The sequence below is a fragment of the Oncorhynchus nerka genome, linkage group LG16, assembly GCF_034236695.1.
Source record: "Oncorhynchus nerka isolate Pitt River linkage group LG16, Oner_Uvic_2.0, whole genome shotgun sequence".
In the NCBI taxonomy this organism is placed as follows: domain Eukaryota; kingdom Metazoa; phylum Chordata; class Actinopteri; order Salmoniformes; family Salmonidae; genus Oncorhynchus; species Oncorhynchus nerka.
In genome coordinates this window covers 33,423,345-33,711,702 of record NC_088411.1, presented here as the reverse complement: position 1 = coordinate 33,711,702, position 288,358 = coordinate 33,423,345, and the positions used below count along the sequence as shown (strand labels likewise).

At 42.4% G+C, this 288,358-nt stretch overlaps 3 protein-coding genes, 1 long non-coding RNA gene and 1 pseudogene across 7 annotated transcripts; 3 read left to right on the top strand and 2 right to left on the bottom strand.

Moving 5' to 3' along the window:
• The first annotated feature begins 25,228 nt into the window (after window positions 1–25,228).
• znf451 (zinc finger protein 451) lies at window positions 25,229–36,871 on the top strand. 4 transcript variants are annotated; one of them, XM_029648276.2, is made up of 14 exons: window positions 25,229–25,316; window positions 25,873–25,932; window positions 30,551–30,634; window positions 31,120–31,233; window positions 31,362–31,470; window positions 31,664–31,814; window positions 31,928–32,054; window positions 32,637–32,796; window positions 33,284–33,431; window positions 33,672–35,182; window positions 35,296–35,373; window positions 35,770–35,844; window positions 36,383–36,410; window positions 36,615–36,871. In XM_029648276.2, the coding sequence occupies exons 2-13, from the start codon at window positions 25,882–25,884 to the stop codon at window positions 36,394–36,396; spliced, it is 2,622 nt and encodes an 873-aa protein (XP_029504136.2). In that variant the 5' UTR covers window positions 25,229–25,316; window positions 25,873–25,881; the 3' UTR covers window positions 36,397–36,410; window positions 36,615–36,871. The 4 variants fall into 4 exon arrangements, with proteins under 4 accessions (XP_029504136.2, XP_029504134.2, XP_029504137.2 ...); XM_029648274.2 differs by lacking the exon at window positions 36,383–36,410; XM_029648275.2 differs by lacking the exons at window positions 25,229–25,316; window positions 36,383–36,410 and adding an exon at window positions 25,387–25,683.
• LOC135561236 (uncharacterized) lies at window positions 30,482–31,189 on the bottom strand. Its single transcript, XR_010459344.1, has 2 exons — window positions 31,100–31,189; window positions 30,482–31,011 (listed from the first exon to the last, which is right to left on the bottom strand). It is a non-coding gene; the product is annotated as an uncharacterized LOC135561236 (long non-coding RNA).
• A 213-nt stretch (window positions 36,872–37,084) lies between the features above and the next one.
• On the top strand, window positions 37,085–41,758 carry bag2 (BCL2 associated athanogene 2). Its single transcript, XM_029648278.2, has 3 exons — window positions 37,085–37,383; window positions 37,914–38,023; window positions 38,875–41,758. Exons 1-3 carry the CDS (start codon window positions 37,139–37,141, stop codon window positions 39,267–39,269), a joined length of 750 nt encoding a protein of 249 aa, XP_029504138.1. The 5' UTR covers window positions 37,085–37,138; the 3' UTR covers window positions 39,270–41,758.
• Window positions 41,759–44,493: 2,735 nt separating this feature from the next.
• rab23 (RAB23, member RAS oncogene family) lies at window positions 44,494–59,216 on the bottom strand. Its single transcript, XM_065002624.1, has 8 exons — window positions 59,010–59,216; window positions 58,552–58,586; window positions 55,853–56,094; window positions 53,227–53,312; window positions 52,296–52,452; window positions 52,054–52,136; window positions 51,860–51,952; window positions 44,494–49,960 (listed from the first exon to the last, which is right to left on the bottom strand). The coding sequence occupies exons 3-8, from the start codon at window positions 56,005–56,007 to the stop codon at window positions 49,827–49,829; spliced, it is 708 nt and encodes a 235-aa protein (XP_064858696.1). The 5' UTR covers window positions 56,008–56,094; window positions 58,552–58,586; window positions 59,010–59,216; the 3' UTR covers window positions 44,494–49,826.
• A 15,227-nt stretch (window positions 59,217–74,443) lies between these two features.
• LOC115119469 (DNA primase large subunit-like) lies at window positions 74,444–280,746 on the top strand (annotated as a pseudogene).
• The last annotated feature ends 7,612 nt before the right edge of the window (window positions 280,747–288,358 follow it).

The window sequence follows — 288,358 nt, the reverse complement described above, 5'->3', positions numbered from 1 at the left end:
CAATTGACTCAAATTATGTAAATTAGCCTATCAGAAGCTTCTAAGCCATGACATCATATTTTGGAATTTTCCAAGCTGTTTAAAGGCACAGTCAACTTACTGTATGTAAACTTCTGACCCACTGGAATTGTGATAAAGTGAATTATAAGTGAAATAATCTGTCTGTAAACAATTTTTCATGCAGTAGTCCTAACCGACTTGCCAAAACTATAGTTTGTAAGGACTATAGCTTTTTTGCATGGCACATATTGCACTTCTACTTTCTTTTCCAACACTGTGTTTTTGCATTATTAAAACTAAATTGAGCATGTTTCATTATTTATTTGAGACTAAATATATTTTATTTATGTATTATATTTAGTTAAAATAAGTGTTCATTGTTGATTCAGTATTGTTGTAATTGTCATTAGTACAAATATACAGTATATATATATATATATATTGGCCGATTAACCGATTAAGCTGTTTTTGGTTCTCCAATAATCGGTAGCGGCGTTGAAAAATTATAATCGGTCAACCTCTAATAAACAACACTCAAAAAATGTTAGTTTGATATTCACAAGAAGCATTGCCTGATGGGAACCATGCCTCAAACAAAAGAGATCTCAGAAGACCTAATTGTTGACTTGCATAAAGCTGGAAAGGGTTACAAAAGAATGGATGCTCATCAGTCCATGGTAAAACAAATTGTCTATAAATGGAGAACGTTCAGCACTGTTGCGACTCTCCCTAGGAGTGGCCGTCCTGCAAAGATGACTGCAAGAGTAAAGTGCAGAATGTTCAATGAGGTTAAGAAGAATCTTTGTGTCAGCTAAAGACTTACTTAAATCTCTGGAACATGGTAACATCTCTGTTGACGAGTCTGCAATACGTAAAACACTAAACAAGAATGGTGTTCATGGGAGGACACCACGGAAGAACACACACTATGTGTTTAGGGAAAAAAAGCGCAGTACAGCACACCAACATCAAAACCTCATCCCAACTGTAAAGTATGGTGGAGGGAGCATGATGATTTGGTGCTGCTTTGCTGCCTCAGGACAGCTTGCCATCATCAACGGAAAAATGAATTCCCAAGTTTATCAAGACATTTTGCAGGAGAATGTCAGGCTATCTGTCTGCCAATTGAAGCTCAACAGAAGTTGGGTGATGCAACAGGGCAACAACCCAAAACACAGAAGTAATCAACAACAGAATGGCTTCAACAGAAAATATGCCTTCTGGAGTAGCCCAGTCAGAGTCCTGACCTCAACCTGATTTAAAATGCTGTGGCATGACCTCGAGAGTGTTTCACACTAGACATCCTAAGAATATTGCTGAACTGAAACAGTTTTGTAAAGATGAATGGTCCGAAATTCCTCCTTACCGTTGTGCAGGTCTGATCCGCAACTACAGAAAACGTTTGGTTGAGGTTATTGTTGCCAAAGGAGGGTCAACCGGTTATTAAATCCAAGGGTTCATATAATTTTCTCACCCTAATGTTTACACGGTGTGTTCAATAAAGACATGAAAAATTATAATTGCTTGTGTGTTATTATTTTAAGCAGGCTGCGCTTGTCTGTTGTTGTGACTTAGATGAAGATCAGATAAAAATGTATGACCAATGTATGCAGAAATCCAGGTAATTCTAAAGGGTTCACATACTTTTTCTTGCCACTGTACATCGAATCCTGAAGCTTTAATTTACATTCATTGCCAAATAGATTCCAACCATCCAGGATCAATCTGACATCGCTGCTACACCGCAAACCATGTAAACAGGTTCTTTGATATAACCAAAGTCAAAGCCGTAACACAACATCTGAAGATGAACAGATGAACAGATTATATAATGCAGAGTTGAGGCCCACATTCTGGGAATATTTGAAGACCTACTGGAAGCTCTGTGTCCTGGCATGACCTTGTGAGGCTTTACTTGACGGTAGGAAAAGCTTGGGTTAGGATGAGGTGCCATCTTGACAGATTTCTTGTTAAGAATAGAACTCACTTTTTTTATGAAACCTTGTTACACAGTATAGTAACTGTGCTAATAAATTGGTATGACTACACCATGATTCTCTTTCAGAAACCTGTCTCCAATACGGTATCCCATAATAGAGAGAGCATGAGGTTATTGCTGAGTCACTGAGAAGGCTTTACGTCAGTCGCTGCGCAGCTACTGTACATGGTGTCAGAGAGAGAACCTGGGAGGGGAGACCACAAGACAAGGTTATCCTTCTCCTGTGGTTGAGATGATACATATTTGTGTTGCTAACGTTCTACAGTATAGGATAGATAGGCAGGTTTTCAGGTATAGCCTCCTCAATCAGCCTGTAAGCCATGTGCAAAGTCATTGGATGTAGGCCTACTCCACTAGATATGTGTGCTGGTAGCATTTGATTCAATTTGCCTTAGCAGTTCATTACTGTAATGGATACACTGACTGCAGCCACAAAACAACACTACACTAATGCAATTACTCAATATTGATCCCTGTCTAAATAAAGGTTAAATAAATACAATTAAAATATAACATAACTGGACATTTATTTCAGGCTAATGAGATTTACCATGTGACTTCATTGGGCATTCTAAAACATAAGACCAGTAAATTACTAGTAAAAGACTGGCCATGTGCATGATGCAGCTAAACTGAACAAATGCATTCCTGTTCACACACACACACACATTCAATCACTACAACCCCCCGTCCAAACTCTAGAACAGCCATTCAATGGACAATATGCTTGATGTTCTGACACAACATCTTTGAATTGAATGAAAGAACCCAGCCAGTCGATCCCAACAGAGAGAAATGGGGCACACGCCCACTCCCAATAAATCTTCAGGTTTCTTAACAACGGTAGGAGATCAACTGTTTGAAAAGACCACAATGGCTCCCATCGTTACCCAGGAGGACTAGAGAGACCCATCTAGAGAGGCTTTACTAGAACATTGTGATCCCATACACTCACTCACTGTCCTATGCAACAGCCATTGTATATGTTCAAGAAACCATGACTTGAAATCTAGACGAAGTTCGAATTTACAGACCTTTTGTCTATGAGGCTGTATTTTCTTCCAGTTGTAAAGTATGGGATTTCTACATTTTGAAAGAAACCGGTCTAATCCTTCCATCTCTGGTAAAACAGCAGTGGATTAGTGGAGTACCGACCCAAAGAAACCCCTTGTTAGTGTGTTATTAACTCTAATGCCCAATTATAGAGGTATGGGGACGGACAGTCTTCCAGGACTTGAATAGTAAATATGACTGGTGCCTTTTAGACTGCATATCTGAGGAGTATAACCAATGTGCAAACACCCAAATTATTTAGTTTCAAGTGTATTTTAGAAATAATTGTTTCAGGTTAGTCATTTCCTCTTGAGTTTCCCATTAAGGGTTGATATGAACAGCTGACTTCCAATGGTACGTCGCGGCGCCACTGCGTAACACCGCCATCATTCAAACCAAAGCATGTATCCCTCCACACAGAGGCGGTCGCCTCAGCATACTCAGCATGTGAAATAGAATGTATCTGATGTTGCGAGCAATGTAGCAACATCCAGACATCAGAGGTGTCACACCACACTTGCAATCCTTAAGTGAGATGCATATACTGTAACAGGTGATATGTGACAGGTGCAGTGTGAAAACCTTACTGTGTATTGCTGTAGCCAAGGGCTGGGCGATATAGCCAAAATATCATATCACAATATGTTTGACGGTAATGGCGGTATTCTATGGTATTTTATGCTTCTGAATAATAAAAGTTCTAAGTATGTTTAATGAGTAGTGTATTTTTTAAATTTATTTCACCTTTATTTAACCAGGTAGGCTAGTTGAGAACAAGTTCTCATTTACAATTGCAACCTGGACAAGAGAAAGCAAAGCAGGTCGACACATACAACAACACAGAGTTACAAATGGAGTAAAACAAACGTACAGTCAATAATACAGTAGAAAAATAAGTCTATAACCAATGTGAGCAAATGAGGTGAGATAAGGGTGATAAAGGCAAAAAAAGGCCATGGTGGCAAAGTAAATACAATATAGCAAGTAAAACACTGGAATGGTTGATTTGCAGTGGAATAATGTGCAAAGTAGAGATAGAAATAATGGGGTGAAAAGGAGCAAAATAAATAAATACAGTAGGGGAAGAGGTAGTTGTTTGGGCTAAATTATAGATGGGTTATGTACAGGTGCAGTAATGTGTGAGCTGCTCTGACAGCTGGTACTTAAAGCTACTGAGGGAGATAAGTGTTTCCAGTTTCAGAGATTTTTGTAGTTCGTTCCAGTCATTGGCATCAGAGAATTGGAAGGAGAGGCGGCCAAATGAGGAATTGGTTTTGGGGGTGACTAGAGAGATATACCTGCTGGAGCGTGTGCTACAGGTGGGTGCTGCTATGGTGACCAGCGAGCTGAGATAAGGGGGGACTTTACTTAGCAGGGTCTTGTAGATGACCTGGAGTCAGTGGGTTTGGCGATGAGTATGAAGCAAAGGGCCAGCCAACGAGAGCGTACAGGTCGCAGTGGTGGGTAGTATATGGGGCTTTGGTAACAAAACAGATGGCACTGTGATAGACTGCATCCAATTTATTGAGTAGGGTATTGGAGGCTATTTTGTAAATGACATCGCCGAAGTCGAGGATCGATAGGATGGTCAGTTTTACGAGGGTATGTTTGGCAGCATGAGTGAAGGATGCTTTGTTGCAAAATAGGAAGCCATTCTAGATTTAACTTTGGATTGGAGATGTTTGATGTGAGTCTGGAAGGAGAATTTACAGTCTAACCAGACACCTAGGTATTTGTACTTGTCCACATATTCTAAGTCAGACCCGTCAGAGTAGTGATGCTGGACAGGCGGGCAGATGCAGGCAGCGATCGGTTGAAAAGCATGCATTTAGTTTTACTTGTATTTAAGAGCAGTTGGAGGCCACGGAAGGAGAGTTGTATGGCATTTAAGCTTGTCTGGAGGGTTGTTAACACAGTGTCCAAAGAAGGGCCAGAAGTATACAGAATGGTGTTGTCTGCGTAGAGGTGGATCAGAGACTCACCAGTAGCAAGAGCGACATCATTGATGTATACAGAGAAGAGAGTCGGCCCAAGAATTGAACCCTGTGGCACCCCAATAGAGACTGCCAGAGGCCCGGACAACAGGCCCTCCGATTTGACACACTGAACTCTATCAGAGAAGTAGTTGGTGAACCAGGCGAGGCAATCATTTGAGAAACCAAGGCTATCGAGTCTGCCAATGAGGATGTGGTGATTGACAGAGTCGAAAGCCTTGGCCAGGTCAATGAATACGGCTGCACAGTATTGTTTCTTATCGATGGCGGTTAAGATATCGTTTAGGACCTTGAGCGTGGCTGAGGTGCACCCATGACCAGCTCTGAAACCAGATTGCATAGCGGAGAAGGTGGGATTCGAAATGTTTGTTGACTTGGCTTTCAAAGACCTTCGAAATGCAGGGTAGGATAGATATAAGTCTGCAGTTTGGGTCAAGAGTGTCCCCCCCTTTGAAGAGGGGGATGACCGCAGCTGCTTTCCAATCTTTGGGAATCTCAGACAATACAAAAAAGAGGTTGAACAGGCTAGTAATAGGGGTTGCAACAATTCCGGCAGATAGTTTTAGAAAGAAAGGGTCCAGATTGTCTAGCCCGGCTGATTTGTAGGGGTCCAGATTTTGCAGCTCTTTCAGAACATCAGCTGACTGGATTTGGAAGAAGGAGAAATGGGGAAGGCTTGGGCGAGTTGCTGTGGGGGATGCAGTGCTGTTGACCGGGGTAGGCGTAGCCAGGTGGAAAGCATGGCCAGCCATAGAAAAATGCTTATTGAAATTCTCAATTATAGTGGATTTATCGGTGGTGACAGAGTTTCCTATCCTCCGTGCAGTGGGCAGCTGGGAGGAGGTGTTCTTATTCTCCATGGATTTTACAGTGTCCCAGAACTTTTTTGAGTTTGTGTTGCAGGAAGCAAATTTCTGCTTGAAAAAGCTAGCCTTGGCTTTTCTAACTGCCTGTGTATATTGGTTTCTAACTTCCCTGAAAAGTTGCATTTCACAGGGGCTGTTCGATGCTAAAGCAGAACGCCATAGGATGTTTTTGTGTTGGTTAAGGGCAGTCAGGTCTGGAGAGAACTCAGGGCTATATCTGTTCCTGGTTAATCAGTCTAATCGTGTAATACTAATTACAGAGAATCTTTGATAAAAACTACAAGTCTTCAGTTAATGATAGTAAAGACACGACACTGGTATTCACGATATATCGGCCTACTGTAGCCTAACTGTCCCCATAATAAACAAGAAGTAACAGCATTTGCAATGAGCTATGGTTCTTTTTCTCCATGGTCTCAGTGGGGAACAGTAAAACCCATTTAGAGGGATGAAACTTGAGGACCACAGTAAAAGCTTGTTTGTTTGGAGAACAGATGTGTGACTGTTTCTGTTTCTGTACTTTCCAACAGTGCTGCCAATCAATTTCAGGAATGTTTCAACCATATGATATTAAATCATTTGCTGACTTTGCCCATGGCACAGCTACGGTACATGCAGCAGGCTAGTAGGGCATGAATTTCAGCAAACACCATAGAAAAATATTTTGAAGTTCTATGACTGATTGTTTGGTCAAAGCTAAACAATGACACAGTAACCTGAGTAGATCTACATATTTAGCATGTTACGCAGCTTTGACCGAGGCCTGGTGTTTCAACATAGATGTCTATTCGTACTAATGACAGCGACAGATGATGGTGTCACGTGCAAGATGAACTGGAGGAAATCCACCCTCCCAACTGGGCTGTTGATTGTTCCATTGTATAATTTTACTGTTATTCTGAACAAGGATGCATATAAGCCGCACCATTGTTTAAACCAGGGATGGGCAACTGTCGGCCCGTGGGCCACATGCGGCCGTACCCCCCCTTTGTAGGACCGCGGACCAGTGCATCAGCAGTTTTTCTCTTGTTATGCCAGTCACTGACAGTCACTCAATTAGCCTATGTCAGCTAAAATGTTTTAGATTAGTAAATTAGTCTAGCCAGCTATCTAAACTTGTAGTAATCATGGTTGAATTACAGACCGGGGGCCCCTATTTATGTTGTTAGTTACACTCACTCAGATATCATATAAAAAAGGGAAGGAAATTTGCTGTAAAACTGCACATTTTTCTCTCTGCCCCATGGCGAAATTAGTGGAATTGCATGAAATGAGTTATAATAATAGCTAAATCTTCTCTCTGCCCCCGGGAAAATATATAGAATTGCAGCAAACTTGCTGTAAAACAGTGCCACCCCTTGGCCTAATGTGTAGAATCGCAGGAAATGAACTCTAAAACCTTTTTCTCTCCACTGTCAAGAGGGTGGGCCGCTAAAAAAAATTGCTAGCAAGGTGGGGGTGGCCCCCGACAAAATGTCCCTTAGGGCCCCCAAAAGGCCAGCTCTGACAACATGTGTGGGTATGGATGTGGTTACGCAGACCCATGAGCCACTGTGGCCCCTCATGATGAGTTCAGATTTTTTTGTGGCCCCTACCCCCATCAAAGTTGCCCATCCCTGGTTTAAAACATCCTAATTATGGATACAACTTCTCTTCTGGGGTAAAAATGCTAATGCTGGAACAAAGTTTATTTTCCTCATGTTCCTATGACCAAGGATATTGTCACGGTTGTTAAAATGGATGGACCAAGGCGCAGCGTGATTTGAGTTCCACATCTTTATTAAAAGTGAAACTTCTCAACAAAACAATAAAAACCCAACGACCGTGAAGTAACACTAACACAAAACAATATCCCACAAATGCAGGTGGGAACAGGGATACCTTAAGTATGATCCCCAATTAGAGACAACGATAATCAGCTGCCTCTAATTGGGAACCACTCAATCCCAAACATAGAAATAAATCGACTAGAACACCCCCTAGTCACGCCCTGACCTACAACACCATAGAGAACCAAGGGCTCTCTATGGTCAGGGCGTGACAGATATGTTGCTGGTTTGTTTTGCTTACTCACCGTTTGTTATGTTTGGTAACTATTATTGAATAGGATGTAGCTAAATAAGTGTTTCATTGATGCACACAAGGTCACACGGAGATAAGCTTTAGGGAGACTTGAGGCTCTCTGTGCTTTATAGATGAACAACAGACAAAGGCTGTATGAAGACAGTTATAGAGAATGTTCTCAACATCACTGAACTACCCTACAGCCTAGAGTCATTCCTTAAAATAAAATAATGTGACGAGACTATGACATTTGTTCAAGTTACAACAACATGTTTTGGGGTGTTGTACTTTTTCAGATGGAACACCCCAGGGTTTGTTAAGTATTATTAGCAAGCTGTCTGGTAGATAAATACTCTGACGAACAGTTAATGTTAGGGATGCACGATATATCGGTGAACATATCGGAATCGGACGATATTAACTAAAAATGCCAACATCGGTAATGGCCCGATATCTAGTTTAACACCGATGTGCAAAACCGATGTCAAAGCTGATATACCTATATAATGTAGGTACATGACGTAATGAAGCCATGTAAAATGTTGCGCTACACGTGCAACACAGCATTCCTAACCTATCCCAGAATGTCTGCTGTGTGGATCGAGCAGTCAACAAGTCAAGCAGTCAATTGAAAGAGTAAGAACATTTCAGCGAGACAACTCAAAAGGCGAAATCCATTAACGCCAAGATAATGGAATTCATTGCCCTTGACAATCAACCGTTCTCTGTCGTGGGTGATGGCTTTCGCAACTAGTCGAGCACCGATACACACGACCAAGTGCGCTATTTTTCAGATGTTGCACCACCGAAGTTGCACAGTAATAGCGTCACTGCTATTAGTTTCACGACATACTATGGAATGCCGTTTGGGTCTTTGCGTGTCAAAAAAGATACACGCCAAATAACAATATTTGACAATAACGCTATTTGACGCCTTAAATAAGCTTTAAATTTGAGATGTCAAATAACACAGTTCTATTATAGAATATTGTGTGTTCTGAATTTGCACATGCAAGCCAAGCGCCACCACTACTATCAGTAGCACTGTCAAAGCTGAACAAAAAAGTCTGCAAACAAGCAAACACCGGCCACGAACAATGGGTTTACAATACCGCGTTGGTAATTAAGCATTATTTGTTCGACCGCAACTTCTGAGGTAGCTAGCTAGCTTTAGCTTGGTACCTATTGTAGCTAGCACCAATACAATCAGCCTGAAAACAATGACCAGTAGAAACTACAGTCATTCTCAATTTTCTTAGTAGAGGACGACCGATTATGATTTTTCAACGCCGATACCGATTATTGGAGGACCAAAAAAAGCCGATACCGATTCATCGGACAATTTTTTAAAATATTTTTTATTTGTAATAATGACAATTACAACAATACTGAATTAACATTTATTTTAACTTAGTATAAAACATCAATAAAATCAATTTAGCCTCAAATAAATAATGAAACATGTTCAATTTGGTTTAAATAATGCAAAAACAAAGTTTTGGAGAAGAAAGTAATATGTGCCATGTAAAAATGTGTGCCGTGTAAAAAAGCTAATGTTTAAGTTCCTTGCTCAGAACATGAGAACATATGAAAATTGGATGTTCCATTTAACATGAGACTTCAATATTCCAAGGTAAGAGGTTTTAGGTTGTAGTTAATATAGTATTTATAGGACTATTTCTCTCTATACCATTTGTATTTCATATACCTTTGACTATTGGATGTTCTTATAGGCACTATATTATTGCCAGTGTAACAGTATAGCTTCGGTCCCCCTCCTCGCCCCTACCTGGGCTCGAACCAGGAACACATCGACAACAGCCACACTTGAAGCATCGTTACCCATCGCTCCACAAAAGCCGCGGCCCTTGCAGCGCAAGGGGAATAACTGCTCCAAATCTAAAAGCGAGTGACGTTTGAAACAGTAATAGCGCATACCCAGCTAACTAGCTAGCCATTTCACATTGGTTACACCAGCCATTAGACTGATAGGCTTGAAGTCATAAACAGCGCTGTGCTTGCGAAGAGCTGCTGGCAAAATGCACAAAAGTGCTGTTTGACTGAATGATTACGGGCCTGCTGCTGCTCAGTCAGACTGCTCTATCATTTCAGACTTAATTATAACATAATAACACACAGAAATACCAGCCTTTGGTCACAGTTCCTAGGCAGTCATTGAAAATAAGAATGTGTTCTTAACTGACTTGCCTAGTTAAATAAATGGTATAAAAAAAATTTAAAAATAAATGTAAAAATAATCGGAAATCGGCGCCCAAAATTACCGATTTCCGATTGTTATGAAAACTTGAAATCGGCCCTAATTAATCGGCCATTACGATTAATCGGTCAACCTCTAATTCTTAGCAATGATTTAGGAATCCTTGTGAGTAAGTATTAGCTAGGTAGCCACTTGTTGTTCACCTATTGAAATTGAACTTCAGTTCATGAAAATAAATAGCTAGCCAGCTACTTAACCCTGTTGCCCAAAGCTAACGTTATAAGCAGCCAGCTAGCTTCATCTGGCTAGTGAGGCTCGACCAGACCGGGTTATGTGTTGTGAAGCTAGCCACAATAAGGATTAGGCACAATAGTGGAATATGTGGTTTGCCTTCAAAATAAAAGTACCTCTTTGAAAGTGATGCAGAAGGTTACAATTGGTGGAATCATGCCATATTTAGACTAGATCATGTTGAACAAGGTTGGAATGTGAAGCAATAAAATGGGGTATCAGTCTACTCTGTGACACCCACAGAACACAACTGTGAAGATTTTACACAAATATTAGCGTTGTATCGCGGGACTGTGTGAAATCCCCCCCCCACCCCCCAGTATTGTATTGATATTCATATTGAACTGTACAGCTTTACCTAAGGATTTGGGATCAATGAAATGCCCAAGCTATTTGTTACCAACATCCTCCTCAGACTCCTAAACATCGAATCAGCATTGTTTTTTCTTGGGAATAATGTTCAGTACACAAACTTTGACAATAAATGTGGCTCAATTCACAGTTGTTTCAGAGTACTGCAATAAGAGCTATGACGCTAATGTTCTCTGGGTGTCACTGAGTAGACTGATACCACATGTCATTGATCCACAATCCATTGGTAAGGCTGTACAGTGAAATGCATATGCCCCAAAGCAATTCTAAAGTTTTTATTTATTTATTTCACCTTTATTTAACCAGGTAGGCTAGTTGAGAACAAGTTCTCATTTACAACTGAGATACTAAGATAAAGCAAAGCAAAGCAGTTCGACACATACAACAACACAGAGTTACACATGGAATAAACAAACATACAGTCAATAATACAGTAGAAAAAGTCTATATGCAGTGTGTACAAATGAGGTAAGATAAGGGAGGTAAGGCAATAAATAGGCCATGGGGGTGAAGTAATAACAAAATACCAATTAAACACTGGAGTGATAGATGTGCAGAAGATGAATGTGCAAGTAGAGATACTGGGGTGCAAAGAAGAAAGATAAATACAGTATGGGGATGAGGTAGTTGGATGGGCTATTTACAGGTGGGCTATGTACAGGTGCAGTGATCTGTGAGCTGCTCTGACAGCTGGTGCTTAAAACTAGTGAGGGAGAAATGAAACTCCAGCTTCAGTGATTTTTGCAGTTCGTTCCAGTCGTTGGCAGCAGAGAACTGGAAGGAAAGGCGGCAAAAGGAGGAATTGGCTTTGGGGGTGACCAGAGAGATATGCTGGAGTGTGTGCTAGGGGTGGGTGCTGCTATGGTGACCAGTGAGCTAAGGTGGGGCTTTACCTAGCAAAGACTTGTAGATGACCTAGAGCCAGTGGGTTTGGCGATGAGTATGAAGCGAGGGCCAGCCAAGGATAGCGTACAGGTCGCAGTGGTGGGTAGTATATGGGGCTTTGGTGACAAAACGGATGGCACTGTGATAGACTGCATCCAATTTGTAGAGTAGAGTAGAGTAGAGTAGAGTAGAGTAGAGTAGAGTAGAGTAGAGTATAATACATACAGTGTGATTTCAACAGATGTTTGTCAAATTAACAAATTATTGTCTTTTGTTGATTTTATATAATAACATTTTAACCTTGTTTAGCATGCTCTATTCAATTATGGCATAATTCTACTATTTGTATTCATTTGCATCACTGTCAATGACATACTTTTATTTTGAAGTCCCTATTATGGCTAATCCTTATTGTGGCTAGCTTCACATAGATGGGTCCGACCATCATTAATCCAAGAAGAACTGTCTTTTAAATTAAGGTTATTTTAAATGATGACACCTAGCTATAGTCAGCTAGCTAACTATAGCTACAGAAACAGATCATTTCGTTTGCTATGTTTTTGGGGAAGAACATTGTTTGCATCCATGAGCTAGATTGCTTTTTTTTATGACCAGCACTGTAGGTGCGCGAGACAACTTTACCAGCATCATAGCATACGTATTGATGAATCGTTGTGACATATGAAATACGAGTGATAGTCTAATCAATGTGTAGTAACTATGTAAAAAATGTATGAACGCCTTAGATTATTATAAGACATGCAGTCATATTCAGGTCCTGATTGGTCAACAAGCTTATTTAACACATCAAATAGTGTTTTTTTGATAGGCAAAGACCCAAACGGCGTTCCATAGAAATCCTGTTTGAGAATGAAATGACTGAACAAATTAACAATAAAACAGCACAGCAAGTAAGTGAAAGAAATAGGTTTGATGATGTTTTACTGGTATAATGGGGACATAAGTAAATGCTATCAAAAACGTTTTGGTCAGTGTGGTGTGTGTATGTGTGTAACCTTTATTTAACTAGGCAAGTCCGTTAAGAACAAATTCTTATTTACAATGACGGCCTACCCCGGCCAAACCCAGACGATGCTGGGACAATTGTGCGCCGCCCTATAGGACTCCCAATCATGGCCGGATGTGATACAGCCTGGATTCGAACCAGGGACTGTAGTGACGCCTCTTGCACTGAGATGCAGTGCCTTAGACCGCTGCGTCCATGTGTGTGTGTTAACTATTTAACTGTACTAGAATGATTAAAAGGCCGCAATATTTTTTAATATCGGTTATCGGTATCATTTTTTGGGGGGCAAGGAAAATATCGGGTATCGTTATCGGCCAGAAATGTAATATCGGTGCATCACTAGGTAATATATTTTACCAAAACATTAATTATGATTCAGTATTGAACTTCCTCCTTGTTCCCATTATAACTTTGTACTGAGTCCTCAGAAAAGGTGATTTCCAGCTATCTGTCACATAAAAAATAACTTAGATCATTAACGTTTTACTGCAGTGGGCTAAATCAGGGTCCCACAGAGTCTTTCTTGGTAGTCTTAAACAAATCTACTTTGAAACAAAAGTATCCACCTCACACACATGGTTATGAGCTTAAAAAAAGAAGACACCTGTACCATGTCAGATATAGAGTTGAAATGTATTACATTTTGAGTTTGCCTCCCAATATTACACTTTATATACATCACAGAAAACTGAAATATAACAGAACTGTTTGACATAGAAACACCAGATTTTTTGCGGGGTTTTAAAAATAATGTTTATTAATTATAAAATTATGAAAAATATTAATAACATTCCACCCATGAGGCCACTAGGTCATTTGACTGAAGGAAAGGGGTGCACGGATATGCCTTGTGATCATTTCAAACAGGGATATTCCTAAAGTGGTTGGCAATGCATTGCAAGGCTATTGGCCTGTCTTTTAAAGCTGCAGCACAGCTCCCTGGCTGCAGGTGACAATGACATTGATCACTAGTATTCAAATGTTCGGCTCAAATCCCTGTCGGGCTTAAAACACTTTACAATACCTTTATTTCATAAACTACTGATAAGTAGTGCACATACTAAATGATTATTGGGGTATTATTAAACATTACCAACATTTGTAATGATGTATACGCTCAAGAGAAGAATTTATAAGAATCAAAGTAAAGAAATAATATTAATAGGATATCGGTTTAGAGTGGTTGCAATTCTTAACATTATGGTAACAATAATAAGTGTGGACCAAAGTCATTTTTAGAAACCAAAATGTTTTTTGTAACATTTGAAGTAGAAGTATGTAGGTGGTTGTAGGGAGCACCAATTATAAAACAAATTGTTGTCTGACCTAGCGCCTGGAGACAAAAGTCAGACACACATTCCAAATGATGCTACATCATATGATTCCATTAGGCTCTAGTCAAGGACCATTAAGCCAGGTCACAGCTGACTGTTTGTTGCTGTCATAGCAACAGCTGAGAGAGAGAGAGAGAGAGAGAGAGAGAGAGAGAGACCACATTAATCTGCATTGTTAGTGACCACTGGTTAACAAGGATTCACAGTAACATACACAACTAACGCATTCACACGGATGACCTTTACTCACTGATCGTTCAAACGGTGCAGATAATGTGGGGGAGATGGAAAATATAAAGTGGAAAAACAATCACTGTAGGAGACGTAGTCTATTCGAGTTTCACACTATAGGCCTGGTCAGAGATTATGGGAACTGGGATGATGTCATCCAGCTAGTGGAGAATGCTTTGCTGTAGACAGGATATTGAAAATGTAATTCCAGTACTTGACTTGGCCTCAAGTCCTCTCAGCCTGAATGTAAATGCTTGATGGACTGATGTAAGTTAATAGACCTGCTGCATCTTTAGCTGATGGACCACGGTCCTCTCGTTGTTTAGGCCTACATCAATTACAATTTGCTCAATAGATCAAACTAGAGTTATAACAAAATAGGTGTCATCCACGCAACAATATTCAATCCTTCATAGATACCGTATGTTCAAGGCAAGTAAATAACATCTCCTGCATTATATTTTATTCAAATAAATAAGCATCTCCATAATGAATAAGCCTACCAAAATATAGCCTACAGTAATTTCGAGTCTGCCTTTTTTACGTGACAAAAGTGACAGCAAAACGTGGCTATTTACAAGTGGTAAACATAACTTTCATAATTCTAATATCAACTGTCAAGGCTGTAGACTACAAGTAAATAGCTTAGACTTTCATGTTTCCATTCACTCCGACCCGCTGAAATCAAAGCTCATTGCTTGCAAAGCTCACAAACTTGTTTAGGGCTGTCATTCGGCTGTAGGCTACCACGGAGCAATTTTCCCATACATGGCTATTTGATTCATTTCAAATCATTGTAGGCCTACCAATTAACGCATATATTCAATCAGTATAGGCTAAAGTAATTAGCATACCTTTGTATTTTTCGAGGACATCCTCATAAGCTTGAAGGTATTCCTTTTCGTCCGCGAGCACATAACCCGCCTGTGTCGCGTTGTAGTGAGCCATTACCGGGGATCCACCATAGAGCTCTACAGGCTGGACATTCACCAGACGCTGTGACGAGAATATGTAGCCTAGTTGCGGGACAGGATCCGGACTGAGGAGTGATCCGCGCTGTTGTTCCAAGCAAGGACGCCCCCCCCCCCCCAACAACCAATAGGCGACTCGCCTCTCCGGTGTCATGAGAATCCCGGTAGTGTTCTGTGACAGTCTGGGAGGGAGGGAGAAAGGGCTGCTGGACAAGAGAATACTAATGCACGCGCCTCCCCTCCTTTTACCAACATCCCAGCAATACCAGGAGGCTAATGCGACTGTTCATTACAAAATCAGTCATCATGAACTGCTGTGTTTAATATGCATTAATAAGCACTGATACCATTCCAGTCATTTCAAGACAGTCCACAATGTTTTCATTCCATGACAAGTATAGCTACATAGTTTAAGCATAAACTCTATTCAATTGTTTTACTTGTTTGGCATTGCCTTATTACAGATATAGGATCATAATTTGACCATTTTCTCAGGGGAGTCAAATAATTATGAGGCAACAAGAATTGTGGATTATTGTGTAGATTATAATTACATTTTGAAGGGGTTGATACATGTTTAGTTAGGGCAAATCAAGTCTGGTATTTTAGTGGAAATTAGAAAATTTAGAAGTCTTTTTTAACTTTGAATAGATGACAAGTTAGCATTTCCTGCTGCACGGGAAATGTCCTCCAACAACAGGGTGATCAAATTAAGATCATACACCTGTAGGCCTATTTTTAATCCAACATACTTAATCCAATTATTATAAAAGGATGACAACTGTCGTAATTCATAAATTAAGGCCTATATTATATTTGTTTTAACATAGAGATGCTTCAAAATTACGTTTCACTGATCAAAAAATTATTTGTGTTATAAATATGATACACTAATCTGGAATATTGTATATATATTTTTCCATCTCTGTTGCATGAGTCTGCATGTAGCTCACATGCAACAGCAGGCAGAGGAGATGTCCTCACAGGTCCTAATATTAAAAGGGTTTCATTCTAGAGGAAATGCAGTCCAGAATGAACAGAGGATGCTGATGATTATGCATTTCAACACAGTCCAGGCTCTATTCAACCAGATTATTTACATAAAATACAGAGAATCAATAGGCCAATGCTTTCTAGGGAGAAGTGATCAAGATGGTATGGACAACAGTTACAGACATGAATAAGATTGAATAAAAGGGGAGAAATCAGAGGGCAAGTATTTCCCAGTATCAGACATCATTGGGAAAGGGTCAGATGCATCTAAATGTATGTCAATTGTAAAGTATTTTGTCAGTAATGTCTTCTTTGTTATCTATCGAACCCCAGTATAATGAGCTGTCGCCATTGGCGTCGGCTAATGGGGATCCTATCAAATCAAATCCACCTGAACAATGACTACACCCTGCCACAAGGAAGATTCAAGACTGGTGAATTGAAGGGATAGATCAACCAAACTATATTAACCGAATTATTTTTTAACTAGTAAGTAATCCATGGATCCTGAGATTCAGGTAATAAAAATGATGGGTTTTAGGACTACTCACATCGTGAACAAAACAATAAGGGCCCCTTTTAGAAACATCAAATAGCATTTCATACCAAGCAACACACTGAAGGTTGTACGTGTGATAGGCAATAGCATATGTAGCCTTATAATAACATAATGTTGGTCGTTTGATCATATCAGGCTGGATTATGATATGTTATACAATGGATGGGTCTAATCCTGAATGCCGATTGGTTAAAACCGCATTCCTGCCAGTGTCTATAATCACATCAGGCTTAATTATGATATGATAGACTCCTGTTGCTCCATTTTTATCAAAGCCAAATATTCTGTTGAGGAATGTCATCAAGCAGGAAAAGGAGATAAGTGGGCGAGACGGCACACCCTGCAGATATACCCATATTGCCATTACCATTGCCAACCAAATACTTGACTTTGTAGTTATGGTTCTGATCATATGACTAACGATTCATTCCTGAATTGAAAAGTGCATAGGCCTATCACAGCCCTGTCAAGGCCACTGAACTGAAATTATGGTCTGAGAACAGTCTTTTTGCAAAAAAGAAACAAAGAAAAAAACAAATCCTTTAGCAAGGTCGCCCCTGGAATGTATCATTACTAGGCCTACTCTCATTTGTTTCACAGACTGCATTTGCAGCATGCCACATGGTTCAATACTGTGAAATTCCCAGTTTGTGGCATAGATGTTGATCAAATGATTCCTATCACATTTAAAAATATATATTAAAAAAATTAAAACATGTTAATCAAAATAAATATCATCAGACCAACATAAAAGTTGCACTCATAAAGCCCCTGCAGCTTATAAGCCCATGTATTAAAGGATTACAATGAATATTCAAATTTCGATTCTAATAGCATAATGCACAGCCTTATGCACAGGCAATGATAACTGCTCCTTGCACTTTCACCTAAAGAACTCAACCTCAACAGCCATTGGACGGTCAATAGAATAGAGGATTAATGTGAGCATTCCAACACAGCAAATAACGTACCTCGCCTACAGGTTTTGACATGCATTTATTAATTTGTGTTATAGGCTATTCTTATGAGACAGAAGCTTAATTATTGTCTACAGAAACCTACACACATGTATGGCTTTGTCTGAATTGGACATGTATCAGAAGTGACAGTGGCTGACTGCTTATATGTGTGACTGTCCAGCAGCTGCTTCAGTCTATACTGTAATTGCCCATAGTCCATTTATATGGAGAATAAATAGAACCTGTAGCCTGTAGCCTACACATCAGAGTTGCTATGCGCCATATCTGATAGATGTGAAAAATCAATAGGCTTTCATGTTATATTATCAGCAGCACATAAACGATCACTTAGGGCCCCAGCGGTAGCTTAGGGCCCCCCCACCCCCCTACAAATCAGAGTCTCAATTTACTGTTGAGAGTTAGAATAGTAGACTAACAAGGTGCAGGTTCTAAATTTGGTTGTGGATCAGCAATTTTTCACTTGTTATGTCAGTCACTGACAGTCACCCAATTAGTCATGTCAGCTAACAATTTTTGATTGCAAAATTGAATTTTATTTATCTCTGCCTCCATAGCAAAATGAATAGAATTGCATGAAATCTGACATAAAATTGCACAAATGTCTCTCCGCCCCATGGCAAAATGTGTAGAATTGGAGGAAATTCGCTTCAAAAGTATCTTATTATCCACTTTTTTTAAAGGAGGACCACTAAAATGTTTTGCCCGCGAGGAAGGGGGAGCAACCAAGTCTCGCTTAGAGACTCCAAAAGGCTAGATCCGGCCCTGACAATCAATTAAATATGGGCACTCACCTGCAATCCTGAGCACAGCTCTCTCTGCTGGATCCAAAACGGATCCTCCCTGAATTTGTCGCTTATGTCGCTCGTGTCTTGGTAGGTTCCAGGGTAACGTGTCCCCCGGTGCCGGTGAGACCGAACCAGATTTAAGACTATAATCATCTTCGTCCGAGAAATCCGCGGATGAAGACATGGAACAGTGAAGGGAAGCGTTGCCAGAACCGGAGCTCTGTTGAAACAATAGAAATAAATTATCAATGTGTTGCTCGCTCCATCGTAACACAAATATGACAACACACATATGAGCACAGTCAGAAAGACACAATGTAACATGTCTCACCATCGCTACTCCCACGGTTGCCTAAACTGACGTGCGTAATGTAAATGTACATTGCTCTAGGGAAGCCACCGTAGTGTGAGCCACCAGCTCGCCTAGCAATGATCTCTGATTCAACAATAAAAAGCTAAAGCAGAAGCAGGCAGCTAGAATGAAAATCAATTGTATCTGGCTCCCCCGCCAGGCCAGAAATAAGACTTACCGCTGTATACATGGTATCAGTTGATTATATCGAAATCCTTTATCCACTTGCTGTAAACTCAGACAGCGTCGGGGCAGGCTATGTTATTTTTAATCAGAACCACACCCTTCTAGCGATGCACTCTGCTCATTACATTATGCTTGTCTCCCCTTTGGGTTGAGAGCCCGAAATGATGTCAAGTCCCCAAAGAGTGTGAAAAGATTGGGCCAGGGAGAGTATCATGCGATGCGAGAGCTCTAGCATGTCAACGCGTCACCATCCTAGGATACAGAAGAGGGCGGATGGAGTCTGGAGGAGCCAAGCGCTGTATTTCTGATTATTCAATCCGCAAGCTGTGGCCAATGACGCGGTCTTACAGCGCCATCCTGGGTGGATGCGTGTCTAGTGGTGACTGCGTAGTCTCCATGTTTACCGTCCAAAACCAATCAGAAATCCAGAGACTGGTCCATGAGCATCCTTTGTGATGCACAGTCGGTTTGTTGTTTTGCTGCCTGATGCGCATGTGCTCTGTGTGCCATTCATTAGAAATGTTGCCAGTTGACAATGAATGTGCAATTTTAGAGCACTGTCCTTATAATCTTTATGAAGTCCAAATAAAAATGTATGCATTCTGTTGGGTTATTAATGATGTTCTTGTCTGTCTGTCTAGGCCGTCTCTCTGTGTCTAGGCTCTGTGATAGGGTAACTGAGCAAGTACATAACTAATACTTATCCACACCATGTGATGACACATCGAGGCAGGGTGTGGCTGCTCAAATAGCAATAGGTTATACAGTCACATGTTGAGTTCGCACAATTATAGAACAACTTTGCTGTTTAAATCTAAACTAGAGTAGGACATTGAAAGCCCAGTGCAGTCAACATTCTGTTTTTCCTGTGTTTTGTATCATATTGCACAACAGCCTATGAAACACACACTGTAAAAATGAGAAAACATTTGATCAGTGTTATTTCACTATAGTTGCTGGTTGAAAATACAGGACCTTCTAATCAGCAGGTTGGCATTGGTGTTGCAGCTTTCCATGGTGACATCACCATGCAGTAAATTGGTTAATAGACCAATAACAAAGACTGTTCCGAACCTCTCTGCCAATAACAGCTCGTTTTCAGCTTCCCCCTCCCCACTCATACCACTCCCAGACAGTCCTATCAAAATTCTTGCATGATACAAAGCCATTTTTGCAATTTTAATGAAAATGTGTGACAGTAAAGTACTTAATTGTCACCCAGAAATGATTTGATATCGACATAAAAACGGCTACATTGGGCCTTTAACAATTAACTCAGGGTATATCACAGTCAATCGCCAACATTTGATTGACCATGGGTGTATCAACAAAGCATGCTCTTGCTCAATGGTGAAAGCAATCATGCTTGAAATGGTGCAAACAATGCATGATATGACCTAAATATAATGATCCATGAACTTTGTAGCCCTGACCGGGACTCGCACTGTGGTCCAGGGACTGTGAAGGCAACGCCTTAACCGTTAAAGGGATAGTTCACCCATATCACAAAATAACACATTGGTTTTCTTAGTATGTAAACAGTGTATGGAGAAGGCATGACAGCAAACCATGCTTTGGTTTTATATCCCTGGCAATGTTTAAAAATGCTAATGTTTTAGCATTTGAGGCACAAACCCCATTCAAGTCATAGGACCGATGTTAGCATTTTTCACGCATCTTGTCCAGACCATCTGAACGTATCTAAAATTAATTGTGAATCTTATCAAAGTCACTTATAGAAAAATGCTAATATCAGTCCCATCACTTGAATGCGATTTGTGCCACACTTGCTAAATGCTATATGAGATTTGTGTCACAAATGCATTCAGAAACACTACCAGCTAAACTAAAACAAAGCATGGACTGCTGTCATACATTGTCCATAGACTGCTTGCATGGTAAAGAAAGCAATAGGGGTAGCCCCGACCAGGACTTGAACCTTGGTGCCACACCTTGGGCATGGCATAGGAAAATAACATTTAAAAAATCTACTTCATATTCATAATCTCCAGCACCACACTGACTGTGTTTTGTTATAAAAAAGATAGAGGAAGATAAGTGTTTCCAATGACATCATCACTGTGCATCGTTTGATTTTAACCAATTATGTGTAGGCATTGTCTACATATTGCCTACTAATTGGTTTATCATGTCATTTATCTTCCTCTATCTTTTTTTATAACAAAACATAGAAACGTGCAATTTTCACATATGTTGATGTTGGGGTGGTGCTGGATATGATGAATATGAAGCAGAACATGTTTCAAATTTCCCCTTAACGGTTTAGGTGTTGGCTTAACAGTCGATGGACCAGGGTTCACGTCGGGGCTACCCCTGAATTCGTTGCATGGTGTCAGAAATGGGATGGTGCCCTTGAGGCCTGGCGTGTACACGTGAGGGACTTGGTATAGTGAAGCGTCCAGACATACTTTCCCTGAAGGAAGGGGGTAATGTATCGACCCTAACCCGACACCTATCAACCTCGTCAAGGTCGAACGTCTTAAAGGGATAGTTCACTCAAATTACAAAAGTACATACTCTGCCTGATGACAAGAGGTCCGACTCTGAAGGCCTACATTATCTTTATTGTGATCATAGTGAGTGACAAAGGTGACAAAATAAACAAACCGATACCACCTCAAACAAAGAATAAGCGAAACACTTGTTTTAATTGCCAGGGTGATAGAAGCGGAATGATTCAGTTTGAGTCGTAAGGCAAAGTATGGGGTGGGTGACCCTGGCAATTAAAACATATATCTATATATCTATCTATCTATCTATCTATCTATCTATCTATCTATCTATCTATCTATCTATCTACATTGCAGAGAAGAATCTAACGTCCGTGGGCGTGGTGTAGCGTTTGGCCGGAGCAAGGAGTTTGGGTAGAAAGTCACCAGCAAACAGAATCTTACTCAATTTACTTTTTTATCCGTTAGGCTACAAGTCAACAGCAATGAATATTTGTAATACTTCCTGCTACAAGGCCACAGCATCCAGCATTATGTCAGAAATAAGACAATAAAGACTGCATTCTCCATAGATGTTATGTTAGTTAGCCTAATATTTGCTTCATATTTTCTTGCCTGTGAATGTAAAAAGTCCCAAAGCAATTTAGAATTATACTTTTTTAAACCATACATGGTAGGCTATTGCTACCATTATAGTAAATTAAGAATCAAGGTATTTCTTGAGAACTTGAGGGTACAAGAGAAAAGGATCCATCAGTAAATGTTCATGTTTACAGAAACCAAACATTATACATTTGGGACAAGTAACATTCAAATTGACATTGTTAATCTATTATAGGCCTATACTATTTTAAATTCTAGAGGTAATTGTAATGAATATTGGCCATTTGAAACAATGTAATCATAACACAAAGAGGTTAAGACGTCTTAACGTCATGCATTTCAGTTGTAACTTGAGTCATGCATCTCAGTTGTAACTTGAAAGTCCATACTGAGCAAGATTCATCCAGAATAAACAAAGAAAATGTAGACACACCCAAAAGCACACATGTACCAACATTTTGTCTACATCCTGCTTTTCGCCCCAGTAGAGTTTGGCGTATGGTGAGGTTTAAGGATTGTAGCCTACAATGGAGATGATTGTTAATCTAAAATATCGACAATAATTTGGTTGCATTATTAATATGGCATTGTACTAGGTTTGCTTGGTGCGTGTATCAACATGCAAAATGACAACATGAGCAATATCAAGAAATTGCTGAACTTTCAAGGCTTCAACTTCAAATACCATCGACAGGATGTGGTACGGAAGGTCAAACTATTGAAGGCTAATAACTATTGCGTAAAAACATCCAATAATTGCATCATGTTAATAGGGATTACGCGCGCATGTTGGTTACTTTAACAATTTAAGGACCCATATCATCGCTGTAGCAAGTATTTGTTAATTGAAAAATAGAAAATAAATCGGCGCACTGATAATTGACCAAGGCAGATTTCATTTATAATGGATACCCTAAATGACAATGACTGGCATTAGGCTATAATTACGCAAGAATATACCTACGGGTTTGCGTGTTGGGGTGACTTGTACTGAGTGATAGAAGTCTGGAAGGACTCTTTTCTTCACTTTTCGTTTCCTCACAGTTGTGGACGAGTCACTCTGATGATCACTCTGGGGAATTTCGACAAGAGGCTTTTCCTCTGCCACTCGAGCGCGTGCCCTCCTGGCATGGCGCGGACTGTGCCTGAAACCCTGTAAAAACATGGCACATCATGTCCAAAAAGGAGAGAGAAAAAGATTCCGAAATTGTTTAATATGGTTGAGACATTTAACTAGTTGGATGATCAATGTATTATTATGGATCATAATGACAAATATTGTCATTAATGGATGGAACTTTGGTTTTGGATTGCCATAAACCTAATAAGTTAATTGTGTAATTAAGTGGTTTTTAATGTTCAATTTGTAATCGCTTATGTTGGCATATTTTGTAAGTTTTCATTAAAATGTGGATTTTTTTCTCCAGAATAGTCAAGCTGCATAAAGTGCAGAATCATTCACATTATTTATTGATCACACATGCGCAATGCGCATAACACAGTCCTAACAATAGCGCACCAACACAACTCTCAAAAGTATACAGTAAAGTATAATAAAAGTAACACAGAGCAGCATATGATTGTACTTCCTTCACAATCTTGTATTTGAAAGAAGACATTGGCTACTTACTGACCTTGGCCGAAGTAAAAACGAATGATTACCTCTGATCGAAAATGATGCGTCCGGAGACCAGCTTCTAGGACAAATGAAAATATGTTTAACTCACTCGGATACTTTCAACCACATCACATAAGCACATGGCTACATTTAGGCTATCGTAATGACATCATAGACTACCATTAGACAAATTAAGACTGTGAATAAAGTGGAAAATATATATTTGGACACTGATAGTAATATATGATTTCTCCCTCAAGGCCATGCACATAGCAGTGAGTCTACACTAAACTGTAGCCAATGCTATGTTTATCTGCTGAAAATAATGGCGATTCAAGTGTGTCAAGTAGCTTAAAATAGCACAGGATACACTTTAGGCTATATCCTATTTAACAGGTAATCGTGTGAAAATGCTTGAACATATTGCAGACATGCCACGCATTTGGTTTGGTGGATTAGCCGCACTGCTTGAAGATGCTGACGACGCCTCTACTCACCGCGACTCCTTGAGCGCCCTGAAAGCACAGATTTTATAGGATGTTTCCCGTTACGAAGCCTCCGATGCCAGCAACAGAAAAAAAGAATTGTTGCAATAGTTCCAAGCAATAGCAGCAATAATAGCAAAACAACTTGAATACTATACGGTCTCAATAAGACCAAAAACGCTGCAGCAATCATTATAAAACGCGATGTAGGGCAGCGCCTCCTGCGCACAGACAACCGGTTCTGGGCTTGCTGCCCTATATACTGAAAGCGAAGGTAATATTATTGACAGGATATAGTGAACGTCTCATTGCAGCCCGAAACATAGGCTAGACTACAGACTATCCTTCAGTTCTATTGATTTCAATAATGTAAGGCAACAACCCATGACTCAGCAGAATAGCTTTTTTTTTTTTTTACTCATGCAAGGGGAGTGAGCATCGGCATCCGAGCTCCGCACAGCAAAGATGCTGCATATTGCCTGAGTATCACGATCAGTCTCTATCATCAACCTGGTCTCTGATATATGATCAATTAAAACAGTGTAGTATTAAATATGCTAGACTATTTATAGGCTAAGGCTAAACTATAATAACACAGGCCTAATTGTCATGACATGACACTGCTTAATAGATAATTGTTAGTAGGCCCATGCCAAGCTAGGCTCAAGCACAGATGAAAGGGTTTTGACATAACAATTATGTCAAATTAAGCTTTATCGGTTTCCTGGATTAAAGGCAAATGCGTCTGATAGACCACCTGACTCCAAAGTAAAATGTGATTTTTTTTCCCCCCAGAAAAATAATTGCCTTTATAATTCATGAATGAATTAATGTCGACACGACAGTTTTATGTTTTCCCCCCAATGCGACAGCAGCACTGCGAAACTAAATGTTTCTGCCGTGCGCTTTTCCTTAGAACTCCAAGTCCCAGCAACACCCGCAGAAAATCAACATCCCTTTTGCACGAAAACGTTTCTTGGTGAGTGTCCGCTGGTGCTTAAATTTACTTTAACGATAATTATGTAGTTATCAAACTACTTGGGTGGCTAAATGGTTTTACCTAATAAATACGTGTATAATGTCTGCAAAGTATAGACGGCTTGTTGTGCACGGTGACCTGCTAACTATCGTTAGCTAGCTAGCTAGCTAGACCAAGGAAGCTGCCTCGTTCTTGTGTTTTCTTCGACAATGTTTCAACTAGTTTAGCTAGCTAACTAGTCAGCAAAAGTGTTGAATTGGAGCAGTTATTCACACTAGTGCTAGCAGGGGTTATAGCTAGCTAATGTTGAACACACGTGATGGCAAATTGGAGAACGCTTGCATGAAAACAAACAATTTGTGACATTGTAATTAACTATCATTGTTTTAGATTTTAGCTATTATCATTGTAACAATGTACTTATTGGTCATCATAGCCATGCCAGACATACTGACAGCTGGATGAGGATAATGATGTTGACAAAGTTTAGTTTATTATCAGTGGGAATCGATTTGAATGAGTTGTCTGTTTTATTATGTAGTTTTTTTTACTCCAGATAAAATCAATGTCCTCCCCGACTGGAGCAGAAGATGAAGATGAGGTGGAGTTTGTGTCAGTAAGTGATTTGTCATTTGCAGAACCAAAGGTTCAAAGGTTTCTCTACTATGTTGTCATTGCGTCGTTCCATGTAATTTCAGCAAACCATGACACCCACCATCATCATATATTGTTCTGAAATCGTTTCTGTAGTTAGAAACAGATAAGGTTAGCTAGCATTCCTGCAAAACATTTTGTTGAAATATAATCTCTAAGAAATTAAGTTTATTGATTGCACCCAAATTGGCCATTTTTAATTTATAGGATTCATATCATATTTAATACAAATAGTACCTAAAATCTGATTTGAACCAAATGTTTTTTTCTAACAATGAGTAAGACCCCCACGCCAGTCTCAACCCAGTGGTTTCAGAAAGTATTCACACCCCATGACTTTTTACACATTTTGTTGTTATAGCTGAAATTTAAAGACCTTTTAGATGTAAAGTCCCCTGTTTAGGTGACTTGCATGGTTCTGGTACTGGTTCTGACCAACATTTTTGCATAGAAATCAATCTGTGGACACCATAGATCGAAATGGCTTGCATTTAGATGTAGGCCTGATTCTCATGGATACAGGGTGAATGTATCTTCTGCCTGTGTGAAATCTGACACCACATTAAGCTGGAATGTCCCTCCTTCCATTTCATTCACTCTTCCAACTGTCCATCAAGCCCTGGCTGAACCCAAGTCACAACCACTAACAACGCATATGCCTGGAATCCTTACATCGTAGCAGCAGGATAGTGGTTTTGTCGCCATAGCACATTCCGAGATAGATTCAAACACTTTCTGTTTATCATTGACGGAGAGACGTTCACAGCGGTTGGGGCAAACATTTTGATCAAGAGATCTTCAGAAAATATGAACCTTTTCTCTAACTCTAAATATACAAATATGTATTTTACAGTCAGAAGTAAGGTGAAATCTTATAGTTAGTCATTTTATAAATGTATTCTACTATATTTAGACATAATGTAATTTCAACCTTATTCATACAGTTTTGGGGGAAAAGGAAATGCATAATCTAAAATATTTCATATTTTTGTACTGTGTACTTGAGCTTGTGTTCTCAAAAGTCACTACACCTCAGCAATTTATAACTATTTTTACAAGAAAGGTGTTTTTTGGCCCTCCCATGATTAAGTTACTTTTGGGAATTACATAGATTACATTTTCGATTAAATTTACTTACATTTAAGATTTTAATATCGATTCAATTTAGAATTTTTGTCATGGCCTACACACTACCCCATAATGTCCCCAAAAAATATTCCACTTTGACATTTTTACAAATTAATAAAAAATGAAAAGCTGGAATGTCTTGAGTCAATAATTATTCAACCCCCTTGTTATGGCATGTCTACAGTACATAAGTTCAGGAGTAAACATTTGCTAAACAAGTTGCATGTACTCACTCTGTGCAATAATAGTATTTCACATGTTTTTAAAATAAATACCTAATCTCTGCACCCCACACATACAATTATAGTGCCTTCGGGAAGTATTCAGACCCTTTGCCTTTTTCCACATTTTGTTACGTTACAGCCTTATTCTAAAATTGATTAAATAAATGTTTTCCTCAGCAATCTACACACACTACCCCATAATGACAAAGCGAAAACAGAAATACCTTATTTACATAAGTATTCAGACCCTTTGCTATGAGACTCGACATTGAGCTCCGGTGCATCCAGTTTCCATGGATCCATTTCTACAACTTGATTTGAGTCAACCTGTGGTAAATTCAATGGACATGGTTTGGAAAGGACAAGAATCCGATGGTCACCTCGACAGAGCTCTAGAATTCCTCTGTGGAGATGTGAGAAACTTCCAGAAGGACAACCATCTCTGCAGCACTCCGCCAATCAGGCCTTTATGATCGAGTGACCAGGCGGAAGCCACTCCTTAGTAGAAGGCATATGACAGCCCGCTTGGAGTTTGCCAAAAGGCACCTAAAGACTCTGGTCTGATGAAACCAAGATTGAACTCTGGCCTGAATGCCAAGCGTCACATCTGGAGGAAAACTGGCACCATCCCTATGTTTTTTTGCAGTGGCGGGGACTGAAAACTAGTCAGGATCGAGGGAAAGATGAACGGAGCAAAGTACAAAGAGATCTTTGATGAAATCCTGCTCCAGAGCACTCAGGACCTCAGACTGGGGTGAAGGTTCACCTTCCAACAGGACAATGACCCTAAGCACACAGCCAAGATAATGCAAGAGTAGCTTTGGGACAGTCTCTGAATGTCCTTGAGTGGCCCAGCCAGAGCCTGGACTTGGAACGTGATCGGACATCTCTGGAGAGACCTGAAAATAGCTGTACAGCAACGCTCCCTATCCAACCTGACAGAGCTTGAGAGGATCTGCAGAGAAGAATGAGAGAAACTCGCCAAAAACAGGTGTGCCAAGCTTGTAGCGACATACTTTAAACTCAAGGCTGCAATCGCTGCCACAGGTTCTTCAACAAAGTACTGAGTAAAGGGTCTGAACTTATGTAAATGTGATATTTCAGTTTTTATTTTTAATAAATTAGCAAAATGTTCTAAACCTGTTTTTGCTTTGTCATTATGGGGTATTGGTTATAGGTTGATTTATATTGAGGGGAAAAACAACGTTAGAATAAGGCTGTAACGTAACAAAATATGTACAAAGTCAAGGGGTCTGAATACTTTCCGAAGGCACTGTATGTGTAAGGTCCTTCAGCTGAGCAGTGAATTTGAAACACATATTCAACCACAAAAAACAGGGAGGTTTCCAATGCCTTGCAAAGAAGGGCACCTATTGGTAGATGGGTAGAAATATATCCCTTTGAGCATGGTGAAGTTATTAGTTGCACTTTGGATGGTGTATCGATACACCCAGTCACTACAAAGATACAGGCGTCCTTCCTAACTCTTGCCGGAGAGGAAGGAAACCGCTCAGGGATTTCACTACTAGGCCAATGGTGACTTTAAAACAGTTACAGAGTTTAAGGGCTGTTATAGGAGAACTGAAGATTGCTCAACAACTTTAATTACTCTGCAATACTAACTTAATTGACAGAGTGAAACGAAGGAAGCTTGTACAAAATGAAAATATTCTCCATATTTTCAAACATAGTGGTTGCTGCATCATGTTATGGGTATGCTTGTAATCGTTATAGATTGGGGAGTTTTTCAGGATACATTTTTTTACGGAATGGGCTTAAGCACAGGCAAAATCCTACAGGAAAATATGGTTGTCTGCTTTCCATCAGACACTGGGAGATGAATTTGCCTTTCAGCAGGACAATAACCTAAAACAGAAGACCAAATCTACGCTGGAGTTGCTTACCAAGAAGATAATGATTGAAGAAATAATGGGCAAAGGTTGCACAATACAAATGCACAAAGCTCTTAGAGACTTACACAGCTGTAATCACTGCCAAAGGAGATTCTAACATTTATTGATACTTATCTAATCAATATATATTAGTTTTATTTTTCATAAATGTTTAACAAATGTTGGAATTTTTGTTCCACTTTGACATTAGAGTATTGTGTTTTAGATTGTAAGACAAATCCATTTTAGTCTCACTTCGTAACAACAAAATGTGGAAAAGTCAAGGGGTGTAAATACTATTTGAAGTCACTGTACAGTATCAGTTCTTTATCTGACAAGTAGTATATTGTTTCTTCATCCTATGTAATGTATTCTCAGTAAAAAAAAAAAAAACCTGTGTAGAGAAATTAGTAGTTGAAGTCGTTCAGTTTAGGTTCCAATCTACATCCTGATATAGATGATGCTGTTCCTGCTATTAGTTTCTTTAAAAAATATATATAATTTAACCCCCCTCCCACCCTCAATGTTAAAGGGATAGTTCACCCAAATTACAAAATGACATTGGTTGACAGGACACGACAGTTCACCTGACACAAGACTGAATCCAAAAATGACACGGTTGATTTTTATGTGCATTTGACATGTACTGTACTATTTGCCGACAGCCGTGTTCCATGGCAAATTTTCTTTCCAATAGACAAACAGGCTCATTCTGTTCAGAACAACCCAGGGTATGACGCCATGTCATCTAGTAAATGCACATCAAACATAGTGATCATAAACGTTGACACTGTATATGACACAAGTTTTGTATGGATAATGTAAAGTGCACTTTTGGAGTCATGGGTGTTTGGCTTGCTTGTATGACATCAAAGTGGTATTTATTATAATCCTCAGTCTCATCTTTCAAAATACATTGAGTCCTTTTAATTTACAGCATTTTCCTCACTTGGACAAGAAAAAATGGAGGAGGGATGGGGGCAACTTCTTGTCGCATATGAAGTGCAGAGCCTGAGCTCTGACGTAATTTATAGCATGTTACTTTACAGCAACTGTGTTCCAATTTAGGTGCTTATCAGTTTCCAAATCTGCCATTTTCAACCTTTATAAGGGTACAAGTGTATAAGGCTACACATTTTCATCCTATGCATTAGTTGAATTGAAATTGACCCAAACGTGGATGTTTGAGTCAGATTAGGTCATCTACTACAGTTCCCATATTGTTCAAAAACTATTCCATATTCTTCTACAAAAATCAGACGGTGTCTAAGTGAGTCAACAGTTTATTAAAGACAGTGTCAGACAGTGTCTCATCCATTTAACTATTTTGTTTCAGGAGGCTCCACTCAGACCTGTACTGGAGTGTATTGATTTACTGAGTGAGGGTGAAGACGATGACAGTTTACCCATGGCAGAGACAGTGAGTGTGTCAAGTGAAAGATAATAAATTAAATCCAAACTGTAATGACATATGGAAAGGTTGGTGGAAGACCAGTTTAAAAAAGTAACAGCCCGGGTTCGACCCCAGGCTGTGTCACAGGTCCCAGGCTGGCCTTTAGGGAAGGGTTTGGCCGGCCGGGATTTCCTTGTCCCTTCGCACTCTAGCGACTCCTTGTGGCGGGCCGGGCGCCTGCTGCACGGTGTTTCCCCTGACACATTGGTGCAGCTGGCTTCCGGGTTAAGCGAGCAGTGTGTCAAAAAGCAGTGTGGCTTGGCAGGGTCGTGTTTCGGAGGATGCATGGCTCTCGACCTTCGCCTCTCCTGAGTCCGTAATGGAGTTACAGCGATGAGCCAAGACTGTAACAACCAATTAGATATCATGAAAATGGGGTAAAAGTACCACAAAAAAAATGTAAATGTTATGTAAGTGGTATATAATGTTCACCTTTATTTTTTATTGTGAAGATTGAAGATGAGATTGAGCGACAGAAGGCTCAGGTCACCTCCACTTTGGACAGACTGGCTCAGCAAGTCACTGTAGAGAAAAAGGAAAGAGCAGAGAAGTGTAAAGCCTTCAAGGTAAGGACACTTCAAGTTGGTATGATAATCTTATTAATCATTTGAAGCTTGTTCTGCACTTGTCTTTTGTGGGTGCTATAATGTCTGCACAGTTCTTCATTTTCTGCTCTCTGCTCGCATTATTTCAGGAGAAGCAAATCTCACAAAAGGCTCATGGGCGGCAGGAACTGGCATTTAGTCCCAATGGACATGCATATGATGCCAAGCGCTGTGTGGATATGTGGTTAAAGATGCCAGGTAATGTCTCTTTTGTACTAGAGTTCTGGACCCGTATTCATAAAATGTCTCAGCGTAGGAATGCTGATCTAGGATCTAAAGTGATCAGCATAGTTACTCCGACACATTTAATGAACGGTCCCAACTAGCACACAAAGTTTAACTTCATTTGTTAGAAGAGCAGCATCTCAGTCTTACCATTGTCTGTTCTCAGGTGTGAAACCTGGTATCATCAATACTGGAGCTAGCTGGAGACGCAGACAGGTCCCCTTTCCTACCAGTAGCTCGTCTACACATACCTGTCCAGTGATCAACTGTGGTCGGGTTTATGACAACGTGCCTCTCCTGGAAGGTCACTTGAAAAGGTTAGATAATATATGAGATTTATATTTCTGTGACAATTATACATAATAAACAGCCAACTTTTATTTTAGCCGTGAGTTGGCTTGAGAAATACTTTTTTTCTTTGTGTTTGCAGGTTTGACCACTCTCCTTGCGATCCGACCATCTACCTGAAAGGAAGCCCAACTGAGCTGTTTGCTTGCGTTGCCTGTGGTCTGCATTTTGAAACCAAAGAGGCTTGGAGGATGCATCAGCAGTCAATGGTTGGTTGTGCCTGTACAATCAACCACTGTTAGAAGATGACAGCACTTTCAATTGTGTTCAGTCACATAACATTCAAATGTGCTCTATGCAAGAATTCTACCTGTCTTTATTCCTAACCTAAAGGAATCAAGTACCATGAGGAGAAAAAGGACATTTCTGAATGCCGTTTCAAACTATAAAGTAGCTTTTTACCTGCAAGTAGTCCGTCCGACCGACCACCTTTACACAGTAGTCTTCCTGTTTTAAAATTGGAGGTTAAAAACGTAAACAATGTAACAATACTTCACATTCCTGCAACAGCTTTTGTTATTGGATGGAGGGAACTGGATGTCCATCTCTACCAAAGCAGTAGAGAGCAGCATTTAGCTGTGATATACACTTGGTGGCACTATATACCAATGAGGAAGATCAATTATTTGGGGGTAGTTGCCATACTATTATGTCTCAAGATTAAAATGAAATGAAAATGAGTACTTTAATATTCTTGTTTAAATCTTCAACCACAGATAATGCATACACATTTCAATCCAGCTGAAAAAGTATTCACTTTCATTGTGTGGGGAAATTGTTATTTTGTTTAGCTGTCCTCCTCGCCTAATGAAGACCATGACCACAGTCAGACCTGCCAGTCCATCGTCTGCTTCGCCTGCCCTGTCTGCTACTTCCTGTTCTACACCAGGGACGAGTGCCTCCATCACATGGCGGCCAAAAACCACTTCTCTCAGTCCATCATCATGAGTGGTAAGCATTGCCTCTCCCACTCTTAAGTATAATCAATCATGTAACAAGGATATGAATCTGCATCAACACTAAATATTCCACTCATGAAAATTGGATTTAGGCGGAAAGAGCAAAGATAAACGGCATATGGACTCTCTTTATGCTGTTATTGGCATTACTAGTTAATTTATCTTTATTTAACTAGGCAAGTCAGTTAAGAACAGATTCTTATTTTCAATGACGGCCTAGGAACCATGGGTTAACTGCCTGTTCAGGGGCAGAACGACAGATTTGTACCTTGTCAGCGCGGGGATTTGAACTGGCAACCTTCCGGTTACTAGTTCAACGCTCTAACCACTAGGCTACCCTGCCGCCCCATCTGCATGTAGAGCAAATAGGTTGTGCGAATGAATAGTGCTTGGACAGGATAACATAACCAAATACACTGCTATTAGTTTGCTCTATTGAAACATGTAACCAGCTATTTTGTTCTCTTTCTGAACAAAAGAAACTACAGGGACAGCATTGCCAGTTCCCATCCCTCGATATGCGAAGAATCGTCTTACTGCTTTATGTAAGGAGGTTCTATTCAGCGTGAGATGTACAACATGCCGAAAGGGGCTTAACTCACACATGGAAGCACAGGCCCACTTCAAGTAAGTTTATATCTGTTTGTGTTTGTGTACTTTTGAACTCTATGGCGTTAGTGTACATGCAATTACATGGTTGTTACATAGGCAGGTATAATTGCAGTGTAGGTACAAATGATTCATATACAGTTTGTCTGTGTATTAGAAAATAAATCAATAACAGACATACATATTCAACATCTCACTTCCTTCATATGGATAAATCATCTTATTTGTCATTTTGTTAATGTTATTCTTCTCCCTCAGTGTGCAGTGCAGAGAGGGCAGTGCCAGGGCTGAGGCAGTGAAAACAGTGGTGCAGGTTATGAAACAACTGCAGGTGCTGGGCCAGTGCTCTGTGTGTTGCAAACTGTTCCTCACCCAAGGTCAAGTTGACAGGCACAAAGAATTGAGTCGGCACATTACTGAGGTCAACAGCACAATGGAAAGGGCGATTCTGCACTACAGCAATTTCTATGAAATCCAACACGCCAAGAGGGCTGCGGTTGCCCCATCACAGAAGAGGGACAAGGAGAGAGGTGATTCTGTTGGATACCCAGCCAAGCGCCAGAGACGCGGAGGAACTTTGAATGGCAGTGCTGGGCCCTCAACGAGTGTCTCGATAGTGGCATGGTTCTGTGAATGTGGCCAGCGCTTTTCAGAGGAGGCCATGGCAAGCAAGCACCTTTTAACTGCCAATCAGATATTCCATCAATGTGGTGTGTGTGGAAAGCGTATGGATGAGTCGTCCATCACTCGCCTGCACATGAGCCGCTTTCATGGCGGCGCCCATCTCTCAAACTTCCTATTCCACTGCCGGCTGTGCAAGGTGGACATGCCACGTCACGAGGACATCCTGTTGCATGTGTCAGAGACCCACAGTGGACACACTTACTTCAGGGAAAGAGAGGTATCAGACGAGGAGCCTGCTCCCATCTCCTATTCCAAACCCTCCACCAGTGGCAGACCCAGCGCTCCCACTGAGCCCAGGGCTAGAACTACAACTCCCACATGTCTCCCCAAACAGGATGAGAGATGGCTGTGCAGAATGTGTGAGGACATCTTTGACTCGGAGCGAGCCGTGCACAAGCACTGCAGAGATGTGAGAAACCACAGTTTCCAGAGGTTTGCCTGTGGCCACTGCCCACAGAAGTTCTTCAAGGAGGACACATTACGCAGGCACTGTGTGAACGAGCACAGCAACCAAATAGTGACACGCTACTTCTGCGGGCTCTGTGACAGCATGCAGTATGACACCGAGGGGGAGTTCCAGGAGCACTATAGAAGCCTGCACAGTAAGGACTACTACCTCATGGATGTGCCTGGGGTTGATAGACCCACTGAGGCCGAAAACTACAACTCCAGTCAACTGGCAACAACTAGTGAATGTCTGTGTCCATGCATGTCGTCAGAAAAGGCCGAAGACGAAAGGAAGGCTACTTTCACACGATGCATGAAGCTGCTGTCCAGTGAAGACAAATGCAGCTTTGTATGCGCACCATGCGACATCAAGGTAGCCTCCTTTGCTCAGATTAAGACTCATGTCCACTCTCAACACGAAGCCTTGGGGCTAGAGAAGACCTTTGACGTGGTGTGTGGATCCTGTCAGAAGAGTCATAACGACGTGCCCAGTTTCCATAACCACTACCACTCCCAGCACTGCTTTCTGGAGCCTTGCTCCAGCTCTAGAGATGGAGGTGAGAGTCGTACGCAGAAGGCAGCAGCTTCCTCCGCTGTTAAGACACTGGCTGCTGTGGAGATTAAACCGGAAGTGAATGGCAAGTCTGCTTTCAAGTCTGCTTTGAGTTTGGACTGTGTTCCGTGATTCATTTCCACTGCACTGACCTTCCTGGTCTTAAACTGATTTGATTCATACTTTTTTATTTAATAGTGGAGGAGTTTGAAGATATGAAACATGCCATCGCTGTGAACTTGGATGAGGTCAGAGATGACACTGAACCCCATGGAGGTGATTATTTTTTGTTTGCTGATCTGTTCAGTGATTTGGTGAATGACATCGACCATAGAAATTATATAGCTGCAGCTAGCCTAGCGGTTAAGAGCGTTGGGCCAGTAACCGAAAGTTTGTTGGTTTGAATACCTGAGCTGACTAGCTGAAAAATCTGTCAATGTGCCCTTGAGCAAGGCACTTAACCCTAATTGCGCCTTTATGTCGCTCTGGATAAGAGCATCTGCTAAATAACTAAAATGTAAAATAGCTATAGAAGGTTTCTTGAATTTTGGTCTGTTCAGTGATTTGGTGAATGACATCTACCATAGATATTAAATAGCTATAGAAGGTTTCTTAGAAATATTTCCTAAAGTGCTGTTTTTTTCCCAACTGAGATTCTCCATTGTGTTTCAGATGAATCTGAGGAGATGAAGCGTGCCTTGGCTTTAAGTGCAGAAGAAGCAAGAGAGCCAACTGACTTTGATATTGGTGTGTAACACCTTTACTTATCTTTGTTTATTTGAGGACCTTTTCAGTAGTTACATTTTAGTTTACACGTTAGAGTTGGGAGATTTTTAGGTTAGACCACTTCTACGATATGCTAATCCAAATATCACGATATGCGATAATTGTTTTGCGCCGGGAATGACTAAGTAATGTGCAATTTTTGTGCTTTAAAAAAGAAATAGTATTAGTCACATTCTCATTAAATAATCTTTGTGTGGCAAAAAAATAAGGCTTAGTTCATTCATATGGACTTCATTTTCAACATATTGATAGAGCCTAACTGATAAAACTGCACAGTTTTGATTTGTAAAGTGCAAGACTATACTGTATTTGAACATCACAATATATCGTCTTGCACTTCACGATATTCGATTGAATCATATATCAGCCAATCCCTGTTGCATATTGCCTTATTTGAATGGCCAGAAAGGTTCTGAAGAGTTTTCAAGCGGTTGCCCAATCTGGTCATGTAGATGTAGCATAATAAAAACAAGATGATACCTCTCTTTTTTTTTACCAGCGTTACATGCTTGAAGAATAACCTTAGTGTGAGTATGTCTAATCAAATCATAGTGACGTTTAATGCACACTGGGATATTCAGATAGTTGGTGTAGAGAACAGCATGAACACTTTTTGATTGGTTTTGAGATGGTAGTCTCGTGTGTTTTTGCGACAGTTATATTTCTTATTTAGGTTGACATTATATTGATTATTTTTTCCTGTTGTGCCCCCCCCCAATTTATCTTCACAGAGATGGAGGAAGCTCTCAAAAGAAGCCTTCTTGAATACTGATCAGCAAATGTTACTTTCTGCTAGCCTGTCATTTATTTAGATGTGTAACATATCAGCTACTTTCAAAATCGTTACACTTTACGACACCCTTATATCTATGTGATTACACAGTAATAACTGTAGTAACATGAACGGTAAAGATTGTTGAGGCATACCGTGTATGCATCTTTATCACATGTTCAGAGCTTTTTAAAAAAAATAAAGATGTTAAGTATTTTCCTTGTCTCTTTCTTTGAACTTTTAACATTAATCATTGGATGTCTGGATATTGTCAACAAGTAAATTAGATTAGGTCGTCGTTATTTATGTATTATATTATATATTTTTTTTTTTAAACCGTTATTTAACTAGACAACATTAGGTCGTTCTACTGGCTGCAGTGGAGAAAGAATCCCACCCTCTTGAACGTTCCAGAAGTGCAATCCTCAGTCCCGTCCGATGGGTCGGTAAAACAGCAAGGGAAGTTCCAGCCCATGTTTGGAAATGTTTACTCGGTGGCGCTGTCTGTCAAGCAGAAACCTCTACGTTGTGCTCTTGGGACTAGCTGGTGCACCGTTAGGTGTCCATTGGAATTTAATCTCGAGGGAGATCATTATACTAACTATGGCACAAGCGAAAATCCACCAGGCTAAAATGATTGAAGCCGCTAATGGCAAATTCAGCAGATCAATGTCTATGGCAGATCGCTCCGGACGACTTCTTGAAAGTTTGGACCAGCTGGAAATAAGGTAGGCTCTTTTACATACAGCTGGCCTGAATACTGTATAAGAGAAGATCATTCATCCTTGTTGTAAATACAGAGCGCACACTTGTCATTGTAGGCTACTGTAATGCTATCATATGCATTTGTTTGTCTTAGTTTCTTTGAAGAATACACACGGTATTCGGCTACACAATCTCTGGGTCCATGCAACAGCTGGTTTAAACTGATTCTAAACATAGAAAGCAGTAGACGGTGCCAGTGGAAGAAGGAAGAAAGTTCTCTGAATACGTGTGCACACTACAGTGTACGCCATGACCGTATCATTTACAACAGTGGTTTATTTGAATATTTTACGGTGCCAGACTGTGTCCTTTTAAAATAACATCATAACCTTATTTAAACAGCTGTAAAAAAATGTTTGAAATCAACACCGAGAAACAGTTGTAGAATATGCAATGGAATGAATAATATGATCACAACTTTCTCTGAGTCACGTACTAACACTTACCATACATAACCTATCGAAATATCTCATGACAATGACATCTGTTTTAGGGTGGAGGCTTTACGCGAGACCGCAACTTCAATGGAACAGGAGAGAGAGTGCTTACTTGATATGATCCAGTCCATAAAGAATAGTGAAGAAATGCGCAGTATTTGTGACGGTATGTGTTTGATAGCCATCAGAAATCTCAGGTTGGATAATTTATGCCTAAAACGCATACATTTGGTTGAAACAAAGGGACACTTCACTGGTAGAAATTCTTATTTAAAGTGATAGTTCACTCACTGATGTTTTAAGATCTCAAAGATGGTCTTAGGTTGAGTCCAAGGCCTGTCATGACTTTTGCAAATCCAGCTATACAGCCTCCCTCAATCCAAAATGCACGGGAAAGGTAAGTACCATGCAATTCCCCATGTGGGGTGGCATGGCTATAGGCCTAATCTACTTTTATGGCATAGACAGGAATTCTTCTTGACAGAACTTCTGTAAGATTTTGGTACATCTGACAAACTTTTACTTTAGTGAACTGTTTTGTTAAAGGTCCAATGCAGCCGTTTTTATCTCAATATCAAATCATTTCTGGGTAACAATTAAGCACCTTACTGTGATTGTTTTCAATTGAAATGTAATATATAAATATATATACATAAACAGCTATTTTTCAATTTTCCCCTCCCCACTTGAAACCACTCCCAGACAGTACTAGCAACATTCTTGGTTGAGAAATTGCTCTTCTTTTCTTTTTATATATATATTTAGCAAAAAGAGCAATTTCTCAACCAAGAATGTTGTCTGGGAGTGGTTTAAGTGGGGAGGGGAAAACTGAAAATGAGCTGTTATTGGCAGAGGTTTGGAACTCTCAAATTGGTCTATTACCTAATTTAGCTCATGATTTCACAATTTTACAATATTATTCCAATATATATATATAAAACATAGGAAAATGCATTTTTTGACTACACCTGGCCTTTAACACCAACATCTGATAACACTGTGCTATCTCTTTTTCAGGAGAGAGAGAGGAACTATCTTTAACTGCTAACCGTCTTCTGGGTAGGACGCTGACAGTTGAAATATCAGTGGAAATCATTAGAAACTCCACACAGGAGGATGCGCTACGCAAGGCTACCTCTTTGATTGATGAGCTTGCTGCAAAGTTGCTTGACGACATGGATGGGGCCAGAAAGGGCCTGATGGCACTGCACGCTGCCTGTGTGACCGAGGCACCACCGGTTCCTATCGATACAAAATTCCAGACGATCGTCATCACCTGCGCCCTGGAAGATCAGAAAAAAATCAAGAGGAGGCTGGAAACTCTGATAAGGAACGTGGATAATGCTGAGAAGAATATCAAGATAATGGATCATCAGAAAGTGGATGACTTAAACAGTGCCAATGGCAAATGAAGTCACTCATACTGATTCAACCCCCCTAATAGCCCTAATTAATAGAAAGTCATAATACATTGGGAAACCAAACTCCTCATTACCATGCTATTATTTCCCATAATTAGTGAAAGATAGCATCCACCCGTCTTCCTGTCATGGCATAAGGCGTCCATACTAAAGTACAGGTCTACCTAGACTGGATAAATGACAGGTCTACCTACACTGGATAAATATAGTCTGTTCTATATAACTTGAACCTTTAAAGTGCTTTGCTTTGAACATTTGTAAAGTCCTTATGACTACCACTGTATTCTACTACCACTAATGTCACATTCAAACCCTGTCACCATAAATATTGCATATAAAAACGTTTTACACATCTTAACATTACTAACATTGTCACATTATTGTTTTGAATGTCAGTTCAGTTACCTACACGCTGCCTTATGTAGTTTCAATAAGCACTCAGGCTGCCACTCATTAAGGCATTTAAAAAATGCATCGACATTGTTTTTGTTTAACCATCTTAATGTGATCATTTACAGTCTTAATCCTTGACATGTGTTGCTACTCTCCGGTCATTACTGTAAGCCAGGGTCACAACCTACCTGAAAACACAAGGCAAGGTACTGAGACAGTTCATCAGAAACATTAAGTTCATATCTTTATGTAGAGATATGTTACGTACATACAGTTGAAGTCAGAAGTTTACATACACTAAGGTTGGAGTCAATAAAACTAGTTTTTCAACCACTCCACAAATGTATTGTTAACAAACTATAGTTTTGGCAAGTCAGTTAGGACATCTACTTTGTGCTTGAAAAGTCATTTTTCCAAAAATTGTTTACAGACAGATTATTTCACTTGTAATTCACTGTATTACAATTCCAGTGGGTCAGAAGTTTACATACATTAAGTTGACTGTGCCTTTAAACAGCTTGGAAAATTCCAGAAAATGATGTCATGGCTTTAGAAGCTTCCGATAGGCTAATTGACATCATTTGAGTCAATTGGAGGTGTACCTGTGGATGTATTTCAAGGCCTACCTTCAAACTCAGTGCCTCTTTTCTTGACATCATGGGAAAATTTTTAAAAATCAGCCAAGACCTCAGAAAAAAATTGTACACCTGCACAAGTCTGGTTCATCCTTGGGAGCAATTTCCAAACACCTGAAGGTACCACATTCATCTGTACAAACAATTGTACGTGAGTATAAACACCATGGGACCACACAGCCATCATACCGCTCAGGAAGGAGACGCGTTCTGCCTCCTAGAGGAAACCACCATAATCAAAGCCATACTATGGTTTGCAACCCCACATGGTGACAAAGATTGTACTTTTTGGAGAAATGTCCTCTGGTCTGATGAAACAAAAATAGAACTGTTTGGCCATAATGACCATCGTTATATTTGGAGGAAAAATGGGGAGGCTTGCAAACCGAAGAACACCATCCCAACCGTAAAGCACGGGGATGGCAGCATCATGTTGTGGGGGTGCTTTGCTGCAGGAGGGACTGGTGTACTTCACAAAGTAGATGGCATCATGAGGAAGAATTATGTGGATATATTGAAGAATTATCTCAAGACATCAGTAAGGACGTTAAAGCTTGGTCGCAAATGTATCTTCCAAATGGACAATGACCCCAAGCATACTTCCAAAATTGTGGCAAAATGGTTTCAGGACAACAAAGTCAAGGAATTGGAGTGGCCATTACAAAGCCCTGACCTCAATCTAATAGAACGTGTGGGCAGAACTGAAAAAGCGTGTGCGAGCAAGGAGGCCTACAAACCTGACTCAGTTACACCAGCTCTGTCTGGAGGAATGGGCCAAAATTCACCCAACTTATTGTGGGAAGCTTGTGGAAGGCTACCTGAAACGTTTGACCCAAGTTAAACAATTTAAAGGCAATACTACCAAATACTAATTGAGTGTATGTGAACATCTGACCCACTGGGAATGTAATGAAAGAAATGATTCTCTTTACTATTATTCTGACATTTCACATTCTTAAAATAAAGTGGTGATCCTAACTGACCTAAAACAGGGAATTTTTCCTAGGATTAAATGTCAGGAATTGTGAAAAACAGAGTTTAAATGTATTTGGCTAAAGTGTATGTAAACTTCCGACTTCAACTGTATGTCCTTGTGAACGACCAGTCCAGAAATAGCCAAAGTAACAGTACTATCTGTGAGACCTCATTAGAGACAATGTACCATGTCAATACATCATGAATAGGCATTTCACATGCAAGTGCAGAGTACTAAGCAAAACAAGCACATGCACATACAGAATAGGATACTAGGCAGTCATTTTATATGTCCATTAACACATATTTAGATATTTTTTTAAGCAAGTCACTGATGTTGAAACATGGCATTCTTATTCAGATTTGTTTTCTTTTGTTTTTTTTTGGGGGGGGGTCTCATTGCAATGTTTATATCTGTTATTCTAACAAACCCCACACAATTTAAAATGTGGGTAAAATAAACACATTCTTAGCATAGCCAGTACATTCCTACAATGTTTTTTTCATTGGGTGGTATTGTGTACGAACCAATGTGGTCATGCTTTAAATGACGTGTCAAACATGACTTAACCCATTATGTCAAATATGACATAAATCTGTGCTTTATAAAGGGTGGCATAAGCACCTCTTAATAAAGGCCATATAAGTCATTCAATTGAGTCTGCACAAATAGGATTTATAACCCATCTTGGTAGAGCGTTGCAACACCAGGATATTGGGTTCGATTCCCTAATCTATGGATTTCACATGACTGGGCAGGGGTGCAGTCATAGGCTGGTAGCCAGGCCCTGCCAATCAGACAGAAATACTCCTGTTTCATCATCTTTCCGGGTGGCTGGTCTCAGATGATCCCGCAGGTGAAGAAGCCGGATGTGAAGAGGCTGGCGTGGTTACACATGGTCTGTGGTTGTGAGGCCGGTTGGACGTACTGCCAAATTCTTTAAAGTAGATTCTTCTACTTTGAAGAATCTAAAATCGAAATATATTTTGATTTGTTTAACACTTTCTTGGTTACTACATAATTCCATATGTATTATTTCATCGTTTTGATGTCTTCACTACTATTCTACAATGTAGAAAATAGTAAAAAAAACTTTTAAAAAACTGGAATGAGTAGGTGTGTCCAAACTATATTATATTTCACTAAAACGTTTCAAGGATGGCCCTACCTCTTTCCCTCTTAGGTGCATAGTGAATATTGGACCTGACCTCAACTTCCCCCAAAATGCTGTGCTGCAGGATGACACACACACTAATGTAAAGTCATTCACAGCAAACAATGTTGGTAGAGCCTTTTTAAATCTTATTTTTTGCCTACTTCAGTTTTTAATTGATTTTTTATTACGTTTTCTTGGTTTTGTTTTTCCAGGTTTCAGATTTCCCCATTTTTTCTGTGTTCATAACTATGCTTAAACCACATCAGGGGATGACTTTTGAGGTCTTGGAAAAATCTAAGAAACTGTGTAATTGCCCTTTAATTCAGTGAGCATGCCCTGCACTGTTGTTTTGTTAGCAGGTTTTCTGTAGTGCAGTAAGCCACATGTGATGTGATTCGGCTGCCAATAGAATGGGGGAGTAATCAAAAGCCCACTTGTGCTGCCACTGTACAGCGAAAAATGAGTAAGTTAACCTTTATTTATTTTAATTAGTTTGTAGTAGTTAAGTATTGCATTAAATTACTGTAGCTACCTCAATCGTTATTTCAAATAATGTTGGTGACTTCACAGAAATTGCTAGCTATCTGACATTTAGCTAGTGAGCATGCTCAGCTAAATACAAATCCCCCTAGATTTGGAACTGAAAGTGTAATATAATAATATTAATTGACTGGAGTTTCCCATCTTCCCATTTAGTTTCTGGCGCAGACAGAAATGCCCTTATCCAGATGGTGTGACAAAGGCATTTCCAAACAGACCTGCAAACTTTCTTTGTTGTTCCTTTTAAGGTTGGAACCAACATGCAGTACCTCCAGTAGGAAGAGAGGCAAGAACCATTCGTCTGCCAGCTCAGGGACAAGCTACACTATTCACAGCAATTAATTACATTGTAATGTTCAATGTAATTGCATTGCTGGACTTTTTGAAAATTCATGTATTTGTATTGCTTAAAAAATGTATAAATTAAAGGAACTGTATGGTTTAAACAGGTGTTGTTAGTGATAATTCCCAGTGTTAATACATTTGTGTTTACATCATTAAGCCTTTATGTATCTGTTATGATCAAAGGGGTCTGACTTTATAGTAAGCAGAGCCTCATAGGATACATGGCATTTATGTATGTGTTATAAATTACCAAAGGGGTCTGACTTTATAGTAAGCAGAGCCTCATAGGATACATGGCATTTATGTATGTTATAAATTACCAAAGGGGTCTGACTTTTAATTAAGTACAGCGATATAGTCTTTATGGATGTGTTATGAATGTCCAATGGTGTCTCACTTCAAACTAAGTATTACAGGACAACAGTGTCAATAAATATGTTAACGTTCTGCTGATTTCTCTCATGATTTACATATTAATGTAGGGGTGAGAGGTATTTACATGGGTTGATGGATCTGCAAAGCTTGCGTTTGTGTGTGTGTGAGAGAACCAAGATGATTTGGAGTAGTCCAACCTGAGACTGCAGCACCAGGTATTACTCTTCTGTTCCCATGGAGACCAGGGCTTGATTACATCCTGTTACAATGGCAACAACATTTTGTAGCTGATCATTCAGCGGGGGAGTCGGTGAATGTGTCAAAGACCTGACCTGGCCCAGCACTGTGCGGTGTGACACATTTTTGCTGGGTGCGTGTTTGTTTACTGAGGAACATGTAACTTGGTTCCAGAAGAAAGACAGTATCAATTTATTTAGATTGGGAGTTTTCATCAAGGTAAGTGTTTCTTGGTGTAACATCATCCCCAAGCTATTGCACACACAGCGATAAGCCTGGGATATCAACCAAAGTTGGCCTTAGTGGGAGTGACCATAGAACTCTACAGGAGTGACCTTAAGTAGTGACGATGACAAATACTTTACTCTGTAACACAGTCAAAAAGTCATAACGATGACTAAATCCTGCCCATTACCATGAACCCTTTATAAAGCATGACATACGGTTATAGATGCTTTGTAACACTTACCTTAATCAGCTGAATGTCATTGAAAGCGAGAAAGATTCACATAAAAATGTACTATCAGCTTTGAATAAAGTGGAAATTACAATGAAGAAAACAATGAAAATAGATATTTTATTTATGCTATAGATCACCATCATCAAAACAGATTGTCAACAAAGGAGCAGGTGCAAGAATGTGTGGCACACCTTGAGACACTTTATAACTGTTAAATCAAAGTAATGCAAATGAACAAACTAGGTGAGATATACACCTACTATTAAGTGTTACATTTTGTCAAAATTTTGTGACACAAAGTCTGTAGCCTGGACCCAGGTATGTATGTGCCCTTGTCTACTCCATACTGACAAACAATGTTTAGCATGACAATTCCAGGAGTTGTAGGTTGACGTTTAGGGTTATGCCGCGCTTCAATGCCATACAAACACTTCTTCCATGGCCTCCAACTGCTCGTAAACGCTAGTAAAACCAAATGCATGCTTTTCAACCGTTCGCTGCCCGTACCCGCCCGCCCGACTAGCATCACCACCCTGGACGTTCCAACCTAGAATATGCAGACCACTATAAATACCTAGGTGTCTAGCTAGACTGTAAACTCTCCTTCCAGACTTATATTAAACATCTCCAATCCAAAAATCAAATCTAGAATTGGCTTTCTATTTTGCAACAAAGCCTCCTTCACTCACACCGCCAAACTTACCCTAGTAAAACTGACTATCCTACCGATCCTCGACTTCTACAAAATAGCTTCCAACACTCTACTCAGCAAACTGGATGCAGTCTATCACAGTGCCATCCATTTTGTTACCAAATCACCTTATGCCACCCACCTCTGCGACCTGTGTGCTCTAGTCGGCTGGCCCTCGCTACATATTCGTCACCAGACCCACTGGCTCCAGGGCATCTATAAGTCCATGCTAGGCAAATCTCCGCCTGATCTCAGTTCACTGGTCACGATAACACCCACCCGTAGCGTTCCAGCAGGTATATCTCACTGATCATCCACAAAACCAACACCTCATTTGGCCGCCTTTCCTTCCAGTTCTCTGCTGCCAGTGACTGGAACGAATTGCAAAAAAAACAAACACTGAAGTTGGAGACTTTTATTTCCCTCACCAACTATCTGAGCAGTTAACCGATCGCTGCAGCTATACATAGTCCATCTGTAAATAGCGCACCCAATCTACCTACCTCATCCCCCATACTGGTTTTGTTTTATTTACTTTTCTGCTCTTTTGCACACCAGTATCTCTACTTGCACATCATCTGCTCATTTATCACTCCAGTGTTAATCTGCAGAATTGTAATTATTCGCTCCTATAGCCTATTTATTGCCTACCTCCTCATGCCTTTTGCACACACTGTATATAGACTTTCTTTTTTCTACTGTGTCATTGACTTGTTTATTGTTTACTCCATGTGTAACTCTGTGTTGTTGTCTGTGTCACACTGCTTTGCTTTATCTTGGCCAGGTTGCAGTTGCAAATGGTTAAATAAAGGTGAAATATATATTTTTTTAAATGAATCTTGCCCTGGTTGTAATTTAAGATTAGGGTTAGCAGTGTGGTTGTTTAACAGATTTTATGACTGTGCTAGCTAGTGACCACAGCATAGCTGCCTCCAGGTCAAGATTCATGACAATAAATGCCAACTCGCTAAGGAGTTTACAAGAAAGCAGAAACAGACTGGCACATCTGGGTACAAACATTAAGAGTTGGTGGAAGCAGTATGCCATATTTCCAAAAGTAATCTGCTGAATGTAATAACATTGTAACAATAGAATGGATTACAGTGATTCTCACAACATCTGAGTGAAAGAGCACTTGGCCATAGATTTTCTAAGAATGGTAACTGACTGGATTATAAATATGTTCATTGGTCATTATAAAACATTGTATTTTCAGAAGACAAACAAACCATAACACATGTTTACAAACAGCAACTGTTAAAGGGACGGAGTGTGATTTACAATATTCACCGAGCAGGCATCTTTAAAACAAAATAGTTATATGTTTAAGAATGAGGATGTAAACATACATGGACAAAGCATTGTGGCATTGGACCGTGGTTCCACATTCCTTCACATGAAAAAAAAAAAAAAAAAACTAACATAAGGCAAGCATGCATCATTTACTGAAGACGGGGGAAACACGGGGGCCATTTTGATTTGTGAAGTGTTAATGGGTAACTAAAAAAGTTATGAAGAGGACATTAGAGACAATGAGAATTTGTTTGTCTTACAGTGAAATGGGAGCAAAAATATGTCTTGCCTCAGAAAAAGTCAACATCGGTTAGAGAGTGGTAACAGAACATTATCCAAGCATGACGACTAGGTGAGAAAATTAAGCCATTACAAAGCACTCCTCAGAGCATGATAGTAGTTCTGTTCATAACGTAAGAACACTCAATCAAGACACCATTCATTGAGATCGGTTTTCACTTAAAAATAAAAATCGGATATTTTAGTAAACAAGTATTTATTTCTCCCGAAATTAACGTAACAAATATAAAATGTAACAAATATAAATTGACTCAAATATGAGCACATTAAAGATGTTACCATTGATTGTACCACAGTAGAAACGCAAAGCACATATTTAAATGCAGCAATGTAACATGTAAACAATTTCAATTGCTAGTACCCTATGAAAGTTAGACCAAATAGTTGGCCAGTTACAATGACCAGTACAAACACCTGTGCATGAATTGTGTGCGCTAACCAGATAGAGGGATATTATTGATTTGTATGTTCTGTGTAGCAAAATCCTCTTCACCGGCTCATCCATCCTATAAGTCTACAACCTTGTATAAGTTTGTGTCTCAAGTAGAGGGCCTATTGTGCAAATCTCAAATAGTATTTGGTCGTATAACAGCAAACTCTTCTAGTCGACTGTAATTCAATATTCTCAAAACTGAAAAATCCCTCCAATTTTTCTTTAAAATATGCAAATTTCTTACAATGAAATAAGCATTTGAAACTACTTGGCACTATGTTAACGAAGGTGTTAAGCAGCTCATTGTTAAGATTCATACAAAAATACATTTCAGAAAAGAATGAACATATGTCTGAATCTCGTAGCTTTCGATTGTTGGCTGGTGTTAAGGTGCAAGCATCAAACGCACATTAGTTGCGTCATGTAAAAACGGTTGCATTTTCTGCGCATTTATCCTAACGCCAGGTTCGGCATGTTAACTGCCTAACATCAGTTGCTTGTGCTGAGGTGGGATGGGTGGCAAGATTTGAGACGTGTCCTTAAAAACAATTTCATGCAGTGCTATAGGGAAGTTTGAAGACCAACAAAAAAGCAGGTGGAGCGGCAGGTAGCCTAGTGGTTAAGAGTGTTGGGCCAGTAACTGAAATGTTGCTGGGTTGAATCCCCGAGACGACTAGGTAAAATAAACTGCCGATGTGCCCTTGAGCAAGGCACTTAACCATAATTGCTCCTGTAAGTCGCTCTGAATAAGAGCATCTGCTAAATGACTAAAATTTAAAATAGCTTACCGCTCATGCAATGGCCATTAGCCAAAATTAGTATGAATGAAGCCATTTTAAATAGTCAGAGTGCTTTGAAATTAGTTTTTTGCCTTAATGCTTTTTAATTATTCACATACCGGCATTTAGCTTGTTCAAGTAGGCTATCCATCCCCATTTTCAAAGAACACCCCTCGTCTGATTACCAAAGCCACATTCCTCCAAACTATTCAGTCCTTCTATAATGACATAACGGTAGATTGTTGCAGGCTGATTCTCAAAACATAGGCAACGATACAATTGTCAGGAGCCTAGTATTTTGTATAGTCATCAGAATGTTGTGTGTAAAGACATTTAGACCACGTGTACACAATGCCATGGAACGAGAAGCCATGTAAGATAAAGCTTCTGACCCGATCCTATTTAGAAACATTGTTTTTGGTTTAACACATAAAATAGCGTAAACACACAACTTGAAGCCACCACATATTTAGTCATGGAGCACGTTCTGATTGGCCGGTGAGGGGCCAAACCTCAACATGTTTGTTGATCAAAACCCAGCTCTTTCGCACCACAGCCAGCTACTGCGCCAATTATTCCGGTAGTGAAAATAACAAGAACATGACATCCCGAACCCATAACGCCACTGCCAGCATTAAAACTTACCATTGTGTTAGCCTTGTTAAAATAGAGCCCTTAGTCTTTATTCATGATATACACCGAGTGTACAAAACATTTTCATGACAGACTGACCAGGTGAAAGCTATGATCCTTTATTGATGCCACTTGTTAAATCCACTTCAAATCAGTGTAGATGAAGGGGAGGAGACAGGTTAAAGGAGGATTTTTAAAGCCTTGAGACATGGATTGTGTATGTGTGCCATCCAGAAGGTGAATGGGCAAGACACAAAAATATTTAAGTGCCTTTGATAGGGCACCGGTTTGAGTGTGTCAAGAACTGCAATGCTGCTGGGTTTTTCATGCTCAACAGTTTCCTGTGTTTAATCAAGAATGGTCCAACATCCAAAGGACATTCAAGGAACTTGACACAACTGTGGGAAACACTGGAGTCAACATGGGCCAGAATCCCTGTGGAATGCTTTGGACACCTTGTAGAGTCCATGCCCCGACAAATTAACCACTTTCTGAGGGCAAAAGGGGGAGAAACTTAATATTAGGAAGGTGTTCCTAATGTTTTGTACACTCAGCATATTGAACCATATTCCATTAATATTTTAGAACAAATATGGTAGAAAGTAATCTGTATATTTCTTACAATACAAACAGATTCAAGTGCACAAATGGCAATCTATAAAAATCACAATATGAACATACAAATACACCTTGTTAGTGAACTAGAATGTAACCCTTCCCTGCACCATGTTGAAGGGTGTAAATGGGAGAACCCTGTCATGCCCAACTACTATTTCTCAAAAGATCTGCTTCAAGCATTACATTCATGCTACAACATAGTCTGTGTTGGATTGTAGTACCCATTACAGCCACCAGGACGACTATTGTTACTGTCGCTTTATATTTCATACATCTATCCATGAGAAACAAAGGCTGCACTTGATCTGTAAAGATGCTCAAATGCATGGTATTCACAATACTCAGGTGCATATTAGATTTACAGATGTCGGATCTTCATTTGACCAATATTGTCAGAGCAAAAATAATCCTGCAGCAACAGGATTTGAACTTTTAGTGTTGCTTGTTCTGTGGTTAGACTATTTGCTGGCCAAAATTAGGCTACATGAAGTGCAATACTGTTAACACGTTATACGTGCAATTTTTTTGTGAATTTATGTCCATCATGAAGGTCATTTGCAGGGAAATTCTCAGCAACAAAAGAGGGGTCAAATTAAGACCTACACCTAGGTTATGCTCAAATGTAAATGTATAGACTCTTACACGGCAGTCAAATCGTACATTATTGTAGGGAATGCATTGATTCTAAAGAAGGCTGCAGCTACCAAAGGGGTTTTTGCTTTTCTTTGTCCTCTGTTTGTTGGGTCGCAAGCTGATAACTTCTCGGCCGTTGCTGGAGTTCTGACTAGATAAGTTACTACTTGTGGTGTTGAAAACTCCTGTTAGGGTAGAGATGTAAAGACGTGTTACAACGTTCATGACTCAATGCTGATACAAACTCCTGTTAGGGTAGAGATGTAAAGACGTGTTACAACGTTCATGACTCAATGCTGATACAAACTCCTGTTAGGGTAGAGATGTAAAGACGTGTTACAACGTTCATGACTCAATGCTGATACAAAAGAAAGTTATCAGAGCACTCTTATGAAATCCCTTGGACTTCTATGCACGTATCCTGAAATCTAAGAAAATAAGAATTATAATGAACACCGCTTTGATGTCATTCAAGCAAACCACACACCCGTGAGTCCAAATATGCACTTCACATTTCTATATAAAACACATCGTCTTTACTGATGCAGAGACATTTAGGCCTTCATGTTGAAGCCAACTACAACAATATGGACTGCAAACACGCCAAACATATTTAGCAAAACTGTATGCATTCTAATTTTGCTATTATTCGTTACTGTATGCTATTTAATGCATGGTATCAATCCACAACAGACTAGGATGGGAATATTCTGTGCCTTCCAGCCGAATTGGAGTTGATAACGCAAAGACAGTCAATAGCCTACACAACTTTGTGCACTATTGAGCCATGTAGAACGCCGATTGGCCAGTGAGTGGTCAAGCCCGCTTCACACCATGTAGAACGCCGATTGGCCAGTGAGTGGTCAAGCCCGCGTCACACCATGTAGAACGCCGATTGGCCAGTGAGTGGTCAAGCCCGCGTCACACCATGTAGAACGCCGATTGGCCAGTGAGTGGTCAAGCCCGCTTCACACCATGTAGAACGCCGATTGGCCAGTGAGTGGTCAAGCCCGCGTCACACCATGTAGAACGCCGATTGGCCAGTGAGTGGTCAAGCCCGCGTCACACCATGTAGAACGCCGATTGGCCAGTGAGTGGTCAAGCCCGCGTCACACCATGTAGAACGCCTATTGGCCAGTGAGTGGTCAAGCCCGCGTCACACCATGTAGAACGCCGATTGGCCAGTGAGTGGTCAAGCCCGCTTCACACCATGTAGACGCCGATTGGCCAGTGAGTGGTCAAGCCCGCGTCACACCATGTAGAACGCCGATTGGCCAGTGAGTGGTCAAGCCCGCGTCACACCATGTAGAACGCCGATTGGCCAGTGAGTGGTCAAGCCCGCTTCACACCATGTAGAACGCCGATTGGCCAGTGAGTGGTCAAGCCCGCGTCACACCATGTAGAACGCCGATTGGCCAGTGAGTGGTCAAGCCCGCGTCACACCATGTAGAACGCCGATTGGCCAGTGAGTGGTCAAGCCCGCGTCACACCATGTAGAACGCCGATTGGCCAGTGAGTGGTCAAGCCCGCTTCACACCATGTAGAACGCCGATTGGCCAGTGAGTGGTCAAGCCCGCGTCACACCATGTAGAACGCCGATTGGCCAGTGAGTGGTCAAGCCCGCGTCACACCATGTAGAACGCCGATTGGCCAGTGAGTGGTCAAGCCCGCGTCACACCTAGAACTTATTTATTCATCAAAACATGGCCCTTTCGCACCACCGTCAGCTATAGCGCTCATGATTCCCGCTGGTGAAAATAGAATAAATATTTCTGACACACCCACAACTCGAAAGTGCTGCGAGAAGACTTATCATTTGCGTAAGGTTTGTTAAACTAGAGCCGAGAGACAGATTTCTTACCTTGTTGTATGAACCTCAAATGTTGCATGAATGTTGTTGTCATGTTACCGAATGTAATTGACAAATGAGAAATGTATAGTGAAGATAAAATGGGGAGGCTAAATGCAAACTATCTTTGCAGAGCTTGCAGTACAAGATAAATATCTCTGTGGCACTGTACAATCCAGTCCCAAAGGTCTGTACTAACTGGAGACGTGACTGACATGGTTATCAGGATGCTTACCAATTTTATTGCTAGTTGTATGGACTACCTCAGGCTCTTCTGCCGTTTGTCGCTTCAGTCGCTGCAGATACTTATCTGCTAGGTATTTAAAAACTGAAAAGAAGAAATTTCATTTTTTGAAATCATTCCCATTACATTCTTCCTAACATAACAGTTCTTTAACTGGTCATTTGTACACATTTTCATTGACTCACCTTCATTGACATTGAGATCCTCCTTTACGGAAGTTCGGTAAAACCTTAACTTGAGCTTCTTGGCCAGACCTTCTGCCTCCTCACTACAGTACCAGGAGAAAAAGAGCCAGGGTTACTGATCAATTCTGCCATGATTGATCATGTCCAATGTTTATCCTAGCCATGCAGCTAGAAATGATTATTCATCAATATATCATAACAGACCAAGTTCAAGAAGGAAAATGAGTCTATAAAAGTGTTACTTTTTGATCACCGTGTGATCCAGAAGGTCAATCTTGTTCTGCACCAGGACAGTGGGGATGTCTCCCACCTCTATCTCCACCTTCTCCCACCAGCTGCCGACCGCCTCGAACGACTCCCTGTCGGTGGTGGAGAAGACCAGTACACACGCCTGGGCACCTGGAACACATAAAGCGTGGCTCAGTAATGTATAGAGCCATGTCATTGTGGAATGCTCTGCCACCAGAGGTTACTCAGACAAAAAATGTGAGTTTAGCCTCTTTTTAAAAAAATACTGATTACAAAAAACATCTTGTATCACAGCGCCTCTTCTCTTCTAAAGCTCTAAATTAACTGTACCGTATATAATTATAGGAAGTGTGTAAATATTTGTGATGTCTTGACAAGAACATAAGATAATATTAAATACAAATAAAATAAGAATGATCTATTGTCAACAACCGTTCTGTACTCTGTCATTTAGGCCATTTTATGTTTTGTGTGGACCCCAGAAAGAGTAGCTGCTGCATGTGGAACAGCTAATGGGTATCAAATAAACCTAAACATACACAGGCCAGCTGTCACCACAATGCTAAGAAATGCTGGATCCTCACAGCCCTCACAGTTATTTTGGTATACATAAGCTTTCAAATCAAATAACTGATTTTGTAATGTGTTTTTTAAAAACATTTGTATTGTTCAAATTCCATAACACCCCAGTTTGTATTTCATGTGTTAGGAGAGGGTGTAGCTGCCTGGGCCATACAATAACAGAAATACAATATGGACATAATGTTAGTTGAATTGTTCCCTGTGAGGTCATCTTGGTGTAGATCCACAGCTGAATCCAGACTGAAAAAATAATAATAATAAAGTTGAAAAGTGAGAGGCTGTCTTCTCTGGCAGACCCAGTGGAGGAGGATCATGTCCTTCCCAGGGAGGGAGGAGTCTTACCGCGGTAGTAGGCCTTGGTGATGGCATCAAACTCTTCCTGCCCTGCAGTGTCCCACAACATCAATCTCACATCTTCATCATTCACTCTGGGGAAAAAAAAGACAAATTCAATACTTGGTATTGTGAGTTTCTCAATGTATAGACAGAGCAGTATCAAATGTATACAATTCTACTTGGCTATCATATCAAACTATTCACTCGACAGTTCTGCGCTATACGTTACAGGAGCGATAGTCTTTTGAGAGTCAAATATCCTCCACACCTTTACTGTTTTATAAAAATAATGCTTCAAGCCTTCAGTGAGCGCACCTTCATCTGACAATACTGCCTGTTTTATTCAATGCAGTTAGAGTTACAATGTTTTCAGTGTTTCTCTGGTATTTCCTGAGAGTACCCATGCTTCCTCGTACATTTTGGCACTCGAGGTAGCCTAGTGGTTAAAGCATTGGGCCAGTAACCGAAATGTTGCAGGACAGAACCGGAGCTGACAAGGTAAAAATCTGTCGTTCTGCCCCTGAACAAGGCAGTTAACCCACTGTTCCCCAGTAGGCTATCATTGTAAATAAGAATTTGTTCTTAACTGACTTGCCCAGTTAAATAAAAGGTTAAATTTTAAAAAACAATGTTTTTTATGTGACCGAAGCCATTGTCACACCATATTAATAAACAACTATCTGAATGAAATACCTAACACTTTACCTTGGAGTTATGGGTTGGATTCACATCTGTTAAGCATAAAAATAAGGAAAAGAGTGGAGAAAGGAAAGTTTGTGGTTTTGGGAAGCAGTTTTTTTAACCTTAGGTCAAAACCTTAAGGACTTTCTTGGGCCAGAATGCAGTTAACTAACAGTTTGAGTTGACAGATGCCAGGGATCTCTTATAAAATAACATGTTAAGAGAATAAATAGATGGTCTGTGCAGCCAAAAAGCATTTATTTTGATTTCAGTGGTCACTTAGGACACAGTACGGTCCCTGAGATCTCTGGGTATGGCTGCTATTGAAGGTACCTCGTCAGATTGTACTGCATATCTGTAAGAGTATTGTGTATTTTTAGGCATCTTAATATACATACTGTATGTATATTCCGGATGTGCACGGTTATTTGAATATCTTAACGGATGTTAGCATTTTAACACTTGTGTGATTATTAATTTTAGCGAGAAACAAAAAGTATAGGTCTACTTTAACACTGAAAAGGCTTTTTCTAAATTCAATTAAAATATCCATGTGACTTTGTTACATACAAGGCCATTTTAAATGATTCATTTAATAAAACAAACTTGTCAATGTGGTTCTAATGCCGTGCGCCCCATAAGAGAAACAGTAGCCGACCGGTAGCCTTCACGTGTGTAGCTTGTTGTTTTTGTTGAGAACCGAGTGGCACAGCGGTGTAAGGCACAGCCTCACAGTGCTAGAGGCGTCACTACAGACCCGTATTCAATCCAGGGCTGTGTCACAACCAGCCGTAATCGGGAATCCCATAGGGCGGTGCACAATTGGCCCAGCGCCGTCAGGGTTAGGGGAGGGTTTGGCTGTCATTGTAAATAAGAATTTGTTCTTAACTGACTTGCCTAGTTAAAAAGGTTAAATGAAAAATAAAATGTTGGCCAATCAAAACAGCAGAGGCTCAATGTGTAGCAGGTGTAGTGATTCTTCACTAATGCAGCACAAGATGGAATAAAGTTACGGAATTAAAAGTTAGCTAAATTAGAAGGAGTAGGCTACAATGAGCAACCAAAAGGTAGGCTGTTTTATCTGAATAGGGTTGGGAAGAATGTGCAGAATGTAGCCTTCATTAGCCTAGCTAGCTTCTCTAGGCCAGGGGTTCTCAAACATAGTAAAACTCCTGCTATGCTATGACTTGGGCAGTGCATGGGGTCCGTGGCAATACTGCAGGCCACTGTACAAGTAAAAAAACTTGCATGCAATTTTATATCTCACTTGAGTTGTGTACTGATTAATTTGCTATCACAAAAAGGAGTCCCTAGCCCTAAAACGTTTGAGAACCACTGCTCTATGCTACTCCAGTCAAGACAGGAACTATTATATGGGATGATAAATGACATTCTGTCCACTACAAGTTAGCTCATCTTGGCTGTAGATGAGTTGCCTTGGCTAGTGGCTACTGAATCTCTCTATCCCTTGGGGCGTCAGGTAGCCTGGTGGGTAGGAGCATTGGGTCAGTAACCGAAAGCTTGCTGGATCGAATCCCTGACAAGGTAAAAATGGGTCTTTCTGCCCGACAAGGCAGTTAACCCACTGTTACCTGGGCGCTGATGATGTGGATGTTGATTAAGGCAGCCACCCGCACGCACCTCTCTGATTGAGGGGTTAAATGCGATAGATACATTTCAGATGAATGTCTTCAGTTGACTAGGTATCCCCTTTTCCCCTCCATCTGCTCGCTCCCATCTCACACACGGTTCCCTCCGCAGCTGCAGCAATAGAGAGCCAGCCTCTCCCGTGCGCAGCAGTGCTCAGGTTCAAATGTAAGTTTCAAAACCCACATTAATTTTTGTCGGATATTTGAAATACATGATACTATTCAAATAGTAGACATATTTCAAACAACCATCCCTAATGTAAAATATGCATAGACACACTAACAATGGAAAATGTCCTTACAGTAGCTGTCTCTCCAGGAAGTCCACACCGATGGTCTTCTTGTAGTCCTTGGTGAAGATGCCCTTGCAGTAGCGCTGGATCATGCTGGACTTCCCCACCGCACCGTTGCCCACCACCACCACCTTGATGGCCACTTCCATGTCCTCCTCCAACATGGCTACGTGTTGCTGGGCTTTCCTCACACTTCCTGGCAGTCTGGTTTTGCTTTAGGAGGGCTGTCACTGGATCACTTAAAACACCTCCTGATAGAGACAACACAAACTGATGTTTTACACATTGATGAACACGACTTAAGGTCTGAATATTGTTATTTTCCTCTGCACAAAACCCTTGTCGTTCTGCTGTTCAAACAGCCAAGTCACCAACTGACGAGCCCAGCCCACATAAAAACATCCCTCTGTTTGTTCAGCAATATAATGTCTTATGTTTCGATGCGGAGAACACTTTCTACCTCACTGCTCCTCAGTCTACCCATAAAACCCTCACTAGCTGGCCCTCTGTTTTACAGCAGAGTGTAAACATTAGCCAGTGCATCCTGGCTGCAGCCATCTGAGGTAATGTCAGCTGATGGTTTCCTCGTTCTTACATGCTAGTCAGCTACACTTAGCTCAGTTACTGCCTCCGTAGGTCTGCTCCCACACACTTTTCCATTAGGTAGCAGTCTGGGCCTGCCTGCCTGGGTCTGGCCAGAAGAGGGTGTAGCTGACGTGGCAGGCATTTAAGAGAGGAGAGGAAGCTGTCTGGGCCTGGCTGGGAGAGGGTGCAGATGCCTGGCCCTGGCTGGGAGAGGGTGCAGATGCCTGGCCCTGGCTGGGAGAGGGTGCAGATGCCTGGCCCTGGCTGGGAGAGGGTGCAGATGCCTGGCCCTGGCTGGGAGAGGGTGCAGATGCCTGGCCCTGGCTGGGAGAGGGTGCAGATGCCTGGCCCTGGCTGGGAGAGGGTGCAGATGCCTGGCCCTGGCTGGGAGAGGGTGCAGATGCCTGGCCCTGGCTGGGAGAGGGTGCAGATGCCTGGCCCTGGCTGGGAGAGGGTGCAGATGCCTGGCCCTGGCTGGGAGAGGGTGCAGATGCCTGGCCCTGGCTGGGAGAGGGTGCAGATGCCTGGCCCTGGCTGGGAGAGGGAGCAGATGCCTGGCCCTGGCTGGGAGAGGGTGTAGATGCCTGGCCCTGGCTGGGAGAGGGTGTAGATTCCCGGCTCTCGCTAGTAGAGGCAGTAACTGGTTAGGAGAGGGTGTAGCTGACGTGGCAGGGATTCAGTCATGTTCCAGATGACTATGTTTTATGGGAACTGACATCAAATATCCCAAATACTTTGGATAAGAGCAGGGAAACATCTGCACTATGACACCCATGACAGATTCAGCCTAAACCTGTTGCCTGGTAATGTGACTGATAATATCACGTTGGCCTAAAAGTATCAGCTTGGTAGCAAAAGAACTCTAAAGACTAGCGCTATGGGCCTATCGCTAACGTAGCTACGAAAACAGAACAGAATTGACAATGTTAAAAGCTCTGGTTTGACTTAACAGACTATGCAAGGAAAGTGTTGTGGATCCGTCTAGGGTTCCACTGACTGCAAACAAAGAGAAGGTAGGCCTTTTCCTGAGTTTAAACTCTCATAGAGATGTTTGTTATCCAACATCATCTGGTCCTATTCGTAAAGTGGATGATCCAAGCCTCACTGTAAACAGGCTGGCTTCGCAACCACAACGAAAGTTACCTTGATGCCTGCTAACCAAACCATGTCCCATTATCCAGACTGTCAGCAAATTGCCAAGTTGTCAACACAACCCAACAACACAGACTAACCGAACATCATGGAAGATTCTAGGTAGACGAGGCTACTAGGCGACTGGAAAGACCACAGATTGAGTTACAAAGTAGAGCCTCTCCCACAACGTCTCACCAAAGGTAACTGAATACAGAGCCGGCTGTATGCAAGGACACACCAGCTTCATGTACCATTCACTCGGATTTGACACAGGCTGTTGAAATGGCATGCACTTACAGGAATGTATCCCAAACTGTATCCCAAAGCTTGGCAGAACTGGATGTTCCACTGTATACAAACATGTTTCCTTGGCTACATTGACTCTTCAAATACAATCTGCATCAACAAATTTAGCTTAAAATAAGACATTTGTCTTAGAGGAAGGTGATGTTATGTCTAGGCTACATAGTTAGATTATCAGGCTAGTCACTTTGAAGGAAGAAACGGGTAAACAGGCATACACATCCACAGTGCTTGTGTAAACACTCCACTAGATCACAACATGACTTCAAACATCAATATACCTATTATTAACGTCTTCATTAAAAACGGCTAGGTACTACGGCTTACTTTAAATCAGTAAATTGGAAGACAGTTAATTGACAAATTGCCAGAATATGAACAGCATCTGCTGATTTACAATTTTAAAAATGGCATTACTTGACATCACCAGCGAATGTTTCATGCAGTGAGCTGAGGTCACATAGAAAATGTGCCTTTCCAAATAGTGCTTGAAAAAGTGTTTTTAAATCCACGAAATAAGATAGATTCATAATGATTATAAACTAGCTAGCTAATCATGTTATTTGTTCAGAAGCTGCCCAACGCTTGATACAAAGTCTCACTCACGAGCATCACTGAAACAAATAATATAATTTACAACAATTGTATAATTTCGAGTGATACACTCGTAACATTGTTTCTCTTACCGGCATCCAGTTACATGACCGTCTTTCTCTTGCAGCTGCAACAGGCAACAAACAGCACGAGACGAAAACAAAATACAATTGCTGCGCAATGAAAGAGAATAGGTCCTGTGGTTTTTTTTACGGACCAAATGAAATATAATAAACTGTAACGTAGTAACAACAATCAACTCGTTTCACCAATTTGTAAAGCTAACTTAGCGAGCTAGCCATGTAAGTTAACGTTAGCTAGCAAACGAACGGTGGATTGTCCGGTCTCCACGTTCAGCTAATGTTAGCTAGTACGTCTCCTAGCTGGGCTTGTTAGCATTTAACTCGTTTATATCATAAATCACAACAAGAGGAGACGCATATCCACGCTTTTCATCAATGTAACAAGTCGTCTAATCATATTTCACAAAGCGACGACTTGAATTCAATAATTGTTGTTGCCTTGCTAGCTCTATTTGCTTGGCTCTCACCCACAACTGCAGTCCGGTTGCTTTAAACGCTTTTGGTTTCTGATAGCAGATGCGCAGTTCACTGCAACTCGCTGGGTCAGTTTATGAACTACAGCTCCTGTAAAATAAATTAATCTAAACTGATCTAGAGTCTGTGTGTGGCCAGGTTGTATGGTGACCATCAGGGCCAGTGCTCGACTTTCTGCCGCCTTAGGCGAGACAAAAATCTGCCACCCCAAAAAAATTCTAAGCTAAAAGTCGGAGGAAGAGAACATAATAAACTCAGCAACAAAATAAACGTCCCTTTTTCAGGACCCTGTCTTTCAAAGATCATTTGTAAAAATCCAAATAATTTCACAGATCTTCATTGTAAAGGGTTTAAACACTATTTCCCATGCTTGTTCAATGAACCATAAACAATTAATGAACATGCACCTGTGGAAAGGTAACAGTTTACAGATGGTAGGCAATTAAGGTCACAGTTATGAAAACTTAGGACACTAAAGAGGCCTTTCCATTGATTCTGAAAAACACCAAAAGAAAGATGCCCAGGGTCCCTGCTCATCTGCCTGAACATGCCTTGGGCATGCTGCAAGAAGGCATGAGGACTGCAGATGTGGCCAGGGCAATACATTGCAATGTCCGTACTGTGAGACGCCTAAGACAGGCTACAGGGAGACAGGACAGACAGCTGATCGTCCTCGCAGTGGCAGACCAAGTGTAACAACACCTGCACAGGATCGGTACATCCGAACATAACATCTGAGGAACAGGTACAGGATGGCAACAACAACTGCCCGAGTTACACCAGGAATGCACAATCCATCCATCAGTGCTCAGACTGTCTGCAATAGGCTGAGAGAGGCTGGACTGAGGGCTTGTAGGCCTGTTGTAAGGCAGGTCCTCACCAGACATCACCGGCAACAACGTTGCCTATGGGCACAAACCCACCATCGCTGGACCAGACAGGACTGGCAAAAAGTGCTCTGGTTTTGTCTAACCAGGGGTGATGGTCGAATTCGCCTTTATCGTCGAAGGAATGAGCTTTACACTGAGGCCTGTACTCTGGAGCGGGATCAATTTGGAGGTGGAGGGTCCGTCGTGGTCTGGGGCGGCGTGTCACAGCATCATCGGACTGAGCTTGTTGTCATTGCAGGCAATCTCAATGCTGTGCGTTACAGTGAAGACATCCTCCTCCCTCATGAAGACATCCTCCTCCCCTTCCTGCAGGCTCATCCTGACATGACCCTCCAGCATGACAATGCCACCAGCCATACTGCTCGTTCTGTGTGTGACTTCATGCAATACATGAATGTCAGTGTTCTGCCATGGCCAGCGAAGATCGCGGATCTCACTCCCATTGAGCATGTCTGGGACCTGTTGGATCAAAGGGTGAGGGCTAGGGCCATACCCACAGAAATATCTAGGAACTTGCAGGTGCCTTGGTGGAAGAGTGGTGTAACATCGCACAGCAAAGAACTGGCAAATCTGGTGCAGTCCATGAGGAGATGCACTGTAGTGCTTAATGTAGATGGTGGCCACACCAGATACTGACTGTTACTTTTGATTTTGAGCCCCCCAACTTTGTTCAGGGACACATTATTCAATTTCTGTTAGTCACATGTCTGTAGAACTTGTTCAGTTTACGTCTCAGTTGTCGAATCTTGTTATGTTCAGACAAATATTTATACATTTTAAGTTTGCTGAATATAAACGCAGTTGACAGTGAGAGAATGCTTATTTTTTGATGAGCCCAATTAATAGGCCTATGCAACAAATTAAACACAATTTTTAACACATCTAGTTAGTAGGCTAAATAATCAGTTCAATGTCAATAACATAGCCTAATATTTCCAAACTAATTACATTGATAAAATCACCAATGCCCTTGAAGTTCTGCCGCTCTAGGGGAGACAAAAATAATTACATTTTTTTACATCTCAGACATCCTTACCTTCCACCTAGACAGAGGCTCTACTGATGCAGAAAGCTTCAACTGCTGGCTACTCGTCCATTGTATAACCCACAAACAGAGGTGCTTCACTAAAAGCTGCCTGGGTTTAAACAAACATCTTCTCTTTTCAGAAAGAGAAAAGCTGAATTAGCAAAGCAAAAACATTTTTTTATCTCCTCGAATATTATAGGCTGCAGTTTAGCTTTAGATTGTCATAGAGAGGAATCAATATATCCCCATATGCATCGGATTCACGTCTTTCGTGGGCCTTTTAGACCTTGTTTCTACCATAAGGCATCGCAGTGTTAAGCATTGTTATAGAACTCTTGATATAATCTGGACACGTTTTATGTATTTATTTAAAAATATAAAGCAAACAATGGGTACCTGATACCCTCACTCAATTTGAGCCCTGGTTTAAGTCAAACACACCAAGCCCTTCCCAGACACGGAGGTATTTCATCAGTGCATGTGACGGTATCGGAGTATTTGGCTATATCGACATCTATGGATAGGATAATTGTGTTGTGTCAAACAGGTGGGTTTAACACTTATTTTTTTGAAGTTTAAGAAATAAGCTCCAATTACATTTAACACCTGCATCGGAGAATTACCATGTTGCTATCACTATGCAACCTACTACCTATAGCAGGAAAACCAGTTTCTTATTAATAATATCCCACCTGTTCTCACACATGGCACGAGCCCATAATTGTTACAATTACAATACAAATAACACTTTTGTATAACATATTTAACATATATTTTAATATTTCTGTAGAACTGTAAAACAGAGTAAGTTAAATTGAGCTTTGGTAACAACTGCTTTCATAAATGCATGGCGGGCCTCGTTTCGCTGGAGCAGTGTAAAATAAGCTTTATGTCAATGACCCAGCCTTAACGAATTTCGTTTATTTACATATCGAATTTGGTTGTCCATGGTCCATCATCAGTTTCAACAATGTATTTACTTCGTCTCCACCTAGAGTTGCCTCTTTCCTCTACTGTGCTGCTGCATTGCAGTCAGCAATGTTTTCTCTCGGGAGCTATCCATGGCCCTGACATCAAATCATCTGTTTGCTTGGACACCAGCCTGATCTCCAGCTCCTTCCACCTCTGGAAACCATCTAGGTGGTCATGCGACTTATCATGCGAGCTGAGGAGATGGCACAGATTCTTCCAGTCCCTGGTTACATCCCTGACCAGCACAGATCTACACTCGTGTGAAAAACGTTTGCAGCAAAAACAGAAGGCTACATCGTTTTGCATGGAATAGACAAGCCTTGGTCTCTCCACTCTCTCTCCGTTTGCCATCCTCCTATTGTAGTGGGCCACAGAAAACTTGAGTTGCCCCTAAACTCTTGGGAAAGTCCCCTCCTTATCCTGATGTTGCCCAGCCTGCACTAACATATCCCATAAAGATCCATTCCTATATTTTGGCCACTCACCGGGATATTTTATGTTTTTTGATTGGGAGTTGGATTTAGTAAGGCAGCTCCAAAATGCAGGTGTTTCAGCCTAGCTCAGTGCTTTCTGTGGTGGTGGGGCAATCCAGCAGAAAATACAGAGCGTTGAGCCATGATTGGCTCAGTGTTCTGTCACTCTTTGGGACACTACGTCACTGCCAACTCTAAGGGTAGAGCTCGAAAATTCAAGCCCTTTGGGTGCTGCCAGAGTTACATTAGAGGTGCCCATCCAAGAAGGCTCAAAGTCATTGGCCACAGATAAAATGACATCAAATCACATTATATCTACAGTAGCTCTGATTGTACTGATTATGTCAACATCATACTTTCAAAATCTTAGCTAGCAGTCATCATCATGAATCAAGTCAACAATCTACTGGAAAATCCTTTTAAATCCTTATCATATGAAGATAAATAATTAAGAGAAATATAGATCAAACGTATTGGTGCTCATCGGCCATTGGACATAAACATTACACAACAAGTTGGAAATTGCAAATTCAACAATGAGTGTTTTGGAAAGAATCAGTGGCTAATTGCAAGCATTGCAAAGCAATCATTAGTGTCACGACTCCTACCGAAGGTGGCTCCCCTTCCTGTTCGGGTGGCGCTCGGCGGTCGTCATCACCGGTCTACTAGCTGCCACTGAAGGTGGCTCCCCTTCCTGTTCGCGTGGCGCTCGGCGGTCGTCATCACCGGTCTACTAGCTGCCACTGAAGGTGGCTCCCCTTCCTGTTCGGGTGGCGCTCGGCGGTCGTCGTCACCGGCCTACTAGCTGCCACTGAAGGTGGCTCCCCTTCCTGTTCGGGTGGCGCTCGGGGGTCATCGTCACCGGCCTACTAGCTGCCACTGAATGTGGCTCCCCTTCCTGTTCGCGTGGCGGTCGTCATCACCGGTCTACTAGCTGCCACTGAAGGTGGCTCCCCTTCCTGTTCGGGTGGCGGTTGTCGTCACCGGCCTACTAGCTGCCACTGAAGGTGGCTCCCCTTCTTGTTCGGGTGGCGCTCGGCGGTCGTCGTCACCGGCCTACTAGCTGCCACTGAAGGTGGCTCCCCTTCCTGTTCGGGTGGCGCTCGGCGGTCGTCGTCACCGGTCTACTAGCTGCCACTGAAGGTGGCTCCCCTTCCTGTTCGGGTGGCGCTCGGCGGTCGTCGTCACCGGCCTACTAGCTGCCACTGAAGGTGGCTCCCCTTCCTGTTCGCGTGGCGCTCGGCGGTCGTCGTCACCGGCCTACTAGCTGCCACTGATCCCTTTTCCCCCTTTTCTGTTTATTAGTTGCACCTGTGTTTAGTTTAGGCTAATTGGTTGGGCTTTATTTACCAGCCAGCCCGCCCGCCTGCTGGTTGTGCGGGATTATTTTAAGTGTACACGGCTGTAGGTCATGGTTGTCCGTGTGTTTGTATTTTGCTGGACTGTTTAAGTTCCCCGTGTTTGGGGCATTTGTTTGGGTTGGCGTCATTTCACCGTTGTGGTGCATTAAAAGTAGCGCTAACCTGAACTCTCTGCTTCCTGCGCCTGACTTCTTCCTCCACGACACCCCGGGCGTTACAATTAGCTTACTATTCAGTGGAGTGGCTGTGTGATCCCAAGTCTAAGTTTAAGGGTCTCTTTTCCTAGTTTAAAACTATAAACATTCAACGTTGGCCATGCTGTCAATGAAGCATGATTTGTGCGGCACTCAAAACAACTGTTAACTTTCATCCAACTCCGAATTGTATATCGGGAACTCAGGCTTCTTTTTGGAGCTATGTCCTAAAAATCACTGACGTCATCATGATTCAACTTTTTTTATTTTGAGTACCCAGTTGTCTTGAAAGCACTATAAATACAGAGAATGCCAAACTTTGATGACTAAGTTTGATGACAAAATTTGCCCATGAAGGACCGCCGTGCCACCTTCCAGTAGCTACAGTGCCTTGCGAAAGTATTCGGCCCCCTTGAACTTTGCGACCTTTTGCCACATTTCAGGCTTCAAACATAAAGATATAAAACTGTATTTTTTTGTGAAGAATCAACAACAAGTGGGACACAATCATGAAGTGGAACGACATTTATTGGATATTTCAAACTTTTTTAACAAATCAAAAACTGAAAAATTGGGCGTGCAAAATTATTCAGCCCCTTTACTTTCAGTGCAGCAAACTCTCTCCAGAAGTTCAGTGAGGATCTCTGAATGATCCAATGTTGACCTAAATGACTAATGATGATAAATACAATCCACCTGTGTGTAATCAAGTCTCCGTATAAATGCACCTGCACTGTGATAGTCTCAGAGGTCCGTTAAAAGCGCAGAGAGCATCATGAAGAACAAGGAACACACCAGGCAGGTCCGAGATACTGTTGTGAAGAAGTTTAAAGCCGGATTTGGATACAAAAAGATTTCCCAAGCTTTAAACATCCCAAGGAGCACTGTGCAAGCGATAATATTGAAATGGAAGGAGTATCAGACCACTGCAAATCCACCAAGACCTGGCCGTCCCTCTAAACTTTCAGCTCATACAAGGAGAAGACTGATCAGAGATGCAGCCAAGAGGCCCATGATCACTCTGGATGAACTGCAGAGATCTACAGCTGAGGTGGGAGACTCTGTCCATAGGACAACAATCAGTCGTATATTGCACAAATCTGGCCTTTATGGAAGAGTGGCAAGAAGAAAGCCATTTCTTAAAGATATCCATAAAAAGTGTCGTTTAAAGTTTGATACAAGCCACCTGGGAGACACACCAAACATGTGGAAGAAGGTGCTCTGGTCAGATGAAACCAAAATTGAACTTTTTGGCAACAATGCAAAACGTTATGTTTGGCGTAAAAGCAACACAGCTCATCACCCTGAACACACCATCCCCACTGTCAAACATGGTGGTGGCAGCATCATGGTTTGGGCCTGCTTTTCTTCAGCAGGGACAGGGAAGATGGTTCAAATTGATGGGAAGATGGATGGAGCTAAATACAGGACCATTCTGGAAGAAAACCTGATGGAGTCTGCAAAAGACCTGAGACTGGGACGGAGATTTGTCTTCCAACAAGACAATGATCTACAATGGAATGGTTAAAACATAAACATATCCAGGTGTTAGAATGGCCAAGTCAAAGTCCAGACCTGAATCCAATCGAGAATCTGTGGAAAGAACTGAAAACTGCTGTTCACAAATGCTCTCCATCCAACCTCACTGAGCTCGAGCTGTTTTGCAAGGAGGAATGGGAAAAAATTTCAGTCTCTCGATGTGCAAAACTGATAGAGACATACCCCAAGCGACTTACAGCTGTAATCGCAGCAAAAGGTGGCGCTACAAAGTATTAACTTAAGGGGGCTGAATAATTTTGCACGCCCAATTTTTCAGTTTTTGATTTGTTAAAAAAGTTTGAAATATCCAATAAATGTCGTTCCACTTCATGATTTTGTCGCACTTGTTGTTGATTCTTCACAAAAAAATACAGTTTTATATCTTTATGTTTGAAGCCTGAAATGTGGCAAAAGGTCGCAAAGTTCAAGGGGGCCGAATACTTTCGCAAGGCACTGTATATTGACTACGTCTGTCCTAGCTCGCTCATTAATGTCTTAATTGAAATGACAGATTGCCTCTTATCTGCTTGTGGTCCCCCTTATGCCATAGTTTGTACATCTCAATTGTCAGTAGAAACCACATTAGTTTAAGCAAGTCAGCCATTTTATCTTTGTTTGTTTTTAAAGGTAGTAAATGAGGCTGAATGAACTGTTTCGCTGCCAGACAAGTCTCCGCTGATAGCCAGGTGTAACAGTGGTAAGGTTTTGGGACAACTTTATGTAGCTCCTAACAGTTTGTGGGCACAGTTTGTCACAGTTTTAGTGCAATAATGTATTGTTTAGTGTTGTGTAGGGGCTTTGCTGGCATATGCATCCCCTTTTTTTTTTATCCCACCAAGATTTACATGCTAAAATCACCACTGGTAAAGTGATATACCAGTAAGTTGTTGGAATTGTTTAACTTGTGAAATCTGAAATATAAACCTAAAACCTGTTCATATTGCACGTGTAGTTACCAGTAGCTTGCTAACGCTAGCCAGTCAATGTTATGAAGGCAGTGTTTGTTTTTATATTGATCAACTGTCATAGAGGCTCTCTTACTTAGTAGCCAAGAAGATCATTTTGTTAGCTAGATCATATTAATGCAATTTGAGATGCATTGCCTCATCGTCAGGAACCATGCAGTTCGGCAGCAGAAGAAATGAACTGATTATCAACTCTCAGACCGAGCAGCTGTATGGACATTGTCTTCAGTTCTATGGTCAGCCTCCCATCAAAAACATTCCTATCTCCGAGTTTCAGACCTTCGCTGTGGAAAGGCTGAAACATAAGTTGTTTAGCTAGTTTCAGTTACTTACTGCTGGTTTAAACGTGTATTGTTACTGACTGTATACATAACATTTGTCTGATAGTCACCTTTGTATACATAAAATTACAACCAAGGTAAAGACAGTTTCATGTTGGATATTCAATGGATATTCGCACTTTCAAACCTCAATATCTTCCAAACCACTTGAGCTACAGACTCCAAAATAAGTGTCACGATGTTGGAAAAATTGAGCACAACATAGCACAGGTCTTATTTTCACAATTTGCTTTGCTTTGCAAAGCTAATAAACATGTGGAAATGTGAGCAGCATTTTGTTTTGTTGAATTAGTTAGAGAGTGTTAACACAGAACAAACTTTTTTTACATTCAAATTTCAATAGCTCCTTGGTCATGTGACCTACTGACCTCAAACAAAGTTCAGAATGTACACCCAGTGGGCATACACATTGCACATGGTCCATTTTCATCAGGCTCTGAGCACCTGGTAATTCGAAACAGGCTCTGTGCACCTCGTAATTCGAAACAGGCTCTGTGCACCTGTTAACCCGAAACAGGCTCTGTGCACCTGGTAATTCGAAACAGGCTCTGTGCACCTGGTGACCCGAAACAGGCTCTGTGCTCCTGGTGACCCGCCCACTTTTTTCTGCTCACAGACTTAAGTCCACACTCCAACCTCCATGGCCTGAGTGCTGCCCCAGCCCCCAAGTCCGGCCGCCCCTGCTTGGACTCAGAGTGCCCCCCGCTTTGATGGAGACCTCCTTGTGCACCTGGTAACCTGAAATAAGCTCTGTGCACCTGGTGACCCGCCCGCTTTTATCCACTCAGTGACTAAATCCCCAACCCAATCTGCCCCCAGCCCCTGAGTCCGGCCGCCCCTGTTCGGACTCTGAGCCCCCCCCACTTTGGGGGAAGTCTCTTCGCGCACCTGTTGACCTTTTGACTTCCACAGCGAGTCCCAACCTGACTCACAGTCCCACCAGAGGATGGGCCTGGGCAGATGGGCGACCACCACCTAGCCCCCTACCTATCCATAGCCCAATGTCTTATGTCTTCTACCCACCTGCCTGGGCTCTCTCACACACTGTGTCTGGCCTCTGGCCCCTGGCCATTCTCCGTGCACCTGATAACCCGTAAGTAAAGAAGGAGGATGGTGGAGGAAGACGCCTTCTGTCCTCGACAAAAGCTTGGATCGAGGGCGGACTTTCAATAGATCGCAGCGAGTGAGCTACTCTGTTACGTACGAAACCCTGACCCAGAATCAGGTTGTCTACGAGTGATTTAGCACCAGCTTCCCCACAAACATGCGGTTCGCATCAGGAGAGAGGGAACAATTCATCCGGCCGCACCCCGACCCTGTCACAAACGGCTCTACTCACCTGCCAAAAGAGGCAGGCTATCCCGGGCCAACCGAAGATCCACGGCGCTACGGTATCATTACGTTTAGGGGGATTCTGACTTGATGAGGCGTTCAGTCATAATCCCACAGATGGTAGCTTCACACCATTGGCTCCTCAGCCAAGCAAATACACAAAATGTCTGAACCTGCGGTTCCTCTCGTACTGAGCAGGATTACTATTGCAACAACACATCATCAGTAGGGTAAAACTAACCTGTCCCATGACGGTCTAAACCCAGCTCACGTTCCCTATTAGTGGGTGAACAATCCAACGCTTGGTGATTTCTGCTTCACAATGCTAGGAAGAGCCGACATCAAAGGATCAAAAAGCGACGTCGCTATGAACGCTTGGCCACCACAGCCAGTTATCATTGTGGTAACTTTTCGGACACCTCCTGCTTAAAACCCAAAAAGTCAGAAGGATCGCGAGGCCCCGCTTTCACGGTCTGTATTCATACTGAAAATCAAGATCAAGCGAGCATTTGCCCTTCTGCTCCACGGGAGGTTTCTGTCCTCCCTGAGCTCGCCTTAGGACACCTGCGTTACCGTTTGACAGGTGTACCGCCACAGTCAAAATCCGCACCTGCCACTGTCCCCGGAGCGGGGGACACAAAAAAACGAGAAGAGTAGTGGTATTTCACCGGTGGCCGAGGCCTCCCACTTATTCTACACCTCTCATGTCTCTTCACAGTGTCAGACTAGAGTCAAGCTTTAATAAATCATATTCAAAAACGTGTTAGATGACAATGGACAAACTGAAGGGTGTGAAATATAGAAGGGTAGTCAGTGTACTACACACTGAACCTTCTTTGAGTCCAGTAGGTCACATGACCAAAAAGCTCTTGAAATTAGAATGTTACAAAATGTATGTCAAATCATGTGAGATGAAAATGGACAAACTAAAGGGTGTGCAATGTGTAGGCCCACTGAGTGTACATTCTGAACCTTGTTTGAAGTCAGTAGGTCACATGACCAAGGAGCTATTGAAATTGTAAAGTTTACAAAATTAATGTAAAATCGTCAATATGAAAACGGACTAACTAATGGGTTTGCAACATAGAAGGGTAGTCAGTGAACATTCTGAACAGTGTTTGAAGTCAGTAGGTCACATGGCCAAGAAGCTATTGAAATATGTAAAAATATGTGAGATGAAAATGGACAAACTAAATGGTGTGCAATGTGTAGGCCCACTGATTATACATTCTGAACCTTGTTTGAGTCCAGTAGGTCACATGACCAAGGAGCTATTGAATTTAGAAAGTTTTAATAAATAATGTAAAAAACATGTTAGATGACAATGGACAATCTAAAGGGTGTGAAATATAGAAAGATAGTCAGTGGACATTCTGAACCTTCTTTGAGTCCAGTAGGTCACATGACCAAAAGAGCTATTGAAATTAGAATGTTTACAAAGTTAATGTAAAATTGTGTGAGATGAAAATGGACAAACTAAAGTTTGTGCAATGTGTAGGCCCACTGAGTGTACACGATGAACATTGTTTGAGGTCAGTAGGTCACATGACCAAGGAGCTATAGAATTATAAAGTTTACCAAATTTAATGTAAAATCGTGTGAGATGTGTAAAATATAGAAGGGTAGTCAGTGGACCTTGTTTGAGGTCAGTAGGTCACATAAGGAGATATTGAAATTAGAAACATTGAAAACTCATAAAATTGTGTGAGGCGAAAATTGACAAACTAAAGGGTGTGCAATGTGTAGGCCCACAGTGTTCATTCTGAACCTTGTTTGAAGTCAGTAGGTCACATGTCCAAGGAGCTATTGACATTTACATTTAAAACAAAAATGGTGCAAAATGTAATTCGACAAAAACAAAGTGTGTGGAATGTGTGTCTATGCGATTGGGTTAGCTAAAACCCATTTTAAAAGTTTTAGGAGTTATGGTTAATTAAAGAGCTATTGAAATGAGAAAAATGAGATTTTTCACAATGTTAGCGGTCCCTAAGGAAAGGAAAACTACAGGCGAATATCCGTTTAATATCCAACCTGAATCTGTATTTACCTTGGTAACATACATACCATGGGTCGAAAACCATTGATTGAGCTATGTGAAAACATCTGAACAATATACCAAGAAACTGGATGCAGAGTTCTCAAATTTGAACTTTCCTTACAAAATAGAGGCTGTGAGTACAAAATGGCGATCAATATAATTCAAATCGAAACATTAAGAATTCCATAATAAGTACCCAAAGAAGATATTCATATTGTGTATTGACTTAAATCGTTCATCAAAGGAAAATTGAAAACACTGGTGAATTGCTGGTGGTAAGTAAGAGCTTCATATTGTAATGGTTTCTTTTGAGATGTTGAGATTCTTTATTTTAAAGCCCGCTAAACATGACATGAAGCTTCAAATTGGGCCCAGTGAATATGAGAAGCGATGAAAGGACCACATCTCCCACTTCGTTCTCCGGCTTGCATACCGCCAAATGTAACGGACAGCCTTTTCAATAAACATGTCCCTTTCTCCAAATAGGTTTGTACCAAATTATTAGTGACAGAATAACAATTGTCTTAGGGGCCGATTCTGACCTCGAAATTAAGCATGAGAATGGCATGATATTCACCCACTATTTGTTTGGGGTGGAGATGTAATAAATGAAGGTGTAGCAGAGATGTATTCTGACCTTGACTTAATTCCCTGATAATTCCACCACCTTTACGTGTGAGCAAACCAGGAATAAGGTCTACGAGCAAACCAGGAATAAGGTCTACGAGCAAACCAGGAATAAGGTCTACGAGCAAACCAGGAATAAGGTCTACGAGCAAACCAGTGATAAGGTCTACGAGCAAACCAGGAATAAGGTCTACGAGCAAACCAGGAATAAGGTCTACGAGCAAACCAGGAATAAGGTCTACGAGCAAACCAGGAATAAGGTCTACGAGCAAACCAGGAATAAGGTCTACGAGCAAACCAGGAATAAGGTCTACGAGCAAACCAGGAATAAGGTCTACGAGCAAACCAGGAATAAGGTCTACGAGCAATCCAGGAATAAGGTCTACGAGCAATCCAGGAATAAGGTCTACGAGCAAACCAGGAATAAGGTCTACGAGCAAACCAGGAAAAAGGTCTAGCAAACCTACCGGTTCCAAGTAGAAAAAGCATCTACTTATTTTTGTTCCACTAGAAATAACACAACTCTCTTTACACTGTAATTTACAACTTGATAAGAGCTAGGTAAATGAGTCATCTGTTTGGATAAGGGAATTGTTAATATAAATGACACTTGTTTTACATCTATTTTACCTTATCGGCTGAGACAAATGTGTAACCAGTCATATGGCAGTAAACTGAAGCATATCTTTCACACTTGAATGTTTATGAAATGCTGTGCCATTTTGTAGAATTGAAATTGTACAGGCTTTTAACTTGCAGTGATGGGAACTCTTTAACATCTTAATTATAGGCTACCCCGACTTTCTGTATGCTATTTCTATCTTGTTATTAGCCACTATCAGTATCGACCGTCAGTAGGCAGAGTAACTACATATATTTAGCTGCCAATTTACTGTTGGGTCCCTTCAGTTGGTATAGCCTACAATACTATTCAATATTACTACTTAATTTGCTTCATCTAGAAATTCAGTCATGGCAGTGTGGTTGTTGCTGAGGATTATTACTAACACTTGATAATATATATTAAAAAAATACATGTAGGCTAATTAAATCCTTATGGAGGGGAGCGTAGGCCAAGCTGTAACAATTTGAACACAACTCTTAGCGCAATACTTGACCGTGTCATCACACAGCTCCCTGGTTAGTGCAGGCAAAAGACGGAGGGTATAGCCAACCTACTATATTGTACACTGTTCTCCCTATTTTAATTATATGTACACTAATCTTCCAACATTACCATGGGTTGAAGAACTGAATGTATCAATTTTCAGCATGAATCAAACCACCATTTTCTTTCTACGTGCGGATCTTCGTCAGGTCTTTCATTGATCCCTAAAACTCGGAACCCTTCTCTTACTATATTCTATTGTCGTCAAAATTCTAACTTAAAGGTACACCGTATTTAAAGGGATGACTTAAGTTAAATGTTCTGAAAACACTATTGTATGAAAACTCCACGAGAAAATATGTTGTCCAGCAAGTAGGAGGGTTTTCAGCGGGTTGAATTAAATTTATTAAGAGCGTGCATTTAGCCACACCTGCAGAGTGCGTTACGCGACTGAATAAGGTAAGTCTGAATACCAAATACTGAGAAGTGCATACATTACATTACATTTAAGTCATTTAGCAGACGCTCTTATCCAGAGCGACTTACAAATTGGTGCTTTCACCTTATTCCTATGTCTTAATCGGGCCCTTATTTTGTCAATTGAACAAACAATGTTATTTTTAAAAATGGAGAATCTTCAGTATGAAAAGGGTGAGTCTTTATATTGTTGTTGGGAGGGAAATACACATTTTACTCGCAAATGTGAGCAAAACACCTCTGACACCAATATAATTACGGGAATTGGCATAACCAAGCAATTGGTTCATCCATTGGTGGGATATCGGTGTCCTCCATTGGTGAATGCAACAAGTGTTTGCGCTTGTGCAAAATTGACTTGATTTGTATTCAAAAACGTTTAAAAAGTAACAGGTGTAAACTTTGCTAAGTGTACATTCTCAGTAAATCGGGGGTATATATTAATTAGTCCAATATAAACTCTGGATTTCGTTTGGAGTAAACAGTTTCTGAAGCAAAACGTTTTGCAACAGAATCCGAATAATGAATACACCCCTGGTCATGACGCTGTTTGGACATTCTATATTTATGGTATTGTTTCAGACCTGCCAGCAGATGGTGTTGTCAGCTCGCAATAGTATACCTGTCTGAAATTGTCTGCTGTGAGGGGGTTGTTTTTGCAATGGGTCTGTTTGAAGTGTAATCTCATTATTTTACTTCAAAGGTGCATTTCATAAGATTTGTTGCAGCTAACCTCAGGAGGCTGAAGAAATTCGGCTTGTCACCAAAAGCACTCACAAACTTCTACAGATGCACAATCGAGAGCATCCTGGCGGGCTGTATCACCGCCTGGTACGGCAACTGCTCCGCCCTCAACCGTAAGGCTCTCCAGAGGGTAGTGAGGTCTGCACAACGCATCACCGGGGGCAAACTACCTGCCCTCCAGGACACCTACACCACCCGATGTTACAGGAAGGCCATAAAGATCATCAAGGACATCAACCACCCAAACCACTGCCTGTTCACCCCGCTATCATCCAGAAGGCGAGGTCAGTACAGGTGCATCAAAGCTGGGACCGAGAGACTGAAAAACAGCTTCTATCTCAAGGCCATCAGACTGTTAAACAGCAATCACTAACATTGAGTGGCTGCTGCCAACACACTGTCATTGACACTGACCCAACTCCAGCCACTTTAATAATGGGAATTGATGGGAAATTATGTAAATATATCACTAGCCACTTTAAACAATGCTACCTTATATAATGTTACTTACCCTACACTATTCATCTCATATGCATATGTATATACTGTACTCTAGATCATCGACTGCATTCTTATGTCACTAGCCACTTTAACTATGCCACTTTGTTTACTTTGTCTACATACTCATCTCATATGTATATACTGTACTCGATACCATCTACTGTATGCTGCTCTGTACCATCACTCATTCATATATCCTTATGTACATATTCCTTATCCCCTTACACTGTGTATAAGACAGTAGTTTTGGAATTGTTAGTTAGATTACTTGTTGGTTATCACTGCATTGTCGGAACTAGAAGCACAAGCATTTCGCTACACTCGCATTAACATCTGCTAACCATGTGTATGTGACAAATATTTTTTTTTGATTTGATTTAGCTAATTGCGATAAATTAATACTTGTAAAAGATAAATCAATTGAACTTGAATGGGATAAATTTACAGTAGTGTATAGAACATTTTCCTTTTCGTTTTATTTGACAGGACTATTGAGTGAACACTGTTTTTAGTAATGCAATAAGGCAACGAGGGAGGTGACCTCCACCCACCTCAATTACTCTTGGCGGTTAGTTGTCAACTAAAATAGATTTTTGCACTGTGAAAGGCCAGGAGAAGGTGTTGATCACCTGCATGCCCAGAAGGAGATCGGTAAAACATTTTCCCAAACAGTCCCTGGATACAATTATTTGAGTGGCAGGTGGTGAAGCGTTTGTTATGGCCGCAGGTTCTACATAGCTGGCAGCCGTTCTTTGTTAACGGTTATGACTTGGAGCTGGGCGGCAGGGTTCTAACTGTCTACCCTTAAGGTTAACTGTGTTTACCTCTGATTAGTGTTAACACCTGATGTTCTGTGATTTATAAAGGCTCTGATGCATTCCGGGTCTTCAGTGTAAGATATCCCACAATGGTCAAAACTGACTGAACCCGGGAGGGACTAATGAGTATGACCCAGCTCTTCACAATCACTCACCTTACCATGTGTTTACACCTTACTTTATTGATTTAGGCACATACCAGTCAGATAGGTCATCGACAGACCGGGGACACCTACCCGTCAGACAGTGTGTCCCCAGTCTGTCGATGATCTACAATGTCTTTCATTTGTTTAGGCCTAAGAGGACACGATTGATGGGCAAGTGTACTGTACAGTCTTCATCTCACTTCTGCGAATGCAACAACATTACATTGTTAGCGATACAGTCAAGTGTCAATATGTGTCTTTCTGTCACTGAATGCCTACCACCTTTTTTCTAATGTCTAGATGAGTGTTGAGGAGAAGAAGAACCTGATGGATAAACTCATTAACTCAAGCTTTGCTATCAGCACGATCACGCTTGAAGACCAAGACTTCTACAAAGTGAGTTATACATTTTTTTAAAAATTATTTTCTACAAACATGACAAGATTATATTAGAGGACATTCAAGTGCATCCCAGTGTAAAAAGAACAAAGATTTTTTGGGGAGGCAAAATATCGGAATGAGCAGGTTGAATGTATAACCTCACCCCCTTCCCTGTTTTTTTTTTCAAGGTCGCCTTTCCAAGATGCATTGGATCTGGTGAGAACCAGGAAGGTGTACCTGAAGGGTGGTTATGTCTACATCCCTCACAAGGACATTGTCACCATCGGTCTCAACGACTTCCGAATAAGACTGTCCTAAGCATTCGCGGTAGGGAGATTTTTATAGAACTCAGTTTTCTTTTTTTAATGCCAAATAATGGGAAACCGTATGAAAGAACTACTACATGGCATGTAACCTGTATGTAATGTGAGGACTATGGCATGTAACCTGTATGTAATGTGAGGACTATGGCATGTAACCTGTATGTAATGTGAGGACTATGGCATGTAACCTGTATGTAATGTGAGGACTATGGCATGTAACCTGTATGTAATGTGAGGACTATGGCATGTAACCTGTATGTAATGTGAGGACTATGGCATGTAACCTGTATGTAATGTGAGGGCTATGACATGTAACCTGTATGTAATGTGATGACTATGACATGTAACCTGTATGTAATGTGAGGACTATGGCATGTAACCTGTATGTAATGTGAGGACTATGACATGTAACCTGTATGTAATGTGAGGACTATGGCATGTAACCTGTACGTAATGTGAGGACTATGGCATGTAACCTGTACGTAATGTGAGGACTATGGCATGTAACCTGTATGTAATGTGAGGACTATGGCATGTAACCTGTATGTAATGTGAGGACTATGGCATGTAACCTGTATGTAATGTGAGGACTATGGCATGTAACCTGTATGTAATGTGAGGACTATGACATGTAACCTGTATGTAATGTGAGGACTATGGCATGTAACCTGTATGTAATGTGAGGACGATGGCATGTAACCTGTATGTAATGTGAGGACTATGGCATGTAACCTGTATGTAATGTGAGGACGATGGCATGTAACCTGTATGTAATGTGAGGACTATGGCATGTAACCTGTATGTAATGTGAGGACTATGACATGTAACCTGTATGTAATGTGAGGACTATGGCATGTAACCTGTATGTAATGTGAGGACTATGGCATGTAACCTGTATGTAATGTGAGGACTATGACATGTAATGTGAGGACTATGGCATGTAACCTGTACGTAATGTGAGGACTATGACATGTAACCTGTACGTAATGTGAGGACTATGACATGTAACCTGTACGTAATGTGAGGACTATGGCATGTAACCTGTACGTAATGTGAGGACTATGGCATGTAACCTGTACGTAATGTGAGGACTATGGCATGTAACCTGTACGTAATGTGAGGACTATGGCATGTAACCTGTACGTAATGTGAGGACTATGACATGTAACCTGTATGTAATGTGAGGACTATGACATGTAACCTGTATGTAATGTGAGGACTATGACATGTAACCTGTATGTAATGTGATGACTATGGCATGTAACCTGTATGTAATGTGAGGACGATGGCATGTAACCTGTATGTAATGTGAGGACTATGGCATGTAACCTGTATGTAATGTGAGGACTATGGCATGTAACCTGTATGTAATGTGAGGACTATGGCATGTAACCTGTATGTAATGTGAGGACTATGGCATGTAACCTGTATGTAATGTGAGGACTATGGCATGTAACCTGTATGTAATGTGAGGACTATGGCATGTAACCTGTATGTAATGTGAGGACTATGGCATGGGTTTAAACGTGTTCACATTACATCATTCCCAGCCTGACACAAATTGTTCCTATAGGACTTTATGGAGGTAACTTCATATTATCCTTCATACTAGTAAGGCCATATTTACTGGTGGCTATTCCTTCTCTGCAGGTGGAGGGCTCTAACAATGATACCAAAATCAATAGGAATAACGCAGTAAATTAAACTGTGCATGTGTAGGTCTCACAATGCCGTTATCACACTAGCTCACAGGGAAAAAGGGATCTCAAATGTGTGTATATCTACCAAAGCCCTGTGTTATGGAGCACATTGAAATGCCAATGCCTTCTCTGAATAGTAGAACATGAGTCTGAACAAAAGCTTTGGTTCAGTAAATATAAGCAGTTTATGAATTAAATGCATATTTAACATAGTATATTAGAAGATAATGGTCGGCGTGCTTTGGTTAAATGACCATTCATGCGTTGAACTGTTATGTTGTAAGACAGGCCATATCAAACTAGCACGTCTTTGGAAAGCACCAGCATTAAAGCCCCCAGCCCTGACGAGAAAACTATGAATTCCATTGTCAAGGTCCATTGGTCAGACAGTCCGATCAGTCATACATACTTAAACAAGGCAATCTAAGATGTCTGCAGCTCATTGTCATTTGCCTGCAATGGAGTAATTACCTGCATGGATGTCAGTGAGCAATGAGTGGGATGTCTGATGAGATGATGGTGTGTATGTTGGGATGAGGTGGTTGTGTGAGAGATTGGAAGGCAGGGGGACTGGATTGCTTTTTCAGGCCGTTGACGGGAGTAGGTGGGAAAGATGATGGTTTCTTGAGGCCCGGCTGAGAACGGATGACAACGTACACTTGTGTAGGAGTTATAGATCATTCCTGCAAGCCTCCATCCTCCCCCTCCACGGACCAGGCTAAGATTAAAACCAGGCTGGGATTAGAGAGATGTTCCAAGGTTGGCACTTTGAGAAAGCAGAAGCACTGTGTTATAGGCTAGATGGCAAGGCTTTTCTCCCAAAGATTGGCCTAGGCCTCTTTGTTGGAGCCCCATTCTCCTTGGCCTATAACATTACAGAATTGTTTATTGTGCTCCTTGTGTAGGCTACAGGTATAGTAGGACCTATTTGGCCATTTGGAAGTTTCCCTTGGAAAAAATATTTGCTGTTGCGGTAATATGAATATGCCCCAGAGACTTCTGTGAGAGATGATTTATTAAATGGGAAAGTGACATGATTACTTACACCAACGTGTTGATCTGAGCTCTGGCGATATACAACACTTTATATACGGCTATCTGGAGCTGAGAAATATTAACACCTGTCAAATGTGTTACCAGTAAGCTTCTTTGCTTTACGATACATCATGTAGGTTGGGCTGTAATTAAAGACAGTCAGTGCTTAGAGCCGGTCTTTAGATACTGTCAAATATATACACTACCGTTCAAAAGTTTGGGGTCACTTAGACATTTCCTTGTTTTTGAAAGAAATACACTTTTTTTGTCCATTAAAATAACATAAAATTGATCAGAAATACAGTGTGGACATTGTTAATGTTGTAAATGACTATTGTAGTTGGAAACGGATTCATTTCTAATGGAATATCTACATAGGGGTAAAGAGGCCCATTATCAGCAACCGTCACTCCTGTGTTCTAATGTCACGTTGTGTTAGCTAATCCAAGTTTATCATTTTAAAAGGCTAATTGATCATTAGAAAACCCTTTTGCAATTATATTAGCACAGCTGAAAACTGTTGTACTGATTAAAGAATCAATAAAACTGGCCTTCTTTAGACTAGTTGAGTTTCTGGAGAATCAGCGTTTGTGGGTTCGATTACAGGCTCAACATGGCCAGAAACAAAGAACTTGATTATGAAATGAAGGCTATTCTATGTGAGAAATTGCCAAGAAACTGAATATCTCATACAACGCTGTGTACTACTCCCTTCACAGAACAGCGCAAACTGGCTCTAACCAGAATAGAAAGAGGAGTGGGAGGCCCCAGTGCACAACTGGGCAAGAGGACAAGTACATTAGATGGACTAGTTTGAGAAACAGGCGTCTCAAGTCTTCAACTGGCAGCTTCATTAAATAGTACCCACAAAACACGTCTCAACGGCAACAGTGAAGAGGCGACTCCGGGATGCTGGCCTTCTAGGCAGAGTTCCTCTGTCCAGTGTCTGTTTTCTTTTGCCCATCTTAATCTTTTCTTTTTATTGGCCAGTCTGAGATATGGCTTTTTCTTTGCAACTCTGCCTAGAAGGCCAGCATCCCGTAGTCACCTTTACACTGTTGACGTTGAGACTGGTGTGATGGTTGATGATAATGGGCCTCTGTACACCTATGTAGATATTCCGTTTCCAGCTACAATACAGTAGCTTGTGAAAGTATTCATCCCCCTTGGCATTTTTACTATTTTGTTGCCTTACAACCTGGAATTAAAATGTTTTTTTTTCGGGGTTTGTATCATTTGATTTACACAACATGCCTACCACTTTGAAGATGCAAAATATTATTTTGTGAAATAAACAGGAAGTAAGACAAAAAAAAACAGAACTTGAGTGTGTTTAACTATTCACCCCCGCAAAGTCAATACTTTTTACAGCCACCTTTTGCAGCAATTACAGCTGTAAGTCTCTTGGGGTATGTCTCTATAAGCTTGGCACATCTAGCCACTGGGATTTTGGCCCATGCCCATGAGTTTTGCCCATGCTCCAGCTCCTTCAAGTTGGATGGGTTCCACTGGTGTACTGCAATCTTTAAGTCATACAACATATTCTCAATTGGATTGAGGTCTGGGCTTTGACTGGGCCATTCCAAGACATTTAAATGTTTTCCCTTAAACCACTTGAATGTTGCTTTAGCAGTATGCTTAGGGTTATTGCCTTGCTGAAGATGAACCTCCGTCCCAGTCTCAAATCTCTGGAAGACTGAAATAGTTTTCCCTTAAGAATTTCCCTGTATTTGGCGCCATACATTTCCTTAAATTCTGACCAGTTTCCCAGTCCCTGCCGATGGGAAAAACATCCCCACAGCATGATTTTGTCACCACCATGCTTCACTGTGAGGATGGGGGTCGCAGGGTGATGAGGTGTTGGGTTTGCACCAGACATAGCGTTTTCCTTGATGACCAAAAAGCTACATTTTAAGTCTCATCTCACCAGAGTACCTTCTTCCATATGTTTGGGGAGTCTCCCACATGCCTTTTGGTGAACACCAAATGTGTTTGCTTATTTTTTTCTTTAAGCGATGGCTTTTTTTCTGGCCACACTTCTGTGAAGCCCAGCTCTGTGGAGTACGGCTTGAAGTGGTCCTATGGACAGATACTCCCATCCCCGCTGTGGAGCTTTGCAGCTCCTTCAGGGTTATCTTTGGTCTCTTTGTTGCCTCTCTGATTAATGCCCTCCTTGCCTGGTCCATGCTTTTTGGTGGGCGGCCCTCTCTTGGCAGGTTTGTTGTGGTGCCATATTCTTTCCATTTTTTTAGTAATGGATTTAATGGTGCTCCGTGGGATGTTAAAAGTTGGTTTGGGATGAGTTGGACTGCAGAGTGAAGGAAAATAATCCAACAAGTGCTCAGCATATGTGGGAACTCATTCAAGACTGTTGGAAAAGCATTCCAGGTGAAGCTTGTTGAGAGTGCCAATAGTGTGCAAAGCTGTCATCAAGGCAAAGGGTGGCTACGTATATATTGATTTGTTTAACACTTTTTTTGGTTACTACATGTTCCATATGTGTTATTTCATTGTTTTTATGTCTTTTATTCTACAATGTAAAAATAAAGAAGAAACCCTGGAATGAGTAGGTGTGTCCAAACTTTTGACTAGTACTGTATATAGAATAATATTATAGGAAGGTGTTCTTAATGTTTTTTATACTCCGTATGTATGACAAGTGCATTCGGAAAGTATTCAGACCCGTTTACTTTTTCTACATTTTATTATCTTAGTCTTACTCTGAAATTGTTTTTTTTTAAAGAATCCACATCAATCTACACAAAAAAATACCCAATCATGACAAAGCATTTTTGCAAACGTATTAAAAACAAACTGAAATTTCACATTTACGTAAGTGGTCAGACCATTTAATCAGAACTTTGCTGAAGCATCTTTGGCAGGGACTCAAGGACATTCAGAGACTTGTCCCGAAGCCATGCCTGCGCTGCCTTGGCTGTGTGCTTAGGGTCGTTGTCTTGTTGGAAGGTGAACCTTTGCCCCTGTGTGAGAACCTGTTCCAGAGTTCCCAGGACTTCACCAAGGATCTCTCTGTATTTTGCTCCGTTCATATTTTCCTCGATCCTGTCTAGTTTACCAGTCCCTGCCACTGAATAACATCCCCAGAGAATCTTGTTTCTCATAGTCTGGGAGTCCTTTAGGTACCTTTTGGCAAACTCATAGCGGGCTGTTATGTGCCTTTTTTCTGAGGAGTGGCTTCCGTCTGGCCACTCTACCATAAAGGCTCGATTGGTGGAGTGCTGCAGAGCTGGTGTTCCTTCTGGAAGGTTCTCCTATCTCCAAAGACAAACTCTGGAGCTCTGTTAGAGTGACTATCAGGTTCTTGTTCACCTCCCTGACCAAGGCCCTTCTCCCCTTATTGCTCAGTTTGGCCAGGCAGACAGCTCTAGGAAGAGTCTTGGTGGTTTCAAACTTCTTCAATTTAAGAATGATGGAGGCCATTTTGTTCTTGGGGACCTTCAATGTTGCAGACATGTTTTGGTACCCTTCTCCAGATCTATGCCTCAAAACAATCCTGTCTCGGAGCTCTACAGACAATTCCTTTGACCTCATGGCTTGGTTTTTGCTCTGACATGTACTGTCAACTGTGGGACCTTATATAAACAGGTGTGTGTCTTTCCAAATAATGTCCAATCAATTGAATTTACCCCCATTGCCCTCCAATCCAGTTGTAGAAACATCTCAAGGATGATCAATGGAAACAGGAGTATCATAGCAAAGGGTCTGAATACTTATGTAAATAAGGAATTTCTGATATTTTATTTTAAATACATTTGGAAACATTTCTAAAAACCTGTTTTTGCGTTGTCATTCTGGGGTATTGTGTGTAGAAAGATGAGGAAAACTATTTGTTTAATCCATTTTAGAATAAGGCTGTAACAGGTAACAAAATGTGGAAAAAGTCAAGGGGTCTGAATACTTTCAGTATGTGTGTGTGTGTGTGTGTGTAAAAACAAATACTGAGCTATATTGTATGCTTAAATAAAGATTGTTATAATACAATTGTTCAGAGAAAGAGCTTTTGTTTAACAAATAATAAAATATAATGTGTTTTGTTTGAGACTATGCTTTTATTTTGGAATCCACAGCCCCTTATGAAACCTCCCCTGGTTTATTGGCATGGGACCAACATCATGAAGGGACTTCATGCCAGAGCACCAAGCAGCTATCATGTTACGCCGTAGAGACATTTTCCAATAGTTATCCCAATAACTTGTTCTCCTACAGTTCTGGTTCTGTCTGAGATTTGGTCATTCTGTTGAAAGGTTGTGAATATTCTCTTCAGCCCCATGATAACAATGAGCGTCAGTATTGACAATAAATAAATTAAAGATGAGTGGTTCTACAATCCTTACCTCATGACCTTTGGTAATTGGGTTTAGTGAATCAGTCCTCCTCTTACTTTGTGTAGTATAGTTTGTGCTGTATGGTTGCATGGAGTATGTGGGTGTACCCAAGTGAAGTGGTCTGTGAAGTGTGCAGGCAGTCCTGTATGGTCTGATGGCGGGCCTGCTGTAAGGTCTGTCAAGAGGCGGTTCTACTTTAGAGAATGTAGTGGGAAAGTACACTGGGGTTGCAAACATGTTACGTGTCTCTGTGTGAAACGTGACTCACATGTTACGTGTCTCTGTGTGAAACATGACTCACATGTTACGTGTCTCTGTGTGAAACATGACTCACATGTTACGTGTCTCTGTGTGAAACATGACTCACATGTTACGTGTCTCTGTGTGAAACATGACTCACATGTTACGTGTCTCTGTGTGAAACATGACTCACATGTTACGTGTCTCTGTGTGAAACATGGCTCACATGTTACGTGTCTCTGTGTGAAACATGACTCACATGTTACGTGTCTCTGTGTGAAACATGGCTCACGTTACGTGTCTCTGTGTGAAACATGACACACATGTTACGTGTCTCTGTGTGAAACATGACTCACATGTTACGTGTCTCTGTGTGAAACATGACTCACATGTTACGTGTCTCTGTGTGAAACATGACTCACATGTTACGTGTCTCTGTGTGAAACATGACACACATGTTACGTGTCTCTGTGTGAAACATGGCTCACATGTTACGTGTCTCTGTGTGAAACATGGCTCACATGTTACGTGTCTCTGTGTGAAACATGACACACATGTTACGTGTCTCTGTGTGAAACATGACTCACATGTTTATCTGGACTAATTTATTTCTATTCAACATACAAGTAGTTTGCATCTTGGTTTTAAAGGTTGGTTAGATTAAGGCTACATGACCAATTTTCCTTTCCAAGTTAGACAAGTTTGTCTCGCTATTATTACTTTCCTATTCTTGGCTTGCATTATTTATGTTTTCTATTTCTGTACTCTGTACCATACCTCTCTCTATGTAATAGGTCCCTGACAAAAAAATGATCTTGGTCGACCAAGTCGTCTGTGATTACGGCCAAACAGTTGGTCAAAATTTTACAACTTGTATTTTTCCATGTATAGACACATCCTATGTGTTAATCAACTACATATATACACTGAGCTTGTCTGATTTTTTAAATGTATTTTTTAAGCAAACTGATGAAATAATTAAGACAAACGACTAGAGGGATTTCAAACCGCTACTGATTTAATTGTGCCGGGCCTGGCTTAGACATCACTTATCAGTCAGAAATGGCTGAGAGAGACAGCAAGGGACTGTGTGACTAGCACCTGTTGTCTTTTTATATTTAAACTCTGCAAATAAAGAAACGTCCTCTCAATGTCAACTGCGTTTATTTTCAGCAAACTTAACATGTGTAAATATTTGTATGAACATAACAAGATTCAACAACTGAGACATAAACTGAACAAGTTCCACAGACATGTGACTAACAGAAATGGAATAATGTGTCCCTGAAAAAAAGGGGGGGTCAAAAAAAGTAACAGTCAGTATCTGGTGTAGCCAGCAGCTGCATTAACTACTGCAGTGCATCTCCTCCTCATGAACTGCATCAGATCTGCCAGTTATTGCTGTGAGATGTTACCCCACTCTTCCACCAAGGCACCTGCAAGTTCCCAGACACTTGCAAGTTCCCAGGCTCAATGGGATTGAGATCCTGGCTTTTTGCTGGCTATGGCAGAACACTGACATTCCTGTATTGCAGGAAATCTTGCACAGAATGAGCAGTATGGCTGGTGGCATTGTCATGCTGGAGGGTCATGTCAGGATGAGCCTGCAGGAAGGGTACCACATGAGGGAGGAGGATGTCTTCCCTGTAACGCACAGCATTGAGATTGCCTGCAATGACAACAAGCTCAGTCTGATGATGCTGTGACACACCGCCCCAGATCATGACGGACCCTCCACCTCCAAATCGATCCCGCTCCAGAGTACAGGCCTCGGTGTAACGCTCATTCCTTCGATGATAAATGCGAATCCGACCATCACCCCCGGTGAGACAAAACCGCGACACGTCAGTGAAGAACACTTTTTGCCAGTCCTGTCTGGTCCCGCGACGGTGGGTTTGTGCCCATAGGCAACGTTATTGTCGGTGATGTCTGGTGAGGACCTGCCTTACAACAGGCCTACAACCTCTGTCCAGCCCCTCTCAGCCTATTGCAGACAGTTTGAGCACTGATGGAGTGATTATACATTCCTGGTGTAATTCGGGCAGTTGTTGTTGCCATCCTGTACCTGTCCTGCAGGTGTGATGTTCGAATGTACCGATCCTGTGCAGGTGTTGTTACACGTGGTCTGCCACTGCGAGGATGATCAGCTGTCCGTCCTGTCTCCCTGTAGCGCTGTCTTGGGTGTCTCACAGCATGGACATTGCAATTTATTGCCCTGGCCACATCTGCAGTCCTCATGCGTCCTTGCAGCATGCCTAAAGCATGTTCAGGCAGATGAGCAGGGACCCTGGGCATCTTTCTTTTTGTTTTTTTCATTGTCAGTAGAAAGACCTCTTTTAGTGTCCTAAGTTTTCATAACTGTGACCTTAATAGCCTACCATCTGTAAGCTGTTAGTGTCTTAACGACCGGTCCACAGGTGCATGTTTATTAATTGTTTATGGTTCATTGAACAAGCATGGGAAATATTGTTTAAACCCTTTACAATGAAGATCTGTGAAGTTATTTGGATTTTTACTAATTATCTTTGAAAGACAGGGTCCTGAAAAATGGACGTTGCTTTTTTTCTGAGCACCTGTTGTCTCTCTCAGACATTACTGACTGAAAAGTTATTTTACCGAAATCCCTCATTTGTTTAATAAAAACATTCCCTATTCCCTCAACCCTCGTTCTTTTTACGTGACACATGTATGCATCGCATGCACATGACCAATAGGGCCTGACCTATAGAATATCACAATCACATCAATAAAACACCGTAACACAAGTGACAGCAAAATGGATGCAGAGGACATGACAAACTGGAAACGGGGGAATGTTTACTGGTTACACAGAAGGTAAAGGGAAAGTCAGATGTGTGGAATAAATGTGACTAGTTGTGGAAAATACTGGAGATCAAGAAAAAGAAGGTGTGGCGCAAGCACTGCATGCATATAATGTGTGCCAAACAGGTGCTGTTCTATTACAATAGAATTATTCTGATCGTTTGGAACAATGTAAACAACACTAAATACTTTTTTTGTTCTTTTTTTTGTTGTAAAGCCTTTATTACAGCAAAGACTAAAAACAGTTGCATTCATTCGTGAATGAACAGTTTAGGCCTGTTTATCGTTAACGCTAATTATTCAATGGTTGCTTTTTTATTTTAAATCTAAAATGCTTGATTGCATTTCACATCATGAATGTCTTGTATGCTGTGTGACAGCATGAATGAATGAATGAAATCAATGTAGAAATATATCTCAATATCTCAATATAGGCCTAAATTAGGGTATTAAGACTAAACAGGATGTGCTCTTAGTCCTACAGCTCGATGGTGGTTACACAAGGTTTCTATACTAAGCCTACTAATGACATTACTTATTCTTATAGTGATGATCATCATAATAATAACAACAATAAAGAAATCAAGGAAAAGGGAGGGTTATTATTATAAATAATAGCGGCAGCGTAGCCTAGTGCGAGTTCAAACCCCCGAGCTGACAAGGTACAAATCTGAACAGGCAGGTAACCCACTGTTCCTAGGCTGTCATTGAAAATCTGACTTGCCTGGTTAAATAAAGGTACAAAAAATTTTTTAATATAATTTTTCTGACAGTTTGGAACAGTGTAAACGACACTATATAAATAAACAAATAATGCCAGAGAGACTGGTATAACACAAAGAAGTCTACAGCCTACAGCATAGCAAAGATTTGAAGATTAGATTTCGTGAAATTGTTGTGTGAGGCTTGGTGCTCACGGAATCAGTAGGCTGTTAAACTAACACTCAAACAGGCAACAAAAGGAGGATCTGTCTTATTTCTGTAGTGTGTGTGTGTGTGTGTGTATGTATGCGTGTGTATGTATGTGTGTGTATGTGTATATATATATATATATATATATATATATATGGATGATTTATAAAGCCAGGCACAATTAAGTTAGGCTATTGATTATTGACCCAATTAAGTTGGTTTCTTCTCTCACTTTTCTTAGACAATTAAGGCAAGTGCTATTGTCTCGTCTCCTAACTCTGCTGCAGGCTCCACCACATTGTTCTCAACACCAATATGCTGGTTAACGTCGGTATTATGCGCATAGCTAGGAAAAGGCACCAATTCAATAGCACACTGTGTTTCAGAACCACGGTCACCGACCGCTGTCCAAAGTGGGAGAAAGCACGTTTGTTATAATATCATTTGTATTTGTGTTGCAGCATTGTTCTTACATAATGTAACCATATACAATTTCAGTAGCACAAGTCTTAGAGTGATGGACTGTGCCATCCCAACGGCATCCACAATGGATCAGTCCACTCAGACAGGCGGGAGTCTTGTACACCATTAATATTTTTGTATTTATTATTATTTAGCTTGCTACGGTTCGACTAAATGCATTTCAGTTGACCAACAGCCAACCAAACAATCGACCAGTCAACTAAATGTGCTCAGCCCTACTATCTAACTAGATTGGGCTATTGACACTGCAGTATTAGGCCTAAATCACGAACCACTACATAGAAGGTCTTGGCAAGATTGTTGGAATCTGTATAATTATTATTATATATTTCATTTAACCTTTATTAAAAAATTGACCAAGTCGGTTAAGAACACATTCTTAATTACAATGACGGCCTAGGAACAGTGGGTTAACTGCCTTGTTCTGCCCCTGAACAACATACTTTTACCTTGTCAGCTTGGGGATTTGATCTAGCAACCTTTCGGTTACTGGCACAACGCTCTGACCACTAGGCTACCTGCCGCCCCAGGCAGGCAAGTCACTTAAGAACAAATTCTTATTTACAATGACGGCCAAACCCAGACAATGCTGGGCCAATTGTGCGCTGCCTTATGGGACTCCCAATCACGGCCGGATTCTAACCAGGGACTGTAGTGACGCCTCTTGCACTGAGATGCAGTGACTTATACCGATGCACCACTCAGAAGCACTTGAACTTATTGCCAGCAGCATACCACCTTGCATCCCACTGCTGGCTTGCTTATGAAGCTAAGCAGGGTTGGTCCCGGTCAGTCCCTGGATGGGAAACCAAATGCTGCTTGAAGTGGTGTTGGAGGGCCAGTAAGAGGCACCCTTTCCTTTGGTCTAAACAAATATCCCAATGCCCCAGGGCAGTGATTGGGGACATTGCTCTGTGTAGGGTGCTGTCTTTCGGATGGGACGGGTGTCCTGACTCTGTGGTCACTAAAGATCCCATGACACTTATCGTAAGAGTAGGGGTGCTAACCCCGGTGGCCAGGCTTAATTCTCAATCTGGTCTTCATACTGTATTATCATGGCCACCTAATCATCCCCATCTTACAATTGACTCATTCCTCTCCCCTGTAACTATTCCCCAGGTTGTTGCTGTAAATGAGTGTGTTTTCAGTCAATGTACCTGATAAAATGAGAGATAAATAAAAAGTGCTTGTATGCCATCTGGCTCATATATGTACATGCTTCAGTATACCCTTCACATTTCTCTTCAGATGTGCCATCATTGCACATAATATTTTTTCTTAACTGACTTGCCTAGTTAAATAAAGGTTAAATAAAAATGTGCAGCATGACATCTTTTCCCTGTGGCACATCCTCAATGAGATCTCACACCGTCTCCGGTGTTATTAGAGCCCAATGTCTCTGGTCTTATTAGAGCCCCATGTCTCTGGTCTTATTAGAGCCCAAGGGGCCGTTTCCACTGGGAGTGACCATAAAAAGCCTATTGTAAGGAGTGTCCTGGTGTCATTTGATCTAGGGGATTATTCATGCAGAGACACGACACGGCCATTACTGTCTCCTTCCTCTCTAGTGGAGGAGAACAGAGGAGCTTGAGGCTGCTGCCATTGTGTGAAGTAACAAAAGCTGCCAAATCTGTCAAACAGAGGACCTGAGGTTTCATCTGGGAGAGGAACCTTTAGATTGTGTGGAAATTACGTTACATGTTCCCAACTGCATTTTTTAGATAGAGCTTCTACAGTACTCAACACATGGTCCTTTACACACTATCAGATCAAATCATCTAATTTAAAGTGTAGGCTATGGAGTATGGCATCTGCTGTTGAATACAAGCAACAAATGTTCTAAAAATGTCAATTTACAAATTAAGAAGGAAACGGTAAATTAACTATTTAAATGATTACTGTAAATTGTGTTAAGTTTTACATTTAACTGTACATTGCAGCAAGTGTTCGCTTAGTTGGACATGTAGCTACCTCCTCATTATTATGCAAACGTTTAGATACGATGTGTGACTAAGTGTATGACATGGTGGGTTCTGTGGTGGTAATCTGTGGTAATTCAAGGTACAGTTTTATGACCTCTAAAATTCTAAATAGAAACTCTGTCATAGTAGACAATGTGGCAGAGGATTTAACTGCTGCTATAACCAGGGATATTAAAATGCGCGCATGATATGCAAAATAATAATAAATCTCATGGCTTTGGGAACAGAAAGTACTTTGTCCTGTAATTGCCCACCCAAAGCCTGATTAATTAAAAAGCTCAAAGTCTGGAAACAGTACTTAAAGTTTTCATCCAAAGTCAATCATCAGACAAAGTAGTGGCTGAGGTTTCGCTCAATTAGGATTTGCTGAGAGATTCAAAGGAAGTCGCTCTGTGTTCATTACTCAAAGGTTTTAGCTAGATGCAGTGCTGTTCAATGTCGGTCCTGGAGGGAAAGAAATGCTTCTAGTTTTCATCCTCCCCCTCCAATAAAGCCAAAATTGCACAGAGACGCAGTCAACATTTGCATGCGAGAGTGTCAATTCACATTACACTACGTAGTGTATACCAACTTAATTGTCATGAGAATACATAATAAACAGTTGTATTTGTTATGTTTGCTTTGTATCCCTTGGGAATTATTGTTGTGTTCCTTTTGACTCACTTTATGTCCTATGGGAGCCACCATACCGGCCTGCGCTAAACAGTTATGTTAGTTTACGAATGTGAGGAGGGTTGTAGCTAGTGCACCCAAGCTGTATATAAAGAATTTAGCTAGTCTCGTTCGTCTACATAACAGGTATCTTGATATCAGAGTTCTTCGATCCCAGCCGTAGCCTACTTACATGATGACCAGACCGCACACGCATGTTGATTTTGTCCCCCCACACCAGACGTGATCAGGACACGCAGGTTGAAATATCAAAACAAACTCTGAGCCAACTATATTCATTTGGGAACAGGTCGAAAAGCATTAAACATTAATGGCAATTTATCTAGCTAGCTTACTGTTGCTATCTAATTTTGTCCCGGGATATAAATATTGAGTTGTTATTTTACCTGAAATGCACAAGGTCCTCTACTCCAACAATTAGTCCGCAGATAAAAGGGTAAAAGTTTGTTTCTAGTAATCTCTCCTCCTCCAGGCTTCTCCTTCTTCTTTGGACTTTATATGGCAGTTGGCAACCAACTTTAAGTTGCATTACCACTACCGACTGGACTGGAGTGTGGACCTCAGTTAATCTTTCAATCACCCACGTGGATATATGCTCCTAAAAACTAATGGGGAGATGGTAGAGGTGGGACTTGCGGCACGTCAAGTGTCACAATTAGTACCAAGTTCTATTTTAGCGTCTGGCTATGCAGAAGTGCGCAAGTAGTGTGAGTGCAATGATTGAATAACATGTGTAGCATGTTAGGCTGCGTAGCATGTTAGGCTATATGCCTATGATCGAAATCAACACCTGGACTACTGTTCAGTCGTGTAGTCAGGTGCCACAAAGAATGACTTAGCAAATAAAACATTTCCTCCGAACTTGGCAGAACGGCTGGCCCTTAAATGTATACGAAGAGCTAACAATGATATGCATGTCAATCTCTCATGGCTCAAAGTGGAGGAGAGATTGACTTCATCACTACTTGTTTTAGTAAGAAGTGTTGACAAGCTGAATGCACCGGAAGTGTTTGTTTTCACAGCTCGGACACCCATGCATACCCCACAAGACATGCCACTAGAGGTCTCTTCACAGTCCCCAAGTCCAGAACAGACTATGGGAGGCACACTGTACTACATAGAGCCATGACTACATGTAACTCTATTCCATATCAAGTAACTGATGCAAACAGTAGAATCAGATTGAAAACAAATGAAGATAAAAATAGACCTTATGGAACCGCATGGACTGTGAAGAGACACACAACCAGGTACAAACACACACATGCGGGCGCTAACATATAAACATACATGGTTGTATGGTATTGTTGTGGATATGTAGTGTTGTATGATGTATTGTTTTATCTTTTGAGTGTAATGTAAGTATATTGGTGTGTTTGGACACCAGGAAGAGTAGCTGCTGCCTAAAGGTAGGCTGCGATTGTTTTCAAATATGTAGCCTATTTGACTGATAAACCTTAGCTTATAGCCCAATACATTTTAAACTACATCTTTACTCTACTTAGCATTGGAAAGATCGTAAAAATTCTTCTAATTCCTTTTCTACAAATGACCCACGCAATCTGCTTATTTTACCAGCATTGCTCCGCATAGACTTGCTTTCTAATTTGACGCGCTATGACACTGTTGACGCTTGCGGCCCATCTGTTTTCGCAAGTTCACTCCTATGCATTCTAATTCCAGCATGTACACAAAACACTTAGGTGACTCATTTAGACCTGGGGCACCAGCTGAGTGCAATTAACTACCAGAAACAAACAAAAACCAGAAATGTTTTGGTCCTCCAGGACCTGAATTGAACAGCCCTGATAGGACTAGGTCTCTCTCTTCCCAAACTGTAGTGCCCTCAAACTCAACTTTGGACCTCCAAAGCTAGTTCCACTTGTTTTTTTTCTCGTTCTTTTCAATTGTTTTAGGGACTGATTTAGACCTGGGACACCAGGTGGGTGCAATTCATTATCAGGTAGAACAGAATACCAGCAGGCTCCGGACCTCATAGGGTCAGAGTTGAACACCCCTGCTGTAGTGTAAACCTCTTTCTAAAATAAGACTTTATGAATCTGCCTAGTCTGTTAATTAAGGAGGCCTATGTCATATTTAAAGGTGCCTTTTGGTAGATGGCAAACCAGTATTTGCCTCTACCAGCCTCCATGTTACACAAGCCTCGTTTGCATTCCTGCCAGACCTATTGTGACAGCTAAGGAATGAATTTCATTTCTGGACAGTATTCCTGCTCTTCTGTCAATCAAAGAAGTCATCTAAATGATTATTTTGGTAAACTAGTGTCTGCGGCGGACGGATACAGACATTGCCACTCAGGAATTGCCAGTCATGCAGTGCATCAAGAAGCTGTGTGCTGGCTGTATGAGGGATCACTGTAATCCATCTCTCCAAATGAAAACATATGCTGCCTGTACGTTGTCTACGACGGCATTCAGAATATTGGCCACTGGAAGAAAAATGAAACGTGTCAATCTCCATATGGCAGAGACCCGGCCATAAATCAAACCCAGAATGAGACTTTTTATGAGACTCAATGGTTTCCATAGAGTAATGTTGAAATCAATTGGCAGGTTAAATCGCACTAGACACTTGGGGTGAGTTTTTCCTCCCGTTATCGTCTCACTGTTTGATGGATGAAAATCATATTGGAAGAAGTGTCAGACAGTGAACTTGTACTGTGTAGATATCTGGAACAGCTCGTGCTCAATGCAAGTGTGAAAAATAACACCTTGAAACCGTTCTCAGAAAAAGAGGTTCCTTCATTTTAAAAAATATAGATATAGAACAAAAATCTAAATGCAACATGTAAAGTGTTGGTCCCATGTTTCATGACCTGAAATAAAAGATCACAGAAATGTTCCAAATGCACAAAAAGCTTTTTTCTCTCAAATGTTGTGCAAAAATGTGTTTACCTCCCTGTTAGTGAGCATTTCTCAAGATAATCCATCCACCTGACAGGTGTGGAATCAAGAAGCAGATTAAACAGCATGATCATTACACAGGCACACCTTGTACTGGGGAAAATAAAAGGCCACTCTAAAATGTCCAGTTTTGTCAAACAACACAATGCCACAGATGTCTCAAGTTTTGAAGGAGCGTGCAATTGGCATACTGACTGCAGGAATGTCCATCAGAGCTGTTGCCAGAGAACTGAATGTTCATTTCTCTACCATAAACTACTTCCAATGTAGTTTTAGAGAATTTAGCAGTATGTCCAACCGGCCTCACAATCGCAGACCACGTGTCACCACGCCAGCCCAGGACCTCAACATCTGGCTTCTTCACCTGCGGGATCGTCTGAGACCAGCCATCCAGACAGCTGATGAAACGGAGGAGCATTTCTATCTGTAATAAAGACCTTTTGTGGGGGAAAATGTATTCTGATCTGGGCCTACTGTAGCTCCCCAGTGGGTGGGTCTGGCTCCCCAGTGGGTGGGTCTGCCTCCCCAGTGGGTGGGTCTGGCTCCCCAGTGGGTGGATCTGCCTCCCCAGTGGGTGGGTCTGGCTGTACTCCTGCCCAGTCATATAAAATCCATAGATTAGGGCCTAGTTCATTTACTTCAATTGGCTGATTTCCTTATATAAATTATAGCTCAGTAAAATTGTTGCATGTTGCATTTATATTTTTGTTCAGGGTGTGTGTGTGTATATATATTTCCCAAAAATATAGCACATTTTTGGTATTGTCAGTCTTTCTTCACCATACTCTTCTTGGAGTATTTGGGGATTTTGAGGTGGTAGGAAGCCTAGTGGTGAGAGGCAAGGCAGCCACTGAAGGGTTGCCCATTCCAATCCTCAGTCTGATGGGAAAAAGCTGTCAAGAAGTGAGCTGGCAGCTGGAGGGTTGCTGGTATCAAATCCTACATGCTGTTTCGCCCTTGAGCAAGGCACTTAACCCCCCACAATAACTGTTCCACGAGCACCCAGTGTGACAGCCCCCTGCTCTAACCTTTCCAACCTGTGTATGTATCTAATAGCCCCCTGCTCTAACCTCTCCAACCTGTATATGTATCTAACAGCCCCCTGCTCTAACCTTTCCAACCTGTGTATGTATCTAACCGCCCCCTGCTCTAACCTTTCTAACCTGTGTATGTATCTAACCGCCGCCTGCTCTAACCTTTCTAACCTGTATATGTATCTAATAGTCCCCTGCTCTAACCTCTCTAACCTCTCCAACCTGTATATGTATCTAACCGCCCCCTGCTCTAACCTCTCCAACTTGTATATGTATCTAATAGCCCCCTGCTCTAACCTTTCCAACCTGTGTATGTATCTAACAGCCCCCTGCTCTAACCTCTCCAACCTGTATATGTATCTAACAGCCCCCTGCTCTAACCTTTCCAACCTGTATATGTATCTAATAGCCCCCTGCTCTAACCTTTCTAACCTGTATATGTATCTAACAGCCCCCTGCTCTAACCTTTCTAACCTGTATATGTATCTAATAGCCCCCTGCTCTAACCTTTCTAACCTGTATATGTATCTAACAGCCCCCTGCTCTAACCTGTATATATATCTAATAGGCCCCTTCTCTAACCTTTCCAACCTGTATATGTATCTAATAGCCCCCTGCTCTAACTTTTCCAACCTGTATATGTATCTAACAGCCCCCTGCTCTAACTTTTCCAACCTGTATATGTATCTAACAGCCCCCTGCTCTAACTTTTCCAACCTGTATATGTATCTAACAGCCCCCTGCTCTAACCTTTCCAACCTCTCCAACCTGTATATGCGTCTAACAGCCCCCTGCTCTAACCTCTCCAACCTGTATATGTCATTGCTCATCCATATATTTACATATACTCAGATGTGTGTGTATTAGCTAGTTGTTGTGGAATTGTTAGATATTACTGCACTGGTGGAACTAGAAGCACAACATTTCGCTACACTCGCATTAACATCTGCTAACCATGTGTATGTGACCAATAACATTTGATTTTATGTATGAGTGTCTTTCGGAGGGGTTGGGACAAAGTGGAAGTAACATTTCGGTTGGACCTTGTGTACAGTTGACTAATAAAGTGGTCTTGATCTGAAAAGGAATTTTAACTAATATAACTGCAAACATTTCCTGCACTGTCAATGTTTTTATTTGTGCACATCATGACCCTGCACTGTTCCCAGTTCTTCAGCTTCACTTTGAATGTTTTTACTCTCTTGACTCAATGAAGCCATAAACGATTTATCTTTGGATGTCTGTCAGAAGGTTCTGCACGGCACTGAACTGGACCTTTTTTTCCCCAAACTCATTGTTTTGTGCAGCCGTTTGGTTAGGGCACAAGCTGAAGTGTTTTCTTATGTAACCTGTGACCCTGTGCTCTGTGGTGCAATGTGAGGAATTTCAATGAAGCCGGCTTGTTCAACACGAAGAGAAAAGAATGGAAGCAATACAACTTTGGAACCAAAACTTTACCCAATCAAACTTAAGTCCTGTTTCCTTTTCAGGGATGGATGGAGGAACACTGTGGCTTGTCTTGCTTGTTTTTCCTGCTCCCTGGCAAGTCAGACTTTGGGTTCAATTGATTCACATACTTGCCCACTGTAGGGTGCCAATTACTATGTGAAAGCACTGTTTCATCATTGGATTCCGGGTCATTCTATTGTGCACATTTATCAGAGGGTGGAATTTTGGATTTTGGATTTTGTCCTGTTGAACTTGTGCCCTTGATGAACAAATAGCCTATGAAAACGGACGTCCGTTTTATTTTAAGAGATGGTGCTATTCCCATTAAGTTGTGTAATTCTCTGCTCTATTAGGCCCAGCTGATTAGACTATTCACTAAGGAGACATTTACCATTTTTCTGAAAATGACCATTGATTTGGTTTAGAGGAAATGAAACATTTCACAAGGCCTGTGCCAGGAGTGAGTATGGCTGTGTGTGTGATTGGTTGATACTGGATTGAGATCCATCAATACAAGTTGGTATTCATAGTCCCAGCATTAATTTTGATGAACCCCAGCTCACGTTGGCTCATAACAATGGTGGTGATCTGGATAATCATACTTTTTATCTGCCGCAATGCAAAGCGCATCAAGAGACAAATGGTGATGTGCACAAATCACCCTGACCTTATTAGTGTGCACCCTTTTCTTGTACAGTATAGATTTGTTGTGCTACTAGGAAATAATTATTTAATGTGTCAGGTTGAGCTAATGGCTGTATATATGAATGGACAAAACCATTGATCACGTGACACCATTCATTCCTATGTGAAGACTCAATAGTGCATTGAAGCCAAATGAAGTCGTATAAGATGGCGTCTCATGGCGACATAACGTACAGTTTGAGCTACTCCAGGACGTGACGTTCAAGGCTACCCCAGTGCTGTCCCAAGTCGAGGGCTGACCAGGGTACTGCAGTCTACTTACAGCAACTAAATTATCCTTAAAGGAAAACTCAACCCAAAAACTTTTGGTATTTGTTGCATCAGTCCATTGTTGACATAGTCCCAAAATTGTCAGCAATCAATTATTCAAGATATGCAACTTTCAAAATATAGAAATCATCCCCGTATGATTGGATGCAAAACGCAGCATAATTTCTGCATTTTGAAAGTTACATATCTTGAATACTTGATTGCTGACAAGCAAAATCGTTTCAAGGACATGCATCTGATGTATTAGAACCAATTATTGGTACCATGATTGTCTTCTACATTTTAAAAATTTACATGAAGATTGACCACAAAGATTGCCATTTTTTCATTCACTATAATGGGGGATCCTGTTTTCTGCTAACAATGCCTGCAGTATCGCGGTCGGCCTTGAACTTATGTGGCTTCAATGATGGGGGCAGTCTTTCAACGCCTTGATTTGTGCCAGGTACACCTCAGACTGAAATCCTCTTCCACAGGAGGTAGATGGAGAGAACATTACTAAATCATGTCGCTCTCCACTCGCATGGTGACGTGTTAATTCCTCACAAATGATGTGCAGTCACCGTCACGAGAGGCCAAAATATGCTACTTCAGCCAACACCTCTCAAGGGCTTAATGTAATGTTGTCATCTCTTAAAGCTATTGATTGGGGCTTACTACTGATGTCAAGCACCAACATGCCAAGCACCATTTAATAGTTCCACTGGATTATCAAATGCAACTCATTTGTTCTCAGATTGTCTAGCTTTGTGCCATCTCGTCTTTGTACTGTTAGTGCTCTTGAATATTCCAACAAATATGTTTTGTGTTGCTTAGACTTTATGATACAAGTATTATAAATTCTAAATATATGTACACTTACCTGGAATAGTTGTAGGATATCCGTTACCCTCGCTAGTGAATGGCATGATCTTGAGGACAAGTTCCCCACACGGCCCCAGTTGTTTTATTGTGTGGAAAAGTAGAAGCCTCATCGAAGAGCTTGGAAATGGGTCATGTGAAATTGGAACATGCATGACATGTTCAAGGCAGATTGAAGAGTTTGATTCAAGTACTTGTGTTTTATTCTTTGGGAAAACCCATTCACACAAAAACCTACAGATATCTTTGCTGAATTTGACTTCTGTCTTCAGTGTTTTGTCCGTAGAACAATCATTTTAATACATTCTTCACAAACGTGATGCAAGTTAAAGGAAAATGTTCACCCATTTTGAATGTTATTGTTTTTGTGCATCTCTGAGTGATGTTCTATGGATTCCCTGGGTCATTTAATGTTTTTAGTGTATCTAAGTTATTGCCGTTCAAGCAGGCAGAAATTTGGCCGGTATGATGCAGCAATGTGATAAAGTCGCTCTCACTACACTGGAAGTTAATAGAAATACGACTTTTAGGTTGTGAAAACGTCAATCATACATGTCAGATTCTAAAACTGGACGATGTCATAACTCAGAAAGATGTCTTCTCTCGAATGAGCCATTGATCATATTTTTGCGATATTCCTTGCGTAATTTAACGGTGGGTCTAGCACATATTTGCTATTTGTCTGCCTATTTAGTCTTGGGTACATTGCATGGTGCTGTTGCCATATATATTATAGAAAAGAGATAGGATTCCCATGAATGAAGGAACATAACGGCCCAACCAGCAGACTGTCGACCAATTGCGTTCACGTTGTCATGCTGCGTCACGCGATTGCGAAACTAATCGTCACACAGTCCCATCTCAAAGTGTGTATATGTCGAGAAACGGGCCTATTTTCCTCAAGTACATAATGTCACGATTCAAAAGCTATGCGATATTACAGATAGCAAGATAGATTTGTAATGTTGTACTTCTTGTTGACGAAATTCGTGCTAATGTTGAATTTTTGAGCTAGTGCCCAATAGACTCCCATTCACTCCTTGAAGGAGAGCACTATTTGTCCTAGAGTCGCCCAGAATGCAACGCGTGGGTCAAAGACAAAGCATGAGCAATGTTTCCCATCTCCTCTAAAGTATATCTGCTGTTGCAAATCTCAAATATTGATCTGCAGGTTGAATATAGTGAGATTTTAGACCCATGAAATTGACAGTGCAGTTTTTTTGTGCCGATTTTACAGCTAACTAGCTACTTTACATGCTGATATTGTCTTTGGTATTATTGTGTGTAGCTACGTTTGCTTGCTAGCCAGCCAGCCCATAGAGAGAGCATTGCATTGTGGATAACGCCAAAATGAAACGTTTGCTCACCAAAAATATTGTTCTGACACATTAGTGTTATTTAACACTGTAAATGAAAGGAATGTGTGGTTTTGGGTGTATTTTCTTTTAAATCTTGTGAATAATTAAAAGTGGCTAAAAACAATTGAGGATTCCCTTCCCTCCATTCTTTGTGGTGTTCTGTTTATCACAGTTGTAGCCTAGAGCTCACACAGAAACTGTAAATAAAAAAAACAGTACAGATGTAGGATCTTAATTTAAAAAAGGTTTAAAAGGCTTCCAAAGTTTGTAATTAACAATAAAAAATGTCAGACTTGAGTTGCCCTAAAATATGTATCAACTCCTTCAAAAATGTATATTTAATAATAATCCACACAATAACTCACATTTCTTGTTGCTGCAGGATTATCTTCCTGCTGTGGAGAAACTGGTCAAATTAAATACAACTATTTTCCCTAGATAAATGTTTAGACTACTAAATATAGGCAATGTGGTGATGGGGAAATTAGAAAAACGTGATGTCTTGAATGAGACTTGTTAATTGTCTAGTAACACAACCTAGTTAAGCCATGTTAGTTTGTTATTCTGATTCACTACTACACCATACTCGCGTTCTCCTTTCTCAGAGCACTGTCATTTACACACTTTCTTTGTTCTTTCTCCACCACCCATCCACCTCCTGCAAGCATCCTCTTTGAACTGGCCTATTTAAAATGATGAAATTTTCTGATTTATCTTGCCTGGCTCCCGGCGAAGGTGACCTTGAGCTGCTCCACAGTGGGGAGTTAGTTTAACGGGCATCCTGTGGAGACATGGATATAAAGTATCACTGAGTCTATTATCGCTGCCCACCGTCCGGGCAGCCCTAACCACTTATTCCAGTGCATTTGAATATTTAGTCAAGCTTTGGTTTTGGGAGCTGCTGAAAGTCAAATTTATTTGTGTGAAGAAGTTGGCCTGGTACTGGGTTTATGGCCAGAAATATGCAATGAAGATATTAGACTAGAGGGAGGCTTGAGTTGACACCCTAGTTGTATTTGAATCAGTCTCAAATCCTATGTAAAGCTTCTATACCTAGGCCTATTCACTGTTCTTTCATCGATAAGTGGCATGCCACAATATGAGACTTACTCTTATGTTCTCAGTGAAGCTAATCAAATTCCTCTCATTTTACAAACCATATATACAAAAACAGTTATGTTTTTGTTTTGTACATTTAAAGTATTCCATTAAAGCACACCTAGGAGTCAACAACAATTTAATTGAATGTCACCATTGGGAGGGGGGAAATGTTTCCAGTTTTTTTCGTTTAAAGTTCCAACAATCCAATTTGACCTGTCAGTCCAGATTCCAATTTAAGATGCACTGACTCCTGTGTTGACGCCTCTGCTTGGGGCACGGAGCTGGAGGGTGCTAGGATGGATGTTTCATGATGGAGACTGAAGATAGATTCTCCATCAGGGTTGCCCCTCTTCGACAGGGAGAGAAAAGCCATCCTGAGAAGTTGAAGGTTTATTTTACTCGCTGTTTGTGTGATTAATGGGTTTGCATCTGTGACGTGGCTGTGTGCCTAGGCGTCAAGAGGGTACCCATTGGTGACAGGCCAGTAAGAAGGCAAATGTCATTTTAGCCAATGACAGCTCTCGCATTGCAGCGGTCACAAAGCCTGGGACAAACTCAACTGACAGGTTAACATGGCAGTCATTATTATAAAGGGGCAGTCAACGGTGTCCTGTCTGCAAACTCAACCGACAGATTAATATGACAGTCATTATTAGGGGCCAGTCAATATTGGGAGTCACTCAGTTAGTAAGCCTCTGATTTCATTGTGCTGTCAGGCACTGTATTTTGTTGTGGGGATGACTGTTTTATTGCACCATATGATAAAGCCTGGTGACGATGACAACCCTTCTTGTTTTTAGGCCTAAGTTGTGACTAGGAGTGCTGAATAGGAGTTTAAATTTGAAGGTCTGATAAGATAGAATTTCCACGTTGTCTGTCCACTTGCCCATGAAGTAGCTAGCCTATAGTAACGCATTATGTAGTGACAATTCAACATTACAAATGTTAGTCATGTAGCAGACGCTCTTTCACAGAGCGACTTTATGCATTCATCTAAAGATAGCTAGATGATGTAACCAGAAACTTCCATGCAGGTTACTTAGGGCTTATTCTCACTGAATATAGTTATCGGGCCCACATGTACATACAGTACCAGTCAAACGTTCAGACACACCTACTCATTCCAGGGTTTTTCTTTCCTTTTTATTATTTTCTACATTGTAGAATAATAGTGAAGACATCAAAACTATGAGATAACACATATGGAGTCACATAGTAACCCCCAGGAAACAAAATGTTGACTTTCATATCCTACATTTTTTACTTACATACGGTTTAAGTCAGAAGTTTACATACACCTTACCCAAATACATTTAAACTCAGTTTTTCACAATTCCTGACATTTAATCCTAGTACAAATTCCCTGTCTTAGGTCAGTTAGGATCACCACTTTATTTTAAGAATACGAAATGTCAGAATAATAGTAGAGAGAATGATTTATTTCAGCTTTTATTTCTTCCATCGCATTCCCAGTGGGTCAGAAGTTTACATACACTCAATTAATATTTGGTTGCTTTGCCTTTAAATGGTTTAACTTGGGATAAACATTTCAGGTAGCCTTCCACAAGCTTCCCACAATAAGTTGGGTGAATTTTGGCCCATTCCTCCTGACAGAGCTGGTGTAACTGAGTCAGGTTTGTTGGCCTCCTTGCTCAAACATGCTTTTTCACTTCTGCCCACACATTTTTATATGGGATTGAGGTCAGGACTTTGTGATGGCCACTCCAATACCTTAACGTTGTTGTCCTGTAGCCATTTTGCCGCATCTTTGGAAGTATGCTTGGGGTCATTGTCCATTTGGAAACCCATTTGCAGCTAAGCTTTAACTTCCTGACTGATGTCTTGAGATGTTGCTTCAATATATCCACATAATTTACCTACCTCATGATGCCATCTATTTTGTGAAGTGCACCAGACCCTCCTGCAGCAAAGCACCCCCACAACATGATGCGGCCACCCCCGTGCTTCACGGTTGGGATGGTGTTCTTTGGCTTGCAAGCCTCACCCATTTTCCTCCCAACATAACAATGGTCATTATGGCCAAACAGTTCTATTTTTGGTTCATCAGACCGGAGGACATTTCTCCAAAAAGTACGATCTTTGTCCCCATGTGCAGTTGCAAACTATAGTCTGGCTTTTTTATGGCGGTTTTGAGCAGTGGCTTCTTCCTTGCTGAGTGGCCTTTCAGGTTATGTCGATATAGGACTCGTTTTACTGTGGATATCGATACTTTTGTACCTGTTTCCTCCAACATCTTCACAAGGTCCTTTGCTGTTGTTCTGGGAATGATTTGCCCTTTTCGCACCAAATAACGTTCATCTCTAGGAGACAGAATGCTTCTCCTTCCTGAGAGGTTTGACGGCTGCGTGGTCCCATGGTGTTTATACTTGCGTACTATTGTTTGTACAGATGAACGTGGTACCTTCAGGCATTTGGAAAATTCTCCCCTGGATGAACCAGACTTGTGGAGGTCAACAATTTTTTTTCCTGAGGTCTTGGCTGATTTTCTTTTGATTGTCCCATGATGTCAAGCAAAGAGGCACTGAATTTGAAGGTAGGCCTTGAAATACATCCACAGGTACACCTCCAATTGAGTCAATTGGAGGTGGGGGATAGAGCTGGAGGTAGAGCTCAAGACGTAATCATTTTGCAAGTTTACGCAACAGTGTTCTCTTCAATATATACCTCTCGAGAACCTCTCAAATGTCCCTTTCCTATCGTCAATGTGAAAACAGCCCTAGAAGCTCAATATGAGTGAACATTATCACAGCCAAAGCTAAACTACTCACTTTGAGAATAATTGGGATTGTATGACTCTAACATACATGGCCATCACTAGGATGTGTAACATGAAATAATTACTGTTAGAGATGATGGCAGGTTTGTAGTTATTTCAGGTGTATTTAAGGTAGTCACCAATTGATTTGCAACATCAGGGCTGTCACATTCAGCCTGCTTCTGTTTCCTGATGTATGTTGAGTGAAGTAGCCTAGAGGACCTCCTTGAGGACCACTAGCAACAACAGGCGCTGATTCCTTTGGCTCTACTCGCCAGGCATGCCACGCCAGGGATATAACACTCTGGCCCCGTCTAAACATTTATCAAGCCTCCTCTGCCATCTCTGCCTCCTATCCTTCCTCAGTGTCTGCTCACTCATTGAAATGCAGAACAACGATCGCTTTGTTCAAAAATCATTTGCCCATGCTCTTGTAAGAGGCATGCCTTGGGGGACATGGGGGTGAGAATGGTCTTTTCCGGTGTCTAAATGAATCGTCTTGATGTCTGCACTGGACAGGTAGTCATCAGTTTGGGTAATATACCCCTACAGATTGTGAGATGGTGTTGATTAGGAGGAGACCGATGGTTTACGTGATATTTGTTGTGTTGTGGAAGTCCAGGCAGGGGCTAGGAATGCTGCACTGCTGCCTCATCGCAATTAACTGCAAGGTTATCGTAGACCTCAAATGTGAGTTGCTTTTTGACATTTGATATATAATGATGTACTTTGTTTGTGTTTTAATGATGGGACTGTTTCTAGGTGGTGTAAAAGGAACACTAAGTAACCCCCTACTGGGTTCTTATTCCAAAGTGAGGTCACCAAAAAGACTGCACTAGCCAGTCTGTGATATCCTATTCCACCTGCAAAAAATGCCCCCTGGGCTGCGGCTGAAGACGAAGTTACTTGAATTTCATTTAGTACATTTTTTTGTGAGCCCAAAGTGCCATCTCTCTAGAGAGAAATCAAATCATTCCTGAAAGAAATCCAGTGAAGAACTATGTGGGACGCTGGGCTGAAGGGCGATGTAGTTTTTATTAAGCAAATATTCAACATAGTTTAGTAGAGAAATGTGGTAATTAACTACAATGACCATAATCCATTGCACCATTTCCCCCCAGTTTAGACGGATCAGAGAGGAAGAGACGATGCGAGAGGTTTCACTCTCGCCAAAATCTGTCCAAACTAAGCCCAATAACATTTCTATGGGCTTATTTTGGACCTAAGTTTGTTGCCTGCCTTCCCGCATTTGGGGCAATGACTTCCATCATTAGGGGGAGGCGTGAGCATCTCATCAATATATAGTATACAGATCTCTGGACGGATACACTTGTACGCCTGCTACGTTAGGTTAGAGACATATAGACAACATGAGAGAGGAATGTGCACAACGACGGGAGTGACAAAGACAGTTCGTGAAAGTATGCCTTATGTACTTTGAAGAAGTAGTAAAATGATTTTGTAAGACAACTCTGCAGCATACTGAGTAAGGCTAGCTAAATAGGATGACTAAAGACAGTACAGTATGGAGAGTACATCATGTTAGATGGCCTAGCTGGCTGACTGCTACTGCCTGATCAGAGATGACATACAGTATATGTTTTATTATTTCATAGTCATTTCCTATTTGTCTATTAATGCCTACCCAATGTGGACCTGATCAGAGACCTAATGGAATATTTTCAATGTTTTGGCAATTGTATCTTCACTATTTTTGACTTTGGAATTCCCATTAAAAAGCTCCAAAATCATTGAAACGTCATTATTTCATATTGCATTACATGCTTAAAAAACATTATCCATCGAACCGACCTCAGAAAGCACTAATCACTCAGCGCTATTACACCTTGATAAGGGCTTTTGTGGACAGAAGCTACCCTGATATTTCCAAATTCAAATGATTTGTGGTGAAGAGGGGATGTTTAAATATGAAATGCTTGGTCTCCCCTCCCAGAGCAGTGAGGGTGAAAATCTTCACAAAGAGAGGCTGTGTCACATGAACAAGCAGGTTCCGTTACGCCTTGGAGTCACTGTTATGGCATCCCATTACTCTTCTTCTCTCTTTAAGACAAATTGCTTATTGAACTTTTCAACAGTGTCCCATTTTTTTTACTGTACATTAACCTCAATGTACTTGTGTGAAGCGCTATGTTGCCAATGCGTAGCTTGTGTGCTTGTGCACAATGTACTTGGGGAAACATATTGGTTTGCAATTTTCAGATGTTGTGCTTCTCAATGTATTTTTTTTGCAATTGACAAACTAGGCCCTGGAAGTAAGCATTTTTTTTCTGAAATGGAATTGTTGTAGCGGTTTATTCAGTGTATAGGTACATACGGCTTGAATTAGGCTAAAGGGGATTTTTTGCGAGTAACATGTACCAAATTATCAGGAATCAAGTTAAGACCCAAGTGCAGACTGTGTGAAGTAACAATGTTTATTGTAACCACAGGGGCAGGCAGGAGTCGATAATCCAGAGTAGAGGCCAAGGTACAGGACGGCAGGCTCAGGTCAGCCAGAGGTCGGTAATTCAGGGGTGGAGCAAAGGTACAGGACGGCAGGCAGGCTCAGAGGCAGGCAGTGGTCAGGCGGGCGGGTACAGGGTCAGGACAGGCAAAGGTACAGGACGGCAGGCAGGCTCAGAGGCAGGCAGTGGTCAGGCGGGCGGGTACAGGGTCAGGACAGGCAAAGGTACAGGACGGCAGGCAGGCTCAGAGGCAGGCAGTGGTCAGGCGGGCGGGTACAGGGTCAGGACAGGCAAAGGTACAGGACGGCAGGCAGGTTCAGAGGCAGGCAGTGGTCAGGCGGGCGGGTACAGGGTCAGGACAGGCAAAGGTACAGGACGGCAGGCAGGCTCAGAGGCAGGCAAAGGTCAAAAATCAGGAGTACAAGAAAAAGAGTGACTAGGGAAAACCAGGAGCTGAGATAAACTGCTGGTAGGCTTGAACAAACAAAACGACCTGGCAGCAGACAGAAAACACAGGTATAAATACACAGGGGATAATGGGGAAGATGGATGACACCTGGAGGGACGTGGAGACGAGCACAAAGACAGGTGAAACAGATCAGGGCGTGACACCATATGTGTTGGAGGGTTTAACACCCAAACAGAAACATTCAATTAATTGTATGTTATTGGTGTAGTTTAACCAAATATTAGGCCTAATTAATTTCTGGAAAGAAAATGTACGGCTGTCATTAAACCTGCAATATGTATTTTTTGTGGTGACCCGACCACATTAAAGTGTGTATTTATAGATCTTTCATTCTCATTGAAAGCAAGCAGTAGTTCTATGTGCGCTATTTCTATGCTTCCCGTTCTTACGTTAAATTTGTGCATCTTTTACTTTAGGTTTTGTACACCTGCTTCAAACAGCTGAAAATACAATATTTGTATTTATTTTATTTTACCTTTATTTAACTAGGCAAGTCAGTTAACCTTTTGTGACTAGGGGGCAGTATTTTCATTTTTGGAAAAATAACGTTCCCGTAGTAAACGGGATATTTTGTCAGGACAAGATGCTAGAATATGCATATAATTGACAGCTTAGGATAGAAAACACTCTAAAGTTTCCAAAACTGTAAAAATATTGTCTGTGAGTATAACAGAACTGATGTTGCAGGCGAAAACCTGAGAAAAATCCAATCCGGAAGTGCCTCATGTTTTGAAAGCGCTGCGTTCCAATGCGTCCCTATTGAGCAGTGAATGGGCTATCAACCAGATTACTTTTTCTCCGTAATCCCCAAGGTGTCTACAGCATTGTGACGTAGTTTTACGCATTTATGTTGAAGAATACCCGTAAGCGGCTACATTGCGCAAGTGGTCATCTGATGCTCCCAGAGTGATTCTCACGTAAAATACAAAGGTAGCCATTATTCTAATCGGTCCTACTGGAAAACGAATTGTCCCGGTGGATATATTATCGAATAGATATTTGAAAAACACCTTGAGGATTGATTATAAACAACGTTTACCATGTTTCTGTCGATATTATGGAGCTAATTTGGAATATTTTTTCGGCTTTTCGTGACTGCAATTTCCGGGCGATTTCTCAGCCAAACGTGAAGAACAGACGGAGCTATTTCGCCTACAAAAATAATATTTTTGGAAAAAAGGAACATTGGCTATCTAACTGGGAGTTTCGTGAGTGAAAACATCCAAAGCTAATCAAAGGTAAACGATTTAATTTGATTGCTTTTCTGATTTCCGTGACCAAGTTACCTGCTGCTAGCTGGACAAAATGCTATGCTAGGCTATCGATAAACTTACACAAATGCTTGTCTAGCTTTGGCTGTAAAGCATATTTTGAAAATCTGAGACGACAAGGTGATTAACAAAAGGCGTATGTGTCTCAATATATTTCACTTGTGATTTTCATGAATAGGAATATTTTCTAGGAATATTTATGTCGTTGCGTTATGCTAATTAGTGTCAGTCGATGATTACACTCCCTCATGCGGGATGGGGAGTCACTAATTAAGAACAAATTCTTAATTTATACGACAGGTTAGAAACAGTGGGTTAACTGCCTTGTCAGGGGCAGAACTCCAGATGATTTTTACCTTGTCAGCTCAGGGGTTTGATCTTGCAACCTTTCAGTTATTTGTTCAATGCTCTAACCACTAGGCTACCTGCCGGCACAATTTATGGAAAAGATGTTTCAGTGGTTTAGATGGTACAATAATGCTCTACACTGTACTTGCTTGCTTTGTCACAAACTGAAATTAGGCGAACTATTTAGCAACCAAGAAAAAGCGAGCGATTTCTGCGTAGTGCATCTTTAAATGTGGTTGATTTGAATAGGCACTTATTGCATAGTTTTTTATTGAAGTTTCTGTTGAAGATATAGCGTCATTACAGTCATTGTAATTTCCCCAAAATATTACAATTAATTTGATGACCGGCCCATTTGTGTGCATTAGTAACTGTCTAAACAACTGAAACTGAGTTTAGGCCATACTTTACACTGATATGACAACAAATGATGGGTGTCCTTTGAAGCTTGTGGATGCAGAACTTCCAAAGCAATTCAGGCACTTTCAGTGACTGAATATCTTCCTGCTCTCAACCTCTTTCCCTAGAGCTCTCCAGCCCGTTAGCCTGCCCCCAGACCTACCAACATGTGGAAACAGCAGATCTCCATTATGAAGTGTTGAGAGGTCCCTATGCCCTCAGGGACATAACCTTCATTTGGCGTCAAATCACTATTCTCTGTGCCTTGGCCTTCTCTTCGCTTTTATTGTTGTACTGCACATTGTCTCCCAGGCCACACCTTGCCTGTGTGTCTGACATGAAGTGCAAATGACATATAAAATTTGCATATATATATATATATAATAATGTAATAGTGCACATTTTAGGCTGTCTATTCGTGGAGTGAAAATATGGAAACACATGACTTTTCTTTGCCATTTGTCCTTCAAGATATGAAATGTTTTTTTGTTTTTTTAAAATGTATTTTTCAGCACTTTTAGTACAGCACTTTGTAGATGGGAGTACTGTCGCAACCTGACATGTCATTTTGTCAGTGTGTTAAGGCCTCTTGCTGGTCCCTAGAAGCAGGAGAGGTGTGTTTGGAGGCAGACCGGTTTTTCCCTTCTGAGATAGGTGACCTTCAACTCACTGTTGATCGAGGGAAGAAAGTGCTTCTGTGATATTTCTGGCTGAAAAAATAAAGGATTGTTTTATAATTATCCCCTACTACTTCTTTCTCGGCTGAGTTCTAACAGTCTGTTAAATGCACTATACAGACTTTTTGTAGAGTGACTGTAATTCAATAATGTAATTTGGGTTTATATAGACTTGAAATGGTATTGAAGGGCTTGTTTTTTGCTGATACGCATTTTTACTGTGAGAAATGAGTGAAATTAAAATAAGTATTGAATTATTGAATCCTTATTGTTCTCAATGGTAAATGCATGTAGATGGGAGGTGACACTTTGGAATGACTTCAAATGCTAACCTTTTGTACAGTTCGTACATAATGGTGTTTGTAAACAAAATCATTAGCTGCCCTTTTCTATTTCCAGGAGTGAAAGACAATCTAAGACATGCATACAGTACCAGTCAAAAGTTTGGGCACATCTACTCACTTAAAGGGTTTTTCTTTATTTTGACTGTTTTCTACATTGTAGGATAATAGTGAAGACATCAAAACTATGTAATAACACACGTGCAAAGCTGTCATCAAAGCAAAGGGTGACTACTTTGAAGAATCTCAAACATAAAATATATTTTGATTTGTTTAACACTTTTTTTGGTTACTGTATGATTCCATATATGTTATTTCATAGTTTGGATGTCTTCACTATTATTCTACATAGTAGAAAATAGTACAAATAAAGAACAACCCTGGAATGAGTAGGTGGCCACATTTTTGACTGGTACTGTGGATGTTCTGATTCCATGTCCACTTTCATACCTTTTGGGTAGATGGTTGCATGAAAATCTCAGTAGATCTATTTGTTTAAGTGTTCAGACTTCGAAAAGGTCATGCAGCTCTCATCAATTCGTATGTCAGCTGTCTACATGGTCTGACAAGCTTTAATGCCAACTCTGCACTTTCACTGCTGACTCCCTGAATTGGCATACAATTACATTTTTCTGTAACTCTAACAAGACACCTGGTGTTCATTCAATCAGCTCCTGAAGTCTCCTTTGTTCTGAGTGCCATCATGGGGCTTTGTGGCTGAAATAAAATAAAGAATTTCTTATGCAGCAGGCTTGTGACTGCTCACCAAGGCCACCATGTGATTCATAATGACAGTTATTTTCAATAGTCTGTGAAAGTAGGGAGCTGAAGACCCTTATTACTCCCGCTGTAGGTGGATTTAACTCCTTAATATCACCTGCTGGCAACACTACATATCTAACAACATTAATTGAGTTATTCACAATACTGTTGGCAGTATTGTTGAGACTCCCGAAACGAATTAGTTTGCATTGTGTTAGGCATCATGACCGAGTCTTTGTAGTAGAATAATTCCTCATCTGTATTAATTTTCCTCCAAGGTGGTAGTGTTGATGCTCAAGGCTTGAAGTGAGCGTTTCTTAGCAACCACTCCTCAGCGCACCTGTCATTGCAAGCTTTAAACTAGTGCCCTCAGAGACCTATACCCCCAGATCTATTCTAAATGAATTGAATTTAGAATAGAGATCAGTGTCATTGTTAAATTAACAATGTCAGTTATTTGTACACAAACAATACATGTGTGACGCCGTCAATGTTGGGGTGTGTTTTTAAAGAGCTTGGTGTAATCATGCTAGCGCAGGGCTTGATTAACCACTAACCCACATTGAGGTAGTCTCTATTCACTGATCATGAAAAACATTTCCCCATTCTATAAAACCAATTCTAAATTAACTTGATTGTCCAAAATATTTATTTGCTAGCTCTCCGATAAGCATCAAAGCTGGTGAAATGAACGTGCACAGAAATAGCCAATATTGTTAATCTCTTGCAGTGGAGCAATTTCACAACACATCTACTCAATCTCTTTTGCCACAGGATCCATATCTTTGTTGGACAGATACACTTTGACGGTTCCAGATGGTTAATCTTGTTAAATTGACTCAATTTACATATTACTGTTTGCTTATCGAGATTCTGATGTCTCTGTCAACAAGGGGAAGAAGACTTTCCAAATTATATCCAGACCATTCTAATCCAATATCCAATAGAGAGTGACCTTTTGGGATTTGCAACAGCATTGGCAATCGTCCTGCTTACAGCATTTCTAGCCCCTAAAATTCAATAAGGTTAACGTCAAGTCTAGATTGATGTCACAAAACGATATGAAGTGTAAATACCTAAGATGATTCGATGGGGAGATATCAAACCGTGGGAATGTCTGTCCTGCTTGAGAATTAAATTATTCATAGATATCCCCAAGGTCTAAAATTCACTCTGGAGTTAGTGGCACATTTAGTTTTTTCTTGCATGTTATCAATGTCAGTTTTTCTTTTTCTTTTTTTTCTTTAATGGACTGACCTTTAAGTTTGCCACACCATTTGCAAATTTTGCAACATGTAATTGCTAGAGCAGATAATTGGCTCATGTTGAATTAATTTGCATAATAATTAACACTTGTCTTTTGACCCTAATACTGTATTTTGGGGACCACTACCCATCACTGTCCCATGTTCTTTGCCTGTCATTTTGCCAAACGAATAAAGGTCCTTACTGAAGGTTTCTTGACTGAAAAATATATCTTTACTCCTCTCTTCCCAGATCTTCTAAGCCCAGATCTTCTCCAAAGGGATCTCGTGTTTCTTGTCTTGACACAGGTAACCATTTCTCTGCCATCGTAATATTTGAGAAATCTTTCAAACTTGCAGAACTGCTGACTCGGGAACCATTTTAGTTGCATGCAAATGAGCCGTATGTGAATTTAATGTGATTGCAACCTTGGCCAACGTAGGCTGCTGGGATGTCACAAAGTCCCCTCTTTATTGACCAACGTTAACTAGAACACTGACTGTCCCAACTCTCTCTGCCTCCTCCCCTTTTCCTTCTCCACTCCTCCGCCTCCTCACCCATCTCCTCCGCCTCCTCACCCATCTCCTCCTCCTCTTCCCTCTCCTCCGCCTCCTCCCTCTCTCCTCCACTTCCTCCCCATCTCCTTTTCCTCTCCTCTTCACCCCACTCCTTCATCTCCCGCTCTCCTTCTACTCTCCTCTGCCTCTTACCCCTCACCCCTCTCCTCTGCCTACTCCCCCTCTCCTCCTCCTCCTCACCCTTCTCTCCTCTGCCTCCTCCCCCTCTCCTCCTCCTCACCCCTCTCCTCTGCCTACTCCCCCTCTCCTCCTCCTCCTCCTCCTCCTCACCCCTCTCCTCTGCCTACTCCCCCTCTCCTCCTCCTCCTCACCCTTCTCTCCTCTGCCTCCTCCCCCCTCTCCTCCCCCTCACCCCTCTCCTCTGCCTCCTCCCCCTCTCCTCCTCCTCCTCCTCACCCTTCTCCTCTGCCTACTCCCCCTCTCCTCCTCCTCCTCCTCACCCTTCTCTCCTCTGCCTCCTTCCCCTCTCGCTAAATGCTCAGGCTTGGCAAGGCATTTCCATGGCGCTCCAGTCCAAGGTATAATGACCCAGGCTGATGAAGACATGGAGCCAGGACTAGTGGTGGCTTCCTCATCTATGCAGCATGAAGTTTTTCACTGTGCCACTGAAGTGTCAACTTTGACATCACTGTGGTACTTCTTTATTTTCCTATCGTGCTCTTGGCTGGTTTAGGAATCTCAGCAGTCAGCACCATAGGTCTGAGGATAGTTTAACTTCCCTCAGTGTTGCATTACGCTTTAATCACCATCTGGCCGTCTGTGCGTGAGCTCATTAAGATCTCCAACTGATTTTATTTGCTTTCAGATACATGACCCCCGTAAGTCTGAGAAGGACAACTGTTGGATTCTAGTTTGTATCAGGATGTCCATCAAATGAAATGTTATTGGTCACATACAGATGTTTAGCAGATGTTATTGCGGGTGTAGCGAAATTGTGTTCCTAGCTCCAACAGTGCAGTAAAATCTAACAATGCACACAATACACACAAACCTAAAAGAAAATAATGGAATTAAGGAAAATATAAATATCAGGATGAGCAATGTAGGAGTGACATAGACTAAAATAAAGTAGAATATAATACAGTACTGTATATACACATGAGATGAGTAAAGCAAAAATATGTAAACATTATTAAAGTGACTAGTGGTCCATTATTAAAGTGGCCAGTGATTTCAAGTCTATGTACAGTGGGGAGAACAAGTATTTGATACACTGCCGATTTTGCAGGTTTTCCTACTTACAAAGCATCTGTAATCTGTAATTTTTATCATAGGGACACTTCAACTGTGAGAGGCGGAATCTAAAACAAAAATCCAGAAAATCACAATGTATGATTTTTAAATAATTAATTTGCATTTTGGGAAGCAGCCTCTAAGGTGCAGGGTTACGTAACCGGGTCGAAGCTGCCTAGTGATGGCTATTTAACAGTCTAATGGCATTGAGAGAGACTGAAAAACAGCTTCTTTCGGTCCCAGCTTTGATGCACCTGTGCTGATGTCACCTTCTGGATGATAGCAGGGTGAACAGGCAGTGGCTTGGGTCGTTGTTGTCCTTGATGATCTTTTTGGCCTTCCTGTGACATTGGGTGCTGTAGGTGTCCTGGAGGGCAGGTAGTTTGCCCCCGGTGTGTTGTGCAAACCGCACCACCATCTGGAGAGCCCTGTGGGTGGTGCAGTTGTCTTACCAGGCGGTGATACAGCCCGACAGAATGCTCTCAAATTTGCATCTTTAAAGGTTTGTGAGGGTTTTTGGTGCCAAAATAAATTTCTTCAGCCTCCTGTGTGGGTGGACCATTTCAGATCGTCAGTGTTGTGTATGCCGAGGAACTTGAAGCTTTCCACCTGCTCCACTGCGGTCTCATCGATGTGGATAGGGGCGTATTCCCTCTGCTGTTTCCTGAAGTCCACGATCAGCTCCTTTGTTTTGTCGACATTGAGTGAGAGGTTATTTTCCTGGCACCACACTCCCAGGGCCTTCACCTCCTCCCTGTAGGCTGTCATCATGGTTGGTAATCAGGCCTACTACTGTTGTGTCGTCTGTAAACTTGATGATTGAGTTGGTGTGCTTGGCCACGCAGTCATAGGTGAACAGGGAGTACAGGAGGGGACTGAGCACGCACCCTTGTGGGGCTCCTGTGTTGAGGATCAGTGAAGTGGTGTTGTTTCCTACCTTCACCACCTGGGGGTGACCCATCAGGAAGTCCAATGGCACACTGGGGAACAGTTACTATGCTCAAGCATTGTGGTCTCTAATACTAATAGTCTACGACCCCCATATTGAACTGGTGGATCCGGAACCAGAATGGAGTCAATATGGGCCCGACTAGAAAAAAACTTTGTCGGGCTTCAACTCCTATCTATCATATGAACACACAGAAGACATGGATAAATGTGTACAGTTGAAGGAAATTAGCTTTGGCTTGTTGTTGGAGCTATTTATTTATTCAGTTTGGCTTGTTGGTGAAGCTGTTTTATTTGTACAGTTTAGCCTGTTGGTGGAGCTGTTTTATTTATACAGTTTGGCCTGTTGGTGGCGCTGTTTTTACTTTTACAGTTTGGCTTGTTGGTGGAGCTGTTTTTATTCTACAGTTTGGCCTGTTGGTGGAGCTCTATTTATTCATACAGTTTGGCCTGTTGGTGGCACTGTTTTATTTATACAGTTTGGCCTGTTGGTGGAGCTGTTTTTATTTGTACAATTTGGCCTGTTGGTGGAGCTGTCTTTTCATTCTACAGTTTGGCCTGTTGGTGGAGCTGTCTTTTTATTCTACAGTTTGGCCTGTTGGTGGAGCTGTCTTTTCATTCTACAGTTTGGCTTGTTGGTGGAGCTGTCTTTATTCTACAGTTTGGCCTGTTGGTGGAGCTGTTTTTATTCTACAGTTTGGCATGTTGGTGGAGCTGTTTTATTTATACAGTTTGGCCTGTTGGTGACACTGTCTTTATTCTACAGTTTGGCCTGTTGGTGGAGCTGTCTTTTTATTCTACAGTTTGGCCTGTTGGTGGAGCTGTCTTTTCATTCTACAGTTTAGCCTGTTGGTGGAGCTGTCTTTTTATTCTCCAGTTTGGCCTGTTGGTGGAGCTGTCTTTTTATTCTACAGTTTGGTCTGTTGGTGGAGCTGTCTTTTTATTCTACAGTTTGGCTTGTTGGTGGAGCTGTCTTTTTATTCTACAGTTTGGCTTGTTGGTGGAGCTGTCTTTTTATTCTACAGTTTGGCTTGTTGGTGGAGCTGTCTTTATTCTACAGTTTGGCCTGTTGGTGGAGCTGTCTTTTGATTCTACAGTTTGGCTTGTTGGTGGAGCTGTCTTTATTCTACAGTTTGGCCTGTTGGTGGAGCTGTTTTTATTTGTACAGTTTGGCCTGTTGGTGGAGCTGTCTTTTCATTCTACCGTTTGGCTTGTTGGTGGAGCTGTCTTTATTCTACAGTTTGGCCTGTTGGTGGAGCTGTTTTATTTGTACAGTTTGGCCTGTTGGTGGAGCTGTCTTTTCATTCTACAGTTTGGCCTGTTGGTGGAGCTGTCTTTTCATTCTACAGTTTGGCCTGTTGGTGGAGCTGTTTTATTTGTACAGTTTGGCCTGTTGGTGGAGTTGTTTTATTTGTACAGTTCGGCCTGTTGGTGGAGCTGTTTTTATTTGTACAGTTTTGCCTGTTGGTGGAGCTGTTTTTATTCTACAGTTTGGCCTGTTGGTGGAGCTGTTTTATACATACAGTTTGGCCTGTTGGTGGTGCTGTCTTTATTCTACAGTTTGGCCTGTTGGTGGAGCTGTTTTTATTTATACAGTTTGGCCTGTTGGTGGAGCTGTTTTTATTTATACAGTTTGGACTGTTGGTGGAGCTGTTTTATTTATACAGTTTGGCCTGTTGGTGGAGCTGTTTTTATTTATACAGTTTGGCCTGTTGGTAGAGCTGTTTTTATTTATACAGTTTGGCCTGTTGGTGGAGCTGTTTTATTTATACAGTTTGGCCTGTTGGTGGAGCTGTTTTTATTCTACAGTTTGTCCTGTTGGTAGAGCTGTTTTTCATTCTACAGTTTGGCCTGTTGGTAGAGCTGTTTTTATTCATACAGTTTGGCCTGTTGGTGGTGCTGTCTTTATTCTACAGTTTGGCCTGTTGGTGGTGCTGTCTTTATTCTACAGTTTGGCCTGTTGGTGGAGCTGTTTTTATTTATACAGTTTGGCCTGTTGGTGGAGCTGTTTTTATTTATACAGTTTGGACTGTTGGTGGAGCTGTTTTATTTATACAGTTTGGCCTGTTGGTGGAGCTGTTTTTATTCATACAGTTTGGCCTGTTGGTAGAGCTGTTTTTATTTATACAGTTTGGCCTGTTGGTGGAGCTGTTTTTATTCTACAGTTTGGCCTGTTGGTAGAGCTGTTTTTCATTCTACAGTTTGGCCTGTTGGTAGAGCTGTTTTTAGTCATACAGTTTGGCCTGTTGGTGGTGCTGTCTTTATTCTACAGTTTGGCCTGTTGGTAGAGCTGTTTTTATTTATACAGTTTGGCCTGTTGGTGGAGCTGTCTTTTCATTCTACAGTTTGGCCTGTTGGTGGAGCTGTTTTATTTGTACAGTTTGGCCTGTTGGTGGAGCTGTTTTATTTGTACAGTTCAGCCTGTTGGTGGAGCTGTTTTATTTGTACAGTTTTGCCTGTTGGTGGAGCTGTTTTATTCATACAGTTTGGCCTGTTGGTGGTGCTGTCTTTATTCTACAGTTTGGCCTGTTGGTGGAGCTGTTTTTATTTATACAGTTTGGCCTATTGGTGGAGATGTTTTATTTATACAGTTTGGCCTGTTGGTGGAGCTGTTTTTATTTGTACAGTTTGGCCTGTTGGTAGAGCTGTTTTTATTTATACAGTTTGGCCTGTTGGTGGAGCTGTTTTATTTATACTACAGTTTGGCCTGTTGGTGGAGCTGTTTTTATTCTACAGTTTGGCCTGTTGGTAGAGCTGTTTTTATTTATACAGTTTGGCCTGTTGGTGGAGCTGTTTTTTCATTCTACAGTTTGGCTTGTTGGTGGAGCTGTCTTTTTATTCTACAGTTTGGCCTGTTGGTGGAGCTGTCTTTTTATTCTACAGTTTGGCCTGTTGGTGGAGCTGTCTTTTCATTCTACAGTTTAGCCTGTTGGTGGAGCTGTCTTTTTATTCTCCAGTTTGACCTGTTGGTGGAGCTGTCTTTTTATTCTACAGTTTGGTCTGTTGGTGGAGCTGTCTTTTTATTCTACAGTTTGGCTTGTTGGTGGAGCTGTCTTTTTATTCTACAGTTTGGCTTGTTGGTGGAGCTGTCTTTTTATTCTACAGTTTGGCTTGTTGGTGGAGCTGTCTTTATTCTACAGTTTGGCCTGTTGGTGGAGCTGTCTTTTGATTCTACAGTTTGGCTTGTTGGTGGAGCTGTCTTTATTCTACAGTTTGGCCTGTTGGTGGAGCTGTTTTATTTGTACAGTTTGGCCTGTTGGTGGAGCTGTCTTTTCATTCTACAGTTTGGCCTGTTGGTGGAGCTGTCTTTTCATTCTACAGTTTGGCCTGTTGGTGGAGCTGTTTTATTTGTACAGTTTGGCCTGTTGGTGGAGTTGTTTTATTTGTACAGTTCGGCCTGTTGGTGGAGCTGTTTTTATTTGTACAGTTTTGCCTGTTGGTGGAGCTGTTTTTATTCTACAGTTTGGCCTGTTGGTGGAGCTGTTTTATTCATACAGTTTGGCCTGTTGGTGGTGCTGTCTTTATTCTACAGTTTGGCCTGTTGGTGGAGCTGTTTTTATTTATACAGTTTGGCCTGTTGGTGGAGCTGTTTTTATTTATACAGTTTGGACTGTTGGTGGAGCTGTTTTATTTATACAGTTTGGCCTGTTGGTGGAGCTGTTTTTATTTATACAGTTTGGCCTGTTGGTAGAGCTGTTTTTATTTATACAGTTTGGCCTGTTGGTGGAGCTGTTTTATTTATACAGTTTGGCCTGTTGGTGGAGCTGTTTTTATTCTACAGTTTGTCCTGTTGGTAGAGCTGTTTTTCATTCTACAGTTTGGCCTGTTGGTAGAGCTGTTTTTATTCATACAGTTTGGCCTGTTGGTGGTGCTGTCTTTATTCTACAGTTTGGCCTGTTGGTGGTGCTGTCTTTATTCTACAGTTTGGCCTGTTGGTGGAGCTGTTTTTATTTATACAGTTTGGCCTGTTGGTGGAGCTGTTTTTATTTATACAGTTTGGACTGTTGGTGGAGCTGTTTTATTTATACAGTTTGGCCTGTTGGTGGAGCTGTTTTTATTCATACAGTTTGGCCTGTTGGTAGAGCTGTTTTTATTTATACAGTTTGGCCTGTTGGTGGAGCTGTTTTTATTCTACAGTTTGGCCTGTTGGTAGAGCTGTTTTTCATTCTACAGTTTGGCCTGTTGGTAGAGCTGTTTTTAGTCATACAGTTTGGCCTGTTGGTGGTGCTGTCTTTATTCTACAGTTTGGCCTGTTGGTAGAGCTGTTTTTATTTATACAGTTTGGCCTGTTGGTGGAGCTGTTTTATTTATACTACAGTTTGGCCTGTTGGTGGAGCTGTTTTTATTTATACAGTTTGGCCTGTTGGTGGAGCTGTTTTTTCATTCTACAGTTTGGCCTGTTGGTGGAGCTGTCTTTTCATTCTACAGTTTGGCCTGTTGGTGGAGCTGTTTTATTTGTACAGTTTGGCCTGTTGGTGAAGCTGTTTTATTTGTACAGTTCAGCCTGTTGGTGGAGCTGTTTTATTTGTACAGTTTTGCCTGTTGGTGGAGCTGTTTTATTCATACAGTTTGGCCTGTTGGTGGTGCTGTCTTTATTCTACAGTTTGGCCTGTTGGTGGAGCTGTTTTTATTTATACAGTTTGGCCTATTGGTGGAGATGTTTTATTTATACAGTTTGGCCTGTTGGTGGAGCTGTTTTTATTTGTACAGTTTGGCCTGTTGGTAGAGCTGTTTTTATTTATACAGTTTGGCCTGTTGGTGGAGCTGTTTTATTTATACTACAGTTTGGCCTGTTGGTGGAGCTGTTTTTATTCTACAGTTTGGCCTGTTGGTAGAGCTGTTTTTATTTATACAGTTTGGCCTGTTGGTGGAGCTGTTTTTTCAATCTACAGTTTGGCTTGTTGGTGGAGCTGTCTTTTTATTCTACAGTTTGGCCTGTTGGTGGAGCTGTCTTTTTATTCTACAGTTTGGCTTGTTGGTGGAGCTGTCTTTTTATTCTACAGTTTGGCTTGTTGGTGGAGCTGTCTTTTTATTCTACAGTTTGGCTTGTTGGTGGAGCTGTCTTTATTCTACAGTTTGGCCTGTTGGTGGAGCTGTCTTTTAATTCTACAGTTTGGCCTGTTGGTGGAGCTGTTTTATTTGTACAGTTCGGCCTGTTGGTGGAGCTGTTTTTATTTGTACAGTTCGGCCTGTTGGTGGAGCTGTTTTTATTTGTACAGTTTTGCCTGTTGGTGGAGCTGTTTTTATTCTACAGTTTGGCCTGTTGGTGGAGCTGTTTTATTTATACAGTTTGGCCTGTTGGTGGAGCTGTTTTTATTTATACAGTTTGGCCTGTTGGTGGAGCTGTTTTTATTTATACAGTTTGGCCTGTTGGTAGAGCTGTTTTTATTTATACAGTTTGGCCTGGTGGTGGAGCTGTTTTATTTATACAGTTTGGCCTGTTGGTGGAGCTGTTTTTATTCTACAGTTTGGCCTGTTGGTGGAGCTGTTTTATTTATACAGTTTGGCCTGTTGGTGGAGCTGTTTTATTTATACTACAGTTTGGCCTGTTGGTGGAGCTGTTTTTATTCTACAGTTTGGCCTGTTGGTAGAGCTGTTTTTATTTATACAGTTTGGCCTGTTGGTGGAGTTGTTTTTTATTCTACAGTTTGGCTTGTTGGTGGAGCTGTCTTTTTATTCTACAGTTTGGCCTGTTGGTGGAGCTGTCTTTTTATTCTACAGTTTGGCTTTTTGGTGGAGCTGTCTTTTTATTCTACAGTTTGGCTTGTTGGTGGAGCTGTCTTTTTATTCTACAGTTTGGCTTGTTGGTGGAGCTGTCTTTATTCTACAGTTTGGCCTGTTGGTGGAGCTGTCTTTTGATTCTACAGTTTGGCCTGTTGGTGGAGCTGTCTTTTCATTCTACAGTTTGGCTTGTTGGTGGAGCTGTCTTTATTCTACAGTTTGGCCTGTTGGTGGAGCTGTTTTTATTCTACAGTTTGGCATGTTGGTCGAGCTGTTTTATTTATACAGTTTGGCCTGTTGGTGACACTGTCTTTATTCTACAGTTTGGCCTGTTGGTGGAGCTGTCTTTTTATTCTACAGTTTGGCCTGTTGGTGGAGCTGTCTTTTCATTCTACAGTTTAGCCTGTTGGTGGAGCTGTCTTTTTATTCTACAGTTTGGCCTGTTGGTGGAGCTGTCTTTTTATTCTACAGTTTGGTCTGTTGGTGGAGCTGTCTTTTTATTCTACAGTTTGGCTTGTTGGTGGAGCTGTCTTTATATTCTACAGTTTGGCTTGTTGGTGGAGCTGTCTTTTTATTCTACAGTTTGGCTTGTTGGTGGAGCTGTCTTTATTCTACAGTTTGGCCTGTAGGTGGAGCTGTCTTTTGATTCTACAGTTTGGCTTGTTGGTGGAGCTGTATTTATTCTACAGTTTGGCCTGTTGGTGGAGCTGTTTTTATTTGTACAGTTTGGCCTGTTGGTAGAGCTGTTTTTATTTATACAGTTTGGCCTGTTGGTGGAGCTGTTTTATTTATACTACAGTTTGGCCTGTTGGTGGAGCTGTTTTTATTCTACAGTTTGGCCTGTTGGTAGAGCTGTTTTTATTTATACAGTTTGGCCTGTTGGTGGAGTTGTTTTTTATTCTACAGTTTGGCTTGTTGGTGGAGCTGTCTTTTTATTCTACAGTTTGGCCTGTTGGTGGAGCTGTCTTTTTATTCTACAGTTTGGCTTTTTGGTGGAGCTGTCTTTTTATTCTACAGTTTGGCTTGTTGGTGGAGCTGTCTTTTTATTCTACAGTTTGGCTTTTTGGTGGAGCTGTCTTTTTATTCTACAGTTTGGCTTGTTGGTGGAGCTGTCTTTTTATTCTACAGTTTGGCTTGTTGGTGGAGCTGTCTTTATTCTACAGTTTGGCCTGTTGGTGGAGCTGTCTTTTGATTCTACAGTTTGGCCTGTTGGTGGAGCTGTCTTTTCATTCTACAGTTTGGCTTGTTGGTGGAGCTGTCTTTATTCTACAGTTTGGCCTGTTGGTGGAGCTGTTTTTATTCTACAGTTTGGCATGTTGGTCGAGCTGTTTTATTTATACAGTTTGGCCTGTTGGTGACACTGTCTTTATTCTACAGTTTGGCCTGTTGGTGGAGCTGTCTTTTTATTCTACAGTTTGGCCTGTTGGTGGAGCTGTCTTTTCATTCTACAGTTTAGCCTGTTGGTGGAGCTGTCTTTTTATTCTACAGTTTGGCCTGTTGGTGGAGCTGTCTTTTTATTCTACAGTTTGGTCTGTTGGTGGAGCTGTCTTTTTATTCTACAGTTTGGCTTGTTGGTGGAGCTGTCTTTATATTCTACAGTTTGGCTTGTTGGTGGAGCTGTCTTTTTATTCTACAGTTTGGCTTGTTGGTGGAGCTGTCTTTATTCTACAGTTTGGCCTGTTGGTGGAGCTGTCTTTTGATTCTACAGTTTGGCTTGTTGGTGGAGCTGTCTTTATTCTACAGTTTGGCCTGTTGGTGGAGCTGTTTTTATTTGTACAGTTTGGCCTGTTGGTGGAGCTGTCTTTTCATTCTACCGTTTGGCTTGTTGGTGGAGCTGTCTTTATTCTACAGTTTGGCCTGTTGGTGGAGCTGTTTTTATTTGTACAGTTTGGCCTGTTGGTGGACCTGTCTTTTCATTCTACAGTTTGGCCTGTTGGTGGAGCTGTCTTTTCATTCTACAGTTTGGCCTGTTGGTGGAGCTGTTTTTATTTATACAGTTTGGACTGTTGGTGGAGTTGTTTTATTTGTACAGTTCGGCCTGTTGGTGGAGCTGTTTTTATTTGTACAGTTTTGCCTGTTGGTGGAGCTGTTTTTATTCTACAGTTTGGCCTGTTGGTCGAGCTGTTTTATTCATACAGTTTGGCCTGTTGGTGGTGCTGTCTTTATTCTACAGTTTGGCCTGTTGGTGGAGCTGTTTTTAATTATACAGTTTGGCCTGTTGGTGGAGCTGTTTTTATTTATACAGTTTGGCCTGTTGGTGGAGCTGTTTTTATTTATACAGTTTGGCCTGTTGGTAGAGCTGTTTTTATTTATACAGTTTGGCCTGTTAGTGGAGCTGTTTTATTTATACAGTTTGGCCTGTTGGTAGAGCTGTTTTTATTCTACAGTTTGGCCTGTTGGTAGAGCTGTTTTTCATTCTACAGTTTGGCCTGTTGGTAGAGCTGTTTTTATTCATACAGTTTGGCCTGTTGGTGGTGCTGTCTTTATTCTACAGTTTGGCCTGTTGGTGGAGCTGTTTTTATTTATACAGTTTGGCCTGTTGGTGGAGCTGTTTTTATTTATACAGTTTGGACTGTTGGTGGAGCTGTTTTATTTATACATTTTGGCTTGTTGGTGGAGCTGTTTTATTTGTACAGTTCAGCCTGTTGGTGGAGCTGTTTTTATTTGTACAGTTTTGCCTGTTGGTGGAGCTGTTTTTATGCTACAGTTTGGCCTGTTGGTGGAGCTGTTTTATTCATACAGTTTGGCCTGTTGGTGGTGCTGTCTTTATTCTACAGTTTGGCCTGTTGGTGGAGCTGTTTTTATTTATACAGTTTGGCCTGTTGGTGGAGCTGTTTTATTTATACAATTTGGCCTGTTGGTGGAGCTGTTTTTATTTGTACAGTTTGGCCTGTTGGTAGAGCTGTTTTTATTTATACAGTTTGGCCTGTTGGTGGAGCTGTTTTATTCATACTACAGTTTGGCCTGTTGGTGGAGCTGTTTTTATTCTACAGTTTGGCCTGTTGGTGGAGCTGTTTTTATTTATACAGTTTGGCCTATTGGTGGAGATGTTTTATTTATACAGTTTGGCCTGTTGGTGGAGCTGTTTTTATTTGTACAGTTTGGCCTGTTGGTAGAGCTGTTTTTATTTATACAGTTTGGCCTGTTGGTGGAGCTGTTTTATTTATACTACAGTTTGGCCTGTTGGTGGAGCTGTTTTTATTCTACAGTTTGGCCTGTTGGTAGAGCTGTTTTTATTTATACAGTTTGGCCTGTTGGTGGAGCTGTTTTTTCAATCTACAGTTTGGCTTGTTGGTGGAGCTGTCTTTTTATTCTACAGTTTGGCCTGTTGGTGGAGCTGTCTTTTTATTCTACAGTTTGGCTTGTTGGTGGAGCTGTCTTTTTATTCTACAGTTTGGCTTGTTGGTGGAGCTGTCTTTTTATTCTACAGTTTGGCTTGTTGGTGGAGCTGTCTTTATTCTACAGTTTGGCCTGTTGGTGGAGCTGTCTTTTAATTCTACAGTTTGGCCTGTTGGTGGAGCTGTTTTATTTGTACAGTTCGGCCTGTTGGTGGAGCTGTTTTTATTTGTACAGTTCGGCCTGTTGGTGGAGCTGTTTTTATTTGTACAGTTTTGCCTGTTGGTGGAGCTGTTTTTATTCTACAGTTTGGCCTGTTGGTGGAGCTGTTTTATTTATACAGTTTGGCCTGTTGGTGGAGCTGTTTTTATTTATACAGTTTGGCCTGTTGGTGGAGCTTTTTTTATTTATACAGTTTGGCCTGTTGGTAGAGTTGTTTTTATTTATACAGTTTGGCCTGGTGGTGGATCTGTTTTATTTATACAGTTTGGCCTGTTGGTGGAGCTGTTTTTATTCTACAGTTTGGCCTGTTGGTGGAGCTGTTTTATTTATACAGTTTGGCCTGTTGGTGGAGCTGTTTTATTTATACTACAGTTTGGCCTGTTGGTGGAGCTGTTTTTATTCTACAGTTTGGCCTGTTGGTAGAGCTGTTTTTATTTATACAGTTTGGCCTGTTGGTGGAGTTGTTTTTTATTCTACAGTTTGGCTTGTTGGTGGAGCTGTCTTTTTATTCTACAGTTTGGCCTGTTGGTGGAGCTGTCTTTTTATTCTACAGTTTGGCTTTTTGGTGGAGCTGTCTTTTTATTCTACAGTTTGGCTTGTTGGTGGAGCTGTCTTTTTATTCTACAGTTTGGCTTGTTGGTGGAGCTGTCTTTATTCTACAGTTTGGCCTGTTGGTGGAGCTGTCTTTTGATTCTACAGTTTGGCCTGTTGGTGGAGCTGTCTTTTCATTCTACAGTTTGGCTTGTTGGTGGAGCTGTCTTTATTCTACAGTTTGGCCTGTTGGTGGAGCTGTTTTTATTCTACAGTTTGGCATGTTGGTCGAGCTGTTTTATTTATACAGTTTGGCCTGTTGGTGACACTGTCTTTATTCTACAGTTTGGCCTGTTGGTGGAGCTGTCTTTTTATTCTACAGTTTGGCCTGTTGGTGGAGCTGTCTTTTCATTCTACAGTTTAGCCTGTTGGTGGAGCTGTCTTTTTATTCTACAGTTTGGCCTGTTGGTGGAGCTGTCTTTTTATTCTACAGTTTGGTCTGTTGGTGGAGCTGTCTTTTTTACTACAGTTTGGCTTGTTGGTGGAGCTGTCTTTATATTCTACAGTTTGGCTTGTTGGTGGAGCTGTCTTTTTATTCTACAGTTTGGCTTGTTGGTGGAGCTGTCTTTATTCTACAGTTTGGCCTGTAGGTGGAGCTGTCTTTTGATTCTACAGTTTGGCTTGTTGGTGGAGCTGTATTTATTCTACAGTTTGGCCTGTTGGTGGAGCTGTTTTTATTTGTACAGTTTGGCCTGTTGGTAGAGCTGTTTTTATTTATACAGTTTGGCCTGTTGGTGGAGCTGTTTTATTTATACTACAGTTTGGCCTGTTGGTGGAGCTGTTTTTATTCTACAGTTTGGCCTGTTGGTAGAGCTGTTTTTATTTATACAGTTTGGCCTGTTGGTGGAGTTGTTTTTTATTCTACAGTTTGGCTTTTTGGTGGAGCTGTCTTTTTATTCTACAGTTTGGCTTGTTGGTGGAGCTGTCTTTTTATTCTACAGTTTGGCTTTTTGGTGGAGCTGTCTTTTTATTCTACAGTTTGGCTTGTTGGTGGAGCTGTCTTTTTATTCTACAGTTTGGCTTTTTGGTGGAGCTGTCTTTTTATTCTACAGTTTGGCTTGTTGGTGGAGCTGTCTTTTTATTCTACAGTTTGGCTTGTTGGTGGAGCTGTCTTTATTCTACAGTTTGGCCTGTTGGTGGAGCTGTCTTTTGATTCTACAGTTTGGCCTGTTGGTGGAGCTGTCTTTTCATTCTACAGTTTGGCTTGTTGGTGGAGCTGTCTTTATTCTACAGTTTGGCCTGTTGGTGGAGCTGTTTTTATTCTACAGTTTGGCATGTTGGTCGAGCTGTTTTATTTATACAGTTTGGCCTGTTGGTGACACTGTCTTTATTCTACAGTTTGGCCTGTTGGTGGAGCTGTCTTTTTTTATTCTACAGTTTGGCCTGTTGGTGGAGCTGTCTTTTCATTCTACAGTTTAGCCTGTTGGTGGAGCTGTCTTTTTATTCTACAGTTTGGCCTGTTGGTGGAGCTGTCTTTTTATTCTACAGTTTGGTCTGTTGGTGGAGCTGTCTTTTTATTCTACAGTTTGGCTTGTTGGTGGAGCTGTCTTTATATTCTACAGTTTGGCTTGTTGGTGGAGCTGTCTTTTTATTCTACAGTTTGGCTTGTTGGTGGAGCTGTCTTTATTCTACAGTTTGGCCTGTTGGTGGAGCTGTCTTTTGATTCTACAGTTTGGCTTGTTGGTGGAGCTGTCTTTATTCTACAGTTTGGCCTGTTGGTGGAGCTGTTTTTATTTGTACAGTTTGGCCTGTTGGTGGAGCTGTCTTTTCATTCTACCGTTTGGCTTGTTGGTGGAGCTGTCTTTATTCTACAGTTTGGCCTGTTGGTGGAGCTGTTTTTATTTGTACAGTTTGGCCTGTTGGTGGACCTGTCTTTTCATTCTACAGTTTGGCCTGTTGGTGGAGCTGTCTTTTCATTCTACAGTTTGGCCTGTTGGTGGAGCTGTTTTTATTTATACAGTTTGGACTGTTGGTGGAGTTGTTTTATTTGTACAGTTCGGCCTGTTGGTGGAGCTGTTTTTATTTGTACAGTTTTGCCTGTTGGTGGAGCTGTTTTTATTCTACAGTTTGGCCTGTTGGTCGAGTTGTTTTATTCATACAGTTTGGCCTGTTGGTGGTGCTGTCTTTATTCTACAGTTTGGCCTGTTGGTGGAGCTGTTTTTAATTATACAGTTTGGCCTGTTGGTGGAGCTGTTTTTATTTATACAGTTTGGACTGTTGGTGGAGCTGTTTTATTTATACAGTTTGGCCTGTTGGTGGAGCTGTTTTTATTTATACAGTTTGGCCTGTTGGTAGAGCTGTTTTTATTTATACAGTTTGGCCTGTTAGTGGAGCTGTTTTATTTATACAGTTTGGCCTGTTGGTAGAGCTGTTTTTATTCTACAGTTTGGCCTGTTGGTAGAGCTGTTTTTCATTCTACAGTTTGGCCTGTTGGTAGAGCTGTTTTTATTCATACAGTTTGGCCTGTTGGTGGTGCTGTCTTTATTCTACAGTTTGGCCTGTTGGTGGAGCTGTTTTTATTTATACAGTTTGGCCTGTTGGTGGAGCTGTTTTTATTTATACAGTTTGGACTGTTGGTGGAGCTGTTTTATTTATACATTTTGGCTTGTTGGTGGAGCTGTTTTATTTGTACAGTTCAGCCTGTTGGTGGAGCTGTTTTTATTTGTACAGTTTTGCCTGTTGGTGGAGCTGTTTTTATGCTACAGTTTGGCCTGTTGGTGGAGCTGTTTTATTCATACAGTTTGGCCTGTTGGTGGTGCTGTCTTTATTCTACAGTTTGGCCTGTTGGTGGAGCTGTTTTTATTTATACAGTTTGGCCTGTTGGTGGAGCTGTTTTATTTATACAATTTGGCCTGTTGGTGGAGCTGTTTTTATTTGTACAGTTTGGCCTGTTGGTAGAGCTGTTTTTATTTATACAGTTTGGCCTGTTGGTGGAGCTGTTTTATTCATACTACAGTTTGGCCTGTTGGTGGAGCTGTTTTTATTCTACAGTTTGGCCTGTTGGTAGAGCTGTTTTTATTTATACAGTTTGGCCTGTTGGTGGAGCTGTTTTTTCATTCTACAGTTTGGCTTGTTGGTGGAACTGTCTTTTTATTCTACAGTTTGGCCTGTTGGTGGAGATGTCTTTTTATTCTACAGTTTGGCTTGTTGGTGGAGCTGTCTTTTTATTCTACAGTTTGGCTTGTTGGTGGAGCTGTCTTTTTATTCTACAGTTTGGCCTGTTGGTGGAGCTGTTTTTATTTGTACAGTTTGGCCTGTTGGTAGAGCTGTTTTTATTTATACTACAGTTTGGCCTGTTGGTGGAGCTGTTTTTATTCTACAGTTTGGCCTGTTGGTAGAGCTGTTTTTATTTATACAGTTTGGCCTGTTGGTGGAGTTGTTTTTTATTCTACAGTTTGGCTTGTTGGTGGAGCTGTCTTTTTATTCTACAGTTTGGCCTGTTGGTGGAGCTGTCTTTTTATTCTACAGTTTGGCTTTTTGGTGGAGCTGTCTTTTTATTCTACAGTTTGGCTTGTTGGTGGAGCTGTCTTTATTCTACAGTTTGGCCTGTTGGTGGAGCTGTCTTTTGATTCTACAGTTTGGCCTGTTGGTGGAGCTGTCTTTTCATTCTACAGTTTGGCTTGTTGGTGGAGCTGTCTTTATTCTACAGTTTGGCCTGTTGGTGGAGCTGTTTTTATTCTACAGTTTGGCATGTTGGTCGAGCTGTTTTATTTATACAGTTTGGCCTGTTGGTGACACTGTCTTTATTCTACAGTTTGGCCTGTTGGTGGAGCTGTCTTTTTATTCTACAGTTTGGCCTGTTGGTGGAGCTGTCTTTTCATTCTACAGTTTAGCCTGTTGGTGGAGCTGTCTTTTTATTCTACAGTTTGGCCTGTTGGTGGAGCTGTCTTTTTATTCTACAGTTTGGTCTGTTGGTGGAGCTGTCTTTTTTACTACAGTTTGGCTTGTTGGTGGAGCTGTCTTTATATTCTACAGTTTGGCTTGTTGGTGGAGCTGTCTTTTTATTCTACAGTTTGGCTTGTTGGTGGAGCTGTCTTTATTCTACAGTTTGGCCTGTTGGTGGAGCTGTCTTTTGATTCTACAGTTTGGCTTGTTGGTGGAGCTGTCTTTATTCTACAGTTTGGCCTGTTGGTGGAGCTGTTTTTATTTGTACAGTTTGGCCTGTTGGTGGAGCTGTCTTTTCATTCTACCGTTTGGCTTGTTGGTGGAGCTGTCTTTATTCTACAGTTTGGCCTGTTGGTGGAGCTGTTTTTATTTGTACAGTTTGGCCTGTTGGTGGAGCTGTCTTTTCATTCTACAGTTTGGCCTGTTGGTGGAGCTGTCTTTTCATTCTACAGTTTGGCCTGTTGGTGGAGCTGTTTTATTTGTACAGTTTGGCCTGTTGGTGGAGTTGTTTTATTTGTACAGTTCGGCCTGTTGGTGGAGCTGTTTTTATTTGTACAGTTTTGCCTGTTGGTGGAGCTGTTTTTATTCTACAGTTTGGCCTGTTGGTCGAGCTGTTTTATTCATACAGTTTGGCCTGTTGGTGGTGCTGTCTTTATTCTACAGTTTGGCCTGTTGGTGGAGCTGTTTTTATTTATACAGTTTGGCCTGTTGGTGGAGCTGTTTTTATTTATACAGTTTGGACTGTTGGTGGAGCTGTTTTATTTATACAGTTTGGCCTGTTGGTGGAGCTGTTTTTATTTATACAGTTTGGCCTGTTGGTAGAGCTGTTTTTATTTATACAGTTTGGCCTGTTAGTGGAGCTGTTTTATTTATACAGTTTGGCCTGTTGGTGGAGCTGTTTTTATTCTACAGTTTGGCCTGTTGGTAGAGCTGTTTTTCATTCTACAGTTTGGCCTGTTGGTAGAGCTATTTTTATTCATACAGTTTGGCCTGTTGGTGGTGCTGTCTTTATTCTACAGTTTGGCCTGTTGGTGGAGCTGTTTTTATTTATACAGTTTGGCCTGTTGGTGGAGCTGTTATTATTTATACAGTTTGGACTGTTGGTGGAGCTGTTTTATTTATACATTTTGGCCTGTTGGTGGAGCTGTTTTTATTCATACAGTTTGGCCTGTTGGTAGAGCTGTTTTTATTTATACAGTTTGGCCTGTTGGTGGAGCTGTTTTTATTCTACAGTTTGGCCTGTTGGTAGAGCTGTTTTTCATTCTACAGTTTGGCCTGTTGGTAGAGCTGTTTTTATTCATACAGTTTGGCCTGTTGGTGGTGCTGTCTTTATTCTACAGTTTGGCCTGTTGGTAGAGCTGTTTTTATTTATACAGTTTGGCCTGTTGGTGGAGCTGTTTTATTTATACTACAGTTTGGCCTGTTGGTGGAGCTGTTTTTATTTATACAGTTTGGCCTGTTGGTGGAGCTGTTTTTTCATTCTACTGTTTGGCTTGTTGGTGGAGCTGTCTTTTTATTCTACAGTTTGGCCTGTTGGTGGAGCTGTCTTTTCATTCTACAGTTTGGCCTGTTGGTGGAGCTGTTTTATTTGTACAGTTTGGCCTGTTGGTGGAGCTGTTTTATTTGTACAGTTCAGCCTGTTGGTGGAGCTGTTTTTATTTGTACAGTTTTGCCTGTTGGTGGAGCTGTTTTTATCCTACAGTTTGGCCTGTTGGTGGAGCTGTTTTATTCATACAGTTTGGCCTGTTGGTGGTGCTGTCTTTATTCTACAGTTTGGCCTGTTGGTGGAGCTGTTTTATTTATACAGTTTGGCCTGTTGGTGGAGCTGTTTTTATTTGTACAGTTTGGCCTGTTGGTAGAGCTGTTTTTATTTATACAGTTTGGCCTGTTGGTGGAGCTGTTTTATTTATACTACAGTTTGGCCTGTTGGTGGAGCTGTTTTTATTCTACAGTTTGGCCTGTTGGTAGAGCTGTTTTTATTTATACAGTTTGGCCTGTTGGTGGAGCTGTTTTTTCATTCTACAGTTTGGCTTGTTGGTGGAACTGTCTTTTTATTCTACAGTTTGGCCTGTTGTTGGAGCTGTCTTTTTATTCTACAGTTTGTCTTGTTGGTGGAGCTGTCTTTTTATTCTACAGTTTGGCTTGTTGGTGGAGCTGTCTTTTTATTCTACAGTTTGGCCTGTTGGTGGAGCTGTCTTTTTATTCTACAGTTTGGCTTTTTGGTGGAGCTGTCTTTTTATTCTACAGTTTGGCTTGTTGGTGGAGCTGTCTTTTTATTCTACAGTTTGGCTTGTTGGTGGAGCTGTCTTTATTCTACAGTTTGGCCTGTTGGTGGAGCTGTCTTTTGATTCTACAGTTTGGCCTGTTGGTGGAGCTGTCTTTTCATTCTACAGTTTGGCTTGTTGGTGGAGCTGTCTTTATTCTACAGTTTGGCCTGTTGGTGGAGCTGTTTTTATTCTACAGTTTGGCATGTTGGTGGAGCTGTTTTTATTCTACAGTTTGGCATGTTGGTCGAGCTGTTTTATTTATACAGTTTGGCCTGTTGGTGACACTGTCTTTATTCTACAGTTTGGCCTGTTGGTGGAGCTGTCTTTTTATTCTACAGTTTGGTCTGTTGGTGGAGCTGTCTTTTTATTCTACAGTTTGGCTTGTTGGTGGAGCTGTTTTTATTTATACAGTTTGGCCTGTTGGTGGAGCTGTTTTTATTTATACAGTTTGGACTGTTGGTGGAGCTGTTTTATTTATACATTTTGGCCTGTTGGTGGAGCTGTTTTTATTCATACAGTTTGGCCTGTTGGTAGAGCTGTTTTTATTTATACAGTTTGGCCTGTTGGTGGAGCTGTTTTTATTCTACAGTTTGGCCTGTTGGTAGAGCTGTTTTTCATTCTACAGTTTGGCCTGTTGGTAGAGCTGTTTTTATTCATACAGTTTGGCCTGTTGGTGGTGCTGTCTTTATTCTACAGTTTGGCCTGTTGGTAGAGCTGTTTTTATTTATACAGTTTGGCCTGTTGGTGGAGCTGTTTTATTTATACTACAGTTTGGCCTGTTGGTGGAGCTGTTTTTATTTATACAGTTTGGCCTGTTGGTGGAGCTGTTTTTTCATTCTACTGTTTGGCTTGTTGGTGGAGCTGTCTTTTTATTCTACAGTTTGGCCTGTTGGTGGAGCTGTCTTTTCATTCTACAGTTTGGCCTGTTGGTGGAGCTGTTTTATTTGTACAGTTTGGCCTGTTGGTGGAGCTGTTTTATTTGTACAGTTCAGCCTGTTGGTGGAGCTGTTTTTATTTGTACAGTTTTGCCTGTTGGTGGAGCTGTTTTTATCCTACAGTTTGGCCTGTTGGTGGAGCTGTTTTATTCATACAGTTTGGCCTGTTGGTGGTGCTGTCTTTATTCTACAGTTTGGCCTGTTGGTGGAGCTGTTTTATTTATACAGTTTGGCCTGTTGGTGGAGCTGTTTTTATTTGTACAGTTTGGCCTGTTGGTAGAGCTGTTTTTATTTATACAGTTTGGCCTGTTGGTGGAGCTGTTTTATTTATACTACAGTTTGGCCTGTTGGTGGAGCTGTTTTTATTCTACAGTTTGGCCTGTTGGTAGAGCTGTTTTTATTTATACAGTTTGGCCTGTTGGTGGAGCTGTTTTTTCATTCTACAGTTTGGCTTGTTGGTGGAACTGTCTTTTATTCTACAGTTTGGCCTGTTGGTGGAGCTGTCTTTTTTATTCTACAGTTTGTCTTGTTGGTGGAGCTGTCTTTTTATTCTACAGTTTGGCTTGTTGGTGGAGCTGTCTTTTTATTCTACAGTTTGGCCTGTTGGTGGAGCTGTCTTTTTATTCTACAGTTTGGCTTTTTGGTGGAGCTGTCTTTTTATTCTACAGTTTGGCTTGTTGGTGGAGCTGTCTTTTTATTCTACAGTTTGGCTTGTTGGTGGAGCTGTCTTTTTATTCTACAGTTTGGCTTGTTGGTGGAGCTGTCTTTTTATTCTACAGTTTGGCCTGTTGGTGGAGCTGTCTTTTTTATTCTACAGTTTGGCTTTTTGGTGGAGCTGTCTTTTTATTCTACAGTTTGGCTTGTTGGTGGAGCTGTCTTTTTATTCTACAGTTTGGCTTGTTGGTGGAGCTGTCTTTATTCTACAGTTTGGCCTGTTGGTGGAGCTGTCTTTTGATTCTACAGTTTGGCCTGTTGGTGGAGCTGTCTTTTCATTCTACAGTTTGGCTTGTTGGTGGAGCTGTCTTTATTCTACAGTTTGGCCTGTTGGTGGAGCTGTTTTTATTCTACAGTTTGGCATGTTGGTCGAGCTGTTTTATTTATACAGTTTGGCCTGTTGGTGACACTGTCTTTATTCTACAGTTTGGCCTGTTGGTGGAGCTGTCTTTTTATTCTACAGTTTGGCCTGTTGGTGGAGCTGTCTTTTCATTCTACAGTTTAGCCTGTTGGTGGAGCTGTCTTTTTATTCTACAGTTTGGCCTGTTGGTGGAGCTGTCTTTTTATTCTACAGTTTGGTCTGTTGGTGGAGCTGTCTTTTTATTCTACAGTTTGGCTTGTTGGTGGAGCTGTCTTTATATTCTACAGTTTGGCTTGTTGGTGGAGCTGTCTTTTTATTCTACAGTTTGGCTTGTTGGTGGAGCTGTCTTTATTCTACAGTTTGGCCTGTTGGTGGAGCTGTCTTTTGATTCTACAGTTTGGCTTGTTGGTGGAGCTGTCTTTATTCTACAGTTTGGCCTGTTGGTGGAGCTGTTTTTATTTGTACAGTTTGGCCTGTTGGTGGAGCTGTCTTTTCATTCTACCGTTTGGCTTGTTGGTGGAGCTGTCTTTATTCTACAGTTTGGCCTGTTGGTGGAGCTGTTTTTATTTGTACAGGTTGGCCTGTTGGTGGAGCTGTCTTTTCATTCTACAGTGTGGCCTGTTGGTGGAGCTGTCTTTTCATTCTACAGTTTGGCCTGTTGGTGGAGCTGTTTTATTTGTACAGTTTGGCCTGTTGGTGGAGTTGTTTTATTTGTACAGTTCGGCCTGTTGGTGGAGCTGTTTTTATTTGTACAGTTTTGCCTGTTGGTGGAGCTGTTTTTATTCTACAGTTTGGCCTGTTGGTCGAGCTGTTTTATTCATACAGTTTGGCCTGTTGGTGGTGCTGTCTTTATTCTACAGTTTGGCCTGTTGGTGGAGCTGTTTTTATTTATACAGTTTGGCCTGTTGGTGGAGCTGTTTTTATTTATACAGTTTGGACTGTTGGTGGAGCTGTTTTTCATTCTACAGTTTGGCCTGTTGGTAGAGCTATTTTTATTCATACAGTTTGGCCTGTTGGTGGTGCTGTCTTTTTATTTATACAGTTTGGCCTGTTGGTGGAGCTGTTTTTATTTATACAGTTTGGCCTGTTGGTGGAGCTGTTTTTATTTATACAGTTTGGCCTGTTGGTGGAGCTGTTTTTATTTATACAGTTTGGCCTGTTGGTGGAGCTGTTTTTATTCTACAGTTTGACCTGTTGGTGGAGCTGTCTTTTCATTCTACAGTTTGGCCTGTTGGTGGAGCTGTTTTATTTGTACAGTTTGGCCTGTTGGTGGAGTTGTTTTATTTGTACAGTTCGGCCTGTTGGTGGAGCTGTTTTTATTTGTACAGTTTTGCCTGTTGGTGGAGCTGTTTTTATTCTACAGTTTGGCCTGTTGGTGGAGCTGTTTTATTCATACAGTTTGGCCTGTTGGTGGTGCTGTCTTTATTCTACAGTTTGGCCTGTTGGTGGAGCTGTTTTTATTTATACAGTTTGGCCTGTTGGTGGAGCTGTTTTTATTTATACAGTTTGGACTGTTGGTGGAGCTGTTTTATTTATACAGTTTGGCCTGTTGGTGGAGCTGTTTTTATTTATACAGTTTGGCCTGTTGGTAGAGCTGTTTTTATTTATACAGTTTGGCCTGTTAGTGGAGCTGTTTTATTTATACAGTTTGGCCTGTTGGTGGAGCTGTTTTTATTCTACAGTTTGGCCTGTTGGTAGAGCTGTTTTTCATTCTACAGTTTGGCCTGTTGGTAGAGCTATTTTTATTCATACAGTTTGGCCTGTTGGTGGTGCTGTCTTTATTCTACAGTTTGGCCTGTTGGTGGAGCTGTTTTTATTTATACAGTTTGGCCTGTTGGTGGAGCTGTTATTATTTATACAGTTTGGACTGTTGGTGGAGCTGTTTTATTTATACATTTTGGCCTGTTGGTGGAGCTGTTTTTATTCATACAGTTTGGCCTGTTGGTAGAGCTGTTTTTATTTATACAGTTTGGCCTGTTGGTGGAGCTGTTTTTATTCTACAGTTTGGCCTGTTGGTAGAGCTGTTTTTCATTCTACAGTTTGGCCTGTTGGTAGAGCTGTTTTTATTCATACAGTTTGGCCTGTTGGTGGTGCTGTCTTTATTCTACAGTTTGGCCTGTTGGTAGAGCTGTTTTTATTTATACAGTTTGGCCTGTTGGTGGAGCTGTTTTATTTATACTACAGTTTGGCCTGTTGGTGGAGCTGTTTTTATTTATACAGTTTGGCCTGTTGGTGGAGCTGTTTTTTCATTCTACTGTTTGGCTTGTTGGTGGAGCTGTCTTTTTATTCTACAGTTTGGCCTGTTGGTGGAGCTGTCTTTTCATTCTACAGTTTGGCCTGTTGGTGGAGCTGTTTTATTTGTACAGTTTGGCCTGTTGGTGGAGCTGTTTTATTTGTACAGTTCAGCCTGTTGGTGGAGCTGTTTTTATTTGTACAGTTTTGCCTGTTGGTGGAGCTGTTTTTATCCTACAGTTTGGCCTGTTGGTGGAGCTGTTTTATTCATACAGTTTGGCCTGTTGGTGGTGCTGTCTTTATTCTACAGTTTGGCCTGTTGGTGGAGCTGTTTTATTTATACAGTTTGGCCTGTTGGTGGAGCTGTTTTTATTTGTACAGTTTGGCCTGTTGGTGGAGCTGTTTTTATTTATACAGTTTGGCCTGTTGGTGGAGCTGTTTTATTTATACTACAGTTTGGCCTGTTGGTGGAGCTGTTTTTATTCTACAGTTTGGCCTGTTGGTAGAGCTGTTTTTATTTATACAGTTTGGCCTGTTGGTGGAGCTGTTTTTCATTCTACAGTTTGGCTTGTTGGTGGAACTGTCTTTTTATTCTACAGTTTGGCCTGTTTGTGGAGCTGTCTTTTTATTCTACAGTTTGTCTTGTTGGTGGAGCTGTCTTTTTATTCTACAGTTTGGCTTGTTGGTGGAGCTGTCTTTTTATTCTACAGTTTGGCCTGTTGGTGGAGCTGTCTTTTTATTCTACAGTTTGGCTTTTTGGTGGAGCTGTCTTTTTATTCTACAGTTTGGCTTGTTGGTGGAGCTGTCTTTTTATTTTACAGTTTGGCTTGTTGGTGGAGCTGTCTTTATTCTACAGTTTGGCCTGTTGGTGGAGCTGTCTTTTGATTCTACAGTTTGGCCTGTTGGTGGAGCTGTCTTTTCATTCTACAGTTTGGCTTGTTGGTGGAGCTGTCTTTATTCTACAGTTTGGCCTGTTGGTGGAGCTGTTTTTATTCTACAGTTTGGCATGTTGGTGGAGCTGTTTTTATTCTACAGTTTGGCATGTTGGTCGAGCTGTTTTATTTATACAGTTTGGCCTGTTGGTGACACTGTCTTTATTCTACAGTTTGGCCTGTTGGTGGAGCTGTCTTTTCATTCTACAGTTTAGCCTGTTGGTGGAGCTGTCTTTTTATTCTACAGTTTGGCCTGTTGGTGGAGCTGTCTTTTTATTCTACAGTTTGGTCTGTTGGTGGAGCTGTCTTTTTATTCTACAGTTTGGCTTGTTGGTGGAGCTGTTTTTATTTATACAGTTTGGCCTGTTGGTGGAGCTGTTTTTATTTATACAGTTTGGACTGTTGGTGGAGCTGTTTTATTTATACATTTTGGCCTGTTGGTGGAGCTGTTTTTATTCATACAGTTTGGCCTGTTGGTAGAGCTGTTTTTATTTATACAGTTTGGCCTGTTGGTGGAGCTGTTTTTATTCTACAGTTTGGCCTGTTGGTAGAGCTGTTTTTCATTCTACAGTTTGGCCTGTTGGTAGAGCTGTTTTTATTCATACAGTTTGGCCTGTTGGTGGTGCTGTCTTTATTCTACAGTTTGGCCTGTTGGTAGAGCTGTTTTTATTTATACAGTTTGGCCTGTTGGTGGAGCTGTTTTATTTATACTACAGTTTGGCCTGTTGGTGGAGCTGTTTTTATTTATACAGTTTGGCCTGTTGGTGGAGCTGTTTTTTCATTCTACTGTTTGGCTTGTTGGTGGAGCTGTCTTTTTATTCTACAGTTTGGCCTGTTGGTGGAGCTGTCTTTTCATTCTACAGTTTGGCCTGTTGGTGGAGCTGTTTTATTTGTACAGTTTGGCCTGTTGGTGGAGCTGTTTTATTTGTACAGTTCAGCCTGTTGGTGGAGCTGTTTTTATTTGTACAGTTTTGCCTGTTGGTGGAGCTGTTTTTATCCTACAGTTTGGCCTGTTGGTGGAGCTGTTTTATTCATACAGTTTGGCCTGTTGGTGGTGCTGTCTTTATTCTACAGTTTGGCCTGTTGGTGGAGCTGTTTTATTTATACAGTTTGGCCTGTTGGTGGAGCTGTTTTTATTTGTACAGTTTGGCCTGTTGGTAGAGCTGTTTTTATTTATACAGTTTGGCCTGTTGGTGGAGCTGTTTTATTTATACTACAGTTTGGCCTGTTGGTGGAGCTGTTTTTATTCTACAGTTTGGCCTGTTGGTAGAGCTGTTTTTATTTATACAGTTTGGCCTGTTGGTGGAGCTGTTTTTTCATTCTACAGTTTGGCTTGTTGGTGGAACTGTCTTTTTATTCTACAGTTTGGCCTGTTGGTGGAGCTGTCTTTTTATTCTACAGTTTGTCTTGTTGGTGGAGCTGTCTTTTTATTCTACAGTTTGGCTTGTTGGTGGAGCTGTCTTTTTATTCTACAGTTTGGCCTGTTGGTGGAGCTGTATTTTTATTCTACAGTTTGGCTTTTTGGTGGAGCTGTCTTTTTATTCTACAGTTTGGCTTGTTGGTGGAGCTGTCTTTATTCTACAGTTTGGCCTGTTGGTGGAGCTGTCTTTTGATTCTACAGTTTGGCCTGTTGGTGGAGCTGTCTTTTCATTCTACAGTTTGGCTTGTTGGTGGAGCTGTCTTTATTCTACAGTTTGGCCTGTTGGTGGAGCTGTTTTTATTCTACAGTTTGGCATGTTGGTCGAGCTGTTTTATTTATACAGTTTGGCCTGTTGGTGACACTGTCTTTATTCTACAGTTTGGCCTGTTGGTGGAGCTGTCTTTTTATTCTACAGTTTGGCCTGTTGGTGGAGCTGTCTTTTCATTCTACAGTTTAGCCTGTTGGTGGAGCTGTCTTTTTATTCTACAGTTTGGCCTGTTGGTGGAGCTGTCTTTTTATTCTACAGTTTGGTCTGTTGGTGGAGCTGTCTTTTTATTCTACAGTTTGGCTTGTTGGTGGAGCTGTCTTTATTCTACAGTTTGGCCTGTTGGTGGAGCTGTTTTTATTTGTACAGTTTGGCCTGTTGGTGGAGCTGTCTTTTCATTCTACCGTTTGGCTTGTTGGTGGAGCTGTCTTTATTCTACAGTTTGGCCTGTTGGTGGAGCTGTTTTTATTTGTACAGGTTGGCCTGTTGGTGGAGCTGTCTTTTCATTCTACAGTTTGGCCTGTTGGTGGAGCTGTCTTTTCATTCTACAGTTTGGCCTGTTGGTGGAGCTGTTTTATTTGTACAGTTTGGCCTGTTGGTGGAGTTGTTTTATTTGTACAGTTCGGCCTGTTGGTGGAGCTGTTTTTATTTGTACAGTTTTGCCTGTTGGTGGAGCTGTTTTTATTCTACAGTTTGGCCTGTTGGTCGAGCTGTTTTATTCATACAGTTTGGCCTGTTGGTGGTGCTGTCTTTATTCTACAGTTTGGCCTGTTGGTGGAGCTGTTTTTATTTATACAGTTTGGCCTGTTGGTGGAGCTGTTTTTATTTATACAGTTTGGACTGTTGGTGGAGCTGTTTTATTTATACAGTTTGGCCTGTTGGTGGAGCTGTTTTTATTTATACAGTTTGGCCTGTTGGTAGAGCTGTTTTTATTTATACAGTTTGGCCTGTTAGTGGAGCTGTTTTATTTATACAGTTTGGCCTGTTGGTGGAGCTGTTTTTATTCTACAGTTTGAGCTGTTGGTAGAGCTGTTTTTCATTCTACAGTTTGGCCTGTTGGTAGAGCTGTTTTTATTCATACAGTTTGGCCTGTTGGTGGTGCTGTCTTTATTCTACAGTTTGGCCTGTTGGTAGAGCTGTTTTTTCATTCTACTGTTTGGCTTGTTGGTGGAGCTGTCTTTTTATTCTACAGTTTGGCCTGTTGGTGGAGCTGTCTTTTCATTCTACAGTTTGGCCTGTTGGTGGAGCTGTTTTATTTGTACAGTTTGGCCTGTTGGTGGAGCTGTTTTATTTGTACAGTTCAGCCTGTTGGCGGAGCTGTTTTTATTTGTACAGTTTTGCCTGTTGGTGGAGCTGTTTTTATCCTACAGTTTGGCCTGTTGGTGGAGCTGTTTTATTCATACAGTTTGGCCTGTTGGTGGTGCTGTCTTTATTCTACAGTTTGGCCTGTTGGTGGAGCTGTTTTATTTATACAGTTTGGCCTGTTGGTGGAGCTGTTTTTATTTGTACAGTTTGGCCTGTTGGTAGAGCTGTTTTTATTTATACAGTTTGGCCTGTTGGTGGAGCTGTTTTATTTATACTACAGTTTGGCCTGTTGGTGGAGCTGTTTTTATTCTACAGTTTGGCCTGTTGGTAGAGCTGTTTTTATTTATACAGTTTGGCCTGTTGGTGGAGCTGTTTTTCATTCTACAGTTTGGCTTGTTGGTGGAACTGTCTTTTTATTCTACAGTTTGGCCTGTTGGTGGAGCTGTTTTTTTATTCTACAGTTTGTCTTGTTGGTGGAGCTGTCTTTTTATTCTACAGTTTGGCTTGTTGGTGGAGCTGTCTTTTTATTCTACAGTTTGGCCTGTTGGTGGAGCTGTCTTTTTATTCTACAGTTTGGCTTTTTGGTGGAGCTGTCTTTTTATTCTACAGTTTGGCTTGTTGGTGGAGCTGTCTTTTTATTCTACAGTTTGGCTTGTTGGTGGAGCTGTCTTTATTCTACAGTTTGGCCTGTTGGTGGAGCTGTCTTTTGATTCTACAGTTTGGCTTTTTGGTGGAGCTGTCTTTTTATTCTACAGTTTGGCATGTTGGTCGAGCTGTTTTATTTATACAGTTTGGCCTGTTGGTGACACTGTCTTTATTCTACAGTTTGGCCTGTTGGTGGAGCTGTCTTTTTATTCTACAGTTTGGCCTGTTGGTGGAGCTGTCTTTATTCTACAGTTTGGCCTGTTGGTGGAGCTGTTTTTATTTGTACAGTTTGGCCTGTTGGTGGAGCTGTCTTTTCATTCTACAGTTTGGCCTGTTGGTGGAGCTGTTTTTATTCTACAGTTTGGCCTGTTGGTGGTGCTGTCTTTATTCTACAGTTTGGCCTGTTGGTAGAGCTGTTTTTATTTATACAGTTTGGCCTGTTGGTGGAGCTGTTTTATTTATACTACAGTTTGGCCTGTTGGTGGAGCTGTTTTTATTTATACAGTTTGGCCTGTTGGTGGAGCTGTTTTTTCATTCTACAGTTTGGCTTGTTGGTGGAGCTGTCTTTTTATTCTACAGTTTGGCCTGTTGGTGGAGCTGTCTTTTCATTCTACAGTTTGGCCTGTTGGTGGAGCTGTTTTATTTGTACAGTTTGGCCTGTTGGTGGAGCTGTTTTATTTGTACAGTTCAGCCTGTTGGTGGAGCTGTTTTTATTTGTACAGTTTTGCCTGTTGGTGGAGCTGTTTTTATCCTGCAGTTTGGCCTGTTGGTGGAGCTGTTTTATTCATACAGTTTGGCCTGTTGGTGGTGCTGTCTTTATTCTACAGTTTGGCCTGTTGGTGGAGCTGTTTTTATTTATACAGTTTGGCCTGTTGGTGGAGCTGTTTTATTTATACAGTTTGGCCTGTTGGTGGAGCTGTTTTTATTCTACAGTTTGAGCTGTTGGTAGAGCTGTTTTTCATTCTACAGTTTGGCCTGTTGGTAGAGCTGTTTTTATTCATACAGTTTGGCCTGTTGGTGGTGCTGTCTTTATTCTACAGTTTGGCCTGTTGGTAGAGCTGTTTTTTCATTCTACTGTTTGGCTTGTTGGTGGAGCTGTCTTTTTATTCTACAGTTTGGCCTGTTGGTGGAGCTGTCTTTTCATTCTACAGTTTGGCCTGTTGGTGGAGCTGTTTTATTTGTACAGTTTGGCCTGTTGGTGGAGCTGTTTTATTTGTACAGTTCAGCCTGTTGGCGGAGCTGTTTTTATTTGTACAGTTTTGCCTGTTGGTGGAGCTGTTTTTATCCTACAGTTTGGCCTGTTGGTGGAGCTGTTTTATTCATACAGTTTGGCCTGTTGGTGGTGCTGTCTTTATTCTACAGTTTGGCCTGTTGGTGGAGCTGTTTTATTTATACAGTTTGGCCTGTTGGTGGAGCTGTTTTTATTTGTACAGTTTGGCCTGTTGGTAGAGCTGTTTTTATTTATACAGTTTGGCCTGTTGGTGGAGCTGTTTTATTTATACTACAGTTTGGCCTGTTGGTGGAGCTCTATTTATTCATACAGTTTGGCCTGTTGGTGGCGCTGTTTTATTTATACAGTTTGGCCTGTTGGTGGAGCTGCTTTTATTTGTACAATTTGGCCTGTTGGTGGAGCTGTCTTTTCATTCTACAGTTTGGCCTGTTGGTGGAGCTCTATTTATTCATACAGTTTGGCCTGTTGGTGGCACTGTTTTATTTATACAGTTTGGCCTGTTGGTGGAGCTGTTTTTATTTGTACAATTTGGCCTGTTGGTGGAGCTGTCTTTTCATTCTACAGTTTGGCCTGTTGGTGGAGCTGTCTTTTTATTCTACAGTTTGGCCTGTTGGTGGAGCTGTCTTTTCATTCTACAGTTTGGCTTGTTGGTGGAGCTGTCTTTATTCTACAGTTTGGCCTGTTGGTGGAGCTGTTTTTATTCTACAGTTTGGCATGTTGGTGGAGCTGTTTTATTTATACAGTTTGGCCTGTTGGTGACATGGTCTTTATTCTACAGTTTGGCCTGTTGGTGGAGCTGTCTTTTTATTCTACAGTTTGGCCTGTTGGTGGAGCTGTCTTTTCATTCTACAGTTTAGCCTGTTGGTGGAGCTGTCTTTTTATTCTACAGTTTGGCCTGTTGGTGGAGCTGTCTTTTTATTCTACAGTTTGGTCTGTTGGTGGAGCTGTCTTTTTATTCTGCAGTTTGGCTTGTTGGTGGAGCTGTCTTTTTATTCTACAGTTTGGCTTGTTGGTGGAGCTGTCTTTTTATTCTACAGTTTGGCTTGTTGGTGGAGCTGTCTTTATTCTACAGTTTGGCCTGTTGGTGGAGCTGTCTTTTCATTCTACCGTTTGGCTTGTTGGTGGAGCTGTCTTTATTCTACAGTTTGGCCTGTTGGTGGAGCTGTTTTTATTTGTACAGTTTGGCCTGTTGGTGGAGCTGTCTTTTTATTCTACAGTTTGGCCTGTTGGTGGAGCTGTCTTTTCATTCTACAGTTTGGCTTGTTGGTGGAGCTGTCTTTATTCTACAGTTTGGCCTGTTGGTGGAGCTGTTTTTATTCTACAGTTTGGCATGTTGGTGGAGCTGTTTTATTTATACAGTTTGGCCTGTTGGTGACATGGTCTTTATTCTACAGTTTGGCCTGTTGGTGGAGCTGTCTTTTTATTCTACAGTTTGGCCTGTTGGTGGAGCTGTCTTTTCATTCTACAGTTTAGCCTGTTGGTGGAGCTGTCTTTTTATTCTACAGTTTGGCCTGTTGGTGGAGCTGTCTTTTTATTCTACAGTTTGGTCTGTTGGTGGAGCTGTCTTTTTATTCTGCAGTTTGGCTTGTTGGTGGAGCTGTCTTTTTATTCTACAGTTTGGCTTGTTGGTGGAGCTGTCTTTTTATTCTACAGTTTGGCTTGTTGGTGGAGCTGTCTTTATTCTACAGTTTGGCCTGTTGGTGGAGCTGTCTTTTCATTCTACCGTTTGGCTTGTTGGTGGAGCTGTCTTTATTCTACAGTTTGGCCTGTTGGTGGAGCTGTTTTATTTGTACAGTTTGGCCTGTTGGTGGAGCTGTCTTTTCATTCTACAGTTTGGCTTGTTGGTGGAGCTGTTTTTATTTATACAGTTTGGCCTGTTGGTGGAGCTGTTTTTATTTATACAGTTTGGACTGTTGGTGGAGCTGTTTTATTTATACAGTTTGGCCTGTTGGTGGAGCTGTTTTTATTTATACAGTTTGGCCTGTTGGTAGAGCTGTTTTTATTTATACAGTTTGGCCTGTTGGTGGAGCTGTTTTATTTATACAGTTTGGCCTGTTGGTGGAGCTGTTTTATTTATACAGTTTGGCCTGTTGGTGGAGCTGTTTTTATTTATACAGTTTGGCCTGTTGGTGGAGCTGTTTTATTTATACAGTTTGGCCTGTTGGTGGAGCTGTTTTTATTTATACAGTTTGGCCTGTTGGTAGAGCTGTTTTTATTTATACAGTTTGACCTGTTGGTGGAGCTGTTTTATTTATACAGTTTGGCCTGTTGGTGGAGCTGTTTTTATTCTACAGTTTGGCCTGTTGGTGGAGCTGTTTTATTTATACAGTTTGGCCTGTTGGTGGAGCTGTTTTTATTTATACAGTTTGGCCTGTTGGTGGAGCTGTTTTATTTATACAGTTTGGCCTGTTGGTGGAGCTGTTTTTATTCTACAGTTTGGCCTGTTGGTGGAGCTGTTTTATTTATACAGTTTGGCCTGTTGGTGGAGCTGTTTTTATTTATACAGTTTGGCCTGTTGGTAGAGCTGTTTTTATTTATACAGTTTGGCCTGTTGGTGGAGCTGTTTTATTTATACAGTTTGGCCTGTTGGTGGAGCTGTTTTTATTCTACAGTTTGGCCTGTTGGTGGAGCTGTTTTATTTATACAGTTTGGCCTGTTGGTGGAGCTGTTTTTATTTATACAGTTTGGCCTGTTGGTGGAGCTGTTTTATTTATACAGTTTGGCCTGTTGGTGGAGCTGTTTTTATTCTACAGTTTGGCCTGTTGGTAGAGCTGTTTTTATTTATACAGTTTGGCCTGTTGGTGGAGCTGTTTTTTCATTCTACAGTTTGGCTTGTTGGTGGAGCTGTCTTTTCATTCTACACTTTGGCCTGTTGGTGGAGCTGTTTTTATTTATACAGTTTGGCCTGTTGGTGGAGCTGTTTTATTTGTACAGTTTGGCCTGTTGGTGGAGCTGTCTTTATTCTACAGTTTGGCCTGTTGGTGGAGCTGTTTTTATTCTACAGTTTGGCATGTTGGTGGAGCTGTTTTATTTATACAGTTTGGCCTGTTGGTGACATGGTCTTTATTCTACAGTTTGGCCTGTTGGTGGAGCTGTCTTTTTATTCTACAGTTTGGCCTGTTGGTGGAGCTGTCTTTTCATTCTACAGTTTAGCCTGTTGGTGGAGCTGTCTTTTTATTCTACAGTTTGGCCTGTTGGTGGAGCTGTCTTTTTATTCTACAGTTTGGTCTGTTGGTGGAGCTGTCTTTTTATTCTACAGTTTGGCTTGTTGGTGGAGCTGTCTTTTTATTCTACAGTTTGGCTTGTTGGTGGAGCTGTCTTTTTATTCTACAGTTTGGCTTGTTGGTGGAGCTGTCTTTATTCTACAGTTTGGCCTGTTGGTGGAGCTGTCTTTTCATTCTACCGTTTGGCTTGTTGGTGGAGCTGTCTTTATTCTACAGTTTGGCCTGTTGGTGGAGCTGTTTTATTTGTACAGTTTGGCCTGTTGGTGGAGCTGTCTTTTCATTCTACAGTTTGGCTTGTTGGTGGAGCTGTTTTATTTGTACAGTTTGGCCTGTTGGTGGAGTTGTTTTATTTGTACAGTTCGGCCTGTTGGTGGAGCTGTTTTATTCATACAGTTTGGCCTGTTGGTGGTGCTGTCTTTATTCTACAGTTTGGCCTGTTGGTGGAGCTGTTTTTATTTATACAGTTTGGCCTGTTGGTGGAGCTGTTTTTATTTATACAGTTTGGACTGTTGGTGGAGCTGTTTTATTTATACAGTTTGGCCTGTTGGTGGAGCTGTTTTTATTTATACAGTTTGGCCTGTTGGTAGAGCTGTTTTTATTTATACAGTTTGGCCTGTTGGTGGAGCTGTTTTATTTATACAGTTTGGCCTGTTGGTGGAGCTGTTTTATTTATACAGTTTGGCCTGTTGGTGGAGCTGTTTTTATTTATACAGTTTGGCCTGTTGGTGGAGCTGTTTTATTTATACAGTTTGGCCTGTTGGTGGAGCTGTTTTTATTCTACAGTTTGGCCTGTTGGTGGAGCTGTTTTATTTATACAGTTTGGCCTGTTGGTGGAGCTGTTTTTATTTATACAGTTTGGCCTGTTGGTGGAGCTGTTTTATTTATACAGTTTGGCCTGTTGGTGGAGCTGTTTTTATTCTACAGTTTGGCCTGTTGGTAGAGCTGTTTTTATTTATACAGTTTGGCCTGTTGGTGGAGCTGTTTTTTCATTCTACAGTTTGGCTTGTTGGTGGAGCTGTCTTTTCATTCTACACTTTGGCCTGTTGGTGGAGCTGTTTTTATTTATACAGTTTGGCCTGTTGGTGGAGCTGTTTTATTTGTACAGTTTGGCCTGTTGTTGGAGCTGTTTTATTTGTACAGTTTGGCCTGTTGTTGGAGCTGTTTTATTTGTACATTTTGGCCTGTTGGTGGAGCTGTTTTTATTTGTACAGTTTGGCCTGTTGGTGGAGCTGTTTTTATTCTACAGTTTGGCCTGTTGGTGGCGCTGTTTTTATTTTTACAGTTTGGCTTGTTGGTGGAGCTGTTTTTATTCTACAGTTTGGCCTGTTGGTGGAGCTCTATTTATTCATACAGTTTGGCCTGTTGGTGGCGCTGTTTTATTTATACAGTTTGGCCTGTTGGTGGAGCTGCTTTTATTTGTACAATTTGGCCTGTTGGTGGAGCTGTCTTTTCATTCTACAGTTTGGCCTGTTGGTGGAGCTCTATTTATTCATACAGTTTGGCCTGTTGGTGGCACTGTTTTATTTATACAGTTTGGCCTGTTGGTGGAGCTGTTTTTATTTGTACAATTTGGCCTGTTGGTGGAGCTGTCTTTTCATTCTACAGTTTGGCCTGTTGGTGGAGCTGTCTTTTTTATTCTACAGTTTGGCCTGTTGGTGGAGCTGTCTTTTCATTCTACAGTTTGGCTTGTTGGTGGAGCTGTCTTTATTCTACAGTTTGGCCTGTTGGTGGAGCTGTTTTTATTCTACAGTTTGGCATGTTGGTGGAGCTGTTTTATTTATACAGTTTGGCCTGTTGGTGACATGGTCTTTATTCTACAGTTTGGCCAGTTGGTGGAGCTGTCTTTTATTCTACAGTTTGGCCTGTTGGTGGAGCTGTCTTTTCATTCTACAGTTTAGCCTGTTGGTGGAGCTGTCTTTTTATTCTACAGTTTGGCCTGTTGGTGGAGCTGTCTTTTATTCTACAGTTTGGTCTGTTGGTGGAGCTGTCTTTTTATTCTGCAGTTTGGCTTGTTGGTGGAGCTGTCTTTTTATTCTACAGTTTGGCTTGTTGGTGGAGCTGTCTTTTTATTCTACAGTTTGGCTTGTTGGTGGAGCTGTCTTTATTCTACAGTTTGGCCTGTTGGTGGAGCTGTCTTTTCATTCTACCGTTTGGCTTGTTGGTGGAGCTGTCTTTATTCTACAGTTTGGCCTGTTGGTGGAGCTGTTTTATTTGTACAGTTTGGCCTGTTGGTGGAGCTGTCTTTTCATTCTACAGTTTGGCTTGTTGGTGGAGCTGTTTTTATTTATACAGTTTGGCCTGTTGGTGGAGCTGTTTTTATTTATACAGTTTGGACTGTTGGTGGAGCTGTTTTATTTATACAGTTTGGCCTGTTGGTGGAGCTGTTTTTATTTATACAGTTTGGCCTGTTGGTAGAGCTGTTTTTATTTATACAGTTTGGCCTGTTGGTGGAGCTGTTTTATTTATACAGTTTGGCCTGTTGGTGGAGCTGTTTTATTTATACAGTTTGGCCTGTTGGTGGAGCTGTTTTTATTTATACAGTTTGGCCTGTTGGTGGAGCTGTTTTATTTATACAGTTTGGCCTGTTGGTGGAGCTGTTTTTATTTATACAGTTTGGCCTGTTGGTAGAGCTGTTTTTATTTATACAGTTTGACCTGTTGGTGGAGCTGTTTTATTTATACAGTTTGGCCTGTTGGTGGAGCTGTTTTATTTATACAGTTTGGCCTGTTGGTGGAGCTGTTTTTATTTATACAGTTTGGCCTGTTGGTGGAGCTGTTTTATTTATACAGTTTGGCCTGTTGGTGGAGCTGTTTTTATTTATACAGTTTGGCCTGTTGGTGGAGCTGTTTTATTTATACAGTTTGGCCTGTTGGTGGAGCTGTTTTTATTTATACAGTTTGGCCTGTTGGTGGAGCTGTTTTATTTATACAGTTTGGCCTGTTGGTGGAGCTGTTTTTATTCTACAGTTTGGCCTGTTGGTAGAGCTGTTTTTATTTATACAGTTTGGCCTGTTGGTGGAGCTGTTTTTTCATTCTACAGTTTGGCTTGTTGGTGGAGCTGTCTTTTCATTCTACACTTTGGCCTGTTGGTGGAGCTGTTTTTATTTATACAGTTTGGCCTGTTGGTGGAGCTGTTTTATTTGTACAGTTTGGCCTGTTGTTGGAGCTGTTTTATTTGTACAGTTTGGCCTGTTGTTGGAGCTGTTTTATTTGTACATTTCGGCCTGTTGGTGGAGCTGTTTTTATTTGTACAGTTTGGCCTGTTGGTGGAGCTGTTTTTATTCTACAGTTTGGCCTGTTGGTGGCGCTGTTTTTATTTTTACAGTTTGGCTTGTTGGTGGAGCTGTTTTTATTCTACAGTTTGGCCTGTTGGTGGAGCTCTATTTATTCATACAGTTTGGCCTGTTGGTGGCGCTGTTTTATTTATACAGTTTGGCCTGTTGGTGGAGCTGCTTTTATTTGTACAATTTGGCCTGTTGGTGGAGCTGTCTTTTCATTCTACAGTTTGGCCTGTTGGTGGAGCTGTCTTTTTATTCTACAGTTTGGCCTGTTGGTGGAGCTGTCTTTTCATTCTACAGTTTGGCTTGTTGGTGGAGCTGTCTTTATTCTACAGTTTGGCCTGTTGGTGGAGCTGTTTTTATTCTACAGTTTGGCCTGTTGGTGGAGCTCTATTTATTCATACAGTTTGGCCTGTTGGTGGCGCTGTTTTATTTATACAGTTTGGCCTGTTGGTGGAGCTGCTTTTATTTGTACAATTTGGCCTGTTGGTGGAGCTGTCTTTTCATTCTACAGTTTGGCCTGTTGGTGGAGCTGTCTTTTTATTCTACAGTTTGGCCTGTTGGTGGAGCTGTCTTTTCATTCTACAGTTTGGCTTGTTGGTGGAGCTGTCTTTATTCTACAGTTTGGCCTGTTGGTGGAGCTGTTTTTATTCTACAGTTTGGCATGTTGGTGGAGCTGTTTTATTTATACAGTTTGGCCTGTTGGTGACATGGTCTTTATTCTACAGTTTGGCCTGTTGGTGGAGCTGTCTTTTATTCTACAGTTTGGCCTGTTGGTGGAGCTGTCTTTTCATTCTACAGTTTAGCCTGTTGGTGGAGCTGTCTTTTTATTCTACAGTTTGGCCTGTTGGTGGAGCTGTCTTTTTATTCTACAGTTTGGTCTGTTGGTGGAGCTGTCTTTTTTATTCTACAGTTTGGCTTGTTGGTGGAGCTGTCTTTTTATTCTACAGTTTGGCTTGTTGGTGGAGCTGTCTTTTTATTCTACAGTTTGGCTTGTTGGTGGAGCTGTCTTTATTCTACAGTTTGGCCTGTTGGTGGAGCTGTCTTTTCATTCTACCGTTTGGCTTGTTGGTGGAGCTGTCTTTATTCTACAGTTTGGCCTGTTGGTGGAGCTGTTTTATTTGTACAGTTTGGCCTGTTGGTGGAGCTGTCTTTTCATTCTACAGTTTGGCTTGTTGGTGGAGCTGTTTTATTTGTACAGTTTGGCCTGTTGGTGGAGTTGTTTTATTTGTACAGTTCGGCCTGTTGGTGGAGCTGTTTTATTCATACAGTTTGGCCTGTTGGTGGTGCTGTCTTTATTCTACAGTTTGGCCTGTTGGTGGAGCTGTTTTTATTTATACAGTTTGGCCTGTTGGTGGAGCTGTTTTTATTTATACAGTTTGGACTGTTGGTGGAGCTGTTTTATTTATACAGTTTGGCCTGTTGGTGGAGCTGTTTTTATTTATACAGTTTGGCCTGTTGGTAGAGCTGTTTTTATTTATACAGTTTGGCCTGTTGGTGGAGCTGTTTTATTTATACAGTTTGGCCTGTTGGTGGAGCTGTTTTATTTATACAGTTTGGCCTGTTGGTGGAGCTGTTTTTATTTATACAGTTTGGCCTGTTGGTGGAGCTGTTTTATTTATACAGTTTGGCCTGTTGGTGGAGCTGTTTTTATTCTACAGTTTGGCCTGTTGGTGGAGCTGTTTTATTTATACAGTTTGGCCTGTTGGTGGAGCTATTTTTATTTATACAGTTTGGCCTGTTGGTGGAGCTGTTTTATTTATACAGTTTGGCCTGTTGGTGGAGCTGTTTTTATTCTACAGTTTGGCCTGTTGGTAGAGCTGTTTTTATTTATACAGTTTGGCCTGTTGGTGGAGCTGTTTTTTCATTCTACAGTTTGGCTTGTTGGTGGTGCTGTCTTTTCATTCTACACTTTGGCCTGTTGGTGGAGCTGTTTTTATTCATACAGTTTGGCCTGTTGGTGGAGCTGTTTTATTTGTACAGTTTGGCCTGTTGTTGGAGCTGTTTTATTTGTACAGTTTGGCCTGTTGTTGGAGCTGTTTTATTTGTACATTTTGGCCTGTTGGTGGAGCTGTTTTTATTTGTACAGTTTGGCCTGTTGGTGGAGCTGTTTTTATTCTACAGTTTGGCCTGTTGGTGGCGCTGTTTTTATTTTTACAGTTTGGCTTGTTGGTGGAGCTGTTTTTATTCTACAGTTTGGCCTGTTGGTGGAGCTCTATTTATTCATACAGTTTGGCCTGTTGGTGGCGCTGTTTTATTTATACAGTTTGGCCTGTTGGTGGAGCTGCTTTTATTTGTACAATTTGGCCTGTTGGTGGAGCTGTCTTTTCATTCTACAGTTTGGCCTGTTGGTGGAGCTCTATTTATTCATACAGTTTGGCCTGTTGGTGGCACTGTTTTATTTATACAGTTTGGCCTGTTGGTGGAGCTGTTTTTATTTGTACAATTTGGCCTGTTGGTGGAGCTGTCTTTTCATTCTACAGTTTGGCCTGTTGGTGGAGCTGTCTTTTTATTCTACAGTTTGGCCTGTTGGTGGAGCTGTCTTTTCATTCTACAGTTTGGCTTGTTGGTGGAGCTGTCTTTATTCTACAGTTTGGCCTGTTGGTGGAGCTGTTTTTATTCTACAGTTTGGCATGTTGGTGGAGCTGTTTTATTTATACAGTTTGGCCTGTTGGTGACATGGTCTTTATTCTACAGTTTGGCCTGTTGGTGGAGCTGTCTTTTTATTCTACAGTTTGGCCTGTTGGTGGAGCTGTCTTTTCATTCTACAGTTTAGCCTGTTGGTGGAGCTGTCTTTTTATTCTACAGTTTGGCCTGTTGGTGGAGCTGTCTTTTTATTCTACAGTTTGGTCTGTTGGTGGAGCTGTCTTTTTATTCTGCAGTTTGGCTTGTTGGTGGAGCTGTCTTTTTATTCTACAGTTTGGCTTGTTGGTGGAGCTGTCTTTTTATTCTACAGTTTGGCTTGTTGGTGGAGCTGTCTTTATTCTACAGTTTGGCCTGTTGGTGGAGCTGTCTTTTCATTCTACCGTTTGGCTTGTTGGTGGAGCTGTCTTTATTCTACAGTTTGGCCTGTTGGTGGAGCTGTTTTATTTGTACAGTTTGGCCTGTTGGTGGAGCTGTCTTTTCATTCTACAGTTTGGCTTGTTGGTGGAGCTGTTTTTATTTATACAGTTTGGCCTGTTGGTGGAGCTGTTTTATTCATACAGTTTGGCCTGTTGGTGGTGCTGTCTTTATTCTACAGTTTGGCCTGTTGGTGGAGCTGTTTTTATTTATACAGTTTGGCCTGTTGGTGGAGCTGTTTTTATTTATACAGTTTGGACTGTTGGTGGAGCTGTTTTATTTATACAGTTTGGCCTGTTGGTGGAGCTGTTTTTATTTATACAGTTTGGCCTGTTGGTAGAGCTGTTTTTATTTATACAGTTTGGCCTGTTGGTGGAGCTGTTTTATTTATACAGTTTGGCCTGTTGGTGGAGCTGTTTTATTTATACAGTTTGGCCTGTTGGTGGAGCTGTTTTTATTTATACAGTTTGGCCTGTTGGTGGAGCTGTTTTATTTATACAGTTTGGCCTGTTGGTGGAGCTGTTTTTATTCTACAGTTTGGCCTGTTGGTGGAGCTGTTTTATTTATACAGTTTGGCCTGTTGGTGGAGCTGTTTTTATTTATACAGTTTGGCCTGTTGGTGGAGCTGTTTTATTTATACAGTTTGGCCTGTTGGTGGAGCTGTTTTTATTCTACAGTTTGGCCTGTTGGTAGAGCTGTTTTTATTTATACAGTTTGGCCTGTTGGTGGAGCTGTCTTTTCATTCTACAGTTTGGCTTGTTGGTGGAGCTGTCTTTATTCTACAGTTTGGCCTGTTGGTGGAGCTGTTTTTATTCTACAGTTTGGCATGTTGGTGGAGCTGTTTTATTTATACAGTTTGGCCTGTTGGTGACATGGTCTTTATTCTACAGTTTGGCCTGTTGGTGGAGCTGTCTTTTTATTCTACAGTTTGGCCTGTTGGTGGAGCTGTCTTTTCATTCTACAGTTTAGCCTGTTGGTGGAGCTGTCTTTTTATTCTACAGTTTGGCCTGTTGGTGGAGCTGTCTTTTTATTCTACAGTTTGGTCTGTTGGTGGAGCTGTCTTTTTATTCTGCAGTTTGGCTTGTTGGTGGAGCTGTCTTTTTATTCTACAGTTTGGCTTGTTGGTGGAGCTGTCTTTTTATTCTACAGTTTGGCTTGTTGGTGGAGCTGTCTTTATTCTACAGTTTGGCCTGTTGGTGGAGCTGTCTTTTCATTCTACCGTTTGGCTTGTTGGTGGAGCTGTCTTTATTCTACAGTTTGGCCTGTTGGTGGAGCTGTTTTATTTGTACAGTTTGGCCTGTTGGTGGAGCTGTCTTTTCATTCTACAGTTTGGCTTGTTGGTGGAGCTGTTTTTATTTATACAGTTTGGCCTGTTGGTGGAGCTGTTTTTATTTATACAGTTTGGACTGTTGGTGGAGCTGTTTATTTATACAGTTTGGCCTGTTGGTGGAGCTGTTTTTATTTATACAGTTTGGCCTGTTGGTAGAGCTGTTTTTATTTATACAGTTTGGCCTGTTGGTGGAGCTGTTTTATTTATACAGTTTGGCCTGTTGGTGGAGCTGTTTTATTTATACAGTTTGGCCTGTTGGTGGAGCTGTTTTATTTATACAGTTTGGCCTGTTGGTGGAGCTGTTTTTATTTATACAGTTTGGCCTGTTGGTAGAGCTGTTTTTATTTATACAGTTTGACCTGTTGGTGGAGCTGTTTTATTTATACAGTTTGGCCTGTTGGTGGAGCTGTTTTTATTCTACAGTTTGGCCTGTTGGTGGAGCTGTTTTATTTATACAGTTTGGCCTGTTGGTGGAGCTGTTTTTATTTATACAGTTTGGCCTGTTGGTGGAGCTGTTTTATTTATACAGTTTGGCCTGTTGGTGGAGCTGTTTTTATTCTACAGTTTGGCCTGTTGGTGGAGCTGTTTTATTTATACAGTTTGGCCTGTTGGTGGAGCTGTTTTTATTTATACAGTTTGGCCTGTTGGTAGAGCTGTTTTTATTTATACAGTTTGGCCTGTTGGTGGAGCTGTTTTATTTATACAGTTTGGCCTGTTGGTGGAGCTGTTTTTATTCTACAGTTTGGCCTGTTGGTGGAGCTGTTTTATTTATACAGTTTGGCCTGTTGGTGGAGCTGTTTTTATTTATACAGTTTGGCCTGTTGGTGGAGCTGTTTTATTTATACAGTTTGGCCTGTTGGTGGAGCTGTTTTTATTCTACAGTTTGGCCTGTTGGTAGAGCTGTTTTTATTTATACAGTTTGGCCTGTTGGTGGAGCTGTTTTTTCATTCTACAGTTTGGCTTCTTGGTGGAGCTGTCTTTTCATTCTACACTTTGGCCTGTTGGTGGAGCTGTTTTTATTTATACAGTTTGGCCTGTTGGTGGAGCTGTTTTATTTGTACAGTTTGGCCTGTTGTTGGAGCTGTTTTATTTGTACAGTTTGGCCTGTTGTTGGAGCTGTTTTATTTGTACATTTCGGCCTGTTGGTGGAGCTGTTTTTATTTGTACAGTTTGGCCTGTTGGTGGAGCTGTTTTTATTCTACAGTTTGGCCTGTTGGTGGCGCTGTTTTTATTTTTACAGTTTGGCTTGTTGGTGGAGCTGTTTTTATTCTACAGTTTGGCCTGTTGGTGGAGCTCTATTTATTCATACAGTTTGGCCTGTTGGTGGCGCTGTTTTATTTATACAGTTTGGCCTGTTGGTGGAGCTGCTTTTATTTGTACAATTTGGCCTGTTGGTGGAGCTGTCTTTTCATTCTACAGTTTGGCTTGTTGGTGGAGCTGTCTTTATTCTACAGTTTGGCCTGTTGGTGGAGCTGTCTTTATTCTACAGTTTGGCCTGTTGGTGGAGCTGTTTTTATTCTACAGTTTGGCATGTTGGTGGAGCTGTTTTATTTATACAGTTTGGCCTGTTGGTGACATGGTCTTTATTCTACAGTTTGGCCTGTTGGTGGAGCTGTCTTTTTATTCTACAGTTTGGCCTGTTGGTGGAGCTGTCTTTTCATTCTACAGTTTAGCCTGTTGGTGGAGCTGTCTTTTTATTCTACAGTTTGGCCTGTTGGTGGAGCTGTCTTTTTATTCTACAGTTTGGTCTGTTGGTGGAGCTGTCTTTTTATTCTACAGTTTGGCTTGTTGGTGGAGCTGTCTTTTTATTCTACAGTTTGGCTTGTTGGTGGAGCTGTCTTTTCATTCTACCGTTTGGCTTGTTGGTGGAGCTGTCTTTATTCTACAGTTTGGCCTGTTGGTGGAGCTGTTTTATTTGTACAGTTTGGCCTGTTGGTGGAGCTGTCTTTTCATTCTACAGTTTGGCTTGTTGGTGGAGCTGTTTTATTTGTACAGTTTGGCCTGTTGGTGGAGTTGTTTTATTTGTACAGTTCGGCCTGTTGGTGGAGCTGTTTTATTCATACAGTTTGGCCTGTTGGTGGTGCTGTCTTTATTCTACAGTTTGGCCTGTTGGTGGAGCTGTTTTTATTTATACAGTTTGGCCTGTTGGTGGAGCTGTTTTTATTTATACAGTTTGGACTGTTGGTGGAGCTGTTTTATTTATACAGTTTGGCCTGTTGGTGGAGCTGTTTTTATTTATACAGTTTGGCCTGTTGGTAGAGCTGTTTTTATTTATACAGTTTGGCCTGTTGGTGGAGCTGTTTTATTTATACAGTTTGGCCTGTTGGTGGAGCTGTTTTATTTATACAGTTTGGCCTGTTGGTGGAGCTGTTTTTATTTATACAGTTTGGCCTGTTGGTGGAGCTGTTTTATTTATACAGTTTGGCCTGTTGGTGGAGCTGTTTTTATTCTACAGTTTGGCCTGTTGGTGGAGCTGTTTTATTTATACAGTTTGGCCTGTTGGTGGAGCTGTTTTTATTTATACAGTTTGGCCTGTTGGTGGAGCTGTTTTATTTATACAGTTTGGCCTGTTGGTGGAGCTGTTTTTATTCTACAGTTTGGCCTGTTGGTAGAGCTGTTTTTATTTATACAGTTTGGCCTGTTGGTGGAGCTGTTTTTTCATTCTACAGTTTGGCTTGTTGGTGGAGCTGTCTTTTCATTCTACACTTTGGCCTGTTGGTGGAGCTGTTTTTATTTATACAGTTTGGCCTGTTGGTGGAGCTGTTTTATTTGTACAGTTTGGCCTGTTGTTGGAGCTGTTTTATTTGTACAGTTTGGCCTGTTGTTGGAGCTGTTTTATTTGTACATTTTGGCCTGTTGGTGGAGCTGTTTTTATTTGTACAGTTTGGCCTGTTGGTGGAGCTGTTTTTATTCTACAGTTTGGCCTGTTGGTGGCGCTGTTTTTATTTTTACAGTTTGGCTTGTTGGTGGAGCTGTTTTTATTCTACAGTTTGGCCTGTTGGTGGAGCTCTATTTATTCATACAGTTTGGCCTGTTGGTGGCGCTGTTTTATTTATACAGTTTGGCCTGTTGGTGGAGCTGCTTTTATTTGTACAATTTGGCCTGTTGGTGGAGCTGTCTTTTCATTCTACAGTTTGGCCTGTTGGTGGAGCTCTATTTATTCATACAGTTTGGCCTGTTGGTGGCACTGTTTTATTTATACAGTTTGGCCTGTTGGTGGAGCTGTTTTTATTTGTACAGTTTGGCCTGTTGGTGGAGCTGTTTTTATTTGTACAATTTGGCCTGTTGGTGGAGCTGTCTTTTCATTCTACAGTTTGGCCTGTTGGTGGAGCTGTCTTTTTATTCTACAGTTTGGCCTGTTGGTGGAGCTGTCTTTTCATTCTACAGTTTGGCTTGTTGGTGGAGCTGTCTTTATTCTACAGTTTGGCCTGTTGGTGGAGCTGTTTTTATTCTACAGTTTGGCTTGTTGGTGGAGCTGTCTTTATTCTACAGTTTGGCCTGTTGGTGGAGCTGTCTTTTCATTCTACCGTTTGGCTTGTTGGTGGAGCTGTCTTTATTCTACAGTTTGGCCTGTTGGTGGAGCTGTTTTATTTGTACAGTTTGGCCTGTTGGTGGAGCTGTCTTTTCATTCTACAGTTTGGCTTGTTGGTGGAGCTGTTTTTATTTATACAGTTTGGCCTGTTGGTGGAGCTGTTTTTATTTATACAGTTTGGACTGTTGGTGGAGCTGTTTTATTTATACAGTTTGGCCTGTTGGTGGAGCTGTTTTTATTTATACAGTTTGGCCTGTTGGTAGAGCTGTTTTTATTTATACAGTTTGGCCTGTTGGTGGAGCTGTTTTATTTATACAGTTTGGCCTGTTGGTGGAGCTGTTTTATTTATACAGTTTGGCCTGTTGGTGGAGCTGTTTTTATTTATACAGTTTGGCCTGTTGGTGGAGCTGTTTTATTTATACAGTTTGGCCTGTTGGTGGAGCTGTTTTTATTTATACAGTTTGGCCTGTTGGTGGAGCTGTTTTATTTATACAGTTTGGCCTGTTGGTGGAGCTGTTTTTATTTATACAGTTTGGCCTGTTGGTGGAGCTGTTTTATTTATACAGTTTGGCCTGTTGGTGGAGCTGTTTTTATTCTACAGTTTGGCCTGTTGGTAGAGCTGTTTTTATTTATACAGTTTGGCCTGTTGGTGGAGCTGTTTTTTCATTCTACAGTTTGGCTTGTTGGTGGAGCTGTCTTTTCATTCTACACTTTGGCCTGTTGGTGGAGCTGTTTTTATTTATACAGTTTGGCCTGTTGGTGGAGCTGTTTTATTTGTACAGTTTGGCCTGTTGTTGGAGCTGTTTTATTTGTACAGTTTGGCCTGTTGTTGGAGCTGTTTTATTTGTACATTTCGGCCTGTTGGTGGAGCTGTTTTTATTTGTACAGTTTGGCCTGTTGGTGGAGCTGTTTTTATTCTACAGTTTGGCCTGTTGGTGGCGCTGTTTTTATTTTTACAGTTTGGCTTGTTGGTGGAGCTGTTTTTATTCTACAGTTTGGCCTGTTGGTGGAGCTCTATTTATTCATACAGTTTGGCCTGTTGGTGGCGCTGTTTTATTTATACAGTTTGGCCTGTTGGTGGAGCTGCTTTTATTTGTACAATTTGGCCTGTTGGTGGAGCTGTCTTTTCATTCTACAGTTTGGCCTGTTGGTGGAGCTGTCTTTTTATTCTACAGTTTGGCCTGTTGGTGGAGCTGTCTTTTCATTCTACAGTTTGGCCTGTTGGTGGAGCTGTCTTTTTATTCTACAGTTTGGCCTGTTGGTGGAGCTGTCTTTTCATTCTACAGTTTGGCTTGTTGGTGGAGCTGTCTTTATTCTACAGTTTGGCCTGTTGGTGGAGCTGTTTTTATTCTACAGTTTGGCATGTTGGTGGAGCTGTTTTATTTATACAGTTTGGCCTGTTGGTGACATGGTCTTTATTCTACAGTTTGGCCTGTTGGTGGAGCTGTCTTTTCATTCTACAGTTTAGCCTGTTGGTGGAGCTGTCTTTTTATTCTACAGTTTGGCCTGTTGGTGGAGCTCTCTTTTTATTCTACAGTTTGGTCTGTTGGTGGAGCTGTCTTTTTATTCTACAGTTTGGCTTGTTGGTGGAGCTGTCTTTTTATTCTACAGTTTGGCTTGTTGGTGGAGCTGTCTTTTTATTCTACAGTTTGGCTTGTTGGTGGAGCTGTCTTTATTCTACAGTTTGGCCTGTTGGTGGAGCTGTCTTTTCATTCTACCGTTTGGCTTGTTGGTGGAGCTGTCTTTATTCTACAGTTTGGCCTGTTGGTGGAGCTGTTTTATTTGTACAGTTTGGCCTGTTGGTGGAGCTGTCTTTTCATTCTACAGTTTGGCTTGTTGGTGGAGCTGTTTTATTTGTACAGTTTGGCCTGTTGGTGGAGTTGTTTTATTTGTACAGTTCGGCCTGTTGGTGGAGCTGTTTTATTCATACAGTTTGGCCTGTTGGTGGTGCTGTCTTTATTCTACAGTTTGGCCTGTTGGTGGAGCTGTTTTTATTTATACAGTTTGGCCTGTTGGTGGAGCTGTTTTTATTTATACAGTTTGGACTGCTGGTGGAGCTGTTTTATTTATACAGTTTGGCCTGTTGGTGGAGCTGTTTTTATTTATACAGTTTGGCCTGTTGGTAGAGCTGTTTTTATTTATACAGTTTGGCCTGTTGGTGGAGCTGTTTTATTTATACAGTTTGGCCTGTTGGTGGAGCTGTTTTTATTCTACAGTTTGGCCTGTTGGTGGAGTTGTTTTATTCTACAGTTTGGCCTGTTGGTGGAGCTGTTTTATTCATACAGTTTGGCCTGTTGGTGGTGCTGTCTTTATTCTACAGTTTGGCCTGTTGGTGGAGCTGTTTTTATTTATACAGTTTGGCCTGTTGGTGGAGCTGTTTTTATTTATACAGTTTGGACTTTTGGTGGAGCTGTTTTATTTATACAGTTTGGCCTGTTGGTGGAGCTGTTTTTATTTATACAGTTTGGCCTGTTGGTAGAGCTGTTTTTATTTATACAGTTTGGCCTGTTGGTGGAGCTGTTTTATTTATACAGTTTGGCCTGTTGGTGGAGCTGTTTTTATTCTACAGTTTGGCCTGTTGGTAGAGCTGTTTTTCATTCTACAGTTTGGCCTGTTGGTAGAGCTGTTTTTATGCATACAGTTTGGCCTGTTGGTGGTGCTGTCTTTATTCTACAGTTTGGCCTGTTGGTGGTGCTGTCTTTATTCTACAGTTTGGCCTGTTGGTGGAGCTGTTTTTATTTATACAGTTTGGCCTGTTGGTGGAGCTGTTTTTATTTATACAGTTTGGACTGTTGGTGGAGCTGTTTTATTTATACAGTTTGGCCTGTTGGTGGAACTGTTTTTATTCATACAGTTTGGCCTGTTGGTAGAGCTGTTTTTATTTATACAGTTTGGCCTGTTGGTGGAGCTGTATTTATTCTACAGTTTAGCCTGTTGGTAGAGCTGTTTTTCATTCTACAGTTTGGCCTGTTGGTAGAGCTGTTTTTATTCATACAGTTTGGCCTGTTGGTGGTGCTGTCTTTATTCTACAGTTTGGCCTGTTGGTAGAGCTGTTTTTATTTATACAGTTTGGCCTGTTGGTGGAGCTGTTTTATTTATACTACAGTTTGGCCTGTTGGTGGAGCTGTTTTTATTTATACAGTTTGGCCTGTTGGTGGAGCTGTTTTTTCATTCTACAGTTTGGCTTGTTGGTGGAGCTGTCTTTTTATTCTACAGTTTGGCCTGTTGGTGGAGCTGTTTTATTTGTACAGTTTGGCCTGTTGGTGGAGCTGTTTTATTTGTACAGTTCAGCCTGTTGGTGGAGCTGTTTTTATTTGTACAGTTTTGCCTGTTGGTGGAGCTGTTTTTATTCTACAGTTCGGCCTGTTGGTGGAGCTGTTTTATTTATACAGTTTGGCCTGTTGGTGGAGCTGTTTTTATTCTACAGTTTGGCCTGTTGGTGGAGCTGTTTTATTTATACAGTTTGGCCTGTTGGTGGAGCTGTTTTTATTTATACAGTTTGGCCTGTTGGTGGAGCTGTTTTATTTATACAGTTTGGCCTGTTGGTGGAGCTGTTTTTATTCTACAGTTTGGCCTGTTGGTAGAGCTGTCTTTATTCTACAGTTTGGCCTGTTGGTGGAGCTGTTTTTATTTATACAGTTTGGCCTGTTGGTGGAGCTGTTTTATTTGTACAGTTTGGCCTGTTGTTGGAGCTGTTTTATTTGTACAGTTTGGCCTGTTGTTGGAGCTGTTTTATTTGTACATTTCGGCCTGTTGGTGGAGCTGTTTTTATTTGTACAGTTTGGCCTGTTGGTGGAGCTGTTTTTATTCTACAGTTTGGCCTGTTGGTGGCGCTGTTTTTATTTTTACAGTTTGGCTTGTTGGTGGAGCTGTTTTTATTCTACAGTTTGGCCTGTTGGTGGAGCTCTATTTATTCATACAGTTTGGCCTGTTGGTGGCGCTGTTTTATTTATACAGTTTGGCCTGTTGGTGGAGCTGTTTTTATTTGTACAATTTGGCCTGTTGGTGGAGCTGTCTTTTCATTCTACAGTTTGGCCTGTTGGTGGAGCTGTCTTTTTATTCTACAGTTTGGCCTGTTGGTGGAGCTGTCTTTTCATTCTACAGTTTGGCTTGTTGGTGGAGCTGTCTTTATTCTACAGTTTGGCCTGTTGGTGGAGCTGTTTTTATTCTACAGTTTGGCATGTTGGTGGAGCTGTTTTATTTATACAGTTTGGCCTGTTGGTGACATGGTCTTTATTCTACAGTTTGGCCTGTTGGTGGAGCTGTCTTTTTATTCTACAGTTTGGCCTGTTGGTGGAGCTGTCTTTTCATTCTACAGTTTAGCCTGTTGGTGGAGCTGTCTTTTTATTCTACAGTTTGGCCTGTTGGTGGAGCTGTCTTTTTATTCTACAGTTTGGCTTGTTGGTGGAGCTGTCTTGTTATTCTACAGTTTGGCTTGTTGGTGGAGCTGTCTTTTTATTCTACAGTTTGGCTTGTTGGTGGAGCTGTCTTTATTCTACAGTTTGGCCTGTTGGTGGAGCTGTCTTTTCATTCTACCGTTTGGCTTGTTGGTGGAGCTGTCTTTATTCTACAGTTTGGCCTGTTGGTGGAGCTGTTTTATTTGTACAGTTTGGCCTGTTGGTGGAGCTGTCTTTTCATTCTACAGTTTGGCTTGTTGGTGGAGCTGTTTTATTTGTACAGTTTGGCCTGTTGGTGGAGTTGTTTTATTTGTACAGTTCGGCCTGTTGGTGGAGCTGTTTTATTTATACAGTTTGGCCTGTTGGTGGAGCTGTTTTTATTCTACAGTTTGGCCTGTTGGTAGAGCTGTTTTTCATTCTACAGTTTGGCCTGTTGGTAGAGCTGTTTTTATGCATACAGTTTGGCCTGTTGGTGGTGCTGTCTTTATTCTACAGTTTGGCCTGTTGGTGGTGCTGTCTTTATTCTACAGTTTGGCCTGTTGGTGGAGCTGTTTTTATTTATACAGTTTGGCCTGTTGGTGGAGCTGTCTTTTTATTCTACAGTTTGGTCTGTTGGTGGAGCTGTCTTTTTATTCTACAGTTTGGCTTGTTGGTGGAGCTGTCTTGTTATTCTACAGTTTGGCTTGTTGGTGGAGCTGTCTTGTTATTCTACAGTTTGGCTTGTTGGTGGAGCTGTCTTTTCATTCTACCGTTTGGCTTGTTGGTGGAGCTGTCTTTATTCTACAGTTTGGCCTGTTGGTGGAGCTGTTTTATTTGTACAGTTTGGCCTGTTGGTGGAGCTGTCTTTTCATTCTACAGTTTGGCTTGTTGGTGGAGCTGTTTTATTTGTACAGTTTGGCCTGTTGGTGGAGTTGTTTTATTTGTACAGTTCGGCCTGTTGGTGGAGCTGTTTTATTTATACAGTTTGGCCTGTTGGTGGAGCTGTTTTTATTCTACAGTTTGGCCTGTTGGTAGAGGTGTTTTTCATTCTACAGTTTGGCCTGTTGGTAGAGCTGTTTTTATGCATACAGTTTGGCCTGTTGGTGGTGCTGTCTTTATTCTACAGTTTGGCCTGTTGGTGGTGCTGTCTTTATTCTACAGTTTGGCCTGTTGGTGGAGCTGTTTTTATTTATACAGTTTGGCCTGTTGGTGGAGCTGTTTTTATTTATACAGTTTGGACTGTTGGTGGAGCTGTTTTATTCATACAGTTTGGCCTGTTGGTAGAGCTGTTTTTATTTATACAGTTTGGCCTGTTGGTGGAGCTGTATTTATTCTACAGTTTGGCCTGTTGGTAGAGCTGTTTTTCATTCTACAGTTTGGCCTGTTGGTAGAGCTGTTTTTATTCATACAGTTTGGCCTGTTGGTGGTGCTGTCTTTATTCTACAGTTTGGCCTGTTGGTAGAGCTGTTTTTATTTATACAGTTTGGCCTGTTGGTGGAGCTGTTTTATTTATAATACAGTTTGGCCTGTTGGTGGAGCTGTTTTTATTTATACAGTTTGGCCTGTTGGTGGAGCTGTTTTTCATTCTACAGTTTGGCTTGTTGGTGGAGCTGTCTTTTTATTCTACAGTTTGGCCTGTTGGTGGAGCTGTCTTTTCTTTCTACAGTTTGGCCTGTTGGTGGAGCTGTTTTATTTGTACAGTTTGGCCTGTTGGTGGAGCTGTTTTATTTGTACAGTTCAGCCTGTTGGTGGAGCTGTTTTTATTTGTACAGTTTTGCCTGTTGGTGGAGCTGTTTTTATTCTACAGTTTGGCCTGTTGGTGGAGCTGTTTTATTCATACAGTTTGGCCTGTTGGTGGTGCTGTCTTTATTCTACAGTTTGGCCTGTTGGTGGAGCTGTTTTTATTTATACAGTTTGGCCTGTTGGTGGAGCTTTTTATTTATACAGTTTGGCCTGTTGGTGGAGCTGTTTTTATTTGTACAGTTTGGCCTGTTGGTAGAGCTGTTTTTATTTATACAGTTTGGCCTGTTGGTGGAGCTGTTTTATTTATACTACAGTTTGGCCTGTTGGTGGAGCTGTTTTTATTCTACAGTTTGGCCTGTTGGTAGAGCTGTTTTTATTTATACAGTTTGGCCTGTTGGTGGAGCTGTTTTTTCATTCTACAGTTTGGCTTGTTGGTGGAGCTGTCTTTTTATTCTACAGTTTGGCCTGTTGGTGGAGCTGTCTTTTTATTCTACAGTTTGGCTTGTTGGCGGAGCTGTCTTTTCATTCTACAGTTTGGCTTGTTGGTGGAGCTGTCTTTTTATTCTACAGTTTGGCCTGTTGGTGGAGCTGTATTTATTCTACAGTTTAGCCTGTTGGTAGAGCTGTTTTTCATTCTACAGTTTGGCCTGTTGGTAGAGCTGTTTTTATTCATACAGTTTGGCCTGTTGGTGGTGCTGTCTTTATTCTACAGTTTGGCCTGTTGGTAGAGCTGTTTTTATTTATACAGTTTGGCCTGTTGGTGGAGCTGTTTTATTTATACTACAGTTTGGCCTGTTGGTGGAGCTGTTTTATTTGTACAGTTTGGCCTGTTGGTGGAGCTGTTTTATTTGTACAGTTCAGCCTGTTGGTGGAGCTGTTTTTATTTGTACAGTTTTGCCTGTTGGTGGAGCTGTTTTTATTCTACAGTTCGGCCTGTTGGTGGAGCTGTTTTATTTATACAGTTTGGCCTGTTGGTGGAGCTGTTTTTATTCTACAGTTTGGCCTGTTGGTGGAGCTGTTTTTATTTATACAGTTTGGCCTGTTGGTGGAGCTGTTTTATTTATACAGTTTGGCCTGTTGGTGGAGCTGTTTTTATTCTACAGTTTGGCCTGTTGGTAGAGCTGTTTTTATTTATACAGTTTGGCCTGTTGGTGGAGCTGTTTTTTCATTCTACAGTTTGGCTTGTTGGTGGAGCTGTCTTTTCATTCTACACTTTGGCCTGTTGGTGGAGCTGTTTTTATTTATACAGTTTGGCCTGTTGGTGGAGCTGTTTTATTTGTACAGTTTGGCCTGTTGTTGGAGCTGTTTTATTTGTACAGTTTGGCCTGTTGTTGGAGCTGTTTTATTTGTACATTTCGGCCTGTTGGTGGAGCTGTTTTTATTTGTACAGTTTGGCCTGTTGGTGGAGCTGTTTTTATTCTACAGTTTGGCCTGTTGGTGGCGCTGTTTTTATTTTTACAGTTTGGCTTGTTGGTGGAGCTGTTTTTATTCTACAGTTTGGCCTGTTGGTGGAGCTCTATTTATTCATACAGTTTGGCCTGTTGGTGGCGCTGTTTTATTTATACAGTTTGGCCTGTTGGTGGAGCTGTTTTTATTTGTACAATTTGGCCTGTTGGTGGAGCTGTCTTTTCATTCTACAGTTTGGCCTGTTGGTGGAGCTGTCTTTTTATTCTACAGTTTGGCCTGTTGGTGGAGCTGTCTTTTCATTCTACAGTTTGGCTTGTTGGTGGAGCTGTCTTTATTCTACACTTTGGCCTGTTGGTGGAGCTGTTTTTATTCTACAGTTTGGCATGTTGGTGGAGCTGTTTTATTTATACAGTTTGGCCTGTTGGTGACATGGTCTTTATTCTACAGTTTGGCCTGTTGGTGGAGCTGTCTTTTTATTCTACAGTTTGGCCTGTTGGTGGAGCTGTCTTTTCATTCTACAGTTTAGCCTGTTGGTGGAGCTGTCTTTTTATTCTACAGTTTGGCCTGTTGGTGGAGCTGTCTTTTTATTCTACAGTTTGGTCTGTTGGTGGAGCTGTCTTTTTATTCTACAGTTTGGCTTGTTGGTGGAGCTGTCTTGTTATTCTACAGTTTGGCTTGTTGGTGGAGCTGTCTTTTTATTCTACAGTTTGGCTTGTTGGTGGAGCTGTCTTTATTCTACAGTTTGGCCTGTTGGTGGAGCTGTCTTTTCATTCTACCGTTTGGCTTGTTGGTGGAGCTGTCTTTATTCTACAGTTTGGCCTGTTGGTGGAGCTGTTTTATTTGTACAGTTTGGCCTGTTGGTGGAGCTGTCTTTTCATTCTACAGTTTGGCTTGTTGGTGGAGCTGTTTTATTTGTACAGTTTGGCCTGTTGGTGGAGTTGTTTTATTTGTACAGTTCGGCCTGTTGGTGGAGCTGTTTTATTTATACAGTTTGGCCTGTTGGTGGAGCTGTATTTATTCTACAGTTTGGCCTGTTGGTAGAGCTGTTTTTCATTCTACAGTTTGGCCTGTTGGTAGAGCTGTTTTTATGCATACAGTTTGGCCTGTTGGTGGTGCTGTCTTTATTCTACAGTTTGGCCTGTTGGTGGTGCTGTCTTTATTCTACAATTTGGCCTGTTGGTGGAGCTGTTTTTATTTATACAGTTTGGCCTGTTGGTGGAGCTGTTTTATTTATACTACAGTTTGGCCTGTTGGTGGAGCTGTTTTTATTTATACAGTTTGGCCTGTTGGTGGAGCTGTTTTTTCATTCTACAGTTTGGCTTGTTGGTGGAGCTGTCTTTTTATTCTACAGTTTGGCCTGTTGGTGGAGCTGTCTTTTCATTCTACAGTTTGGCCTGTTGGTGGAGCTGTTTTATTTGTACAGTTTGGCCTGTTGGTGGAGCTGTTTTATTTGTACAGTTCAGCCTGTTGGTGGAGCTGTTTTTATTTGTACAGTTTTGCCTGTTGGTGGAGCTGTTTTTATTCTACAGTTCGGCCTGTTGGTGGAGCTGTTTTATTTATACAGTTTGGCCTGTTGGTGGAGCTGTTTTTATTCTACAGTTTGGCCTGTTGGTGGAGCTGTTTTATTTATACAGTTTGGCCTGTTGGTGGAGCTGTTTTTATTTATACAGTTTGGCCTGTTGGTGGAGCTGTTTTATTTATACAGTTTGGCCTGTTGGTGGAGCTGTTTTTATTCTACAGTTTGGCCTGTTGGTAGAGCTGTTTTTATTTATACAGTTTGGCCTGTTGGTGGAGCTGTTTTTTCATTCTACAGTTTGGCTTGTTGGTGGAGCTGTCTTTTCATTCTACACTTTGGCCTGTTGGTGGAGCTGTTTTTATTTATACAGTTTGGCCTGTTGGTGGAGCTGTTTTATTTGTACAGTTTGGCCTGTTGTTGGAGCTGTTTTATTTGTACAGTTTGGCCTGTTGTTGGAGCTGTTTTATTTGTACATTTCGGCCTGTTGGTGGAGCTGTTTTTATTTGTACAGTTTGGCCTGTTGGTGGAGCTGTTTTTATTCTACAGTTTGGCCTGTTGGTGGCGCTGTTTTTATTTTTACAGTTTGGCTTGTTGGTGGAGCTGTTTTTATTCTACAGTTTGGCCTGTTGGTGGAGCTCTATTTATTCATACAGTTTGGCCTGTTGGTGGCGCTGTTTTATTTATACAGTTTGGCCTGTTGGTGGAGCTGTTTTTATTTGTACAATTTGGCCTGTTGGTGGAGCTGTCTTTTCATTCTACAGTTTGGCCTGTTGGTGGAGCTGTCTTTTTATTCTACAGTTTGGCCTGTTGGTGGAGCTGTCTTTTCATTCTACAGTTTGGCTTGTTGGTGGAGCTGTCTTTATTCTACAGTTTGGCCTGTTGGTGGAGCTGTTTTTATTCTACAGTTTGGCATGTTGGTGGAGCTGTTTTATTTATACAGTTTGGCCTGTTGGTGACATGGTCTTTATTCTACAGTTTGGCCTGTTGGTGGAGCTGTCTTTTTATTCTACAGTTTGGCCTGTTGGTGGAGCTGTCTTTTCATTCTACAGTTTAGCCTGTTGGTGGAGCTGTTTTTATTTGTACAATTTGGCCTGTTGGTGGAGCTGTCTTTTCATTCTACAGTTTGGCCTGTTGGTGGAGCTGTCTTTTTATTCTACAGTTTGGCCTGTTGGTGGAGCTGTCTTTTCATTCTACAGTTTGGCTTGTTGGTGGAGCTGTCTTTATTCTACAGTTTGGCCTGTTGGTGGAGCTGTTTTTATTCTACAGTTTGGCATGTTGGTGGAGCTGTTTTATTTATACAGTTTGGCCTGTTGGTGACATGGTCTTTATTCTACAGTTTGGCCTGTTGGTGGAGCTGTCTTTTTATTCTACAGTTTGGCCTGTTGGTGGAGCTGTCTTTTCATTCTACAGTTTAGCCTGTTGGTGGAGCTGTCTTTTTATTCTACAGTTTGGCCTGTTGGTGGAGCTGTCTTTTTATTCTACAGTTTGGTCTGTTGGTGGAGCTGTCTTTTTATTCTACAGTTTGGCTTGTTGGTGGAGCTGTCTTGTTATTCTACAGTTTGGCTTGTTGGTGGAGCTGTCTTTTTATTCTACAGTTTGGCTTGTTGGTGGAGCTGTCTTTATTCTACAGTTTGGCCTGTTGGTGGAGCTGTCTTTTCATTCTACCGTTTGGCTTGTTGGTGGAGCTGTCTTTATTCTACAGTTTGGCCTGTTGGTGGAGCTGTTTTATTTGTACAGTTTGGCCTGTTGGTGGAGCTGTCTTTTCATTCTACAGTTTGGCTTGTTGGTGGAGCTGTTTTATTTGTACAGTTTGGCCTGTTGGTGGAGTTGTTTTATTTGTACAGTTCGGCCTGTTGGTGGAGCTGTTTTATTTATACAGTTTGGCCTGTTGGTGGAGCTGTATTTATTCTACAGTTTGGCCTGTTGGTAGAGCTGTTTTTCATTCTACAGTTTGGCCTGTTGGTAGAGCTGTTTTTATGCATACAGTTTGGCCTGTTGGTGGTGCTGTCTTTATTCTACAGTTTGGCCTGTTGGTGGTGCTGTCTTTATTCTACAGTTTGGCCTGTTGGTGGAGCTGTTTTTATTTATACAGTTTGGCCTGTTGGTGGAGCTGTCTTTTTATTCTACAGTTTGGTCTGTTGGTGGAGCTGTCTTTTTATTCTACAGTTTGGCTTGTTGGTGGAGCTGTCTTGTTATTCTACAGTTTGGCTTGTTGGTGGAGCTGTCTTGTTATTCTACAGTTTGGCTTGTTGGTGGAGCTGTCTTTTTATTCTACAGTTTGGCTTGTTGGTGGAGCTGTCTTTATTCTACAGTTTGGCCTGTTGGTGGAGCTGTCTTTTTATTCTACAGTTTGGCTTGTTGGTGGAGCTGTCTTGTTATTCTACAGTTTGGCTTGTTGGTGGAGCTGTCTTTTTATTCTACAGTTTGGCTTGTTGGTGGAGCTGTCTTTATTCTACAGTTTGGCCTGTTGGTGGAGCTGTCTTTTCATTCTACCGTTTGGCTTGTTGGTGGAGCTGTCTTTATTCTACAGTTTGGCCTGTTGGTGGAGCTGTTTTATTTGTACAGTTTGGCCTGTTGGTGGAGCTGTCTTTTCATTCTACAGTTTGGCTTGTTGGTGGAGCTGTTTTATTTGTACAGTTTGGCCTGTTGGTGGAGTTGTTTTATTTGTACAGTTCGGCCTGTTGGTGGAGCTGTTTTATTTATACAGTTTGGCCTGTTGGTGGAGCTGTATTTATTCTACAGTTTGGCCTGTTGGTAGAGCTGTTTTTCATTCTACAGTTTGGCCTGTTGGTAGAGCTGTTTTTATGCATACAGTTTGGCCTGTTGGTGGTGCTGTCTTTATTCTACAGTTTGGCCTGTTGGTGGTGCTGTCTTTATTCTACAGTTTGGCCTGTTGGTGGAGCTGTTTTTATTTATACAGTTTGGCCTGTTGGTGGAGCTGTCTTTTTATTCTACAGTTTGGTCTGTTGGTGGAGCTGTCTTTTTATTCTACAGTTTGGCTTGTTGGTGGAGCTGTCTTGTTATTCTACAGTTTGGCTTGTTGGTGGAGCTGTCTTGTTATTCTACAGTTTGGCTTGTTGGTGGAGCTGTCTTTTTTATTCTACAGTTTGGCTTGTTGGTGGAGCTGTCTTTATTCTACAGTTTGGCCTGTTGGTGGAGCTGTCTTTTCATTCTACCGTTTGGCTTGTTGGTGGAGCTGTCTTTATTCTACAGTTTGGCCTGTTGGTGGAGCTGTTTTATTTGTACAGTTTGGCCTGTTGGTGGAGCTGTCTTTTCATTCTACAGTTTGGCTTGTTGGTGGAGCTGTTTTATTTGTACAGTTTGGCCTGTTGGTGGAGTTGTTTTATTTGTACAGTTCGGCCTGTTGGTGGAGCTGTTTTATTTATACAGTTTGGCCTGTTGGTGGAGCTGTTTTTATTCTACAGTTTGGCCTGTTGGTAGGGCTGTTTTTCATTCTACAGTTTGGCCTGTTGGTAGAGCTGTTTTTATGCATACAGTTTGGCCTGTTGGTGGTGCTGTCTTTATTCTACAGTTTGGCCTGTTGGTGGTGCTGTCTTTATTCTACAGTTTGGCCTGTTGGTGGAGCTGTTTTTATTTATACAGTTTGGCCTGTTGGTGGAGCTGTTTTTATTTATACAGTTTGGACTGTTTGTGGAGCTGTTTTATTCATACAGTTTGGCCTGTTGGTAGAGCTGTTTTTATTTATACAGTTTGGCCTGTTGGTGGAGCTGTATTTATTCTACAGTTTGGCCTGTTGGTAGAGCTGTTTTTCATTCTACAGTTTGGCCTGTTGGTAGAGCTGTTTTTATTCATACAGTTTGGCCTGTTGGTGGTGCTGTCTTTATTCTACAGTTTGGCCTGTTGGTAGAGCTGTTTTTATTTATACAGTTTGGCCTGTTGGTGGAGCTGTTTTATTTATAATACAGTTTGGCCTGTTGGTAGAGCTGTTTTTATGCATACAGTTTGGCCTGTTGGTGGTGCTGTCTTTATTCTACAGTTTGGCCTGTTGGTGGTGCTGTCTTTATTCTACAATTTGGCCTGTTGGTGGAGCTGTTTTTATTTATACAGTTTGGCCTGTTGGTGGAGCTGTTTTATTTATACTACAGTTTGGCCTGTTGGTGGAGCTGTTTTTATTTATACAGTTTGGCCTGTTGGTGGAGCTGTTTTTTTCATTCTACAGTTTGGCTTGTTGGTGGAGCTGTCTTTTTATTCTACAGTTTGGCCTGTTGGTGGAGCTGTCTTTTCATTCTACAGTTTGGCCTGTTGGTGGAGCTGTTTTATTTGTACAGTTTGGCCTGTTGGTGGAGCTGTTTTATTTGTACAGTTCAGCCTGTTGGTGGAGCTGTTTTTATTTGTACAGTTTTGCCTGTTGGTGGAGCTGTTTTTATTCTACAGTTCGGCCTGTTGGTGGAGCTGTTTTATTTATACAGTTTGGCCTGTTGGTGGAGCTGTTTTTATTCTACAGTTTGGCCTGTTGGTGGAGCTGTTTTATTTATACAGTTTGGCCTGTTGGTGGAGCTGTTTTTATTCTACAGTTTGGCCTGTTGGTAGAGCTGTTTTTATTTATACAGTTTGGCCTGTTGGTGGAGCTGTTTTTTCATTCTACAGTTTGGCTTGTTGGTGGAGCTGTCTTTTCATTCTACACTTTGGCCTGTTGGTGGAGCTGTTTTTATTTATACAGTTTGGCCTGTTGGTGGAGCTGTTTTATTTGTACAGTTTGGCCTGTTGTTGGAGCTGTTTTATTTGTACAGTTTGGCCTGTTGTTGGAGCTGTTTTATTTGTACATTTCGGCCTGTTGGTGGAGCTGTTTTTATTTGTACAGTTTGGCCTGTTGGTGGAGCTGTTTTATTCTACAGTTTGGCCTGTTGGTGGCGCTGTTTTTATTTTTACAGTTTGGCTTGTTGGTGGAGCTGTTTTTATTCTACAGTTTGGCCTGTTGGTGGAGCTCTATTTATTCATACAGTTTGGCCTGTTGGTGGCGCTGTTTTATTTATACAGTTTGGCCTGTTGGTGGAGCTGTTTTTATTTGTACAATTTGGCCTGTTGGTGGAGCTGTCTTTTCATTCTACAGTTTGGCCTGTTGGTGGAGCTGTCTTTTTATTCTACAGTTTGGCCTGTTGGTGGAGCTGTCTTTTCATTCTACAGTTTGGCTTGTTGGTGGAGCTGTCTTTATTCTACACTTTGGCCTGTTGGTGGAGCTGTTTTTATTCTACAGTTTGGCATGTTGGTGGAGCTGTTTTATTTATACAGTTTGGCCTGTTGGTGACATGGTCTTTATTCTACAGTTTGGCCTGTTGGTGGAGCTGTCTTTTTATTCTACAGTTTGGCCTGTTGGTGGAGCTGTCTTTTCATTCTACAGTTTAGCCTGTTGGTGGAGCTGTCTTTTTATTCTACAGTTTGGCCTGTTGGTGGAGCTGTCTTTTTATTCTACAGTTTGGTCTGTTGGTGGAGCTGTCTTTTTATTCTACAGTTTGGCTTGTTGGTGGAGCTGTCTTGTTATTCTACAGTTTGGCTTGTTGGTGGAGCTGTCTTTTTATTCTACAGTTTGGCTTGTTGGTGGAGCTGTCTTTATTCTACAGTTTGGCCTGTTGGTGGAGCTGTCTTTTCATTCTACCGTTTGGCTTGTTGGTGGAGCTGTCTTTATTCTACAGTTTGGCCTGTTGGTGGAGCTGTTTTATTTGTACAGTTTGGCCTGTTGGTGGAGCTGTCTTTTCATTCTACAGTTTGGCTTGTTGGTGGAGCTGTTTTATTTGTACAGTTTGGCCTGTTGGTGGAGTTGTTTTATTTGTACAGTTCGGCCTGTTGGTGGAGCTGTTTTATTTATACAGTTTGGCCTGTTGGTGGAGCTGTATTTATTCTACAGTTTGGCCTGTTGGTAGAGCTGTTTTTCATTCTACAGTTTGGCCTGTTGGTAGAGCTGTTTTTATGCATACAGTTTGGCCTGTTGGTGGTGCTGTCTTTATTCTACAGTTTGGCCTGTTGGTGGTGCTGTCTTTATTCTACAGTTTGGCCTGTTGGTGGAGCTGTTTTTATTTATACAGTTTGGCCTGTTGGTGGAGCTGTCTTTTTATTCTACAGTTTGGTCTGTTGGTGGAGCTGTCTTTTTATTCTACAGTTTGGCTTGTTGGTGGAGCTGTCTTGTTATTCTACAGTTTGGCTTGTTGGTGGAGCTGTCTTGTTATTCTACAGTTTGGCTTGTTGGTGGAGCTGTCTTTTTATTCTACAGTTTGGCTTGTTGGTGGAGCTGTCTTTATTCCACAGTTTGGCCTGTTGGTGGAGCTGTCTTTTCATTCTACCGTTTGGCTTGTTGGTGGAGCTGTCTTTATTCTACAGTTTGGCCTGTTGGTGGAGCTGTTTTATTTGTACAGTTTGGCCTGTTGGTGGAGCTGTCTTTTCATTCTACAGTTTGGCTTGTTGGTGGAGCTGTTTTATTTGTACAGTTTGGCCTGTTGGTGGAGTTGTTTTATTTGTACAGTTCGGCCTGTTGGTGGAGCTGTTTTATTTATACAGTTTGGCCTGTTGGTGGAGCTGTTTTTATTCTACAGTTTGGCCTGTTGGTAGAGCTGTTTTTCATTCTACAGTTTGGCCTGTTGGTAGAGCTGTTTTTATGCATACAGTTTGGCCTGTTGGTGGTGCTGTCTTTATTCTACAGTTTGGCCTGTTGGTGGTGCTGTCTTTATTCTACAGTTTGGCCTGTTGGTGGAGCTGTTTTTATTTATACAGTTTGGCCTGTTGGTGGAGCTGTTTTTATTTATACAGTTTGGACTGTTTGTGGAGCTGTTTTATTCATACAGTTTGGCCTGTTGGTAGAGCTGTTTTTATTTATACAGTTTGGCCTGTTGGTGGAGCTGTATTTATTCTACAGTTTGGCCTGTTGGTAGAGCTGTTTTTCATTCTACAGTTTGGCCTGTTGGTAGAGCTGTTTTTATTCATACAGTTTGGCCTGTTGGTGGTGCTGTCTTTATTCTACAGTTTGGCCTGTTGGTAGAGCTGTTTTTATTTATACAGTTTGGCCTGTTGGTGGAGCTGTTTTATTTATAATACAGTTTGGCCTGTTGGTGGAGCTGTTTTTATTTATACAGTTTGGCCTGTTGGTGGAGCTGTTTTTTCATTCTACAGTTTGGCTTGTTGGTGGAGCTGTCTTTTTATTCTACAGTTTGGCCTGTTGGTGGAGCTGTCTTTTCTTTCTACAGTTTGGCCTGTTGGTGGAGCTGTTTTATTTGTACAGTTTGGCCTGTTGGTGGAGCTGTTTTATTTGTACAGTTCAGCCTGTTGGTGGAGCTGTTTTTATTTGTACAGTTTTGCCTGTTGGTGGAGCTGTTTTTATTCTACAGTTTGGCCTGTTGGTGGAGCTGTTTTATTCATACAGTTTGGCCTGTTGGTGGTGCTGTCTTTATTCTACAGTTTGGCCTGTTGGTGGAGCTGTTTTTATTTATACAGTTTGGCCTGTTGGTGGAGCTTTTTTATTTTTACAGTTTGGCCTGTTGGTGGAGCTGTTTTTATTTGTACAGTTTGGCCTGTTGGTAGAGCTGTTTTTATTTATACAGTTTGGCCTGTTGGTGGAGCTGTTTTATTTATACTACAGTTTGGCCTGTTGGTGGAGCTGTTTTTATTCTACAGTTTGGCCTGTTGGTAGAGCTGTTTTTATTTATACAGTTTGGCCTGTTGGTGGAGCTGTTTTTTCATTCTACAGTTTGGCTTGTTGGTGGAGCTGTCTTTTTATTCTACAGTTTGGCCTGTTGGTGGAGCTGTATTTATTCTACAGTTTAGCCTGTTGGTAGAGCTGTTTTTCATTCTACAGTTTGGCCTGTTGGTAGAGCTGTTTTTATTCATACAGTTTGGCCTGTTGGTGGTGCTGTCTTTATTCTACAGTTTGGCCTGTTGGTAGAGCTGTTTTTATTTATACAGTTTGGCCTGTTGGTGGAGCTGTTTTATTTATACTACAGTTTGGCCTGTTGGTGGAGCTGTTTTATTTGTACAGTTTGGCCTGTTGGTGGAGCTGTTTTATTTGTACAGTTCAGCCTGTTGGTGGAGCTGTTTTTATTTGTACAGTTTTGCCTGTTGGTGGAGCTGTTTTTATTCTACAGTTCGGCCTGTTGGTGGAGCTGTTTTATTTATACAGTTTGGCCTGTTGGTGGAGCTGTTTTTATTCTACAGTTTGGCCTGTTGGTGGAGCTGTTTTATTTATACAGTTTGGCCTGTTGGTGGAGCTGTTTTTATTTATACAGTTTGGCCTGTTGGTGGAGCTGTTTTATTTATACAGTTTGGCCTGTTGGTGGAGCTGTTTTTATTCTACAGTTTGGCCTGTTGGTAGAGCTGTTTTTATTTATACAGTTTGGCCTGTTGGTGGAGCTGTTTTTCATTCTACAGTTTGGCTTGTTGGTGGAGCTGTCTTTTCATTCTACACTTTGGCCTGTTGGTGGAGCTGTTTTTATTTATACAGTTTGGCCTGTTGGTGGAGCTGTTTTATTTGTACAGTTTGGCCTGTTGTTGGAGCTGTTTTATTTGTACAGTTTGGCCTGTTGTTGGAGCTGTTTTATTTGTACATTTCGGCCTGTTGGTGGAGCTGTTTTTATTTGTACAGTTTGGCCTGTTGGTGGAGCTGTTTTTATTCTACAGTTTGGCCTGTTGGTGGCGCTGTTTTTATTTTTACAGTTTGGCTTGTTGGTGGAGCTGTTTTTATTCTACAGTTTGGCCTGTTGGTGGAGCTCTATTTATTCATACAGTTTGGCCTGTTGGTGGCGCTGTTTTATTTATACAGTTTGGCCTGTTGGTGGAGCTGTTTTTATTTGTACAATTTGGCCTGTTGGTGGAGCTGTCTTTTCATTCTACAGTTTGGCCTGTTGGTGGAGCTGTCTTTTTATTCTACAGTTTGGCCTGTTGGTGGAGCTGTCTTTTCATTCTACAGTTTGGCTTGTTGGTGGAGCTGTCTTTATTCTACAGTTTGGCCTGTTGGTGGAGCTGTTTTTATTCTACAGTTTGGCATGTTGGTGGAGCTGTTTTATTTATACAGTTTGGCCTGTTGGTGACATGGTCTTTATTCTACAGTTTGGCCTGTTGGTGGAGCTGTCTTTTTATTCTACAGTTTGGCCTGTTGGTGGAGCTGTCTTTTCATTCTACAGTTTAGCCTGTTGGTGGAGCTGTCTTTTATTCTACAGTTTGGCCTGTTGGTGGAGCTGTCTTTTTTATTCTCTACAGTTTGGTCTGTTGGTGGAGCTGTCTTTTTATTCTACAGTTTGGCTTGTTGGTGGAGCTGTCTTGTTATTCTACAGTTTGGCTTGTTGGTGGAGCTGTCTTTTTATTCTACAGTTTGGCTTGTTGGTGGAGCTGTCTTTATTCTACAGTTTGGCCTGTTGGTGGAGCTGTCTTTTCATTCTACCGTTTGGCTTGTTGGTGGAGCTGTCTTTATTCTACAGTTTGGCCTGTTGGTGGAGCTGTTTTATTTGTACAGTTTGGCCTGTTGGTGGAGCTGTCTTTTCATTCTACAGTTTGGCTTGTTGGTGGAGCTGTTTTATTTGTACAGTTTGGCCTGTTGGTGGAGTTGTTTTATTTGTACAGTTCGGCCTGTTGGTGGAGCTGTTTTATTTATACAGTTTGGCCTGTTGGTGGAGCTGTTTTTATTCTACAGTTTGGCCTGTTGGTAGAGCTGTTTTTCATTCTACAGTTTGGCCTGTTGGTAGAGCTGTTTTTATGCATACAGTTTGGCCTGTTGGTGGTGCTGTCTTTATTCTACAGTTTGGCCTGTTGGTGGTGCTGTCTTTATTCTACAGTTTGGCCTGTTGGTGGAGCTGTTTTTATTTATACAGTTTGGCCTGTTGGTGGAGCTGTTTTTATTTATACAGTTTGGACTGTTGGTGGAGCTGTTTTATTCATACAGTTTGGCCTGTTGGTAGAGCTGTTTTTATTTATACAGTTTGGCCTGTTGGTGGAGCTGTATTTATTCTACAGTTTGGCCTGTTGGTAGAGCTGTTTTTCATTCTACAGTTTGGCCTGTTGGTAGAGCTGTTTTTATTCATACAGTTTGGCCTGTTGGTGGTGCTGTCTTTATTCTACAGTTTGGCCTGTTGGTAGAGCTGTTTTTATTTATACAGTTTGGCCTGTTGGTGGAGCTGTTTTATTTATAATACAGTTTGGCCTGTTGGTGGAGCTGTTTTTATTTATACAGTTTGGCCTGTTGGTGGAGCTGTTTTTTCATTCTACAGTTTGGCTTGTTGGTGGAGCTGTCTTTTTATTCTACAGTTTGGCCTGTTGGTGGAGCTGTCTTTTCTTTCTACAGTTTGGCCTGTTGGTGGAGCTGTTTTATTTGTACAGTTTGGCCTGTTGGTGGAGCTGTTTTATTTGTACAGTTCAGCCTGTTGGTGGAGCTGTTTTTATTTGTACAGTTTTGCCTGTTGGTGGAGCTGTTTTTATTCTACAGTTTGGCCTGTTGGTGGAGCTGTTTTATTCATACAGTTTGGCCTGTTGGTGGTGCTGTCTTTATTCTACAGTTTGGCCTGTTGGTGGAGCTGTTTTTATTTATACAGTTTGGCCTGTTGGTGGAGCTTTTTTATTTATACAGTTTGGCCTGTTGGTGGAGCTGTTTTTATTTGTACAGTTTGGCCTGTTGGTAGAGCTGTTTTTATTTATACAGTTTGGCCTGTTGGTGGAGCTGTTTTATTTATACTACAGTTTGGCCTGTTGGTGGAGCTGTTTTTATTCTACAGTTTGGCCTGTTGGTAGAGCTGTTTTTATTTATACAGTTTGGCCTGTTGGTGGAGCTGTTTTTTTCATTCTACAGTTTGGCTTGTTGGTGGAGCTGTCTTTTTATTCTACAGTTTGGCCTGTTGGTGGAGCTGTCTTTTTATTCTACAGTTTGGCTTGTTGGCGGAGCTGTCTTTTCATTCTACAGTTTGGCTTGTTGGTGGAGCTGTCTTTTTATTCTACAGTTTGGCCTGTTGGTGGAGCTGTATTTATTCTACAGTTTAGCCTGTTGGTAGAGCTGTTTTTCATTCTACAGTTTGGCCTGTTGGTAGAGCTGTTTTTATTCATACAGTTTGGCCTGTTGGTGGTGCTGTCTTTATTCTACAGTTTGGCCTGTTGGTAGAGCTGTTTTTATTTATACAGTTTGGCCTGTTGGTGGAGCTGTTTTATTTAGACTACAGTTTGGCCTGTTGGTGGAGCTGTTTTTATTTATACAGTTTGGCCTGTTGGTGGAGCTGTTTTTTCATTCTACAGTTTGGCTTGTTGGTGGAGCTGTCTTTTTATTCTACAGTTTGGCCTGTTGGTGGAGCTGTCTTTTCATTCTACAGTTTGGCCTGTTGGTGGAGCTGTTTTATTTGTACAGTTTGGCCTGTTGGTGGAGCTGTTTTATTTGTACAGTTCAGCCTGTTGGTGGAGCTGTTTTTATTTGTACAGTTTTGCCTGTTGGTGGAGCTGTTTTTATTCTACAGTTCGGCCTGTTGGTGGAGCTGTTTTATTTATACAGTTTGGCCTGTTGGTGGAGCTGTTTTTATTCTACAGTTTGGCCTGTTGGTGGAGCTGTTTTATTTATACAGTTTGGCCTGTTGGTGGAGCTGTTTTTATTTATACAGTTTGGCCTGTTGGTGGAGCTGTTTTATTTATACAGTTTGGCCTGTTGGTGGAGCTGTTTTTATTCTACAGTTTGGCCTGTTGGTAGAGCTGTTTTTATTTATACAGTTTGGCCTGTTGGTGGAGCTGTTTTTTCATTCTACAGTTTGGCTTGTTGGTGGAGCTGTCTTTTCATTCTACACTTTGGCCTGTTGGTGGAGCTGTTTTTATTTATACAGTTTGGCCTGTTGGTGGAGCTGTTTTATTTGTACAGTTTGGCCTGTTGTTGGAGCTGTTTTATTTGTACAGTTTGGCCTGTTGTTGGAGCTGTTTTATTTGTACATTTCGGCCTGTTGGTGGAGCTGTTTTTATTTGTACAGTTTGGCCTGTTGGTGGAGCTGTTTTTATTCTACAGTTTGGCCTGTTGGTGGCGCTGTTTTTATTTTTACAGTTTGGCTTGTTGGTGGAGCTGTTTTTATTCTACAGTTTGGCCTGTTGGTGGAGCTCTATTTATTCATACAGTTTGGCCTGTTGGTGGCGCTGTTTTATTTATACAGTTTGGCCTGTTGGTGGAGCTGTTTTTATTTGTACAATTTGGCCTGTTGGTGGAGCTGTCTTTTCATTCTACAGTTTGGCCTGTTGGTGGAGCTGTCTTTTATTCTACAGTTTGGCCTGTTGGTGGAGCTGTCTTTTCATTCTACAGTTTGGCTTGTTGGTGGAGCTGTCTTTATTCTACAGTTTGGCCTGTTGGTGGAGCTGTTTTTATTCTACAGTTTGGCATGTTGGTGGAGCTGTTTTATTTATACAGTTTGGCCTGTTGGTGACATGGTCTTTATTCTACAGTTTGGCCTGTTGGTGGAGCTGTCTTTTTATTCTACAGTTTGGCCTGTTGGTGGAGCTGTCTTTTCATTCTACAGTTTAGCCTGTTGGTGGAGCTGTCTTTTTATTCTACAGTTTGGCCTGTTGGTGGAGCTGTCTTTTTATTCTACAGTTTGGTCTGTTGGTGGAGCTGTCTTTTTATTCTACAGTTTGGCTTGTTGGTGGAGCTGTCTTGTTATTCTACAGTTTGGCTTGTTGGTGGAGCTGTCTTTTTATTCTACAGTTTGGCTTGTTGGTGGAGCTGTCTTTATTCTACAGTTTGGCCTGTTGGTGGAGCTGTCTTTTCATTCTACCGTTTGGCTTGTTGGTGGAGCTGTCTTTATTCTACAGTTTGGCCTGTTGGTGGAGCTGTTTTATTTGTACAGTTTGGCCTGTTGGTGGAGCTGTCTTTTCATTCTACAGTTTGGCTTGTTGGTGGAGCTGTTTTATTTGTACAGTTTGGCCTGTTGGTGGAGTTGTTTTATTTGTACAGTTCGGCCTGTTGGTGGAGCTGTTTTATTTATACAGTTTGGCCTGTTGGTGGAGCTGTTTTTATTCTACAGTTTGGCCTGTTGGTAGAGCTGTTTTTCATTCTACAGTTTGGCCTGTTGGTAGAGCTGTTTTTATGCATACAGTTTGGCCTGTTGGTGGTGCTGTCTTTATTCTACAGTTTGGCCTGTTGGTGGTGCTGTCTTTATTCTACAGTTTGGCCTGTTGGTGGAGCTGTTTTTATTTATACAGTTTGGCCTGTTGGTGGAGCTGTCTTTTTATTCTACAGTTTGGTCTGTTGGTGGAGCTGTCTTTTTATTCTACAGTTTGGCTTGTTGGTGGAGCTGTCTTGTTATTCTACAGTTTGGCTTGTTGGTGGAGCTGTCTTGTTATTCTACAGTTTGGCTTGTTGGTGGAGCTGTCTTTTTATTCTACAGTTTGGCTTGTTGGTGGAGCTGTCTTTATTCTACAGTTTGGCCTGTTGGTGGAGCTGTCTTTTCATTCTACCGTTTGGCTTGTTGGTGGAGCTGTCTTTATTCTACAGTTTGGCCTGTTGGTGGAGCTGTTTTATTTGTACAGTTTGGCCTGTTGGTGGAGCTGTCTTTTCATTCTACAGTTTGGCTTGTTGGTGGAGCTGTTTTATTTGTACAGTTTGGCCTGTTGGTGGAGTTGTTTTATTTGTACAGTTCGGCCTGTTGGTGGAGCTGTTTTATTTATACAGTTTGGCCTGTTGGTGGAGCTGTTTTTATTCTACAGTTTGGCCTGTTGGTAGAGCTGTTTTTCATTCTACAGTTTGGCCTGTTGGTAGAGCTGTTTTTATGCATACAGTTTGGCCTGTTGGTGGTGCTGTCTTTATTCTACAGTTTGGCCTGTTGGTGGTGCTGTCTTTATTCTACAGTTTGGCCTGTTGGTGGAGCTGTTTTTATTTATACAGTTTGGCCTGTTGGTGGAGCTGTTTTTATTTATACAGTTTGGACTGTTGGTGGAGCTGTTTTTATTTATACAGTTTGGCCTGTTGGTGGAGCTGTTTTTATTCATACAGTTTGGCCTGTTGGTAGAGCTGTTTTTATTTATACAGTTTGGCCTGTTGGTGGAGCTGTATTTATTCTACAGTTTGGCCTGTTGGTAGAGCTGTTTTTCATTCTACAGTTTGGCCTGTTGGTAGAGCTGTTTTTATTCATACAGTTTGGCCTGTTGGTGGTGCTGTCTTTATTCTACAGTTTGGCCTGTTGGTAGAGCTGTTTTTATTTATACAGTTTGGCCTGTTGGTGGAGCTGTTTTATTTATAATACAGTTTGGCCTGTTGGTGGAGCTGTTTTTATTTATACAGTTTGGCCTGTTGGTGGAGCTGTTTTTTCATTCTACAGTTTGGCTTGTTGGTGGAGCTGTCTTTTTATTCTACAGTTTGGCCTGTTGGTGGAGCTGTCTTTTCTTTCTACAGTTTGGCCTGTTGGTGGAGCTGTTTTATTTGTACAGTTTGGCCTGTTGGTGGAGCTGTTTTATTTGTACAGTTCAGCCTGTTGGTGGAGCTGTTTTTATTTGTACAGTTTTGCCTGTTGGTGGAGCTGTTTTTATTCTACAGTTTGGCCTGTTGGTGGAGCTGTTTTATTCATACAGTTTGGCCTGTTGGTGGTGCTGTCTTTATTCTACAGTTTGGCCTGTTGGTGGAGCTGTTTTTATTTATACAGTTTGGCCTGTTGGTGGAGCTTTTTTATTTATACAGTTTGGCCTGTTGGTGGAGCTGTTTTTATTTGTACAGTTTGGCCTGTTGGTAGAGCTGTTTTTATTTATACAGTTTGGCCTGTTGGTGGAGCTGTTTTATTTATACTACAGTTTGGCCTGTTGGTGGAGCTGTTTTTATTCTACAGTTTGGCCTGTTGGTAGAGCTGTTTTTATTTATACAGTTTGGCCTGTTGGTGGAGCTGTTTTTTCATTCTACAGTTTGGCTTGTTGGTGGAGCTGTCTTTTTATTCTACAGTTTGGCCTGTTGGTGGAGCTGTCTTTTTATTCTACAGTTTGGCTTGTTGGCGGAGCTGTCTTTTCATTCTACAGTTTGGCTTGTTGGTGGAGCTGTCTTTTTATTCTACAGTTTGGCCTGTTGGTGGAGCTGTATTTATTCTACAGTTTAGCCTGTTGGTAGAGCTGTTTTTCATTCTACAGTTTGGCCTGTTGGTAGAGCTGTTTTTATTCATACAGTTTGGCCTGTTGGTGGTGCTGTCTTTATTCTACAGTTTGGCCTGTTGGTAGAGCTGTTTTTATTTATACAGTTTGGCCTGTTGGTGGAGCTGTTTTATTTATACTACAGTTTGGCCTGTTGGTGGAGCTGTTTTTATTTATACAGTTTGGCCTGTTGGTGGAGCTGTTTTTTCATTCTACAGTTTGGCTTGTTGGTGGAGCTGTCTTTTTATTCTACAGTTTGGCCTGTTGGTGGAGCTGTCTTTTCATTCTACAGTTTGGCCTGTTGGTGGAGCTGTTTTATTTGTACAGTTTGGCCTGTTGGTGGAGCTGTTTTATTTGTACAGTTCAGCCTGTTGGTGGAGCTGTTTTTATTTGTACAGTTTTGCCTGTTGGTGGAGCTGTTTTTATTCTACAGTTCGGCCTGTTGGTGGAGCTGTTTTATTTATACAGTTTGGCCTGTTGGTGGAGCTGTTTTTATTCTACAGTTTGGCCTGTTGGTGGAGCTGTTTTATTTATACAGTTTGGCCTGTTGGTGGAGCTGTTTTTATTTATACAGTTTGGCCTGTTGGTGGAGCTGTTTTATTTATACAGTTTGGCCTGTTGGTGGAGCTGTTTTTATTCTACAGTTTGGCCTGTTGGTAGAGCTGTTTTTATTTATACAGTTTGGCCTGTTGGTGGAGCTGTTTTTTCATTCTACAGTTTGGCTTGTTGGTGGAGCTGTCTTTTCATTCTACACTTTGGCCTGTTGGTGGAGCTGTTTTTATTTATACAGTTTGGCCTGTTGGTGGAGCTGTTTTATTTGTACAGTTTGGCCTGTTGTTGGAGCTGTTTTATTTGTACAGTTTGGCCTGTTGTTGGAGCTGTTTTATTTGTACATTTCGGCCTGTTGGTGGAGCTGTTTTTATTTGTACAGTTTGGCCTGTTGGTGGAGCTGTTTTTATTCTACAGTTTGGCCTGTTGGTGGCGCTGTTTTTATTTTTACAGTTTGGCTTGTTGGTGGAGCTGTTTTTATTCTACAGTTTGGCCTGTTGGTGGAGCTCTATTTATTCATACAGTTTGGCCTGTTGGTGGCGCTGTTTTATTTATACAGTTTGGCCTGTTGGTGGAGCTGTTTTTATTTGTACAACTTGGCCTGTTGGTGGAGCTGTCTTTTCATTCTACAGTTTGGCCTGTTGGTGGAGCTGTCTTTTTATTCTACAGTTTGGCCTGTTGGTGGAGCTGTCTTTTCATTCTACAGTTTGGCTTGTTGGTGGAGCTGTCTTTATTCTACAGTTTGGCCTGTTGGTGGAGCTGTTTTTATTCTACAGTTTGGCATGTTGGTGGAGCTGTTTTATTTATACAGTTTGGCCTGTTGGTGACATGGTCTTTATTCTACAGTTTGGCCTGTTGGTGGAGCTGTCTTTTTATTCTACAGTTTGGCCTGTTGGTGGAGCTGTCTTTTCATTCTACAGTTTAGCCTGTTGGTGGAGCTGTCTTTTTATTCTACAGTTTGGCCTGTTGGTGGAGCTGTCTTTTTATTCTACAGTTTGGTCTGTTGGTGGAGCTGTCTTTTTATTCTACAGTTTGGCTTGTTGGTGGAGCTGTCTTGTTATTCTACAGTTTGGCTTGTTGGTGGAGCTGTCTTTTTATTCTACAGTTTGGCTTGTTGGTGGAGCTGTCTTTATTCTACAGTTTGGCCTGTTGGTGGAGCTGTCTTTTCATTCTACCGTTTGGCTTGTTGGTGGAGCTGTCTTTATTCTACAGTTTGGCCTGTTGGTGGAGCTGTTTTATTTGTACAGTTTGGCCTGTTGGTGGAGCTGTCTTTTCATTCTACAGTTTGGCTTGTTGGTGGAGCTGTTTTATTTGTACAGTTTGGCCTGTTGGTGGAGTTGTTTTATTTGTACAGTTCGGCCTGTTGGTGGAGCTGTTTTATTTATACAGTTTGGCCTGTTGGTGGAGCTGTTTTTATTCTACAGTTTGGCCTGTTGGTAGAGCTGTTTTTCATTCTACAGTTTGGCCTGTTGGTAGAGCTGTTTTTATGCATACAGTTTGGCCTGTTGGTGGTGCTGTCTTTATTCTACAGTTTGGCCTGTTGGTGGTGCTGTCTTTATTCTACAGTTTGGCCTGTTGGTGGAGCTGTTTTTATTTATACAGTTTGGCCTGTTGGTGGAGCTGTCTTTTTTTATTCTACAGTTTGGTCTGTTGGTGGAGCTGTCTTTTTTATTCTACAGTTTGGCTTGTTGGTGGAGCTGTCTTGTTATTCTACAGTTTGGCTTGTTGGTGGAGCTGTCTTGTTATTCTACAGTTTGGCTTGTTGGTGGAGCTGTCTTTTTATTCTACAGTTTGGCTTGTTGGTGGAGCTGTCTTTATTCTACAGTTTGGCCTGTTGGTGGAGCTGTCTTTTCATTCTACCGTTTGGCTTGTTGGTGGAGCTGTCTTTATTCTACAGTTTGGCCTGTTGGTGGAGCTGTTTTATTTGTACAGTTTGGCCTGTTGGTGGAGCTGTCTTTTCATTCTACAGTTTGGCTTGTTTGGTGGAGCTGTTTTATTTGTACAGTTTGGCCTGTTGGTGGAGTTGTTTTATTTGTACAGTTCGGCCTGTTGGTGGAGCTGTTTTATTTATACAGTTTGGCCTGTTGGTGGAGCTGTTTTTATTCTACAGTTTGGCCTGTTGGTAGAGCTGTTTTTCATTCTACAGTTTGGCCTGTTGGTAGAGCTGTTTTTATGCATACAGTTTGGCCTGTTGGTGGTGCTGTCTTTATTCTACAGTTTGGCCTGTTGGTGGTGCTGTCTTTATTCTACAGTTTGGCCTGTTGGTGGAGCTGTTTTTATTTATACAGTTTGGCCTGTTGGTGGAGCTGTTTTTATTTATACAGTTTGGACTGTTGGTGGAGCTGTTTTATTTATACAGTTTGGCCTGTTGGTGGAGCTGTTTTTATTCATACAGTTTGGCCTGTTGGTAGAGCTGTTTTTATTTATACAGTTTGGCCTGTTGGTGGAGCTGTATTTATTCTACAGTTTGGCCTGTTGGTAGAGCTGTTTTTCATTCTACAGTTTGGCCTGTTGGTAGAGCTGTTTTTATTCATACAGTTTGGCCTGTTGGTGGTGCTGTCTTTATTCTACAGTTTGGCCTGTTGGTAGAGCTGTTTTTATTTATACAGTTTGGCCTGTTGGTGGAGCTGTTTTATTTATAATACAGTTTGGCCTGTTGGTGGAGCTGTTTTTATTTATACAGTTTGGCCTGTTGGTGGAGCTGTTTTTTCATTCTACAGTTTGGCTTGTTGGTGGAGCTGTCTTTTTATTCTACAGTTTGGCCTGTTGGTGGAGCTGTCTTTTCTTTCTACAGTTTGGCCTGTTGGTGGAGCTGTTTTATTTGTACAGTTTGGCCTGTTGGTGGAGCTGTTTTATTTGTACAGTTCAGCCTGTTGGTGGAGCTGTTTTTATTTGTACAGTTTTGCCTGTTGGTGGAGCTGTTTTTATTCTACAGTTTGGCCTGTTGGTGGAGCTGTTTTATTCATACAGTTTGGCCTGTTGGTGGTGATGTCTTTATTCTACAGTTTGGCCTGTTGGTGGAGCTGTTTTATTCATACAGTTTGGCCTGTTGGTGGTGCTGTCTTTATTCTACAGTTTGGCCTGTTGGTGGAGCTTTTTTATTTATACAGTTTGGCCTGTTGGTGGAGCTGTTTTTATTTGTACAGTTTGGCCTGTTGGTAGAGCTGTTTTTATTTATACAGTTTGGCCTGTTGGTGGAGCTGTTTTATTTATACTACAGTTTGGCCTGTTGGTGGAGCTGTTTTTATTCTACAGTTTGGCCTGTTGGTAGAGCTGTTTTTATTTATACAGTTTGGCCTGTTGGTGGAGCTGTTTTTTCATTCTACAGTTTGGCTTGTTGGTGGAGCTGTCTTTTTATTCTACAGTTTGGCCTGTTGGTGGAGCTGTCTTTTTATTCTACAGTTTGGCTTGTTGGCGGAGCTGTCTTTTCATTCTACAGTTTGGCTTGTTGGTGGAGCTGTCTTTTTATTCTACAGTTTGGCTTGTTGGTGGAGCTGTCTTTTCATTCTACAGTTTGGCCTGTTGGCGGAGCTGTCTTTTTATTCTACAGTTTGGCTTGTTGGTGGAGCTGTCTTTATTCTACAGTTTGGCCTGTTGGTGGAGCTGTTTTATTTGTACAGTTTGGCCTGTTGGTGGAGCTGTTTTATTTGTACAGTTCGGCCTGTTGGTGGAGCTGTTTTTAGTTGTACAGTTTTGCCTGTTGGTGGAGCTGTTTTTATTCTACAGTTTGGCCTGTTGGTGGAGCTGTTTTATTTATACAGTTTGGCCTGTTGGTGGAGCTGTTTTTATTCATACAGTTTGGCCTGTTGGTGGAGCTGTTTTATTTATACAGTTTGGCCTGTTGGTGGAGCTGTTTTTATTTATACAGTTTGGCCTGTTGGTAGAGCTGTTTTATTTATACAGTTTGGCCTGTTGGTGGAGCTGTTTTATTTATACAGTTTGGCCTGTTGGTGGAGCTGTTTTTATTCTACAGTTTGGCCTGTTGGTAGAGCTGTTTTTATTTATACAGTTTGGCCTGTTGGTGGAGCTGTTTTTATTTATACAGTTTGGCCTGTTGGTGGAGCTGTTTTATTTGTACAGTTCGGCCTGTTGGTGGAGCTGTTTTTATTTGTACAGTTTTGCCTGTTGGTGGAGCTGTTTTTATTCTACAGTTTGGCCTGTTGGTGGAGCTGTTTTATTTATACAGTTTGGCCTGTTGGTGGAGCTGTTTTATTTATACAGTTTGGCCTGTTGGTGGAGCTGTTTTTATTCTACAGTTTGGCCTGTTGGTAGAGCTGTTTTTATTTATACAGTTTGGCCTGTTGGTGGAGCTGTTTTTTCATTCTACAGTTTGGCTTGTTGGTGGAGCTGTCTTTTCATTCTACAGTTTGGCCTGTTGGTGGAGCTGTTTTTATTTATACAGTTTGGCCTGTTGTTGGAGCTGTTTTATTTGTACATTTCGGCCTGTTGGTGGAGCTGTTTTTATTTGTACAGTTTGGCCTGTTGGTGGAGCTGTTTTTATTCTACAGTTTGGCCTGTTGGTGGAGCTGTCTTTTTATTCTACAGTTTGGCTTGTTGGTGGAGCTGTCTTTTTATTCTACAGTTTGGCTTGTTGGTGGAGCTATCTTTTTATTCTACAGTTTGGCTTGTTGGTGGAGCTGTCTTTTTATTCTACAGTTTGGCCTGTTGGTGGAGCTGTCTTTTTATTCTACAGTTTGGCTTGTTGGTGGAGCTGTCTTTTTATTCTACAGTTTGGCTTGTTGGTGGAGCTGTCTTTTTATTCTACAGTTTGGCTTGTTGGTGGAGCTGTCTTTATTCTACAGTTTGGCCTGTTGGTGGAGCTGTTTTATTTGTACAGTTTGGCCTGTTGGTGGAGCTGTTTTATTTGTACAGTTCGGCCTGTTGGTGGAGCTGTTTTTATTTGTACAGTTTTGCCTGTTGGTGGAGCTGTTTTTATTGATACAGTTTGGCCTGTTGGTGGAGCTGTTTTTATTTATACAGTTTGGCCTGTTGGTGGAGCTGTTTTATTTATACAGTTTGGCCTGTTGGTGGAGCTGTTTTTATTCTATAGTTTGGCCTGTTGGTGGAGCTGTTTTATTTATACAGTTTGGCCTGTTGGTGGAGCTGTTTTTATTTATACAGTTTGGCCTGTTGGTGGAGCTGTTTTATTTATACAGTTTGGCCTGTTGGTGGAGCTGTTTTTATTCTACAGTTTGGCCTGTTGGTAGAGCTGTTTTTATTCATACAGTTTGGCCTGTTGGTGGTGCTGTCTTTATTCTACAGTTTGGCCTGTTGGTAGAGCTGTCTTTTTATTCTACAGTTTGGCTTGTTGGTGGAGCTGTCTTTATTCTACAGTTTGGCCTGTTGGTGGAGCTGTTTTATTTGTACAGTTTGGCCTGTTGGTGGAGCTGTTTTATTTGTACAGTTCGGCCTGTTGGTGGAGCTGTTTTTATTCTACAGTTTGGCCTGTTGGTAGAGCTGTTTTTATTTATACAGTTTGGCCTGTTGGTGGAGCTGTTTTTTTTCATTCTACAGTTTGGCTTGTTGGTGGAGCTGTCTTTTTATTCTACAGTTTGGCCTGTTGGTGGAGCTGTCTTTTTATTCTACAGTTTGGCTTGTTGGCGGAGCTGTCTTTTCATTCTACAGTTTGGCTTGTTGGTGGAGCTGTCTTTTTATTCTACAGTTTGGCTTGTTGGTGGAGCTGTCTTTTCATTCTACAGTTTGGCCTGTTGGTGGAGCTGTCTTTTTATTCTACAGTTTGGCTTGTTGGTGGAGCTGTCTTTATTCTACAGTTTGGCCTGTTGGTGGAGCTGTTTTATTTGTACAGTTTGGCCTGTTGGTGGAGCTGTTTTATTTGTACAGTTCGGCCTGTTGGTGGAGCTGTTTTTATTTGTACAGTTTTGCCTGTTGGTGGAGCTGTTTTTATTCTACAGTTTGGCCTGTTGGTGGAGCTGTTTTATTTATACAGTTTGGCCTGTTGGTGGAGCTGTTTTTATTCATACAGTTTGGCCTGTTGGTGGAGCTGTTTTTATTCTACAGTTTGGCCTGTTGGTGGAGCTGTTTTATTTATACAGTTTGGCCTGTTGGTGGAGCTGTTTTTATTCTACAGTTTGGCCTGTTGGTAGAGCTGTTTTTATTTATACAGTTTGGCCTGTTGGTGGAGCTGTTTTTTCATTCTACAGTTTGGCTTGTTGGTGGAGCTGTCTTTTCATTCTACAGTTTGGCCTGTTGGTGGAGCTGTTTTTATTTATACAGTTTGGCCTGTTGGTGGAGCTGTTTTATTTGTACAGTTTGGCCTGTTGTTGGAGCTGTTTTATTTGTACATTTCGGCCTGTTGGTGGAGCTGTTTTTATTTGTACAGTTTGGCCTGTTGGTGGAGCTGTTTTTATTCTACAGTTTGGCCTGTTGGTGGAGCTGTCTTTTTATTCTACAGTTTGGCTTGTTGGTGGAGCTGTCTTTTTATTCTACAGTTTGGCTTGTTGGTGGAGCTGTCTTTTATTCTACAGTTTGGCTTGTTGGTGGAGCTGTCTTTTTATTCTACAGTTTGGCTTGTTGGTGGAGCTGTCTTTTTTATTCTACAGTTTGGCTTGTTGGTGGAGCTGTCTTTATTCTACAGTTTGGCCTGTTGGTGGAGCTTTGTACAGTTTGGCCTGTTGGTGCTGTTTTATTTGTACAGTTTGGCCTGTTGGTGGAGCTGTTTTTATTTGGTTTTGCCTGTTGGTGGAGCTGTTTTTATTCTACAGTTTGGCCTGTTGGTGGAGCTGTTTTATTTATACAGTTTGGCCTGTTGGTGGAGCTGTTTTTTCATTCTACAGTTTGGCTTGTTGGTGGAGCTGTCTTTTTATTCTACAGTTTGGCCTGTTGGTGGAGCTGTCTTTTCTTTCTACAGTTTGGCCTGTTGGTGGAGCTGTTTTATTTGTACAGTTTGGCCTGTTGGTGGAGCTGTTTTATTTGTACAGTTCAGCCTGTTGGTGGAGCTGTTTTTATTTGTACAGTTTTGCCTGTTGGTGGAGCTGTTTTTATTCTACAGTTTGGCCTGTTGGTGGAGCTGTTTTATTCATACAGTTTGGCCTGTTGGTGGTGATGTCTTTATTCTACAGTTTGGCCTGTTGGTGGAGCTGTTTTATTCATACAGTTTGGCCTGTTGGTGGTGCTGTCTTTATTCTACAGTTTGGCCTGTTGGTGGAGCTTTTTTATTTATACAGTTTGGCCTGTTGGTGGAGCTGTTTTTATTTGTACAGTTTGGCCTGTTGGTAGAGCTGTTTTTATTTATACAGTTTGGCCTGTTGGTGGAGCTGTTTTATTTATACTACAGTTTGGCCTGTTGGTGGAGCTGTTTTTATTCTACAGTTTGGCCTGTTGGTAGAGCTGTTTTTATTTATACAGTTTGGCCTGTTGGTGGAGCTGTTTTTCATTCTACAGTTTGGCTTGTTGGTGGAGCTGTCTTTTTATTCTACAGTTTGGCCTGTTGGTGGAGCTGTCTTTTTATTCTACAGTTTGGCTTGTTGGCGGAGCTGTCTTTTCATTCTACAGTTTGGCTTGTTGGTGGAGCTGTCTTTTTATTCTACAGTTTGGCTTGTTGGTGGAGCTGTCTTTTCATTCTACAGTTTGGCCTGTTGGCGGAGCTGTCTTTTTATTCTACAGTTTGGCTTGTTGGTGGAGCTGTCTTTATTCTACAGTTTGGCCTGTTGGTGGAGCTGTTTTATTTGTACAGTTTGGCCTGTTGGTGGAGCTGTTTTATTTGTACAGTTCGGCCTGTTGGTGGAGCTGTTTTTAGTTGTACAGTTTTGCCTGTTGGTGGAGCTGTTTTTATTCTACAGTTTGGCCTGTTGGTGGAGCTGTTTTATTTATACAGTTTGGCCTGTTGGTGGAGCTGTTTTTATTCATACAGTTTGGCCTGTTGGTGGAGCTGTTTTATTTATACAGTTTGGCCTGTTGGTGGAGCTGTTTTTATTTATACAGTTTGGCCTGTTGGTAGAGCTGTTTTATTTATACAGTTTGGCCTGTTGGTGGAGCTGTTTTATTTATACAGTTTGGCCTGTTGGTGGAGCTGTTTTTATTCTACAGTTTGGCCTGTTGGTAGAGCTGTTTTTATTTATACAGTTTGGCCTGTTGGTGGAGCTGTTTTTATTTATACAGTTTGGCCTGTTGGTGGAGCTGTTTTATTTGTACAGTTCGGCCTGTTGGTGGAGCTGTTTTTATTTGTACAGTTTTGCCTGTTGGTGGAGCTGTTTTTATTCTACAGTTTGGCCTGTTGGTGGAGCTGTTTTATTTATACAGTTTGGCCTGTTGGTGGAGCTGTTTTATTTATACAGTTTGGCCTGTTGGTGGAGCTGTTTTTATTCTACAGTTTGGCCTGTTGGTAGAGCTGTTTTTATTTATACAGTTTGGCCTGTTGGTGGAGCTGTTTTTTCATTCTACAGTTTGGCTTGTTGGTGGAGCTGTCTTTTCATTCTACAGTTTGGCCTGTTGGTGGAGCTGTTTTTATTTATACAGTTTGGCCTGTTGTTGGAGCTGTTTTATTTGTACATTTCGGCCTGTTGGTGGAGCTGTTTTTATTTGTACAGTTTGGCCTGTTGGTGGAGCTGTTTTTATTCTACAGTTTGGCCTGTTGGTGGAGCTGTCTTTTTATTCTACAGTTTGGCTTGTTGGTGGAGCTGTCTTTTTATTCTACAGTTTGGCTTGTTGGTGGAGCTATCTTTTTATTCTACAGTTTGGCTTGTTGGTGGAGCTGTCTTTTTATTCTACAGTTTGGCCTGTTGGTGGAGCTGTCTTTTTATTCTACAGTTTGGCTTGTTGGTGGAGCTGTCTTTTTATTCTACAGTTTGGCTTGTTGGTGGAGCTGTCTTTTTATTCTACAGTTTGGCTTGTTGGTGGAGCTGTCTTTATTCTACAGTTTGGCCTGTTGGTGGAGCTGTTTTATTTGTACAGTTTGGCCTGTTGGTGGAGCTGTTTTATTTGTACAGTTCGGCCTGTTGGTGGAGCTGTTTTTATTTGTACAGTTTTGCCTGTTGGTGGAGCTGTTTTTATTGATACAGTTTGGCCTGTTGGTGGAGCTGTTTTTATTTATACAGTTTGGCCTGTTGGTGGAGCTGTTTTATTTATACAGTTTGGCCTGTTGGTGGAGCTGTTTTTATTCTATAGTTTGGCCTGTTGGTGGAGCTGTTTTATTTATACAGTTTGGCCTGTTGGTGGAGCTGTTTTTATTTATACAGTTTGGCCTGTTGGTGGAGCTGTTTTATTTATACAGTTTGGCCTGTTGGTGGAGCTGTTTTTATTCTACAGTTTGGCCTGTTGGTAGAGCTGTTTTTATTCATACAGTTTGGCCTGTTGGTGGTGCTGTCTTTATTCTACAGTTTGGCCTGTTGGTAGAGCTGTCTTTTTATTCTACAGTTTGGCTTGTTGGTGGAGCTGTCTTTATTCTACAGTTTGGCCTGTTGGTGGAGCTGTTTTATTTGTACAGTTTGGCCTGTTGGTGGAGCTGTTTTATTTGTACAGTTCGGCCTGTTGGTGGAGCTGTTTTTATTCTACAGTTTGGCCTGTTGGTAGAGCTGTTTTTATTTATACAGTTTGGCCTGTTGGTGGAGCTGTTTTTTCATTCTACAGTTTGGCTTGTTGGTGGAGCTGTCTTTTTATTCTACAGTTTGGCCTGTTGGTGGAGCTGTCTTTTTATTCTACAGTTTGGCTTGTTGGCGGAGCTGTCTTTTCATTCTACAGTTTGGCTTGTTGGTGGAGCTGTCTTTTTATTCTACAGTTTGGCTTGTTGGTGGAGCTGTCTTTTCATTCTACAGTTTGGCCTGTTGGTGGAGCTGTCTTTTTATTCTACAGTTTGGCTTGTTGGTGGAGCTGTCTTTATTCTACAGTTTGGCCTGTTGGTGGAGCTGTTTTATTTGTACAGTTTGGCCTGTTGGTGGAGCTGTTTTATTTGTACAGTTCGGCCTGTTGGTGGAGCTGTTTTTATTTGTACAGTTTTGCCTGTTGGTGGAGCTGTTTTTATTCTACAGTTTGGCCTGTTGGTGGAGCTGTTTTATTTATACAGTTTGGCCTGTTGGTGGAGCTGTTTTTATTCATACAGTTTGGCCTGTTGGTGGAGCTGTTTTTATTCTACAGTTTGGCCTGTTGGTGGAGCTGTTTTATTTATACAGTTTGGCCTGTTGGTGGAGCTGTTTTTATTCTACAGTTTGGCCTGTTGGTAGAGCTGTTTTTATTTATACAGTTTGGCCTGTTGGTGGAGCTGTTTTTTCATTCTACAGTTTGGCTTGTTGGTGGAGCTGTCTTTTCATTCTACAGTTTGGCCTGTTGGTGGAGCTGTTTTTATTTATACAGTTTGGCCTGTTGGTGGAGCTGTTTTATTTGTACAGTTTGGCCTGTTGTTGGAGCTGTTTTATTTGTACATTTCGGCCTGTTGGTGGAGCTGTTTTTATTTGTACAGTTTGGCCTGTTGGTGGAGCTGTTTTTATTCTACAGTTTGGCCTGTTGGTGGAGCTGTCTTTTTATTCTACAGTTTGGCTTGTTGGTGGAGCTGTCTTTTTATTCTACAGTTTGGCTTGTTGGTGGAGCTGTCTTTTTATTCTACAGTTTGGCTTGTTGGTGGAGCTGTCTTTTTATTCTACAGTTTGGCTTGTTGGTGGAGCTGTCTTTTTATTCTACAGTTTGGCTTGTTGGTGGAGCTGTCTTTATTCTACAGTTTGGCCTGTTGGTGGAGCTGTTTTATTTGTACAGTTTGGCCTGTTGGTGGAGCTGTTTTATTTGTACAGTTCGGCCTGTTGGTGGAGCTGTTTTTATTTGTACAGTTTTGCCTGTTGGTGGAGCTGTTTTTATTCTACAGTTTGGCCTGTTGGTGGAGCTGTTTTATTTATACAGTTTGGCCTGTTGGTGGAGCTGTTTTTATTCATACAGTTTGGCCTGTTGGTGGAGCTGTTTTATTTATACAGTTTGGCCTGTTGGTAGAGCTGTTTTTATTTATACAGTTTGGCCTGTTGGTGGAGCTGTTTTTTCATTCTACAGTTTGGCTTGTTGGTGGAGCTGTCTTTTCATTCTACAGTTTGGCCTGTTGGTGGAGCTGTTTTTATTTATACAGTTTGGCCTGTTGGTGGAGCTGTTTTATTTGTACAGTTTGGCCTGTTGTTGGAGCTGTTTTATTTGTACATTTCGGCCTGTTGGTGGAGCTGTTTTTATTTGTACAGTTTGGCCTGTTGGTGGAGCTGTTTTTATTCTACAGTTTGGCCTGTTGGTGGAGCTGTCTTTTTATTCTACAGTTTGGCTTGTTGGTGGAGCTGTCTTTTTATTCTACAGTTTGGCTTGTTGGTGGAGCTGTCTTTTTATTCTACAGTTTGGCTTGTTGGTGGAGCTGTCTTTTTATTCTACAGTTTGGCCTGTTGGTGGAGCTGTCTTTTTATTCTACAGTTTGGCTTGTTGGTGGAGCTGTCTTTTTATTCTACAGTTTGGCTTGTTGGTGGAGCTGTCTTTTTATTCTACAGTTTGGCTTGTTGGTGGAGCTGTCTTTATTCTACAGTTTGGCCTGTTGGTGGAGCTGTTTTATTTGTACAGTTTGGCCTGTTGGTGGAGCTGTTTTATTTGTACAGTTCGGCCTGTTGGTGGAGCTGTTTTTATTTGTACAGTTTTGCCTGTTGGTGGAGCTGTTTTTATTCTACAGTTTGGCCTGTTGGTGGAGCTGTTTTATTTATACAGTTTGGCCTGTTGGTGGAGCTGTTTTTATTCATACAGTTTGGCCTGTTGGTGGAGCTGTTTTATTTATACAGTTTGGCCTGTTGGTGGAGCTGTTTTATTTATACAGTTTGGCCTGTTGGTGGAGCTGTTTTTATTCTACAGTTTGGCCTGTTGGTAGAGCTGTTTTTATTTATACAGTTTGGCCTGTTGGTGGAGCTGTTTTTTCATTCTACAGTTTGGCTTGTTGGTGGAGCTGTCTTTTCATTCTACAGTTTGGCCTGTTGGTGGAGCTGTTTTTATTTATACAGTTTGGCCTGTTGTTGGAGCTGTTTTATTTGTACATTTCGGCCTGTTGGTGGAGCTGTTTTTATTTGTACAGTTTGGCCTGTTGGTGGAGCTGTTTTTATTCTACAGTTTGGCCTGTTGGTGGAGCTGTCTTTTTATTCTACAGTTTGGCTTGTTGGTGGAGCTGTCTTTTTATTCTACAGTTTGGCTTGTTGGTGGAGCTGTCTTTTTATTCTACAGTTTGGCTTGTTGGTGGAGCTGTCTTTTTATTCTACAGTTTGGCCTGTTGGTGGAGCTGTCTTTTTATTCTACAGTTTGGCCTGTTGGTGGAGCTGTCTTTTTATTCTACAGTTTGGCTTGTTGGTGGAGCTGTCTTTTTATTCTACAGTTTGGCTTGTTGGTGGAGCTGTCTTTTTATTCTACAGTTTGGCTTGTTGGTGGAGCTGTGTTTTTATTCTACAGTTTGGCCTGTTGGTGGAGCTGTCTTTTTATTCTACAGTTTGGCTTGTTGGTGGAGCTGTCTTTTTATTCTACAGTTTGGCTTGTTGGTGGAGCTGTCTTTTTATTCTACAGTTTGGCTTGTTGGTGGAGCTGTCTTTTATTCTACAGTTTGGCTTGTTGGTGGAGCTGTCTTTTTATTCTACAGTTTGGCCTGTTGGTGGAGCTGTCTTTTTATTCTACAGTTTGGCCTGTTGGTGGAGCTGTCTTTTTATTCTACAGTTTGGCTTGTTGGTGGAGCTGTCTTTTTATTCTACAGTTTGGCTTGTTGGTGGAGCTGTCTTTTTATTCTACAGTTTGGCTTGTTGGTGGAGCTGTGTTTTTATTCTACAGTTTGGCCTGTTGGTGGAGCTGTCTTTTTATTCTACAGTTTGGCTTGTTGGTGGAGCTGTCTTTTTATTCTACAGTTTGGCTTGTTGGTGGAGCTGTCTTTTTATTCTACAGTTTGGCTTGTTGGTGGAGCTGTCTTTATTCTACAGTTTGGCCTGTTGGTGGAGCTGTTTTATTTGTACAGTTTGGCCTGTTTGTGGAGCTGTTTTATTTGTACAGTTCGGCCTGTTGGTGGAGCTGTTTTTATTTATACAGTTTGGCCTGTTGGTGGAGCTGTTTTATTTATACAGTTTGGCCTGTTGGTGGAGCTGTTTTTATTCTATAGTTTGGCCTGTTGGTGGAGCTGTTTTTATTCTACAGTTTGGCCTGTTGGTAGAGCTGTTTTTATTCATACAGTTTGGCCTGTTGGTGGTGCTGTCTTTATTCTACAGTTTGGCCTGTTGGTAGAGCTGTTTTTATTTATACAGTTTGGCCTGTTGGTGGAGCTGTTTTATTTATACTACAGTTTGGCCTGTTGGTGGAGCTGTTTTTATTTATACAGTTTGGCCTGTTGGTGGAGCTGTTTTTATTCTACAGTTTGGCCTGTTGGTGGAGCTGTTTTATTCATACAGTTTGGCCTGTTGGTGGTGCTGTCTTTATTCTACAGTTTGGCCTGTTGGTGGAGCTGTTTTTATTTATACAGTTTGGCCTGTTGGTGGAGCTGTTTTATTTATACAGTTTGGCCTGTTGGTGGAGCTGTTTTTATTTGTACAGTTTGGCCTGTTGGTAGAGCTGTTTTTATTTATAAGAGTTTGGCCTGTTGGTGGAGCTGTTTTATTTATACTACAGTTTGGCCTGTTGGTGGAGCTGTTTTTATTCTACAATTTGGCCTGTTGGTAGAGCTGTTTTTATTTATACAGTTTGGCCTGTTGGTGGAGCTGTTTTTTCATTCTACAGTTTGGCTTGTTGGTGGAGCTGTCTTTTTATTCTACAGTTTGGCCTGTTGGTGGAGCTGTCTTTTTATTCTACAGTTTGGCTTGTTGGTGGAGCTGTCTTTTTATTCTACAGTTTGGCTTGTTGGTGGAGCTGTCTTTTTATTCTACCGTTTGGCTTGTTGGTGGAGCTGTCTTTTTATTCTTTTTGGCCTGTTGGTGGAGCTGTCTTTTTATTCTACAGTTTGGCTGTTGGTGGAGCTGTCTTTTTATTCTACAGTTTGGCTTGTTGGTGGAGCTGTCTTTTTATTCTACAGTTTGGCTTGTTGGTGGAGCTGTCTTTATTCTACAGTTTGGCCTGTTGGTGGAGCTGTTTTATTTATACAGTTTGGCCTGTTGGTGGAGCTGTTTTATTTATACAGTTTGGCCTGTTGGTGGAGCTGTTTTATTTGTACAGTTCGGCCTGTTGGTGGAGCTGTTTTTATTCATACAGTTTGGCCTGTTGGTGGAGCTGTTTTATTTATACAGTTTGGCCTGTTGGTGGAGCTGTTTTTATTTATACAGTTTGGCCTGTTGGTAGAGCTGTTTTTATTTATACAGTTTGGCCTGTTGGTGGAGCTGTTTTATTTATACAGTTTGGCCTGTTGGTGGAGCTGTTTTTATTCTACAGTTTGGCCTGTTGGTGGAGCTGTTTTATTTATACAGTTTGGCCTGTTGGTGGAGCTGTTTTTATTCTACAGTTTGGCCTGTTGGTAGAGCTGTTTTTATTTATACAGTTTGGCCTGTTGGTGGAGCTGTTTTTTCATTCTACAGTTTGGCTTGTTGGTGGAGCTGTTTTTATTTATACAGTTTGGCCTGTTGGTGGAGCTGTTTTATTTATACAGTTTGGCCTGTTGGTGGAGCTGTTTTTATTCTACAGTTTGGCCTGTTGGTAGAGCTGTTTTTATTTATACAGTTTGGCCTGTTGGTGGAGCTGTTTTTTCATTCTACAGTTTGGCTTGTTGGTGGAGCTGTCTTTTCATTCTACAGTTTGGCCTGTTGGTGGAGCTGTTTTTATTTATACAGTTTGGCCTGTTGGTGGAGCTGTTTTATTTGTACAGTTTGGCCTGTTGTTGGAGCTGTTTTATTTGTACATTTTGGCCTGTTGGTGGAGCTGTTTTTATTTGTACAGTTTGGCCTGTTGGTGGAGCTGTCTTTTTATTCTACAGTTTGGCTTGTTGGTGGAGCTGTCTTTTTATTCTACAGTTTGGCTTGTTGGTGGAGCTGTCTTTTTATTCTACAGTTTGGCTTGTTGGTGGAGCTGTCTTTTTATTCTACAGTTTGGCCTGTTGGTGGAGCTGTCTTTTTATTCTACAGTTTGGCTTGTTGGTGGAGCTGTCTTTTTATTCTACAGTTTGGCTTGTTGGTGGAGCTGTCTTTATTCTACAGTTTGGCCTGTTGGTGGAGCTGTTTTATTTGTACAGTTCGGCCTGTTGGTGGAGCTGTTTTTATTTGTACAGTTTTGCCTGTTGGTGGAGCTGTTTTTATTCTACAGTTTGGCCTGTTGGTGGAGCTGTTTTATTTATACAGTTTGGCCTGTTGGTGGAGCTGTTTTTATTCATACAGTTTGGCCTGTTGGTGGAGCTGTTTTATTTATACAGTTTGGCCTGTTGGTGGAGCTGTTTTTATTTATACAGTTTGGCCTGTTGGTAGAGCTGTTTTTATTTATACAGTTTGGCCTGTTGGTGGAGCTGTTTTTTCATTCTACAGTTTGGCTTGTTGGTGGAGCTGTCTTTTCATTCTACAGTTTGGCCTGTTGGTGGAGCTGTTTTTAGTTATACAGTTTGGCCTGTTGGTGGAGCTGTTTTATTTGTACAGTTTGGCCTGTTGTTGGAGCTGTTTTATTTGTACATTTCGGCCTGTTGGTGGAGCTGTTTTTATTTGTACAGTTTGGACTGTTGGTGGAGCTGTTTTTATTCTACAGTTTGGCCTGTTGGTGGAGCTGTCTTTTTATTCTACAGTTTGGCTTGTTGGTGGAGCTGTCTTTTTATTCTACAGTTTGGCTTGTTGGTGGAGCTGTCTTTTTATTCTACAGTTTGGCTTGTTGGTGGAGCTGTCTTTTTATTCTACAGTTTGGCCTGTTGGTGGAGCTGTCTTTTTATTCTACAGTTTGGCTTGTTGGTGGAGCTGTCTTTTTATTCTACAGTTTGGCTTGTTGGTGGAGCTGTCTTTTTATTCTACAGTTTGGCTTGTTGGTGGAGCTGTCTTTATTCTACAGTTTGGCCTGTTGGTGGAGCTGTTTTATTTGTACAGTTTGGCCTGTTGGTGGAGCTGTTTTATTTGTACAGTTCGGCCTGTTGGTGGAGCTGTTTTTATTTGTACAGTTTTGCCTGTTGGTGGAGCTGTTTTTATTGATACAGTTTGGCCTGTTGGTGGAGCTGTTTTATTTATACTACAGTTTGGCCTGTTGGTGGAGCTGTTTTTATTTATACAGTTTGGCCTGTTGGTGGAGCTGTTTTTTCATTCTACAGTTTGGCTTGTTGGTGGAGCTGTCTTTTTATTCTACAGTTTGGCCTGTTGGTGGAGCTGTCTTTTCATTCTACAGTTTGGCCTGTTGGTGGAGCTGTTTTATTTGTACAGTTTGGCCTGTTGGTGGAGCTGTTTTTATTCTACAGTTTGGCCTGTTGGTGGAGCTGTCTTTTTATTCTACAGTTTGGCTTGTTGGTGGAGCTGTCTTTTTATTCTACAGTTTGGCTTGTTGGTGGAGCTGTCTTTTTATTCTACAGTTTGGCTTGTTGGTGGAGCTGTCTTTTTATTCTACAGTTTGGCCTGTTGGTGGAGCTGTCTTTTTATTCTACAGTTTGGCTTGTTGGTGGAGCTGTCTTTTTATTCTACAGTTTGGCCTGTTGGTGGAGCTGTTTTATTTGTACAGTTCGGCCTATTGGTGGAGCTGTTTTTATTTGTACAGTTTTGCCTGTTGGTGGAGCTGTTTTTATTGATACAGTTTGGCCTGTTGGTGGAGCTGTTTTATTTATACTACAGTTTGGCCTGTTGGTGGAGCTGTTTTTATTTATACAGTTTGGCCTGTTGGTGGAGCTGTTTTTTCATTCTACAGTTTGGCTTGTTGGTGGAGCTGTCTTTTTATTCTACAGTTTGGCCTGTTGGTGGAGCTGTCTTTTCATTCTACAGTTTGGCCTGTTGGTGGAGCTGTTTTATTTGTACAGTTTGGCCTGTTGGTGGAGCTGTTTTATTTGTACAGTTCAGCCTGTTGGTGGAGCTGTTTTTATTTGTACAGTTTTGCCTGTTGGTGGAGCTGTTTTTATTCTACAGTTTGGCCTGTTGGTGGAGCTGTTTTATTCATACAGTTTGGCCTGTTGGTGGAGCTGTTTTTATTCTACAGTTTGGCCTGTTGGTAGAGCTGTTTTTATTTATACAGTTTGGCCTGTTGGTGGAGCTGTTTTTTCATTCTACAGTTTGGCCTGTTGGTGGAGCTGTCTTTTTATTCTACAGTTTGGCTTGTTGGTGGAGCTGTCTTTTTATTCTACAGTTTGGCTTGTTGGTGGAGCTGTCTTTTTATTCTACAGTTTGGCCTGTTGGTGGAGCTGTCTTTTTATTCTACAGTTTGGCTTGTTGGTGGAGCTGTCTTTTTATTCTACAGTTTGGCTTGTTGGTGGAGCTGTCTTTTTATTCTACAGTTTGGCCTGTTGGTGGAGCTGTTTTATTTGTACAGTTCGGCCTGTTGGTGGAGCTGTTTTTATTTGTACAGTTTTGCCTGTTGGTGGAGCTGTTTTTATTCTACAGTTTGGCCTGTTGGTGGAGCTGTTTTATTTATACAGTTTGGCCTGTTGGTGGAGCTGTTTTTATTCATACAGTTTGGCCTGTTGGTGGAGCTGTTTTATTTATACAGTTTGGCCTGTTGGTGGAGCTGTTTTATTTGTACAGTTTGGCCTGTTGTTGGAGCTGTTTTATTTGTACATTTCGGCCTGTTGGTGGAGCTGTTTTTATTTGTACAGTTTGGCCTGTTGGTGGAGCTGTTTTTATTCTACAGTTTGGCCTGTTGGTGGAGCTGTCTTTTTATTCTACAGTTTGGCTTGTTGGTGGAGCTGTCTTTTTATTCTACAGTTTGGCTTGTTGGTGGAGCTGTCTTTTTATTCTACAGTTTGGCTTGTTGGTGGAGCTGTCTTTTTATTCTACAGTTTGGCCTGTTGGTGGAGCTGTCTTTTTATTCTACAGTTTGGCTTGTTGGTGGAGCTGTCTTTTTATTCTACAGTTTGGCTTGTTGGTGGAGCTGTCTTTATTCTACAGTTTGGCCTGTTGGTGGAGCTGTTTTATTTGTACAGTTTGGCCTGTTGGTGGAGCTGTTTTATTTGTACAGTTCGGCCTGTTGGTGGAGCTGTTTTTATTTGTACAGTTTTGCCTGTTGGTGGAGCTGTTTTTATTCTACAGTTTGGCCTGTTGGTGGAGCTGTTTTATTTATACAGTTTGGCCTGTTCGTAGAGCTGTTTTTATTTATACAGTTTGGCCTGTTGGTGGAGCTGTCTTTTTATTCTACAGTTTGGCTTGTTGGTGGAGCTGTCTTTTTATTCTACAGTTTGGCTTGTTGGTGGAGCTGTCTTTATTCTACAGTTTGGCCTGTTGGTGGAGCTGTTTTATTTGTACAGTTTGGCCTGTTGGTGGAGCTGTTTTATTTGTACAGTTCGGCCTGTTGGTGGAGCTGTTTTTATTTGTACAGTTTTGCCTGTTGGTGGAGCTGTTTTTATTCTACAGTTTGGCCTGTTGGTGGAGCTGTTTTATTTATACAGTTTGGCCTGTTCGTAGAGCTGTTTTTATTTATACAGTTTGGCCTGTTGGTGGAGCTGTTTTTATTCTACAGTTTGGCCTGTTGGTAGAGCTGTTTTTATTTATACAGTTTGGCCTGTTGGTGGAGCTGTTTTTTCATTCTACAGTTTGGCTTGTTGGTGGAGCTGTCTTTTCATTCTACAGTTTGGCCTGTTGGTGGAGCTGTTTTTAGTTATACAGTTTGGCCTGTTGGTGGAGCTGTTTTATTTGTACAGTTTGGCCTGTTGTTGGAGCTGTTTTATTTGTACATTTCGGCCTGTTGGTGGAGCTGTTTTTATTTGTACAGTTTGGACTGTTGATGGAGCTGTTTTTATTCTACAGTTTGGCCTGTTGGTGGAGCTGTCTTTTTATTCTACAGTTTGGCTTGTTGGTGGAGCTGTCTTTTTATTCTACAGTTTGGCTTGTTGGTGGAGCTGTCTTTTTATTCTACAGTTTGGCTTGTTGGTGGAGCTGTCTTTTTATTCTACAGTTTGGCCTGTTGGTGGAGCTGTCTTTTTATTCTACAGTTTGGCTTGTTGGTGGAGCTGTCTTTTTATTCTACAGTTTGGCTTGTTGGTGGAGCTGTCTTTTTATTCTTCAGTTTGGCTTGTTGGTGGAGCTGTCTTTATTCTACAGTTTGGCCTGTTGGTGGAGCTGTTTTATTTGTACAGTTTGGCCTGTTGGTGGAGCTGTTTTATTTGTACAGTTCGGCCTGTTGGTGGAGCTGTTTTTATTTGTACAGTTTTGCCTGTTGGTGGAGCTGTTTTTATTGATACAGTTTGGCCTGTTGGTGGAGCTGTTTTATTTATACTACAGTTTGGCCTGTTGGTGGAGCTGTTTTTATTTATACAGTTTGGCCTGTTGGTGGAGCTGTTTTTTCATTCTACAGTTTGGCTTGTTGGTGGAGCTGTCTTTTTATTCTACAGTTTGGCCTGTTGGTGGAGCTGTCTTTTCATTCTACAGTTTGGCCTGTTGGTGGAGCTGTTTTATTTGTACAGTTTGGCCTGTTGGTGGAGCTGTTTTTATTCTACAGTTTGGCCTGTTGGTGGAGCTGTCTTTTTATTCTACAGTTTGGCTTGTTGGTGGAGCTGTCTTTTTATTCTACAGTTTGGCTTGTTGGTGGAGCTGTCTTTTTATTCTACAGTTTGGCCTGTTGGTGGAGCTGTTTTATTTGTACAGTTCGGCCTGTTGGTGGAGCTGTTTTTATTTGTACAGTTTTGCCTGTTGGTGGAGCTGTTTTTATTCTACAGTTTGGCCTGTTGGTGGAGCTGTTTTATTTATACAGTTTGGCCTGTTGGTGGAGCTGTTTTTATTCATACAGTTTGGCCTGTTGGTGGAGCTGTTTTATTTATACAGTTTGGCCTGTTGGTGGAGCTGTTTTTATTTATACAGTTTGGCCTGTTGGTAGAGCTGTTTTTATTTATACAGTTTGGCCTGTTGGTGGAGCTGTTTTATTTATACAGTTTGGCCTGTTGGTGGAGCTGTTTTTATTCTATAGTTTGGCCTGTTGGTGGAGCTGTTTTATTTATACAGTTTGGCCTGTTGGTGGAGCTGTTTTTATTTATACAGTTTGGCCTGTTGGTGGAGCTGTTTTATTTATACAGTTTGGCCTGTTGGTGGAGCTGTTTTTATTCTACAGTTTGGCCTGTTGGTAGAGCTGTTTTTATTCATACAGTTTGGCCTGTTGGTGGTGCTGTCTTTATTCTACAGTTTGGCCTGTTGGTAGAGCTGTTTTTATTTATACAGTTTGGCCTGTTGGTGGAGCTGTTTTTTCATTCTACAGTTTGGCTTGTTGGTGGAGCTGTCTTTTTATTCTACAGTTTGGCCTGTTGGTGGAGCTGTCTTTTCATTCTACAGTTTGGCAGTTTGGAAGCAAGCTTCCAGAAAATTGGAACGGAAATGGCGCCACACCAAACTGGAAGTCTTCCGACTAGCTTGGAAGGACGGTACCGTGCAGTACCGAAGAGCCCTTACTGCTGCTCGATCATCCTATTTTTCTAACTTAATTGAGGAAAATAAGAACAATCCGAAATTCCTTTTTGATACTGTCGCAAAGCTAACTAAAAAGCAGCATTCCCCAAGAGAGGATGACTTTCACTTTAGCAGTGATAAATTCATGAACTTCTTTGAGGAAAAGATTATGATTATTAGAAAGCAAATTACGGACTCCTCTTTAAACCTGCGTATTCCTCCAAACCTCAGTTGTCCTGAGTCTGCACAACTCTGCCAGGACCTAGGATCAAGAGAGACGCTCAAGTCTTTTAGTACTATATCTCTTGACACAATGATGAAAATAATCATGGCCTCTAAACCTTCAAGCTGCATACTGGACCCTATTCCAACTAAACTACTGAAAGAGCTGCTTCCTGTGCTTGGCCCTCCTATGTTGAACATAATAAACGGCTCTCTATCCACTGGATGTGTACCAAACTCACTAAAAGTGGCAGTAATAAAGCCTCTCTTGAAAAAGCCAAACCTTGACCCAGAAAATATAAAAACTATCGGCCTATATCGAATCTTCCATTCCTCTCAAAAATTTTAGAGAAGGCTGTTGCGCAGCAACTCACTGCCTTCCTGAAGACAAACAATGTATACGAAATGCTTCAGTCTGGTTTTAGACCCCATCATAGCACTGAGACGGCACTTGTGAAGGTGGTAAATGACATTTTAATGGCAACGGACCGAGGCTCTGCATCTGTCCTCGTGCTCCTAGACCTTAGTGCTGCTTTTGATACCATCGATCACCACATTCTTTTGGAGAGATTGGAAACCCAAATTGGTCTACACGGACATGTTCTGGCCTGGTTTAGATCTTATCTGTCGGAAAGATATCAGTTTGTCTCTGTGAATGGTTTGTCCTCTGACAAATCAACTGTAAATTTCGGTGTTCCTCAAGGTTCTGTTTTAGGACCACTATTGTTTTCACTATATATTTTACCTCTTGGGGATGTTATTCGAAAACATAATGTAAACTTTCACTGCTATGCGGATGACACACAGCTGTACATTTCAATGAAACATGGTGAAGCCCCAAAATTGCCCTCGCTAGAAGCATGTGTTTCAGACATAAGGAAGTGGATGGCTGCAAACTTTCTACTATTAAACTCGGACAAAACAGAGATGCTTGTTCTAGGTCCCAAGAAACAAAGAGATCTTCTGTTGAATCTGACAATTAATCTTAATGGTTGTACAGTCGTCTCAAATAAAACTGTGAAGGACCTCGGCGTTACTCTGGACCCTGATCTCTCTTTTGAAGAACATATCAAGACCATTTCGAGGACAGCTTTTTTCCATCTACGTAACATTGCAAAAATCAGAAACTTTCTGTCCAAAAATGATGCAGAAAAATTAATCCATGCTTTTGTCACTTCTAGGTTAGACTACTGCAATGCTCTATTTTCCGGCTACCCGGATAAAGCACTAAATAAACTTCAGTTAGTGCTGAATACGGCTGCTAGAATCCTGACTAGAACCAAAAAATTTGATCATATTACTCCAGTGCTAGCCTCTCTACACTGGCTTCCTGTCAAAGCAAGGGCTGATTTCAAGGTTTTACTGCTAACCTACAAAGCATTACATGGGCTTGCTCCTACCTATCTCTCTGATTTGGTCCTGCCGTACATACCTACACGTACGCTACGGTCACAAGACGCAGGCCTCCTAATTGTCCCTAGAATTTCTAAGCAAACAGCTGGAGGCAGGGCTTTCTCCTATAGAGCTCCATTTTTATGGAACGGTCTGCCTACCCATGTCAGAGACGCAAACTCGGTCTCAACCTTTAAGTCTTTACTGAAGACTCATCTCTTCAGTGGGTCATATGATTGAGTGTAGTCTGGCCCAGGAGTGGGAAGGTGAACGGAAAGGCTCTGGAGCAACGAACCACCCTTGCTGTCTCTGCCTGGCCGATTCCCCTCTTTCCACTGGGATTCTCTGCCTCTACCCTGTTACGGGGCTGAGTCACTGGCTTACTGGGGCTCTCTCATGCCGTCCCTGGGGGTGCGTCACCTGGGTGGGTTGATTCACTGTTGTGGTCGGCCTGTCTGGGTTGGCGCCACCCCTTGGGTTGAGCTGTGGCGGAGATCTTTGTGGGCTATACTCGGCCTTGTCTCAGGATGGTAAGTTGGTGGTTGAAGATATCCCTCTAGTGGTGTGGGGGCTGTGCTTTGGCAAAGTGGGTGGGGTTATATCCTTCCTGTTTGGCCCTGTCCGGGGTGTCCTCGGATGGGGCCACAGTGTCTCCTGACCCCTCCTGTCTCAGCCTCCAGTATTTATGCTGCATTAGTTTATGTGTCGGGGGGCTAGGGTCAGTTTGTTATATCTGGAGTACTTCTCCTGTCCTATTCGGTGTCCTGTGTGAATCTAAGTGTGCGTTCTCTAATTCTCTCCTTCTCTCTTTCTTTCTCTCTCTCGGAGGACCTGAGCCCTAGGACCATGCCCCAGGACTACCTGACATGATGACTCCTTGCTGTCCCCAGTCCACCTGGCCATGCTGCTGCTCCAGTTTCAACTGGCCTGGGCCCTAGGACCATGTCCCAGGACTACCTGACATGATGACTCCTTGCTGTCCCCAGTCCACCTGGCCATGCTGCTGCTCCAGTTTCAACTGTTCTGCCTTACTATTATTCAACCATGCTGGTCATTTATGAACATTTGAACATCTTGGCCACGTTCTGTTATAATCTCCACCCGGCACAGCCAGAAGAGGACTGGCCACCCCACATATGCTCTCTCTAATTCTCTCTTTCTTTCTCTCTCTCGGAGGACCTGAGCCCTAGGACCGTGCCCCAGGACTACCTGACATGATGACTCCTTGCTGTCCCCAGTCCACCTGACTGTGCTGCTGCTCCAGTTTCAACTGTTCTGCCTTATTATTATTCGACCATGCTGGTAATTTATGAACATTTGAACATCTTGGTCATGTTCTGTTATAATCTCTACCCGGCACAGCCAGAAGAGGACTGGCCACCCCACATAGCCTGGTTCCTCTCTAGGTTTCTTCCTAGGTTTTGGCCTTTCTAGGGAGTTTTTCCTAGCCACCGTGCTTTTACACCTGCATTGTTTGCTGTTTGGGGTTTTAGGCTGGGTTTCTGTACAGCACTTTGAGATATCAGCTGATGTACGAAGGGCTATATAAATAAATTTGATTTGATTTGATTTGATTTGGCCTGTTGGTGGAGCTGTTTTATTTGTACAGTTTGGCCTGTTGGTGGAGCTGTTTTATTTGTACAGTTCAGCCTGTTGGTGGAGCTGTTTTTATTTGTACAGTTTTGCCTGTTGGTGGAGCTGTTTTTATTCTACAGTTTGGCCTGTTGGTGGAGCTGTTTTATTCATACAGTTTGGCCTGTTGGTGGTGCTGTCTTTATTCTACAGTTTGGCCTGTTGGTGGAGCTGTTTTTATTTATACAGTTTGGCCTGTTGGTGGAGCTGTTTTATTTATACAGTTTGGCCTGTTGGTGGAGCTGTTTTTATTTGTACAGTTTGGCCTGTTGGTAGAGCTGTTTTTATTTATAAGAGTTTGGCCTGTTGGTGGAGCTGTTTTATTTATACTACAGTTTGGCCTGTTGGTGGAGCTGTTTTTATTCTACAATTTGGCCTGTTGGTAGAGCTGTTTTTATTTATACAGTTTGGCCTGTTGGTGGAGCTGTTTTTTCATTCTACAGTTTGGCTTGTTGGTGGAGCTGTCTTTTTATTCTACAGTTTGGCCTGTTGGTGGAGCTGTCTTTTTATTCTACAGTTTGGCTTGTTGGTGGAGCTGTCTTTTTATTCTACAGTTTGGCTTGTTGGTGGAGCTGTCTTTTTATTCTACAGTTTGGCTTGTTGGTGGAGCTGTCTTTTTATTCTACAGTTTGGCCTGTTGGTGGAGCTGTCTTTTTATTCTACAGTTTGGCTTGTTGGTGGAGCTGTCTTTTTATTCTACAGTTTGGCTTGTTGGTGGAGCTGTCTTTTTATTCTACAGTTTGGCTTGTTGGTGGAGCTGTCTTTATTCTACAGTTTGGCCTGTTGGTGGAGCTGTTTTATTTGTACAGTTTGGCCTGTTGGTGGAGCTGTTTTATTTGTACCGTTCGGCCTGTTGGTGGAGCTGTTTTTATTTGTACAGTTTTGCCTGTTGGTGGAGCTGTTTTTATTCTACAGTTTGGCCTGTTGGTGGAGCTGTTTTATTTATACAGTTTGGCCTGTTGGTGGAGCTGTTTTTATTCATACAGTTTGGCCTGTTGGTGGAGCTGTTTTATTTATACAGTTTGGCCTGTTGGTGGAGCTGTTTTTATTTATACAGTTTGGCCTGTTGGTAGAGCTGTTTTTATTTATACAGTTTGGCCTGTTGGTGGAGCATTTTTATTTATACAGTTTGGCCTGTTGGTGGAGCTGTTTTTATTTATACAGTTTGGCCTGTTGGTAGAGCTGTTTTTTTTTGTACAGTTTGGCCTGTTGGTGGAGCTGTTTTATTTGTACAGTTTGGCCTGTTGGTGGAGCTGTTTTTATTCTACAGTTTGGCCTGTTGGTGGAGCTGTCTTTTCATTCTACAGTTTGGCCTGTTGGTGGAGCTGTCTTTTCATTATGCAGTCCATTTTCTTTCCAGTGAAACATGTTCATTTGTGAAAGGCTTTTTCTCACATGTTCTCTCTCAAGTACTTATAAACTTCCGAAAGCAACCTATTTACGCCAATTAAAGTGAGTGATTATAGATGATGAAATGTGTTTTTCTTCATTTTGCTGAGGTTATTATGACCTGACCTTTTTACAACGACTGAAATGTTTTCCATGAAACAGTCAATACAATTACAATTCAGTTACTAACAGTCTAGGCAGCAGGAAGAAAGACTGATAATAGTTCTTATTTTCCACGTTTTGTACATTGGATGCACTGAAAGGACATGGTCATTTAATAGTCTCTGAGTCATATAATAACTATTGTGAGCCACAGGAAGGGGGCCACCAGGGATTTTGGGCCCCATGAAAGATATCACTTTGGGCACCACCACCACAGGCCACACCAACCCTGCGCAATTGCTGTAACCACACACCTCCAGAACCCAATCGACCCATTCAAAGCTTTAAATAACTCTACCTTTGCAGGCTTGCAACTCTCTTGTAGTCCAATATTTACCGTACGATATTTACAGTGAGCTGTGAAACTATAACTCTGTGCAACATTCTGCATACAGTGGAATTCACTATTAAATGGCAAAATTATTGAATGGAAAATCTCTTAACATTAATGAATAACTTAAAATAAATATACCTTAAATATACATTAACCTCTTCGATTAAAATAAATGAACATTATCATCTATAGAATGATATAACAAACAAAATAATAAAATCAGCAGCAGATTTTTGAACTAAGTATACATACCAACTAGAAAATAAGCAGCTGTAAAAGTGGAAATGGAAATGAAAAGGCCCGATGGTGGCGCTAGAGGAAAGGTCACCAAATCAATTGGTTTCTTCCACTTGGGGTCTTGATTGTGCACAACCAATTTTATGGCAATCCAGCCATTACTTTGAGAGATATCTTGTTCTCAGTCTTGTTCTCAGCCTGTGGGCATCGTGTGTGTAGTGATCCAATATCCACAGCCATGCCATTTAATAGTTATCACTGGCCCTTGCTCAGCCTTACTCACCAAGAGCCCAGCGCCGAGCCTTCTTGCTAGCAAAGTCACTGATCAAGTCTTTGTAGTCCAGCTTTCTAGCTAACTGACTTTCAATGGACAGCATGGCAAGAATGCAAAGCCTGTCCTGGGATATAGTGGACCTCAAACTGTTTTTTTAATCAGTTTTAGCTTTCTGAAAGCTCTCGCCACAAGCAACAGTCACAGGCATTGTGCAAAAATATACGTAAAGCAATGCACACTTCTACAAAAATACTTTGCAGCTTCGTCTTGCATTCAGGAGACCAAGAGGGGACAAGTTAGGGGGGAAAGTGGCAGCATATACAGTGTTCAGGTGTCTTACTTCATTTTGAAACTCAGGTGTAAGATCTCTGGAATACTCCATGATCAGTAGTTGGCACACAGAAGGGACTTTATCCTCACTAATCTGCCCAACTTTCAGAACAGCAGAAAATTCTTCTTTTTTTTTTTGCAGTGTTGAGGAACCTAGTGTCCAAGTCACTTATGTTGTTGTCCATAGCAGTAAAACACTGTGTTCTGGAACCTAGTGTCCAGGTCACTTATGATGTCGTCCATAGCAGTAAAAACACTGTGTTCTGGAACCTGGTGCCCAAGTCACTTATGATGTCGTCCATAGCAGTAAAAAACACTGTGTTCTGGAACCTAGTGTCCAAGTCACTTATGATGTCGTCCATAGCAGTAAAAAACACGGTGTTCTGGAACCTAGTGTCCAAGTCACTTATGATGTCGTCCATAGCAGTAAAAAACACTGTGTTCTGGAACCTGGTGCCCAAGTCACTTATGATGTCGTCCATAGCAGTAAAAAACACGGTGTTCTGGAACCTAGTGTCCAAGTCACTTATGATGTCGTCCATAGCAGTAAAAACACTGTGTTCTGGAACCTGGTGTCCAAGTCACTTATGATGTCGTCCATAGCAGTAAAAAACACTGTGTTCTGGAACCTGGTGCCCAAGTCACTTATGATGTCGTCCATAGCAGTAAAAAACACTGTGTTCTGGAACCTGGTGTCCAAGTCACTTATGATGTCGTCCATAGCAGTAAAAAACACGGTGTTCTGGAACCTGGTGTCCAAGTCACTTATGATGTCGTCCATAGCAGTAAAAACACTGTGTTCTGGAACCTGGTGTCCAAGTCACTTATGATGTCGTCCATAGCAGTAAAAACACTGTGTTCTGGAACCTGGTGTCCAAGTCACTTATGATGTCGTCCATAGCAGTAAAAAACACGGTGTTCTGGAACCTGGTGTCCAAGTCACTTATGATGTTGTCCATAGCAGTAAAAACACTGTGTTCTGGAACCTGGTGCCCAAGTCACTTATGATGTCGTCCATAGCAGTAAAAAACACTGTGTTCTGGAACCTGGTGCCCAAGTCACTTATGATGTCGTCCATAGCAGTAAAAAACACTGTGTTCTGGAACCTGGTGTCCAAGTCACTTATGATGTCGTCCATAGCAGTAAAAAACACGGTGTTCTGGAACCTAGTGTCCAAGTCACTTATGATGTCGTCCATAGCAGTAAAAAACACTGTGTTCTGGAACCTAGTGTCCAAGTCACTTATGATGTCGTCCATAGCAGTAAAAAACCCGGTGTTCTGGAACCTAGTGTCCAAGTCACTTATGATGTCGTCCATAGCAGTAAAAACACTGTGTTCTGGAACCTAGTGTCCAAGTCACTTATGATGTCGTCCATAGCAGTAAAAAACACGGTGTTCTGAAACACCGTTGCTGCGGTATTAAATTATCAACCTAACTTTCTAATAATTGTTTAGGGTTCGTCAGTCACAGGCCCTTGGAATCACCCGAACCCCCCCCATATGGGAAGTTATTCTATATATTGGCTTGTGGGGGGAGGGGGAGGTGTCAAATCTCAGAAGGACGGATCCATGTACAGGGACTAAATGGCTGTCTGGGAAGACTGTGGGAAACATCAGTGCAACATGCTATAGTACTGAAGAACTCTGTATTGTCACTAACAACAAAGAGAGGCATATGAATTGGTGTGCGTTAGAAGTGAGTTGCCAAATGTTCTTAAAAACTCACCACAGTTATTTGCCAGTAATGTGTAAACATGCACCATAAAGTGCTCTTGTGATGTGCAAACCAAATGTATGTTTTTTTATTTTATTATTATTAATGTGATTTCCTTCCCCCCATCATTTTCTGCCAATAGGACGCAGGAACCTTTCATATTGGTATGAAACTTCAATATTAAGATTCTCTTCAAGTTTAAGACTACATTAAACAGATAGAATACTGAAATACTCTGGTTGTCCTCTTTCCTTTATGCAAATTGCTCACCTAGTGTTGTTGTTCTCCACTTGTAGATTTGGGATATTCACACTTTACAGAAATTGTCATTGTTACACAGCCAAATCCTCTTCCACTTTGGCTTCATGAAGATGTCTATTTTGTAAATATGAAGTGTCAGGGAGGCTTTGCAAAAAAAGAGATCAGAATCCAATCCAGTATCCAATCAGGATCAAATAGCCATATGAAGCCAGTACAGCAGAAAGTGATTGCGATGGTAATGAAGTTGGGGAGGGAGGACACTCACTGGCCTCAGGTCAGCCTATGAGATTTCTCAATATGTCTGGCTCCTCCACAACGGGACAGGCTGACCCCACTCTGCTAGACTTCCAAAAGCATTCGTCGTCCACCTATTTCATGGCAATTATCCGGATCACCAACCGCTGGAATGGAGAATTGGCCCTTTTCATTCTACCCCTATAAGTGCGCCATTGTGGCTGTTGTGTGCTATTATAATGGTGATTCTCTTTCGTCGAGGTCAGTGAGGAGACATCACAGGAAGTGTAATTTAAAGAGCGTGAAATTCAAAGCTGCTTCCCCATCAGATTTCCCCACTCTGGAATTTTGATGTCTAGAGAAAAATATTTACCTTCCTGTTATCAGTTGGTCTTTTTCCACTCTTGCATCTGCAGTTGTTAGGATGAAGTAACACTGTCTGGCATCAACGCATGGCTGAGGTTTCAAACAGGCCCAATTGTTATGTTCTGATAAGTCTTTTGGGATCCAGAAAATAATGAGATTAAAAAAATAATCAGATTTAAAAAAAAAAAACAGTTTTTTTTTACTATAGTCTTTGTTGATTGCAGAAACCCCATATGATGGTTGAATTAGTAATATATGCTTAAACTGTACCTGCACAACAAGGCCTACGTTTAAATGCTTATAATTAATGCCAGCATGCAGGTGATCAATAAACATGAAAAATTAGGCAATCAATGGGTCAAGCAGCTGTTGTAGCTAGATGTACAGAACAGAGGGAGGGGAACACCGACCCAGAACAGAGGGAGGGGAACACCGACCCAGAACAGAGGGAGGGGAACACCGACTCAGAACAGAGGGAGGGGAACACCGACTCAGAACAGAGGGAGGGGAACACCGACCCAGAACAGAGGGAGGGGAACACCGACCCAGAACAGAGGGAGGGGAACACCGACCCAGAACAGAGGGAGGGGAACACCGACTCAGAACAGAGGGAGGGGAACACCGACCCAGAACAGAGGGAGGGGAACACCGACTCAGAACAGAGGGAGGGGAACACCGACTCAGAACAGAGGGAGGGGAACACCGACCCAGAACAGAGGGAGGGGAACACCGACCCAGAACAGAGGGAGGGGAACACCGACCCAGAACAGAGGGAGGGGAACACCGACTCAGAACAGAGGGAGGGGAACACCGACTCAGAACAGAGGAACACCGAACCAGAACAGAGGGAGGGGAACACTGACTCAGAACAGAGGGAGGGGAACACCGACTCAGAACAGCGGGAGGGGAACACCGACTCAGAACAGCGGGAGGGGAACACCGACTCAGAACAGAGGGAGGGGAACACCGACCCAGAACAGCGGGAGGGGAACACCGACCCAGAACAGAGGGAGGGGAACACCGACTCAGAACAGCGGGAGGGGAACACCGACTCAGAACAGAGGGAGGGGAACACCGACCCAGAACAGAGGGAGGGGAACACCGACTCAGAACAGAGGGAGGGGAACACCGACCCAGAACAGAGGGAGGGGAACACCGACCCAGAACAGAGGGAGGGGAACACCGACTCAGAACAGAGGTAGGGGAACACCGACCCAGAACAGAGGGAGGGGAACACCGACCCAGAACAGAGGGAGGGGAACACCGACTCAGAACAGAGGGAGGGGAACACCGACTCAGAACAGAGGGAGGGGAACACCGACCAAGAATAAAGGGAGGGGAACACCGACCCAGAACAGAGGGAGGGGAACACCGACTCAGAACAGAGGGAGGGGAACACCGACTCAGAACAGAGGGAGGGGAACACCGACTCAGAACAGAGGGAGGGGAACACCGACCCAGAACAGAGGGAGGGGAACACCGACCCAGAACAGAGGGAGGGGAACACCGACCCAGAATCGAGGGAGGGTAACACCGACTCAGAACAGAGTGAGGGGAACACCGATCCAGAACAGAGGGAGGGGAACACCGACTCAGAACCGAGGGAGGGGAACACCGACTCAGAACAGCGGGAGGGGAACACCGACTCAGAACAGAGGGAGGGGAACACCGACCCAGAACAGAGGGAGGGGAACACCGACTCAGAACAGAGGGAGGGGAACACCGACTCAGAACAGCGGGAGGGGAACACCGACTCAGAACAGAGGGAGGGGAACACCGACCCAGAACAGAGGGAGGGGAACACCGACTCAGAACAGAGGGAGGGGAACACCGACTCAGAACAGCGGGAGGGGAACACCGACTCAGAACAGAGGGAGGGGAACACCGACCCAGAACAGCGGGAGGGGAACACCGACTCAGAACAGAGGGAGGGGAACACCGACTCAGAACAGAGGGAGGGGAACACCGACTCTTGTGTCAGTAAATCTGGCTCTAGCTCCATGAGACAAGACATCCTTTACAGTTTTTCAGCATCGGGATTTTTTGGACGTCTGTCTCTTAATTTCTGAAAGGTGTTCTGATCTGGTGGCGATGAAAAGTCCACGGTATCCAATTTGTTGTCACTTCAAAAGCTTCCAAAGCCACATCTCTTTAAAAGATATGGGTCTTTCTATAAATAATGGAGGCAATGTGTGACATTGGGATCAAAATTTCAAATGGTTTTAAATAAAAAGGATTTTCATGCAGTTCCACATGTGTACTTAGAGGAATTAAAGTGAATACATGCAAACTGGCCCATAATTCCACCTATACAACAACATCCTTTACGCAGGGTTCATACAGACATTGGCTAGTCACATTCAAGCACTTAATTGTAATTGTCAAGGACCTCAGTGTTATACAATAGTATAATTTATATAATTGTGTATATGTAGGGCCTAATATAGAGCCCCCCCTGAAAAAAAAGCATGCAACAACTGTCCAAAAAAAGTAGCCCATTACCACTTCAAGAATAATACATTTTGTAGGCCTTGCCAATGCATTGATATATAATGAAATATGTAACAATAATGTGGACATGGTGACTAAGTAGATTGGGTGCATGGAGATTTTTCTGTAGCCTATGTGGATGATGCAGGCACACATGATAAAGCCAGGAATCTCACCATCACTGTTTTTATAATGAGAAAGTGACCAAACACCATGTTCCTTTTTTTAATGGAAGGATTTGTATGGAAAGCCAAGTTGAAGCCATTAGATGTTGTCATCTTCATAATAACCACACATGGTTTTACTGCAGCAGAGTAGCACAACACCCTTCAATTGAAGCTGCGGAAAACAAACGAAAGTGGCCACATCTGTCACAAAAACAGATAAAAAATGAAATCACGGATAATTATAAGGGAGCAGGAGAACTTGTAATTTTTGCAGCCAATTTATAATAACTTTTCAAGCACCAAATTGAGGAAATGTCAGATTTGCAAGGTAGGCCTATTCAAGTACTTGAATTTCTGAGCTTCAAATTCAAGTAGGCTATTTAAAGCCCCTTGTAGTATTGTTTAAAATTGCAAGTGTGACATGGAAAACAAAAGGTATTTGTCATGTTATATCATTACCAGATGAGGTTTTGAATAAGACCACTAGGCTATGTAATTTGTCATTCTATCCAGAATAATCAATAGGAATTGGGTTGGGTGTTGTTGTCACGTTCTGACCTTAGTTCCTTTGTTTTGTCTTAGTTTTAGTATGGTCAGGGCGTGAGTTGGGGTGGGCAGTCTGTTTGTTTTTCTATGTTGGTTTTTGTGTTCGGCCTAGTATGGTTCTCAATCAGAGGCAGGTGTCGTTAGTTGTCTCTGATGGAGAATCATACTGAGGTAGCCTTTTTCCACCTGGCTTTCGTGGGTGTTAATTTTCTGTTCAGTGTTTTTCAGGCACCATTCAGGACTGTTCGTTTGTCGTTTTCGTTATTGTTTCAGTGTTCAATTACTTTATTAAAGAATATAGACACTTACGACGCTGCACCTTGGTCCTCACCTCCTTCCACCTACGACGATGCTCGTTACAGTTGTGCAATAGTCTATTTTACACAATTGTGCACAATAGGACAGAGACTGAGGTACAAAAACATATGAAAACATGAACTCATTACCTTGATGCTTTCTCTGTTAAATCTAATGAGACCCTGTTGTAAATCACATAGAAAACAACAGATCAGCGTCAATTCACTATGGATATTAGATCCAACATGGATCCAGGTACAACTGTCTTCACCAGAGTAACGCCATAAGACACCAACATATTCTGGACATTCCTCGCAAACACCTTTTTTCCAGCATTTGTTGCATCCCATGTGCTATCACAACAACTATTTGTCACTTGACTGTCATTCGGGTGAAATTCCTTCCTGGATCAGATGAGGATGATGTGAAAATATCAGGGCGTAACTAATCAGCTGAAACACCAAATGCACATCAACAAGTATTATGCATAATTATTGAAGCACCACATTTAATGAGAGTATGAATTTAGGTTTTAAGTGTCAAGGTGAGTTGACTCTTCCGGTTCAAGCATTTTATTTTGCAATGCATACATTATTTTGGATTTGTGTGTCCATAAACTGTTTTCACCCTGTAACATAAGGAGACATGATGTTGCACTGCATTTCTGAGACCTCTATACAAACAACGGTCTGATAGATCCAGGACTCTTACAAGGTTCCAGTTCAGTATCTAATTTAACTGATTAATGCCTAATACATGATATGGTAGTGTAAGTTACTATATCATGTATTAGGCATTAATCAGTTAAATTAGATACAACTTACATGGTTTAATTTCACACACTTTTGTTAATGCAGATCTGTCAAGACATTAACCAGGATAAAAGGGTTTTAAATCAACCTGTGAATTTGATTGAATATAGCTATGATCCCTTATATCTTAATGTAATGACATGACCATTTTGGGCTGATTTATTATCAATGACTTATCAACAGCTGTAACAAGTTGTCAAGTGTAGGAAATCCTCACTGGTGCCCTAGTTTATAGAATGACCCATATCCTGTCATGCTTTAGCATTGATTGATGTCCCTTGAAAGATCCTCGTCAAATCAAGCTTTTATTTATACAGCACATTTCGGACATGGATTGCAACACAATGTGATTAACAGGAAAAAACAAATACAAGTAATGGAAATAATATTTACTACACAACAAACATAAGAGGATGAAAACAAAAGAATAACAATAAAAACTAAACTTCTAAAAATCACCCTAAGGAAAAGCAAAGCTAAAAAGGTGTGTTTTAAGATCTCTTTTAAATATGTCCACAGTTTCAGCCCCCCTCAGGTTCTCTGGCAGGCTATTCCAGAGGCTGGGGGCATAATAACTAACTGCCTCTCCATGCCTCTTGGTCCGAGGCTTTGGGATAGTTAAAAGGCCAGTGCCAGAGGTCCTGAGGGACCTACTGGGTACATAAATTACATTTTAAAAGCATGTTTGACCATGAGTGCACAATCATGGATTGATTTAAAAACCAATGGAAGAATCTGAAAATGAATTCTAAACTCACAGGCAGCCAGTGCAGAGACTTTAAAACCGGTGTAATGTGTGCTGGTCTGTCTGGTCTTGGTCAGTACCTGTGCTGCAGTATTCTATATGTTTTGCAGTTGACCAATGGCTTTCTTGGGTAGACCAGGCAGGAGAGTGTTACAGTAGTCATGCCTGCCTCTAGTAAAAGCATGGATGAGTCTCTCTGTATCCGCCTGAGAGAGAAATGGCTGTACCTTGGCAATGCTCCTCGGGTGGTTAAAAAGCTTCTCATGTGCTTTAATTGCTTCAGTGGCCATTTTGGACCCCAAGTCAGATCCATATATATCTCAAAAGTTTAGAATCTCTGCATCTTTTCTGACGGCCTGGGGAATTTTCAGACTTTCTTGGGATTTCTTTCATGTTAAATTTTACAAACACAATTTAACAATGACTAAATCGTGTTAGAGCTTGGGGGGCGGAAACGTCCAAGTGAAAGCTTTCCCAAGTCAGATGCTTATTGGATATTCGTAAAAGAAATTAGAGGCTGTGAATTGTGGAATTTGTGCAGACAGGAATAAAAGGCTCCTCACGGTTGAGTTTAATAATCTCTTGTGTAAAACATGAATCACATAGCTGGCAAAGATAAGAAAAACACTAACTCTCCATAAGCCACCAAGTGACATCATTTCAATGAGGATGTTCAACTTTGTAAGACCTTAGCCAGCCTGTGTCCTATGCTTTTAGGTTGCAGTATTGTTACAGTAACATTGAATTATTTCTGAAACTTTCAGCAAAGTTCACTGATTCTTTCTAAACCAGTTGATGTGCTGCTGTAGCTTGTACCTCTTTACCGCTTTTGTCACACCCTGATCTGTTCACATGTCTTTGTGGCTGTCTCCACCCCCCCTCCAGGTGTCGTCCAATTTCCCCATTATCCCCTGTGTATTTATACCTGTGTTCTCTGTCTGTTGCCAGTTTGTTTTGTTTGTGAAACCTACCAGCGTTTGTTCCCCTGCTCCTGCCTGTTTCTTGCTCCTGTTTTTTTAGTCCTTCCCAGTTTTGACCATTCTGCCTGCCCTGACCCTGAGCCTGCCATTCTATACCTTGCCCCACCTCACAGGATTATTGACCCCTGCCTGCCCTGACCCTGAGACTGCCTGCCGTTCTGGACCCTTTGCATCCTCTCTGTATTATTGACCCCCTTTGACCTGTCCTTTGCCCACCCCTGTATTAGAAATAAACTTTTGTTTATTCGACACTGTCTGCATCTTTGTCATACCTGAAACCTGATAGTCTGAACGGGCCATGACTGACCCAGCAGACTCGGACTAGCTCCGCAACACCCTCTCCTCCCAAGGAGCCACCATTGTCTCATAGAAGGGTTCCAGACCTTAGCCAAACACCATAACCGAGCATTTAACACATTTCTGGAGCAATTCCGTAGGTCGCCTGTTTGGCAGTCTACCACAATGGTGATCTCCTAGCGTACCACAGTGTCCCGAGAACCCTGCTTACCTCCTCCGGAGCACTATGCTGGAGATTCCGGAACCTGCCGGGCTTTTCTCTCCCAGTGCTCTCTCATTTTGAAGCTGCAGCCTACTTCATTCCCCGCGAGCCGCTCGAGGATAATGTACATCATAACATTGTCCAGGAGGGCACTCGCCTGGGCCACTTTGGCACAATTTGCACTCGTTGGGAGCAACAATCCGCCGTCTGCCTCAGTCTGGAGGAGATCGTGGAGGAGGTTCGGAAGGTGTTTGACTCTCTGTTGTTCGCAAGCTGCTCCAGTTGTTCGCAAGCTGCTCTACGTCAAAACTCCCGTAGTGTGGCAGGCTATGTAGTGGATTTCCACACGTTGGCAGTGGAGAGTGCTTGGAACCCGGAAGGGCTGTTCGACATGTTACTACACAGAGTATCAGAAGAAGTAAAGGACGAGTTTGTAGCCCGGAACTACCGACGGATCTTGACTCATTCATCGCCTTGACCATTCGGATCGATGGGCGACTATGGGAACGAAGGAAGGAGAGGAGATTGGTTTCCACCTCACCTCCGATGTATCCCGGAAGTCCCCAACGGCTCCATTGCCGAGAGAACCCGAGGCTACCAGAGTTCCCCGAGAGCCTCCAAAGACTGCCGATTTACCTCTTCCCGAGCCCCTATAACTAGGCAGAACTTGGCTGTCTCCAGCTGAACGGCTATACATGCTTCACACTAAGAGCATCCTGTATTGCGGGACTGCTGGTCATTTAATCTCCACCTGTCCACTAAAAGACCAGGCTCACCGGTAGGAGCTAGTACTCTGGTGGGCCATACGGAGAACGTTTCCTCTCCCCTTACTCACATCCCTTTTCATGCCATGTTGCTGTGGGAGAACCAGTAAAAATCTCTCCGGGTACTCATTGACTCTGGGACAGATGAGAGCTTTATGGACGCTACCCTGGCTACCGAGCTGGATATCCTCACTCAGCCCTTCTCCATTCCCATGGACGTTAGAGCACTGGACGAGAGCTCTATAGGCCGGGTCATCCACAATACCACCCTCATCAAATTACGTGTCAGGGAACCACAGCGATACGATCTAGTTCCTGCTCATTAAGTCTCCTCAGGTTCCCATGGTATTGGGATTCTCCTGGCTCCAGCGACACAATCCTCTCATTGACTGCTCTGCCACACCCATTGCCTGAAGTCAGCGCAGCCTGCCCCGAGACGTCTTCCTGGGGGCTCGGAAGTTGCCCCGTACCTCTCCGCCATTCCAGCAGAGTACCAGGACGGTGTTCAGTAAGGCTCCGGCCACTTGGCTGCTGCCGTACCGACCTTATGACTATGAGATTGACCTTCTCCCAGGCACCATTACGCTCCGGGGATGACTGTACTCTCTGTCGGGTCCGGAGACCAAGGCTATGGAGACCTACATTGAGGACTTCATCCATCCTTCTACCTCCCCGCCCGGTGCAGGGTTCTTCTTTGTGGAGAAGGACAAAACCCTGCGCCCGTGCATCAACTACCGGGGTCTCAACAACATAACAATGAAGAACTGCTACCCGCTACCTCTCATCTCCTCTGCCTTCGAGCCACTCCACGGAGCCATTGTGTTCTCCAAGCTGGGTATACGGAATGCCTACCACCTGGTGCGCATACTGGAAGGGGACATGTGGAAGAGTGCCTTCAACACTGCCAGCAGGCACTACGAGTACCTGGTCATGCCCTTCGGCCTTACCAACACCCCTGCTGTGTTCCAGGCTCTGGTTAATGATGTTCTCCGCGACATGTTGAACCAGTTCGTCTTCATCTACCTCGATGACATCCTTGTCTTCTCCCGCTCCACCTAAGAACACATGCTCCACTTCCAACAGGTTCTCCAACACCTCCTGGAGAACCAGATTTTTGTAAAGCAGAGAAGTGCAAATTCCACCGCTCCACCTTCTCCTTCCTGGATTACATCATTGTTGCAGGAACCATACAGATGGATCCCGGGAAGGTGAGAGCGGTGGTGGATTGGCCTCAGCCTACGTCCAGAGTACAACTGCAGCGTTTCCTGGGATTCACCAACTTTTATCACCTATTTATCCGGGGCTACAGCACCCTGGCTTCCCCCTTGTCTGCACTCATCTCTCCCAAGGTTCCGTTCACGTGGTCCCCAGCTGCGTTCCGGTATCTCAAATACCCCTTCACCACAGCTCCCATGTTGGTTCATCCTGACCTGTCCCGTCAGTTCGTGGTGGAGGCCGATAGCTTTTGCATTTCCCATGTGCTGTCCTTTTTTTTCAGCTGACAGCCCGCTCTCTACCGGCAGTGCAGTCTGATGAATGACTCCAACTTTTGCTTAACCACCTCAGGTAATTGGCATATTGATTCCTCTGCTGATGCTTTAGGTCATTCATTATGACAATATAGTCATTATGCACTCCCAAAAAATAATGCTTGTCAAAACCAACGGGGCATGTAGGAACCCAAGTGTAAGGGTACTGAAAGAACTGTGGTCTACATTCTGGGGTTTGATTCCAGGCTGTGTCACAGCTGGCTGTGACTAGGAGCCCCGCTTGGTGGTGCACAATTGGCCCAGCAACATCCGGGTTAGGAGAGGGTCTGGCCAGTGGGGCTTTCCTTTGTTTATCACGCTCTGGGGACTCCTTGTGGTGGGCTAGGTAACTGCAAGCTGACTACGGTCAGCAGTCGTACAATGTTTCCTCAGACACATTGGTACAGCTGACTTCTGGGTTAAGTGAGCAGTGTGTTAAGGAACAGCGCAGCTTGGCAGGTCATGTTTTGGAGGATCCCTCTCCCGAGCCCGTTGGGAAGTTAAAGAGATGAGACAAGGTCGTAACTACCAATTTGATATCACGAGAATGGGATAAAAAATAGCTGGTGAATTCACACCTTGATTAGAGGTTCAAACAAATAGCAGTGAGAAATGCTCCTCAAACCCTCAATGCAGATGTTTTTATATCAAATCATTTCTGCGTAACAATGAAGTACCTTTATGTAATTGATTTCCATGACAATTGGCAAAAATACATTTTTAGCAAAAAATTAAATCAAATCAAATCAAATGTATTTATATAGCCCTTCGTACATCAGCTGATATCTCAAAGTGCTGTACAGAAACCCAGCCTAAAACCCCAAACAGCAAGCAATGCAGGTGTAGAAGCACGGTGGCTAGGAAAAACTCCCTAGAAAGGCCAAAACCTAGGAAGAAACCTAGAGAGGAACCAGGCTATGTGGGGTGGCCAGTCCTCTTCTGGCTGTGCCGGGTGGAGATTATAACAGAACATGGCCAAGATGTTCAAATGTTCATAAATGACCAGCATGGTCGAATAATAATAAGGCAGAACAGTTGAAACTGGAGCAGCAGCACAGTCAGGTGGACTGGGGACAGCAAGGAGTCATCATGTCAGGTAGTCCCGGGGCACGATCCTAGGGCTCAGGTCCTCCGAGAGAGAGAAAGAAAGAGAGAATCAGAGAGAGCATATGTGGGGTGGCCAGTCCTCTTCTGGCTGTGCCGGGTGGAGATTATAACAGAACATGGCCAAGATGTTTAAATGTTCATAAATGACCAGCATGGTCGAATAATAATAAGGCAGAACAGTTGAAACTGGAGCAGCAGCACGGCCAGGTGGACTGGGGACAGCAAGGAGTCATCATGTCAGGTAGTCCTGGGGCATGGTCCTAGAGCTCAGGTCCTCCGAGAGAGAGAAAGAAAGGGAGAAGGAGAGAATTAGAGAATGCACACTTAGATTCACACAGGACACCGAATAGGACAGGAGAAGTACTCCAGATATAACAAACTGACCCTAGCCCCCCGACACATAAACTAATGCAGCATAAATACTGGAGGCTGAGACAGGAGGGGTCAGGAGACACTGTGGCCCCATCCGAGGACACCCCCGGACAGGGCCAAACAGGAAGGATATAACCCCACCCACTTTGCCAAAGCACAGCCCCCACACCACTAGAGGGATATCTTCAACCACCAACGTACCATCCTGAGACAGGGCTGAGTATAGCCCACAAAGACCTCCGCCACGGCACAACCCAAGGGGGGGGTGCCAACCCAGACAGGATGACCACAACAGTGAATCAACCCACTCAGGTGACGCACCCCTTCCAGGGACGGCATGAGAGAGCCCCAGTAAGCCAGTGACTCAGCCCCTGTAATAGGGTTAGAGGCAGAGAATCCCAGTGGAAAGAGGGGAACCGGCCAGGCAGAGACAGCAAGGGCGGTTCGTTGCTCCAGAGCCTTTCTGTTCACCTTCCCACTCCTGGGCCAGACTACACTCAATCATATGACCCACTGAAGAAATGAATCTTCAGTAAAGACTTAAAGGTTGAGACCGAGTTTGCGTCTCTGACATGGGTAGGCAGACCGTTCCATAAAAATGGAGCTCTATAGGAGAAAGCCCTGCCTCCAGCTGTTTGCTTAGAACTTCTAGGGACAATTAGGAGGCCTGCGTCTTGTGACCGTAGCGTACGTGTAGGTATGTACGGCAGGACCAAATCAGAGAGATAGGTAGGAGCAAGCCCATGTAATGCTTTGTAGGTTAGCAGTAAAACCTTGAAATCAGCCCTTGCTTTGACAGGAAGCCAGTGTAGAGAGGCTAGCACGAGTAATATGATCACATTTTTTGGTTCTAGTCAGGATTCTAGCAGCCGTATTTAGCACTAACTGAAGTTTATTTAGTCCTTTATCCGGGTAGCCGGAAAGTAGAGCATTGCAGTAGTCTAACCTAGAAGTGACAAAAGCATGGATACATTTTTCTGCATCATTTTTGGACAGAAAGTTTCTGATTTTTGCAATGTTACGTAGATGGAAAAAAGCTGTCCTCTAAATGGTCTTGATATGTTCTTCAAAAGAGAGATCAGGGTCCAGAGTAAAGCCGAGGTCCTTCACAGTTTTATTTGAGACGACTGTACAACCATTAAGATTAATTGTCAGATTCAACAGAAGATCTCTTTGTTTCTTGGGACCTAGAACAAGCATCTCTGTTTTGTCCGAGTTTAATAGTAGAAAGTTTGCAGCCATCCACTTCCTTATGTCTGAAACACATGCTTCTAGCGAGGGCAATTTTGGGGCTTCACCATGTTTCATTGAAATGTACAGCTGTGTGTCATCCGCATAGCAGTGAAAGTTAACATTATATGTTTTCGAATAACATCCCCAAGAGGTAAAATATATAGTGAAAACAATAGTCGTCCTAAAACGGAACCTTGAGGAACACTGAAATTTACAGTTGATTTATCAGAGGACAAACCACTCACAGAGACAAACTGATATCTTTCCGACAGATAAGATCTAAACCAGGCCAGAACTTGTCCGTGTAGACCAATTTGGGTTTCCAATCTCTCCAAAAGAATGTGGTGATCGATGGTATCAAAAGCAGCACTAAGGTCTAGGAGCACGAGGACAGATGCAGAGCCTCGGTCCGATGCCATTAAAATGTCATTTACCACCTTCACAAGTGCCGTCTCAGTGCTATGATGGGGTCTAAAACCAGACTGAAGCATTTCTTATACATTATTTATCAAGCAAGAATTTTGCTCGGACTGTCCGGGAGTGGTTTGAGTTGGGATTTACCGCCTGGTGATGTCACCATGGAAAGCAGCATCACCCTCCCATGCAAACCTGCTGATTAAAAGGTCCTATGTAGATTGTATTTTCAACCAGCAACTATCAGGAAATAACACTGATCAAATGTTGTCACACTTTTACAGTGTTGGTTTCATCAGCTGTTGTGCAATATGATATAAAACTGAGAAAACATCTTAAAGTCCCAGTGCAGTCAAAAATGTGATTGTCCTGTGTTTTTATATACGCTTCCACACTGAGGTTGAAATAATACTTTGAAAATTATGATAAATACCCTTTTAGAGTAAAAGCTGTTTAATAAAACAACCAGGCGGTAAATTGGTTAATAGACCATAATAAAGAGTTCCAAAACTCTCTGCCAATAACAGCTAGTTTTCTTTTTTCCCTTCCCCACTCAGACCACTGCCAGACAGTCGTAGCAAGGTTCTTGCTTGAGAAAATACTCTTTGCTAAGAACTATTTTTGTTACTTTGTTTTAAATTATAGTAGAAATGTTACCCAGGAATGATTTGATATTGAGATAAAAACAGCTCCATTGGACCTTTCACAAAAAAACATATTTTTAAGTACATTTCTAGGGCACATTTCACAAATGCTCCCAAATCCTCTTTGTGCCACTTTTCCCAGAAATGGCCTAACGTTCCAAACACCAGATTCCCTTTGAGAAAGTGTCTCCTCTGCCTCCAAACACTGTGATAATGGAACACAAACTCCAAACCTAATGTGTCAACTGGAAGCCAGAGCATTTATTTTTATAGCCAGGCCCCGAGAGCGCCCACCCACCCATGACCCACAGACTGCCTGAGCAAAATAAAGCCAAGGAAAGCCCTTCGTACCGCCACGACCTCTCTGAAGATTACTTGACTCTACTCCTGGGGTAGGCAACTAGGTTCAGCCGCAGGCCCAATTTTGACGGAACAAATGGTAGGGGAGACGGAAAATAATAATAATAATTGGTACACTGCAAATTGACTACAACCTAAGCCTAAAAAGGGATTATATTATAAAATAAAAACTATTTAGTGGGATTGCTTGAACAGATTTCCTAAATGAAAGCCATTGTTAGCTGAATTCCTGGTGACTTTTGTATTTTGACACAAAACTAAAATCCTTAAAATCCCCCTCACTGTCTTACTCTTTAACCCCCCCGCCACGGTCTTACTCTATAACCCCCCGCCATGGTCTTACTCTTTAACCCCCGCCACGGTCTTACTCTTTAACCCCCCACCACGGTCTTACTCTTTAACTCCCCGCCACGGTCTTACTCTTTAACCCCCCCGACACGGTCTTACTCTTTAGCCCCCCCCCCGCCACGGTCTTACTGTTTAACCCCCCACCACTGTCTTACAATTTAACCCCCCCCCGACACGGTCTTACTCTTTAACCCCCGCCATGGTCTTACTCTTTAACCCCCCGCCACGGTCTTACTCTTTAACCCCCCACCACGGTCTTACTCTTTAACTCCCCCGCCACGGTCTTACTCTTTAACCCCCCAACACGGTCTTACTCTTTAGCCCCCCCCACGGTCTTACTGTTTAACCCCCCACCACTGTCTTACACTTTAACCCCCCGACATGGTCTTGCTCTTTAACTCCTCCCCACTGTCTTACTCCACTACATCCCTCTCTCTACATTCTGCATTCTCTTTCTTCCTCTTTCGAACTCTTCTACACATGCTATCTTTCAATGGCTTTCTGAAATCGCCTCTGGCGTAGTACCCTGCTCTGTGTTGGAATGATCCAACCTGGGCTCTACAAGTGTAAGCCTGTCCTGGCTTTCAGGAAAGGACCCACCAGGGAGTCCTGGTTTAGATTAAAGCCCCTCCACCTGCCTCTCACTGGCCATCTAGCCCTCCTGTTGCCTTCCTGCACCTGCCAATGATTGTAAAGGAGAGCTGAACAACGGAGGCTTTCCCCAAAGGCAACTCTACCAACCAGCTGTGTCTATTGGTTTTTAATGGAGCCCGATTGAGGCCTCTTTTAATTGGATGCGTCATTGCCGACATAGAGGTTGTTTGACTGCAGAAAGGTTCCCACTGTGTTCCAATGAAAGGCTATGCATGCTGGGGCAGTCAGATAAGGTAGTGTCATGGGGCCAGCTTGTGCACTAGAAACAAACCTGTGTCCTCAAGCAAACCAGCTGTTGAATCGAAACGAATAAACAAGGGGACTTGGACGCAGAAGCGATAGCTGGCAGGGCAACACTCCATCAGAATTGAGCAGGCAACATAAGCCCAAAGCCCGTGCTTCAGTATTCAGTGGGCCGTCGGTCGCTAGGTCCCACAGCTGATTCCCTTTCACTTTGAGACTTTCTGTGGTAAACGCTAGATTACCAGTGAAGGGTCCGGTTTCATCCGCGGCCAAGGCTTAACAGATTTCAAAGGCAGCTTCTATAGTGTATCATTGATCCCCCTTTACAATATTTTGATCGTAATGTGCACCACCTCTCCTTTTGAATTGTAAGGCACACTAGGAAAACTCAATACTTGAATAGAGCATATATATATATATATATATATACAGTGGGGCAAAAAAGTATTTAGTCAGCTACCAATTGTGCAAGTTCTCCCACTTAAAAAGATGAGAGAGGCCTGTAGGTACACTTCAACTATGACAGACAAAATGAGAAAAAAAATCCAAAAAAATCACACTGTAGGATTTTTAATTAATTTATTTGCAAATTATGGTGCAAAATAAGTATTTGGTCAATAACAAAAGTTTATCTCAATACTTTGTTATATACCCTTTGTTGGCAATGACAGAGGTCAAACCATTTCTGTAAGTCTTCACAAGGTTTTCACACACTGTTGCTGGTATTTTGGCCCATTCCTCCATGCAGATCTCCTCTAGAGCAGTGATGTTTTGGAGCTGTTGCTGGGCAACACGGACTTTCAACTCCCTCCAAAGATTTTCTATGGGGTTGAGATCTGGAGACTGGCTAGGCCACTCCAGGACGTTGAAATGCTTCTTACGAAGCCACTCCTTCGTTGCCCGGGCAGTGTGTTTGGGATCATTGTCATGCTGAAAGACCCAGCCACGTTTCATCTTCAATGCCCTTGCTGATGGAAGGAGGTTTTCACTCAAAATCTCACGATACATGGCTCCATTCATTCTTTCCTTTACACGGATCAGTCGTCCTGGTCCCTTTGCAGAAAAACAGCCCCAAAGCATGATGTTTCCACCCCCATGCTTCACAGTAGGTATGGTGTTCTTTGGACGCAACTCAGCATTCTTTGTCCTCCAAACACGAGGAGTTGAGGTTTTACCAAAAAGTTATATTTTGGTTTCATCTGACCATATGACATTCTCCCAATCTTCTTCTGGATCATCCAAATGCTCTCTAGCAAACTTCAGACAGGCCCGGACATGTACTGGCTTAAGCAGGGGGACACGTCTGGCACTGCAGGATTTGAGTCCCTGGCGGCGTAGTGTGTTACTGATGGTAGGCTTTGTTACTTTGGTCCCAGCTCTCTGCAGGTCATTCACTAGGTCCCCCCCGTGTGGTTCTGGGATTTTTGCTCACCGTTCTTGTGATCATTTTGACCCCACGGGGTGAGATCTTGCGTGGAGCCCCAGATCGAGGGAGATTATCAGTGGTCTTGTATGTCTTCCATTTCCTAATAATTGCTCCCACAGTTTATTTCTTCAAACCAAGCTGCTTACCTATTGCAGATTCAGTCTTCCCAGCCTGGTGCAGGTCTACAATTTTGTTTCTGGTGTCCTTTGACAGCTCTTTGGTCTTGGCCATAGTGGAGTTTGGAGTGTGACTCTTTGAGGTTGTGGACAGGTGTCTTTTATACGGATAACAATTTCAAACAGGTGCCATTAATACAGGTAACGAGTGGAGGACAGAGGAGCCTCTTAAAGAAGAAGTTACAGGTCTGTGAGAGCCAGAAATCTTGCTTGTTTGTAGGTGACCAAATACTTATTTTCCACCATAATTGTTACAACTTCTAACAATGGTGAGTGGAGGAGTCAGGTGCAGAGAGCAGGTAATTCAGTTCGTGGATATTTTATTCCGTAGACTGTGGAGTCACGACATGTAAAACACCAGGGCGCATGAAACAACCCGTCCCAAAATACAACGGACTAAACTGTCCGGAAAAAATACTGATTACACTCATACACCAGATAACAGAAAACAAGCCCGCACAAATACCCAGCGGGCCTAGTGCCCTTAAATAGCCTACAAACAAACACTAACTCAAAACAGGTGTACCCAATTACCCAATAAACAGAAACAAACGGAAAGGGATGGCAGCTAATAGGCCGGCGACGACGTCCGCCGAGCGCCGCCCAAAACAGGAAGAGGCACCATCTTCGGCGAGATTCGTGACAATAATTTGCAAATAAATTCATTAAAAATCCTACAATGGGATTTTCTCTCATTTTGTCTGTCATAGTTGAAGTGTACCTATGATGAAAATTACAGGCCTCTCTCATATTTTTAAGTGGGAGAACTTGCACAATTGGTGGCTGACTAAATACTTTCTTCCCCCACTGTATACGTTCTGAATGATTTCTGTATCATATTTTATTAAATATACAGTATTATAATTCACTATAATTTTCCATGAAGTGACAAAGCTATATAGATATTGGCCTAAGTCAACATGATAAATCAATGAGATTAAATGTCCTCATCTAAGTAGTGGGGCAATATGATTTGGAAGCTTGTGTTTGAGAGGCAATGGCACTGAGCTTTTAGCCCTACTCAGCTTTGCACTGTTTTAGTGATGCTTAAATGACCTTGTTTAATCACACTTTATTTAACTAGGCAAGTCATTTAAGAACAAATTCTTATTTACAATGACGGCCTATACCGGCCAAACCAGGACGACGCTGGACCAATTGTGCGCCACCCTATGGGACTTCCAATGACAGCCAGTTGTGATACAGCCTGGATTCAAACCACTGAGATGTAATGCCTTAGACCGCTGTGCCACTTGGGAGCCACTATGACCCAATATATTTTGTAATTGTTGCCTCATGAGCAATTAGGTGGTCAAGGCCTCTAATCAAAGTCACACAGGCTATGGTTTTAGAAACCTGATTAGCCTGTAACCTGGCTGTTTTTGCTCCATTACTCCAATGGCCTTTCAAATGGCATTTAGTCTAAATGTCTGGGTCACCTGGATTACTTCAGTGCCATAAGGTAAGGGCTGTGTGATCAAAAGGTGAGAAAATGCACCTGACATGTATAAAGCTTTGGGAGGATAATTATGATGTTGACCTTTACCCATCAAACCAAGAGGCCCAAATTAGGCCATGAGACATTGCAGTAAAAGCATTTTGCAGCAATATTTTGTGCGTAAATTTGAATATCTTCCAGCAGTTTTTAGCCAGTTGGGTAACCCCATTTGTTTTGTTAACAGAGTCCGATTTGAGGTTGTATATTGTTAGGGGACTGTCGGAGCATCTTCATTGATCAGTTTATTCTTTGGCAAGGCACACTAACGTTGCACAAAGACAAGTCAGTTAATTTATGGAGGGCTCCTGCTCAAATGCTAGGCGCTGAGAAAATCGATCACACAGACATCGATCAGTGGGATTGATCTTGACCAATGGAACATTTTGCTGGGAGGGACAATAAAAATGGAAACAACTGGAAAACGTGCAGGATCAATGTTACATTTGATTTATTCCAGAAACCTGGTCACTGTTTTTTATTCAGTGGCACTTTAGCCACTTAAAACATATTAAAACATATTTGTCTTGCATGCACCAAATCTACTTCTCTATAGAATATGTGCAAAAAGCTGCCATTCAATGAATAGGTCAGACTGTATTTCTGTATAGTGCAACAATAGCTTTCTATGAGGCACAATTACCTTTCTGTATAGTACAATTACATGTTTTATACAAAGATTGTTGAGAGTAAGCTGTTATTATCATAGCCCCAGGTAATGGAGCCAGTGGACCCAAAGTCCTAAATGGACCCTGAGACCGAACCATGTCCTGCTGTAGCACTTTGTAGACTAATGATGACAATGTGTTCTTTCTCTGGAACTGTTGCGATAGACTGCTGTAATTTATTTTCTCTTTCTCTGCCTCTCTCTTGTTGGTCCATTGCTGTCCTTGTAGCCATGGCTACATGGAAACTGGACTACAGCATACAGAAGAGTATTGGGAACATGTCTTTGGAGCAGATCGATCCGGTGAGTATGCATTGAAACACAAAGGACACATTTATACTAGGGAGGACAAGGAAGATGTAGAGGACGCTGGTTATATCAGAACAGAAATGTACAGTCATTGCAGCAGTTTTCTGTCCACCTATCTCAGTATTGGTTCATACTGTATGTTTCCATCAGTGGTGAAGTGGTAAAGGTCTTCAGTGTTCACAAGAATTACTGCTTGAAACTTAACTTTTGAGGCAATAGTCCTCGCATTTCATGCCCAATGTCATGCCTAATGTCATGCCCAATGTCATGCCTAATGTCCTGCCCAATGTCATGCCTAATGTCATGCCCAATGTCATGCCTAATGTCATGCCCAATGTCATGCCTAATGTCATGCCCAATGTCATACCCAATGTCATGCCCAATGTCATGCCCAATGTCATGCCTAATGTCCTGCCCAATGTCATACCCAATGTCATGCCCAATGCGTTAGCGAGACAGAGTTCTCTACATTGACATTCAGAAGGGATTCCGAAGGGGTTTTAATGAACCATTGTGGTCTCTGTGAGGGGAATTAAACTGATCGAGGCCACAGCTCAGCTCAGACTCGCTGTGCATTCTTCACTTTCTCCATTTCAGAGACCACTGCTGTTCCAATTAAGTGGCCCGTCAGCAAATGCTAATTTCGTCCTTCAGATTTACCCACTCTCAAACAGAAGTCATGTATCCACTTGTAAATAGTAGCCCTTTTGAGGCAAGATCTGGCACATAAACAAGAACATTTCCGTTCAATCAAATGACTCTATCTCTAACCGGAAATGTCACCCACAATGCTTTAAATGTTCACTTTTAGTATTTAGTACTCAATTTCTCAATATCACACAGCATTCTTTCTAAGTGTGTTGACGCCATGTATGTGAACCAGAAATGGATACTATACCACAGCTAGGAGTCGATCAGGCAAGCAGCTTTGTCGTCTCTACTGGGGAGACATTCCTCTACTACTTGGTCATGGGAGAACGAATGAGACCGAGAGGGCTTTAATTTGAGCTGTTTGTGATGTGGTGCTCAACAGATGGAAAAGGCTGGCTGTGGGTCTAGTTTTTTCTCTCTCTCTATTCGGCACCTGTAGAGTTGGCTTTGGACTCCGAGTGGCTAAACCAGAACCTTGTGATCACCAGATCACAGGGCTAGACGATCACCGCCACTCTCCTGCAGCTCTACTAAATAAGCTTTCCTCTTATGAGCCATTTAATAATGAGGTGTGTGTTTGTGTGTGTGTGTGTGTGTGTGTGTGTGTGTGTGTGTGTGTGTGTGTGTGTGTGTGTGTGTGTGCTTTACATGATATTGAGCTGTATTAACAGTACCACCACAGTTTTAAGTGATAAGGATGCCTGGCCTAGTTAAAATCAGGAGGACATTTTAGCGTAGTCTGGATTGTGATATTGCGGGCCATGTAACAAACTGACTGCATATCGGTGCGTTCGGAGAGAAAATATGGAAATATGGAGTCATTGGTGGATGAAACGGATCATTCCATGCAGCTTTTTGATTGCATTGCTGCCATGGTAAAGTTAGGCAGTTGACTTTTGCCTGCATATCTAAATGTGTCCTCTCTTCCTTCAGCTATCGGTGAAGTCCTACCCCCTGTCCGTGAGGCAGCTCCACCGGTTGCTGAGGGAAAGCCACCACCTCCGCCACGGTGGGAGCATGCAGTACAAACTGTTCCTCAAGGGCATAGGCCTCACTCTGGACCAGGCCCTGCAGTTCTGGAGGTCTGAGTTCGTCAAGGGTATAGGCCTCACTCTGGACCAGGCCCTGCAGTTCTGGAGGTCCGAGTTCGTCAAGGGCATAGGCCTCACTCTGGACCAGGCCCTGCAGTTCTGGAGGTCCGAGTTCGTCAAGGGCATAGGCCTCACTCTGGACCAGGCCCTGCAGTTCTGGAGGTCCGAGTTCGTCAAGGGCATAGGCCTCACTCTGGACCAGGGCCTGCAGTTCTGGAGGTCCGAGTTCGTCAAGGGCAAAGTGGACGCAGACAAGGTAAACTTCTTGGACGTGAATAATTGAAAGACATATAAAGCAGCTCGAGGGAGAGACAACAGTATAGTACATACAAGGACATTATTGAGGTGGTCCTCTTGGCTGGGTAACAATATTGCTATTTCAATTTCTATACTAGCTATATTTTGAAGTAGGAAGGCAATGACACCTGACCTACATGACACAAGGTATTCATAAAGAAAGGCTCAGTTCCTCAGCGGTTGATTGTATGGCCTAGAGGTCTCCAGATATTTGTATTGATGGTGGAGTTGACCTTTCATTCCTCCAGGATCTTAATGATATAGTTGTGAGCGAATGCACCTCGGTTATGACTCCATCTTATTTTCATGTCTACGGTACGTTCAACAAGAAAATGACTGTCCTCAGCGGGACTAGTCTCTCCATGTCTCCACTTCTCATTCTGCATCTGAACGGTTGTTTCCAATTGATCCTCAATCACCAGAACCCTGATGAGGTTCCCATCTCTACCGGAGGGGAGGTGTCTGAAGCCTGAGACATTTGAATATAATCGCCTCTGTCAACAGATTCAAGTGCTCATTCACGCTGTTCAGTTGTAAATTCCTTTATCGTTCAAGTGGAATTTCACCTCGGTTAGGCTCAGCTGGAGAATGACACAACCCCCCTCCACTCTCGTCTTGGCCACTCACCCTGATAGTGTTTCCCTTTGCTAGGACAAGTGTAGTGGTTTCTATGTTCTAGTTGCATTATGGTCATAATGTTAGTGGCTATTTCAGGTAAGAACTTCAGTTTATGGGACTATGGTGAGCGTGTTGAGTGGCTGATTGTGCAAACCTGTTATGTCATCAGTTATGGTGGGTAAGAAGAAGAAAGTAAAAGCAGCAGTTTTTAAGAACTTTGGAATTGTAGAATGAAAAACGTAATTAGCATGTCTTTGAGAAAGTTTGCTCTGTCTCTTTAGACCCTCATTTTCAGGAAGATAGTGAATTCATACCATGGGTGAGGGGTAGATTTTCAAATCTGCATTAACAACATGCATATGAGGATTCTGCCAAGTGTTATTCCCGGGCTTTATGCATTGTCTTGAATGTATCAACAGCACAGGCGTTATGCTGCAAGAGAAGCATCATTAATTTACGGGGACCTTTTCTTCATTTTATATTTGTGCTTTAATATTCAGTAGAGCTTGAATATAGAAAATGAATAATTTCTGGTTTAAGAAAACATGATTTGGTGAATTGTCACAATGTAACACCTTTATTTCTAGGCCTCCGTTGTTCAATACATTCTCTGCAGTCAAAGCACTTTAAAAGCATAAATAATTCATTTTGTGGTATATTCTTCTCATTTGCAAGATAGCACAGGTCACGAAGAAACAAACAAATAGCCTTCCAGAGGTATGCTATTGGTGGGGGATGGATAAGGTGTGTCTATATGCACCTCGGATAATGTCAAATGAGGTAAAACACAATGCTTTTCTTTCTACAGATACGGCATTTTTGCTGATTATTTTTTAAATGGTGTGCATTTTTCCGTGACAACAGCGCAGAGAAAATAGGTGCCTGTGCCACTTTCAAGGAAATAATATGTCACTTTGTAAGGGCAATAAATTAAGATATAGCAGAATAGTTTTCAGACAATAATTGTTTTGAAACACCACCTGACAAAAATAAAATTGACCACTGATTTCAGTTTCACAATATAAACTGACAGGACCAACACGGGTAGCTAGAATCCAACAGGGTTTTAGAAACTGGAATTGTCATATAGGTTTTGATCAGAATAAGACTAGATACAAGTTAGACTAGATAATTATGGATATTAACATTAGTCTTCCATGTACATGGCTAGATTTACACTGTGGTCATTGTCCTTCTGGCTGGAGTCAAACCGCATGAACCAGTGACATAATTTGACTGGCACTTGCACACTGCAGTGTATGCTTACTGAGCTGCCCTTTTGATTTTCACATTTACACAAAGTTGGGAGGGAAAAGGCAGGTGAAATAAGTCAATACTGTATATTTTGTCAGAAAAATAGCAGCACTCGGCTTAAATCATCATTTCTGTGCACACTTCTCTGTGAACACTTCTCAACTTTCTTTGGAACTTATTTAGGCATCCAGTTGATTTAGGTACATTTTAAGAGCAGTTAAGATTGGCCTTTTCCACTGAGACTTCAGCAGTCCTCTTAAGAACCAAACCTTTGCCAAGCTGTACTGGCTTCTATGGAGACACGCCACAGTTCAAAGAGTTGCTGGCTTCTATGGAGACACGCCACAGTTCAAAGAGTTGCTGGCTTCTATGGAGACACGCCACAGTTCAAAGAGTTGCTTGTGCTTTGACTACTGCTAAGCCACTTTCACACACTCTCAAAAGCAATAAGAGGATGTATTTTTTCCTATTCCTCCAGCTTCACTTCTTCCTGCTCCACTAGTCTCCCGCCATTTATTGTGTAAGCGGCTTGTAGCCCGGTCAGGCGAACACATTCTCTGCCAGTCATGGAATGCCTCTCTTCAAAGTGCCCTATTTCCAGAGTGGCTTGGTCTCCTCGGTCTGCTCCCCTCAGGTGTAACCTGGACGGCCGCGCACATGAACTAATGTGTGTAAGTTCCATTATTGATTTAAGTTTAGCATGAAGCTGATCGGTGTAAATAAATCATGGCAAGAAGCCCCTTAGCCCTCTCAAAGCTCCTTCACAGCCCTCTCCATGCTCCTGCAACATGACTACATCCTCAGAGAACCCTCATCAATATTGCACTGTCTCACGCCTCTGCACTCTAACCGCATACGCTTCATATCAATAGCCTGGACCATGGTAATATTTTCTTCTTTGTGGTTGGAGGCCAGGGGCCGAATGGCCTGGGATCCTCTGACTGGCTCTCGTGGCCCTCAGGTCTCCACTGTTGCTAAGCGGACAGTGTTAACATTTATTCCGGAGCGTGGACAATGTGGGGTGCATCAGGGTGAAACTCATTAGACTGGCTCACTGGCGGACCAATCTGCAGAGGAGCTAATCCTCCTGACTGGCCAGGGAGGGACACTCCATGCCCAATCTACATGAGTGATTCCCATTTCATTTCCGAATTGTATTCCATCTAAAGATGAAAGCAGCAAGTCTGAACCAAAGTGCATTTTTATGTGCTGCCGTTCTCTTCTTTTTAGTTTTTTTTTACAGTCTAGCAGGTGTTAGTAGCTTATGTAGCAGCTGCATGTTGGAGCATCTTTTATAGCTCCAGCGGGTGGAATGAGCCTATAAAGCACAGGCATACGGACCTGTGTAGGTGTACTGTTGACCACAGGAAGCTGACATCAACACAGATATTATGTTTGATGTATATCCAGGTCTACCTAAAGGCAATAAAAAATGTCAACAGCTAGATATAGTCAGAGTAAAATTGTACATCATAAAACCATAGTTTCCTTATTTCCTGCTCACCTGAATTAGACTCAAGTTTACTTTGTTGTTGCCTCCCAAATCAAATATTATTTTGTTAGATTGGGAATTCTCTAGTTTGTTTGTTTCAAGGGATCATTCACTGGAAGTGTAATGAAATTGGTTTGAAATGAGATGAGCATAGATAATCAACTGGCATGCTAATGCCAAGCTAGACCCTAATGACTGTTTATTACTGTTTTGAAGCTCATCAATTAAGCAGAATAAAAGGCGCGTGCGTTGTCACAAGGCCTGGATAACAATTACTTAATCAGGTTTACAAATGTCAGTGCTTTAGCAATTTGACAGTAACACTAATTAGGAACTCCAACAACCAACATCGAAGCCAAACATAAAAAATAAAAAAATGAATGCAATTATTTTACGGAGGCCAAGAATATTCAAAACTAAGTCAGTTGAAAGGGGGGATCCAAAGACCTTTTTGCTTGTCACCTTACTTGGTTTAGAGGGAAAAACGGTGTTTCAAGATTATAAAGAGAGTCTCTTTGTTTCAGAGGCTCCTAATCCAGTCATTATTACTGCAGTCTTTATCATTTGTGCTCTGGCTCTGAGATAATGCCTGTGGAATGAATTAGCGGTGTGTTGTTTTAAGACAAGGTGAGACCTAGGGAGCACGCTGGCTAATTACATAGTTGGTCAACTTCTCTCCTAGTTTTATTAGCTCTGAGCTTCAGATAGCCTTGTTTTATTCGCTCGGAATAGAAATATTGACTTTTTAATGAATCCGTAAAACTGTTTCATTCTACACTTGTCTTTTCTTTGTATTTGTGTAGTGAATTTAGGGTCGAGTGTTTGCTCATGAACAGCTGTTTTGATAGGCAGACGACAGTGGATGGTTTCACAGGTGAGGTGTGGAAATTGCAGTTCTGCTGTCGTCACAAAGCTTTTCAACATTGCCAGTGTCTTTTCTACTCTAGCAATGTAACCTTCAAAAACAAATGCATCACTCGCAATAGGCTTTGTTCTGTGGGAGCTGTTGAAGGATGACCACTGAGACTCAGAGGGCTGAGGGAGGAGTAGCAGCTCCCTTAACAACCAGCCTAAGGAGTCCACCAGGAGAGGGGCATCAGGATTCTTAATGCTCTCTACTGGTGAGCGGCAACGGCCCAGCGTGGCCTGATTCTGCCTAGACTGCTGCTGCTTCCTATCCTGGGATGGTCTCCAGATTTCAGTCGAAGCCTGACAAGATGTTTGAGAGCTAGGCCACGTGTAGGAATTGCACTCCCAACAGTTTAGCTGAATTGATCAGCTCCCGCAGTGAAAGAAATACCCTTGCTAACTTTCTCTGCGAGTGTGTGTGTCTGGGGGGGGGGGTCAGACGAGTTAATGTTCAGACCGCATCTGTAATTGAGAAGCATATCAAATATTTAGACATCACTCTTGGTATGAGGATGATAATTCATGCCTATTGCAGCGTAAAATTGCATCAGCCCAATACTTGTAATGCAAATTCTAATATTTTGTTCATGTATGCATATGGCAGTATTTTAAATAAAGGTGTTTGTTCTGTGCCTATAGTGCCAAGATATTCTACAACTACTGTGCAGAATAGCTGTGCTTAGTAACAGGGCAGTCCTCTCAATCTTAACTTCTTTATTGCTCTACTGTCTACCAAAGTCTACTTTACTGAACAGTGTATCTTGATGTGTTATCTTCAGGCAGGAAGTGGTGCTTCATTTATGGTAAAAACACTGTCCCCTTTCCAATGTCAAAGGTAAGTGGTGTCCTGCAAGCACTGGATTGGTCCAGAGATAATGGACCCAGTTGGGTAGTATGGCATCCCCATTCCTTGACACACAAACGCACATACACACCACACACACACTTGGCAAAGCAGCTGCCTGTTTAATTAGTGAACTCTCCTCCTCCTGAGGCATCAGCCCACAGCACCAACGTGGCCTCGTCCATCAAGCAGCCCTAACTGCCTGGCCTAGATGCTGTTTACTCAGCAAAACCCACCTGAACGTCCATGACTTCCACCACTAATTGACATAGAGAGGAGACAATCAAGGGTGGTAGGGTGTGAAGTGGGTGGGATTCACCACTGCTATATCGGTGGACTTTTCAAGCAGGTTAGGACACTGACGAAATGTGCCCCTGACTGAAGTAAATGCCTTACTTGAGTTACTCCAGTGGAAACTTAATCATTTCATTCTAAGCCATTCTAAGTGATCCCTGGTCATGACCCCACTCTCCGAGGGTGTCTCTGGGGGTAGTGGGATATGCAAAAAACAAAAAATCCCTCCACACACTTTATGTGTGAAACAGGACAAATATACTCACCCCCCTAGTTGACCTTTTGAAGTCATTATGTGTCCAAAGCTTGGTTCAATCTATTTATGTAGCAAGATCAAGATAGTGGGATTGTTGAAGTTGGTTTATCTGATCAGAGTCATGTTATCGGATTATTTCACTGATAGCTGTCAAGGATGCATCTCAACTCTTGTGGCATCCTCTTGTCATTGTCTCCGTTCCTTAATCTCTCCACTAATCTGAAAACAGGCCCTGGATATGCTGCTTTCACCTATCAGGCATCATGGAAGCTACATCTGCAATGTGTTGTCCTCAAAACTTCTGAAAATGCCTGTTGGGTTCTAAAATCTTTCCAAAATTAAGACTTGGATTATTGACATTTTGTGCGTTGTTTTGCATGACTAATAACTTTGGGATCATTGGGTAACACATTGACAGTTCGTGCTCATTAAAGTTTGGGTTGAGAGTGAGAAATGAACACATGAAGCCAATTTGAACCACCAGGAAGGGTGTACTTGCGAGGAGTGTTGATGTTTCCGCCTGGATTAGCCTATAAAACGTACTAATTGGATATGTTAACAGTTTCAGATTATTTATTTTTCACCTACAAAATAGTTAATTCTGTATTTGTGTGATGAGCAGTAGAACCAACATAGTTTTGGGCTTTTGGTTTATTATGTCAGTGTGCTTGCTTATTTCAATGATGTAGTCTTTCTACTTTGTTTCAACATCATGTACCTATAAACCCATGCATGACAGAGGCGGAACAGTGTATTCTGTTCTCCAGTTCTTCAACTGGATACCTGTAGTGAATAAACGCCAGTGTTCGCTAAAATATAATTATGCTCAATGTTATGGTATTTATTATGTTGGTATTTGTTTATTCTCATTATATCCTACAGTGAGACTAAAGACCCTTTATAACAAAGCCCTGTTTGTTTCTCCCTGGACTCCTATTCATGACTCAGTCCTCCATAAATCCACTTTGTTTTCCAGTCATCTGATACTTTCTCATTCACTGCCCTTGATTGAAACCGGGTAATTAGGTAATTGACCCAGGAACCTTGAGTGTGTCTGGCGACGCCGTACGTGGCTGGCTGCTTGCAAAATCCTTCCGAACTTCAATTCCTCCTTGAAGGAGCTACAGGTTTTTATTATTCAAGTCACTCCCAGGATGTAATCTCTGTTTCCGTCTAGTTCTGTGCTTAATGTCTCTGCCGAGGCATTAGTCTTTGGAGCTCTCTTGCTTTTGCTGTCTGCTCTTGATACATTTCACACAGCCAGAGGAGAAAGGCAGGGGAGCTGTCTATTCTGTTCGCACCCTGGAAGCCTGAAAGAAAATACTTCCTGGATTGGAAAAACAAAGCTTCTGAACATAGGTGATGATTGCGAAGAGTCTGGTGCCTCAAAATAACCTACACTATAGGCTTGGATTCTCTGAAGGAACTTTTCCAAAGTTGGATTAAAACTGGATGGATTTGAAGAAGACGTTGAAGAAGTTACATATTAATATGGCCAATATCCTCTGTGCTTTTCACCTTAATCCACAGCCAGGTTATATCCTACAGTTCTCAAAATGTAAGCCCACATTTATTTATTATCCATAAAGGCATGAAGTGCCAAACAACTACACTGTGTCTACCAAACATTAGGAACACTTTCTAATATTGAGTTGCACCACCACAAAAGGTAGGGACCTTTTGCTCTCAGATTAGCCTCAATTTGTTGGGGCAAGGTGTCGAAAGCGTTCCTCAGGGATGCTGGCCCATGTTGACGCCAATGCTTCCCACAGTTGTCAAGTTGGCTGGATGTCCATTGGGTGGTGGACTATTCTTGATACACACGGAAACTGTTAAGCATGAAAACCTCAGCAGTTCTTGACACAAACTGGTGCTCCTAACATCTACTACCATGTCCTGTTCAAAGGCACTTAAATATTTTGTAATGCACATTCAACCTCTGAATTGCACACACACAATCCACATCTCAAATGTATCGAGGCTTAAAAATCCTTTAACTTGTCTCCTCCCCTTCATCTACACTAGGGTTGAATGGAGGGAACCCGGTTACCGAGATTTACCGCCCAAAACCACTCCGTTTTCCCGGGATAAATAACTGCCAGATATTGGTAAATTATAATAAATTATTTTTATGAACAGCATGGCGTGAAATGAAACTGCTAAATTATATGAGATGTCTCAATCTGCCTTCTCTATGGCCTCTGATGATGAATCATCCCTCAGGGTGGGGACAGACAGCCCATCTCAGTATGGAGCGCAGTTCACAATGCATGTAGACTTATCATCTCACCATGCTAACTTTTTCCCCCCTTCTGACAGGTACATTTGCTGCAGCATAGCCTATGATACAGTAATATATAGAATGAATGTGCATCTAATTTACCATCTCCATCTGGCTTTCGAGGGTCACCTTGTTTTTTCATTGCCAAGATGTATTTTTTAATTGCAGCTGCAGAGTTTTAAACCATCACTTGAATATCATTGCTTTAAATCAGTGCACGCGCGAACACTCTTGCACTCGCTCACAACCACAACCTACCTGCCAGTGATTGAGAGTATCTGCATAGAAGAATGGGAGAAACTCCCCAAATACAGGTATGCCAAGCTTGTAGCGTCATACCCAAGAAGACTCAAGACTGTATTCACTGCCAAAGGTGCTTCAACAAAGTACTGATTAAAGGGTCTGACAACATTTATAAATGTGATATTCAAGCTTTTAATTTTTTTAAATAAATTTGCTAAATTTCGAAAAACCTGATTTTGCTTTGTCATTACAGGGTATTGTGTGTAGATTGATGAGGAAACATATTCATTTAATATATTTTAGACTAAAGCTGTACCGTAACAAAATGTGGAGAAAGGGAAGGGGTCTGAATACTTTCCGAATGCAGCGTAGATGTCGGAGCCTACCTCTTTCAGGTAATAAATTCAGTGCAGTGTTAGCCTTATGCCTTAAATTTAGCTAATTAATGATGGGGTATGCATGATAAACATCTTATTTATACCCTTTGTCTCTTGCTCAATACACAAGGACCTGGTCTCCGCTGGCCTCTCCTTAAAAAACACTCCTTAGCTCTTGGAGTCCCAAGCAGGAAAAAGCTAGACTTGAATAACTTGCTGGACATTATTTATTTTAGCATTTCTTATACCAATAGACTATACGAAGAGGGATGCAATCTCTTTTTTGCTGAATGTTAAATTCAGCAGCCAATAGAACTCTCGGGTACTTTGAAAGAAGAGTGAATGCGCGATGGCGGTAGGCTATAGCAGTTATTCATTCAGAACCATAACCATTCAATCTTCTTGAAGAGACGTGAAAGCCTTCTGCATCTAATTCTAGTCCTATATTATTCAAGGACAATAGAATGATGACGATAAGGACAACAAAATGTATTTCATTTAGCTGTTGAAAGGATGGAAGGAATGATGTAATACTAGAGAAAGAGGAGTTAGGCTAATAACATTAGGGGAAATATTATGTATATATGAGTCAGCCTACTAATTTTACATAAAGGCCCTATTATATTTCAAAATCAAATTTGCGAGCCTACAGTGCTTTCGGTAAGTATTCAGACCCCTTGACCTTTGCCACATTTTGTAATGCTACAGCCTTATTCTAAAACGGATTTGGGGAGTTTCTTCCTTTCTTCTTTGCAGATCCTCTCAAGCTCTGTCAGGTTGGATGGGGAGCGGCGCTGCACAGCTATTTTCAGGTCTCTCCTGAGATGTTCGATCGGGTTCAAGTCTGGAATCTGGCTGGACCACTCAAGGACATTCAGAGATTTGTCCAGAGATTTGTCCCGAAGCCACTCCTGCATAGTCTTGGCTGTGTGCTTAGGGTCGTTGTCCTGTTGAAAGCTGAACCTTTGCCCCAGTCAGGTACTGAGCGCTCTGGAGCAGGTTTTCATCAACAATCTCTTTTGTACTTTGCTCATTTCATCTTTCCCTCGATCCTGACTAGTCTCCCAGTCCCTGCCACTGAAAAACATCCCCACAGAAGGATGCTGCCACCACCATGCTTCACCGTATGGATGGTGCCAGGTTTCCTCCAAATGCGATGCTTGGCATTCAGGCCAAATAGTTTAATATTGGTTTCATCAGACCAGAGAATCTTCTTTCTCATGGTTTGAGAGTCCTTTAGGTGCCTTTGGGCATACTCCAAGTGTGCTGTCATGTGCCTTTTACTGAGAAGTGGCTTCCGTCTGGCCAGTCTACCATAAAGGCCTGATTGGTGGAGTACTGAAGAGAAGGTTGTCCTTCTGGAAGGTTCTATCTCAACAGGGGACCTCTGGAGCTATGTCAGAGTAATCTTTGGGTTGTTGGAGCTCTACGGACAATTCCTTCGACCTGATGGCTTGATTTTTGCTCTGACATGCACCAATCAACTCTTGGACCTTATATAGACAGGTGTGTGCCTTTCCAAATCATGTCCAATCAATTGAATTAACCATAGGTGAACTACAAGTTGTAGAAACATCTCAGGGATGATCATGTCACCTCCTGATCTGTTTCACCTGTTCCTGTTATTGTCTCCACCCCCTCCAGGTGTCGCTTATTTTCCCTGGTGTATTTATACCTGTGTTTCTTGTCTCTCTGTGCCAGTTCGTCGTATATGTTAGTCAAGTCAACCAGTGTGTTTTTTCCATACTCCTTTTGATATTCTCTTTTTGATAGTCCTTCATGGTTCTGACCCCTGCCAGACTCTGGACTACTTTCCCGCCTGCCTGATCATCCTGCCTGCCCTGACCTTGATTCTGCCTGCCCTTCGGTACCTTTTGAAGTCTGAACTGGTTTTGACCCTTTTTCCTGTCCACAACCATCCTATTGGATTAATAAATATTGTAAGACTCCAACCATCTGCCTCCTGTGTCTGCATCTGGGTCTCGCCTTGTCATGATAGATCAATGGAAAATGGATGCACCTGAGCTCATTTTCGAAATTCTCATAATAAAGTGTTCAAATACTTATTTAAATAAGGTTTTTCTCTTTATTTTTTTAAACATTTGCAAAAATATAAAAACCTGTTTTCGCTTTGTCATTATGGGGTGTTGAGTGTAGGTTCCTGAGGATGTTTTTGATTTAATCCATTTGAATCCATTTCCCAAAAAATCAAGGGGTCTGAATACTTCCCAAAGGCACTGTATATGTACTTAATGTTTTGTATAGTCAGTGTATGTAGCTTGTATCGTCAAGCTTTTTACCCAACCCACTAATATAGAGCAAAAAGCTGCACTTTTACTAACTTGAAAATCAGACAAATTGATGTGCATTTTGGGAAGAGCCATGATGTATTGTGGAGTCCCTCACCTTCAATGTTGTACTGTTTATTTTACAAGGTGTTCGTTGTTATGAGGCTTGTAGCAGTGATTACAATGAAACATGTTTTAATGGCATTACACAAGATGGATTAGGGCTAGTTACACATCCGTCACAATGGACTGTCTCTGAGGAGCCACGGCAAGTCTTACACACACACTTCTAATTCCTTCTATTTCAGGTTTCTCAGTCGCCGTTGCCAAAGAGTGTTGGACTGGAGATGTTAACAGCCTGTACAGTAAGCCCCCAGGGTAGACACTGCATTAACTAACAGGCTGTACAGTAAGCTCCCAGTGTAGACACTGCATTAACTAACAGGCTGTACAGTAAGCCCCCAGGGTAGACACTGCATTAACTAACAGGCTGTACAGTAAGCCCCCAGGGCAGTCGATGCATTAACTAACAGGCTGTACAGTAAGCCCCCAGGGTAGACACTGCCTTAACTAACAGGCTGTACAGTAAGCCCCCAGGGTAGAAAATGCATTAACTAACAGGCTATACAGTAAGCCCCCAGGGTAGACAATGCATTAACTAACAGGCTGTACAGTAAGCCCCCAGGGTAGACGATGCATTAACTAACAGGCTGTACAGTAAGCCCCCAGGGCAGACACTGCCTTAACTAACAGGCTATACAGTAAGCCCCCAGGGTAGACGATGCATTAACTAACAGGCTGTACAGTAGGCCCCAGGGCAGCATTAACTAACAGGCTGTACAGTAAGCCCCCAGGGTAGACACTGCATTAACTAACAGGCTATACAGTAAGCCCCCAGGGCAGACAATGCATTAACTAACAGGCTATACAGTAAGCCCCCAGGGTAGACGATGCATTAACTAACAGGCTGTACAGTAAGCCCCCAGGGTAGACGATGCATTAACTAACAGGCTATACAGTAAGCCCCCAGGGTAGACGATGCATTAACTAACAGGCTGTACAGTAAGCCCCCAGGGCAGACACTGCCTTAACTAACAGGCTGTACAGTAAGCCCCCAGGGTAGACGATGCATTAACGAACAGGCAGTACAGTAAGCCCCCAGGGCAGACAATGCATTAACTAACAGGCTATACAGTAAGCCCACAGGGTAGACGATGCATTAACTAACAGGCTGTACAGTAAGCCCCCAGGGTAGACGATGCATTAACTAACAGGCTATACAGTAAGCCCCCAGGGTAGACTATGCATTAACTAACAGGCTGTACAGTAAGCCCCCAGGGCAGACACTGCCTTAACTAACAGGCTGTACAGTAAGCCCCCAGGGTAGACGATGCATTAACTAACAGGCTATACAGTAAGCCCCAGGGCAGACAATGCATTAACTAACAGGCTATACAGTAAGCCCCCAGGGTAGACATGCATTAACTAACAGGCTGTACAGTAAGCCCCCAGGGTAGACAATGCATTAACTAACAGGCTGTACAGTAAGCCCCAGGGTAGACGATGCATTAACTAACAGGCTGTACAGTAAGCCCCAGGGCAGACACTGCCTTAACTAACAGGCTGTACAGTAAGCCCCCAGGGTAGACGATGCATTAACTAACAGGCTGTACAGTAAGCCCCCAGGGCAGACACAATGCATTAACTAACAGGCTATACAGTAAGCCCCCAGGGTAGACGATGCATTAACTAACAGGCTGTACAGTAAGCCCCCAGGGTAGACACTGCATTAACTAACAGGCTATACAGTAAGCCCCAGGGTAGACTAAGCATTAACTAACAGGCTGTACAGTAAGCCCCAGGGCAGACACTGCCTTAACTAACAGGCTGTACAGTAAGCCCCCAGGGTAGACGATGGCTGTACAGTAAGCCCCCAGGGCAGACAATGCATTAACTAACAGGCTGTACAGCCTCCAGGGTAGAAAATGCATTAACTAACCCCCCAGGGTAGACAATGCATTAACTAACAGGCTGTACAGTAAGCCCCCAGGGTAGACGATGCATTAACTAACAGGCTGTACAGTAAGCCCCCAGGGCAGACACTGCCTTAACTAACAGGCTATACAGTAAGCACCCAGGTAAGCACCCAGGGTAGACAATGCATTAACTAACAGGCTATACAGTAAGCCCCCAGGGTAGACAATGCATTAACTAACAGGCTGTACAGTAAGCCCCCAGGGCAGACACTGCATTAACTAACAGGCTGTACATTAAGCCCCCAGGGTAGTCACTGCATTAACTAACAGGCTATACAGTAAGCCCCCAGGGCAGACAATGCATTATCTAACAGGCTATACAGTAAGCCCCCAGGGTAGATGATGCATTAACTAACAGGCTGTACAGTAAGCCCCCAGGGTAGACGATGCATTAACTAACAGGCTGTACAGTAAGCCCCCAGGGCAGACACTGCATTAACTAACAGGCTGTACAGTAAGCCCCAGGGTAGACGATGCATTAACTAACAGGCTGTACAGTAAGCCCCCAGGGCAGACACTGCATTAACTAACAGGCTGTACAGTAAGCCCCCAGGGTAGACACTGCATTAACTAACAGGCTATACAGTAAGCCCCAGGGCAGACAATGCATTAACTAACAGGCTGTACAGTAAGCCCCAGGGTAGACATGCATTAACTAACAGGCTATACAGTAAGCCCCCAGGGTAGACGATGCATTAACTAACAGGCTGTACAGTAAGCCCCCAGGGCAGACACTGCCTTAACTAACAGGCTGTACAGTAAGCCCCCAGGGTAGACGATGCATTAACTAACAGGCAGTACAGTAAGCCCCAGGGCAGACAATGCATTAACTAACAGGCTGTACAGCCTCCAGGGTAGAAAATGCATTAACTAACAGGCTATACAGTAAGCCCCCAGGGTAGACAATGCATTAACTAACAGGCTGTACAGTAAGCCCCCAGGGTAGACGATGCATTAACTAACAGGCTGTACAGTAAGCCCCCAGGGCAGACACTGCCTTAACTAACAGGCTATACAGTAAGCCCCCAGGGTAGACGATGCATTAACTAACAGGCTGTACAGTAAGCCCCCAGGGCAGACACTGCATTAACTAACAGGCTGTACATTAAGCCCCCAGGGTAGACACTGCATTAACTAACAGGCTATACAGTAAGCCCCCAGGGCAGACAATGCATTAACTAACAGGCTATACAGTAAGCCCCCAGGGTAGATGATGCATTAACTAACAGGCTGTACAGTAAACCCCCAGGGTAGACGATGCATTAACTAACAGGCTATACAGTAAGCCCCCAGGGTAGAAAATGCATTAACTAACAGGCTATACAGTAAGCCCCCAGGGTAGACAATGCATTAACTAACAGGCTGTACAGTAAGCCCCCAGGGTAGACGATGCATTAACTAACAGGCTGTACAGTAAGCCCCCAGGGCAGACACTGCCTTAACTAACAGGCTATACAGTAAGCACCCAGGTAAGCACCCAGGGTAGACAATGCATTAACTAACAGGCTGTACAGTAAGCCCCCAGGGCAGACACTGCATTAACTAACAGGCTGTACATTAAGCCCCCAGGGTAGTCACTGCATTAACTAACAGGCTATACAGTAAGCCCCCAGGGCAGACAATGCATTAACTAACAGGCTATACAGTAAGCCCCCAGGGTAGATGATGCATTAACTAACAGGCTGTACAGTAAGCCCCCAGGGTAGACGATGCATTAACTAACAGGCTGTACAGTAAGCCCCCAGGGCAGACACTGCCTTAACTAACAGGCTATACAGTAAGCCCCCAGGGTAGACGATGCATTAACTAACAGGCTGTACAGTAAGCCCCAGGGCAGACACTGCATTAACTAACAGGCTGTACATTAAGCCCCCAGGGTAGACACTGCATTAACTAACAGGCTATACAGTAAGCCCCCAGGGCAGACAATGCATTAACTAACAGGCTATACAGTAAGCCCCCAGGGTAGACGATGCATTAACTAACAGGCTATACAGTAAGCCCCCAGGGTAGACGATGCATTAACTAACAGGCTGTACAGTAAGCCCCCAGGGCAGACACTGCCTTAACTAACAGGCTGTACAGTAAGCCCCCAGGGTAGACGATGCATTAACGAACAGGCAGTACAGTAAGCCCCCAGGGCAGACAATGCATTAACTAACAGGCTGTACAGCCTCCAGGGTAGAAAATGCATTAACTAACAGGCTATACAGTAAGCCCCCAGGGTAGACAATGCATTAACTAACAGGCTGTACAGTAAGCCCCCAGGGTAGACGATGCATTAACTAACAGGCTGTACAGTAAGCCCCCAGGGCAGACACTGCCTTAACTAACAGGCTATACAGTAAGCCCCCAGGGTAGACGATGCATTAACTAACAGGCTGTACAGTAAGCCCCCAGGGCAGACACTGCATTAACTAACAGGCTGTACATTAAGCCCCCAGGGTAGACACTGCATTAACTAACAGGCTATACAGTAAGCCCCCAGGGCAGACAATGCATTAACTAACAGGCTGTACAGTAAGCCCCCAGGGTAGACGATGCATTAACTAACAGGCTGTACAGTAAGCCCCCAGGGTAGACGATGCATTAACTAACAGGCTATACAGTAAGCCCCCAGGGTAGACGATGCATTAACTAACAGGCTGTACAGTAAGCCCCCAGGGCAGACACTGCATTAACTAACAGGCTGTACAGTAAGCCCCCAGGGTAGACACTGCATTAACTAACAGGCTATACAGTAAGCCCCAGGGCAGACAATGCATTAACTAACAGGCTATACAGTAAGCCCCAGGGTAGACAAAAGGGTAGACGATGCATTAACTAACAGGCTATACAGTAAGCCCCCAGGGTAGACAATGCATTAACTAACAGGCTATACAGTAAGCCCCAGGGTAGACAATGCATTAACTAACAGGCTGTACAGTAAGCCCCCAGGGTAGACATGCATTAACTAACAGGCTGCAGTTAACTAACAGGCTATACAGTAAGCCCCCAGGGTAGACAATGCATTAACTAACAGGCTGTACAGTAAGCCCCCAGGGTATTAACTAACAGGCTGTACATTAAGCCCCAGGGTGCATTAACTAACAGGCTATACAGTAAGCCCCCAGGGCAGACAATGACAACAGGCTGCCCCCAGGGTTAACTAACAGGCTGTACAGTAAGCCCCCAGGGTAGACGATGCATTAACTAACAGGCTGTACAGTAAGCCCCCAGGGCAGACACTGCCTTAACTAACAGGCTATACAGTAAGCCCCCAGGGTAGACATGCATTAACTAACAGGCTGTACAGTAAGCCCCCAGGGCAGACACTGCATTAACTAACAGGCTGTACATTAAGCCCCCAGGGTAGACACTGCATTAACTAACAGGCTATACAGTAAGCCCCCAGGGCAGACAATGCATTAACTAACAGGCTATACAGTAAGCCCCCAGGGTAGACGATGCATTAACTAACAGGCTATACAGTAAGCCCCCAGGGTAGACGATGCATTAACTAACAGGCTGTAAAGTAAGCCCCCAGGGCAGACACTGCCTTAACTAACAGGCTGTACAGTAAGCCCCCAGGGTAGACGATGCATTAACGAACAGGCAGTACAGTAAGCCCCCAGGGCAGACAATGCATTAACTAACAGGCTGTACAGCCTCCAGGGTAGAAAATGCATTAACTAACAGGCTATACAGTAAGCCCCCAGGGTAGACAATGCATTAACTAACAGGCTGTACAGTAAGCCCCCAGGGTAGACGATGCATTAACTAACAGGCTGTACAGTAAGCCCCCAGGGCAGACACTGCCTTAACTAACAGGCTATACAGTAAGCCCCCAGGGTAGACGATGCATTAACTAACAGGCTGTACAGTAAGCCCCCAGGGCAGACACTGCATTAACTAACAGGCTGTACATTAAGCCCCCAGGGTAGACACTGCATTAACTAACAGGCTATACAGTAAGCCCCCAGGGCAGACAATGCATTAACTAACAGGCTATACAGTAAGCCCCCAGGGTAGATGATGCATTAACTAACAGGCTGTACAGTAAACCCCCAGGGTAGACGATGCATTAACTAACAGGCTATACAGTAAGCCCCCAGGGTAGACGATGCATTAACTAACAGGCTGTACAGTAAGCCCCAGGGCAGACACTGCCTTAACTAACAGGCTGTACAGTAAGCCCCAGGGTAGACGATGCATTAACGAACAGGCAGTACAGTAAGCCCCAGGGCAGACAATGCATTAACTAACAGGCTGTACAGCCTCCAGGGTAGACGATGCATTAACTAACAGGCTGTACAGCCCCCAGGGCAGACACTGCATTAACTAACAGGCTATACAGTAAGCCCCCAGGGTAGACGATGCATTAACTAACAGGCTGTACAGTAAGCCCCCAGGGCAGACGCTGCATTAACTAACAGGCTGTACAGTAAGCCCCCAGGGTAGACAATGCATTAACTAACAGGCTACAGTAAGCCCCAGGGCAGACAATGCATTAACTAACAGGCTGTACAGTAAGCCCCAGGGTAGACGATGCATTAACTAACAGGCTATACAGTAAGCCCCCAGGGTAGACGATGCATTAACTAACAGGCTGTACAGTAAGCCCCAGGGCAGACGCTGCATTAACTAACAGGCTGTACAGTAAGCCCCCAGGGTAGACGATGCATTAACCAGGCAGTACAGTAAGCCCCCAGGGCAGACAATGCATTAACTAACAGGCTGTACAGCCTCCAGGGTAGAAAATGCATGAACTAACAGGCTATACAGTAAGCCCCCAGGGTAGACAATGCATTAACTAACAGGCTGTACAGTAAGCCCCCAGGGTAGACGATGCATTAACTAACAGGCTGTACAGTAAGCCCCCAGGGTAGACGATGCATTAACTAACAGGCTATACAGTAAGCCCCCAGGGTAGACGATGCATTAACTAACAGGCTGTACAGTAAGCCCCCAGGGCAGACACTGCCTTAACTAACAGGCTGTACAGTAAGCCCCCAGGGTAGACGATGCATTAACGAACAGGCAGTACAGTAAGCCCCCAGGGCAGACAATGCATTAACTAACAGGCTGTACAGCCTCCAGGGTAGACGATGCATTAACTAACAGGCTGTACAGCCCCCAGGGCAGACACTGCATTAGCAGTACAGCCCCCAGGGTAGACAATGCATTAACTAACAGGCTATACAGTAAGCCCCAGGGCAGACAATGCATTAACTAACAGGCTATACAGTAAGCCCCCAGGGTAGACAATGCATTAACTAACAGGCTGTACAGTAAGCCCCAGGGTAGACGATGCATTAACTAACAGGCTGTACAGTAAGCCCCAGGGCAGACACTGCCTTAACTAACAGGCTATACAGTAAGCCCCCAGGGTAGACGATGCATTAACTAACAGGCTGTACAGTAAGCCCCAGGGCAGACACTGCATTAACTAACAGGCTGTACATTAAGCCCCCAGGGTAGACACTGCATTAACTACTAAGTAAGCCCCAGGCTGCATTAACTAACAGGCTGTACAGTAAGCCCCCAGGGTAGACACTGCATTAACTAACAGGCTGTACATTAAGCCCCCAGGGTAGACACTGCATTAACTAACAGGCTGTACAGTAAGCCCCAGGGCAGACACTGCATTAACTAACAGGCTGTACATTAAGCCCCCAGGGTAGACACTGCATTAACTAACAGGCTATACAGTAAGCCCCAGGGCAGACAATGCATTAACTAACAGGCTATACAGTAAGCCCCCAGGGTAGACGATGCATTAACTAACAGGCTATACAGTAAGCCCCCAGGGTAGACGATGCATTAACTAACAGGCTGTAAAGTAAGCCCCAGGGCAGACACTGCCTTAACTAACAGGCTGTACAGTAAGCCCCCAGGGTAGACGATGCATTAACTAACAGGCAGTACAGTAAGCCCCCAGGGCAGACAATGCATTAACTAACAGGCTGTACAGCCTCCAGGGTAAAAATGCATTAACTAACAGGCTATACAGAGGGTAGACAATGCATTAACTAACAGGCTGTACAGTAAGCCCCCAGGGTAGACACTGCATTAACTAACAGGCTGTACAGTAAGCCCCCAGGGCAGACACTGCCTTAACTAACAGGCTATACAGTAAGCCCCCAGGGTAGACGATGCATTAACTAACAGGCTGTACAGTAAGCCCCCAGGGCAGACACTGCATTAACTAACAGGCTGTACATTAAGCCCCCAGGGTAGACACTGCATTAACTAACAGGCTATACAGTAAGCCCCCAGGGCAGACAATGCATTAACTAACAGGCTATACAGTAAGCCCCCAGGGTAGATGATGCATTAACTAACAGGCTGTACAGTAAACCCCCAGGGTAGACGATGCATTAACTAACAGGCTATACAGTAAGCCCCCAGGGTAGACGATGCATTAACTAACAGGCTGTACAGTAAGCCCCCAGGGCAGACACTGCCTTAACTAACAGGCTGTACAGTAAGCCCCCAGGGTAGACGATGCATTAACGAACAGGCAGTACAGTAAGCCCCCAGGGCAGACAATGCATTAACTAACAGGCTGTACAGCCTCCAGGGTAGACGATGCATTAACTAACAGGCTGTACAGCCCCCAGGGCAGACACTGCATTAACTAACAGGCTGTACATTAAGCCCCCAGGGTAGACACTGCATTAACTAACAGGCTGTACAGTAAGCCCCCAGGGCAGACAATGCATTAACTAACAGGCTATACAGTAAGCCCCCAGGGTAGACGATGCATTAACGAACAGGCAGTACAGTAAGCCCCAGGGCAGACAATGCATTAACTAACAGGCTGTACAGTAAGCCCCCAGGGTAGACGATGCATTAACTAACAGGCTATACAGTAAGCCCCCAGGGTAGACGATGCATTAACTAACAGGCTGTACAGTAAGCCCCCAGGGCAGACGCTGCATTAACTAACAGGCTGTACAGTAAGCCCCCAGGGTAACATTAACGGGCAGTACAGTAAGCCCCCAGGGCAGACAATGCATTAACTAACAGGCTGTACAGCCTCCAGGGTAGAAAATGCATGAACTAACAGGCTATACAGTAAGCCCCCAGGGTAGACAATGCATTAACTAACAGGCTGTACAGTAAGCCCCCAGGGTAGACGATGCATTAACTAACAGGCTGTACAGTAAGCCCCCAGGGTAGACGATGCATTAACTAACAGGCTATACAGTAAGCCCCCAGGGTAGACGATGCATTAACTAACAGGCTGTACAGTAAGCCCCCAGGGCAGACACTGCCTTAACTAACAGGCTGTACAGTAAGCCCCCAGGGTAGACGATGCATTAACGAACAGGCAGTACAGTAAGCCCCCAGGGCAGACAATGCATTAACTAACAGGCTGTACAGCCTCAGGGTAGCCCCAGGCTGCAGACACACTGCATTAGCTAACAGGCTGTACATTAAGCCCCCAGGGTAGACACTGCATTAACTAACAGGCTATACAGTAAGCCCCCAGGGCAGACAATGCATTAACTAACAGGCTATACAGTAAGCCCCCAGGGTAGACAATGCATTAACTAACAGGCTGTACAGTAAGCCCCCAGGGTAGACGATGCATTAACTAACAGGCTGTACAGTAAGCCCCCAGGGCAGACACTGCCTTAACTAACAGGCTATACAGTAAGCCCCCAGGGTAGACGATGCATTAACTAACAGGCTGTACAGTAAGCCCCCAGGGCAGACACTGCATTAACTAACAGGCTGTACATTAAGCCCCCAGGGTAGACACTGCATTAACTAACAGGCTATACAGTAAGCCCCCAGGGCAGACAATGCATTAACTAACAGGCTATACAGTAAGCCCCCAGGGTAGACGATGCATTAACTAACAGGCTGTACAGTAAGCCCCAGGGTAGACCATTAACTAACAGGCTATACAGTAAGCCCCCAGGGTAGACGATGCATTAACTAACAGGCTGTACAGTAAGCCCCAGGGTAGACATGCATTAACGAACAGGCATTAACTAACAGGCTGCATTAACAACAGGCTAAGCCTCCAGGGTAGACGATGCATTAACTAACAGGCTGTACAGCCCCAGCTGCATAACAACAGGCTGTAACTAAGCCCCCAGGGTAGACACTGCATTAACTAACAGGCTGTACAGTAAGCCCCCAGGGCAGACACTGCCTTAACTAACAGGCTGTACAGTAAGCCCCCAGGGTAGACACTGCATTAACTAACAGGCTGTACAGTAAGCCCCCAGGGTAGACACTGCATTAACTAATAGGCTGTACAGTAAGCCCCCAGGGCAGACACTGCATTAACTAACAGGCTGTACAGTAAGCCCCCAGGGTAGACACTGCATTAACTAACAGGCTGTACAGTAAGCCCCAGGGCAGACACGGCATTAACTAACAGGCTGTACAGTAAGCTCCCAGGGCAGACACGGCATTAACTAACAGGCTGTACAGTAAGCTCCCAGGGCAGACATGGCATTAACTAACAGGCTGTACAGTAAGCTCCCAGGGCAGACACTGCATTAACTAACAGGCTGTACAGTAAGCTCCCAGGGCAGACACGGCATTAACTAACAGGCTGTACAGTAAGCTCCCAGGGCAGCCCCTAACAGGCTGTACAGTAAGCTCCCAGGGCAGACAATGCATTAACTAACAGGCTGTGTATCCTCCGGGTAGACACTGCATTAACTAACAGGCTGTACAGTAAGCCCCAGGGTAGACGATGCATTAACTAACAGGCTGTACAGTAAGCCCCCAGGGCAGACACTGCCTTAACTAACAGGCTATACAGTAAGCCCCAGGGTAGACGATGCATTAACTAACAGGCTGTACAGTAAGCCCCCAGGGCAGACACTGCATTAACTAACAGGCTGTACATTAAGCCCCCAGGGTAGACACTGCATTAACTAACAGGCTATACAGTAAGCCCCAGGGCAGACAATGCATTAACTAACAGGCTATACAGTAAGCCCCCAGGGTAGACGATGCATTAACTAACAGGCTGTACAGTAAGCCCCCAGGGTAGACGATGCATTAACTAACAGGCTGTACAGTAAGCCCCCAGGGTAGACGATGCATTAACTAACAGGCTGTACAGTAAGCCCCCAGGGCAGACACTGCCTTAACTAACAGGCTGTACAGTAAGCCCCCAGGGTAGACGATGCATTAACGAACAGGCAGTACAGTAAGCCCCCAGGGCAGACAATGCATTAACTAACAGGCTGTACAGCCCCCAGGGCAGACACTGCATTAGCTAACAGGCTGTACATTAAGCCCCCAGGGTAGACACTGCATTAACTAACAGGCTATACAGTAAGCCCCCAGGGCAGACAATGCATTAACTAACAGGCTATACAGTAAGCCCCCAGGGTAGACAATGCATTAACTAACAGGCTGTACAGTAAGCCCCCAGGGTAGACGATGCATTAACTAACAGGCTGTACAGTAAGCCCCCAGGGCAGACACTGCCTTAACTAACAGGCTATACAGTAAGCCCCCAGGGTAGACGATGCATTAACTAACAGGCTGTACAGTAAGCCCCCAGGGCAGACACTGCATTAACTAACAGGCTGTACATTAAGCCCCCAGGGTAGACACTGCATTAACTAACAGGCTATACAGTAAGCCCCCAGGGCAGACAATGCATTAACTAACAGGCTGTACATTAAGCCCCCAGGGTAGACACTGCATTAACTAACAGGCTGTACATTAAGCCCCCAGGGTAGACACTGCATTAACTAACAGGCTGTACAGTAAGCCCCCAGGGCAGACACTGCATTAACTAACAGGCTGTACATTAAGCCCCCAGGGTAGACACTGCATTAACTAACAGGCTATACAGTAAGCCCCCAGGGCAGACAATGCATTAACTAACAGGCTATACAGTAAGCCCCAGGGTAGACGATGCATTAACTAACAGGCTATACAGTAAGCCCCCAGGGTAGACGATGCATTAACTAACAGGCTGTAAAGTAAGCCCCCAGGGCAGACACTGCCTTAACTAACAGGCTGTACAGTAAGCCCCCAGGGTAGACGATGCATTAACGAACAGGCAGTACAGTAAGCCCCCAGGGCAGACAATGCATTAACTAACAGGCTGTACAGCCTCCAGGGTAGAAAATGCATTAACTAACAGGCTATACAGCCCCAGGGTAGACAATGCATTAACTAACAGGCTGTACAGTAAGCCCCCAGGGTAGACGATGCATTAACTAACAGGCTGTACAGTAAGCCCCAGGGCAGACACTGCCTTAACTAACAGGCTATACAGTAAGCCCCAGGGTAGACGATGCATTAACTAACAGGCTGTACAGTAAGCCCCCAGGGCAGACACTGCATTAACTAACAGGCTGTACATTAAGCCCCAGGGTAGACACTGCATTAACTAACAGGCTATACAGTAAGCCCCCAGGGCAGACAATGCATTAACTAACAGGCTATACAGTAAGCCCCCAGGGTAGATGATGCATTAACTAACAGGCTGTACAGTAAACCCCCAGGGTAGACGATGCATTAACTAACAGGCTATACAGTAAGCCCCCAGGGTAGACGATGCATTAACTAACAGGCTGTACAGTAAGCCCCCAGGGCAGACACTGCCTTAACTAACAGGCTGTACAGTAAGCCCCCAGGGTAGACGATGCATTAACGAACAGGCAGTACAGTAAGCCCCCAGGGCAGACAATGCATTAACTAACAGGCTGTACAGCCTCCAGGGTAGACGATGCATTAACTAACAGGCTGTACAGCCCCCAGGGCAGACACTGCATTAACTAACAGGCTATACAGTAAGCCCCCAGGGTAGACGATGCATTAACTAACAGGCTGTACAGTAAGCCCCCAGGGTAGACGATGCATTAACGAACAGGCAGTACAGTAAGCCCCCAGGGCAGACAATGCATTAACTAACAGGCTGTACAGTAAGCCCCCAGGGTAGACGATGCATTAACTAACAGGCTATACAGTAAGCCCCCAGGGTAGACGATGCATTAACTAACAGGCTGTACAGTAAGCCCCCAGGGCAGACGCTGCATTAACTAACAGGCTGTACAGTAAGCCCCCAGGGTAGACGATGCATTAACGAACAGGCAGTACAGTAAGCCCCCAGGGCAGACAATGCATTAACTAACAGGCTGTACAGCCTCCAGGGTAGAAAATGCATGAACTAACAGGCTATACAGTAAGCCCCCAGGGTAGACAATGCATTAACTAACAGGCTGTACAGTAAGCCCCCAGGGTAGACGATGCATTAACTAACAGGCTGTACAGTAAGCCCCCAGGGTAGACGATGCATTAACTAACAGGCTATACAGTAAGCCCCCAGGGTAGACGATGCATTAACTAACAGGCTGTACAGTAAGCCCCCAGGGCAGACACTGCCTTAACTAACAGGCTGTACAGTAAGCCCCCAGGGTAGACGATGCATTAACGAACAGGCAGTACAGTAAGCCCCCAGGGCAGACAATGCATTAACTAACAGGCTGTACAGCCTCCAGGGTAGACTGCATTACAACAGGCTGTACAGCCCCAGGGCAGACACTGCATTAGCTAACAGGCTGTACATTAAGCCCCCAGGGTAGACACTGCATTAACTAACAGGCTATACAGTAAGCCCCAGGGCAGACAATGCATTAACTAACAGGCTATACAGTAAGCCCCAGGGTAGACAATGCATTAACTAACAGGCTGTACAGTAAGCCCCAGGGTAGACGATGCATTAACTAACAGGCTGTACAGTAAGCCCCAGGGCAGACACTGCCTTAACTAACAGGCTATACAGTAAGCCCCCAGGGTAGACGATGCATTAACTAACAGGCTGTACAGTAAGCCCCCAGGGCAGACACTGCATTAACTAACAGGCTGTACATTAAGCCCCCAGGGTAGACACTGCATTAACTAACAGGCTATACAGTAAGCCCCCAGGGCAGACAATGCATTAACTAACAGGCTATACAGTAAGCCCCCAGGGTAGACGATGCATTAACTAACAGGCTGTACAGTAAGCCCCCAGGGTAGACGATGCATTAACTAACAGGCTATACAGTAAGCCCCCAGGGTAGACGATGCATTAACTAACAGGCTGTACAGTAAGCCCCCAGGGTAGACGATGCATTAACGAACAGGCAGTACAGTAAGCCCCCAGGGCAGACAATGCATTAACTAACAGGCTGTACAGCCTCCAGGGTAGACGATGCATTAACTAACAGGCTGTACAGCCCCCAGGGCAGACAATGCATTAACTAACAGGCTGTACACTAAGCCCCCAGGGTAGACACTGCATTAACTAACAGGCTGTACAGTAAGCCCCCAGGGCAGACACTGCCTTAACTAACAGGCTGTACAGTAAGCCCCCAGGGTAGACACTGCATTAACTAACAGGCTGTACAGTAAGCCCCCAGGGTAGACACTGCATTAACTAATAGGCTGTACAGTAAGCCCCCAGGGCAGACACTGCATTAACTAACAGGCTGTACAGTAAGCCCCCAGGGTAGACACTGCATTAACTAACAGGCTGTACAGTAAGCTCCCAGGGCAGACACGGCATTAACTAACAGGCTGTACAGTAAGCTCCCAGGGCAGACACGGCATTAACTAACAGGCTGTACAGTAAGCTCCCAGGGCAGACATGGCATTAACTAACAGGCTGTACAGTAAGCTCCCAGGGCAGACACTGCATTAACTAACAGGCTGTACAGTAAGCTCCCAGGGCAGACACGGCATTAACTAACAGGCTGTACAGTAAGCTCCCAGGGCAGACACTGCATTAACTAACAGGCTGTACAGTAAGCTCCCAGGGCAGACAATGCATTAACTAACAGGCTGTGTATCCTCCGGGTAGACACTGCATTAACTAACAGGCTGTACAGTAAGCCCCCAGGGTAGACGATGCATTAACTAACAGGCTGTACAGTAAGCCCCAGGGCAGACACTGCCTTAACTAACAGGCTATACAGTAAGCCCCCAGGGTAGACGATGCATTAACTAACAGGCTGTACAGTAAGCCCCAGGGCAGACACTGCATTAACTAACAGGCTGTACATTAAGCCCCCAGGGTAGACACTGCATTAACTAACAGGCTATACAGTAAGTCCCCAGGGCAGACAATGCATTAACTAACAGGATATACAGTAAGCCCCAGGGTAGACGATGCATTAACTAACAGGCTGTACAGTAAGCCCCAGGGTAGACGATGCATTAACTAACAGGCTATACAGTAAGCCCCCAGGGTAGACGATGCATTAACTAACAGGCTGTACAGTAAGCCCCCAGGGCAGACACTGCCTTAACTAACAGGCTGTACAGTAAGCCCCCAGGGTAGACGATGCATTAACGAACAGGCAGTACAGTAAGCCCCCAGGGCAGACAATGCATTAACTAACAGGCTGTACAGCCTCCAGGGTAGACGATGCATTAACTAACAGGCTGTACAGCCCCCAGGGCAGACAATGCATTAACTAACAGGCTGTACAGTAAGCCCCCAGGGTAGACACTGCATTAACTAACAGGCTGTACAGTAAGCCCCCAGGGTTGACACTGCATTAACGAACAGGCAGTACAGTAAGCCCCCAGGGCAGACAATGCATTAACTAACAGGCTGTACAGCCCCCAGGGCAGACAATGCATTAACTAACAGGCTGTACACTAAGCCCCCAGGGTAGACACTGCATTAACTAACAGGCTGTACAGTAAGCCCCCAGGGCAGACACTGCCTTAACTAACAGGCTGTACAGTAAGCCCCCAGGGTAGACACTGCATTAACTAACAGGCTGTACAGTAAGCCCCCAGGGTAGACACTGCATTAACTAACAGGCTGTACAGTAAGCCCCCAGGGCAGACACTGCATTAACTAACAGGCTGTACAGTAAGCCCCCAGGGTAGACACTGCATTAACTAACAGGCTGTACAGTAAGCTCCCAGGGCAGACACGGCATTAACTAACAGGCTGTACAGTAAGCTCCCAGGGCAGACACGGCATTAACTAACAGGCTGTACAGTAAGCTCCCAGGGCAGACATGGCATTAACTAACAGGCTGTACAGTAAGCTCCCAGGGCAGACACTGCATTAACTAACAGGCTGTACAGTAAGCTCCCAGGGCAGACACGGCATTAACTAACAGGCTGTACAGTAAGCTCCCAGGGCAGACACTGCATTAACTAACAGGCTGTACAGTAAGCTCCCAGGGCAGACAATGCATTAACTAACAGGCTGTGTATCCTCCGGGTAGACACTGCATTAACTAACAGGCTGTACAGTAATCCCCCAGGGTAGACGATGCATTAACTAACAGGCTGTACAGTAAGCCCCCAGGGCAGACACTGCCTTAACTAACAGGCTATACAGTAAGCCCCCAGGGTAGACGATGCATTAACTAACAGGCTGTACAGTAAGCCCCCAGGGCAGACACTGCATTAACTAACAGGCTGTACATTAAGCCCCCAGGGTAGACACTGCATTAACTAACAGGCTATACAGTAAGTCCCCAGGGCAGACAATGCATTAACTAACAGGATATACAGTAAGCCCCCAGGGTAGACGATGCATTAACTAACAGGCTGTACAGTAAGCCCCCAGGGTAGACGATGCATTAACTAACAGGCTATACAGTAAGCCCCCAGGGTAGACGATGCATTAACTAACAGGCTGTACAGTAAGCCCCCAGGGCAGACACTGCCTTAACTAACAGGCTGTACAGTAAGCCCCCAGGGTAGACGATGCATTAACGAACAGGCAGTACAGTAAGCCCCCAGGGCAGACAATGCATTAACTAACAGGCTGTACAGCCTCCAGGGTAGACGATGCATTAACTAACAGGCTGTACAGCCCCCAGGGCAGACAATGCATTAACTAACAGGCTGTATAGTAAGCCCCCAGGGTAGACACTGCATTAACTAACAGGCTGTACAGTAAGCCCCCAGGGTAGACACTGCATTAACTAACAGGCTGTACAGTAAGCCCCCAGGGCAGTCGATGCATTAACTAACAGGCTGTACAGTAAGCCCCCAGGGTAGACACTGCCTTAACTAACAGGCTGTACAGTAAGCCCCCAGGGTAGAAAATGCATTAACTAACAGGCTATACAGTAAGCCCCCAGGGTAGACAATGCATTAACTAACAGGCTGTACAGTAAGCCCCCAGGGTAGACGATGCATTAACTAACAGGCTGTACAGTAAGCCCCCAGGGCAGACACTGCCTTAACTAACAGGCTATACAGTAAGCCCCCAGGGTAGACGATGCATTAACTAACAGGCTGTACAGTAAGCCCCCAGGGCAGACACTGCATTAACTAACAGGCTGTACATTAAGCCCCCAGGGTAGACACTGCATTAACTAACAGGCTATACAGTAAGCCCCCAGGGCAGACAATGCATTAACTAACAGGCTATACAGTAAGCCCCCAGGGTAGACGATGCATTAACTAACAGGCTGTACAGTAAGCCCCCAGGGTAGACGATGCATTAACTAACAGGCTATACAGTAAGCCCCCAGGGTAGACGATGCATTAACTAACAGGCTGTACAGTAAGCCCCCAGGGCAGACACTGCATTAACTAACAGGCTGTACAGTAAGCCCCCAGGGCAGTCGATGCATTAACTAACAGGCTGTACAGTAAGCCCCCAGGGTAGACACTGCCTTAACTAACAGGCTGTACAGTAAGCCCCCAGGGTAGAAAATGCATTAACTAACAGGCTATACAGTAAGCCCCCAGGGTAGACAATGCATTAACTAACAGGCTGTACAGTAAGCCCCCAGGGTAGACGATGCATTAACTAACAGGCTGTACAGTAAGCCCCCAGGGCAGACACTGCCTTAACTAACAGGCTATACAGTAAGCCCCCAGGGTAGACGATGCATTAACTAACAGGCTGTACAGTAAGCCCCCAGGGCAGACGATGCATTAACTAACAGGCTGTACATTAAGCCCCCAGGGTAGACACTGCATTAACTAACAGGCTATACAGTAAGCCCCCAGGGCAGACAATGCATTAACTAACAGGCTGTACAGTAAGCCCCCAGGGTAGACGATGCATTAACGAACAGGCAGTACAGTAAGCCCCCAGGGCAGACAATGCATTAACTAACAGGCTGTACAGCCTCCAGGGTAGAAAATGCATTAACTAACAGGCTATACAGTAAGCCCCCAGGGTAGACAATGCATTAACTAACAGGCTGTACAGTAAGCCCCCAGGGTAGACGATGCATTAACTAACAGGCTGTACAGTAAGCCCCCAGGGCAGACACTGCCTTAACTAACAGGCTGTACAGTAAGCCCCCAGGGTAGACGATGCATTAACTAACAGGCTGTACAGTAAGCCCCCAGGGCAGACACTGCCTTAACTAACAGGCTATACAGTAAGCCCCCAGGGTAGACGATGCATTAACTAACAGGCTGTACAGTAAGCCCCCAGGGCAGACACTGCATTAACTAACAGGCTGTACATTAAGCCCCCAGGGTAGACACTGCATTAACTAACAGGCTATACAGTAAGCCCCCAGGGCAGACAATGCATTAACTAACAGGCTATACAGTAAGCCCACAGGGTAGACGATGCATTAACTAACAGGCTGTACAGTAAGCCCCCAGGGTAGACGATGCATTAACTAACAGGCTATACAGTAAGCCCCCAGGGTAGACTATGCATTAACTAACAGGCTGTACAGTAAGCCCCCAGGGCAGACACTGCCTTAACTAACAGGCTGTACAGTAAGCCCCCAGGGTAGACGATGCATTAACGAACAGGCAGTACAGTAAGCCCCCAGGGCAGACAATGCATTAACTAACAGGCTGTACAGCCTCCAGGGTAGAAAATGCATTAACTAACAGGCTATACAGTAAGCCCCCAGGGTAGACAATGCATTAACTAACAGGCTGTACAGTAAGCCCCCAGGGTAGACGATGCATTAACTAACAGGCTGTACAGTAAGCCCCCAGGGCAGACACTGCCTTAACTAACAGGCTGTACAGTAAGCCCCCAGGGTAGACGATGCATTAACTAACAGGCTGTACAGTAAGCCCCCAGGGCAGACACTGCCTTAACTAACAGGCTATACAGTAAGCCCCCAGGGTAGACGATGCATTAACTAACAGGCTGTACAGTAAGCCCCCAGGGCAGACACTGCATTAACTAACAGGCTGTACTTTAAGCCCCCAGGGTAGACACTGCATTAACTAACAGGCTATACAGTAAGCCCCCAGGGCAGACAATGCATTAACTAACAGGCTATACAGTAAGCCCACAGGGTAGACGATGCATTAACTAACAGGCTGTACAGTAAGCCCCCAGGGTAGACGATGCATTAACTAACAGGCTATACAGTAAGCCCCCAGGGTAGACTATGCATTAACTAACAGGCTGTACAGTAAGCCCCCAGGGCAGACACTGCCTTAACTAACAGGCTGTACAGTAAGCCCCCAGGGTAGACGATGCATTAACTAACAGGCAGTACAGTAAGCCCCCAGGGCAGACAATGCATTAACTAACAGGCTGTACAGCCTCCAGGGTAGAAAATGCATTAACTAACAGGCTATACAGTAAGCCCAGGGTAGACAATGCATTAACTAACAGGCTGTACAGTAAGCCCCCAGGGTAGACATGCATTAACTAACAGGCTGTACAGTAAGCCCCCAGGGCAGACACTGCATTAACTAACAGGCTGTACAGTAAGCCCCAGGGCAGACAATGCATTAACTAACAGGCTATACAGTAAGCCCACAGGGTAGACGATGCATTAACTAACAGGCTGTACAGTAAGCCCCAGGGTAGACATGCATTAACTAACAGGCTATACAGTAAGCCCCCAGGGTAGACTATGCATTAACTAACAGGCTGTACAGTAAGCCCCAGGGCAGACACTGCCTTAACTAACAGGCTGTACAGTAAGCCCCAGGGTAGACGATGCATTAACTAACAGGCAGTACAGTAAGCCCCCAGGGCAGACAATGCATTAACTAACAGGCTGTACAGCCTCCAGGGTAGAAAATGCATTAACTAACAGGCTATACAGTAAGCCCCCAGGGTAGACAATGCATTAACTAACAGGCTGTACAGTAAGCCCCCAGGGTAGACGATGCATTAACTAACAGGCTGTACAGTAAGCCCCCAGGGCAGACACTGCATTAACTAACAGGCTATACAGTAAGCCCCCAGGGTAGACATGCATTAACTAACAGGCTGTACAGTAAGCCCCAGGGCAGACACTGCATTAACTAACAGGCTTAACTAACAGACAGTAAGCCCCCAGGGCAGACAATGCATTAACTAACAGGCAGTACAGTAAGCCCCCAGGGCAGACAATGCATTAACTAACAGGCTATACAGTAAGCCCCCAGGGTAGACGATGCATTAACTAACAGGCTGTACAGCCCCAGGGCAGACACTGCATTAACTAACAGGCTGTACAGAAGCCCCCAGGGTAGACACTGCATTAACTAACAGGCTTAACTAACAGTAAGCCCCAGGGCAGACAATGCATTAACTAACAGGCTATACAGTAAGCCCCCAGGGTAGACAATGCATTAACTAACAGGCTGTACAGTAAGCCCCAGGGTAGACGATGCATTAACTAACAGGCTGTACAGTAAGCCCCCAGGGCAGACACTGCCTTAACTAACAGGCTATACAGTAAGCCCCCAGGTAAGCACCCAGGGTAGACAATGCATTAACTAACAGGCTGTACAGTAAGCCCCCAGGGCAGACACTGCATTAACTAACAGGCTGTATTAACCCCCAGGGTAACAGGCTTAACTAACAGTACAGTAAGCCCCCAGGGCAGACAATGCATTAACTAACAGGCTATACAGTAAGCCCCCAGGGTAGATGATGCATTAACTAACAGGCTATACAGTAAGCCCCCAGGGTAGACGATGCATTAACTAACAGGCTGTACAGTAAGCCCCCAGGGTAGACACTGCATTAACTAACAGGCTATACAGTAAGCCCCCAGGGTAGACGATGCATTAACTAACAGGCTGTACAGTAAGCCCCCAGGGCAGACAATGCATTAACTAACAGGCTGTACAGCCTCCAGGGTAGACGATGCATTAACTAACAGGCTGTACAGCCCCCAGGGCAGACAATGCATTAACTAACAGGCTGTACAGTAAGCCCCCAGGGTAGACACTGCATTAACTAACAGGCTGTACAGTAAGCCCCCAGGGCAGACACTGCATTAACTAACAGGCTGTACAGTAAGCCCCCAGGGTAGACGATGCATTAACTAACAGGCTGTACAGTAAGCCCCAGGGCACAATGCATTAACTAACAGGCTGTACAGCCTCCAGGGTAGAAAATGCATTAACTAACAGGCTGTACAGTAAGCCCCCAGGGTAGACACTGCATTAACTAACAGGCTGTACAGTAAGCCCCAGGGCAGACACGCATTAACTAACAGGCTGTACAGTAAGCCCCAGGGTAGACAATGCATTAACTAACAGGCTGTACAGTAAGCTCCCAGGGTAGACAATGCATTAACTAACAGGCTGTACAGCCTCCAGGGTAGACATGCATTAACTAACAGGCTGTACAGCCCCAGGGCAGACACTGCATTAACTAACAGGCTGTACAGTAAGCTCCCAGGGTAGACACTGCATTAACTAACAGGCTGTACAGTAAGCCCCAGGGCAGACAATGCATTAACTAACAGGCTGTACAGTAAGCTCCCAGGGTAGACATGCATTAACTAACAGGCTGTACAGTAAGCCCCCAGGGTAGACATGCATTAACTAACAGGCTGTACAGTAAGCCCCCAGGGCAGACACTGCATTAACTAACAGGCTGTACAGTAAGCCCCCAGGGTAGACGATGCATTAACTAACAGGCTGTACAGTAAGCCCCCAGGGCAGACACTGCATTAACTAACAGGCTGTACATTAAGCCCCCAGGGTAGACACTGCATTAACTAACAGGCTATACAGTAAGCCCCCAGGGCAGACAATGCATTAACTAACAGGCTATACAGTAAGCCCCCAGGGTAGACGATGCATTAACTAACAGGCTGTACAGTAAGCCCCCAGGGTAGACACTGCATTAACTAACAGGCTGTACAGTAAGCCCCCAGGGTAGACGATGCATTAACTAACAGGCTGTACAGTAAGCCCCCAGGGCAGACACTGCATTAACTAACAGGCTGTACAGTAAGCCCCCAGGGTAGACATGCATTAACTAACAGGCTGTACAGTAAGCCCCAGGGCAGACAATGCATTAACTAACAGGCTGTACAGCCTCCCCCCAGGGTAGACGATGCATTAACTAACAGGCATTAAGCCCCCAGGGTAGACAATGCATTAACTAACAGGCTGTAACAGGCTGTACCCCCCAGGGCAGACACTGCATTAACTAACAGGCTGTACAGTAAGCCCCAGGGTAGACACTGCATTAACTAACAGGCTAAAGCCCCCAGGCTGCATTAACTAACAGGCTATACAGTAAGCCCCCAGGGTAGACCATTAACTAACAGGCTGTACAGTAAGCCCCCAGGGTAGACACTGCATTAACTAACAGGCTGTACAGTAAGCCCCAGGGCAGACACTGCATTAACTAACAGGCTGTACAGTAAGCCCCCAGGGCAGACAATGCATTAACTAACAGGCTGTACAGTAAGCCCCCAGGGCAGACAATGCATTAACTAACAGGCTGTACAGCCTCCAGGGTAGACGATGCATTAACTAACAGGCTGTACAGCCCCCAGGGCAGACACTGCATTAACTAACAGGCTGTACATTAAGCCCCCAGGGTAGACACTGCATTAACTAACAGGCTATACAGTAAGCCCCCAGGGCAGACAATGCATTAACTAACAGGCTATACAGTAAGCCCCAGTAGACGATGCATTAACTAACAGGCTGTACAGCCCCCAGGGTACGATGCATTAACTAACAGGCTATACAGTAAGCCCCCAGGGTAGACGATGCATTAACTAACAGGCTGTACAGTAAGCCCCAGGGCAGACACTGCATTAACTAACAGGCTGTACAGTAAGCCCCCAGGGTAGACGATGCATTAACGAACAGGCAGTACAGTAAGCCCCCAGGGCAGACAATGCATAAACTAACAGGCTGTACAGCCTCCAGGGTAGAAAATGCATGAACTAACAGGCTATACAGTAAGCCCCCAGGGCAGACAATGCATTAACTAACAGGCTATACAGTAAGCCCCCAGGGTAGACGATGCATTAACTAACAGGCTGTACAGTAAGCCCCCAGGGCAGACACTGCCTTAACTAACAGGCTATACAGTAAGCCCCCAGGGTAGACGATGCATTAACTAACAGGCTGTACAGTAAGCCCCCAGGGCAGACACTGCATTAACTAACAGGCTGTACATTAAGCCCCCAGTGTAGACACTGCATTAACTAACAGGCTATACAGTAAGCTCCCAGGGCAGACAATGCATTAACTAACAGGCTATACAGTAAGCCCCCAGGGTAGACAATGCATTAACTAACAGGCTGTACAGTAAGCCCCCAGGGTAGACGATGCATTAACTAACAGGCTGTACAGTAAGCCCCCAGGGTAGACGATGCATTAACTAACAGGCTGTACAGTAAGCCCCCAGGGCAGACACTGCCTTAACTAACAGGCTGTACAGTAAGCCCCCAGGGTAGACGATGCATTAACGAACAGGCAGTACAGTAAGCCCCCAGGGCAGACAATGCATTAACTAACAGGCTGTACAGCCTCCAGGGTAGACGATGCATTAACTAACAGGCTGTACAGCCCCCAGGGCAGACACTGCATTAACTAACAGGCTGTACATTAAGCCCCCAGGGTAGACACTGCATTAACTAACAGGCTATACAGTAAGCCCCCAGGGCAGACAATGCATTAACTAACAGGCTATACAGTAAGCCCCCAGGGTAGACGATGCATTAACTAACAGGCTGTACAGTAAGCCCCAGGGTAGACGATGCATTAACTAACAGGCTATACAGTAAGCCCCCAGGGTAGACGATGCATTAACTAACAGGCTGTACAGTAAGCCCCCAGGGCAGACGCTGCCTTAACTAACAGGCTGTACAGTAAGCCCCCAGGGTAGACGATGCATTAACGAACAGGCAGTACAGTAAGCCCCCAGGGCAGACACGGCATTAACTAACAGGCTGTACAGCCTCCAGGGTAGAAAATGCATTAACTAACAGGCTATACAGTAAGCCCCCAGGGTAGACAATGCATTAACTAACAGGCTGTACAGTAAGCCCCAGGGTAGACGATGCATTAACTAACAGGCTGTACAGTAAGCCCCAGGGCAGACACTGCCTTAACTAACAGGCTGTACAGTAAGCCCCCAGGGTAGACATGCATTAACTAACAGGCTGTACAGTAAGCCCCAGGGCAGACGCTGCCTTAACTAACAGGCTGTACAGTAAGCCCCCAGGGTAGACATGCATTAACGAACAGGCAGTACAGTAAGCCCCAGGGCAGACACGGCATTAACTAACAGGCTGTACAGCCTCCAGGGTAGAAAATGCATTAACTAACAGGCTATACCCAGGGCAGACACTGCATTAACTAACAGGCTGTACAGTAAGCCCCAGGGTAGACACTGCATTAACTAACAGGCTGTACAGTAAGCCCCAGGGCAGACACTGCCTTAACTAACAGGCTATACAGTAAGCCCCAGGGTAGACGATGCATTAACTAACAGGCTGTACAGTAAGCCCCCAGGGCAGACACTGCATTAACTAACAGGCTGTACAGTAAGCCCCAGGGTAGACACTGCATTAACTAACAGGCTATACAGTAAGCCCCCAGGGTAGACGATGCATTAACTAACAGGCTGTACAGTAAGCCCCCAGGGCAGACATGCATTAACTAACAGGCTGTACAGTAAGCCCCCAGGGTAGACATGCATTAACTAACAGGCAGTACAGTAAGCTGCATTAACTAACAGGCTGTACAGCCCCCAGGGCAGACACTGCATTAACTAACAGGCTGTACAGTAAGCCCCCAGGGTAGACACTGCATTAACTAACAGGCTGTACAGTAAGCCCCAGGGCAGACACTGCATTAACTAACAGGCTGTACAGTAAGCCCCAGGGTAGACACTGCATTAACTAACAGGCTGTACAGTAAGCCCCCAGGGTAGACAATGCATTAACTAACAGGCTGTACAGTAAGCCCCAGGGTAGGGCATTAACAACAGGCTGCAGCCCCAGGGCAGACAATGCATTAACTAACAGGCTGTACAGCCTCCAGGGTAGACATGCATTAACTAACAGGCTGTACAGCCCCCAGGGCAGACAATGCATTAACTAACAGGCTGTACACTAAGCCCCCAGGGTAGACACTGCATTAACTAACAGGCTGTACAGTAAGCCCCCAGGGCAGACACTGCCTTAACTAACAGGCTGTACAGTAAGCCCCCAGGGTAGACACTGCATTAACTAACAGGCTGTACAGTAAGCCCCCAGGGTGGACACTGCATTAACTAACAGGCTGTACAGTAAGCCCCCAGGGCAGACACTGCATTAACTAACAGGCTGTACAGTAAGCCCCAGGGCAGACACGGCATTAACTAACAGGCTGTACAGTAAGCTCCCAGGGCAGACACGGCATTAACTAACAGGCTGTACAGTAAGCTCCCAGGGCAGACACGGCATTAACTAACAGGCTGTACAGTAAGCTCCCAGGGCAGACACGGCATTAACTAACAGGCTGTACAGTAAGCTCCCAGGGCAGACACTGCATTAACTAACAGGCTGTACAGTAAGCTCCCAGGGCAGACAATGCATTAACTAACAGGCTGTGTAGCCTCCGGGTAGACACGGCATTAACTAACAGGCTGTACAGTAAGCTCCCAGGGCAGACACTGCATTAACTAACAGGCTGTACAGTAGCTCCCAGGGCAGACACGGCATTAACTAACAGGCTGTACAGTAAGCTCCCAGGGCAGACACTGCAGTAACTAACAGGCTGTACAGTAAGCTCCCAGGGCAGACACTGCATTAACTAACAGGCTGTACAGTAAGCCCCCAGAGTAGACACTGCATTAACAAACAGGCTGTACAGTAAGCCCCCAGGGCAGACACTGCATTAACTAACAGGCTGTACAGTAAGCTCCCAGGGCAGACACGACATTAACTAACAGGCTGTGTAGCCTCCGGGTAGACACTGCATTAACTAACAGGCTGTACAGTAAGCTCCCAGGGCAGACACGGCATTAACTAACAGGCTGTACAGTAAGCTCCCAGGGCAGACACGACATTAACTAACAAGCTGTACAGTAAGCTCCCAGGGCAGACACTGCATTAACTAACAGGCTGTACAGTAAGCTCCCAGGGCAGACACGGCATTAACTAACAGGCTGTACAGTAAGCTCCCAGGGCAGACACGGCATTAACTAACAGGCTGTACAGTAAGCTCCCAGGGTAGACACTGCATTAACTAACAGGCTGTACAGTAAGCTCCCAGGGCAGACACGGCATTAACTAACAGGCTGTACAGTAAGCTCCCAGGGCAGACACTGCATTAACTAACAGGCTGTACAGTAAGCTCCCAGGGCAGACACTGCATTAACTAACAGGCTGTACAGTAAGCTCCCAGGGCAGACACGGCATTAACTAACAGGCTGTACAGTAAGCTCCCAGGGCAGACACTGCATTAACTAACAGGCTGTACAGTAAGCTCACAGGGCAGACACTGCATTAACTAACAGGCTGTACAGTAAGCTCCCAGGGCAGACACTGCATTAACTAACAGGCTGTACAGTAAGCCCCCAGGGTAGACACTGCATTAACTAACAGGCTGTACAGTAAGCCCCCAGGGCAGACACTGCATTAACTAACAGGCTGTACAGTAAGCTCCCAGGGCAGACACGGCATTAACTAACAGGCTGTACAGTAAGCCCCCAGGGTAGACAATGCATTAACTAACAGGCTATACAGTAAGCCCCCAGGGGAGACACTGCATTAACTACCAGCCTGTACAGTAAGCCCCCAGGGCAGACACTGCATTAACTAACAGGCTGTACAGTAAGCTCCCAGGGCAGACACGGCATTAACTAACAGGCTGTACAGTAAGCCCCCAGGGCAGACACTGCATTAACTAACAGGCTGTACAGTAAGCCCCCAGGGCAGACACTGCATTAACTAACAGGCTGTACAGTAAGCCCCCAGGGTAGACACTGCATTAACTAACAGGCTGTACAGTAAGCCCCCAGGGTAGACACTGCATTAACTAACAGGCTGTACAGTAAGCCCCCAGGGCAGACACGGCATTTACCAACATCTATGTCAACATCTCCTCAGTAAAATGGGTAGAGGACTGTTTGGGTTCAATTTAAATCAAGTTAAACCAGATTCACGCTAATATGACTTGCATGGTTTTTCTCCTTTTGTCATATTGAAGCCAACTTCTTAGGAACAGTTTCCCCTGGGGATGTTTGATAAAGCTTTGAAATGAGAGCCTCATTGTTCGACTGCATTTGTTTTTTTGTTGTTTTTGGTGGTATGCTTATGAGGCATTTTTTGGTATTGAATGAATTAGTTTTGTAGATGAATGATTTTGAAATGGATAAATGTTCACATTGTGATTCATCATTGGATTAGCTAGCTTTTCAGTTATGATTACAGTTTAGAGTCAAGGCGTGTCTTTCGATCAGTCTCACTACAACTAAACCTACATGTTGCATTCAGACACGGGAAAGAAGAGCAGGTCTCAGGATTTGATGTCTTGAAATAACCTTTCCAAAAGAAAAGCTTGAACTTACAAATAAGAGCTTGCTGCCTATTTATTTCAGCTGGTATCTTTCAGGCTCGGTCATGAAATAGCAATGCACTTCCTCCAATGAGCACTTGCATACATTACATTGGAACTAGTTGACATTATTACAGTAATTAGTTAGTGTTATAAAAGTAAGTGGGGTATGCAGTGGAAGAATGACAGGCTTTGTGTGTGGCAGGCTTTCAGTGGAGCACTGAATGCATGAATGGCTGGCATTTGTGACACTCAATAGCTACGCCTCTGTATAATTAGACTGGCTTCATTTAGCTAATGCCATTGTTGTCCTTGGAGCTAAGCTCCTTGTGAGAAGCTCTTATGACTGAATGGACCAGTAGGTTGGGGGGGGTTGATAGTTACATATCGCAATTATTATTTTGGACAATATTTTCATCCTATAGCTGGTTCTCCATCTTCTTTTTATAGAGCCAACATGTTATCAGCACTTATTTCCATGAATTATCCACATATATTTGCTCCTGCTCTCTTTTGTGTCTCTGCGGCAGACATACACTGAGTGAACAAAACATTAAGAACACCTGCTCTATCCATGAGACTGAACAAGTGAATCCAGGTAAAAGCTGATGTCCCTTCTTGATGTCACCTGTTAAATCCACTTCAATCAGTGTAGATGAAGGGGAGGAGACAGGTTAAAGAAGTGTTTTTAAGCCTTGAGACAATTGAAACATGGATTGTGATGTTATGTTACAGTCTTATTCTAAAATGGATTTAGTTGATGAGGGAAAAAAGACATCTACAGTGCATTCGAAAAGTATTCAGACCCCTTCCCTTTCTCCACATTTTGTTACGTTACAGCTTTAGTCTAAAATTTATTAAATTCATGTTTTTCCTGATCAATCTTCACACAATACTCTATAATGACAAAACAAAAACAGATTTTTAGACATTTTTTCAGATGTATTAAAAATAAAAATACAACAACGGGAGCGTGTGCGATGTGCACGTCTACGGAGGCTGACCAGGAGGCCGCTCCGTCGGCCCCTTCTGCGGCGCCTTTGTTTTGGGTCGGCTTCTGGGATTAGATCCATTGTCCTGGGTGGTGGTCCAAACAGAGGATCCGCTTCAGGAAAGTCGTATTCCTGGTCGTAGTGTTGGTAAGTTGATTTCGCTCTTATATGCAATTGTCTTTCCCGGCTGTAATAATGTATGTAATGTAAGTAATAATACATTTAAAAAAATACTGCATAGTTTTCTAAGACGAGGCGACCATCTCTGTCGGCGCCATCTCTGTCGGCGCCATCTCTGTCGGCGCCATCTCTGTCGGCGCCATCTCTGTCGGCGCCATCTTATAAATGATGACCAATCAATCGAATTTACCACAGGTGGACTCCAATCAAGTTGTAGAAACATCTCAAGGATGGTCATTGGAAACAAGATGCACCTGAGCTCAATTTCGAGTCTCATAGCAAAGGGTCTGAATTCTTATGTAAATAAGGTATTTCTGTTTTTTATTTTGAATAAATTTGCAAACATTTCTAAATACCACTTTTTGCCAAGTCATTATGGGGTATTGCGTGTAGATTGAGGGGAAAACATTTAATTTAATCCATTTTAGAATAAGGTGGCAACGTAACAAAATGTAGAAAAGGGGAAGGGGTCTGAGAATGCAATGTATTTCCCTTGTGCATCACAAGAATGGTCCACCACCCAAAGGACATCGAGCTAACGTGACACAACAGTGGGTAGCACTGGAGCCAACATCAGCCAGTGTCCCTGTGGAACACTTTGGAACTTGTTGTAGAGTCCATGCCCCCAACGAAATGAGGCTGTTCTGTGTCAAACAAGTGGGGGTGTTATCATATCGTGAGGTCCCTGGCAAGTCCCAGCCCTACCTGTAGATATCTGGAAGGCACCATGGGGATTGACAAAGTACAGATGTGGATTGTGACCTTTCAATTAAAGTTATCAACGTCTCAGTGTGTTTGTGTGGTTTCGTATACAGTATGTACCTGTCAAAGATCCTTTATCTGTTCTCGATGTTCAAAGATCAGTGTAAAACTCTTCATTGTGCACTGTCACTCATGAATATGCATGAATTGCAGTTAAGTCGTAACGGAGGAAACTTATACACAAATGTCTACGCACTGACAGAGCTCCTAGAACAATTTTAATACAGTAGGCTGTGATCTTTAAACTGGAAATGGCTTCTGAAATCCTTAAAAGCACCATATAATTCATAAATGATCGGTGAGTAGTTTTATTACTCCTTATATTGCCACTATGTAGCTAGTCACCTTGTCAAGTTCAGGGGTTTTATTACAACTTTAATATATTATGATGAGTACAATTGTGATTAATGTTTTCTCGCTCTCCCACAGCCCACTGTTGATTTTACCATCAGGGGGAGGCTGTATGTCCCTTTTGAGCAGCTACAGGAGTACATATGATTGGTAAATTGAGTTCACCGCTGAGATTGAATGCAGTGACCCCCATCGAACTCAAACAGTGTAATGGTTTCTTAATCACACGCCATATATTTTGGAGCAGGACCTGAGGCGGAGGCGGCGGCATGGACAGTAGGTCTGTCTGCATAGACAAGAGCTGTGGATATGGAATGCAAAGATGAGAATCGGATGGTTTAGAGGCTCTGCCTTCACTGTTGAAAGTGCTTCTCAGGGTTCTCTAATTATACTCATCATAATCCATTGAAGTTGCAATAGAAACCCTGAACTTCATGAGCTAGCCGCATAGTGGCAATATAGGTCTATGTGCCTTTTTTCTACAAGGGTTGATTATTTTGATTGTGTAATCTGCCACAACAATGGGTCCACAATTCAGTGGGGACTTTCCAACAATAGCTTGTCTGTAGTGTACAGTATGTGCCTATAATGTGGCTGTGTGATTGGCGTTTTTACTAATTCCAATCGGTCTCCTTCATGTTAACGCATCTGACAAATGTCGACACTTGTCCGCGTTCATTCCTAGGGGTGAGTGACAGATCACAGCATGTATGTGAAGAGGTGTGCAGCCAAGAACAGGGAGACGATGGAGGGGGGAAAGAGACGGAGGGAGGAAACGGCCCACATTATCCATAATCCAGTCACAGCTGTCTTGAGTTTGGTGATACCTCTACCGCAGTTTCCCTCTAATAGCTCGATTTTTCATGGCGGAAAACACCCTGCCACCACCGACATGATGTACGACAACGTCTCTGTTTTCACCCCCAACCTCCAGTTGCACTGTTCCTGATCCCTTTTTTCACTACAACCCCATGTCTCACATCTCTCTCGCTTTCTCGCTCTCTCTCTATCTCTCACACCTTTCTCACACCTCTCTCTTTCTCTCACATCTCTCTTTCTCTCTCTCACACTTTTCTCACACCTTTCTCTCACACACTTTTCTCACACCTCTCTCTCTCTCTCTCTCTCTCTCTCTCAATCTTTTGCGTTCTAGTTTGACAAAGCATATGCCTACAGCATCTGCCACATGTTTGGGAAGGAAGGCAAGCGCACAGACTACACCCCCTACAGTTGCATGAAGGTGATATTGTCAAACCCACCCAGCCAAGGCGACCAGCACGGTGAGGCATGGGCCTGGAGATGTGCTGCTTGAAAAGGCTTATGTTTGAATGCAATACAGTTTTCCTATGAACCCAGTCATAGCAAATGCAAGACAGTGTTTTGAGTTCAATGTCTAATAATTTGATGCATGCAAAACTTCTATTGTCCTGGCATAGGAACGGGTCCCTCTGTTACGATGTTCATCTGACAAACCAATGTGGTTCATGTTATTGATAATATTATTTTAGCAGGTCTTGTGAATCTGCCATCCCCTCAGTTGTAACTTCTCTCTCTCTCCCCCTGTCTAACCCCCACCCCCTCTCTCTCCCTATCCCGTCTCACTCTATGACATGGTGGTTGCAGGGTGTCCATTCTGACACAGTGACCCAGAGCTGCTAAAGCAGAAGCTGCGGTCTTATAAGGTCTCGCCCAGCGGCATCAGTCAGGTAGGTTTGGCTCAGAACACAACACCCTCTAAAACCTCTGTTGTTAACCCATGACACAATGCAACATCAGCTCACTGCAGTTGTCACTAATATGCTCAGACAATCCCATCGACCATATTTCCTTTGTATTAATGAATCTAATTTAACCTGGTGGTCTTATTGACATTTAGATATAGATATAAACTCTGCAAATAAAGAAACCTCTCACTGTCAACTGTGTTTATTCTCAGCAAACGTAACATGTGTAAATATAACAAGATTCAACAACTTAGACATGACGTGACTTATAGAAATTGAATAATGTATCCCTGAACAAAGGGGGTGGGGTCAAAATCAAAAGTAACAGTCAGTATCTCATCCTCATGGACTGCACCAGATTTGCCAGTTCTTGCTGTGAGATGTTACCCCACTCTTCCATAAAGGCACCTGCAAGTTCCCGGACATTTCTGTGAGGAATGGCCCTAGCCCCCCCCCCCCCCCCGATCCAACAGGTCCCAGGCGTGATCAATGGGATTGACATCTGGGCTCTTCGCTGGCCGTGACAGAACACCGAAATTCCTGTCTTGCAGGAAATCAAGCACAGAACGAGCACTATAGCTGGTGGCATTGTCATGCTGGAGGGTCATGTCAGGATGAGCCTGCAGGAAGGGTACCACATGAGGGAGGAGGATGTCTTCCCTGTAACGCACAGCGTTGAGATTGCCTGCAATGACAACAAGGTCAGTCCGATGATGCTGTGACACACTGCCCCAGATCATGACGGACCCTCCACCTCCAAATCGATCCGGTTCCAGAGTACAGGCCTTGGTGTTACGCTCATTCCTTCGATGATAAACGCGAATCCGACCATCAACCCTGGTGAGACAAAACCACAACTCGTTAGCGAAGAGCACTTTTTGCCAGTCCTATCTGGTCCAGCAATGGTGAGTTTGTGCCCATAGGCGACGTTGTTGCCGGTGATGTCTTTTTCTTAGGTCTTGGCTGATTTCTTTTGATTTTCCCATGATGTCAAGCAAAGAGGCACTGAGTTTGAAGGTAGGCCTTGAAATACATCCACAGGTATACCTCCAATTGACTCAGGCTAATTAACATCATTTATCAGAGGCTTCTATAGCCATGACATCATTTTCTGGAATTTTCCAAGCTGTTTATAGGCACAGTCAACTTAGTGTATGTAAACTTCTGACCCACTGGAATTGTGATACGGTGAAATAATCTGACTGTAAACAATTGTTGGAAAAATGACTTGTCATGCACAAAGTAGATGTCCTAACCGACTTGCCAAAACTAGAGTTTGTTAACAAGAAATTTGTATTGTGGTTGTAAAACGAGTTTTAATGACTCCAACCTAAGAGTATGTAAACTTCCGACTTCAACTGTATAGACCAGTCCTAGATGGCAAAAAACAAACACACATTACGGACATAACGTGAAAACTATAAACTCACCAAAATTCAGGCTTACATAAGTCTGACTCAAGTTGCTCCCCATGACAATACCAGAAAAAGTGGAAAGGAAGAAAGTTTCGTTCTCTAGAAGTTAGGTGTACTATAGATTAGAATATGTATTCTGTACAGCACAAAATGTAGATTGTCATCACACTTTCTACAAGGTTGACTGATTTGTATTACACTAGGGAAAGTGAGGAATTAATGACTTTTTCCCAGATCTTAGTAAAACAATACAGTTTTAATGTTTATGCACCAGAAGCTGTTATCTGTTAACCATATTTTTATCAAGTGTTTATTTAATACAGGTTTAACCAATTTTCTGAAATCAAATTAGTTTCAGTTGACTTCAGATGCAATTTTCCTCAGGGATTGTTAGCCTCGTCAGTTGTGTTTGGGTAGTTTTAGCATTGATATCCTGTGTGCAGTTGAAACCTACAGTGCTCCAGCTTAGAGCCCAGCTTTTATATATGAGCAGCTCAGCTTAGTGAGATTACAGCTTTGACCGTCTCAGCATTCGTGTCTTTTAAAATGAATCGAGGCATATTTTCAACTGCACTTTTTAAGCACTTTCGATGTGTTCTCTCAACACATTAAACTGGGTTCAATGATGCATGTAATGAAATAAAGTTCTAAGGCCTTGCTGTTACGTTCTCATGGAGTTATGGACCTTTAGGATGTTAATTTAATTCATGGTCCCCTTTTTAATTGGGCCATAAAGTTCACTGTTTAAAGTCTGGTATGAAGAACATATACACGCAGCCTAACATCCACAGTATACTCGAGAAATGTAATGTTTCAAAGTCGTTTTGAAGTGTTCTGATGGGCAATGACATCTAGCAAAGGTTTCAAAAAGAAGAAAGTGTTTTTTGTGGTAATGTTTTCCTATTCTACCTTGACTAACACAATGCAGTATGGGAGAGCAACCTGAATTGGCAATATATTTTAATTACAGTCTAGTAATCATGTTATTGTGTATTCTCTGTGGAGATCTAATATAGCATGGTATAATACAAGATCAGTAATGTTAAGTCTAACTCTGCTACTTCATGTATTAAAAGTGCAAGATTGCTCCTTTTAATAGTGCTTTTAATATGGCTCCCAAGTGGTGCAGCTGTCTAAGGCACTGCATCTCAGTGCAAGAGGCGTCACTAAAGTCTCTGGTTTGAATCCAGGCTGTATCACATCTGGCCGTGATTGGGAGTCCCATAGGGCGGCGCACAATAGGCTGTCATTGTAAATAAGAATTTGTTCTTAGCTGACTTGCCTAGTAAAATAAAGGATAAAATAGTTGTAATTTGTAATCAAGTTATGATTAATTATGTGTTTGTGTAATTCTGTGTGATTAATTAGGTATTTAGTAAATTAATAACTAAACCCAATTTTGTATTGCTGGTTCAACTTGTTAGCCAGGGTTCGTGAAGATATCCAAGAATTTACAACTTTCAGATGAGACTGAATTAAGGTGACGATTAATATTGACTGTTATCGATGTAAAATATTTCTAGGTCCTTAAGAGTTTATTCGGAAGATAACAGCTCTATAAATATTATTTTGTGGTGCCCCGACTCTCTAGTTAATCACATTTACATGATTAGCTCAATCAGGTAATATTAATTACGGAGAAATTATTGTATAGAATAGCATGTCATATCACTTAATCCGGCATAGCCAAAGACACAACAGTATATACTGTACTCTATACCATCTACTGCATCTTGCCATCTTTATGTAATACATGTATCACTAGCCACTTTAAACAATGCCACTTTTATGTTTACATACCCTACATTACTCATCTCATATGTATATACTGTACTCAATACCATCTACTGCATCTTGCCTATGCCGTTCTGTACCATCACTCATTCATATATCTTTATGTACATATTCTTTATCCCTTTACACTTGTGTGTATAAGGTAGTTGTTGTGGAATTGTTAGGATAGATTACTCGTTGGTTATTACTGCATTGTCGGAACTAGAAGCACAAGCATTTCGCTACACTAGCATTAACATCTACTAACCATGTGTATGTGACAAATAACATTCGATTTGATTTAGACATGTCTTTAGTGCATGTCTTTTTTAGACTGTTGGAGGTCAATTCTGCATGTTTTGAGTACTCTACTTTTAAGCATTCAACACAGTCCATTCTTAGCACTGGTAAAAGTAGCCTTTTCATACCCAGATATTTCTGTCTACAAATCCATAGAAAAATATATATATTTCTATGTACAAATAATAATTTGCGTACCAAGCAATCTGTTGAGGACTAGGGAAGGACTAGAGGACAGCGTGCTAGTTTAGGTGAACAGCCAACCCAAAGGGAGCTCATCTCTCTTCAAATGAAATGAATCATTTCTCCCATGTCCCCCTCAGCAACCCCCTATAGAATCTCCCTCCCTGGTACGAGTAAGTACTCTACGTTGAGCAGAGGACTCACTGACACTGTTTGTGGTTCGGCCCAGGAGGCCAATGCATGCACCGTAGAGGCCCCTGAGCAGAGAGACAGGCTATATAGGCAGCATTATTAAATGTGAGTGACTGAATCCAATGTGAGAGAAATCATTGGGAAGTGATTAATATGCATAACATCGGCCCTCAGTCAACCGGTCTTCCTGGCGCTGCCCAATCAGACACTACAGACCTCAGAGGCCAGACTCGCCAGACACCGACGTGACATTGCCCGCAATAAGAAGGTACGCTAACCGGTTTGTCCTTCAGAATGGCAGTCATTGGTAAAGTGGAACATTGGCGTTTTAATCTCTCCTTAACCTCTTAAAGTCTAAGGAGTGGGGGGGTTCTAAGCTGACATATGGTATTGTTTTAAGATGTTCATACCATAGATAATTTACTATAAAACAAATATTCAATCAAATATTGAATTTGGCCTTTACTACTTATTCCCATGGAAACGCATTGAATAACACATTCAGAAATGGCTAAAAAGACGGTCAAAAAATAAAGTGAACTGTCTGTCCTGTATATATAGATGACAAAGCAAAATGACAAAGCAAAAACATTCAGACCCCTTCACTTTTTCCAATTTTATTTAGGTTACAGCCTTATTCTAAAATGTATTAAATAGTTTTTTTCCCTCATCAATCTACACACAATACCCCATAATGACAAAGTCTTCTTGGGAATGATGCTACAAGCTTGGCACACCTGTATTTGGGGAGTTTCCCCCATTCTTCTCTGCAGAACCTCTCAAGCTCTGTCAAGTTGGATGGGTATCGATGCTGCACGGCTATTTTCAGGTCTCTCCAGAGATGTTCGATCGGGTTCAAGTCCGGGCTCTTGCTGGGCCACTCAAGGACATTCGAGACTGTCCTTGACTCCTGTGTTGTCTTTGCTGTATGCTTAGGCCCATTGTCCTGTTGGAAGGTGAACATTCGCTTGAGTCTGAGGTCTGGAGCAAGTTTTCATCAATGATCTCTCTGTACTTTGCTCCGTTCATCTTTGACTCGATCCCGACTAGTCTCCCAGTCCCTGCTGCTGAAAAACATCCCCACATCATGATGCTGCCACCACCATGCTTCACCATAGGGATGGTGCCACCACCATGCTTCACCATAGGGATGGTGCCAGGTTTCCTCCAGACGTGACGCTTGGCGTTCAGGCCCAAGAGTTCAATCTTGGTTTCATCAGACTAGAGAATCTGGTTTCTCATGGTCTGAGAATCTTTAGGTGCCTTTTGGCAAACTCCAAGCGGACTGTCATGCACTTTTTACTGAGGAGTGGCTTCCGTCTGGTCACTCTGTCATAAAGGCCTGATTGGTGGAGTACTGCAGAGATGCTTGTCCTTCTGGAAGGTTCTTCCATCTTCACAAAGGAACTCTAGAGCTCTGTCAGTGACCATAGGGTTCTTGGTCACCTCCCTGACCAAGACCCTTCTCCCCTGATTGCTCAGTTTGGCCGGGCTGCCAGCTTTAGGAAGAGTCTTGGTGGTTCCAAACTTCTTCCATTTAAGAATGATGGAGGCCTCTGTGTTCTTGGGGACCTTCAATGTGATTTAACCTTTTACCGTGTAAGTTGACTGAGAACAACTTTTTTTGTTATCCTTCCCCAGATCTGTTCCTCAACACAATCCTGTCTCAGAGCTCTACGGACAAGTCCTTCAACCTCATGGCTTAGTTTTTCCTTTGACATGCATTGTCAACTGTGGGACCTTATATAGACAAGTGTGTGCCTTTCCAAATTATGTACCACAGGTAGACTCCATTTAAGTTGCAGAAACATCTCAACAATGTTCAATGGAAACAGGATGCACCTGAGCTCAATTTTGAGACTCATAGCAAAGGGTCTGGATACTTATGTCAATAAGGTATTTCTGTTTTTTATTTGTTATAAATTTGCAAAACAACGTGTTTTTGCTTTCTCATTATGGGGTATTTTGTGTAGATTGCTGAGGAATAATTTTTATTTAATCATTTTTAGAACAAGGCTGTAATGTAACAAAATGTGTAATAAGTCAAGGGTTTCTGAATGATGTCTGAAGGCACGGTATATACAGTACCAGTCAAAAGTTTGGACACACCTACTCATTCAAGGGTTTTTCTTTATTTTTACTATTTTCTACAACTATGAAATAACACATACAGAATCATGTAGTGACCAAAAAAAGTGTGAAACAAATCCAAATATATTTTAGATTCTTCAAAGAAGCCACCCTTTGCTTTGATGACTGCTTTGCAAACTCTTGGCATTCTCTCAACCAGCTTCACCTGGAATGCTTTTCCAACAGTCTTGAAGGAGTTTCCACATATACTGAGCACTTGTTGACTGCTTTTCCTTCACTCTGCGGTCCAACTCATCCCAAACCATCTCAATTGTGTTGAGGTTGGGTGATTGTGGAGGCCAGGTCATCTGATGCATTACTCCATCACTCTCCTTCTTGGACAAATAGCCCTTACACAGCCTGGAGGTGTGTCCTGTTGAAAACAAATTATAGTCCCACTAAGTGCAAACCAGATGTGATGGTGTATCTCTGCAGAAATGCTGTGGTAGCCATGCTGGTTAACTGTGCCTTGAATTCTAAATAAATCACTGACAGTGTCACCAGCAGAGCACCATCACATGTCTTCCTCCATTCTTCATGGTGGGAAACACATGCCAAGATCATCCGTTCACCTTTCACACAAAGACATGGCGGTTTGAACCTAAAATCTCTCATTTGGACTCATCAGACCAAAGGACAGATTTTCACTGGTCATTGCTCATGTTTCTTGGCCCAAGCAAGTATCTTCTTCTTATTGCTGTCCTTTATTAGTGGTTTCTTTGCAGCAATTCAACCATGATTCACCTGATTCACGCAGTCTCCTCTGAACACTTGATGTTGAGAAGTGCCTGTTACTTAAACTCTGTGAAGCATTTATTTGGGCTGCAGTCTGAGGTGCAGTTAACTCTAATGAACTTATCCTCTGCAGCAGAGGTAACTCTGGGTTTTCCTTTCCTGTGGTGGACCTCATGAGAGCCAGTTTCATCACAGGGCTTGATGGTTTTTGCAACTGCAATTGAAGAAACTTTCAAAGGTTCTTGAAATGTTTCGCATTGACTGACCTTCATGTCTTCAAGTAATGATGGACGGTTGTTTCTCTTTGCTTATTTGAGCTGTTCTTGCCATATTATGGACTTGGTCATTGGCTCAAATGCATTAAGGAAAGAAATTCTACAAATTAACTTTTAACAAGGTACACCTGTTAATCGAAATGCATTCCAGGTGACTACCTCATGAAGCTGGTTGAGAGAATGCCAAGTGTGTGCAAAGCTGTCATCAAGGCAAAGGGTGGCTATTTGAAGAGTCTGTTGAACACTTTTTTGGTTACTACTTGATTCCATATGTGTTACTTCATAGTTTTGATGTCTTCACTGTTATTCTACAATGTAGAAAATAGTAGAAATAAAGAAAAACCCTGGTTATGAGCAGGTGTGTCCAGACTTTTGACTGGTACTGTATGTGTGTATATATTATTATTTTTTACATATATTTAACTCCTTTGTTTAGATAGGCACAAAACTACCTCCATAATTCCATTCATTAAGACAACAACAAAAATATCTCTCTAGCTAACCTGATGGATTTTGATGGCAATTTGTTTTATGTTACTTAGATTGATGCGCCGGTGCGTCCATAGACTAGGGGATTTTAAGATGCTTTTGAGAAACCAGGCCCTGGTCGATAGCTTAAGGAAGAAAATAAAAAAAGTTAGTTGGGATTTTGTGCTTCACATTATTGCAACACAAACCCTGTAAATCACTTATTTTTGTTTGATAACTTCAAGTTATCGCCCTCTTTTTATCTGTGCTGTATTTAAGTGTCATGGAAAGTATTATTTACAGTAATACTTTGAGCCTCACGTTAATGCCATGCTGTGACATTTCTCCATAATTAGCAACTGCAAAAAAACAAGGGCCTTAACACAAACGCTCCATCTATAAAAGCAATTTTTATTATTTTTATTATTATTTACTTTAGTTTATTTGGTAAATATTTTCTTAACTCTACAAGTGTTGGTTAAAAGGGCTTGTAGTAAGTAAGCATTTCACAGCAAGGTCTACACCTGTTGTATTTGGCGCATGTGACAAATAACATTTGATTTGATTTTGATTAGAATTATTCCTGCAACTGCTTATAGCGTCTAGCCAATGCTATTGGTTAACGTCAAATCGTCTCTTATGCAACATTCCTGTTCTATACAAATAATAATTGAAGATCTCTATATGACTCTCAACACCTCTCATCTCTGTTTTCACTCTACTTTCCTTTCTTGTTTTCAGATCCTGGAGTTTCGAGGGAATTTACTGACCTGCCAGAAGTACTCTGAGCTGTCACACAGTGTAAGGACGCCTTTCATTCGGGGCCGGATGTAATTGGGGCGGCCTGCCCGCCTTTGTGAGGGCCTTGGGGAGTACCCTGCAGCTCATGCATGAAGTCTCTGGAGGAGCACCAAACTCACATCCATCATTAGTCGTCATAGCCGTTTAAATTGTATGGGTTTATTAATAGATTTTTAGATTAATTTAGCCCTTAATGAGATTTTATTTGATCTAATGTATTTTAGTGGTGGACCTTTGGATAAGCAGTTTCAGTCACGTTCAAGGTTATTAATATCCCTATTTAAGACGGAGAATGTAAAAAAAATGTGGGGCAACTTGTTTTCATTGTTCTTTATGTCTGTGCTGTTATGTACGTTGATCATAGCGATTTCTCTGACATACCGCGGGGTTTGGTAATGTGTTATTTTCGGGAAGCCATTAAAGCGGCAGTTTGGGAAGTTGGTCTCTCCAATGCATGTTGACAATATCCGTCAGATTTTCCGTACTGCACTGTTAATTCTATTCAAATTGGACGCTCTGCAAACTGACAGGTGGTGTTTTAAACGTTTCGGTGAGAAGGCAATAATCTAGAGATGTCAGTCAGGATTATTTCTTTATCACGTGCCCCTGTCCCTCAGCATTCAACGCAGTTGAAGTGCCAGAATCCCGGTGAGAATGTGGAAATGTAGCACCAATATATAAATGTTGACTATCTGCTATGTGACAGGTTCATTTGAGTCTGAGAAGGAGAGAAGGGAGCGGTGTTTGATGTGATCTATTTGCCATCGCTCCGGTGCAAAGTTTATTCAGATGCTGCTAATATCCTCAATCACATTTCAATCTGATAACCCAGTGAGAGTACATGTTTAAGACTGTATACCTTAATCCCCAATATGTTTTAATGGGACAGATTTCTGATCAATCTTATTCAATAAGGTTTTAGACTACCTAGCCTTTTTTGGTTACTTGAGAGTAAGTCACGATGAAAGTCGGTCCCGATGAAAGCCACTTTGCTCCTTGAAGAGAGGTCAGGCAAAGGACACTGTCTGTTGTGACCTAGCGACACCCTTGGGGGGGGGGGGGTCACATTGTTCCTGGTTACCAGCCTAAATTATTGTTATTGGCCTCCTACTGGCTTCAGCTATATGTAACTTCTTTACAACAAAAGTTTCCTTACTTACATTACCAATACATCTAGACTAGATAGTATCATAAATGTCTCTAAACTAGTCCACCATTGCAATTCATCGCTTTGCTACTAAGCTTAAGGGTTATGATTCATATTTGTGGTGATTGTTTCTCCTCTCATTTAGTGTTCTAATTTACTCACATTGTCACGGAGAATGATTTCAATGCCTCTAAAGTGTTTTTCAGTGAATTCTGACTGACTCGTGAATTTATGAAATTTATGACTCATTTTTGGGTGCTGTCGTCCGAACTGCACGTTTGTGACATTAATGCGCAAAGCATAGCTGTTTTGTGAGGTGGGTCTGGGCCATCCCCCAAATCTACAGCCACTCATCTCTAAGTCATCATGGGACACAAAGACGACCAACTAATTTATCCCTTACCTGCGACTGGGAGAATTCAAACTCTGCCACATGTCCTACCTGGTTCCAGATCTGTGGGTTTGTACAGCTAGATTGCAGTCGTTTCTCCGTCCTTGGCAGTGTTTATTAAAGGTCAAAATACAATACCTAAATGATTAAATATTTACACTGATGATAAATCAAACAATAGAAAGAGTAATGAAATAGTGTCCAGTGGAGCGCTGTGATATGCTTCACCTCGGATTAGGGGAGGGGGCAGAAGGGGCGGGGGCTGCAGCAAAATCATTCAAAGATTGATTTGTTTCTGATCTCTGTTTCAGATTGTTTCATGTTTATGCATTTTGTCATTTTTCACAGCCAGAAGGCCAAGTGCCATTTGCTGTAATGTGGTGAAACTGAGACCGATCAGGGTGTAATGGAAAGCTCTCTACTCAGCAACATGTGGCTCTGAGATTTTTCCCCCATTCCTAAAAAAAAAAACGTTAAAAAAGTTTGCTGGACAGACCGTGAACAGAGACAGGATAGTAAGCAGGAGAGATAATGTTTTTTTCTTAGATCAGTACTGAACTTCTTTCTTTGATTCTTGTTTTTGTAAGAAGTCTATTTCTATCGAAGTGCTGCTGAGATATGTAGGCGTACCTACCCCCCATGCATGTTCCAATACAGTCTAGTAGTTAGCTAGCATTTTCCTAGCTAGACAAAGGAATTGGACAATGATCAAGATGATGGCAGGAGAGAGACTAATCAGGTAGACTTCAAAGCTGGTTTGTTCTATCCCAATCACACAGCCAGGCTTGAAGATGAGGGAGGAATTGCAGCAGTTCATTACACTAGTACAATGAAAATGGTCAAATAACTGAAGCAGAGTTTTTTTCTTTCTAACATGTCTGTCAAAGCTGACCATCACTACTCTTTCTAGCTCATTAACATTTGAACCGGTATTCTTTTTACTGTCTGACACCTTACACAACTTTTTTCTGTTTTGTGTTGTCAGATTGAGGACTCTGGGCTTTCGCTCAATCACCCCAACCAGTACTGCATGGAGAGCCAGAAGCTGTTAGGTGGTCCTGTGGCTGGGGTGAAGGTGGAGGTGAAGCTGCAGGACAACACGCCCCCTCGCCAGACACCAGGACCAGGGAACCTGTCTCAGGAGGTGGCAGCAGAAATGACAAAGGACCTGGATTCTTTCTTTCTTCCAAGATGCCTGATATTGTCTCACTTATCCCTGATCACATTTCCCCACTGTCATTTTAAATAAAGCTCCCATCCAATAGAACTTTTTTTTACAAAGAGTAATACTTTTCTATACTTCTCTAAAACGTTTTGTTTAGCTTCTGTTTTACCTCCACATGTACGTACAGTGGGCTCCAAAATTACTGGCACCCTGACTGGCAATGAACAAACAATACTTAAAAAAATATATAAACAATATAATTATAGAGATATACTCAAAATATCAACATGTGAGAAATACTGTACTTTTGAATTTTTTCAATGGAACCGACGACAACATACAATTATTTAATACAAAATCAATTCATAATTATTGGCACTCCTCATTTATCCTCTGGCAAGGATAACAGCATGGTCTTTTCCTATAATATTTGAAAACACCAATGTGTTGGAAGAAACACCGTACACTGTGGTGACTGCTTCTTGACACAATGCACATCCAACCCAGAAGTCACCAATCTGGTCAGTGTGCACTGTGCCTGGCCCACCACAGGAGTCGCTAGTGCGCAATGAAACAAGGATATCCCTGCCGGTCAAACCCTCCCAAACCTGGATGACGCTGGGCCAGTTGTGCGTCGCCCCATGGGCCTCCCGTTCGTGGCCGGCTGCGACAGAGCCTGGACTCGAACACAGAATCTCTGGAGGCACAGCTAGCACTGTGATGCAGTGCATTAGACCACTGCGCCACCCGGGAGGCTCCCACAGAACCATTTCTGGAAAGTCCACATACAGCCAAGTCCCAGCCTTCTGGCAGAGGCAACCAAATTGTCAGCTAAAATTGCCTGATACTTGGTGGAATTCATTATACCATCATTCTTAACCAGTGCCCCTGGACCTCTGGAATTAAAACATCACTGACCCACCACCATATTTCACCGTGGGTATGAGGTGCCTCTCCTTGTATGCATCTCTGTTTCGATGCCAAACATGCCAATGACGTATCCGACCAAAATGTTCAATTTTGGTCTCATCTGACAGCACCTTCTTCCAGTCATAATTTCAATTATGTTTGGCAAACTCCAAGCGCTTGCGTCTGTGTCTTGGGGTCATTAAGGGCTTTTTTCTGGCAACCCTTCCAAAGAGACTGGTTGTGGAGGTGGCGTCTGATGGTGCTTTTTTAAACCTGGTGACCCCAAGACGAAACCAAGGCCTGCAATTCTTTCACAGTGATTCTTGGAGATTTTGTTGCTTCTCTCACAATCCTCTTCCCTATCCCAGGGGGGCAAAATGCATTTGCGTCCTATACCTGTGAGGTTTTCAACTGTTCCATATCTTTTGAATTTTTAAATAATTGCCCTGACAGTGCTCAGGCATATATTCAATCGTTTGTGGATCTTCTTGTAGCCATTACCAGATTTATGAAGGTCTAAGACCATCTGTCTCTTTGAACTGCCAGGTCTTTTCTTTTCTTCATGGTGTTGGATGACAAAGGTATATTGCATGTGTGTTACCTAATTTTTATACTCTAGTGAAAAAGGAAGTGATGTCATGGCTCAATATAGTTCCTTTACACTTAGATAAACTTAAATAAGTGGAATATAATTCATGGTTTAATTTTGGTAGATGTAATTTACAATAATATTTAAGGGTGCCATTAATTGTGAAACCTTGATTTGGAGGACATTGATTTTTAATTAAATCAATAAATTGGTGGGTTCCATTGAAACATTAATAAAGTACAGTATTTTTCACATGTTGGTATTTTGAGTTTGTCTCTATAATTATAATGTTTATATTTTAAGTATTGTTTGTGCATTGCCAGTCAGGGGTGCCAGTAATTTTGGAGCCCACTGTAGTCATAACATTTGATAATATGAAGATCTTCTCTTTTGTGGTTATTTGTTGGTTGACAAATGCAATACAATACCTATCAAAAGCTGAATCTTGACCTCAACCAAAATCTTGGGATTTACCGACAGTAGAACTACAATCGTCAAACCTAAAACACATTAGAGCGGTTGGATTTACCGACAGTAGAACTACAATCCTCAAACCTAAAACACATTAGAGCGGTTGGATTTACCGACAGTAGAACTACAATCGTCAAACCTAAAACACATTAGAGCGGTTGGATTTACCGACAGTAGAACTACAATCGTCAAACCTAAAACACATTAGAGCGGTTGGATTTACCGACAGTAGAACTACAATCCTCAAACCTAAAACACATTAGAGCGGTTGGATTTACCGACAGTAGAACTACAATCCTCAAACCTAAAACACATTAGAGCGGTTGGATTTACCGACAGTAGAACTACAATCCTCAAACCTAAAACACATTAGAGCGGTTGGATTTACCGACAGTAGAACTACAATCCTCAAACCTAAAACACATTAGAGCGGTTGAATTTACCGACAGTAGAACTACAATCGTCAAACCTAAAACACATTAGAGTGGTTGGATTTACCGACAGTAGAACTACAATCCTCAAACCTAAAACACATTGGAGCGGTTGGATTTACCGACAGTAGAACTACAATCGTCAAACCTAAAACACATTAGAGCGGTTGGATTTACCGACAGTAGAACTACAATCCTCAAACCTAAAACACATTGGAGCAGTTGGATTGCTGTGATGGATCTTCATTTTCTCTCCTTGTTAAAACTTGACTTTGGTACAATTCATTTTTTAAATATAATCTGTTTGGGAATGGTATTGCCTCAGTTTCTCTTCTTCGTGGCCTAGCCAGGTTTAAAAAACGATGGCTTATCGCCAGTCTCCACACTCTGGTGAGGATTTGCCTGCTCATTGGGCTATAACCAGAAAATATCCCAGCTGCCCCAGAAGCATAATCATTGTTTTTGTTCACAAGGGATGGATAAAAGTAAATACATTTCCCACTGTTGTATTGCAATAGCTTGGAATACTCTTGTTGATGCAATTTAACCAAAACCCACCCTGTCAGGAAATATTAGCATTCTTGTAAGGTCTCTTAGCCGAATTACATATTGGGTGCCAATAACTCAAGTGGTGTTGTGAACTTGTAATATTTTAAAATGTTTCTCACATACTTACTCCATTGGTTATTCAATTCACATCAGCACCCAGAAAATCATTCAATATTAATGAATTCTGCAAAGTGTAACTAGTAAAACTTCATCAATTAAGTTACAGTATCGGGTATAGGGAATAAATTGTGCTCATTGTTGAGAGATTTAAATACATTTGAGTTAATGTTGAGTTGACACGCTATGGCTATTCCTTGTAGCAGTCAAGACAAACCTGGTGTGACTATCTACTCAAAATAGCCCAGAGATCTTTACCAGTTATGGGTTGCACTGTTAGGCAAACCCCTTTATGACATGCTTTCCATGGTGGAGTCATTTCCTTAAACCCGTGTGTGAAGAAGGCTTGGGTAAGCAAGGTCGACGTGTTCAAGGTCAGTGTTCATGCAGTTTATTTTGGTCTGTCCTGGAAGTTTTCCACAGCCCACACTGCCAGCTATACAATGTCAAGCTCTTACCGTGTCAGCCGTTTTCTTGCTGATATCTACTTGATATCTACTTGACAATCTATGATTGTGAAATGTGGTTGTCTCACCTATTTATCTTAAGATGAATGCCCAAACTATTTTTCTCTCAGTAAGATGGTTTAATTTAAAAAAGATAAAGTATTTATGGATAGATTGGTCGGTAATTAATGTACAAACTAGTCAAGATGGCCTGTATTTAAAGCTGCAATCTAACTTTTTGGGTGATCTGACCAAATTCCTATAGAAATGTCATCTATTTTTGATTATGGAATATATATTTCACAGCAGTTTAGATGGTACAATGAATTTTAGCAACCGGAGCAATTTCTACATAGTGCATCTTTAATGCTTGATCAAATTGGATAATAGCTTATGGTAATGCATTAAAATATAAATGCAGCACAATATGAATTATAATTACAGTAGGTGCCTTGCCATTCCTTCCTTTTAGGATTTACTTCTACCCATGCCATGTCCATACTAACTAGGTGCTTCAGTAATGGCATTGTGCTCTCCTCCATCCTTCTCACTGTGCCCTATACAAGCTCTCCTCTCTCTCACTCATTCACTCTGCCCTGGCCTGTACAAGCTCCTCACCCCTCCCTCTGTGCTCTGTAACAAGCTCTGCTGGCTAAATTTAGAGACCCAGACGAGAGGGACCTGCATTGTGAATGTAAATGGTTCCCCTGGTAGGCCAGGAAAGTAATGGGGCCATTAAGGGACAAATTGAGCTAGTAAATGCTTACACCTTTGAGTAAATGTATACTTCTCAGAACATTTTTTGCAGCAGTGTGCTGTGTCTAAAGAACTCATGCAATTCAGTTGAAGTCATGGAACGTTCAAGGACTAATGGTAAATAGTACAATGAGATCATACTTACTTGACTTTTATTTTTGATAGCAGATGCTGTGCCTCTGGGTATTTAAAAAAATATATTTTATTTATTTAACCAGGTAGGCTAGTTGAGAACAAGTTCTCATTTATAACTGCGACCTGGCCAAGATAAAGCATAGCAGTGTGAACAGACAACAACACAGAGTTACACATGGAGTAAACAATAAACAAGTCAACAACACAGTAGAAAAAAAGAAAAAGAGTCTATATACATTGTGTGCAAAAGGCATGATTAACTGGAGATTAACTGGATTAATTTATCACTCCAGATTAACTGCTAAATCCATCATTAGAACCTTCGTAGGAGCATCGTTAAATCTCAGAGCTGTTTCCCAAAACCATCGATATTAGTGTTGCAATTGAAAACGCTCGTAATCTAACACCTGCCACGTAGAAGTGCATCGTTAGATGCTTTTACATCCTCCCACGTCACTTTATAGACTATCTCCGCTAAACATAGAATCATATGGTTTATCCGTCTCTCTGTCACATACGATAAGTTGACTATAAAGTTGCCAATGTCTTTGCAATTGATACAAACAACCGATGTATAAAAAAATGGTTAAAATGAAAAACCAGGAAGACTGCATTAATATAGAGATACAGTAGGCTATAGGCCTATTTCATTCATATTGAAATACATTTCATGTTCAATAAATGTAGTCTTATTTTGCTACTAGTAATGCTAATTAGCTAAATGCTAAAGCTGTCCAGGATGAGATTCGAACTCGCAAACCTTTGGGTTGCTAGACGTTGACATTAAATGCACATCCATCCATCCTGACCAACCACCCTACTTTCGTTTTTTCCCTTAATTAACCATCTGTCATATGGAACCATACCAAACGTAACATATTGTACTAATTTGAGTGTCCCAGATTTGAATTTACTGTGTTACGTCTAGTCTGAGACCAGGCTGCTCTGTGTGGTGTTTTGGAAAATGCATTATACATCTTGGGCCGTTGTGGGAAAGATGCATCGTTAAAACACTCATAAGCCTAAGTTCCATTGCTGTCGGGAAACCAGGCCCTGGTTGTTTTATGAACCCATAGTTGAAGGGAGCTGTGTCTCATCAGGCTACTGTGCATCGCTGTCTCACGTTTAATGCTGGAGCATTAACGTTTGGCTTGCTAGGAGCCTGCCTGCACCCTGCCACATAGCTGGAATTAAATTAGTTTTTGGAATCCGAGCATGGCGCTTGACAGAGAGGATTTAAGTACAAATAATAAGGCGAGCAGATATGAACAGTGCACAGCCAGACTACTGTCAGCAAAAGACCTTGATGTTTCATATTTGGTGGAGCTTGACTGCTGCTTTTGACAAAGCTGTCCCCTTCTCTACCGGCTTGGATCAGTTCACCAGGGCAGCGTTCCCCTCGACAAAAGGATTTACAATCATTAGCCATATTATAAACTTCACTGGTTCACAGAGTGATTAGTTCACTTCCATTAGTCAATACATGAACTAGAAGCCTAGTGGGGATGGTTGAATGGGTGCATTCACTACAAAAGGCTGATGGGTCTTGGTGTACAAAATTACATTTTCCAAAATGGGTTTCATTTGAGGCTTTAATATTGTCTGGTTCCCCAGCAAATCCCAGTGCTGACGTTGTACACCATTCAAAACCCATTTGCAATGTACAGTATATGCCGATACACACATTCCCTTGTATAAGGGTGCACTTCTAACAGGATAGAGCTGCTGAACGTACCCTTGGACCTCACTTCATGATACAAAAAGTTGGCGTAGTATGGCTACAGTACATTAAATATCCTGATTCATCAGTAAAGGCCCACACTATCGATTTACTATAAGTTTACCTCAATTTATTACTAGCCTATTTGTGAAACATGGCTTCTTAGTTTGCTTCAAAGGATGAATATTTGTGGGAGGAAATTAAGTAGGCTACATGGAAGGATGTCCTGTGAAAGCAGGTCCTGTTTCTGTGTCCGCTGTGAAGTCTCAAGCTTATGGTTGGTAATGAGTTCCATTTGTCAGTCTTTCATGAGGTTAATACTGTATGGAGTTGGACGAGTTTGGAAGATTAATTGGTATGCGTTTGGTTCTATTATTCTTTATGCTTATGGGATTTTAGGTAATGTTATAGGTAATGTTATAGGTAACGTTATAGGTAATGTTAATGCTTGCCATGTTCAGTGGTAGAGAAAGTACCCAATTGTCAAAGTATAGATACCGTAATAGAAAATGACTCAATGACAAAAAGTTTAAAAGTATTTGGTTTTAAATATACTTAAGTATCTGAAGTCAATGTAATTGCTATCAAACATATGAATTATTTCTAATTACTTATATTAAGCAAACCAGAAGTCACAATTTTCTTGTTTTCATTTATTTATCGATAGCCAGGCAGACACTCCAACACTGACATAATTTACAAACTAAGCATTTGTGTTTAGTGTGTCTGCCAGATCAGAGGCCGTAGAGATGACCACGGTTGTTCTCTTGATAAGTGTGTGAATTAGACCATTTTCCTGTTCTGCTAAGCATTCCAAATGTAATGAGTACTTGTGGGTGTCAAGGAAAATGTATGGAGTAAAAAGTATATTCTTGTTTTTAGGAATGTAGTCAAGTAAAAGTTGTCAAAAAATATAAATAGTGGAGTACAGATACCACAAAAAACGACTTAAGTAGTACTTTAAAGAATGTTTACTTTACACCGCTGGACTTGTTACTCTATCTTCTATGCAATGGTGGCCTCTGTTTTTAGAAACCACACTGTGGTTTGGCTTTTAAAGCATGAACATAAGGGTGATGTTGAATCTGTTTTTCTATACTATTCCAGTCCTCAAAGATCCTGGGGGGTGGGAGGGCTTTCTGCTCTTTAGCCCTGTCAGTACCAGACTCCGTTATCTTGATTAAAATATTATCTTGTGGACGCTTTGATCGACTCTTGGCATAATTCCTCCTCTAATCGTGCAGAGAGTACACTGGAAGTGTCAGTTGTTTTGGTTCCACAGGGAATCATTTTGCACTTTGAAACACTTTAGTGTTGAACAGAGGGCTGTATTCCTCACAGAAACAAGTGTTGTGTCCATTTTAGGACTTATTCCCTTCATGTGCATCAAATGTGTGTATCTGCAAAGTACAAAGCGTATCGTGATGTTGTACATTGCTGTGAAATTGCTCCTTTTACCTGACACTGAAAGTCATAGTGATTGAACCCCATCCAGCCAGAGCCCAACACCCGCTCCCTCTCTTAATGTGTCCTGACGTTGACTAATTAACAGGGGCTACCAGTGCACACGCTG

Coding starts and splice junctions, on each gene's coding strand:
- znf451 (XM_029648274.2), top strand. CDS start 25,882: ATGTCCTCCCCGACTGGAGCAGAAGATGAAGATGAGGTGGAGTTTGTG. Junction 25,933..30,550: donor ATGAGGTGGAGTTTGTGTCA/GTAAGTGATTTG, acceptor ATTTTGTTTCAG/GAGGCTCCACTCAGACCTGT. Junction 31,815..31,927: donor CTGGAAGGTCACTTGAAAAG/GTTAGATAATAT, acceptor TTGTGTTTGCAG/GTTTGACCACTCTCCTTGCG.
- bag2 (XM_029648278.2), top strand. CDS start 37,139: ATGTTTACTCGGTGGCGCTGTCTGTCAAGCAGAAACCTCTACGTTGTG. Junction 37,384..37,913: donor TTGGACCAGCTGGAAATAAG/GTAGGCTCTTTT, acceptor CATCTGTTTTAG/GGTGGAGGCTTTACGCGAGA. Junction 38,024..38,874: donor AATGCGCAGTATTTGTGACG/GTATGTGTTTGA, acceptor TCTCTTTTTCAG/GAGAGAGAGAGGAACTATCT.
- rab23 (XM_065002624.1), bottom strand. CDS start 56,007: ATGTTGGAGGAGGACATGGAAGTGGCCATCAAGGTGGTGGTGGTGGGC. Junction 52,453..53,226: donor CACCAAGGCCTACTACCGCG/GTAAGACTCCTC, acceptor TATGTGTTCCAG/GTGCCCAGGCGTGTGTACTG. Junction 51,953..52,053: donor GGATCTCAATGTCAATGAAG/GTGAGTCAATGA, acceptor TCTTCTTTTCAG/TTTTTAAATACCTAGCAGAT.